This window comes from Pezoporus wallicus, unplaced genomic scaffold, assembly GCF_028554395.1.
Source record: "Pezoporus wallicus isolate ANWC-B61680 ecotype Strahan unplaced genomic scaffold, APGP_CSIRO_Pwel_v1 contig_9123, whole genome shotgun sequence".
In the NCBI taxonomy this organism is placed as follows: Eukaryota; Metazoa; Chordata; class Aves; order Psittaciformes; family Psittacidae; genus Pezoporus; species Pezoporus wallicus.
The window spans coordinates 1-234,997 of record NW_026641571.1 but is presented as its reverse complement, the minus strand read 5'-3'; the positions used below and the strand labels follow the sequence as shown (position 1 = coordinate 234,997).

The 234,997-nt window shown below is 55.4% G+C and overlaps 8 protein-coding genes and 1 long non-coding RNA gene across 15 annotated transcripts; 1 reads left to right on the top strand and 8 right to left on the bottom strand.

Annotated features, from left to right (window-relative positions):
- Positions 1-963: 963 nt before the first annotated feature.
- Positions 964-9,927, bottom strand: LAD1 (ladinin 1). The gene is made up of 10 exons (XM_057424437.1): positions 9,817-9,927; positions 6,767-6,907; positions 5,216-5,714; positions 4,667-4,807; positions 3,906-3,955; positions 3,025-3,097; positions 2,523-2,654; positions 2,162-2,251; positions 1,253-1,396; positions 964-972 (listed from the first exon to the last, which is right to left on the bottom strand). Exons 1-10 carry the CDS (start codon positions 9,852-9,854, stop codon positions 964-966), a joined length of 1,317 nt encoding a protein of 438 aa, XP_057280420.1. The 5' UTR covers positions 9,855-9,927.
- Positions 9,928-16,577: 6,650 nt separating this feature from the next.
- Positions 16,578-24,624, bottom strand: TNNI1 (troponin I1, slow skeletal type). The gene is made up of 8 exons (XM_057424486.1): positions 24,504-24,624; positions 21,435-21,469; positions 20,251-20,292; positions 19,502-19,633; positions 19,325-19,414; positions 18,766-18,942; positions 17,699-17,809; positions 16,578-16,940 (listed from the first exon to the last, which is right to left on the bottom strand). The coding sequence occupies exons 4-7, from the start codon at positions 19,625-19,627 to the stop codon at positions 17,702-17,704; spliced, it is 501 nt and encodes a 166-aa protein (XP_057280469.1). The 5' UTR covers positions 19,628-19,633; positions 20,251-20,292; positions 21,435-21,469; positions 24,504-24,624; the 3' UTR covers positions 16,578-16,940; positions 17,699-17,701.
- A 6,302-nt stretch (positions 24,625-30,926) lies between these two features.
- On the bottom strand, positions 30,927-32,357 carry PHLDA3 (pleckstrin homology like domain family A member 3). The gene is made up of 2 exons (XM_057424487.1): positions 31,995-32,357; positions 30,927-31,619 (listed from the first exon to the last, which is right to left on the bottom strand). Exons 1-2 carry the CDS (start codon positions 32,344-32,346, stop codon positions 31,498-31,500), a joined length of 474 nt encoding a protein of 157 aa, XP_057280470.1. The 5' UTR covers positions 32,347-32,357; the 3' UTR covers positions 30,927-31,497.
- A 4,248-nt stretch (positions 32,358-36,605) lies between these two features.
- Positions 36,606-49,151, bottom strand: CSRP1 (cysteine and glycine rich protein 1). The gene is made up of 6 exons (XM_057424483.1): positions 48,995-49,151; positions 42,736-42,848; positions 38,869-39,037; positions 38,400-38,526; positions 37,173-37,266; positions 36,606-36,892 (listed from the first exon to the last, which is right to left on the bottom strand). Exons 2-6 carry the CDS (start codon positions 42,845-42,847, stop codon positions 36,816-36,818), a joined length of 579 nt encoding a protein of 192 aa, XP_057280466.1. The 5' UTR covers position 42,848; positions 48,995-49,151; the 3' UTR covers positions 36,606-36,815.
- A 2,082-nt stretch (positions 49,152-51,233) lies between these two features.
- On the top strand, positions 51,234-151,145 carry PPP1R12B (protein phosphatase 1 regulatory subunit 12B). 6 transcript variants are annotated; one of them, XM_057424449.1, is made up of 26 exons: positions 51,234-51,624; positions 77,047-77,177; positions 78,623-78,741; positions 81,145-81,304; positions 83,377-83,521; positions 83,989-84,063; positions 86,492-86,571; positions 87,097-87,242; positions 91,304-91,413; positions 94,563-94,760; positions 95,551-95,633; positions 97,302-97,427; positions 102,118-102,303; positions 102,855-103,040; positions 115,631-115,721; positions 116,167-116,337; positions 117,527-117,710; positions 118,241-118,353; positions 119,828-119,872; positions 137,787-137,803; positions 138,443-138,587; positions 139,763-139,867; positions 140,110-140,163; positions 141,919-141,969; positions 142,305-142,345; positions 149,887-151,145. In XM_057424449.1, exons 1-26 carry the CDS (start codon positions 51,337-51,339, stop codon positions 149,891-149,893), a joined length of 3,057 nt encoding a protein of 1,018 aa, XP_057280432.1. In that variant the 5' UTR covers positions 51,234-51,336; the 3' UTR covers positions 149,894-151,145. The 6 variants fall into 6 exon arrangements, with proteins under 6 accessions (XP_057280432.1, XP_057280430.1, XP_057280431.1 ...); XM_057424447.1 differs by lacking the exon at positions 142,305-142,345 and adding an exon at positions 146,784-146,964 and having other exon boundaries at positions 149,887-150,023; XM_057424448.1 differs by lacking the exon at positions 142,305-142,345.
- A 5,443-nt stretch (positions 151,146-156,588) lies between these two features.
- Positions 156,589-172,262, bottom strand: SYT2 (synaptotagmin 2). Its single transcript, XM_057424441.1, has 9 exons — positions 172,249-172,262; positions 161,804-161,986; positions 161,495-161,664; positions 160,083-160,199; positions 159,742-159,909; positions 159,432-159,599; positions 158,961-159,078; positions 157,891-158,024; positions 156,589-157,060 (listed from the first exon to the last, which is right to left on the bottom strand). The coding sequence occupies exons 2-9, from the start codon at positions 161,967-161,969 to the stop codon at positions 156,854-156,856; spliced, it is 1,248 nt and encodes a 415-aa protein (XP_057280424.1). The 5' UTR covers positions 161,970-161,986; positions 172,249-172,262; the 3' UTR covers positions 156,589-156,853.
- Positions 172,263-174,069: 1,807 nt separating this feature from the next.
- LOC130607390 (uncharacterized) lies at positions 174,070-176,381 on the bottom strand. Its single transcript, XR_008974258.1, has 2 exons — positions 174,880-176,381; positions 174,070-174,823 (listed from the first exon to the last, which is right to left on the bottom strand). It is a non-coding gene; the product is annotated as an uncharacterized LOC130607390 (long non-coding RNA).
- A 638-nt stretch (positions 176,382-177,019) lies between these two features.
- Positions 177,020-223,086, bottom strand: NAV1 (neuron navigator 1). 2 transcript variants are annotated; one of them, XM_057424442.1, is made up of 27 exons: positions 222,357-223,086; positions 202,792-202,894; positions 199,538-199,903; positions 189,204-189,342; positions 188,579-188,876; positions 187,512-188,208; positions 186,948-187,397; positions 186,702-186,743; positions 186,417-186,568; positions 185,646-185,816; positions 185,158-185,210; positions 184,809-184,886; positions 184,641-184,724; positions 184,353-184,464; positions 184,085-184,206; positions 182,024-182,470; positions 181,762-181,936; positions 181,458-181,555; positions 181,254-181,349; positions 180,948-181,107; positions 180,612-180,847; positions 180,367-180,521; positions 179,574-179,645; positions 179,136-179,332; positions 178,604-178,722; positions 178,207-178,404; positions 177,020-177,400 (listed from the first exon to the last, which is right to left on the bottom strand). In XM_057424442.1, exons 1-27 carry the CDS (start codon positions 223,021-223,023, stop codon positions 177,305-177,307), a joined length of 5,583 nt encoding a protein of 1,860 aa, XP_057280425.1. In that variant the 5' UTR covers positions 223,024-223,086; the 3' UTR covers positions 177,020-177,304. The 2 variants fall into 2 exon arrangements, with proteins under 2 accessions (XP_057280425.1, XP_057280426.1); XM_057424443.1 differs by lacking the exons at positions 199,538-199,903; positions 202,792-202,894; positions 222,357-223,086 and adding exons at positions 184,976-184,999; positions 191,319-191,394 and having other exon boundaries at positions 187,512-188,205.
- A 772-nt stretch (positions 223,087-223,858) lies between these two features.
- LOC130607383 (collagen alpha-1(III) chain-like) lies at positions 223,859-232,778 on the bottom strand. The gene is made up of 4 exons (XM_057424436.1): positions 232,717-232,778; positions 225,480-226,049; positions 224,896-225,132; positions 223,859-224,348 (listed from the first exon to the last, which is right to left on the bottom strand). The coding sequence occupies exons 2-4, from the start codon at positions 226,031-226,033 to the stop codon at positions 223,859-223,861; spliced, it is 1,281 nt and encodes a 426-aa protein (XP_057280419.1). The 5' UTR covers positions 226,034-226,049; positions 232,717-232,778.
- Between the last annotated feature and the right edge of the window lie 2,219 nt (positions 232,779-234,997).

Here is a 234,997-nt window from a genome sequence, read left to right as displayed (position 1 = left end):
CCTTTCCAAAGCCCAACAAGCAGGATGAGGTCTAGGGGCAGCAATAAAGGCCCACACCGCATTTGGATACCGCAATGGTTGCTCAACACACAGCCCTTGCCTACTGAATGGCCCCAGCAAAAGGATTTCAGCATCATTTTATGGGCCAGCACCCTAAAGCCATACTGATTACCCTGCATCCCTGCTGGGTGGGCTCAGAAGCCCAAGGGGTGCAGGACACGGGTCACAACAGCCACAGGCAATGGGCTCAGGAAGAAAGGCAAGAGGGAAATAGGGTTTGGGGAAGGGGCCCAGCACAGGGCATTCAGCTCCATGCAACCCCCAAAATAGGACCACGGTCCATGCCCCCTTCCTTCCCATGTATTTAAGTGAAAGGGGTCACTGCACCAGTGGCATCGGGTCCACCCTTCTTCCACAAAGCATCACTCAATACACGTGTGACGTTGCAAGCTTGGGTAGCTCCAGCAGCGACAGCCTGGGGAAGGGTTGACACCTGCCTGCCCCACATCACCCCACACGAGCCAGGCAGCAGGGATGGGCATAGTCCATGGATGTGCAGCTGAAACTCCCTTGCCCAGGCAGCTTCTTGCCCCACCGACATCATCCAGCTGCCAGGGCGATGCAGAGGTTGATCCTCTTTGCAAGCACAGTTATGGGGCACAGGCAGAGGTTAGGAGCAAAACACCAAAACGCTGAGGGAAAACAAGGCAAGAATCTGCCTCCAGCATCTGCAAGGAGCTTCCAGGCCTAGGCACTCTGGGACAGGCAGCAAGTGAGGTCTGGGTGAGCAGGGATAAGCTTCCAGCCTTCTTCCTTCCTCAAGCAGAGGACCCCGGCGATGTGGGGTGCCCTACATGTGGCACGGGGAACACTCACGGCAGTGGGCTGCTGGGCAGGGCTGGGCTTTGATCCTTGGAGCAAAACGTTTTTTCCCCAGATCCTTTGCTATTATCACAAATGAGATTATTGCAACTGGAAAAAGAAAGTGAGAAACAGTGAGGGCAGGCCTGGGGCTGCAAACCCCCAAAAGCAGCTAACTGCAACCAGGACCATACTTGTGCCAAACAGGGAATGGGGCAGGCAGGCACCCCCTAAATCCCACCGCATGCCACTTTTCCCTTCTTCTCCCAGACCAGACTCCTCCTCACCATTAGAGCTGCCTCCAGTCGTCCCCTCCTGCCAACTCCCCCAAGCCATGAGGTCCTGGATGCCCCACACAATCCCTCCATCCCCCATAGCCTGGGTTTCTCACATCTGCCCTATGGGCGATGTGCCCTTGGTGCCGGCTCTGCCCACGGCTCAGAGGATGCACCCTCTTTCTGTCTACCTTGGTGTCTGCAGACGTGTCTCCAGGCTGCTTTACCCAGGTGGGCAGGCTGTTTATTTTCCTGATGTCCTGCAAACAGAGGTGGCACAGGAAGGTTTTCCCTGTGCATCACGCCTTGCCTCGGCCTGATCTGAACCAGCCCTTGAAACACACACGCCTCAGGTAAAACCAGACACCTTTGAGACCCTGCCCCGGGCAGCCCCTCCAAACCAAGCACAGCTCCAGCACCGATAGGAAAAGCTGATGAAGGAGCTTCAGGCTTTGATCCAGGAGTGACCCGGGAGCAAACCCTCCCCTGGCAGACACGAGCCAGCGCAGACACGTCTGGGCAGCACTAATCTCTGCAGCTCAGTGCTGCGGGTGCCCGGGCTTGTCTGCCCCGGCTGCAGGGCTGGGCTGGAGCTGCCCCTCCTGGGCCCGTACCCAGGGAGCTGCGGGAGACTCTGCTGTGTTATTGCTGCAGACGGTGGTACCCCCACAAGGACTCGCTGAGCGTCTCCTTTCCAAGCACAGGAAACAACCCCTGAAGCCAAAGGGTTTCCTGTCCATCTCCCTAGAGCACCCGCAGTGGCAGAGTGATGACCCCCGAGTCCCCTTTAGAAGGGGACTTTGCCCCCACAGCTACAAGACACCCGACTTTGGGATACGTGCAGGGATGCTGATCACTGCAGACCCCGCATGCAGCAGGACCTCTGAGTGCACACACAGATCTCTAAACCCCACAGAGCCTCAGTTCATCAGCCCATAAGCTCCAACACCCCAGATGCAGGGACATGTCCTGCCGGGCTGCCTGGGCTCTGGGCTCTTGCCCAAGGTGTCGGCACACGCCGGTACCTTGCTCTTCTCCTCCTTGGCAGGCTCCTGAGCTCGGCTGATCCACAGATTAATGCGGGACGTCACTGACCCTGGGATCTTCAGGTTGTCCTGTGGCACAGAGAAGGACCCCAGGATTACAGCGCCAGCTCCCTCATGGCACAGGGAGACAGCGAACCTGCGGCGGGCAGCGATCAGCCCCCACCTTGGCTCCCTCCCAGCTCCTCAAACACCAGCGCCATCGGCACAGACCCGCACAGCCCCACAGCACCCTCTGGGTGGCAGCCGGGGTCCGAGCGCAGCCCTGCCCCTCTCAAGCCGCCCCGCAGACGGGAAGATGCTCCCGAGAAGCACAGGGCGATGCCGGGGGCTCCTGCGTTACCTTCCTGGCAGCGAGAGGCTCAGCCTTGCCCGGAGCGCTCGCCTCGAAGAAGCTGCGCTTGCTCGCCACCCCGTCCGAGGGCAGCAGGAGGCTCTTCTGAACGGGCAGGGATGATTTCACCGCCTCCGAGCGCTGCGAGGAGAGAGCGGGCTCAGCGGCGGGCACGGCTGCACCACGCGTGGTAAAGAGCAAAATCCTGCTTCTGGGTCGCATCCCGAGCCCATTGGGGTCTGCTCCCTCCATGCCCATCCAAGCTCACGGGCTTGCCCCAGTGCTCCCCACAGCAGGGCCCTGCAGCATCCCCATGACCCTCTCTAGTGGAGATCCGCTCCCAGCTCCTAAAATCCTGAGGCTCATCCCTTTTTCTGCCTGGGACCATCTTCTTTAACCCCATTAGCGTGTGTTTGATGCAGCCCAGTCCCTCTCTCCCTTCCCCATTCAGCTCCAGGCCATGCCTCTTCCTCTCCCCACACATCCCTCCCATGCCGAGGGATTTCAGCACCTGCACGGCCGAGTTGTACTTTTCCAGCTTCTCCCCAATGGTGGTGCTGCTCCCTGGGATCCTCATACTTGCGCTGGTGAAGAAGAGGGAAAACAGTTGGATGCAGCCCCCTCAGGATCACCTGGAACTCAGCCCATGGTCCCTGGGGACTCCACTTGGCAGGAGAAGACCCTGTCTGACTCAGGCACTCCTGCATCCATCTGTCAAGTGAATGGCAGCTCATTCCCTGCTGATGACCAAGATCTCCAAGTCTCACCGTCTTACTGGGACCACTCTGTACACTGAAAAACAGCTCTGAGCTCCTCAGTCTTCACCACTGTCAGATCTGAACTTCATCTTCACCAGTACCAGGATGAGTTTGCCTGCAGTGTGCACAGTTACAAGCCCAAGTGCTGTAAAACCCCACTCCCCTACCCTGCATTCAGAGGTGGGATGGCATCCCATTGACGCCCTGCATTCACACCTGGTCCTTTGTTCCTCCAGGGTTTTTAAGCCACCTGGCCAAAGCTTGCCATGGAGATGTGGCCACCAAAGCCAGATCAGGGTGCTCATAGACCTGTACTGTTGGTTTTGACATCTCCAAGGATGGGACCCTGTTGTGGTGCTGCACCAGTCCACACTTAAGCACTGCTGTGCAGACACAAGCGCTGATGAGAAGCCACCTGAACCAAGAAGCAGCAAGGGGTAGCTGGGGGGGTCTTGTACACATACAAGCTGTACTTTGGACATCAGCCAGGCTCCCTGGAGACCAGCATCCAGCAGACATGTACCAGGGTACTCACTACCTGGTACCAGGTCCCATCACCTCCTCCTCCCTTGGAACACCAAGGGGGACAATTCCTGCTCAGCAAGACCCAAGTAACATAAAGAGAGGTGCTGACCTCCTTGTGAGAGGGCTTTGGCTTTCTTCTTTCTGTTTTCTTGAGATCACCTGGAAGGCACAAGGAGAGGAGATACTGGAGCCATCTTTGGTTATCAAAGATAAGAAGAGAACTGCCACAGACTCATCTCCCCCATTTACAAGAAGGCTCCATTTTCACCCACACCGGAGCTGATGTCACATCTCAAAGCCCTCCAGCCTAAATACACTTCATAGTGCTACCATCCCCAATAAAGCAGCATGAAACTCGCCTAAGCCAGCAAGTCAGCACTGATTCACAGCAGGGAGGATCTCAACAGCTCTTGGTTTTCCCAACCTCTTTATCCCAGAAGTCTTTCGGGGCACGCTAGGATTCAAGATACTCCCAGGGATGTAACAAGGGACAAGAAAGAGGATGGATTTCGTTTTTATCCTCTCAGAGAAGACCAATAATGCCAGAGGGGGAATGGTCATTCCTGGGGCTCTTTGGGAAATCTGAGGACAATGAGCTCCCTGTTTTCCCATCACTTCCCACGAGTTCCCATGCCAGCACAACGCATATGAATATGGGCTCGGTCATCAGCACAGGCCTTCGGTCAGACACAGGGAATGAAAATGGAGGCAAACTGAAGCAGAACTGCAATGCCCAGATCAAGGGTGGATTTTGAATACACTTTTAGGAATAGGCTCTGCCAACATAACCTGGAGACCGAAGCAACCCTTCCTTCCCCCTTCCTCCACTGCCCAAACAGGGATCTTCCCCCCATTTGCTTAAGCTCTTACCCGAAAGGAGACGGTTCTTGGGCTGGTTCGTCTGATGGAGCTGCTGTAGGTGACTTGAGTTGGGAAAGCATCCGACTTCTCTGCAGGTTCCTCTGGGGTGGCAGACAGCTGGATTGCCTCCTTTGGGGGATTCCTGCATGGCTGCTGAGGAAAAAGCAGGCACCTGATGCATCCCTGCAGAGAAGGCTGAGGTGCAGGGAGCAGAGCAGCCAAGGTGGGAACTGCTTTGGAGGCAGGATCTGAGGTTGAGGTCCTCCAGACCTTGGCTGTCTCATTTGGACAGGCAAAGCCCTAAAGACCTCTTCAATGAAACCGTGATGGCAATCAGCAGGGGCTTGCTGGAGAAGGGGATCAGAACAGCACATGCAAGGGAGGGAAAGGGGGTGCTGGGACCCTGTCCACCACCTCATAGTTTGCAGCTTTCAGAAGAACCTTCCCCAGAAGCCCACGGTTCCGTTTCCCTCCTGGTGCTTTGGGGCTCTCCCTCTCTCTGCTGTCCTCCCAGGGCCTCACACCCCAGGGGTTGGTGCCTTCTCCATCCCTGCTCACCTGCTGCTCCAGGGATGAGGTTGCCACCGAGGACGTCTTCTCCATGCTGCGGCTCCCTTGCCTGGTCAGGATCTTGACCTCGCGGAGCCGGCAGCCCCCCAGCTCCGTCAGGGCCCGTGGCTCCTGCACCTCCTTTCTCTGCTCCCCCCGAGGAGTCCCCACACCTTGTCCCTCCTTGTCCTGAAGCCGGGCCCTCACCACCACCTTCCTCTCCAAGGCCAGCAGCCGGTGTCGGTCTCCTGGTGGGTCCCCTCTGCCCTTGGCCACATCCCGATCCCGCTGTCCAGCCTGGATGCTCTCCTGCCCTGTGTGCAGCTGTGTTCCTGTCTCCGCAGGGCTCGCTCCCACCCCTGGATCCTGCTGCTCCTTCTCCTGCCTCAGTTTCCCAGAGACTGCCATCGGGGACCTTGTCCGTCTCCCTTCTTGCGTCTTCAGCACTACTGAGAGCTTGTGCTCTTCCCCATCCTCTGTAGACACGGCCTTCACCAGGGGTTGAGGTCTGGAGATGGAGACAAAACGGGGAGCAAACCTCAGCGCCCCAGGACCAGAGGGCTGGGTTTGTGCTGCAGGTGAAAGGCTTTGGGGTGTGTGTGTGTGTGTAAAGCCCCAACCAACATCCTGGAGTCATCCCTGCAGAGCAGGACTTGCAGCCACACTCATCACTGCCACCCCTGCTATAGGCTCTCTGAGGACAAGTTTGGGTTAAAAGTCTTCCTTTCCTTTTTGTAGCAGAGTTTAAGCACTTCTACAGCCTCACCCCAGGACATCAGCATCCACAAGGATATTTGCCTTCCTCCTGAATTGCAATCACATGGGCAGCCTGTGCTAGCACTAGGGAAGGAGAACTTTAATCTATCTTGTTCATAGTAGTCCTGTCCAGCCCCTATCCAACCCAAGCACCCTAACTCCACCCCACCTGAACCACAGAGAGTAACACCTCTAGAGCACAGATCCCACTGTGCACGAACCCCGTCTAAACACTGGACATCTCCAGGATCAATTTAGAGAGGGCTCTGGTTGTGAAAGGGCAGTCTGACCTCAGAGCACCTCCAAAACCCAGCTCCCTGCAGCAAGGGACTTTGGGAACACCACCGGAGCACCCTTGGGTTGTCTCCCCATTCCAGCAAAGGCCATAGAGCATCACTGCAAGGACCAGAGGAGGAGGATAGGCTCTGCATGCTGAGCTCACCTGCCCTGCAGAGATGGGTGCCTGCCTGCTCTTCCCTGCTCACAATCCCACAAGATTATGGCCAGTACCCACTCAAGCTCAGCATCAACCCTTATCCTGGAACACCTGCTCCCTGTACCACGGGATATGTTGAAGCTCATTATTAAGCCCACCAGAGATATATCCCTCTCCTTGTACCCCTCCTGTGAAGCTCATCCTTCTGCCTAAAAACCCATTGAACTCCTCCCCCAGCCCAGCCCACTCTTACCCAACACAGTCCCACCAATTGCAGCAGCTTTGGCTCAGGACCGATTAAAACAAGGCAGCAAGCTGCAAGCCATCAGCATCATGATGAAGACTGATGCCAGCAGCACCCCACACACCTGCTGGAAGCCGGGCTGGTGCCTTTTACAGGGCTGGGAGGTTCTTCTTCTGTCGATGTGGAGGACAACAGGTTCCGGTGCCTTCGCCGGCGCTCCCTTTGCTGCTCTTCTTCATCCTCCAGGGTCCTCTGCCTGGCCAGGCTGTTTGGGATGAAGCATAAGGATATGGTGATGCTCTGTCCCGCATGGGCAGCCTGCAGCCCCATTGCCAGATGAAAGGGGACTGAAACACCCTTGGGAAGGGCTAAGGGGCTGATGGAGGTTGCCTTCCCCAGCTGCTCACGGGGCTGGAGGAGAGGGATACCAACACGAGCCCGGTGTCATAAAGCGCTCTCACTTCAGCCAGCTGACGCAGGCATTTCCCAACACAAGCACTAGACACCTCCTAATTTCTTCTGTTAGAGGGATCACTCATTTAAAAGGAATCCCTACATTAAGCAAACCTTCCCAGGCAAGGATATTTAACATGTAACTCAGCAAGACCAGGACCCTAGAGCCACCGCATAGGTCTCAACCACATTACCTGGAAGGGAAACCACTGGTGGCAAAAGATTTTAGCCCCGGCATGATTTGTGGTGGTGGCATTTTCATTTTTATTGAGCAAAAAGCCTCAGATGCAAAAGCATCAGAGGCCAAAGGCAACTCTGCCTGGAACTGTGCTGGAAAATGCCTTTGTTGGCTGCTTTGAGCTTTCCATAGTGGTCTCCATCACCTACAATCCACAGGCAGCTGCCAAAGCACGCAGGGGTCCCAGCGGCGCTCCCCGCACCGTGACCAGCCTGCTGGGGCAGAGCACAGGCTCCATCCCCTCGCAGCATCCCCGCTCTGGAGCTGGCCCTGCAGCTTCACGCAGACACAGGGTTTACTCTGAACTTGACTTTTAAGAACATGAAAGTCAGAGCAGGTCCGGGCCTGCGGCGTCGCTCACGTTGTTCGGGCCACGGCGACAAGCGGCGTGGCTCCCGAGTTACTGTGTAATGGAAGCTGGGTCATAAATTAAACCACATTCTCCCCCCCATGAGTGTTTGCAGCTTCTTGTGCTTCCTGGTCAGGGGAGGCAGGGGAGCGGCGGGGCAGCAGAGCAGAACCAAGAGCCAAGAAGGGACCGGTCCTGGCTGGGAGCACGGCACTGATCTGGGGACAGGGCAATGCCAGGGAGAATGTGCTGCGTTTCCCTGTGCTGCCTCCATCCCCAGCACCCCTTGCACCCCCAAGCAGCCTTCTCACCCCAACAGCCATCGGATCCACTGCTGGAGGGGTTCTTAGTGGTCCCTGATGCCGTGCTTGGCATCAGAGGGATGGAGGAGGCCGGGACCTGCACTGAGCATCCTCAGCTTGCTCTCACCCCATCAGGGGACACCGTGTCCTTACAGCTCTACTCACCTCCATGGGCCTGACCCTGTAAATATTTGTGCTCGGCTCAGCTGCCCTGGGAAGGCAGCACAGATTTATCTGCATGGCACAGCGTGATCTCCTGGTGCAGCAATCATAGAACCATGGAACGGGTTGGGTTGGAAGGGATCTTAAAGCTCATCCAGTTCCAACCCCTGCCACAGGCAGGGACACCTTTCATTAGATCAGCTTGCTCCAAGCCCCATCCAACCTGGCCTCAGACACTTCACACGTTCCCACCAGGCAAGGTTAACACGTGCATGGGGACTTACACACACAGGGACCATGGCTAAAGGGCTCTTGTCCCTCAAGCAGTGACAGCATGGAGTGCTAACCCCGCTTTACATCCACTTGACAGCCAGCTACCCCTTTGCTTTCGCACGTACAGCCTCCTTCAGAATGAAAATGAGATTTTCCTGCCTTGAGTTTGCTTGGCTCCTCGTGAGCTGCACGTAACCTGGCATTACCAACATGCAGTTTCTCGTTGCCATTACACAATCCGCCCATTAGGCTATGGATTTGCTTTGCCAACCTCCCCGTCCTCTTTTCAAAGAGGGATTTATTCTTCACCCTCTTTGCTTTTTCAAACTCATAGAGATGAATGAAAACGGATTGGTGAGTCTCCCCCTGCTTTGTCCTCTCCTGCCCTGTTAATCATTATTGCTCAGAGAGCTGACATTCATGCTGTTTCAGTGATTGCTCTCTCATCTAATGAGAGAGGAGAAACTGCCTGCCTGGGTTGTGAAACAACCTGGGTGCAGGACCCCGCTGGGCCTGTGTTCAGGCAGATCTGTGCCTCAGAGGAGGTGCATCTGGATGGGGCTGGGATGTCCTCTGGATCCATCCCATCCCTGATGGAGGCCGGGTGTGAGCTGGCAGCCTCTCAGCAATGGGGTCTCAGTTCCCTTTTCCAGGCTGGCTGTTGTGGGTACCTTTATGCCAAGTCCTGGGGCTTGCATTTAAGTCTTGGAATCACATCCACTTAAACTGGGATTTCTGCTCTTTTGAGTCACCACCTCCCTGCCCGTGCAGGTTCTTGCCCTGGGGTCTGCAGGAGGTGGGGAGCGATCCCCACATCACCCAGGCTTCATGGGAGCCCCTGATTCACACCATGATGCCCCAGAGCCTCTCCTGGCCCAGCTCCCATCGGAGCCAAGATCCATTGGACCGAGCGAGTGGCAGCGCCGTGGGGCTGCGGGGCTCATCCAGCGCCTGCAGATGAATCAGGGTTTGCTCAGCGCCAGGCAGGCAGAGCCAGGACACGCACCCAGGGGCTGTGTGAGTATGGGGTGAGCAAAAACCCCATAGCTGGCTGTGGGGCAAGTCTGGAGGCACAGCCCAACCAGCCTGTGCCCCAGAGAAAGTCAAACCAGACCAAAACCACACGCAACGTGGGGCAGGGATGCCTTTCCAGAGCCATTTTCCTATGCGGAGCTCAGCTTCCCCCGAAAACAAGAATGCTTCTGATCTTGCTCGCCCACAAGGAATTCCAGCAGTGCCAAGCTCTGGATGGGACTGGCACCACCTCTGTAATCAAAACCCTTCTGCCAGCTCTTCCTGTCCTCCCCAAGACCCCTTGGCCAAGGCTCCTTGTGCCAGCAGCCCACCCTGACGCCTTCCCTCTCTCCAAGCGTTAAGCATTAAACCCCAGCACCTACCTGGAGAGATCGGACCAGTTCCTTCTGCCCAGAGACATTCCTGCTTCCCGTGAGTCTCAGAGAGCCCCACAAACTCGTGCAGGCATCGAGGCCAAGGGGCTGCCGGACCGCAGCGGGGGATGCTCGCTGCTCCGAGCCTCTGCTCCCCGGGGAGGGAAGGAGCTCGCTGCAAGGTTATTTCCCTGTGCACCTTTACCCTGCGTGCAGCCCGTTTGCCACCACGCTGCATCACATGGCTCCTTATCTACCTTGACAGGGGCAAGGCTGTAATTTGTCTATTAGCGGCGCCGGGAGAAAGCCGCCCTGCCCAGCAGTGACCCCAAGCGCGGCTCACTCCCCGCTGCCGGCTGTGCTCCAGCGCGGACCCGAGCTCCGGGCTCGATCCATCCAGGTCTCCCAGGGTTTCGGAGGCAACTCCCTGCGGAGAACCTGTTTTACCAGCCGCTCCGCACCAGTCAACAGCTCCTCCAGCACCGGGGGAGGAGGTGAATTACCTTGGGCTGAGTGGGAGGAGGCTGGCTCCCAGGGATCCAAAACAGTCATTAAAACACCTCCACCTGGGTGCAGTCCAGCCCTTTCCAAAGAGCACGGGAGGGTGTCCTGCCCCTTTCAGCCTTCTCTGGACATCTTGGATTGAGCTGTCTCAGCTTCCCTGTCGTGTCCATGGGCTTTATGCTGCAGTCAAGAGCACCCATGAAGCGCCAGAGGAAGTGTCTGAAGCATGGGGAGGGATCCAGTCTTTGGGTGCTGAAGCCCTGTGCTAGAGGCGAGCTGTGCGCTCAGGCTCACCCCATGCCTGGGCCCAATCCATCACCCCCCTGGGCTGGTCCCAAGTCTCTGTCCCCCCCATGCTCGCACAGGGCAACGCTGTCTTTCAAAGGGCCGATGTGAAGGCAATGGGGGGACCGTCTTTGTTTTATCAGGGTGACAAAGGCACCCAGACACAGCAGAGCCAGGTCCAAGACTGGTTTTCACTTGGGCCCAGCCCAGGGACCTGGTGCTCCCATTGTTGGTGTCAGCTTGGCGACCACAGTGGATGCCTGCAGAAGAAGTCATCCAGGACCCCTTGAGAACTAATTCAGTCTCTGATCCCGATGAGATCCATCCATCCGCCACCCGAAAGCGCTGATTGTAAGGCTGGGCTTGCCACACTTGCCTCCAACCCACAGGGGTGTGCCGGGGCCATGAGTAATCAAAGGAACTATTATAATCAAAGGTTCCTGATTAAAATCCCATTTCTAAGAGATAGCCCTGTCAAGCGAACGTGTGCCCTGAGCAGGGCTTGGTCTTTGTTGCTCTTTCTTCTTGCTGTAACCCGTTGTCTTTCACCTCAGCGAGTTATGGCATAAGGAAAGGAAAGTACTTCAATAACTTCGTGAGCGTCCTGCTAATTGCAGACAAGCCGTACAGAGCAGTTCAGCACGAGCAAGTCACCATAGAGCCATAAACCTTTCTGATTAATGCGCAGGGGAGCACTTCACTTGCAAAACTCGTTGCCAAAGGACATCACTGAAGCACGGGACCTAATGGGATTTTAAAAAGGATTAGAGAGAACCTAGTGAGAGAACACCCCCAGCTTGGATCCACACGGCAAAGGGGTATCAATCCTTACAGTCTGTAATTCCTCTTATTCTTAAAGTGAAGGCATTCCAGGCAGGCATTTAGAGGCTGGGGATTAGGCAGAGGAGGATACTCACCCCTTACAGTCCCTTGGTCTTTATTTTCAGCTCAGAGACTTTTGAGCTCAATGTGGTTTCCTCAGTGGGTTTCTCCTCCATGGATTTGCCCAGTTTCCCTCAAACCCAGGAAAACTGTTAGTATAAAAACCATCCTTCAGCATCCTCCCTCTTCCCTCCCCTTCTTTAATTTGGATGGGGTCCTGCTGATCACTTTGGCAGCACAAAAGACTGTTCTCTCATGGTTGAGACTTTCTCTGCCATGGAGCATTCAGGTCATGTTTTCCCTGATGTTCCTCATGTTTTTTTCATGTTCACCATATTCCCAACCAGGCAACAGCCAACCCAGAGCCTATATATACTATATATATATGTATGTATACATATATCCATCATCATATGAAGCTACACTGGATTTTTCCCTATATACTCCTCCAAATACCCCTTGCCATTTTATCCCCAAACCCCAAGTCCTGCAAGATCTTTCTGAACATCTGCATCATCAGTCTTCATCTCTGCTGTGCCAAATACACAAGAATTATCAGCAGTTTATCTCATTGTCATTTCCTGTCTGCTAATTTATTTACCTCTGCTTGGACTTTCCCTCTTAACAATGGATGACCTAAAGGTCTTTCCCTCTGGAAATCCGTGAAAACCCTTATCTACAAGGTCGCCCTTATCTACAAGCTCATCCAGTGAACCCCAGACACTGAGTGAGACAGGACTTCCCTTTACAAAAGCTACTATGGCCACCATGAGCTCATCACCAAAGCCAGACCAAACTGCAGGTCCACAAAGGTGAAGGTGCAGTAAGGCAGAGGCATGAATCCATGCACAAAAGGGATGTCCAGGGGAGCGAGTCTGGCATGTATCCAGATGTGCTGTACACAACAGGCTCTCATATCTGCTGTCCCAGATCTACTACCAGGAGAGGAAAGTTATGTGCTCTTGGCAAAGGGAGTTGTGCAACAGGACTCTACTGCATGTAGGCAAGGCTCTGGTGTAAAACCTCACTGCTCTCTGGGTCCCTGCTTTGCCCAGGGATGGTTTTCCAGCTGCTTCACGGGATGGCTCTGCCAGAATAACTACATCTGCCTGAGGAGCTCAGGGAGGCCAGAACTTCATAGAACCCCAGCCTTGTTTGTGTTGGAAGGGACCGTAAAGCTCCTCCAGCTCCAACCCCTGCCACGGGCAGGGACCCCTTCCATAGAGCAGCTTGCTCCAAGCCCCTGTGTCCAACCTGCCCTTGAACACTGCCAGGGATGGGGCAGCCACAGCTTCTCTGGGCACCCTGTGCCAGCGCCTCAGCACCCTCACAGGGAAGAGCTTCTGCCTAAGAGCTCAGCTCAGTCTCCCCTCGGGCAGGTTAAGGATGCTGATCTGCATTGATGCAGATCAACAGAAGACACACATTAATGCTCACTAAGGAGCTAGACCAGTATCAGCAAGGGTTTGCTGTTTTTTTTCCCTTGGGATCAGTGTCCTGTCTCTCATCCTGATGTAGAGCCTGTTTCTTTAGCTATAGGGCAGTGGAGAGCTTCCAGTTTCCACAGCTGTGCTCTCATTAGGGCATTCCTCAACCTCGCCCCACGGCCCAGTGGTGAACCCTCCATCTCCACCCTTGGACCCATGCTGGTCCCTCAGCATCAGCCACTGCTGCATTCCCCCCTCGGCTCCACAGGCTCACACTGCTGGTGGTGGAGCAGAGTCAGCAGCATCATCTGCCCCGGCTTCCCCAATGGGCTGTGCCATGGGGCTCCATGGCCTGGAAAAGGCTTTTTCACCCTTCCTCAGCTGCCATCCCATCGCTGCAGTGATGCAACAGCTCACACAGGTCCCATCAGTGAATGCTTTAATGCTGCACATGGAGGCCTCCCTTCATCCCCACACTGGTGCTTTGCAGGTGCCGGGATGGTCCAGGGCTCTCCTTCCCCAGCTGCAATTCCTTCAGCTTTGGGGAAGACGTGTGTGATGCACTAGAAACTGATAGCACAGAGGTCCGTCGGCTGTGAAAGTGGCTGAAGGTGGTGTGTGTTTGCTCAGAAACTGAACAAAACCCAACCACAGGCTTTTCTGTAGGACAGGAACAGCCCTCCTTCAACCTGCCTTGCACCCAGCTACCAGAGGGCTTTTCTTCATTTATAATTCAGCCTTTTTAAGATGAAAAGAAGTATTTCAGACAAATCTTGGCTCAGAAATGCCACCATCGTGCCCCACAGATGCTATAATGTCCTTCAGGTTGCCATTCTCCTCTGCAGATTGCTCTCCTTATTAGATGCCATTTCCCATGGTGCCCCCGGTCTAATAATGAGCAGGCCTAATAATGGACATGCCCTAAAAGTGGTGTCTATGGAAACTTTCCAGGTCATGGACAGACTGTGTGTGGCACTGTCAGCAGCGGACTGCATCCCTCACAGTGCATGGAATTAGTTGCCATTAATGAGAAATCCCCTCCGATTTGAGCAGGGAGGGAGAGGGCTCAGGCCACAGCAAGGGAAGATGGACAAGGAGGATGTACCAAGCACCTTGCTGCATCCCTGCCCCGTTCCTCCTGCAGGACCCAGAAGGCTGCAGGAGGTGAAAATAGGGGTGAAGAAACCCCTTTCTTCCCATGTTATACTGCAGGGGACACCCAGGGCGTGCAGTGATGACTCACAGGGTGATGGGTGGTTATGCTATAACCCTGCTGCTGCGGTGCTGTCCCCTCCTGCTCAGCCACAGCAGGGGTTTGATCCTGCACCAGCAGCACTGCAGAGGCCATGGGGGGCAATGGGAGGTAATGTTTAACCTCTGCCACCAGGGCCTGCAGCCTGGCATTAACCCCGTGCAGGGCCGTGTCCTGCACTGCTCTGCAGAGCCCATGGGGTAAACCTCAGCCCTTCCCACCCAGCGTTGCCCATCACCTTTAATCCTCCTCCCCTTCCTCCCTTTGCAGGTCCAGCCACCAGCTGAACTGCGGATGTGCTCAGAGGAATATCTGGGCACAGTTCAGATGTCTTTGGGCAGGACCAGTGAGCAAGGAGTTTGCAGAGCATCCCGGGCAAGGACAGGACCATTTTACAACCAGCTGGAAGGGATAGTTTTGAAAGGTCACATCAGACCAAGCCCTTTGCATCTCCCTCATTGCAGTTTTACCAGCAGAACCTTTCCAGTAGCAAATCACTGCACTGACTGATGCCGAGGGTCTCTAATGTCCGATTGGATTTGCAATGTCTGCAATTTCAAGCTTCCAGTGCTGTGCTTTTTGCTTTGCTTTGTTTAGTTTTGCTTTGGGGGCACTTGGCTGCAATGAAACAACCTGGAGCAGGGTAAGGACAGGGCTCTGCTCAGTTCTAGCAGTGACTCATGCAGGTTTTCTGCCAATAAGTACCATTTCATTAACTCCAGCATCAGCCCCTCTCCCTAAGAAGAGCTCTGTGAGTCCCCCATTTGGGATGAATTGTCAATAAAATGGATTGCTGTAAGGTTGCCTTCTAATTCAGAGAGCAGAAATCAAGATTATGGTCACCTAGGAGGGAAGCTGCAGGGGAAGGCAGGCCCGTCCTAGGATGAAAGGCTCAACCTGCCCCTCTTACCAAGGGGGGACCTGGGCTCACGATTGCCCCAGAGCCACAGAAGCAGCTGCAGAGCAGAGGTGGAGGGGAAGACTTGGCTCCCGTTGCCCCGTTCCAACCCGGAGAGCCACATGCTCAGAGCAGACAACTGCATTTCCCCTTGAGATCCAATGCCTGTAAAGAGATGGGGTTTTCCATGTTCGTAATAAAACTGCAATCCATAAAGCTTAGCTTTCCCATGCCCATCAATGTGGTTTTCCAGGACATGGTGACCGGCCACCATCGTACTTTGACAAAGCAGGAGAGCCTGCAGAGTGAAGAGTTGTGGGGTTGGGTTCTCCCCTCGTCCTCCTCAGTGTAAAACACAAGGCAGCCATGCAAAGTCATCTATAACCTGATGGGTGCATGTGGACCCTGCTGAGCACACCCTGGCTGGCTCTTAGGTGCTGGCGAGCCCTGAGGTCCTGCTCTGTAGCAGTTTCGGGTGTCTTAGTGCACAGGACCCGATGATGAGCTGGGCACGGGCACCGACCAGAGCGTGGTCCCACAGCACCCATATTGCCTTTCATCTCACACCCATCCCTCCCCACCCCACAAATGTCACCCTTTTCTTTAATTACAAAATTAGAATAATTGCCCTAAGCTCAGAGCAGCTCCTCTTGACCCGGACTTGGCTTTGCCATCGTCTGCTTCTGTTCCAGCTCTGCAGAAGGCTTTGTTTCCATGAAACCTCTTACATTTTCCAGCTATACCAGTCGGTCAGGTAACAGTTATTGCCTCTCCCTATACATCTTTCTTCCTCTGCCAGGATTGCTGCTGAGTGTGTGAGTTCCCTCTGGGGAATAGCGTGCACGGTGAGATCCCAGGACGCTGCCTCGGCACGGCTCCTGCTCGGGGGGCTGAGATGGCAGCAGAACCCTGGGTGCTGCGGGGCCATGGCAGCACCCTGGGACCCCACCTCGCATCATCTCCGATCACCTCCTAGACCAGTCACTTGGGTTGGTCAAGACAGAGACTTGCTGTGCCTGCAGGGAGCCCGTCCCAAGGTGCACAGGGTGAGGACAAGTGGTCAGCGAGTCCCTGCACTGTGCTGGGATGTGGCTGCTCCCTCCAGCTGAGCTTGGAAAGGAGAAAATGGGTGGAAAAGGACCTGTGCTGTGCAACTGCTCCATGGGGAGTGGTCATGGCCCCACTTAATAGGATGCTGTTGGGGATAGAGGGTCAGGTGGAAAGACAAAGTCTGAGCATCCGTGCTTGCTAAAGGACATAATGCGTGTTTTCCAGCTGACTCCCCTCTAATCTGACCCTAATTTGGGGAAGAGTTTTCCTACCGAGTCTTAAACTCTCTGTAAAGGAGCTGCTGGGATATTGTGGCAGCCCAGTGCTAATGACCATGCAGGAAGTATTCCCAAGACCTGGCACAGGGATGTTCCAGCGGGCAGGAAAGGACCAGGCTATCTTCCCCACCAGGCTGTGGACCAGCTCCTGCCCCTGGTCAACGCTTCCACAGCGACAAGTCCACGCGATGCTCTGCCTGGGAAACCATCCTTTAATACACATGCAGCCATGGGGGTACATCAGGCTGCACCACCAGAGGATGGGGTTTGGGAGGACCAGCAGCCACCTCCAGGTCCTCTCTGCAGTGGTGGAAGGGGAGGGATGGCCAGTGCCCCCTTGGAGACAGCGTGGCCCATGGGGGTGATAGCGGGGAACCGCTGTGCCGAGGCAGTGAGGGAGCAGGGCTGATGGCAGAGCTGAGAGGAGAAAGCTCAGATCTCCTTTCCACACGGTTGTTCATGCGATGCAGCTCAGTGTAAGGGTGTAAAGAGCAGAGGGGCAGCAGGGGAAAGGGTGGCAGCAGCAGGGGTGGGGAGGGCTCTTCTTCCTGATGCTCCTGTGGGAAAGAAACAGAGCAGAGCAGTGGGAACAAAGGGGTTCTCAGGCTGCTGAAAGCAGCTGGAGTTGGTGCCAGCAATGGCCAGGCTGTGCAGGAGCAGCGTGGTATGGGCAGCAGATGCTGGAGAGCTGGGGAGGACAAGCTGGGAGAGGAGGAGAGCTGCTGGCAGTGCTCTGAGGGCTGGAGGACTACAGAGCCAGGCTGAGGGAGTTTGGGTTGTTCAGCCTGGAGAAGAGAAGGCTCCTGAAGGGGAGACCTGAGAGCAGCTCCAGTGCCTGAAGGGGCTGCAGGAAACCTGGAGAGGGGCTTGGGACAAGGGATGTAGGGACAGGCCAAGGGGAATGGCTTTAACCTGCCCGAGGGGAGACTGAGCTGAGCTCTTAGGCAGAAGCTCTTCCCTGTGAGGGTGCTGAGGCGCTGGCACAGGGTGCCCAGAGAAGCTGTGGCTGCCCCATCCCTGGCAGTGTTCAAGGCCAGGTTGGACACAGGGGCTTGGAGCAAGCTGCTCTATGGAAGGGGTCCCTGCCCGTGGCAGGGGGTGGAGCTGGAGGAGCTTTAAGGTCCCTTCCAACACAAACCATTCCATGATTCTATGGTCCTAGGGCAGTCACCCATCCCAAGTGTGGGGTGGGAATGGGGCCTGTGATGACTTTTCCGAGTGGTGGTGGTTTCTGTGTGTGTTTGGTCACAGTCACAGACCCGGGGTGCTGCAGGGAGCACAGGGCATCGCAGGGGAAGGAGAACCAGTGCCCTACCTCTCACTGGCCCGTGGGGGACTTGGCAGCATCGAACATCTTCTTCCGTCCCTCCATCCCCGACATGGCCTCCACGTTCTTGCGCCAGTCGCCCACTTCCACGGGACGCTCCTGCAGGGACAGGGGTGGCAGTGGCCATGGATGGGGTGTCCAGCAGCCCCACACTGTCCCACCCCACCGCACAGCGCCCTCGGCCCCAGGCGGCATAGGGAAGGTCGCTGCCCTGCTGCGAACACCCTCTCCATCGGTCCCAGCTCTGCCACGTGTTCTCTGGGAACATGCCCAAGTGTCTGCTCTGCCAACCCACAGGCATCCATAGATTACAAACCGTGCCCCAAAATCATCTCACGACATCTAAACTGAGCTCAGATCTATTCACCGCCTGGCGCTGAGGGCTGTGAACGCCGTTGCCTATGCAAAGGGCTGAGTTGTGCTGCACAAGAACAGGAAAAGTCAGGAAAATCAGTTGAAAATGGAGATTTCATCTGATGCACTCAGCTGGGACCAGACCTTTGCAGGGAGGCCCTAGGAAAGGGGCACAGCTCTTGCCATTGGGTGCCTGCACACCCCAGGCAGGTTTGGGCATCGTTCTCTGTCTCTGCTAGAGACCTCCCTCTCTCACATCTCTGCAAAGCTGGTGTGATGTGGGCCATACATCTCAAGCCAAATGCACTTGCTGGGCTGGCTCTGCCTTATCTAATCTGGGTTTGGGAATTTCCCGAGTGTTTTCCGGGCATGATTGCACCGGAAAAGACCAAAGACCAAACTCTCTGCAAGTGCAGCTCAAAAGACATGCCAAGGGGGCCCCAGCTGAAAGACCCCACCTGCTCTGGGAGGGAAGAGCAGCATGGACACAGCCCTAAATCTCACTTGATATCATCCACCAGGTACCTGGCGCAGTCAAACTGCTCCCATGTGGTCCTGCAATGGGCCCATCTTCACAAGGACTGCCTTGTGCTATTTCTGAGGTCACAAAGGATGAGCAACAACCCGCGAAGGACCTCGGAGAAGGGCGAGAGCATCCCTAGGAGGTGCCTCCATCTCTGGCCTCTCGAAGAGTCGCCCACCTTCTCCGTGTCCTCCTTCTTGACGGACTTCAGGTTGGCTCTCAGGTCCATGGACACCTTGTGCTTGGAGCCCAGCAGAGCCCTCAGCATGGCATCGGCAGAGACACGGACGCGGCGCAGCGGGGGCCGCTTGAACTTCCCTCGGAGGTCGAGCACTTTGATTTTCAGGTCTTTAATCTGCACGTGGGAGAAAGGAGCAGGAGCCGGGGGTCACCGCGCGTGAAGGAGCCCTCCTGCAGCCATGAGGACTCCCCTCAGCACCTGAGCACAGAGCTGCTGCCACTGCCTGCTCCCAGCCTGCTCGGAGGGCAGACATCCCATGACAAGAAGCTCTCAGACCCACGAGGGGTGACCAGGAGAGGAGGAGGTTGCCTGTGGACCCAGTGGACAGTGGGAATTCCCTGAGGCCGGGATGAACCTTGGGCACAGCGATGTCTTGCACCCTCAGATAACCCTGGTGCACATCCCACATCCCAGCTCAGCCCGGTCCGTGACACACTCCAAGCTGCCATCTGGATGGGAGTTAACGTAGGAGCAAACTGCCCATCCTGCCTCCTACCTCCCGAGTGTTATGGTTGCATTTCGCTTCGATGTCGTATCTCTCTTCATCCACGATTTCAACCTTCTCATGCAGCTCCCTGCACAGGTCCTGGGGGGCAAGCGCAAGAAGAGAGCAGTGAGTGATGCCCCTCCATGCCCCCAAGGACCTCAGTCCACCCTCAGACCTGAGAAATACCTGGAGCTGGCTCAAGGAAAGCCCACTGGTGCGGAGCGGTGTGATCCGCTCAGACAGGTACCTCTCCTTCTCTGCCTGCTTGTCCACAATCTCCTGATCCCACTCCTCCTTCGCCTTTGCCAGCATCAGGCTCTACAAGCACAAGTAAATGGCACAGGTGTGAACAGACGGGCTCCTCTGTTCCCCCTGAGCATCCTCACGTATCGTCTATAGGCTGGGACAGGCCTGTCTGCCTCCAAACCCCATCCCTGCTGGGGCTGTCCTCCCCAGATCCCTGTGCTGCTGCAGCACACATCAAACAACCCCTGCACCTTTCGTGTGGTGGCCCTGAAGGTGCATGGCCGGAGGCAGCACGGGGTGGTGGTCCCGACGGATGCTGTTGTCAGCACTTTCTCTGCATGGGTTTGCTCTGCTGGGGCACTAAATGGTTCTCCCAAGCCACAACCGGGGGAGCTCCCAAGCTGATGCTGCAGAGCTGCTGGTGCACAAACACGAGGTCTGTGGCTTTAGAGCTGAAGGCGTCAGAGTCTCTCCCCACCTCAGCAAAGGGGAGGTTTGTTTAGTGCACGGACCACAAAGCCCACATGAGTGAGGATTTTGGGGCAAGACAAGAGGTGGGACTGGGAGCTGCTCCCCAAGGGCCATTCTTCTGCTGCTCCTCATGGCTGTCCCCCCGACCACGCACCCAACCCCAGCTCCTTTTCCCCAGCAAGTCAAACCCCAGGGACTTTCCAAGCCTCAGGACTCACCTTCAACAAGAGCTTGCGTGAGGCTGTGATCTTGGATTTTCTCTAGGGGAAAGGGGAGGGGAAAGAGGAACAACAAACTTTGAAAACAAGCTCACAGCAAACGCAGAGCAGCATCGGGATCGCTCCCGAAAGGAGAAGCACTTACCTCCCTGCAGGCAGGCGTGCGTTCAGGAGGGAGCAATAAGGAGCAAGAGAAGAGCACAGGGCATCAGTAAGAGTCAAAAAGAGGGCACAGAGGATCACAGAATCCCAGCCTGGTTTGTGTTGGAAGGGACTTTAAAGCTCATCCAGTTCCAAGCCCCTGCTCAGGGCCACTGCTCAGGAAGCCAAAATGCCATTCAAATGTGGCCACTGTGCCCATCGTGCCAGCCTCAGCAGTTCAGGCCACAACACCCCCATGTATGAGGTCCCCATGGAGCTGGGGCTGGCACGCAGGATAGAATCATAGGATCATAGGGCTAGGGTTGGAAACGACCGTAAGATCATCCAGTTCCAACCCCCCTGCCATGGGCAGGGACACCTCACACTAAACCATGGCACCCAAGGCTCTGTCCTGCCTGGCCTTGAACACTGCCAGGGATGGAGCATTCACAACCTCCCTGGGCAACCCATTCCAGTGCCTCACCACCCTCACAGTAAAGAACTTCCTCCTTAGATCCAACCTAAACTTCCCCTGTTCAAGTTTTAACCCGTTACCCCTTGTCCTGTCACTACAGTCCCTAATGAAGGGTCCATCCCCAGCATCCCTATAGCCCCCTTCAGATACTTGGATCCTGCAGGGCTGGGGCATCTCCATGTCATTGCTCAGTGGAAGCTCTGCAGGGAGGTTTCTCCCTTCTGTTCACCCCGGGGAATAGGTTTTACCTGCATGATGTGCAGAAGAGCCTCACACAAAGAGCCTCTACAAAGAGCCTCACACAAAGAGCCTCACATAAAGAGCCTCACAGCAAAGAGGGTGGTGCCCACCCCGGATCCCTATGTTGGGATCTATAAAAGCTTGGAATTGGACATTGAAATCACTACTGAATTTGATTTAAAGCTAGTTTTTGCAATGGGAATGGCACAGAGGTCGGGCACAGACTGGGCTCATGGCTGAACCCTTCCAAGCACGGACACGCTTCGCCAGCACACGCAGCCTGTGGCCAGACCAGGATTTGATGGAATCCAAGGGGAAGCGATGCTACTCACGGCTCTGGCATTGCGGAGTCGAGCTGTTCACCTGCAGGGAAAAGCAAAACGTACCAAAAACGGGAAAGAAGCTGAAACAAAGGAGAAGGAGCAAATCCTGAACCCACCCAAACGCAGAGCACGGCGGCAGCGAGATCTCCTGAGGGCCGGTGCTGCCCCGTGCTGTCAGCGGAGGGAAGCGACTCCGTCCCGCTGGGAAGCACCAAGACAGCCCCCTTGCTCTGGGCCAAGCTCATCGCGGGCAAGCTCCAGCCTGCCTCCAGCCGGCCCTGCAGGACTCGGTCTCTGCTCCTTAGGGGGTTTCTCAAGCACGGAGCTGCTCCCGCATGGACTCCGTCACCCACCCTGGCTCAGGGCGAGGGGATGGAGGCGAGCGTAGATGGAAAGAGCAGGAGAAATGGGGGGGTCCCTGCACCATGTGAGCTTGGGGCGTCCCATCCCACAGCTCCCCCTTGGCAACCACAGGGGTGCTGGAGCCAAAATCCATCTCGGGAGTGGCAGAGCAGAGGGCAAAGCGTCACAGGGAAGCGCCTGAGCTGATCCCTTCGGCAGCCGCGGAGCTGGCAAAACACGCACGGGCTCACGGCTTAAATGTCCTGGGTAATCCTATGCCCTGGCAGCTGCTTCCAACTGCACTGCTTCCCAGCACTGCACACAGCATTCCCAACTGCACCCAGCATTCCCAACTGCACTGCTTCCCAGCTCTGCACACAGCATTCCCAACTGCACCCAGCATTCCCAACTGCGCTGCTTCCCAGCTCTGCACCCAGCATTCCCAACTGCATCCAGCATTCCCAACTGCACTGCTTCCCAGCTCTGCACACAGCATTCCCAACTGCACCCATCATTCCCAACTGCACTGCTTCCCAGCTCTGCACCCAGCATTCCCAACTGCATCCAGCATTCCCAACTGCACCCAGCATTCCCAACTGCACTGCTTCTCAGCTCTGCATCCAGCATTCCCAACTGCATCCAGCATTCCCAACTGCACTGCTTCCCAGCTCTGCACACAGCACTCCCAACTGCACCCAGCATTCCCAACTGCACTGCTTCCCAGCTCTGCACCCAGCATTCCCAACTGCACCCAGCATTCCCAACTGCACTGCTTCCCAGCACTGCCTCCAGCATTCCCAACTGCACCCAGCATTCCCAACTGCACCCAGCATTCCCAACTGCACTGCTTCTCAGCTCTGCATCCAGCATTCCCAGCTGCATCCAGCATTCCCAACTGCACCCAGCATTCCCAACTGCACTGCTTCCCAGCTCTGCACACAGCATTCCCAACTGCACTGCTTCCCAGCTCTGCACACAGCATTCCCAACTGCACTGCTTCCCAGCTCTGCACCCAGCATTCCCAACTGCACTGCTTCCCACCTCTGCATCCAGCATTCCCAACTGCACTGCTTCCCAGCTCTGCATCCAGCATTCCCAACTGCATCCAGCATTCCCAACTGCACTGCTTCCCAGCTCTGCACCCAGCATTCCCAACTGCGCTGCTTCTCAGCTCTGCATCCAGCATTCCCAACTGCACCCAGCATTCCCAACTGCACTGCTTCTCAGCTCTGCATCCAGCATTCCCAACTGCGCTGCTTCCCAGCTCTGCACACAGCATTCCCAACTGCACTGCTTCCCAGCTCTGCATCCAGCATTCCCAACTGTGCTGCTTCCCAGCTCTGCACACAGCATTCCCAACTGCACTGCTTCCCAGCACTGCATCCAGCATTCCCAACTGCGCTGCTTCCCAGCACTGCACCCAGCATTCCCAACCACACTGCTTCCCAGCTCTGCCTCCAGCACTTCCCTCCCATGCCAAGAAGCCGAGGCACTGTGTAAGTCTAAGTAATAGAAAAGCGTGGGGGAAAAGCCCACCAATTCAATCTTTTCCTCTTTCCAACCAGGAGAAACAAACTGATCCCACATTTCAGACAGAAACAGCATTTTCCAGTGGTGGATTTAGTCCTTTTCCTTGGATTTTTTGCTTTAATCTCTTTGTATCCCCCTCAGTTTGGAATCCCAAAGATTCCTGCTGGGGGAAAGAAAAAGGAACAGGTCTGGTCTCCAACAGCTGCTCCCAAACACATGGAACCTTTGCCAAGCAAATTCCAGTGCACATCCTGGCTGCATCCACTTGTTGCTGTCCTGTCCCCATGCCCCCCCATTGCCACAGCCTGAAGGAATGGAGTTTGTGTGGGAAATGCCGTAAGATCCCAGCAGGAATCATCTCCCCCAGAGCGCGCCCTGGATTTACATGGAAAATATCCCCAAAGCTTTTTTTCTCCCCAAAGCCGCATCAGTCGGATGCAGCCAGAGCCTGTCCGGAGGGGTCTGGGGGGACAACAGGAGCACACGCAGGGAAGGCGGCTCCTCTCCCCCGACACTGGTGTGCTGAGTGGGTCAGGTCTCAGCTGCTCCCTCCAGTTTGCCCCTGGGGAGGCAGAGAAGCCTTTGGGCTCTCTGGGACTGGGCAAAGCCTCCCAGCGTCTCCAGCATTCCCTGTTGGAGCACAGCCCGGCATCCCTGGAAGGTGGGACCCACACCACCCCTCACTCCAGCGACCTCTACCAAGGTCAATTGATTTTTAGGGCCAAATAGCTCTAAATTGGCTTCCCCGGGGACAGCCAGGAGGGTGAGACATCCCCAGCAGCCTTGTGCAGAGATTTCTGGGCTCCAGCTGGATCTCGAGCATCCACAAGAGACTGATAGGGACAAGAGGACCTGGATGAGTTTGTTCCGCACTATTTGTCCACCCCCAGCCATGAAAAGCTTAAAAATCTCATTCAATCGTTAGATTGTGGAAAACTTTACAAGAAACAGCACCATAAATCCAACCACCACCACCCGCACACCGCACGCCGGAGACATCCCACGAGCACACTGCCTTGATCCCCCGCTCCTACGGAGACTAAAGCTGGGATAAGTGGGCAAATGATCCCAGAGCAGCTCCCGCACTGGGGCTTTCCCGTCGCACCCCTCCCACCCTGTCTCCAACAGCACAGAAACCGCCTGAGCATCCTCAGAGGCATCCCCATGGACCAGCACCCGCGTCCCCACCGGCGCAGCCTCACCTGGGCGCTGTGCGGAGGGAGGTGATGCCTGGCCCGGGGAGCGCCGCGCACTGCCGGGGCGGGCGGTGGAAGGGGCAGTGTTGAAGGGCAGCCGGGCTGCGAGTGGCCGGTAAAAATAGCACCGAGCCCCCCTGCCTGTGCTGCCGGCGCCGGCGCGCCTCGAACGGGGCTGCACGCACCTGCACCCGCAGGAACACGCCTGGCACACGCGTGACCCCCGCGTGAGATGGGCATCCTGCGCTTGTGAATCACCCCAGCCTTGCGCACGTGTTGTGTGTGAGCATGCATGTACTGTGTGAGCATGCATGTACTGTGTGAGCATGCATGTACTGTGTGAGCATGCATGTACTGTGTGAGCATACATGTATTGTGTGAGCACGCGTGTTGTGTGTGAGCATTCGTGTTGTGTGAGCATGCATGTACTGTGTGAGCATACATGTACTGTGTGAGCATGCATGTTGTGTGTGAGCATTCGTGTTGTGTGAGCATGCATGTACTGTGTGAGCGCACGTGTTGTGTGCGAGCACATGTGTTGTGTGTGAGCGCGCATGTAGTGTGTGAGCATTCGTGTTGTGTGAGCATGCATGTACTGTGTGAGCATGCATGTACTGTGTGAGCACGCGTGTTGTGTGTGAGCATGCGTGTTGTGTGTGAGCATGCATGTACTGTGTGAGCATGCATGTACTGTGTGAGCACGCGTGTTGTGTGTGAGCATGCATGTACTGTGTGAGCACGCGTGTTGTGTGTGAGCATTCGTGTTGTGTGTGAGCATGCATGTACTGTGTGAGCATGCATGTACTGTGTGAGCGCGCGTGTTGTGTGTGAGCATGCATGTACTGTGTGAGCGCACATGTTGTGTGTGAGCGCACATGTTGTGTGCGAGCACATGTGCTGTGTGTGAGCGCACGTGTAGTGTGTGAGCATTCATGTTGTGTGTGAGCATGCGTGTTGTGTGTGAGCGCACACGTAGTGTGTGAGCAAGCACGCATGTAGTGTGTGAGCATGCAGGTTGTGTGTGAGCATGCAGGTTGTGTGTGAGCACGCATTGTGCGTGAGCATGCATGTACTGTGTGAGCGCACATGTTGTGTGTGAGCATGCATGTACTGTGTGAGCACGCGCGTTGTGTGTGAGCACGTGTGTTGTGAGTGAGCACGTGTGTAGTGTGTGAGCATGCAGGTTGTGTGTGTGTGCTCGTGTTGTGTGTGAGCACGCATTGTGTGTGAGCACAAGTGTAGTGTGTGAGCATGTGTGTACTGTGTGAACACGTGTTGTGTGTGAGCGCGTGTGTTGTGTGTGAGCACACGTGTGAGCACGCGTGTTGTGTGTGAGCACACAGACATGACCACGGTGCACCATACAGACGTGCTCTTCATGGCACACCTCCTTGCTCCTCTCCCATGCAAACCAGCACCAGAGAGGCTGGAAGAGCCCTGCCTTGTGCCGGGAGGCAAATCCGTGAGCCCTGAACCCCGCACTGAGCTTTCCTGGGAGAAAATCCCCTTGGTTTTATGCTGCTTTTATTTCTTTTCCTTTTTCCTTCCAGAAAACGAAAGGGGGGGGGGGGGTGGTGCTGACCCCATGCACTGTGGTGCACGCGTGCTCTGCGGTGCTGCAAACGCAGTGGTGTCCCCATGGGAGCACTGGCCAAGGGGCATCCCTGGACCCTCTGGAGCAGGGCAATAGGGTGCATTCGGTTGGGACCAAGGATGGGGCAGACCCCACTTTGGGGGGGGTCAGGAGCATCCAGGCTCACCCAGCACAGCACCATGCTTTGGGATGCTCAAGCATCTCCCAGCCCCTCACAAGCTGTGATGTTTTCCCCATGGAATTCCCAAAAAGCAGCACCAACGCTGCTGTCTCGCCCCCCTGCACCCCACAAAGCCCCACGCCCCGTGCCCCTTCGCAGCCCACACCTGTTCCCAGGGATATTTTTAGGGGCAAGTATAGGAGCAAACAATTCCCATCCCAGCAGGGACAATGCCTGGCATTTTAATCCGGGGGCTATTACGGTCACGGACACGCAGCTGCATGTGCGGGGTCGCTGCCATGGTGGGGACCAGGCACTGCCTTCCCTGTGCCTGGGCACCACGGTGGGAGCTGTACCCCTGGGGCAGGATGCAGCCCCCAGCCTGGAGCGAGGGGGGTGATGGACACAGTCCCATCGTGTTAGACCCGCACCAGTCACATCCCAGCGAGCCCAGGAGACCCCCCCCTCTGTGCCCACTCTCCTCAGGGCCCCCTCCAAGGACACGTTCCCCTTCCCCGGCTCCCAGCGCAGTGGATCTGCTCCCAGCCCCAAGGAGGAGGCTTTATACCAGCCCCGTTAGACCTTTATAAGGCAACAACCCCCATCGGGGCCGTGCCTCCAGCATCTTTCCTCCCAGCTGCCTTGGGATTGTTTTCGGAGCACAGAGGAGCCAAATTTAGCCGCTGACAAAGGCGCTGCATTCCCCACAGCCGTGCCCCGGGGACCTGAGCAGGGCCCGGGCTGCTTCAGATGCCATTTGCTCCAGTCTCAGGTTTCTCCCTCTGCTGGGACCTGGAGCGAGGAGGAGGAAAGGGCAGGAGAGGGATCAGGCAGCAGGACCCCTGGATTCAGGGCTTCAGCATCGGTTTCAGAGCACGGGTGCTGCCATGAGGGGCCAGCAGCAGGAGCCCAGGATCTCCCCATCCCTCCTCTCCAGCTGATGGGATGATGAGGACGTCTTGGGTCTCCATCCCCAGCTCAGAAACCACAGTCAGCTGCCTCAAGATGAGGGCTGTTTTATTAGGTACCACCCGAGGCTATGGGCACCCCCCGGGGCTCCTGATCAGTAGGAAGGGGGCAGGCTGGAAACCATGGGGGAGAGCAGTGCTGAGGCCACATTCAAAGCAAACTCAAGTGCTTCCCCATGGGATGCCATGGAAGGGGTGATACCAACAGAGAAATGTATGGGGAACACAGACCCACCCAGGGCCAAGTCCCCAAGGACAACCCACTTGCCCCTATAGGTCCCAGTGGTCCTACAGGTCCCCTGTGGTCAGCCTTTTACAAGTGGACAGCCTTGCACGTGTTTGGATGGACTTGAGCAGTTCCCCTCTCCCTCTGGATGTGCTGAGTCCCTGGAAGATGCTGGTGCTTCCTCACTGCTGGGCATCGGCCCCACAAGCACAGCAGGGACTGCCGGGGCTGCCCTCCAGCTTCAGGTCGAACTGCACTGGGGCTGCAACGGTCCCTGGTGTTGGGACCCCAAACTCGGAAGGTATCTGACAACGGGATCAGGTTGGTTGCTCCATATGAAGCCTATTTCCCTGCAGAAGCAGGCCTGCAGCAAGGCTGGAGGGATTCCTTTCCCTCCTCGAGGCCCTGGAGCCATCCCACCCATGCTGTCCTTGCCCTGGTCCTCCTCTCATCAACCCCAAAGTGCAAAGCAGGGCAATGGGAGACAAACCTTCCACTTCTGGGAATATTGAGGAAAAAGCTGGTTTTCCTTAAATGCCTTGGGGAGACTCAAAATGTTTGCAGAAGGGGCCAAAGCTGAGGAGGGGTCTCTCAAAGCAATGGGGTTCTTTATGAACCCAAGCATAAAGTGCTCCCTGCCCCATGCTACTGGCAGGAAGTAAAGTCTTTACTATATCAGGAGGAATTATCTACTTTGGGATAGTGGAAAGACATTATTCCAATGGAGCTGAGCACCCACTGAAGGATTCCAGCTCTCCATGGTTTTGCCAAGTGACACGTGAAACCTCAACACTGATCTTGTCGACTCTGACAAAACGAGGGGAGGATATTCAATCTGTGTCAATGGGCTGACACAGTTAACAGTGATGTCAGTTTAAACATCCTAAAACCCAGCCTGGTTTCCAGGCTAAGGCAACACATTTCATGGAGAAAAAGAGAATATTCCAAATAGCCCCAAATTTCAGGCCTTTTTAGACACTTTTTCAGGGGGGTTAAGGCATTTTCAGGGTATTTCCAGGCTCTCCCATCTCTCTCTGAGACATTCGGTGCACCTCAGCATCCTTTTTGCGGCAGGGCTGGGCTGAGCCATCACCAGGGCATTGGTGCTGCTCAGCCTGGAGAAGGAAGCTGCATGGAGACCTCAGAGCAGCTTCAGTGTCTGAAGGGGGCTACAAGGATGCTGGAGAGGGACTCTTCATCAGGGACTGTAGAGATAAGACAAGGGGTGATGGGTTCAGACTGAAACAGGGGAAGTTCAGGTTGGAGATAAGGCAGAAGCTCTTCCCTGTGAGGGTGCTGAGGCGCTGGCACAGGGTGCCCAGAGAAGCTGTGGCTGCCCCATCCCTGGCAGTGTTCAAGGCCAGGTTGGACACAGGGGCTTGGAGCAAGCACCCCTGCACCCACATTCATCCCCATGGTGCGGCACAAAGGGTGCCAACCCCAGCACCCATGGGTGCTCTGGGGTGGGTGGCACAGGGCAGCCCCAGCACCGGCAGTGGTGGGAGGTGATGGATGGAGCTGGGAGCAGCAGAGCCGGATTTTCAGGCTCCTGCCTTTGCACTTGGGCAGCGCTGGGGAGCCTCGCTCTGCTCTGGGGTTCAGCACCCAGCACAGGGGTACCCTGGAGCCAGCGCGCTGGGGGGGTGCTGCCGAACACCCCCCTGCCGTGCCTCAGCTTCCCCATCTCCAGGGGCATTGAAAAGCCGCCTATGCATCCTCTCCCTTCTCCTCTTAAGGTGATCTTAAGGTCCTTTCCAACCTTAACTATTCTATGATTCTCCATAAGGGACCTGTGAGCTCCTTTGTATCTATGCAATCAATTAAAAACACCTTCACCATGCTGGGCCTCCTGCAATGCTCCCAGTGCCCTTCTTCCCCCATGCTTGATTTCCTCACATTACTTTCCTGCCTGCAGGAGGTTTTCCCTTAGGTAAAATCACCCCATTTGCCCAATTCCACCCATCAGCACTGGGCCCCATCGTGGTGCTGGGTGCTGGGGGATGCACCAAGCCCTGCCCCTGCTCCGGGGTGGTCTTTTCCTCAGCATCAACTACTGAGCCCTGAGAGGCGACCCCAAACTGCCTCCCACTTGTTCAGCACCCACCCCTGGCCCTGCTCCCAGGGTCAGGCTGTGAAGCCACCCATCCATCCACCAGATCCGGGGCTCTGCACACAGGACATTCCCAATCCTGCAGGAACACGTGGTACAGGCAGGGGCTCTGTTGGTCTGCAGAGAGATGAGGAGCTTAAAACGGGGATGGAAAATCTTGGTTTTCCCTATGCCCAATCTGAAATGGGATTTGCCTTGCTCTTTCTGTCCTTCCTCCTCCATTACACACACCCATCTCGACTGTTTTCTTCCCCAGTTCCTCGCTGGCACTTGGAAAACACAAACCCTCTATTCACAGTGAGTGGGAGCGTAGAAAGGTCGAAAACAAGGAGTCGGAGCATCCAAAAGGGGCTCGAAATGCAGAAGAGTTCAGAACCCCCCTTGTGCTGCGTGTTCCCCACCCCTGGGTGTTTGCAGGGCTTTGAGCATCACTGAATCCCCTGGCTCTGGGGATTTACCCCCAGGATGGAGATCCTTGCCTTGGGAATGTTGTGTGAGCATCCCCCCATCCACTGAGAAACCCACTCCCTCCTGAAATGTGTGTGGGGACCAGGCCTGGGGGCTGCTCCGTGCAGGGCTCCATGCCCAGGGTGTTTCCTATGGGCAGGGCCCCAGGTCCCACCATCCCTGGAGCCCACCGTGTTTCGGGCCGCAGCACAGGGATGTGCAGGGTTTAGATCCGGATTCATTTGCAGCCGGTCACAAGCAGGGCGGTGCCTCAGCAAATGGAGCTCTGAGGCTCAGGGATCGTGTTCCTTGGGTGGAAAACCATCAAAATGCTCATTCCCACGTGCTCAGGAAGAGCCGGTGTGATCCTGGCCCTGCACACGGAGCTCTGGCCACGCCACCGTCCCTCCCCACAGCCACCCTGAGGTTCCCCCATGGGTCCTGCTGGGTCTGGCGGGGGTGGCTGGCGCTCGGGCCGGGGCCGGGATGCTCCGCTCTTGCCATTCCCACGCATCCCGGCAGGAGGATCCGCAGCGCCTCCGGCCGCGGCGCTGGGGCTCAGGCTCCGGCTTGCGCGGCGCCGGTGGCTCCAGGCGCTCGTGTCTGCGGCGCCTGTCGGGGCAGAGCCATCCCCATCCCTGCAGAGCCAGGCGGGCTGCTCCCGGGTCGCCTGCCCGCAAACCAGCCGTGAGAATCCCCTGGGACACAGCCGCAGTGGGATGGGGGACCGGAGAGGCTCGGAGAGGGATGGCGGGGGGGGCTTTGGAGCCCGGCTGTGGGATGCTGGAAGCTTTAGGGGGATGCCAACGACCAGAGAGGCTCTGTGCAGGATTTGTGCTCTCCCATGCCCTGCAGGGTCCCACAGCTCAAAGCAACACCAGGTAAGCAGCAGAAGGTCCTGTTTGGGGACATTTTTGGTACAGGGAACCAGGGTCTCCATTGCCTTCCCCAGTCTCCCCCACCAGCCTGAGGACAGCTCAGGGCAGGACAGTGTCCAGCAGCACGGCCATGTCACCGTGCCATCGGGTACAGTGCCCAGAGGGGTCCCTGCTGCAACAGCAGCTCTGCAGCCCCTTCTCAACATGGGGGCTACGGGGGATCTGTGTCCCTGGCTATATCCATCTGTCCCAGTGCCACTGGCATTTGGGCAGAGCTCATCGTCACCCTGCTGCCTTCGGGCTCAACCTCATCCCTCCCCTGTCCTGCAGGAGAGGCCCGGGGGTCCCCATCAGTTCACCAAGGTCCTGGCCATGTCAGCTGAGGGCTGGAGGGCCCCCAGGCAGGGATGTCACCTCCTGCCATGTCCAGAGCCAATGATGGTGGCACTGACTGTGTCCTTTGCCCATTGTGCCAAGGGGATGTGGCTGGATGCCTGCAGCTGCACCAGCCCAGCTCCCGCGATGCTGCTGTCCTGCCCCAGGACAAGGGGATTCAGCACCCACACTGATGTCCACAGGGCCACCATCCCCATCCCCTGAAACAGACAGCGGTGGCCTCACTCGCCCGTATGGATCTCATTGTCCCTGCTGCCCGCTGAGCCAAGGGCCATCTCCATCCTGCTCTTGGGATGCTGCATGTCCACGGGCTGTCCCACCGGGGCTGCGTCAAACTGCACCACTGCGGAGAGATGGAGCTTGTCACCCAACTGGACGGTGCTGGGACATGGATCCAGCCCTGAGGGAAGCTGGAGAGAGGAACCAGCCACGGTCCTCACCGTCATCCCACATGCAAGATGGCAAAAGGCCCTATATCCCTTGGGACCACCCCAGACAGAGGGAGGGTGTTAGAAAGTCCCTCTCCAGCTATGCATGGAGGTGAAACCCAATGGGGGATGCAAAGGGCAGAGAGGGGGGACACAGGACCACCACCCAGCAGGCCTATCCCCATCCATGGCACCCTCTCTGTGATCCCCATGGGGAATCACTGAACCACTCAGAGATGGGACCTCGGGTGGGTCCTGCCCCCCGACCCCGCGGTGCAGGGGTCCTGTACCTGCTCGGCAGCTGTGCCGGGCGCGGACGACCTGGATCGCCTGCTGGTTCTTGAAGCGGACGAGCCCCATGGTGATCGCGGCATTCCAGCCGGGGTCCTCCTGCGCGCAGCGGAAGTCGATCTCGTGGCTGTCGTCCATCACCACGGTGAAGTAGATGTGCCGCTCCTTCCACTCCACGCACTCCACCGCCTTCATGCGGGCGAAGCTCAGCTCCTTGCGCCGCGAGCCCTTGGGCTCGAAGAGCTGCAGCCCCTTCTCCGTCAGCAAGCAGCGCTTCTTCTTCCAGAGCTGCAGCAGCCCCCCGCTGCGCTTCTCCAGCACCCCCTCCCTCAGCACCTTCTCGGGGGTCATAGCGGCTCCTCAGCCCCCGCGTCCCTCAGCACCGCGGCATCACCCACTCCGCCTCAGAGCCAAGGGTCCCAGGACCCCACGGGGCACTCGCCAGCGGCGCTCAGAGGGGGTGCGCAGCGGGGACCCCCATTGCTGGCCCCAGCCCTGTTGCCGGGGCTCTGCTCCCAGCGCTGCGCAGCGTGTGTGGGATCCCGGCACCGCGCGCCCCGGGAGCTGTCGCTACTTGCCCGGCCGCTTCCCACTCGCATTCCTGCCGCCTCGCCTGGCCCCTCCTGCGGCGCAGGCACCCACAACGCCCGGGCGAAGCCCGGCCAGGCCCAGGCGGCCCCGCGGCACCGGGAGGAGCTTTTGGGGTTGCCCCGAGGGCCTCGTGTGAACCGGCAGCGGGTGGGGATGGGGCTGCACCGCAGCGGGGCTGGGGCAGGGCTGGGGCACGGCAGGGAAGCCCGGGAATGGGGTGCAGTGCAGGCTGTTGGGTGCAGTGCAGGCTGTTGGGGTGCAGTGCAGGCTGTTGGGGTGCAGTGCAGGCTGTTGGGTGCAGTGCAGGCTGTTGGACTGAAGTGCAAGCTGTTGGGTGCAGTGCAGGCTGCTGGGTGCAGTGCAGGCTGCTGGGTGCAGTGCAGGCTGTTGGGGTGCAGTGCAGGCTGTTGGGGTGCAGTGCAGGCTGCTGGGTGCAGTGCAGGCTGTTGGGGTGCAGTGCAGGCTGCTGGGTGCAGTGCAGGCTGTTAGGGGTGCAGTGCAGGCTGTTGGGGTGCAGTGCAGGCTGTTAGGGGTGCAGTGCAGGCTGTTGGGGTGCAGTGCAGGCTGTTGGGGTGCAGTGCAGGCTGCTGGGTGCAGTGCAGGCTGTTGGGTGCAGTGCAGGCTGTTGGGGTGCAGTGCAGGCTGCTGGGTGCAGTGCAGGCTGTTGGGGTGCAGTGCCAGCTGGCACAAGGCAATAGGGTGCAGTCCTGTTGGGGCTGGGGGGCTCTTGGTGCAGTACCAGCCAGGAAGGGGCTATAGGGTACGGTGCTGGTTGAAGTGGGGGCTGTGGGTCTGTGTATGCAGCACCAGACAGCCAGGGGCTGTGGGAACCCCTGGGCGGGGGCTCACATTCAAGCAGGTGACATCTGGTGTCTGTGCAGGGCTGCCCTGCATTGGGCACAGCCCTCGGCACCCACCTAGCCCTGCACCCAAGGGTGCTGCCCCAGCCCTCAGCAGCACATCTCCCACTCCCCCCCATTCCCCGGGGCAGGGATCTGAAGCCCCCAGCAGGGCCCAGCATCGCTCGTGTGAGCGGTGCAGGGGGATGCAGCGCCCAGCGCGGTCCCGCCGGTGTCCGCCCTCCCCTGCAGCAAAACACCGGCTCCTTTCCGCCCCGTCTCGTTCCCGTTCCGGCCACCGCAGCTCCTCTGTTCCTGTGCCAGCGCCTGGCACCGAGAGTCACGGTGGGGACACCCGAGGCTGCCAAAGCGGGTGATGGTCACTGCCTGCTGTGGTGCTGGGAGCCCGTTGGCCCAGCCAAGGGGAACAAATCACTGCATGGGGCTGGCAGCGCCCAGCCCAGCCCCTGGCTCCCGCATCACCCCCGGGGGGTGCAGCCCCTCCTGCTCCAGCCCCTCCATCGCTTCGGTCCCTGCAGCCGGCGTGGCCGGGGGAAACGTCTGCAGCGCCTTGAGCTGCTCCTCATTATCCCTCATTAAGAGGGCAGGGCAGCGCCTGCCGCAGCCAGAACTGGTTCGTGCTCCCCGGGGCCAACCTCACCGCGCTGGCGGAGATCCCGGTGTCCCAGGACACCCCGTTTCCTGACGTCAGGAGGCCCCGGCTCCCCCGCAGCCCTCTGCATCCCTGCAAGCGCAGCCCCGGGTGCCACCAGGAGCACCCCAGCAGGACCGGGAGGAGCAGAGCAGAAGTGTGGCCTCCCCCCACGCTCCAAAGGAGCATCCGAGGCTGTTTTCCCACGCCCAGGTAAAGCTCGGCTTCAGGGATGCTGAGGTGAGAAGTTTCGGGATTGGTGCTCCCAGGTCTGCTCCAGCGAGCTGGGATGTCCCTGGGCGCTTTGGTTGCCCAACCAGACCAATCTCCTTCCCCTCCGGGAAAGCCAAGGGCTGCCAAATCCCCCCGAAACCCAAATCCAGTTCCAGATCTGCTGCTCACTGCTTCTCTAGCCTCCTCCGGTGATCCTGCCCCTCAGCTCTGCTCTCATGAGACCTCCCCTTGCAGCACTGGATGCAGTTTTGGCATCCTCAGCGTAAGGACATGGAGCTGTTGGAGCAAGTCCAGAGGAGGCCACCAGGATGCTCAGGGGCTGGAGCAGCTCCTGTATGGAGACAGGATGAGAACATTGGGGCTGTTCAGCCTGGAGAGGAGAAGCTGCATGGAGACCTCAGAACAGCTTCCAGTGTCTGAAGGGGGCTACAAGGATGCTGGGGAGGGACTCTTCATTAGGGACTGCAGTGATAGGACAAGGGGTGATGGGTTCAAACTGAAACAGGGGAAGTTCAGGTTGGATCCGAAGCAGAAGCTCTTCCCTGTGAGGGTGCTGAGGCGCTGGCACAGGGTGCCCAGAGAAGCTGTGGCTGCCCCATCCCTGGCAGTGTTCAAGGCCAGGTTGGACACAGGGGCTTGGAGCAAGCAGCTCTATGGAAGGGGTCCCTGCCCGTGGCAGGGGTTGGAGCTGGAGGAGCTTTAAGGTCCCTTCCAACCCAAACCAGTCTGGGATTCTCTGATTCTATTCTATGGGTTCCATCACCACCAGCCTCCAGGCCACAGGGTGCTCGGCCACGAGCCAGTCCTCTGGTTCATCTCTTCAGAGGCCAGTCTGGGTTCCACAGCCCCTCCATGCCGGCAGCAGCAAGGGATGGATGCTGCTGGGTGCCATGTGGCTCTGCTGCCTCAAAAGGGAGCTGGGCAACACTTGGGTGCTGGTGTCCAGCACCAGGCTGTGCCCATGCACAGGGAGCTGTAACCAGCAGAGGGTAGCAGATGGTCAGAGCATCCTGCTGCAGTTTGGGCAGGGGATGCCCCGAAAGCATCCTTGATCCCACTCCCAGCCCCTGAGCCTTGTCCACCACCTCCTCTGGCTTAAGCATGAGGCTGGATATGAGACCTCTGCAAGGCCCTTCTGCCCGACCTGCTTCTGTCTGTGACCCTGTGAAACCCAAATGCAGCACTTTCCCCTGGCCCTAAGGAGCAAACAGCCTCTGTGGGGTCCATCACACTTGGTGCATGTCAGTACATCCCCTCTCTCCAACACAGCCTCTACAGCTATGGGAAGAAGAGACTAAAGAATCATAGAATCAGACTGGTTTGTGTTGGAAGGGAACTTAAAGCTCCTCCAGCTCCAACCCCTGCCACGGGCAGGGACACCTTCCACTAGAGCAGCTTGCTCCAAGCCCCATCCAACCTAGCTGCTCTGCATGGCAAGTGCCATCTGCTATCGCCTGACCACCCCAACCACACACCTCAGAGCAATGGGACCAAGTAGAATTTGGGTCTCTGGCTGTGAAACCAGGGATCTGGGAGGGGTTTTGAGATGTTTAAAGAGTGACTCCTCCTAACAGCTTCGTGTAAAACCCAGGCTGTGAGGAACTGACAAAGTGCTTAAGCCAGTAAATAAGCCCCAGTCCTGCCTCACAGAAGGATTTTTGCCTCTGTTGCGCTTCTCCAATCACTGCCCACCTCATTTCCTCAACCACAACGTTTATACCTTGGAAAGAAAAACAACCAAAGTGAAATTCCCTGTGGAGTTCCTAACTCCACGCTGCAGAAGGGCCGATCCTGTGGGTGCATCCCACCAGTGAAACCAGAGAATCACAGAAAGGGAAGAGCTGAGTTATTCAGCACTGTTTGGAGCAGCACCAGCACTGAGAGGGGTGTCCATGTTGCGCTACCAACACACTCAGCAGTGTCTGTCCTTGGCCTCCCAGCACCAACCACTCTTCTTCCCATGGATATCCACCAAGGGAGCAGGGAGAGCCCGGCCTGGCTGCCCTATAGAGCTCAGCTGGGCTGGCTCAGGTTGCACCGAGCAGTCCCTGCCTTCCATTGCAAACCACGGCTCCCAACGCTTCCCATCCTCCCTCCACCTCCTGACCCAGCTCTGGTCCCCCCCCCCCGTGCACCTCCGGAGCCCCGATGGGGAATGAACTCCAGGCACGGCTCAGTTTGGATGTTTATTGCTGGCACGGCTGAGCGCGCATCCCGGCGGGATGGGCAGCACGGAGCGGGACGTTGCGGGCCTGGCTGCGGGTGGTGTGAGCTGACCCCCCCCCCCCCCCCCCCCCGCTGGCACCCGCACCAGCAGGACCTGCTGGGAATGATGCTGGGAACCCCACGGTGTCAGGATGCGCCGGGTCAGGGCGGGAGGACGGGGCTCGTGCTGTGAAGCAGCGGGTGGTTACTGGTGGTGGTGAGGATGCTCGCTGCGGTGCGGTGCGGGTCGAGCAGCGCAGGCTGGTACAGAGGAGCCCTGGGTACCGGCTCCTGGTGCCTCACTGCGAGTGGACCAGCGCCCCGGCACCCTGCCCGAAGCCGAAGCCCTTGGGACCAAAGTTCTTGGCGTAGCAACCTGCAGAGGATGGGAAGGGAGAGACGGGTAAGACCGGCCGCTGGACACGAGCAGGTCCCCTCATCTCGAAGCAGGCACTGCCTAAACAGGACAGGGTTTGCTGGGCTTGTTGGGCAAACAGAGAGGCCTCAGGCACAGCAGGAAACCCAACCAAACCTCAGCCCCATCCTGCTCCATGCACGGGCAGGCCCTGCCTCCACCCTTTGCAGCCTGGGACAAGGCAGCGGGGAAGGTGGCACTGCCCCAGGAAGGTGGCACTCACAGGGAAGGTGGCACTCACCTTTGCAGTAGATCTCCCCATCTTTATCTGCCAGGGTGGTGGACTCCAGGCTTTTGCCACACTTGGCACAGCGGAAGCAGGACTTGTGCCAGGACTGCGGGACAGGAGCAGAGCCCGGTCAGACACCCCTGGGGGACAGGAAGCGAGGCTCTGGCTTCCCAACACCATCACTTCCCTGGTTCTGACCCGAAGCCATTGGCAAAGAGGGTTGAGAACGGGGTGAAAGGGTTTGTGTGGGAAGAATGATCCTCCCAGCCCCACGGGGGGGAAGATACAGAGAGGAAACATCAGGTGTGGCCACTGCTGGGAGATTTCACCCTCCTCCAGGAATCATTTGTAAGGATCAATCACCCCCCATTGGGGATTTGTCCTCCTGGAGCAGCAGGAGCAGCCCTGCAGGTTACCCAGCTGAGACCCATCATCTGCAGCAGGGCTGGGGACCTGCCCCCGCAGTGCAGCTCCAAGGCAGGCACTGAGAATGCAGGAATCAGGCAATGTTTAAAAATACCCCCAAATATCTTCCCCCTGCCTGGCTCTGCCAGGCCCCTGGGGATGCAGCCAGAGCTGCTCCAGGAGGAATTTAAACAAACCCTTTGGAAAACATGAAACCTTTTTTGGAAGAAAATGTGAAATTCGGGGGCTGGAGTCATGCAGCAAACATTAGCACATGAAATAGGCGCTCTGGAATCCTCGCCCGGCTTCGCTCCAGGGTAATTGCTTTGCCAGCTTTGGTTCCTTGTAAACACGGGGGCCAGAAGCCTACCAGGAAGCCCAGATCATGGTTTTGAGGGTAAATTCAGCTCCTGTCCCTGGGCTGACCCTCAGTGTGCTCATCACAAACCCCTGCGCTGCCAGCCCGGGCACGATGCTGCTGTGGGAGGCCCTTCCTTGTTGGCTTGGTGCCTCCTTCCCTTGCTCTGGGGACAGGACCAGGAGGGCAGAGCACAGCAGGGTCAGCACATGTGGTCAGTGGCCACATCCAGCAGCAGGGACGTCCACTGTCAGCTCTGCTGAGCAGGGCTCTGAATCCACAAGCCTTGAGAGATGCAGCTGGAGAACCTGGTTTCCAGAGGGGCCAAGATCTCCTTTTGGTGCCAGGCTTTGGTTCCAGGCCACCAGACCCTAAGCTGAGCCTGCAGCAGCCCATGGGTCCATCCAAGACCTTCTCTGAAGGTCGCCCTGGTGCACACCACTCACAGTGGCACATCCATCCCAACCCCTTCTTACCTTTCCAGCTCCAATCACCTTCTCAGCTGCATACACGGCTTGGCCACAGCGAGGGCACCCATCAGCACCTCCGACTTTCTGGGCCATTCTGGATGCGTTGGGGTTGGTGGGTCGGTGGGGCTGGCCCCTGTGGGTGGGAGGGAGTTCGTGGTCAGGGCTGCACATGATGGAGGACGGAAGAGCCATGGGATCACAAATCCCAACCCAGTTTGGAAGGGCTTTAGGCACATGGCTGTGTGTTAGGAAGGGATGGGAACGTGCTCAGGCAATGAGGACGTGTCCCATCAAGCCCCATCCCACCCTGCAGACAGGGTTCAGCGGGATTCTCCGAGGAGCAGAGGGGCAGAGCAGCTCACGGTGTGCTCCACAGGAGACACTGCTGAAGCTGAGCAGGGGCTGCACAGCCCGAGCATCACAAGCAGAGGGGGCACACCACAGCCCCGGGTTCAAAAACAAGACTTAAACTCACTCTTCATATCTGATGCCCAGAGACTCGCCCTTGTCAGTGCTCAGGGTCCCTGCTCCCTGCCCGTATCCATAGCCCTTGGGACCGTACTTCTTGCCATAGCAGGACTTGCAGTAGATCTCCTCTCCATGCACAGCAACAGTGGTGCTGTCCAAGTTCTTCTTACAGACCACTGGAAAAGAGGGGAGGGTCGTTAGCCTGCTCAGCCAGAGCTCAGTGCTTACCTGCAGGAAACAAGTCCTCACAAGGAACGGGAGATCAGCTTTCAAGGAGTAAGGAAACCCTAGATCAGATCCCCGGCAAAGGGAGTGCATGCAAAACAGCTGGAGATAAGGATCACAACAAGCACATTGTCTGGCTTTAAAAGGAAGCAACCACCAAAGCTACAAGGTCGGCACTAAGACAAAGCTCTGTTAACCCTCCCCGTGCTGGTATCCTGCACTTAAACCAGGGGAGGTTGAAATTCCCCTACAAACGCCTGCAGGACTCAGGAGCACAGGGATGGGTGTCCCTGCCCCTGGCAGACGCAGCCCTGCACACTGCCCATCCACTGCAAACAGCAATAGTCACTGGGGGAAAGGAATGGAGGCAAATGCATTATTCCCTGTGTTTAAGCAGACCAAAGCAGACCTGCAGCATCACCGCAGCTGATGGGCTGCAAGGGTTGTGGCACATGAGGCTGTTTTCCAGACCCCAAGACCACAGCAAAAGTCCATGCTACCGTGTCCCCATCCCTGGCAGTGTTCAAGGCCAGGTTGGACACAGGGGCTTGGAGCAAGCTGCTCTATGGAAGGGGTCCCTGTCTGTGGCAGGGGTTGGAGCTGGAGGAGCTTTAAGGTCCCCTCCAAGCCAAAGCAGTCTGGGATTTGGGTGTGTGCAGGGGGTGGTCTCAGGTGAGGAACTCTAACTGAGCTGGGTGTTCAAACCTTGGGGATCAGCATGGGATGTAAGACAGGACAGGAGGAGACAGCAGCCAGGCTGGGGGTGCTGCTGAGCCCATCCAGAGCCGTGCAGGATGGACGGCTCCTGACTCTCCTGACTTTTAGGTTTCTCTGCCTCCTGTCCGAGCTCCGATCTCAGCCCCCGCCTTGGCTTACATCCCTTCCTGGCACACACCACCCAGCCAGCAGCACCCAAACCGGCTCGCAGGGATCCCCGCTGCCTGCCTGGGGCAGGATCCAGGCGCCTGGGGCAGAGTCCACATTGCTGGCAGCAGCCCCGCACGGTGCCTGTTCCAGCAGCCACCCAGCCCTCCCATCCCGCTCACAGGCCTTAAATGTCGAGGCTCTCGGCAGCCCCTTGGCCTCTCTGCCTGCAGCAACGTTCCTTGGCCTTTACCAATATCACAGGAATGCAAACAGAGCACAAACCACAGCTCCGAGCGCGGGGCTGAGGCAGCCCCGTTACTAAATATGGACCTTGGAGAGCCCTGAATGCTGCTGCTTGGAGCAGGAGGTGGGAAAGGAAACGTCTCCGGCCATCTAAGGGGGATCTGACAGGGTCCTCTCCTGGCTATGAGCTCCCATTCCACCTCCAAACCCACCAGGGCAGGAGCAGCATCCTTGCTGAGATTGACCAGCTCTGGTTAACTGCTCCTGTAGGTACCGGGCTGGTGCTGGGGCTCTCTGCATCACCCTGGAGTTCATGGGGAGCATTCAGACAGACCCTCCAGGAGGGGAATTTGGGCACATTTAAAGAGCTTTTCCTAATGATCCCAATGGCACCTTTCTCTCTCCCCTGGGCGGGTTTAGAGCTCTAACCCGAGCTTCCCCAGTCCCTCATCTGCACTTAGCACAGAGCAGACCTTTGAGAGGCAGCAGGAAAATCCTTTCCCTGCTTCCTAGAAATCAGCCCCCCAGCTCCTGCATGGCAGGAATTCCAGCACAAAGCACTCACCCCGTTAAGGACCCTTTGTTTTTCTAAGAGCTCCACAAAACAATTAGGCAAGAGCTGCTGCCACTTCCAGAGGCCAAACGGTCTCATTACAGAACATTCCTGCCGTGTCCTGTTGACTCAGCTGGAGCGATGCCACCGAGTCAATCACCAGGGCACTCCCTCAGCCCATCTCCGGTGCTAATGCACTGTGGTATGTTTGGCTCCTTTCTGATTGCTTTTGGGGCAGGGCAGGTCAAAGTGTTTGTTTTTCTCCCCTAAAGATAAGGGCTTCAAGCTCCCTGATGGGGCCCAAGCACAGCAGTGGGGAACAAGCTGGGAACCTGAGTTTGGAGCTCGGTGTCACCCACAGCCTGTGGCGTGGAACTGGGAAGAGCCACAGCCTGAAGTGGGGAGCACGCAGGCAGGATGGGCAGAACCTCTGGGATACACGGGTGGGGATTATGAACATCTCAAAGCACAGGGACAGGAGACCCATTGGACCACTCCCTGGTGACTTGCTTCCATGGGATGACCTTCTTCTCCATTTTGGCCATGTATTTCCTTCTTGAAGCCATGCCTTTTGTCCACTTGTATGGCTCTGGGTGCCAATATGGCCCGGCAGAAGCTGCCCCTGGCAATCCAGATGTGTGCAGAGGGCCACAGGGAAGGACAGATGCAGTGCAATGGGATCTCAGTCCCCATACTGATTCTCCACTGACATGGGCTCGGATGGTAAAAGCCAGTGGTAGGGGAAAACAAGGGCAACGCTCGCCAGCCTCCTTATCTGGGTCTGTAGAAGAACCAGGACTTCCTGCTGCAGAGAGCGGCTGCAGCACAGGCCCAGCCCAGGGAAAGCCTCTCTGCAGCATCCCTTCCTCGTCCTCTCGAGCCAAAGCAACGCTTCCAGCCTGGAAGCTCCCACACAGAGAGCTACCGGCCACGCTGTGCAGGGAGCAGGGATGGAGCAGCAGCTCCCCTCACATCTGCATCCATCTGTGCACGCCGCATCCCGGGAGCCTGGCCAAGCCTCTGGTGTCCGTGCCAGGTGGATGCAGGAGCGCAGCCCCATGGGGACACTGGTATTTCCCTGCTGGCATAGGTCTACTGAGATTAGTTCTGGCCGAGTGCCTGTTTATAGGCCCGAGCTCTGCTCACTGCCCACATGGCAAAGATCCTGCCTGCGCTCCCTGCTGCAATGGGATGGTGTTATGGCAGCAGGGAACAGGGACCAGGCAAGGAAACATTAAACCTCAGAAGATGTTAAACCCTGCTCTGAGGATGCACTTCTCTTGCTGCTGTGCCAGACACAGATCAGCATCACCATCATGATGATGGGCCATCAGCACACACAAGCAATGTGCATGATGCTGCTAGCACATGATCCTGATAGCCTGCAAGGGCAGGAGACACAGTGCTGGTAAAACACAGGCTGAGGATATGGGTCATCTTTGTATTTAAAGGTCCTGCAGCACCCTGGATGTGGACACCCAGGTTTAAGGAACTGCTCTCAGCACTGTACCACTGCTCGGCTGTCCCTGCATTGCTGCCCTTGTATCCCCAAAGGGAAGGGAAGGGTCTGGGGACCTGCAGCATGAGCCCAAGAGTACATGAAGGATCCTGCAGAGCAAGCAGAGGAAAGGGTCTCTGCACTGAGGTAACCCACAATCTCCTGCTTCCATCAGCAGAAGGGCCAGGACACGACTTCATCTTCCTCCCATCATCTCCACAGGCCCAAGGGCAGATCCCATGCCAGTCTCCAAGGCCCAACCACCTTTTTAGTGCAGCAAAGGCACTTGGAAGATTCAAGGTAGCCTCACCCCAGAGCACTGCATGGGATGTGCCACCTCCTGCCACCGCTTTTCACAGAGTCTCTGTCTCTTGCTCCGATCCTTGCTCAGGGAAAGGCTCCTGAGCATCCACCCAGCCCATACACACAAAGCTGATGGGTGCTGCCTGGATGCGGGGTGGGAGGGAGAGGGAAGGGCTGGTACTCACTGCACAAGAAACAGGACTTGTGGAAGCTGTTGCCTTCGCATTGCACTTCCTCAGCGAAGTACACGGCCTTCTGGCAGACACCACACTTCTTCCCTCCTCCCCAGTTCGGCATCCTGCAGAGACAGCATGGGCAGGAACGGCGTCAGGGCGGGAGGTCAGGCAGGGATGGGGCAGGAGGCAGGGATGGGGCAGGAGGCAGGGATGGGGCAGGAGGCAGGGACGGGGCAGGAGGCAGGGACGGGGCAGGAGGCAGGGACGGGGCAGGAGGCAGGGACGGGACAGGAGGCAGCGATGGGGCAGGAGGCAGCGATGGGGCAGGAGGCAGGGATGGGGCAGGAGGCAGGGATGGGGCAGGAGGCAGGGACGGGGCAGGAGGCAGCGATGGGGCAGGAGGCAGGGACGGGGCAGGAGGCAGGGATGGGGCAGGAGGCAGGGATGGGGCAGGAGGCAGGGATGGGGCAGGAGGCAGGGACGGGGCAGGAGGCAGGGACGGGGCAGGAGGCAGGGATGGGGCAGGAGGCAGGGATGGGGGAGGAGGCAGGGACAGGGCAGGAGGCAGGGACGGGACAGGAGGCAGCGATGGGGCAGGAGGCAGGGACGGGGCAGGAGGCAGCGATGGGGCAGGAGGCAGGGACGGGGCAGGAGGCAGGGATGGGGCAGAGTGAGGGGGCTGTAGCGGGCACCCCCAGCAGTGCTCCAGCAGCTGTTCCACATCTGCACTTGCAGGCACCACCCATGTTTGCTGCCTGCACACCCACAGGGCTGTCATTAGCAGAATGACCCCAGCACCCAGCAGCATGAGCTGCCTCCTGAGGACCACTGCTCCTGCCAGCCAGGAGCAGCAGAAACCCAGCTGTCCCCAAAGCCATGGGACCTCACAGCTCTTTTCTGTGCCAGGAAAAGGAAGGAAGCAGGACAATGATGGGAAACTGTGCTTACAGAGGTACCCACGGCACCGACCGCATGAGCTCACAGCCCTGCTATGGCCCCTGGACCCAGCAGTGCAGCGGTGCCAGGGTGAGTGACCCTTGGTGCAGGACAGGGTACAAGTTGTCACCGTGGCTGGAAACAGCTCCAGCTTCTCCTCCCCAAACATCCCTTCCATTTCTGCCACCGCAAGGCAGGGGTATAGTGAGTGCTACCCAAAGGGCAGGAGCTGCCCCTGATACCACCAGGCTCTTGTCCCCTATAGCATCATCAGCTTCTGCCTTGCCTGGCCATCTCCCTGTACAAGCTTCTACATCTCCTCCAAGACTGCAGGTACAAGGAAGTCCACAGGCTCACGCCCAGGGCAAAGCACCAGCCCAAGCCACCATGCAGCCCTCTGGCAGGATAGAAATGCTTCTATTTCTCTCTCCTCTTTCCTGAAATGCATCTGATGAGACATGGTCAAGAGGCCCCTTGGTCTGTGAATTTGCAGATAACCCCAAAACACTGTGAGCAGTGAACAGAAGTAGCAGAGCTCCAACCCACAGGAGCCTTGCTCCTTCTGAAGACCAGGCCAACATAAACCTGAAGACGTTCAAGCACCAAAGTCCTACGAGTTGATTCCGAGCAAGGTGGTTGGTGGAGGAGGCTAAGAAGGATCTAACAGCAACCAAAGCACTCTGCCAAAACACTTTGTGGTGGCGCCCAATGACATAAGAAAGGTGATGAACAGAAGCTGCAGCTTGTGGTCTCCAGAGGTCTTTCCCCATCAACACTTCTGGAATTCTCCATCCTTCTCCCACGTGGGGACAGGCAGCAGAAATCACCCTCCCCGTGTGCTCCCCAACTCCCAGATAGCTAAAGCAGCAGGACAAGGTCCCCCAGACCTGCCTGGCAGGAGAGGGATGTTGAACACAAGAGGACCAGGGGCTGTATAAACATCAAATAGGGTGAAGAGGGAGGAGGAAGCGCTGAGACCCCTCTGCTCACAGCGCACAGCGAGATCTCGGTACCTTCCAGTACATGGGAAGGTCGAGCTCTTCCCTGCGTGGGTTTTGCCAGGAAACGGAAAGGGGAAGTTGAGCTCAGCCTGGTTTAACAGCGCCAGGCAGCAGGGGCACCGCCTGCAGCGCAGGGGCTCTGCGGGCTCCAGGGGCAGCAGCCGTGCCGGGGTGCGATCCCAGCGCATGGGAAGTCTCCCTTCTGAAGGCGCTGCGGTGCCAGATCCCTCCCTTCCAGCCTGGTCATCCCAGTCCCAGCCTTTGGATTGCCTTAAAAGGACACAAAGTGCTCCTCTCCAGAGCCTCTTTCTTCCTCCTGCGCCCGGAGGAGGACCCGACCTGGTGCAGGAGTTTCCTTGGAGGGCAGAAACACGCAGCAGCATCAGGGGCCCACTGGCCCCCTCTGTCCCTGTGCCCAGTGTGCCAGACCCCTGGTCAGCAATAGCAGGACACTGGCAGCCCCCTGCCCCTCTGCTCCTGCCCATCCCCACCACTCCCTGCCCCACAGCCGGGTGATCAGCATCGTGCTCAGGGACAAGCTGCTTCCTGTAGTCTGGAGCCTGCTGCTCCCCTTTGCCTCCAGGGCACCTTTTCTTTCCCTTTACAGCAGCAGTGAAGGAAGAGGCTCTGTTTGCCCCAAACAACGCGGTTCATCTGCCCAAAGTGAGACATCAGCAGTGGGGACACGTTCCCTGAGCTCCTGCAAGTCTATGGGAGGAGAAAAGATGCTGCTGGGAGAAGCTCATCTGATGTTCGCCTCAAGAGGAGATCAAGCCCTTTTGCTGCTTCTTTTCCTCCATCCACCATGGAAGGTTGCAGTTTAAGCCATGTCACAGTGATTTCAGTGGGCGAAGCCACATCTCAGCAAGACCTCCTGGCACACACCAGGGTGTGCAGAGAGACCATGAAAATGAGTTTGTCCTGGGGATAGCCAGGCTTGTGATAGCACAAAGCTGGGCATGGAGGAAGCCTGAGATAAGATTTAACTGCTGGGAATTCCCTCTTAGACCACAATGTACACAGGCACATGCTGAGAGCCGCAGGAGACACCAAAAAGCAGTTTCTGCTACAGGTCAGTATCAGCAGGAAAGAAAAAAGCAGAGCACCCTGTTCATGGAGGACCCACACCGGCCATCTCAGAAGCCAGCTTCTGAGATCAACTGGTCATGACCATCCCAATTCCATGGGTAATGACTAGTGGAAGATATGTCACAGAGTCTGCAACCCTTCCAGCATGGTTTTTTGCTGGAATTGAGTGTATTTTGCACCATGGAGCTCACACCATTTTCTGCCCCATTGCAACACACAATGACCGCAGTCACACGTCTCCATATCACTCTGGACCCACTCACAATGAGGAGCAGGAGGCAACAGTCCTGCAGCCAGAGACCTCGCTGAGCATAAGGCAAGAGGCAAGCCCAAAACACAGGATTATTTTCCCCCCTCCTGCAGCTCCACATCCCATGTACCACAGCCTCACAGAGAACACAACCCTATGGACAGCACCATCCCTGGCAGTGTTCAAGGCCAGGATGGACACAGGGGCTTGGAGCAAGGTGCTCTAGTGGAAGGTGTCCCTGCCCATGGCAGAGGTTGGAGCTGGATGAGCTTTAAGGTCCCTTCCTACACTGGGATTGTATGATCCTCTGCGCCAGGCATGGCTCAGCCCTGCAGCTGGCCCATTGTCTGCTCTGGGTAGGTCAAGGGGCCTCAAACCCCAAGCTCTTTAACCAAGAGCTGTGTCACTGGGCAGTGCAGACACAAGTGAGGCCCACACAGAACCACCCAGGTCTGACACTTCTGGAGATGAGTTTTAGTATCTGATGTCTGACCCTTTGCATTTCACTGGGTCAAATGTAAGCTACAGACTCACCCATGTTTCAAGGCTACGCTAAACCACTAGCATAGACCAGTATGGAACCAGTATGACCTGGTGGTTTGGGATGTCCTCTAAACCTGGGCTGTAAGGGGAAGCAGTGAGCAGATGAAGCCAAGCAGGAACACACATGGTAAGCCTCTCCTTAGATCAGTGTGCAAAGCTGGCAGCCCCCTGCCAGAGAGTGGCTGGGATTGAACTGCTGGAGCTGAAGCAGCACCCGTCACTGTGCGCTGCTATGGGAGCACCCAGAGAACCAGAGCATCATAGAATACCAGGCTGAAGGATCATCTGCAACAACCTTCCTAGGCAAAGCATGACCTAGACTGTATGTCCAAGCACCCTGTCCAGCCAAATCAAGCGTCCAGCAGTGTCAAACAGCAGTGCAGGTTCTCCCACCTATGTGCTGAGATGTTTTACTTGTATCCTACAGTAATAAATACCAGAGCAATCACTTTGTGCTTGAAGGAGATCACTGAGGAACAGAAGACTCATGCTGGCCCCTGTAAAAGGTTCTTTCTTTGCTTCAATCAGTGTTAATGCAAGTGGATGGCAGAAAACACCATCAGTGCTTCACCCCCTAGAATGTTCACAGCAGTCCATGCAGGATTATTACATACCCTGGCAAAGGGACAAGTCAGAGGGGAAGAAACCACACCAGGAGCCCCAGGCCCTGGGGTCTGCACAGTGCAGAGAACAGCTGGCATAGGCATGAAACGAGCAGAAATCTGAAGCAGGAGGCACCAAGACAGATGGGACGTGTGGGCAGAGCAGGAAGGGACCAGCTCATGGGGATCACAGGGAACACCATGTGGGAAATCACCAGGACAGAGCACCAGGGACTCAGCACCAATAAGTGCCATCAGGCCATGGAGCACTCTGCCCCAGACAAACGGCGCCTGTCACAAAGCAGCTTTCACATCACCTGGGCACAGGTTGAAATAACACTGCAAGAAGGAGGTGGGAGCCTCACCCCTGTCCCCCCCCACATCAGCTGGGTGGAGCAGTGCCTCCGCTGCCAGCAGTGTAAGCAAAGGTCGGTGGTGGTGGTGAGCTGGTGAGCAAGAGGAGGACGGGGTCCTGAGGCTGGTGAGCACCAGGACACAGCAAAGCCCTGGGCATCACCAGGGAGAAATCACAGAACTGACCCAGGGGATGGGGCTGTATCAGGCCAGGCATCTCTGAGGGCTTTGTCATAGAGGAGGCAGGAAGTCAGGAGGGTCCATGGTCCCCTCACACACAGCTCATCTGCTCTACAGGTCCTCATGCAGCACAGCCTGGCACTGCCTCTGCTGCCACCACTGAGGCAGCTTCCAGGTTTGCTTGGCCAGGGAAAGGGCTGGTATGGCCAGTGCTGCCCAGAGCCGGGCTATTGCCTGTGGACCAGCACTCTGTGGCTGCTGCCCACACTGCTTCCAAGCCTTGGTTGCAAAGGCAACTTGATCCCAACTGCGCTCCTCAAAGAAAAAACTAATTTTACCCAGGGAAAAAAAAAAAAGCCAAAAGAATTGTCAGGGATGCCAAGAAAAGCTTCCTGCCAGAATCCCAATCCATAACCTGACCAAGCTCACTTGAGCTTTTGCAAAGCCCTTATTTCCTAATTGGTCACATCCTTGTCATTTTGTGCTGCCTCCCAGGAGCAGGGGGCCCAGAAGAGAAACCAGTCACGCCAGAGGTCCAGGCCCTGACATCCCAGCCGGAGAGACCCCGATCCAGGGGACAGGAGAGGCCGGCAGCAAGCCTGAGGCTGGGTAGACACCGAGCAACGGGAGCAGTGAGGGCACCATGGTCCTCCCCAGGACAGGGAGTGCCCATAGACACTGCCTCCCCCATCCCAGCCTCATCGCGACCCACCAGGAGATGCAGCATCCAAAGCCCATCTCACACCAAACACCACTTTTAGCGCTTCACCTTCTCACCCGCTCCATCCCTGTCTCTGTTTGCCAAGTGCACATCAACACCCGCTCCTACGCGCTGGCCCCTCTGCCAGCTCGGAGGTTTGGGAAGCGGCTCCCGCAAGCGGCTCTCCCGTGTACCCCGCCAGCTCCTCCGCACCGGAACATCAGCGCACGGCAGCGGAGAGGCCCGATCCCCGCGGTGTAAGCGAACCGACAGGGGAACGGGATGCAAGCGCGGAGCGAGGACCACAGCCCCGAGCTGTCCCATTGCCAAGCGCGGAGTAACGCGAGCAGAAGGTCGGGAAGCACCAGCGGGTGCCCGCTCTCTGCCGCCTTCGCAAAGTTCACCGGGGCTGATGCAAGAGCTTTGGCTTCCGCATGTGCCCCATGTGCGCGCACACGGCGGGGTCCGCGCCCCCCGCCCCGCATCCCACCGGGTGGGTGATCCCGAGGGATGCGGCAGCTCCGGGGATGGAGCCGCCCGCCCGGGAACCGTTGGCTCCGCAACGGGACCGAGCACCGGAGGGGCCCCGCGGCTGCCCCCGGCCCGCACCTACCTGCAGCTGGGCCGGGCCGGGCCGGTCGGTGTCGGGAGCGGCGCTGGGGCCGGCGGCCTCCCGGGGCTTTTGTTGGCGACGGGAGAAGGCGGGTCGCGGGGCGGCGGCGGTTTGCGCTCGGCGCCAGCCAGGCCTGATGTCACCGTGGCCGCCGCCCCGAGGGCCCCACGGAAGGAGGAACCAAGCGGCCGGGACCATCACGGGGAGCCCCCGGCCCCGGGGTCCCCATCACCGGCCCTGGGGACCTGGGGAAGCACGGCCCCAGCCCCACACCACTGGGAATCTGCCCCCATCCCACTCCCACAGCCGGGAGCTCTGCTGGCGGACGGGGAACACCACAAAGTGGCCACACACTGGCTGTGTAATATGCAGAGTTTATTAAACAAGCACACTAAAGCAGGCACACTAATGTGAATATCTCTGTATAATTAATAAGTACAATAAGACCAATCAGAGATATAGGTATAAAGTAAAGTAGTGAAGGAAGGCAGCAATGCACTAAATCATTACTGCACACGGAGAATAGAGATTAAGAAGAAATACTTCACCAGTTGAGGCTGGATCATCATCCAGGCCCACACTTCCAGCTGGGAATACAATACACTGTGGCAAACAACATACTTTGTAATGTCTCTCAGTCATGAGAGGGAATCAGCTCTCAGCTAGGTTCCCATCTGTTATATGGAGTCAGCCCTTCGGAGCAGCAGTGGCAGCTCCCTAAAGCCCACAGGCTGGTTGCCAAGTGTATGTGCCATCGCAGAGCCATAGAATCATCTAATCAGCTAGGTTGGGAAAGACCTTTAAGATCACCCAACCCAGGAGTACCCCAGCACTGCCAAGTCCCCGTTAAACCACATCACTGAGGTCCTTGTCTCCACAGTGTGTGAACACTTGCAGGGACGGTGACTCCAGCACTGCCCTGGGCAGCCTGTTCCGATGCCTGACCTCAATGAAGAGATGCCTGTCAGATGTCCCACAGCCCTTGCCGTGCTCCCACCACACATGCAGGTCCCCTCCATGCCCAAACATCCTGGGAACAGCCTAGAGGAAATGCAGCTGCAGGGCCATGAAGAGAGGCTGCTGTGAGTGCCATCCACTGTCACTTGCTGCATGAGGAGCTGTCTTTGCTGCTTGCAGTTGTGAAGCTGTATTTTGAATGCAGCCTTTCAAATTACAAGTGGTGCTGGCCCCCAACACCAGAGGGACGTGGAGCTGTTGGAGTGAGGCCAGAGGAGGCCATGGAGATGCTGTGAGGGCTGGAGCAGCTCTGCTCTGGAGCCAGGCTGAGAGAGCTGGGCTGGGGCAGCCTGGAGAAGAGAAGGCTCCTGAAGGGGAGACCTGAGAGCAGCTCCAGTGCCTGAAGGGGCTGCAGGAAAGCTGGAGAGGGGCTTGGGACAAGGGATGTAGGGACAGGCCAAGGGGAATGGCTTTAACCTGCCAGAGGGGAGACTGAGATGAGCTCTTAGGCAGAAGCTCTTCCCTGTGAGGGGGCTGAGGCGCTGGCACAGGGTGCCCAGAGAAGCTGTGGCTGCCCCATCCCTGGCAGTGTTCAAGGCCAGGTTGGACACAGGGGCTTGGAGCAAGCTGCTCTATGGAAGGGGTCCCTGCCCATGGCAGGGGCTGGGGCTGGGTAAGCTCTAAGGTCCCTTCAACCCAAACCAGTCTCTGGGTCTGTGAAATGCCACGGGTCTGGGGGACGTGTCAGTGACCCCTGATCCGTGCGCTCCTTCAGCGGTTCCTCTGGTGAATAACCTGAAGCAAATCCCCTGCTGGGTACCACAGCACAACCTGAGGGGGCAGCCCCTCCGCTGGGCACCGTCACCGCCGGCCAGGAGAGGGATGCTCAGCACCGCAGAGCCACGAGAAGGCGCAGTGGAGCCAAACCCCATTGGAAACGTTCCCGGTTCGGGCCGGTAGAGCAGGGAACCCGCTGTGGCTGTGCCCCTCGCCCCGCTCCCCTGGGGCTGGTGCCGCCCCGGCCATCGCTGTCGTTCCCCCCCCCCCGGCCCTGCCCGGTGCCTCCTCGCACCGCGCCCGCTCGGCGGGAGAGAGCCGGGAGCTGCGATGGCGGCGGCGCGCGGGGGCTGCTGGGAGTTGTAGTCCGTTGCCGGGCAGGTGCAGCTGCTCGCGGGGGCTGCCGGGAGTTGTAGTCCTTCCTGCGCGGGCAGGTGCGGCGGCGCCCGCGGGAACTACATGTCCCGGCATGCCTTGGGGCTCGGGCGGCGCGGGCGCGGCGGCGGCGGCGGTGGGGGCGTATCGAAGATGGCGGCGGGGGCGCTGCTCCCCGCTCCCGGCTGAGGAGAGGCGCGGTGCGGTCCCTGCGCCTCAGTGCGGCGGCGGCGATGTCAGAGCCGGAGCACCTGGGCGGGAAGCGGGCCGAGTCGGCGCGGCTGCGGCGGGCCGAGCAGCTGCGGCGCTGGAAGGGCTCCCTGACCGAGCAGGAGCCCGTGGCGCCGGGGGGCGGCCGGGGCCGACACCGCGGCGATGGGGGGTCCCGCGTCCGTTTCGAGGAAGGCGCCGTCTTCCTGGCCGCCTGCTCCAGCGGGGACACCGAGGAGGTGAAGCGGCTGCTGGGCCGCGGCGCCCGCATCAACACCACCAACGTGGACGGGCTGACAGCCCTGCACCAGGTACCGGCGGCCCGGCGCCGGGGCGGGGGGAGTCGGGCCCGGGCTGGGGGTTGTTGTGTGTGGGGGAAACTCGGCCTCATCCCTCCGCGACGCTTCCCCGCGCTCCTCGCTGGGGCACCGGGGCTCGGGAGGACGCGTTTCGGGGGTGCCCCGGTGCTGTCGGAGGCAGCGGGTTGTTTATAACCGATACGGCTTTGAGCCCCGTCAGTGTGCCGGTGCCGTGCTCACGGCAGGGTGTTCCGGTCCTCACAGGGGTGCCGAGTGGCTCAGTTAGTAAAAGAAAGCAGTGGGCTGGCAGAACCGATTCATTCATTTTGGGAAAACTTCCTCTTTGTGCTTGGGATCTGCTGAAATAGGGAAAAATTCCCGCCGGGGGGGGTTAGTTTTTGCGAGGCGAGAAGCGTCTCCTGCGCTTCTGTGTTGTGTTGTATTAGAGTTGCCTTGAAACTCCCCAGACTGCTCTTTGGCAACCGCTGCAGAGAGCAGAGGGTGCCCGCGTCTCAGACAGGTGACATGGGCTCTATTAATACTCATCCAAATGTGCTGAAGATGATACAGAAGTGGGTGCAGAAGTTGGCTCCGGAGCGGTAAAGCCTCCCCTGTCTGGCAGCGTGTGCTGTGTTTCACCCGTCGCTGTCAGTGTGTAAATGAGCAGGAATGTGAGGGAGCCTGTGGAATCACTGTCCTTTAATGTTGGGGAACCTGTTGCTGTTGAAGACTGGCTCAGGATTCAGCAGGGCTTGTGAAATCAGTGTCCCAGATTGTTGCATCTGGTCAGTGAAATGAATCTGATTTGAATCCAGGCCAGGCTCAGGAAGAACGTTTTCTTAGCTCAAGATCTGGTAGATTAAGCATGGAGCGTAGCGACGGGGCCGGGAAAAGCAGCGCAGTCCAGGAATAACATCTGGGAATAATGTGTCTGTAAAGAATAAAAGCACAAATCATAGGATGATAATTGAGTTGATTGGGCTTTCTTCTTTGCTGGGCTGGTATTACTGAACTGAAGCATTGGGACATGTAGAAGCTCACTTGCTGGTGGCTGTCACTGAACAAGGGGCAGTGATATTTGTTCATTTTGTTCTGGAGTTCCAAAAATAAGTTATGAAGCAAAGAGCACAGGAACTTACAGACTGACAGGTTGGGTACAGCTTCAGTTGCCAAAGCAGTGAACGTTGTAATGCACCAGCTTGTTCTTTTTTGGTATAGCAAATAGGTTACACTGTGATAGTAATCCCCAGTACAGCACGAATACATGTATTATCAGATCAATAAATAATCATATAGGCCCTACTATGATCTGGTTACTGAAAGCATTTCAGCAAGCAAGAAATCTGAATCTAAGGTGGGTAGAAGTGTGGTGGAAGTGGGATGACTTCATGAGGGCTTCCCAGCCAGGACTGATTGTGATCCCACTGTGAACCCATGTTATCTTCTTGATGTATATAACGTGAGGCTTGGCCACCTGAGTATCCTGAAGTGCATTAGACCCACCAGACCATGATCTCTGCAAGGTCAAGCCTCTTGCCAAGCCACATATTGACAAGCAAGCTGCAACTGTAATTCTGTGTACCTAAAGAATGGTGTCTTAGGAGCTCAGGATGGGGTAACACTGCACACTGTAATGCTGAGGGCTTGATACTTGGAAGAGCTTTTAGATGAGTGAGTGGCCCACCAGATGGGAGCTGTACAAGCAACTCTTTCTTCAGCAACCTCACAGGAAGAGAGGCTGGCTTGTCTTTGCCTTTAATAAAAACTTGATTTCAGTGCCCTGTTGCTGTAGTAACAGTTTCTCATCTGCACATCTCCGACAACACCAAAGAGATGTTCTTGTGCACCCAAATAGAACAGACACCCGTTTGTTAAAGGTTTTGTTGTACGTGTGTGTCCTGCGTCTAGAAATCTGTATCAGATGAAAATGCTCATTGTCATGTTGGAGAGGTTGCTGCGAGTTCCTTTTCACTGTTCAGGTCCAAAATAGGTCTGGTTTTATATGTCTAGGGGAATGATATTGCCTGTGCTCAAGCATCAGCTGAAGGGTGGTTAGGCTGAGGGTCCCCAAGGTGCTGCTTGACAAATGACATGAGTGGAGCAGACGTGAGGATGTTTTTATAACTTCTCTTAGTGTTAGACCCAAAACTGGTGAGATACAGGGGGCAGATGGTGGTGACCACCTGCTCTGGTTTAGTACTTGTAAAACCAAGTGGCTGTGCAGTGAGGAAGGAAACCCCACATGTTGAAGAGGTGATTTTGTGGAAGGGAAGATCGGGTATAAATCTCTGGTTAAAGAACTTTAATATTTAAGTGAGGCTCACTGGGTACAAACAAGTGCCTTTTTAGGCCATGAAAGTGGGAACACAGTCAGTTGACTGAATTTACCAGAGTCACCATCAGCTTCTGCAAAGTCTAAGGCTAATCTTACGGCTTGGGTTAGTTGGCTTGGTTTGCCCAGTGCCCCCAAATGTGCTGTGATGTTCAGCACCAGTAAACCTGCACTTTCTCTAGAGCGTGGTCCACTGTGACTAAGAGCCGTTGTGTACTCGCTGGGTGAGGAGCTGCCTTGGCTGTATTTCACTGTAAGGCTGTATTTTGAAAATAACCTTTTAAATTACAAGCGGTGCTTCCAAGCCTCCAGCTCGCGTCGTGCTCCTTGTTGGGAGCATCAGGTGCAGCATAAACCCACACCACAGGCCAGTGTCTGCTCCCTGCCTTGTGGCTTCAGTTATACTTTACCTCAGTGCCTGCAAAATGCTTCTGGGTGAACATCAATCCCATCTTCTCGGTGATTAACTTAATGCATTGACTAGAGTGTATTTTTGGCAATGGCTTTGTGTGTAATGCAGAGGCATTGAATCATAGAATGGGTAAGGGTTGGAAGGGACCTTAAAGATCATCTAGCTTCAACCCCAAACATGAACCTGGCCTTAAACGCTTCCAGGGATGGAGCGTCCACAACTTCTGGAAGTGCTTAAGGAAAGGGAGACATTACCTAAGTGTGAGTGAACATTTATAAATCAAGAAAACCACTACCAGTAGGTGAAACAAACTGGAGGTGATAGTTGGATGTCTTTGGTGTTTGGAGGTGGTGGCAAGGGGGCATGAAATGTTTGCTCTTCCTCCTGAGCAACAGATGGAACCGGAGAGTAAACGTTAATGAAAATTGAGTCTTAAGGGAAAAAGTTCTGGTGCTTCCAGTTGGGATGGCGTCTCCCAATGGAACAGGCAATGCTTCTTTAAGGCATCTTTAAGGGCTGATTCATCAGTGATGACAGCAGAAAAGATTGTTTATCCTCTGCTTGCCCTTTGATTTACCTGCTGTTTCCCTTTTTGCTTGTTCCATGGAGACATGAGTTGCTCATGAAATAACTCCTGGGTTTCTGACACTTAGAAGACCCTTGAAGTAGCTTGGTACTTGCTTTTGGTTGATTTTCAGGTGCTGGGCACTGTGGTAATTCAGATGCTGCTTCATGAAAATCAGTACTTTGTGCAGTGATGCTGGGTTAAATAGAGGAGGCTGCAGCCTCTTTGGCAGTCCCAGTGTAAGCTATTCATCCTCCTGAGCCAGAGCTGTAACACCACAGGCTTGTCTAGTTGCAATTCAGAGCTTTATGAAGCAGCATCCATGCTCTCCCTAATTGCAGCAGCCTAGAGTCTGTTGGGAGAACCATTGAGGTGCCAACATGGGCCCAAAATCTGAGAGACAGAGGGGAGGGAAGAGAGCTCCTATGTAGATTGGTGTTTCTTCCAGCTGGAACAGAGCATGGAGCAAAGGGCTGGAACTGCAGTGGTGGCTGAAACAGCCTGGGTTTGTTTTACAGGGTAACTGAGGTGGACCTGACAGTCATTGCCCACACAGTGCTCCTATAGCAGCAGCTTCTAGAAGTTTCTTAATCACCGAAAGGTAAAAGCTAGCTTGTGCCTTGTGAGGATACAACACAACGTACATAAAGTGGCATGGAGACAGTCCAGTGAAGTATTCAGGCACTACAGACACGTTTGGGGCATCACAGCTGTACTTCAAGGCAGTTTCGCTTTTGCTCTTCTCATCGGTGATGACAGTGTCATACATCAAGATGTGTTTTTAACATTGGGTGGCTGCGTTGCCTAAAAATACCTGAATCCTGGGAAGAGAAGGTTATCCGGGGGGAGTCGTACCTTTCCACTGCGCTCTGCAAAGTGTCTTTCCGAAGGTATGCTTCTGCCAGTGAAAATAGAAGTTGCAAGCTGTTTGTACTGTATTTAACGCTGCTCATCAAGTGAGCAAATGAGACATATGACACTGTCAAAAATAGGGCTTGTCACTAGGGTAAGTGAAATGGGGCTTTTTTAGCTTTCACTTATCAATGGGAATACAGTAGTATATACTCTGAATGAAGTGAGAGAGCTTAGAAGCTACCTACAGTACACCAGGAGTGTATTAGACACAGCTAGTTAAGGGCTCTTTTACCAACCTAATGCTTTGCTTTTCTTGCTTTTGGCTTACTCAGTCTCTTTCTTGGCTTGATGCTCTGTCCCTGTGGGTTAGTTTAATTGTCTGTCCCTTGCATCTCAGCTTCAAAACAATCTCCTAAGTGGGCAGAATTAACTCCAGACTAAACAAACTAACCTTGAACTGGGTTAGAGCCTGGGAGAAGCGCTGCTCCTGCAGCAGTTAGAGGAAGCGAGCCTTTGTTCTGGTGAGGAGCAGTTTCCCAACTGGTTAGTTGGGCTTCTGGGAGCTGAAGCCAACCACAGCATTCACTCAGCTACTGGGTGCTGGGAGGAAACCTCCGCTGCTTTAGTAAGTGGATGGCTGTTTGTGATGGGAAGTGTGCATCTTCATTGTTTCCTTCCTCAGCCTCTGTTTATCCTGTGTGGTGATTACATGAGTCAAGCGCTGTTGCTCCCCATAAACAGTGAGCAAGTGAACTGGTAGGATCTTCAGCTACAACTTCCTTTATGGCAGCAGGTAGAAGTGCTGCCCCTGGTCCCATAGTGCTGCCTGTGGAAAGGTTCTCATCCCCACAGCAGTGGTGCTGGGCGGGCCAGAGCTCTGGCTAGAAGTCTCCTTCGGGAAGCGAAGGTATTTTAAGGAATGCTTTTTAGATTCTCCAAATGCTGAAAGCTTTCTGACTTCTGCAAATAAAACTCTTGAGCCTGCATTAGAGGTGGAGACAAGCCTTCCGTGCTGCACACTTGTCTGAATTCACATGGGTTGATAAGATTGGAAGCCAGCTCGACAGAAACTGAGGCATGAGCAATGAAAGCAATGCTTAAGGGTGGCTGCTTCCAGCGGTGTCCTGCAGCTCCTGCTGCTGGGGCTGAAACCTGCTGGGACATTAAGGCACTGTTCATGTGCAGAACTCCCTCAGCTGTAACCTAGACAGAATTACCTTCAGCCTGTTGTTATTGTCACAGTTTGGAATGCCTCTTGCTTATTTTAACAGTGAGCGTTAGGGGCTGGGAGCTGTCTGTTACAAACAGGTTTAGAGACTTAGAATTCAGATTAGATACTGTGGGGCTTGTGAGGCATCTTAAGTGCTGTGTGTTGTAATATATTGAGATAATAACTGGCTACTATTAAAATACAAGACTTCTGAGTTGATATGCCAGCTCTCAATTGGGGATTATTATATACCATCAGTCACACAGGCATGTCAGACTGCATGTTAGAGCAGTCTTTTTTAAGAAGGTTGGGAGAGGGAAACACATGAGGAGTGGTATAAATCAGTATTTCTTTCTTTCTAACTTTTGAATACAAATGAGGGCAGGGGGAGCATTAAATACTCTGCAATGGCTGCTCTGCTTTTCAAAGAGCTGTGCTTGTGCACAGGGCTGGGATAAGAAGTTGAAAGCAAGAGGAACCCAGCTCCTTCCAGGGGGATGGAGGCTCCCTGCTCCAGTTGCAAGCTTTCCAAAGGAGTGAGCTCTTTGACCTGGTGATCGTGGTACAGCCCCAGCATGGTGAAGGTGCCCAATACAAATCCTGGGGTCTGACCTGCAGTTTATTTTCGGCTGCCCTGCTGAAGGAGGTGCAGCAGCTGTCCCTGCCATCTCCTTTCTTGGGCTGCAGCAAACTGATCTGTGCGGGGCTGGAAGGTGCCACTCACGGGAGGAGGTGCTCAGGGTGCCCCAGCACAGAACTCAGTTTGTAAGAATCCCGAAGGAATTACCTGCTGGGGATTTGGGTGCCTGTTTTTACAGGGCTCGCTTCAGCATGAATGGATTTAAGAACAAACTCACGGGGATTACAGTCCACCCAGGCCTATGCAGAGACATGGTTCAAGCTGCTGTCAAATGGAGGGTGATGTGGTCTGTCGGAGCTTCTGCAGCACGACTGTGTGATGGAGGTCCAGCCTGCACAGCTTGAAGTGCCAAATGTTATTTCCTCCCCTTGCTGCAGAGGTGCATCTCTTACTGTGGTGGAACAGAACCGTCCTTAAAACTGAATCCTTAAACATGGTTGGTTTTTTTTTCCAGAGGAAATTGGCTTTTCTGGATTCCCGGCGTGATTTCCTGCGCTGCCAACAGCCGAATCCCCAGTCAGGCCTCCCTCCTCTCATCAAGCTCTTGATAGTCATGAACACCAAAATTCTTCATTCAGACACCTACACAGTTTCTCATGACTGTACTCATTGCTACCGATTACCTTGCAGAGTCTTCCAAATGACTCGTCTTTTAGAAAACACATCCGTGTGCACTCTTGTTACATATTTCCATGTTCAAGTTTTGGAAGATCAGTCTCCTGCCAGCTTTAAGCTCTCAGCTTAAATATCCTTATTTGAAAACAGCTGAAAATTCACTAAGAGTAAAAGGTGTGAGTATTTTTAATGGTGTTTTCCAGTGTAGCTTGTTCCCAGTAGCTGAAGCAAACAGCCCGGTCCTAGCTGGTGAGAGCCTCCCCAGAAATGTTTCCATACTACAGTACTCTGACCTTGCAGAGGGACACAGGCACTTTCAACGTTGCTTTTCCAGCGTTCAGCCTTGCTCAATAAATCTTTGTGAGATGCACAGAATGCAGAATGACCACCTGCCATTAGCTTTGTATGTGTCACTGCCTTTTCAGGGTAAAACTAAGCCGGGCCCCTCTCTGATACTCTGAGCCAGGGCATTGATTTGCCACAGTGATTGCTCACCATCCATTTCTGGAATCTGTCTGAAGCCACCTCCTATTTATAATTTGTCATTCCTCACTGTCTTGGACAGCTCAGAGGATTTTATCACAAAGCTTTCTGCTTTTTTACCTCTGAAATCCTGTGATAGCAGCAACTCATAGTACCAGACCTTGTCTAAACCCAGCTCCTGGTTTAACGAGAGGTGATTCCAACAGGGATTTAGTGAACGGGTAGGACTTTGTGTGTGGGCTGTGGTCTAACCTGGCTTATGTCTGTTTAGTTTGGACTTGTAAATACAATCCCGTAACCCAAAGGGGTGTAAACTGCAGGGCCTTCACATGGAGCTGTGCTGCATTATCCATACTGGTTTTGTGTCCGAGTTGATGCATCCTGAAGTCCTGCTGCAATGTTCTCATTCTGGGGTCAAGGATATGAGGCATATAGATATCTTTCGCTTCCAGGATTTGAATTCATATGAATTGTCAGCTTTATCCAAATCAACTACTAATTATGGATTGATCTTGTGAGACCCCACTTTTAGCACTGTGTGCAGTTTTGGTGTCCTCAGCATAAGAAGGATATGGAGCTGTTGGAGCAAGTCCAGATGAAGCCACGAGGATGCTCAGGGGTTGGAGCACCTCCCATATGGAGACAGGCTGAGGAACTTGGGGCTGTTCAGCCTGGAGAAGAGAAGCTGCGTGGAGACCTCAGAGCAGCTTCCAGTGTCTGAAGGAGGCTACAAGGTGGGCAGAGATCCCACTCTGCCTGTTAGGAATGCTATCAGAGATGGTGTCAAAGGTGTACCATGCTTACTCGCCTATCACCCCACCCAGTCAACTTGTCCTTGTGGTGGGTAATCAAGTTAGGCAGGGTTTGCCACTGGTAAATCCATGCCGGCTGTTCCCAGTCACCACCACCTCCTGCATGTGGCTGAAAATAGCTTTCAGGAAGATTTACTGCATAGCCTTTCCAGGGACTGAGGTGGGATTGGCAGGCTCATAGTTTCCTGGATCCTTCTTACATGATGGTGGTGTTTGCAGGAACCTCCCCGTATCACCATGACCTTTGAAAGATGGCAGTGACTTTTTGCAGTGACATCAGCCAGCTCCATGTCTGGCAGCCCACCTGGTCCCAGAAGCAATCCATGGACTCTTCGTCAGGGACTGTATCAAGAGGGCAAGGGGTGATGGATTTAAACTTAAGCAGGGGAAGTTCAGGCTGGATATATGGAAGAAACCCTTCCCTGTGAGAGTGCTGAGGTGCTGGCATGGGTTGCCCAAAGAAGTGGAAAATGCCCCATCCCTGGCAGTGTTCAAGGCCAGGTTGGACAGAGCCTTGGGCGACATGGTCTGGTGTGAGGCATCCCCGCTCGTGGCAGGGCGTGGAACTGGATGATCTGAAGGTTCTTTCTAGCCCAGACCGTTCTATGATTCCTTCCCCTTTATTCCCTGGGCTGGGGCTCTGGTGCCACACAATGTAGAGCAGCCTGCTTTTCCTGAGAGCTAGCCTTGTACCTTAGAAGGACGTGCCCATGTCCCCGCTCAGCTGCAGCACTTCTGCATGGAGCCTCAGTTTTACCTGTAGCTCTTTGCGCTGACCGTCAGACACTCCTGTGCACAGTGACCAAAACATTTCAGGGGAGTTCTCCTCATGTCCTTATCTCCCTGATTTATTCTTTTCTCTTCTAAAAAACTCAAGTTGTAAGGAGAGGTCCCTGCTGGGAGGGGAACAGGAGAAGTTCTTTCTAGTTGACTTGTCTCTTAACTTTTGCAGAGTCCAGTCTGGAGCCGTTGCTGTCATCTCATTCCTGAGATCCTTCCCTGCCTTTTGGTGCAAACTTGCACGATGACTTATCCAACAGTTCAGAGCTGCTCATCTGCCAGCAGTGGTTCAGTTTTAAGGCATGTTGTGACCTCTTTTCTTCAGGAGCAGACAGGCAGTGAGGAGTACTGCCAGGTGACATCCTCAGGGGAGATGGCGATTGTGGATTTCTGTTTCTTACTGCCACTTGGTAAGTGCTTCTTCCCCATCTTGCAGTACAGGCATCAGTGGCTCTTAGGGCTAAGGGTATTCTCTTACCTTTCTTGGCTGCCTGAATTTTATTAATAGGCTTAGCAATTGTCTTCCAGTGGCTGAGGAAAGCTTCTTGCTGCTCCCTGTGCGGGCTGGCTGGCACTGTAGGAAATGCTACAAAGCACCTGAACTGTCATTTTTGGCTTGGGAGTCCTCTTTGGTGGAGCCCTTTTTAATTCCAGTCCAGCTACCAACTTAATCACTGCTGACTTCAAATACCAAGTGTTGCTCAGTGCCGTCTGAGTGCATGTGCTGCATCCAAATAGAACTTACACAAACTTCTGCGGATCCTATCTGTGGAACTGGGGGAATTTCAGTCAAGAGAATTGAAAAGTGATGATTTAGTGGAATTCAAATCTTAATTATTTCAATATTGAAAGAATGATACATTGTTCCTTGTGACATATCATCTTTTACAAGGGGTGACCTCTGTGCTTTCTCCTCCCTATCATAAATCACTCTAATAGGTACATGCTGTATTCAGGGAGCACACAGTATCGTGGGGGTTTTGGGGGGAGAACTGGGAGAGTCTGAGACTTGGATACAGCTCAACTAAAGAGTTTCAAATGACAAATCTGCCCCAGTTCTGCCATTGTGTGCTGAACAGTTTGTATTGCTTCTCTGCACTAGTGTCTGCATTGCCTTCAGTCTTCTCCTCTGCAGAGATTTCTTCAAGTCAAAACTCAGCTTTCTGAGCTTTACCAAGCTGCAGCATTGACAGAAGAGGTTCCAGAACTGCTCAGGCAAATGCAAAGTGTTGGGTCTTCAGCACCAGTTGGTATTTGCTCAGCAGGAACTGGCACATGCAGTCTCTAAGATATTGCCCGTTGTGTAACACATCACTTAAAACAAACCCGTTAGCAGAGGACCAGCCGTGTCGATGGGAAGTGACAGTCCTCCATGTGGTGCTCATTTCTATAAGGGACTCCAAAATGATAAACCCAAAGGAGTCGACAAGCATGTGGAGAGAAGAAATCTGGTTGAGGTGGTACATTTGGATTTTCAAAACGCTTGTGATAAGGCCCCTCTATGGAAGCCCTAAGAAACAAAGCTGTTGGGAAATAAAAAGCCAGCTTATCATTGATTCATTACTGTCTGAAAGAGTGAAATCAAAGGCTCTGAATGAAAGCTCAGTTTACAGGGGATGGGGACTTATCCTGCCCGTATTGCTCTGCAGCCCCATGTGTGAGATGGGAAAGGGAACAGAGAGGGAGGAAGCAGTTGTCGATGGTGCTGCGTATTCAGGGTAATAAAAGAAAAGCTGGCAGGGAAGGGTTTCACAACACTGGCTGGCAAAATTTGGTCAGTAAATGGGAAGTACTGTTTATGGGAAAACAGTGGATTGCAGCTGATACAGGCTAGAAGGGTTTTCTGGGGATTTAATGTGGTAGCGTGGAAGCACTGCAGTGGGTAAAAGAGCTAAATCAGAGATTCAGAACTGTTAAGAAAGGAATAACTAAACTAGAAGTCATAAAGCCAGATGAGATCATGTGTCCATCTGTAGATTGGCGTGTGCAGAACTCTTTCTACCATCTCAGTCAAATGAAGTCAGTCGAAAGAGATGGGAAATAACAGCAACATAATGGAAGTCATGGAGTAGCTTCCATTCCAGGAAAGATCAAAACTGTCCACGATTCTTCCTGTCCGCTCGAAAGCCACAAGCACAGAATAAGTGCTTGTAAGTTAAGCTCCAGGTTGCCAGGCTCCATGCTGGTGTGGCAGGAAGATTGTTTCTGCAATATAAAGAACAATTAAAATGGTATTATTTAATACAGATTAGAGTCAAGAAGAGAAAAAAAAAATAGGGTGGAATTTATAAGGCCTAAAACCTTCTCAAATATTAAAGCAGTAGTTCTAAAATGAAAGTGATTTTTAGAAGGCTAGCTAATACTTTATGGCATAAATGGTGGGCAATTATGCTTTATATTTAATAGGCAATTTTATTGAATTTTTGGGTAACTTGCTACAGAAGCATGAAGACTCTATTTCATCACATCCTCTACACTCGAAGAAAGAATAGGGTTATGGATGGGCTGTCACCTTGCTAATCCACGAGGTTTTGAGCCTTTTTCTATTCCTGGCTTGCAGTAGCCTGAACCAATATGTCTGACTGAGCCTAGTATCTACGTGCTCCTGCAAGGGATGGATTTCATCTTCACTTCATGGTGCTTTTCTTTTCCTTCTCAGGTGGCTGACAAACAGGATTTGACCCATGCAGCCCTAAATGGTTTGTCTTTTAAACTGGTATCACTCGAGTTATTCTGAACAAGCATTCCCTCATGCTGAAGAAGATAAGTGGTAAATCTGCCTGTCTCTCGATGAGGGACTTCAGGACCGTGCCAACCTGTATTGCCAGCAGAGCCAAGGTTGTAACTTCAGAACATATTGCAGGAGTTATTTTTGATCCCTTATTAACAGCTGCTATAGAAGGAGCCCTGTTCTTATGGCCAAATACTGTCTTATAGCTATTTTGAGTATTATTGGCTTGTCTTCAGTCTGCAGCTCAGGCCACAAAATCCATTCCTTTCTGTTGAGTTTAGGTGCTGTTAGTCTTTAAGAAACTTGTTCGATGTTGCAGAGGGTGCACAAGGAACAAAGAATTGATTGTAGTCGCTGGGAGGGAATCCATGTGCTGACACGATGCTTCCTGCAAATTGTGCTAGGCACTGAAAAATGCGAGTCCTGTCCAAAACAAGAACTGCTGCATTAGGGAAAACAAGGCATTTGAATGTAATCTGATTCCAGGGTTATTGAAATCCAGTGTTATGGTGATGGAACTGAGTCGTGGAGATCTGGGGTTACCTGTTGTTGCCTGGTTACTGTGACCACTTAGCCCTTCTCTGGTCTCAAGACTCTTTCCTGCTCCTTTGGCTTCTTTGAGCAGTGCTCTGGTAGTTCTTCTATTGTATGGTGCTGGAGGCTACATCTCTTCCTCTATGGTCTGTTTGGCCTTTTGTCACTTGCTCTCTCAGGTCCCAGGGCAGAGCCTTGCTGGCTCAGTGGGGAGGGCTCCAGATCCAGAGTTCCAGGTGCTGGGAGAGTTGGTAGAAGACCTTCTGCTCCAGTCCTCTGCACTGAGGCACCACCAGGTTTATCAGAGCTCTTTCCAAAAGACAGTCAGTTCCTAATCAGTTCCTGAACCCCTTCATGGAGATCTCTCCTGCACCTCCCTGGAGGCTGCTCCTCGCCTGGCACGCTCAGCACTTGGGAAGCACTTCTCAGTGTTTGACCCAAATCCACTTTCTTCTAAAGAAAAGCAAGCTCTTTGTTTTCCTCTGGTGGCAGCTGCTTTCAGAACAGCCTCCTCACTACGGGAAGACTGTTCTCCTCAAACTTTCTTTTTCCTTTTACTTAGGTCAAGTGGTTTTATTTCACTTTTCCAACTAGTTGATGTCTTCTAAATGTGCAGTGAGCCTCGTTGTTCTCTGGGTTCTTAGGAGGATGTTGCTTTCAAATTCAATGTGATACTTAAGTGGAGATGACTCCAGCCCAAGAATAATTTTCTTCAGGGCCTTGCTAAGAGCAGTTTGATGTATTCCAGAATGAGATTTACTTGCTTCTTCAGCAGCACCCCACTGACTCATTCAGCTTTAGTTACCCGGTGGGGATGGAGACGAGGGGATGGTAAAGCAAAACTAGACATAATGGTATAAATCATTAATGTTATAACAACATATTGAGTAAATGTTGCCTTGGAAGATGATGCTGCCTGTGGCGTGGGAGCCAGCATGGTGCGGTGGCTGCCGTGGCAGAGATCTGGCAGGAGCAGAGTTGTCCTCACACAGATGAGACCTGCCTGTCTCAAGTAGGTATCTAGTCAGTGATCCATGCTGTTGCTGTGTCCGTTTGTCCTTGGTTTGCCTTCAGGTGTCTCCCATCTAAGGGTAGGAGCTTTCCTGTTCTGCTTTGTTGTAGGAACATTTGGTGGGAACACTTTGGGTCTGGGCTCTGCTCCCCAGAGCTCTCCACCTTCTTGGCTTTGGTTTCATCTCCCACCAGTAGAATGTGACCCCTCTTCCTACGCCTTTGTTGAACAGGGGGAACAGAGCTGGGTCTTGTTAGTCTGTGCTGAGGAGGCTTTCAGACACATGTTTACATAGGCTTGAAGGTCCTATGGTCCGTGCTGGTTCCAGTGCTTCCCAGAGTGGCCCGATCCCTCTGGAATGGTGCTAGGGGCCAAGGTTACAGCACAGCATGGAGCAGATGCAGAACGAGTGTCCTGATTTTCCCAAACTTTTTACAACTTCTCTTCTTTTTCCAAATTCTCCTGTCCCCAGTTTGTTTGCCCCAAAGCATGGTTTATTTCTGAGGTGCCCTACAGCTGCTATAACCCATGTTTGTGATGCCCCAGAAATCCATCAGAAATGCTTTTGGGAAATGGGGGAAGTTGTTTGGCTTGGTTTGGGTTTCTCAAGTGAAGCTTTTCCTCATTCATACCCCACTCATGTCTCCCACATCTTTTTTTAGTTGTGGAGACTAGAACTATGCTAGCCCATTACATAGGGGCCTAATGGTATTTTTGAGTCTGTTTTGTTCCATTCCAAGTCATTTCTAGAATTTGCTTTGATTTCTGAGCTTGGGGCTGATGTTTTCCTACAGCTATTTGGGATAATCCTAAGAGCTTGTTCCTGAATGCAGTAATAAGCTCAGACCCTTTCATTTTGTGACGTGATGTTAGGTGTATTTTTTGCCTGTGATTCACTCGGCAGTTATCTGCATTGGGTTTCATCTGCCATTTTATCACCACTTGCTCAGTATTGTAAGGTTCTTCTTCAAGCTCATCCTTTTCTTCCCCCTCTTGAATAGTTTCCTCAGCAATCTTTATCACCTCACTAATCCCTTCCTCTTTTTTTGGCCACAAAGTTGAGATTTAGCTCTTGAAGCAAGCCCTGATGTGGCTGTGAGGCAGTAGTGAGCACAAAAACCAAGGGCCTGATGTTCTGCTTGTTGTCCATGAATGCACTGGAGGAGTCTCCTCTTTCATTTGCATTCATGGTGAGGTGGTTCTGCTCATCGCCACCGTTTTCATCTCCTTCACCCTTGGTGCTAGATGGGCACTTCTTGGTTTGCAGGAGCTTATGGTACATCCCCTACAGGAGCCTGGGTGTCTGTAGGGAAGAGCTGGTTTCTGTGAAAGCAGTACTAACCCTGGAGTGACTTTGTTCCTTCATCTCTTGATAAAACAGTTTTTACCTGGGCTATGTACACCATGAGCTATCTGTCTTGAGATAAGCAAGGTGTCCAAGTCAGTGGTAATGCAGCAGCTGAAGCCTCTCTCAGTCCTGCCTGTCCTGCTTCTCTTGTCATATGCTTTCCATACCAGTGTAAGTGCTTGTCTGGTCCCACTTAGAACAAGTTTAGCTCCCGGGTGTGTTCAGTGGGGTATGAAAAGTGTGTCAGGGCCCCTTGCTGGGGCAGAGGGTCTGGTGGCAGGTTGAAGATGGAGCAGGATGAAGGCAGCCCTGGCTTCAGGAGCAGAACTGCTGTGAAACCCCACCATGGAAGATACTTAAGAAAGCCTAAAGTGAGCAGCAGAGATTTCTCTGCCTGCCTTGGAGGGCTGTAGATAGGTAACACAAATCTCACTTTTAGTTTTGAGATTGGAGCTAAAATCTTTTGCAGGTGGTTTGTGTCTCTGAGCAGTTAGGAGAAGACGCAGAGGGACTTCTCACATGAAGCAGTTTGCTGAGCATGGGGTGGCCCTACCATGCCTCCCCAGCCCATCTTACAGGTATGGAGTTGCTTTGCCAAGTGGGTTGATAGTGATAGTTGTTTATTTTCCCCATTATTGACAATTGGCATTGGCCTTTCCAGGCTGCTCTGCAACCTCCAGTGGCTGTGCCAGACAGCGGGGTGAGTGCCAGACCTGGGCTGCAGGACCCCATGTGAGCTGGCCTGAAGCTGAGCTAAGGTTGTGTCTTGTAAATTTAGGATATGTTCATGTAACAGAGTTGATGGCAGGAGCCACACATATATTCTGCTTGCGTTGTAAAAGTGCCTTTAGGAGCTGTGTTAAATAGGTGCAACGTTACCACTGATGCAGCACCTGTAGAGCTGAAGAACAAGGCGGTTGTTAGCAGAACGTTTCTTTGCTAAGCAAAACCTGCAGTAGCAACATTTCCATTCTCCACAAAGGAGGGAAATGCTTGTGAGCTTTCTAATTATGGAATGTAGAGTTATTTCAGGCAGGAATGAAAATCTCAGTAATTTAAGGGCAGGATTTTATATATACTGCCTTGAGCCAGTGCCAGAGAGCGCTGGCTGAGTGGGAGAGAAATGACATACTTGGTGGCCAGAATGACTAAACTGGTGAGACTTGAAAAGCTAATGCTGCTCTACACCATTAGAAAACTGGCAGTCCCTGCTTTTTAGTGACAGAAAAACTATTTTTAGTGTTGGCACTTGATCAAGTACTGGACTCATTTCAAGCTCTTCTCAGATGGTAGAAAGTATTAGCCTCCAACTGCTGTTGAAATAATGGGTATTAAAAATCATGTTGGAATTAGGGGGATGGAGATGATGAAAAGGAAGGCAGCAAAATGATAATCTAGATTGGATTTTAAAGTCAGTCCCACATGGCCTGTCTCTGGTTTGGAGCTATGTGCTCTGTTCTGGGAATGCAAATGGCAAACCAGTCCATCAGCTGCAGAGGAAGAGCAACATGGAAGTGGAAAATTGCTGTACTGAGTCCTGTGTGAAAGAGAGGGGACTTAAGGGTAGGTTGCTGCACAGATGGGAGCACAGATAACACAAGGTTGGATGGGCTGGCATAAGAGGTTGATCCCTGTGGTCCTTTGCATAGAAGAAATACTTGTATCTGTGGTCCTTGCTGATCCTCCTTGGTTGGCCAAAATGCCATTTGGTAAGAAACATTAAATGAGGGGCAGGAAGGTGGCAGTCCTGCAGGCCTGTGCCTGCCATCCCAGCAGGAGTAAAAGCAGGGCAGTCCAGCTTCAGTAACACTGTGTGAGCGTCCAGCTGACCTTCTTGCTTTACAGCAGCAGCTCCTGCTCATCCTAAAGCAACAGAGGTGGCAGCTTGGGTAGCTGAGGGCTCCCTTGGTGAGAGCAGATATGGTGATGGAGCGCGGGTGATGCCATTGCTGCACCAGGTCCTGAGAGTTACCCAGCCGTTTCACTGAGCCATCCATAGCCTAGTGCTGTAGGTATTTACATCTCCCTCCTTGTAAATAAGTTAACATCCCCAGTGCATCTCTGAAGGCGTGGAGAGCTTCAAGATGTGGCTCCTATTCAAAACACTTCTCCACCTGACATTTCCTGCTGCTATTTCAGCTTGAAACTGCTACATTCGTGAGATAATTATGCCTTTGCATGTATTCCTCTCTTCCCTTGTGCTCTACGGGGCTTTTTGTTGTGCTAATCATTGTAAGAGATTTGTTGTTGGTTTCTTTTGATGACTGGCTGGATACTGCTGAGTACTTGGAGTTGTTGTGGGTTTTTTTTCCAATGGAAATATCTGATCTAATCCATATCTCTGTTCCTGCATCCATGAGAAGTGTGACTCAACCAGTGTTCAGAAATGAAGCACCGTAGCCAATTAATCAGACTAGAAAATGAATAATACCTTTTTTATCTCCTTTCCTGTGCTCTCTTTAAAACAGAATTTACCTCTTTCTGCTGCTTCTAACACGATTGTTTCAGAATTGGGTTTGCACAAGGCTTTTAAAGCATAAAGATTTTAAACCTGGGTTTGTGGCACGCTCAGGGTGTTGTAGCCATAGGGACACCTTGAAGTCAAGGCTGAGACGAGAGAAGGGAAGGTGCAAAGATCCGTATTTTTGCAGGAGCAGCAGTAAGAGCTGTTTGTGGTTCCCCAAACCACTGATGAGTCTCATCTGTGCTGCCAGAGATACAGGATCACTTGGAAGGGGAGTTTTTGGTAGTGGCAGTATGCCCCCTTAAGAGTGGAGCTGTGATCATGAGACACAATGGCAAGGTCATACCTTCCCATGCTGACAGTCTAGTGGTGACAGTTGCAAGGCTATTTTGGGAGTGCTTTTCTCTTTGTTTTCTGTGAATTCCTCTCTCTGTGTTCCCAGATTTAACCCTGATGCTGTCCAGCTGCCAGGGCTGCTTTGCAGGGCATGTTGGCATCGTGTTTTTACTCTTACTTTGCATTCAGATTGACTCCCATCATCTCCAAGCTAACCTTGTCCCATGTATCTGAGACTTACAGCAGGAGAACAGTAGCAAAATAAGTCATTTAATCCTTTTGTGACCTCTGTGTTGTGACTTAACTGGCCTGCTAATTCTTCCAGCCCAGGATGTTAACAGTTAATGTTGCTGCTGGTATCCATGTCATCCTCTGGTTTGCAGTAACTCTTTGACCATGTCTAAAACTCCTCAAAGTGCTCTAGTTACACTAATCATATAACATAAGGTTGTGGTAAAGAAAACCATCTCAGGAGTAACCTGGTAGATCTCAGTTCCTGGGGGTTTCTCCTGTGACTGCAGTAAGTCATCGAGGGTGGGATTCATCTCAGCCTGTTGTAAATAGGTTTGTGCTGGTCTGCAGACAGCGGGGAAGGACAGGTACTGCGAGGGTGATGCATCCCTCCCAGCTCAGACAGGCACCACTCTCTGGGTACATCTGTTTCTTTACGCTTTGGAAATGTGAATGAAATAAATCTGGTGCGAGGCAAGGTGTGGGAACATATGGCTGGGGCAGGAGGGACCCTGACAACCTGGACTTAAACCTGCTTAAGCTGTTGTGGGAGTCTCGGGTTGAATTCAAGGCTGCATTTGCATGCAGTCAGAAAACAGTCTGCTTTAGGTTAGCGTATTTTATGGCCCGTGTTCACTGCAGTAACTCCCTGCCTCTTCATTTATTCCAAAGAAAACCTTTTAATCAGCCTGAGTGTCATGTGGATCTCTCTGATCTCGTCCTAAACGGTCCCACTGGTAGCATTAGGAAGGGGTGTGCTTGGTTTGGAAAAAAACTCACTTTTTTTGCTCTATATCTAATGTAGAATCTTTTGTAGCTCATGGGTGGTGCAGCCTCTGCCAGCCAGATGAGTCTAGGTCAGGTTTGCAGCATGAGAACATCCTTTGGAAGGAGAAAGCTAGATGCTGGGGTAAATAAATCATCTAAGTGATGGAGGTGAGTCAGTCCTGGCTTGGAATGGCTGCAGGCACGACACACGTAAATAAATACCAGCGGCTGTGTTTGTATCGTAGCTGCACATCTCTGTCATAGACACACACAGCCACAGCTGAGAAAGCTGGTGGGAAGTCACTGTAGACCCTGCCTTGAGCAGGAGGCATTAGGTTAGAAGTCTCCTGAGGTCCTTTCCAAGTGCAGTGATTCAGTGATGCATGTTGCTGTTCTTAACCTGGCCGGCACCATTGTGTGTTGAGAGTTGGGTATTCTAAACAACTGCGAATGGTCCCTACCCCGAGGATCTCAGCATCTCAAACACAAACTGGTCCACCATATGGAAGAATGGAGTGGCTTTCTGGGCAAGCTGACATGTGGAGCAGGGTCCAGAAGATCAGCACAAGAATGCCATAGCAGGGATGTGAGGTTGTATGGAAGGAACTCTGAGGTGTTTGTTAGTACTTTGGCATAAGAGTTACAGAAACTGGGATCAGTGGTGGACCAGAGGGAGATAAACCGTGTCGGGAGGGCTGGATGAGTAAAGAGCTGTGGAGATGGTATCAACACAAGGGAGCCTACATGGATGCTGGAGAGGGACTCTTCATCAGGGACTGGAGCGATAGGACAAGGGGTGATGGGTCCAAACTGCAACAGGGGAAGTTCAGGTTAGATCTAAGGCGAAGTTCTTCACTGTGAGGGTGCTAGGGTGCTGAGGCGCTGGCACAGGGTGCCCAGAGAAGCTGTGTCTGCCCCATCCCTGCCAGTGTTCAAGGCCAGGTTGGACACAGGGACTTGGAGCAAGCTGCTCTAGTGGAAGGGGTCTGTGCCCATGGCAGGGGTTGAAGCTAGGTGAGCTTTAAAGTCCCTTCCAACCCAAACCAGGCTGGGATTCTATGATTCTGTAACACTTGATTTCTGGATTGGAGGAGAATCTGGTAAAAGAATTCACAATGGGGGTTTCATGAGCAGTTTAGCAGCAGCATTTTGCACAGGCCAGGAGGTACTATGGTCCTGGGAGGCTCTGGAGTCACTAAGAAGAGCTGAAGTGTGGCCTGTAGTAGCCTGACATCTCTAACACGTAATTAAAGAAGTCAGCCTGTGGCTGGCTGGTTCACAGACTGTATTCACGTGTGACAAGTGGAGCTGCCAGGTTTGATTTCCATGTGGGAGCCATGAGGATTGCTACCCAGGAATCTGCCATGGTGGCATTACGAGGTTGTCACTCTTCTGCACAGAGAAGGCACTGAGGTTCTGCCACAAGACTGATGTCTTCTAGTGGGAGCATGCAACACAAGCCAAGCGTATTGCCTTTTCTGCTTTTCCCTTCTTGCGTCTTCCTCCACCGTGAGAAAACGCCAAGGTTCTCTCTCAAATCCTGACCAACTAAGGTGGGGACACCAGGGAATTAAATACAGCTAAAACTAAGCACAGCAGTTCTTAAAGGCTTCCTGGCTGACTTTGATTCCGAGCTCTTGTATGCAGACTGCTGCTGCTTGGTTCCGTAATGATATGGTGCTGGGTGATGTGACATGCTCTTTGTGAACTACATATTCACTCCATGGGGCTGCAGCGTGCTCTCAGCCAACTTCCCCCTTGTTACATGCTGACCCAGAACTGTTCTGCCAGCAAACAGTGGCACTGCTGGTGTTCCTGAATTAATGTTAAATCACTGTAATACTGGGTAGGTTGTGGAGAAAACGAGTGTCTCAGTGTGGGTGCTGTGACAGTGCTGCTGGTGTGCAGTTATTGCCGTGGCTGTCCTTCTGTGTCCCGCTGGGTTTGTGACCATCCCCCTTTCTCCATGTGCAGGTTTTCCTCACTCAGCAGTTTCTTAGGAATCTGTCAGGTGGTTTAGCTGCTCCTTGCTGCTACCCTGGATGTATTTGTTATGTAGTGGGAATGTAACACCAGGCGTAGGCTGGGCTGCTTCTCAGTGTGACGCACTCTCCAGAAAGTGAGCGGTATTACCCTGTTTGCCCCTTGTTGGAGCTCAATTCTAGGTCCTCTGAACCCTTCAGTCTCATCAGATGCAGCTCCTTTTAATCGTAGAATGATTCATAGACCCACAGAGTGGTTTGTGTCGGAAGGGACCTTAAACTCATCCAGTTCCAACCCCTGCCATGGGCAGGGACACCTTCCACTAGAGCAGCTTGCTCCAAGCTCCATCCAGCCTGGCCTGATCTGCTATGATTTTACTCCCTGATCGTCCTCTCGCTGTCCTGTGGGGATGCCCAAGAGATAACGCAAACCCAAACCCCTGGCAGGCAACTGGAGCCGTTGCATTGCCGATACTCGTCGGCAGCTCGACACTTGTGTGTTCCGTTTGCTCCGGGGAAGCAGCAAACGCTGTCAGTGCTATTGCAATAATGAGGTTTCATTCAAGATAAAGATCAGCTCTTGTCTGGCTGTTGAACAAGCTCTGCCAGGCGAGCAGAGGGTTGCCGAGCTGCTCCGTGGCGTTTCCTGGTGTCCCCCGTTTCGTTGGTGTAATGTCAGCTTCATGTTGACAGAAGAAAGCCTTGGCAAGGGCTGCTGGCAGCGGAATGCCTGCGATGTGCCGCCAGTGTCCCTGCGCGAGGGGAGGCCAGCACCCCGCATCTGCACATTTAGAAAGTGAGCACTTCCTCCCGATGGAAAAACTGCTAATGCTGGGCGGCTGCCAGGAGCTGGAGGAACACCACGAGCTGTGCATGGAGACTTGCCCAGCGATGCCTGGGATTTAAATCCTCGGAGCCAGCTTTGGGCGCTTCGAGTGGGTAACTGTGGGCACTGGCTGCGCCTTGCGGCAAAGCCTGCTAAAACTGTGAGGTGTTAGTGCCATTCCTGAAGCACCTGGGGCGAACCAGCGGCCAAGGGAAATACAAGGATGGCAAGGGGTTGGCCTGCTGAAGGGCTCCGATTTGATGGAAGGAGTCACCCCCAGTCGCATCGCCTTCAAGGTTGTATTGTGTTTTTATAGGGAGGGAAGATAAAGAAGGAACTCGAAATGTAGTGCTCAGTAGTTAACCTTGCTTTGAGCCTTTTCTCACAGGTAACCAAGCAGCTGAGGGTTACAGCAGGGCCTAAAATTGAAGTGAAGCCTATTCATGGTGTGTTTTTCTTTGTGAAGCGAGTTCAAGGGCAGTTTAGGCAAGGGAGTGCTTCCTCACATTAAATAACCCCCTGAAAAGGCAACGTTACTTCTCAATCAGCTTCTTTTTTGACTTTCTTTCCTCCCTTTGGAGGTTGGAGGGGCTCGTATCTGCTTTGCAGTGTTGCAAATAACTGCAAACTGTATGAATAACTGCTGTCCAGTGCAGTTATTCGTACAATGTCCCCAAGGAACGCTGCATCACATATAAGAGGAGAACTTTGCATAGGGATAGATCCTCTCAGGTTACTGAAGTTATCCACTCGCCTAAATTTAAGGTTGGAGGATTAATAGTACTTAAAGGAGGCCACGTCTATCCCTTTTACTTCCTCTTTGTCCTCTTCTCCTTCCTCCAGTTACCTCAGATCACCCGTTTTGCTTTGCCAGATGAACTTCACTCTCTGAGGCCACGTTGGATGGAGCTTGGAGCAGCCTGCTCTATAGTGGAAGGTTTCCCTGCCAGTGGCAGGGGCTGGAGCTGGATGAGCTTTAAGGTCTCTTCCAACCCAAACCAGGCTGGGATTCTATAAATATTACCAAAGTGCAGCAAATCCTTGCATTTCACTCTCTGGGGCAGGCAGACAGCTCTACCTGCTCACGTTCACCCAGCCTCAGGTCATTTCGTCTGTTCCTGCTGCTTGCCTCTGGGCTCATTTCTGTTCTCCTGTGGCACTCACTGATTGTGAAATCAATATTTGCCCAGCTGTGTCACGCTGCCTGATGACACAACTTGAGCAGCAGCTTGCCTTGGTATGTAGGTGCACAAGGGTGGGGTGATGGTGGTATGTGGCTGCTCCCAGAAGGACTTACTACACCTTTGCACTTGGCTTTGCATGCAAGCAGCCTGAAGTGCGTTACAGTTCCCTTAGGGAAGGAGCGAGTGCCAGCACCCGTGGAGCTTGGTCACTTCTATCTCCTCAGGAGCCAGGCGAGTCAGGTTACTGCAGGTTTCTGTGTAGGAACAGGTGGGGTTGATCCCATTATCCCTTCTGTTTCCAGCATGCATTCCGTGGGAACCACCCGAGACGAGGACCAGCAGAGCGACAAGGCCAATAAAGAGGGGGCTCTTCTATTCGTCTAAACAGATACTTAATTTTAGAGTCCAGTGTATCCAGTGGTTTGAGCAAGAACTGCTCCTTTCCCTTGGCAGTTCCCAGTAGGTGCAGATGTAGTGGTGCATTTGAGTGGCTGAAATGATAAACCATGTAAACATAATTCTTTATCAAATCCGTCCAAAGCTCACCATATAGAGGCATTCTTCAGGCTAAATTTAGATTTACACTCAAGCTGCAGGTAATACCTAAGCAAATAGAGCAGAGCAGTGAGTATGCACAGGCATGAACCCTCTGCCTTGGTGCTTGGGCAGAGCCATGCTGATAAAATGCTTCTTTCAGGCTCTAGAGCGTTAGGCAGAAGTGGTTGTGCTCAACAGAAACCAGGGGTGGGTGAACTGTTCGTGGGGGAAAAGGAAATAACTCATCAATAAGATTGTAAGTGTCACTTACTTGAGCTGTGTTTGGGGGGGAGCTTGAAGTGCATCCCAAGCAATGTGGGTGGCAGTAAATACAGGTTAGCTCCAGCTTCTGCAGGCTCAGACTCCAGTTCCCAAAGAATTGCCTCTTGAATGGAAGAGGGATTATGATGTTCCTCTGCATCTCCACGTCCACCTCTGTGCATTGCATACGTTACCTTCCTGCTGTGTTTGAATGTGCTGGTATGGACAGGAGCCTCTAATAGATTTGTTAGGGATACTCAGGAATGGATCCCTTCTGGAATGTGTCTTAAAAATTAATCACATGCATATTAGGGACACGCTAATTCCCCTCTGTAGTAGGGGTATTTGGCTTGTGTTTCCTGCTCTCATCACCTGCTGAGACGTGGAGGCTGCATCTGTACGACTGTAGCAGGGGGTGTAAGTGCAGCAAGGAAAATCCTGATTAGACAGTAAGAAAATCAGCCCACCGAGAGGATGGTGAAGCACTGGCACAGGGCCCATGGAGTCTTCATCCTCGTAGACAGTAAGAATGATCTGGAGCAGGCCCTGAGCAAGTGGATCTAAGATCGGATTTTGAGCAGGGGCTTAGACCAGATGATTGAAATGATCTGAAGCTGGTGGTAGAGCCAACTTTGCATCCACATTGCTCAGACCTAACACTGTCCTACCCCATTGTGCTTGGACCTGGGACTCCCCCAACCCCAGTGTGAGGCTCTGCAGTCCCCAAGAGTTTTGTTTTGGGGAGGTTGGGGTTTTTCTGACTGTGTTTTTTTATAGTTCTGCTGTCTGAAATAGGGTGGGAGAGTGGTGACAGAGCAAGCAGAACGGATGGAGCCAACCTAGGGGCAAGTTCATCCATTCTATGTTAGGATCAGTCTCTGTAGTAAACTATTTCTAGCATTATACTTGTGCTTTTCTGGCAGAGGTGAAGGGACACCAGTCTAGAACAGGGCCAGGGAACACATTAACACTTCAGCACAGGCTCAGGTGGGACTTGGGTGCCTAAGTCTGCTCCTGGGGCCTCCTTTCCTAGTGCTGTGGATGTGCCCTCCATGTTCTCATGTTTGCCAAGTCACTGTACAAGGAGGTGGTATTCTGGAGGGTGCTTTCATAGGGATTTAAACACTTAAGTCTGTTGCAGGGCTGCTTGTAAACTAAGCAAATGTAGAAGTAGCTGGTGTGTGCGGGTTGAAGGCTGCTTGGAGCTTGTGCTTGCAGTGGAAATAGCAAGTGTTGGATGTCGATGTCCTGGTGTAGGGCAGGCCTTTCCTTTGAAGTGCAGCATGGATGAACATGTTGGATAATACAGGGTTGTCTCCTGTGCTGCTTAGAGACAAGTTCCTCATTTCCATTACTTGCTCGGATAGGAATGGGTTGCTGGGGCTGCTTGCTCTAGAAGCATGCTCAGACTCATAGATGTGCCCACATCAAGCTGTGCAAAAGGATCCAGTGCTGAGATTTTGGAGGAATTTCACCCAAGCTGGTAATGAGGAACTAGGTTTTTGTCTGTAGATAGACATGCAGTAAAGGCTTCCTGGTCCTGCTTGGTGCTTCTCAGCTGAGGCACATGCATTGGGATGTATGTATTAAATTGCCAGCTCACCCTTTAAATAGCAGCCTCCACTCAACTGTAAACGCAGCACTGAACGTGCTGTAGCCAGGAATTTGAGGAAGGAGGAATTCCACCCAACAGAACTGCTGAGACTTGAAAATCTAGCTAGGTTTTCTTCTGGCAACTTCAAAGCTGGCAGGGCTCTGTGGATGCAGGCTCTGGAATTAATGCAGCAGCTAATAAAGGGTTGTCATTCTCAGTAGCTCACAGGGTCTGTGGAGCTAACAGGGAAAGTTGGGCTTTGTTATATTCAGGAAAATGAATAGATCCTGCTGAATAAAGATGTTCTTAACCCCTTTAAAATCCTGCTCCTGCTATGGTTCACCTGGGAAGGACAGCATCCATATACAGATGTTCTGCTTTACCGAGGCTCCTTGAGCTCACGCTTTCCCTGCTCATCCCTACCACTAATGGTATCTCACGTTGTTCAATGTTACGATGTCATTTCATTGACATTCGGAGGGAACAGTGAATCTAAATAAATACATGGCTTGCCTTGCTTAGAGGAATTTGATGCCATACCTAAAACTAATGCAGATATATCATTTTACAGTGCGTCCTCACTCCAGCAAGCTAACAGTGTGGCAGAGAGGAAGGAAACGGAGCAGTGGGTGAGCAGTGAAGCTGGAGCACATTTCGAGGTTGTCCTCCTGGGGACTCTCTGAGTTACAATTAATTTTTGAAAGTTCTGAAATGAATTTATTTTAGGTCACCAGTTCAGGATACCAAAAGTGTGATGCCTTCAAAGGTGCGTTAGTGGGAAACACAGCCCAGGACATCCCCTGCTGCCAGGGAGCTGCACACAGAGGTTTTACACTTGATTTAACACCAACACTTCTTTACTCTCTTCCTTTTCTCTTCAACCCTTCCCTCCCTGGACGTCCCCCTTCCCCTTCTCCCTCAGGCCTGTATAGATGAGAACCTGGACATGGTGAAGTTCCTTGTAGAAAATGGAGCTGATGTCAACCAGCAAGACAACGAGGGCTGGACCCCTCTTCATGCCGTGGCCTCGTGTGGCTATCTGAACATAGCAGAGTGAGTGAGTTTCAGGCTCTTCTGGGTATTTATAACACTTTCCAGGTCTTCCTCTTCAGAGCAGGAACACCAGCAACTGATGCTCTAAGGCTTACACAGTGTCTTGGGAAGCAATGCTGAACCCCAAAAAGGAGATATATGGTGTACTAAAGCAGTTGCAAAGGGGATGCACTGGTGCTTACCCTTGTTTTGAGGCTTTGGAAAGCAACTATGTTTTCTTACCATGGGCAGGCTTATGTGAGCAGTGCTGCAGTTGTGTGGAGACTGGAGAGAGCAATGCAATGTTCTGGGCTCCACACACCAATATTCCAACAGCATTGGTTCTTTCTTCAAATTCAGATCACATGTGTCTGTTTCTTGCATCCTGCCTGACACGAGGTGCAGAAGTAGATAAAAGTAACTGTTTGTTACTTAACCCACTTACAGCTGGAGCATTATCTTCTTTTATTTGTTGTTCTGTTTACAATGCAAGGTACTGGACTCAGCTTGGATATAACCAGGTAAAATTCTGTGGCTTCTCATAGAGAGATGAGATAATCTAGAGAGAACAAACCTGTAATAGACATGAAAGAAGAGACAGTAAATACAACAGATTTTTGTCCAGTAGATGTTTAAAGCAAAGCAGTAACGTGCTATAAGTGACTCCCAACAAAGATTTGACTCTTCTTGGCACAGTTTCTGATTCCAGGGTTTGAAATAACATTCTGCGTATGATCTGAGTGTTCATTACAATCACAAAGGACTCACAGTTGGTTTGTCCCAAAGAAGATTCTGATACCACACTACTCGTTGTGCACCAGCAAAGTTGCTCTGAGAGTGCAACCTGGGGTCCTAGAATAACTGGAAGCAAAGAACAGGCAAATATAAATGGTAGTTTCACAAATGAAATAATTTTTCCCAGGTAAAGGCTGCATTATAGGTTAGAAGAATAAGGAAAAACAGTAGTATTTCTCAAGATAGTCCTCTACAGTATATTCTAAACAAAACCAATGAGCCATCTTCTGTGGCTCACTTATTTCTGGGTGTTGTACTCCTCCAAGAGCAATTGTCAGCTCTTTGGACGATCCTTTATCAGTTTGCTTTTTCTTCTTCCCAAATCGTAGTTCTTCAAGTGAAAGATGATGTTATTCTTTACCAGTCACACCAGACACATATCAAAGTTACCCAAATTTGCATACTGGTAACTATATCAGGCAGATTAGTGCAAGACTAGCATATTTGAATATCTAGAGAGAAACAACAACTGTGAGCCACTGACCAGGGACCTTGCATTTAACAATGAACTTTTTTAGCTTGGAAATTTGGTAAGGGTAAGGTACTCATTTGGTAGTGGAACTTGAATTTGAAAGCCAAGTATCTTGCTCTGCTGCTTGATTTAGTGAACTGGTTGCCCTGGAAGCCTGCACACAAGGTCTAACACATTGGTATGGGTCTCGATCCCACAGGTTCTTAATTAGTCATGGAGCCAACGTGGCAGCTGTGAACAGTGAAGGTGAGGTCCCGTCAGACATCGCAGAGGAAGCAGCCATGAAGGACCTGCTTCTGGAACAAGTAAAGAAACAAGGTAAATCAGTAGTGTGAGACCTCTAAGACCCCCTATAAGAAGATTCTGTTGGCTTACTGTCTGTAGGTGAAGAGATCTGCAATCTGGCCCAGGAGGCAGCAGACAGATTTTGTTTGGTATCAGAACAGTGGAACAGATGCAGAAGGTTTGTGGTGTGCAGCCTCTGTCCTTAGGATTCTTCAAAGCAAGACACCACGGTACTGAAATCTAATTCATTAGATCTCTTTGCTTTTAAAGTGATATTTTGTTCTGACCTCTGGTGTCAGTGAAAGGTCTTGTTTCACTGAGACTTGATAATACAGAGGTGAGATTTACAGTCCTGCAAGAGTAGCAACCAGGAAATGAGTATGCCGGGCCTGGAGTGATTTGCTTTATCCTGATCCTTCCCTAGACTTCTTGTGCAGCTCACCTGCTCTGCCATTTCCCCTTTCTCTTCAGGTATGAGGGGCTGCTCTCCATGCTGTCCCTGCAGAATCATCTCTGCCACGGGCAGGGACCCCTTCCACTAGAGCAGCTTGCTCCAAGCCCCATACAACCTGGCCTTAAACACTGCCAGGGATGGGGCAGCCACAGCTTCTCTGGGCACCCTGTGCCAGCGCCTCAGCACCCTCACAGGGAAGAGCTTCTGCCTAAGAGCTCAGCTCAGTCTCCCCTCTGGCAGGTTAAAGCCATTCCCCTTGGCCTGTCCCTACAAGCCCTTTCCAAGAGCCCCTCTCCAGCTTTTCTGCTGGTTCCAGTACCGATTCCTGAGGAACACCACTCATCACTGATCTCCACTTGGACATCAAGCCATTGATCCCAAGCCTCTGAATGCAACCATCTAGCCAATTGCTTATCCACCAAATGGTCCATCCATGAAATCCATGCCTCTCCAGTTTAGCTGTCCTGTGGGACAGCGTCAGATGCTTTGAAGAAGCCAAGGTAGATGACATGAGTCACTCTTCCCTTGTCCACCAATGCTGTAACCTCAGCCTATTCCCTGTGTCTTCCTTGTTTCCCTGTTTAAAAATGGGGGTTATGTTTCCCATTTTCCAGTCAGTGGGAACTTCACCTTAACTTCTTAGTTCCCTCCGTCCCATGGATGCATCTCTTCAGGTCCCATGGACTTGTGCACCTTCAGGTTCCTTAGATGGTCTCGACCCTGATCTTGGTAATAACATGGTTGGAACCACACAGGACGTTAAGGCAGTAATTCTGCCTCAGCTGCAGACATTTGTTCTGACACTTCATGGGATTCTGCTGGGCTTCTTCATCACTTCACCACGTTAGTGGCATCCTGCTAAGATGCCCTGAAACAACCATCTGTTTCCACCAAGAAGCTTCCCATTGACACAGTTTGGAAGGATCATAACTACTGGAGTAAATGTGGTATGAACTTTAAATAAGCATCCAGCTCTGCAGCCTGTCTTCAGCAATAGCTGTAAGCAGATGCCTGCTGCACACTGCAACAGCAGGACAAGAATGTATGATTCCCCTTCCCAGGCTCCAGCATTCCTGGCCTCAAGGAATTCCTGAACCAGATGAGCCTGTGTGTACTCGTGAATCCCCCATGGCTTTCTCTTCCATGAACCTGTGCAGTCCTTCCTGGGAGGCATGGCATTATGCTTAATAACTACAAATTTGTCTAATTGTTGTCCTGAAGCCAATTGTGTTTCTAATCTTTGCAGCATCCTGTGGCAGTGGGTTTCCCAGCTCAGGCTCTGAGTTGGTGTTTTCTTTTGTTCTCTATTAAACCCAATGCGCCATAATTTAATTTGGAGTCACATCATTGTTAGACTGAAAGAACTAATCCCTGGGGGCAGTTGCTCTTCAGCACCCTTGATTGTTGAGATTTCTCATCTTCTCCTTCATGTTTTCTTCCTGAGACAGTGAGCTCTAAGCTGATCAGCCTTGTATGGAGCTTCTGATTGCTAGATCATCCTTACATGACCTCAATGTAGCCCGCAGATTGCACTGACTTTTGAGTGACCATACAGCTGGGGCCATGCTGCTCTTGCAGGAGATGCCTTAGGATCATCTCTCCAGATCTTCACTGTAGATGATACTCATTATGCTCTCACTGTAGTTAATTCAGTGTGTTAAGCTGTTGTTTGTGACTCGGTTGTTTCAGTTTAGGACACTGTGTATTCAGAATGCAGCCCTTCTACCCAGAGCTCACAGCTGAGCTGTTAGGGGGGCTGGTTTGCAGCCAGTGGCTCAACTTCCAGGTTTTTAAGTCAGACAGCTTTGAGGTGCTGGCACTGCTGCAGGAGTTCTCCAACTCCTGGAAGATGCTTTTGCTGATATTTTTGTGGAAGGATACAAATAATTTAGTAACATTGCACAGCAAATGAAACAGGGTAAGCTTAACAAGCCTGTGAGAGCATTCACTTCACAAGCTCTTACTCTGTGCTTCACCCTTAGGTGTAGACCTAGACCTGGCAAGAAAAGAAGAGGAGCAGCAGATGCTGCAGGATGCCCGACAGTGGCTGAACAGTGGGAGGATTGAGGATCCAAAGCAGCCTCGCACGGGTGCCACGGCTCTTCACGTCGCTGCGGCGAAGGGCTACTCTGAAGTCATGAGGTAGGAGCTCCTGCCCAGGGCTGGTGCAGTGAATTAGGGCTGGTTTTTGTGAGGAACACCTCTAGCTTTATAGGTGAGAGAAATTTGTGTCATAAAGAGATTTGAGCCTACAAAGTGACGATGCATGCTGAATGGCAGTCACATCCCAACAGCTTGCATGACCTGTATGGTGGAAGAGTGCAGCATCCACCCCTAGCTCACTGTCCTCTGCTCCTTAATTCTACTGCTCCTGCAGCCGTCAGCAGTGACAAAGGGATTCCCACATGTAACACTTCTGCTTCTACTGCTCTGGCACAAACAAGCTGCTTAAGAGCAGAAACTCGCCCAATGTAGTTTTTATTGGTCATAAAGCATTAATATTTTCACAGGTAAGGTCGAGTTAAGGTTCCCAACAATAAAGCTTTCTTCTCTACTCTTTATGTCTGGGTGGAGCTGCCCATAAACATCAGCAAGGTTACTCTATTTTCCACATTAAAATCCTTTCTGGAAGCGTTCATCTATCTTGAGCCTTGATTTCATAGTTTTAAGTGGCATGACTTGATGTGTAAGAGCTGTTTCTTACCAAGCTCTAGTCATTTTGTTCTCTGTTTCCTATTTGTATTCTTTCTTTAAAGCTCATAATTGAGTTATAAGCTGTCTGTGCCTGTACCATGCCCAAGAACAGTAATGTAACACAGCTTATGTGGACTAGAAATGTACTGTCTGCTGAATTTGAGGTGTTGGTCCCAAGGACTTTCAGTGGAGGGTTGTATATCCAGTACTCCCCAATGAGTATTCACTGCCTGCAGGGTGACTCACTTCTGGACAGCTGCTCCTTGCCATTAATTGTTATAATGATAAACAGATCTCACAGAAAGCTGCATTGTTTCACTCTGGTGTATATTTATCTGTAGGTTCACATAGACAGCTTCAGTGACTTAAACCAAAGGGGCTGAGAGCCAGGAGCTCACCAACTCTCAACTGAGATGTGGAATTTGTGACCTTGAGGCTCTCAGCAGCTCTGTTCCCCACTTTTGCCAGCTGGAAAATCAGTGTAAAGTCAGCATCTAATTCATCCTCCTTCACAGAGAAACACTGCTGCTAGAGTGTGACTGGGTTTTATTTAGCACAGTAACACATTGGTGTAAGGCTGCAGGAGCTTCCAACCTGGGAACTGCTGCCACTCTGGGGCTGTGCTGGATTTCCCTTGTGCTGCAGGAAGGTGCCTCTGGTTATGGAATTACCCACAATGGAGATTTTCAATAGCAGTTTTACTGGACTTGCAGAATTCCCTATGGATGTTCTTTAGTACTTAAGCAACTTGGATAATAGTTTTGATCTGTGAGCTGCTCAGTACTTCCATCTGATCACTGGTATAACAGGCATGTGTCTGTGAAGCTTCAGACTGCAGTTGACTCTCTTCTATTTGCTTTGGTTTGAAATGTTCAAGCTCCACATGCTATGAAACACTCTATGTAATGTCAGGGTGTGCGAGGACTAGTCTGCAAAAATGCATTTCAGGTTATTTAACCCAAATGTGGGGTTTTTAACCTGCACATTTCACATCTGTCAGTCGCAGTAATGTCACTGCGTGTTACCAGGCACCATCTCCTCAGGGACCATTCCTGCAGTGTGGCCTGGCTCTCTGGTAGAGCCAGGACTGAGCTCCAGTTACCAAATGTCCTTTTTCTGCCAGGTACTGGGCTTGGCTCCTTGTTATGGAGATGGCAGTCAGCAGGCGTGTTTGCTTAGTGCCGAGCAAGTCTGATGTCTTGTCCATCAAAGCAGGAGTTCAGCCTGGGTCACTGACATCAGGTTGGAAATTAAGGTGTTCTCCCCATTTAGGATGTGCTGGAAGGGAACCTTATCAGTTAGACACATCCATCAGGTTTTACAGTGAAGTCACTGTTCATTTACTGCTCTTTCCTGTTGCAGTAGCAAGCCCATCAAGTAGGATGTTGCTGAGGTGAATAAACAAGAAACTACAGGCTGATTGTAGACCTTGCTAGTACCCTGTGGCTCATGGTGTGAACTCGGCCGTGTCGAGAAGCCATTCTCGGATGGGCAGAAATCAATATTGCTTCTTTCCTCAGGCTCTTGATCCAAGCTGGGTTTAATTTGAATGTCCAGGACAGTGATGGCTGGACGCCGCTCCATGCTGCTGCACACTGGGGAGTAAAGGAAGCTTGCTCCATCCTGGCTGAGGCCCTGTGCGATATGGACATCAGAAACAAGCTGGTTAGTATGTACAGGTGTTGGCACAGCTTGTGCAATCGTTTGATAGCCAGATTAATGTCAACTTTATTGCCCACCACTGATCTAATGCAATGACAATGGCTTGCTGATGACTGGCAGCCTTTCAGGAGGTTCAAATACACAATGATACAGTAGTTGTTCACATTCCTTATCAGACAAGAGTGTCCTTTTATAGAAACCTGGAAACTCAGATCTATTAGTCCTGGCTGTTAGGTTTGAGCAGCATCAATCAGGGAACAGCCCTTCCATGATTAAGGTTGCTCTGGTCATGGATTGACTCATGAAGCTACCATCACTGTTGTGTGGCTTTCTCTACTCTGGAGTGAAGCAGAGTACGTTACTCAGTGCTTGGGAGGGAGGGTGTGGAGCATGTTCACTTTTGTTCTTCACTGGTGAATACTAACACCACGCTGTATCGGATATCCTCTTGTCTTCTCCCCTTGCCTCAGGGCCAGACGCCGTTCGACGTGGCTGATGAGGGACTGGTGGAGCATTTAGAAATGCTGCAGAAGAAACAGACTGTGGTGAGTTTCTGGCAGATCATTTTCCACCTCTCCAATTACCTTTTCATGCACGGGTATTCTCTAAGACATGTGGCATCAACAGACGCAGGAAGCTGAGGCTCAGCTGTTTTTTTAATGTTAGTCATTTGGAATCTTTAATTACACCAATAGCCAGAAATCTGGAAAACTGGATGGCTGCACCAAGGTCGGTAGGGTGCTGACACACAGAATTATGCAAACTGGTAAGGCATGTCTAGTTCATCTTCGGAATTACAATGCTACAGTGCCTTTTGCTAGCTGGTAAGCTCTCGAGCATCAAACTGCTCTTACTGAGTTATTTCCCAAGTCAACTTTGTGTTTACATCCAAGGAAGTCTGCTGTCACTGTTGAGAGATCCCTTGCCATGTCTGCCTTGCTTACAACAGAGAGGCTTCTGAGTGAGTGAGAAGAAACTGCAAACTCCAGGGAATTCTGGACTAAAAGAAATGGTGGTTTCAAAACCATTTCAAATTGCCATTTCATAATGCAGTGGAGAGATGGGAAGGGGTTATAAGCAGAGAGCTGACATAGAAAAGAAAAGCAGAAATATATCTCCATCAAAGAAAAGTCAGAAAGTCAGGGTTGGATTGTGCTTTTTCTTGTTTCATCTGGCCTGTGCAATTATCCCATTTGGGTGTTCTCGAAAAACAAACCAACCTTCTTACTGAAACAAAAATCAATCACTGAGTATCACTGAACCGGCTGGATCCCGAACCAGACATAATGAGAACATTGCTGATAAAACCCAGTGAAGTATTTTGAGGAACTGACAATGTGGGTGGCAGAGCCGGAGCTCCACTCACAACACAGCTGCTGCCATCCCTAAATAGCAGCCTGAACGTTCACTGCAACTTCTTACAAATTAATCAGCTTCTCCCTAAATGAGGTGTTGATAAATACCATCAGTGTTGTGGTTTGGGTTTCCTCCGATCTCACTGCACCGGGGTGCTGCAGATCACTGCACTCCTCAGTAGAAAAGAAAGCAAGCAGCAAAACAGAGACAAGAATTGCCAGTCCTGCATCCCAGCGGCTGGCAACCCCCTTGCTCTATGTAGCAGCACTATAAAAAGCCTTCTCCATTTAGTAAATAGAAGAGAAGAATCCACATTGAATCACACTTTGGTTTTAGTGGATACGATTTTTTTAATAACACACCATTTTATCTGGTGCATTTGGCATGGGCCATTTTTATCACTTCATGTACATTTGAGAAGGCTGCAGCAGGCAGTTCAACCTGCTCCAGTGGAAGGTGTCCCTGCCCATGGAAGGGAGTGGAACTGGACGAGCTTTACGGTCCCTTCCAACCCAAACCAGGCTGGGTTCTGTGATTCCTCCAAGTACATTATTTCACTTCCAAAATGCTTCTCAAATCAGTTTGTTTTAATCTAAAGCTCGTAGCAGAACAACATCCCATCCTTGCTAAAAGATTTGCTGCTGTAATTGGAGGGAAGGTGAGATTTTGTTTGCTGGAAGCAATTCATTTGGGTCTGGGTTTTTTTCACCCAATCTCTGAATAACCTGTGAATGGAGCAGGCTCTTTCCTGCACTCCCCTTCACTGTGCTCCAGCAGTTTATTCTGTTTTGCACCATGTTCTACCCTAAATCTTGTCTCCTTGCCTGCACTCCATGTGGCTTCTCCCACATTCAGAATTTGCAGAGCTTTTGCTGCTTGTGCCTGTTGTCAGTTCCTATCAAAGGAGAAAGAAAACTAGGCTGGACATGACACAGAGACAGCCTTAGAAGTGAGACACTGATTGCTGTCTTTTTTTCTACCTGTGCTGTGTCTGTGCCTCTGGAAGGTGCTGATCCCAGTGTTTGGTTACTGTTTTGTCCATCACTGGTGACAAAAACGAATGTTGCTGCTCTCTGGGCAGCATATTTCAGTGGCTGTGATGATCACAGGTATTCTTGTGCCATGACTTAATGCTGGCATTTGGGAGACATGGAAGTGCCCCCATCCTCATGGGAGATCCGTTGGCTGCCTGTGCAGGGAATGCTTTCCTCTGGGAGCAAATCAAGAATAGCTACAAAGGGAGCAGATTTTAAGCTGAATTTAGCCTCATTTCCTGGGCATACAAACAGCGTGGACAGACCCCCTGTGCTCTGCTGTGTCTGCATGGGCAGATACAGGGCAGTGCTATGGAAATGGAATTTGGCTTCAGGTCCCTGCTGCCAGCTTCACTGAAGGTGTTATTAAATTGCATCTTGAACCTAGGGACATGCTGGTGTGGAGCTGTAGTCCAGGACATCCAGCACTCCTGCAGATGTGCATCTGTTACACTGGCTTGTTAAACAAATCCATGAGGGTGGGATGACCTTATGCTGTGGTAATGACATTACCAGGTGCACAGGAGGTTTGTTAAAATGTCTCTTTTCCTTCTTTCTCCACATTCCTTGGACTTTCTGACAGTTGCGAAGTGAGAAGGAGACAAGGAATAAACTGATTGAAGCTGACATGAATGGCAAGCCTCAAAGCAGGCTCTTCCCCAAGTACGTCTTTCCTCTTTGTTGTAAAGAATCTACACAGGGAGTACTGGGAGCCCAGGTTCCTGTCTTAGCAGTCAGTGGTGTTCACGTTCATTTCATGGTTTCTTTTAAATTTGAGCTCTCGCAATACCATTTAAACTGTTTCTTAACATCTCTACTGAGTGGTAGAACAAGGAGTGGGGCTGGTGCTTGGACCCCAGCTTCTGCTCTTGCTGAGCATCAGTTTGAACTCTGGGCTGAGAATTGCACCTTTGAAATTGCCCAGAGCGCAGCCAATGGTTGGGTTGCACTAGGAAAAGAGAAGCCACATGTCCTTGGGTTGAGAAAGGCTAGCAAATTTAGGAAATGTGAGACTGGTGTTGGAATCTATGGAAAATGGGCAGTGCTGAAGTGCTGGGATGATGATCCTGTCGATGGATTCTGTCCTTTTGTTTGTTCTGTATGTGGCAAATCATGCGTGTTCCTGAGAAGTAAAACTCAGAAGTAACTCTCTTGCCTGGTAGTCCTTAAAATGTCTCTGTCTTGCAGCAAGGAGAAGATTCTGTATGAGGAGGACACGCTGAAGTCCATGGAGATGGAGGAAGAAAACAAGGACTCTAGCAGTTCTAGTTCTGAAGAGGAGGAAGAAGCTGAAGAAGATGAAGTTTCAGAATCAGATGCTGAAAAGGAATCAGGTAAGACTTTGTACAGCTTTGGATTTAAAAATTAGCCTAGCAGGATTAGGGGATCAGTTTGCTTAGTTCTTAAAGACATCCTGAACATGTATGTTCTATACATACATGTATATGTATAGAATAAGGAGAAATCTGTAGCTGAGAGTAGGATTTTACTTTCTACTTCCAGCTCCCTGGAAGTTAGGATAACACCTTGTCCATAAGTTGTTCTTCAACACAAGGCTCTTTCTTGTTGGCTGGGTTCAGGATGAATACTTCAGCTACTGCAAGTTGGTAGGAAAGCAGTTGAACGTGTAGGAAGGTAACAGCCTGTTGTATTTGGATCAGAGAAATGAAATGAAGGGCTGAAGCTGCCCTGTAATTATAGGGATGAGGAGATTTTTTCTGTTGCTGATGTATAATAATTGCAAGACATAGTAGAAAAGAAGGATTAAGTGCATGGAGTCACGTTAGCCTTCACATTACAGCATAGTGCTGGCATCCCACTCCCATTCTTTATCTGTAAGTACTGTGGTTTCCTTAATTAGTTGCCATAGCCTATATGTGCAGCACAGGAAGTGTGAGTGAAGAGGCTTATTTTTACAGTAAGCCAAGACTGGCTCGTACTTAATGTTTCTACAAAGAGAGATGGATCTTGAGCTGGTGTATTTAATGGTTAAACTACTCTCAACATAAGCTTACTTGCCCTCTATCCCAATATGCTAATAAATAAGTTACAGAATCATAGAACTCTTTAGGTTGGACAAGACCTTTAAGATCATTGAGTTCTTGCAGAGAAGTGTAGTTTAAAGTTTTGTCCCATTTCTTGTGCCAGTAAAATTGTCACCCCCATTCTACAGTTACCATGTTTATCCCAGTATGAGAAGTGTTGAGAGTCCTGGCTGGTCTTTGCAGAGCTCCTAGTCACAGAAGCTATTTGGGTATGACAGTAACACAGTGAAGTATCCTTTTGGCTTTTAAATCAAGCAAATGTAGTGGAGAAGTCAGTGGCAGAAACATATGTGCAGTAAAAATCACCTTTATTTGCTCCATAACTCAGGGTTTTATGAGATAGCAGCCCTATATAGCTATGTGCCAATGCTTGTAAACATGATAGGAACTTGACCAGAGCTGGAAGAAGTGGAGCTATGCAGTATTCAACTGATTCAGGGCAGTGTAAGGTCCCTCAGCAAGGGAAGAGCTGCAGCACTAAGCATGAATTTTGTCTAAAGCCAAAGCAGGTCTTTTTACTGAGTTAATTCACTGTTCTACTTATCTATTGCAAACCAGTAAAGCTAAACCAGGTTGAAGACAGAAAGCATTCGAGGAACAATTAAGCATCAGTCTTTGAGGCTCTCTCTTCCTAGAGAGATCGTTGGCTCCTTTGAGAAATTCCAGTCAGAACTGGGACTCAACTTTGTAAAGCTTCTTACATCTCTACCAAGATGCACATGGACTTGTCCCACTGGGTGCAGCACAACATTGGTAATCCTCTTAAAACATGAATCATGAGATAGCAGCATCAGCCCAGATGTTATAGGAGGACTCCAAAGAGAAGCAAGGGTGCAAATACCTTTTCATAGGAAATTATAAGTGTCACATTATTGCTAGTTTCATTAGGAGCAATTATGCTTTATTATCTGCTAGACCTTGTAAATGCTTGAATGGATACAGGAGGCATCTTTTGGAAAACATGGAAATTATTCCCTTATTCCTCTTCATCATCTTCTATGATTTAATATTCACTTGGCTTTGTAATTCTGAGCAGTGCCGGACAAAGAGAAGATAACTGTTGTTCTACAGTGTCCAAAGTGCAGATGAAGGGGGGGAAAAAAAACAAAATATGTTATGAGCTCATCACACCAGTGAGGCTGAGTGCATTAATGCCACTTTATTCATCGTGAGGACAGTTAACAATTTGCCATGGGGTTGTATGTCAACAACTGAAAGATCAGTCTAAAATTCTATGGTCATTGTCTGTGCTGGTAACCATTCCAATCTGTAATTATTGTGAATTCAAGCAGGCCAGGGAAGCTTTCAGTGTTGGTTTAGGGTTTTAGTTTGCTTTTGGTTTGGTTTTTAAAAGAAACCCCCCAAGAAAACCCTTAAGAAATACGATATTTATTCCAAATTAGAGAACTAAGTGTTTGGTCTCACAAAATTTGTTTTGGGGACATTGAATTAAATCCACACCAGTTTCCCTGGTTGGAATTTTGACATGGTTTAGTGATGGACTTGGCAGTCCTGGGGTGAATGTTGGACTTGCTGATCCTAAAGGTCTTTTCCAACCTCATTCATTCTATGGTTCTGTGAGTCCGTGATGTTTATTGCTGAACTTCAGTAAAAGGCAGTGTGTGATCCTGCCCTGGAGACAGCAATGCCCTCTGGTCATGCAGTCACTAGTGCTGCCAGGGCAAGGTGCTTTTCCCTGTCCTTCTCCTGCACCTGGCTTCTTTCGGCCACCTTGCTCACAGTTAAGAGTTCTCTCCAGCCTGTCATTACCACTTCAGCTTGTGCCCTTGTAATTAGGCTGGACCTTAAATGCTGACCTCTGTACTATAAACTTCCAGAGCAGGCTCGAGCCACCACCCAGCCCAGCCTGTAGATCCTGCTGACCCTCAGGTCACTTCTGTTCTCCCCTCCCTGCAATGTCGAGGCTTCTCCTGGGTTTTACAGGCTTCAGTCTAAAGAACTCAGCACATGGCAAGTGTGGGATGGTTTGTCTGTATGTATTTCCATGGACTGCTGTATGCCAAGTCAGGCCTGCAAGGAGAAATGGGGTAGTCTACTGCCCTGTCCTAAAGGGGCTGTTTGAAAAGTGCAGTGCATCTGAGCCTTAGGCTCAAGGAATGAAATACTCTTGTTTAGGTGACTTTGTTCTGAGATGATGCCTAGAGAAGGAAAGGCGGCTGAGACTTCACTATCATGCAGCCCTTTCTTGGGGGGGATGCGTCTTTGTCTCTCTCATTCTGGATCTGTCAGTCCTGCTAACTGCCTGTTATTTTTATCTTTGGCTTGCTCTTTTCTGTTTCCCATGTCCTGTGAATGCTGTTTTCTAGGAGTGAGAACACTTGTTTCACGAAGATTGATCTTTGCGCTGCAAGGTGCCATTCTCACAGATGCTCCATACCAAACTGCTTTTATGTGTAATGGCAGATCTTTACTCACTGCACACACCTCATTTCCTAGTACTGGTTGGGTGCTTACACTTCAAATGGCTTTATTTTTTCAAACCCATGACTGCATGAGGCACTCAGAGCTGGAAGAGGCAAACAGTGTTCTCTTGCTGCGGGTACATCATTTCTCAGGCATGTTGCATGTGGCTGTGTTTGGTAAATATCCTGCCTTAGAGCCCTGTGTGCTCCTGATGACCGAACCTATTGCCTGAGACACAGTTTTCACTTCCTCTGCCCCGGTAATGTCTGCTGGATGTTCTTATGTCAAGCATGGTGCATAGATATTAAAGTTAAATGTAATCCTGGACGATTGCACTTGTCCACCAAGCAGGGAGCCAGCTGGGAGCTTTGGTAGGGTTGGTTTAGCTTGCTTTGAGCCCTGTTAAAGGTTTTTGTGCTGGGCATCAGTCCTGGCTTCATGTAGAATAATGGATTTTGCTGTAGAAGACCAGAAATTCTGCCCCCGGCATAAAGAGCTGCAGCAGAACTGAGTGATGAAACGCATCCCCTGCGTGCTGTGAGTGCACTCGTGTGCTGCACCGGGAATGGCACGTTCTGCTCTTCCCAAGTTTTACAAGGGGAGAACAATCCCTGAGAGGAGACAAAATGTGAATCAACAAGAATCCGTTTGTCCTCCTGCAGGTGCTTTCTGCAAAGGTTCTGCTTGTCTGTGGGGATGAATTCAAATCTTTGCCTGGCAAATGTATCCATCCTATTTGTTTGAAAGTAGAAGCCTCCTTGCAGAAAGCTCTGGTTCACCCTGGCACTGACATCGTCTATGGTCAGAGGTGTACTGAGGTCACAGCAACACTGAACTTGAGTGTAATGCACACCACGCTTGTAAAGAGGGGCTTTGGAAGACACAATACTGAAACATTTGGTTTCTCTTCTTGTTTAAAATTGTAGAAAGGAAGGAAGAGCCCTTTGCCAACCACTCCAGCCATGAAACCAGGCCTAGCATCACTGAGCAAATACCACCACCTGAGCCCAACTCCTTCACTGCATCTGCCAGAAGAGTAAGTGAATTTGGAATCAATGGGGACTCCAGCAGTGCTGGCGAGCAGTAGGTTCTACTGGGAAATGGATGCTCTGTTTTTCAGAGGTGTTGTAAGACTTGAATGTAGGAAAGCATGATAGTATGCAATGTTGCTAAAACTGTGTTAACAGTATAGGACTGGCACAAAGGGGGATGTCTCCACTATAAGGTTTCTTCCTCTTGAATCTCTTACTCTGCAAAGCAGATTGCACTATTCAAACGAGAAACCCAGCTTACCAGAAGTGCTTTGTGTCACTGTCAGTTCTCAGATACCTGATGCCAATCTTTGGCCAGCAGATCTTTCACCAAAGCTAGTTCCTGCTGATGTATCAGCAGTGAATTTGGCATCATCATCTAAAGTGCCTCTGACTTGCCAAAATCCCTTGTTTCAGTGACATGATGTTACAGCCCAGTAAGCAGAGAGGATAAAGTTTGCATCTGACTAGATAGCTAGGCTATGAGAGCATTTTAAAGGTGAAGCAGTTACTGAAATCTTATCTGAGTTCTCCAGCTCTTGTGTCACTCAGCTAGATGGCACCAGGAGACTCAGTGTTCTGCTGAGGATTGGTATCTTCCACTTCTGGTTTCTTTCTGCACCAGAATACGGAGAGGAGCTGTACAATGCAGGCACCTTGCCAAAGGCTGGAGCACTGGGTACTTGTTAGAGGGAAAATGTTTCTTGCTTAATCATGATTTTTTTGTCTTTGACATGCTACTAAGTCTTAGCTTCTTGTCCAGATCAAATGAAATAGAGCTCCTCTGGGTGTTGTTCAACTCAGGCTAATTTAGCCCGGGAAGTATGAAAGGTGGAAGAGCACTGGGAAGTGTGAGCAAGTCAGTTAACCTGTTCCTAGCTGCAGAGTTTTATTCTCCTTCATCTGAGCTGTTTGACCCAGAATAAGGCTGTTGGGATATAGAAGTGGGTCTGTGTGCAAAGCAGTTGTTAATTTGACCTCAATCACTTGAGATCAGCTACTTTCCCTTCTCTGACCTGTTTGATTCTTCTGTAACTCTCTGTCAGGCTGGGTTTTACTTTGGAAAATGGGAGTGCTTGCGTTGCCCTCCATTTGAGGAGTTATTCACGTGCTGTTCCTGTGCTGCTCAGCAATCTCAGAAGGCAGCTTTTCTTTTCCTGCAGATTTGAGCTTTCTCTGAGGCAAGTGTCAGAACTGCATTAAAGTGTTAGAGCTGTGGAACTCATAGACTGGAAGTGCTCGAATTAGTGGAGCATAGATTAAGGCTTTGCACCTGCATTAAAGTACTATCAGCTAAGAAACATCACTGAAGTACTGCAGTGATAGTTTTACCATTGCAGTCTTGAGTCAGTGAGTTTGAGGACAGAGCTCCCCAGTAGCTTCATTCATTCTGGATAGTGTCAGATGTTTTGTGTCATGTACAATAAGGTATATGTCGAGTAATGCTTATACAGCTTTTGCCAAAAGCCTTGTCTACCCCAGTATCCTGCCCCTGACAGTGACCATCAAAAGGTATGAGAGAAGACAGAATCTAGCAGGACTTCTCTCCCACATTTCAGGGACTTGCTGAACCTGGGGTGTTTTTTGCATTCAGTAGCCCCTCTTGGACTTTTCCTCTATGAATTCATGCAGTCACTTTTTGAGTACCCATGTTTGGGATCATATAATGTCCAGTGGCAAAGGGTTCTGCAGCTTAATTACATATTACCCAGAGCTTCCTGTGCCTGTTCCTGCCACGCTGGTTTTGTTTGCTGCCCCTAGTTCCTTTATGGGAAGAAACAAGGAGTAACTGATCCTTATTCACCCTTCTATGTGCCATTGCAGGGCTTGTGTACCTTGGCCATGTCCTAGCCTGGAGTCTCCTGATATACTGAATATCTCCTCATACAAAAGCTTTCTTGCTGTACTTTCTTGTTGCCTTTCTCTGAACCTCGTCCCCTTCCTCTCTACTGCTTTTGAGGTGTGGAGCCAAGCTGTATATGATACCAAAGATGGGATGTACCCTGCAGTAATACAGAGGCAAAATCGTTCTGTCTTGTATTCTGTTCTTTTCCGGTAATTCCTAATGTTTTGCTTGCTTTACTTCCTATACAACTCGGTGGTGAGCCCCTGTCTTTGCAGAAGTGTCTCTTACAGTGCTCAGGCTCCATTCTCAAATGGCATCTTTTTGTAAGACTTGATAACTATGACTCAAGTTGTACATTTGAGCAGTTGCATATTTGAGGAATAATATATGCTCATCAGAAGTGCCTCATGTAACAGCAAGCATGAAGGTCCATTCTGTACTATGTATAGAACATGCAGTTACGTGACCATAGAAAGGTTTAAGCTGGAGCAGGCCTCTGCAAGCCTGTAGACCAACCTCTTGCTGGAAGCAGGGCCAGGTTCAAGACTTTGTCCTGTTGTTTTGAACTACCTGAGCTCAGCTGAGTATTAAAAAGTCTCTGAGGGTGGGGAGGCCCCACTCTCTTGCTCCTAGTGCAACGTCACTCCTACCAGGAGGGATCCCTCCCTTCCCATCAGTTGGGATGTCCCACGTTAGAACTTGGCTGTTGTTCTTTCACTGCAGACTGGTTCCATATCCCATGTGAACCCCCACCCCCAGGCAGCAGAGCAGTGAAACCCTTTCCTTGCCTTCTCTTTTCAATGCTACACAAGTCCGATTTCCTCAGTCTCTCCCATTATGTGTTGTAGGCTCCAGCTCCCTGATGATTGTAATGGCTTTCTCCTGGACCCTCTCCAGTTTGGTTTGTGAAAGGGTTTTATTTGCAGCTAGTCCCAAAAGAGTTGATTATTTTTTTTGGTTTCTGCCTTTACTGAATAATTCCCCCTTCCTAAATGAGTGTTAAGAAAAGCTTCATTGTTCCTTATATTCTTTCTGCAAAGCTGGAGGAGGGCCTGTAGGCAAAGGGAGCTGCACAATGACACGAGGTCTCTTTTATCATCTCTCCTCGGGGGTGAGGACAGTTTGCATCCCTGCGAGTTCACCTTGAGCCATGTCCTCTGATTAAAGCTAAGCAGAAAACTGAAGTCATTTACAAGCTTTACAAGTGTGGCCCAGCAAAAACTGGGGCTTGTTGAAACACTGTCAGAACTTAGGTGGTGCCTTGCAGTGCTCTCACCTCTTCCACATGTCCCTCCCTCTCCTCTGCAGTTCAGTTGGCTCAGCAAGGCCGAGGAGCAGAAGGACGAGTCGCCTTCGTCGTGGCGGCTGGGGCTGCGGAAGACGGGCAGTCACAACATGCTGAGCGAAGTCGCTGCTACTCGGGAGGCACAGAGAGATAAAACTGCTTCTATCTATCGCTCTTCCTCGAGCCCTCGCATCTCTGCACTGTTGGACAACAAAGAAAAGGTTTGGCTTTCAACAAAGAGGTTTTAGTACATCCCAGTTGGACAGACTTTACCTCACAGGTTTAAGACCCTTTCCCTTTCGTTGTGAGTTCTTGCTGGGATTCGTGTCCAGAACAAAATGGAGGCTGTTCATCCTTTCTTTTTCTTTTGAATATTGTTCCTATCCTATCAGTTGTTTGTACAGAGCTGCAGTTCAGTGCCTCTTTAACCTAATTCCTGCTCAGTTTGGAGTGGGCAGCCAGTGGACAAGGGCTGCTGTGGCACACCCTTTACCAGAAAATATCTAATCCAGACCGCAGCACATACCTGCAGTGGAAATCTTCCCCCTTTGCCATCTTTACAGATTCCTCCTGTATTTGTGAATCCCATCACACATGTTCACTAGCTGTAACTTTGCTGCCTATGAGCAGATGCCCCATCCCTGAAGACATTCAAGACCGGGCAGGATGTAGTTCTGAGCAACCTGATCTAAAGATGTCCCTGCTCATTGCAGGAGGGTTGGGTTAGATGAGCTTTAAAGGTCCCTTCCAACACAAACTGTTCTATGATTCTATGATTTATAAGCAGTTCTGGTTGGAAGCTGCTCTTATTCATTAATGTGCTCTTCAGGAAATCATTTTCAGAACTGATACTACTGTGCTGTGGTTTGTGTTGCCCAAGAAAACACCTTAAGCCAGTTATCCTTGGACAGCAGAATGCTTAAGAAAGAAACCGAGCTTGAATTTAGTTGACACTGAACATGCTGAAAGTGTAACAGATGTGCAGCTGAAGTACTTCTCTTGCTTCACCAGGATAAAGACAACAAGAGCTATTTTGCCACAATAGCCCCGAGAAGACTAAGCAGTACGAGCGATATAGAAGAAAAAGAAAACAGGTAAGAACTTAATGCTCAGCTTCTGTCCTGTTGACAGTTCCTCCACAATGCCTTTTTTCTGTAGTCATGCGTCATCTGTTTTCTCAGCAGTCCCAAGTGCACAGGAAGTCACAGTGTTGAGAGCTAGCTCTGATCTAGACAGGTTCTGGCACGTTGCTTTTCATTGAGGTGAGCAGGGCCAGAGGCTGGTTTCTCCACCCTGTGTTCGTACATCTGCAGTCACCATCCAGGAAACCAGATTTATAGGTGTTTTTAGCTTTTATATGCAAGTGCCTCATTTGGTAGCTGGCACCTACACTTCTGTCCCTTGCTCCACAGTCACCTTCTATCCCTTTGTTCACATATCTGTCATATTTTGATTCACCCGAGTTTGAGAACTCTCTTACATATGGAGCTGTTCCCATTGCAGGGCTTGGGAACACTTGGTGAGTGTGTGAAATTGGCCATGGACAGAACCACGGTATAAATGGGATAAATACCGAGTATCTCAAGGTACATTTGAGGAGCTAATCTCTTCAAACAGGTTCTTCACAGTTTCTATTAGGAGTAAAATTTGAGCTTAGCCTCATTTGCAGCCACTTCCACAATCATGGTGGAAAGGCACCTCTAGAGCAGTCACTGTGACTGGGAGCAAGTCACAGCCCATGACCACGTGGAGAGAAGATAGCACAGTTTGAGGCTCTTTGCTGGTCTTTTGCTAGAACCTCCCTGCGGGGTTCTTGCTTTTAATCTCAGCCAGTCACTGTGATGTGGAGTTTAGCAGACAGTTTGTGTCTGCTGATAAGCCTGAGCAGTTTTGGCAGTGGCTCCACTGAGCAGCACATCCAGCTGCCTGCTGATGAGTGTCCTTTGCTTGGTAAAGCAGGAATGAGGGGAATCGCCTGCGTGAGCAGATGGTGCCCAGCCCTGCTGTGTAATACAGACTTCTCCCAATCCTCTTTCCTTTCAGAGCAGCTGAGTTTCAATTCACAGGTCCCACAGGTGTCTGAAAGGGCATCAGCAGCTGAAAAATGAAAACTGATTGCAGGCTGACTGAATGGATTTGTGTTGCATTGCAAGCTCAAGGTCCTGTCCAAGACTAGAAAAGGAAAAAGGACATACTGCCCATGTGTGTCTTAGGAAAAAGAGCCCTGATTTCAGATAACTGTGATAAATAGGACTGCTGGCAATTTATTGGTGACTACTGGTAATTTATTGGTAACTTCTCTAGTACTTTTAGATGTTGCCAAACATTTTGTTTGTTGTTTTCTGCTGCTAAGTACAGGAAAGGGTTTACCAGGCTGAATTGCTTTACTGTCACTGCCTGGACACCTTGGAGGTAAAAGCTTCCCCTGCAGTTGCAGTATCTGTGTATTTCTGTAATGCTGCTTGATGTAAGATGGCAGAGAGAATATAAAATGACATTATTTAATATGTTAAATTACTTTTATGGACAATCAAAATTTCAATTGCAAGTTTTCTGACTAAAAAGGATCTTGTCCCTCTTGATGCAAAAGTGATTCTTAAGCAATCCAGCTGAAGCTGGTGAGGCCAGAAGGGCCGTTTCAGGGACTTGTGTCACCGTGAACAACAGAGGTGTAAGGGAAGGATTTGTGCTATGGAACTGGAAAGGAGACAGAAACAGACTCCAGGAGTTCTGAACAACCCCTGTGCTCTGTCCTGCATCAGGGAATCAGCTGTTAACCTGGTGCGGAGCGGCTCCTACACCCGGCAGCCATGGAGGGATGAGTCAAAGGGAAATGAAGCTCCTCATTCTGGTGCACCTACTACCTACGTGTCTACCTACTTGAAAAGGTATGTCCAGTCCTGGCTTACCTGTGTTCCCAGGCAGGCAGCTCTGCTCTCAACAAGCCCTCCAAGCTTCAGCCTCCTGCTTGCTGCTCACTGCATCAGTGTATCTGGCTGGGGGACCCTCTTCTGCTGAGAGCAGGAAATAAAGATTAAGCTTTGCTGACATTTGCCATGCTAAAGGGTATTTTTGAAGGCCATCACTTTTGTTGTTTTGAAAATTGCTGAACTGAATTTAAACACTCTTGTTCACACAATTCAAATGGAAAGTTTCAGGCTAGTATTATGGTTAGATAACAAAAATTGATCATAAAAGCAGAATAAAGTCATTTCAGTCTGAAAGGACTGTTCAGGTGGCTATTGACAGGTAAGTTGCAGCTTATCTCTAATTTTCATTCATATTAGTCCATGTTTATGGCATCATTATCAGAAAAGTGGCAGTGGCTCTGTGCATGACTCACAGCACTTGCTGTAAGGAGCGAGGCTGATGTCTCCAACTGTTTTCTTGTGGCAGTAAGGAGGCAGTTTCTGTACAGTGTATTTGAAATCATGGAGGCTGAGTGTTGGTAGCCCAGCAGCATCTGGAGAGCATCCTGGGCAGAACTTCTCTAACTTGCAGTACCTGTACCCATTAAAACCACATGTATAAACACATCGTGCTGCAAAGCCACTTGATCTGGGCTTAAGGAAAAAACAGAAATATTTCCAGGTTTTAGAGTGTGTTTCAGCAAGTCCTAGACCCTGAACTAAATAACTTTCCTGAAGAAGCGACAGTTGCTTGACATCTTTGGGAAGAGGCAGGTGTTTCTGTGTTCCAGTACTTGTGCTGGTAGAGGTAAGTCGTGCTCGAGGATGTGTCTGTCCGGTTGCTGAGCACACACAGACCCATTCCCACAAAAGGTGACACAGTTACTTCAGGCAGTAGACTTCTGATCTGCTGATCCATTCCAGTGATTTCACATCTATGCTGGGACATGATGATGGGCCGACAGCCTCCGTAGTGTGTCTCTCTAAAGGCAGTCTGACAAGCTGCAGCTGATTACACTGGAAACTGCCTTGCTGTTCCCTAGTCCGAGACAGGCCAGCCGCTCACATGCTGCCCCTTGAAACTCTGCAAACATTGCCTGTTATCTGGCCAGAGCCAGATTTAGTACTACATTCACACAGTTGTACTGTATTCCCTTGGTTAAACTGTGCAGAGACTAGCAAAGGCTTTGGCTGGCAATAGTACTTCACTAACACTGATTTCTTCTTGCAAAAGCTGAATTCCGGCCTTTCACAGGAGTGTTGGTTTACAAGCAATTGTAGAGAATAGCTTTGCCAGGTAGGAATAAAGGGCACCTTTCTTAAAGAGGTCAGTGGTTTTGCATTTTATGTACAAACAGAAAAACCATGATCAATTTGAAATCTATCCCATCTGGTTTCCTATAGGAAATGCACAGAGAAACTAAGTATAATCCTATTGAACTGATTTCTCCATCCTTGTGCATCAGCTTCTAAGTTGAGGGAGGGAACCTGGTGGCCAGTTAAGGATAAGCTCTTTTAAAGTATTAACAGAACTCTGCACACAGTTCCAAAATATGAAAGCTTGTTCTGAGAGAGGAAGAATTAAAGTGAATGTGACATACCTGGATGTTACTGAGAGGGTGACCTCTGTAGTCTGCATTTCCCCTTTACCTCATGTCCTGGTTATGTTCTATAAGTGTTTTATATGACTCCCAACCAAAGATAATAGCAACAGATCCTCTGAAGATGTTATTCTAAAAGGGAACACTGACTTTCAGCAATGCTGCAGATGTTCTTCAGCTGAGGTTGAAGCCAATGTCAAAGCTCTTTGTGTAAGAGTAGAGACTCATTCATTCTGCTTTCTCCAGGGGTGTACCACTAACCCCCACCGCAGTACCCTTTTGACAGCCTGTTCTCCAGTTTGGTGCATACTGGCCTTCCAACAGCCAGTTCACTTGTTCTGTGTATTAAAGGATTTGGAGGAAATCTGGCATAGCAGATGGAATGAATTCAGCATCCTGCCCGTGCCATCAGCCTATGTGATGCCACATGGGAAGGGATCACATGCACCAGAATGAAACCATTTTTTCACACAGTTTCTCTTTACATGTTGGCATATACTCCTTTCTTACTGCTTTTAAGCCCACATTAAGCCCATCCCAGCCAGGTCCTCCATCTCCCACACTGACCTTGCTTCCAGCAATCACCAGTTCAGGAGCCAGGGGCTATCTGTGACCCTTGTTCCTAAAGCCACCACTGTGGCCCACTTCCCTGAGCAAATCCCGTTTTGACCTTTGCAGAGCCCTACAGCAGTGTGTTACAAACCAACCAGTTCTGTGTTTTGTGCAGATCTTTTTAGTGAGTGTGTGTGGCAGCTCTCTGAGGGGATTTCAGATTTGGAAGTCAGTTGCCTTAGCTGTTTTCAGCAGTATTGCTTTTGATCGATTTGAAATGCTGCTTTCCATTTCATTGCCCATTCAGTTATGGTGTTGATGTTAGAGAATGAGCAGCAAGCAATGTGTCAGTACCTGTTTTTCATTTATACTGTTGAATTCTTTAGCACAAATTCACACTCCCCTCTTTTACAGCTCCGTATGAACCCAGCTGATAAGTACCAGGATTCCCCAGCTAACTTCTTTGTTGCAATCCTGTTCAGATCAACTGTGAACAGTTGAATAAATTGCCTTGGAGTCTCCCTCAAGCTGTGCAGTGTCCCCCATGCAGGGTGACGGGGTGGGGAGGTGAATTCCTGTGGAGATGGCAATGTCTTGGCTGCCTTGGAGCAAGAGTGTGCTTGTGATGCCCCAGCACTGCGTTTCTCCAACCCAGGATGTGTGTGTTGGAGCTGGCACAACACCATCACCATGCTCTTTGCCTTCATTTCTCCTCCTTCCCCTCTCAGCTCCCCCAAACCTGCCCTCTCCCAGGCACCTGTTGCTGCTTCTGTTCTCTTGTTTCCCTTCTGAAAGTCATTGTCAGGTCTTACTTAATAACCCTCCCGTGTCCTCCCTTCCTGACCAAGTTCCTTTCTTGCTTTGCAGCCACCCCTCGTACCCCAACCTTGGGTTCTCCTCAGATGGTGCCACATCAGCCCTGATGCCCCCAGGGTTGCCACCACCTTTTCCCCTGCAGCTCCTCCTGTTCCTTCCCCTGGCACACTCTTCATTCCCATCATCTCCTCCGTACACCTATCTCTTCACGGCTGCTTGCTCCGCACGCCCACCCCAGCCAGGCTTTGCTCCCTGCTCCTGCCTTCCTCCCAGCCCGTATCCAGGGCTTGGCCTTTTCCTCTGGTGCAGGGAGCCAAGAAGGGAGGCACTTGCTTCCAGAGCACTTCCTGCCCTCGGGCAGGGGCCGGCTTTCCAGAGGAAGCGTTGTTTAGGGTCTGGTGGAGGTTGCTACTGGGTGACAGTAACTTGCTTGTTCCTCTGTGGCCTGGAGATGGCAATCAGCCATCAACTAAAGAGCCCAAACGTGAGGTTCCTCCCTATGGAGACCTTCCAGGATGCCCCTTTTTCTCCTTTGGCTGTCTAGGGACCAGCTGCTTGTTCTGGGCTGGCTGGGGCCTTAGCATGTAAAACTGGTGTGTAAATTGGGTGCCTAAGTGACCTGGGCTGGATCCTTCTTCCGACCTCCAGCCTTGGCTGTTGTCCTGCCCCTCTCAAGTTTTATTTCAGCCTTAGGCTGCTGTCTCTGACTCTTGCTTCTGGTGTTGACTTCCCCATAAACCTGCAGCTCTGTCCTGGGCTGCTTTTCCTTTAGGTCAGCTTTTATTCCTGATGCAACTGCTTTCCTCCACGTGCACTGGCATGGGAGTCGTTAGGATGCGGGAGGTGAGAAGCAGCCTTCCAGCCTATGATCCTGCAAACAGCCCAGGCTGACCAGCAGTACCAGTTGCTGAGAAAGGCATGACAGGACCCTGCACCATGCATGGGTGCTCCTTTGCACTGTGCAGACAAGCAGCCCATGCGTGGGGCTGTAGCTTCTCACTGAGGGGGGGTTTCCTCCAGAAAAGCCCCAAGGCACATCCTGAGATGAGAGCCCTGCTCCTTTTCTCCTGTCTCTTCTCTGAAGCATGAGCACCGATCACTGACAGCTTTTCAGTCAGAATGGTTTGAAGGGGTTTGTTTTAAACTGCCAAGATACGGATTCCCCTTGCTCATCCTTAGTACTTTCTGAACAGGTTTTCCAGCTGTTTTCCAGAAACGCTGAGCTTGTGCCAAACGTGCCTTAACAATGACAGTTAATGCCCCATGTGGTCATCTTTGCCAGGGCTTAAAGCCACTGAAAACAAGTTCTTAAAACTGGAAGTCCTGCACATCCTTTGGAGATGATGCAGCCAGACCTGCTTGTGTCACTCTCTCCTTCCCTGCTTTAAGCAACCTCATCCTTGCTCGTTGTCTCTACCTTTCCCCAGTGCACAGGGGTGCTCTGTGTGCGCCGCTTCCACTGCTGGAGGGTTTGCTCTTCCCTGATCTTCACCGATTCCCCTCCACACCGTTATTCCCTCCCCAGAACTCAGCTGGGCTCAGCTCAGAGGGTGCTGCTGCTCTGGGGTACTCTAACCTCCTTCCATACGGTTTGCTGAGATGTAATCCTTGCTCCCTTTCCAGCTGAGAGCCCAGCTGGGGTGATGTTCTGTTGAATACTGACTGTGCTCTGAAGGACGTGATTTTGTGATGTTTTACAGTGCTTCATTTGGTAGAAGTAGTGACCTCAACAGTCCCTACATTTCAGCCAGTCGCAATACATCTCTAGCTACCTCACCCACTACCACTGGTTCATCTACCTCACTGGGCACCCCGTGGCAACCTGTCTCTTCCTGCCCCACATCTCTCGGTGTGAACACTACTGCATCAGCCCGCCAGTATACCAGGTAACGGCTCACAGCTGAGATAACCCTGCAGAAAATCAGCATTTGGGTTGGAAGTTCTAGGTTATGGAGTAGATTGTGGATTGGAAGTGGGCTTCCATGCGGGAAGCGTTGATAAGCAATCCCAGGATGGTTGTGTTGGACAGTTTCAGTAGTGTGTGTGTGCAGCAGCAGGCAGTTAACAGCCATCTGGGACTTTACATAGCTTCTTCCCTCACTGGAGTGGTCAGTTGTGGCCTCTTGGTACCCTGATAGGGACCATGTTGTGCTCAGGCTGCTTTTGGGCATTCAGTGTACAAGCTCTTGGAGTTCATTCCTTCTGCTTATTCACCAGGTACATTTCCTAATCATTTTTGCTACAAACATGGATGTGAAGGCTGCAAATTCCTCCTGCTTTTTCCTCTCCTCATTTAACTGTGTGCTATTCTCCATGAAATCACGAGTCTAGAGTGAAGAGGACGAGCTGTCAGTGCTCCCTCCCCTTGAGGCGGCTGCTCTGGATCAGCACTTGAGTTCACTTGCTTTGCTTTCCATTATTGTCTTCTCTATTTCAGAGCCCCTTTCAGGCAACAAACTGATTCTGCTGCAGAGAAAAATACAGAGGGCATCTCTGCTAGCACCCCCCTAGGTGTAATCACAAACCGCGCTGTACTCGGCTCTGCTAACAGCATTGCGAATGCCGGCGCTGCCTCACCCGCAGGGAAGGACTTCTCAGCTGAGGAAGCCAGGGAGCGCCGAAGGTCAGTGGGCAGAGTGCCGGTGTGTGTCGGTCCTCCTGGTGATCAGCTCTCACGTGGTGGTGATGGTGGGGGTGTAAGGACTGTAACACGGAGTTCCAGGCTGCTGCGTGAGGTGTTAAACTGGCTCGTCGCTGGCTTGTAGGTGGAATGGAGTTTGGTGGTTTTCTGTTTGTCTTTTCAGGGTCTCAGCCTGAAGTATTAGTAGTCAGCTACTAGTCTCAATCCCTAATGCCTCTATGTATAGAGTCATGGAATGGTTTGGGTTGGAAGGGGCCTTAAAGTCCATCCCTGTGATGGGCAGGGACACCTTCCACTAGAGCTGCTTGCTCCAACCCCATCCAACCTGGCCTTGAACACTGCCATGGATGGGGCAGCCACAGCTTCTCTGGGCAGTCTATGCCGGTGTCTCATCATCCTGGGGCAGACGGCCCAGTAGCTGCTTGCCACAGGTTCTGTAACATGAATCCCATCTAAAAAAGAGCATTGGACTGAGACTTGGTTGGATAAAATCTGTCCCTCTGATTCTGCTCAGCAAAGTTGTGTGCCCCAATGGAGATGTCCTTGCTGCACAAGTCCCGTGGATTCCCTTTGCAGTTAGTGGGGGAAAACAACCATTCCTGGAGCGAATAGATGTGCGATACAGGGGGTGATCCACACTCTCTCCGCTTGCATTGACTTTAAAGGGAGACTTAGCACAGAGGCAGAAATCTGCCATCTGCACCCTAGGCTATTGCAGCAGTAGCAGCATTTTTAATTACTCTAGATCTGCTTGTGGTATCTCTTTCTTATCGTATGATGGTATTTTAAGACTGAGGAAATATAAACCATGGGTAGCCAGTGCTCTTCTCAAAGGAGATTTGCATTGAAGTACAGAAGGAAATGTGCATTTAGTATAGAATAGCAAATGTTCTGTATTTATTCCTACAAACAAGAATAAACTTCCTCAAAACCTCTCTCTTCAGCTGGCATCAGTGAAAGGAAATGATGATAAATGAAACCCAGATGAACTGTGTTGTTTCTGACCAGCAACCAGTTCATGGGGTGTTTTCAGTAATCAGATCCTTCCAAACTCAATAACTTTTTACCTTCCTGAGTGGAGGGAGTGCTCTGATGTGTTTCAGTGGCCCGAAGCCAAAAGATGTGGAAGCAATAATGGAAATGATCAGCTTGCAAAGCTGAAGGTGGTGGAGCTCCCGAGGAGGGAGGCCAGGATTGCTGCTGGCTTTTCTTGGCTTCAGCTGCAGCATGGCCAGGAGGGAAGGTGGCCTGTGCTGTCTGGAAAACACACCTCCAGTGCTGCTGGGGCTTGGGTCCTGTTTTCCAGAGCTAGCACAGGGAATGCTTTGCTATCACAAGCCTCCAGGTGAGCAGCCTTCGTCCATCCTGTGTGCAGGGACATACTTGGAAATAGCTGCTGGAGTACCTTTGTGAGAACATTTATGTTTAGTATTATGGGTAAGCTCCTTGTTTTGCTAGAGGTCAGTTGGCTTTAGTGTCACATGCAGTTGACTGGAGGTGAGCTGCCAAAAGATACTCCAGTGCAAAGTGAGACTGTGCAGAGGAGGAGCAGAGTGAGGGTTGTGCTCCTGGCTCACGCTTCCTGTTTCACAGCAGTGTCCCCATTTTGGCAAGCCCAGAAGCAAGCTGCAGAAGCTTTAGCTCCACAAAGCCCACTAGACCTTTGGCACAGTCTGCAGACAGAGAACTTGACTGTGACAGTACTTGTAGATGCCCCAAAGAGCATCTATTAATATTACTGCATTGGCATTCCTTGCCAAATCAGTTTCTATAAATACTATAGAAGATCTGTTTGTCCCCTGCATTTTTATTAGAGAACCATCTCCTGGGAATTATGGTAATGCAAAGAGAAACACCAGAACAATCCTCCCACCTTCAGCTGATGCTGAGGAAAAAGAGCAGCGATGATGCATTGTGCTTGTGGGTGGAGGGAACCTTACTTATGAATGTGAGCTCCAACAGCAGGATGTACTTAACTGACTGGGAAGCTGCCTGCACCTTTTGGACTAGGAAACATGGACCTAGAGGAACAGGATGGGTCATCTGAATGGGAAAGGCTTATTTTGGAAGGAGACCAAGTCCAGTGGAATAAAACCAAAACGGAAAATGGCAAGCAGTTGTCAGGAAGCACTGCATGGATTTCGGTTCCTACCGGCAGCTGCTGCAGCAGTGTTTGGTCTTCCTCAGTGTTTCCAAAGCTCCAGCTTTCTCTTAGCAACAAAAACATAAACAAGCTTATCATCTAATATTAGATCACAGGGATGTCTGCTAACTTGTGGCTTTAAATTATCTGCATGAAGGCAAAAGGTTAAAGCAGAAGGGATTGCTAGGGCTGGGAAGTGCTCTGGGGTGCTGCTTTGTATCCTTTGGTGGCCGCTAACCCTTACACTGACCCGTCCTAGTGTTTCATAGACCCACAGCCTGGCTTGTGTTGGCAGGGACCTTAAAACTCATCCAGTTCCAACCCCTGCCACGGGCAGGGACACCTTCCACTAGAGCAGCTTGCTCCAAGCCCCTGTGTCCAACCTGCCCTTGAACACTGCCAGGGATGGGGCAGCCACAGCTTCTCTGGGCACCCTGTGCCAGCACCTCAGCACCCTCACAGGGAAGAGCTTCTGCCTAAGAGCTCATCTCAGTCTCCCCTCTGGCAGGTTCAAGCCATTCCCCTTGGCCTGTCCCTACATCCCTTGTCCCAAGCCCCTCTCCAGCTTTCCTGCAGCCCCTTCAGGCACTGGAGCTGCTCTCAGGTCTCCCCTTCAGGAGCCTTCTCTTCTCCAGGCTGCCCCAGCCCAGCTCTCTCAGCCTGGCTCCAGAGCAGAGCTGCTCCAGCCCTCGCAGCATCTCCATGGCCTCCTCTGGCCTCGCTCCAACAGCTCCACATCCCTCTGGCATTTATTGCCTCCAGAGCTGGATGCTGTACTCTGCAGTTTCATCCGTGGTGCTTTACCTCCTGCTTGTTTGCCGGCTAAATTGGTCAGCAAACGCTCCAGTAGCTGGAAAATGGTGTGGCTCTGGCCTCAGGCTCTTAGAAAGCGGAGGAGAGAAGAAGCAGAAAAGGGGGCAGCGCAGGAGAGATCACTTTGGAGCAACATGATGCAGTTCATCTACCTGCAAATCACTGCCTGGTGTTAGCACCAGATGTCTGGAGGTTCAGCAAGCTGCTGCTGTGGTTATTTACATGCCCAGCTGCCTCCCTCTGTAGTGCTGCAGTGCTGTGCCGGTGCCCAGAGCTGGCCTCGTGCCACCCTCCAAGTCAATATCAGTTTATTTGCCAGACAGTTTCCTTTTGTTTCTCGTGGGTGCTCTGCAGGCACTGATCAACGCTGCTCTTTGCCCGTTCTGATGATCTCCTGCCAGTGTCAAAGTGCCTCACACCGCAAATGCAGGGTGTCCAGCTGAACTCAAAGCAGCGCTGCCTCTGCTAAGGGTGAATTATGAGTGTGCATGCTGTGCCTACTGTAGATCATAGAATCGTTGAATGGTTTGGGTTGGAGAGGACCTTGAGATCATTTAGTTCCAACCCCCTTGCCATGGGCAGGGACACCTCTTGCTAGACCAAGTTGCTCCAGTCACATGGACCTTGTTCTTCCTGGTGCACAACCGGTTTGGTTTCCACTTGGTGCAAGCAGGTGATGGGGAATGACGGGGTCGTGCTGGTTGCAGCACAGTGGATTATCCACCTTCAATCCGGGATCACAGCGGCCTCTAGTGCCACCCACAGCCCATCCATAAAGTTCACGCACGACTTTGTGTGGTTTCAGTTCAGGGCGCTGCGGTTGCTTCTCCTCCTGGGGTTCCTACACTGCAGCCCCTCTCTAGAGGTTCCTGGAGGCTGCCTGGAGCTGTGTCCCTGCTGCATGGAGGTCCTGCCAAGCTGGAACGTGCCTCGTGCCACGAGGTAGCTGGTGCTGAAAGGAAGCTCTTGGAAGGTCTGGGTCTCACTGAAACCTTTCATGTTCTATGAAGGTTTAGGTTCTCAACTGAGATTGAGAGGCCACCACGCAGCTAAGCCTGTGGCTGGCTGCCATGTGGGGCACAACAAGCTCTGCCCAGAACTTCTGGAAGGCACGTCTGTGCCCTCAGTTGTGTGACCAGTTTGAAAGGACACTCCTGAATGTCAATCTGGCCTGGCTTTGAAAGAACTGGGATTTTAATTCGACCTTATCCCCAATGGTGAGTGTTCTTCCTGTTCCTCACAAAGATTCCAGCAAGGTGGTAGCACTTGGCAGCAGACAGGGTGTGAGACAGGAAACACATCCCTCTCTTCCTAGGTTTTGAATGTATTCTGACCAGTTCCTTGGTTAAATCCATAGTGGGACTGAGGTGGGTTTGTGTCCTCAGCAGCCTCGAGGCTGATGCTCTGCTCCACCCAGCTCTTGCCCTCCAAAGTTTCCCCTAGAAGTCTTTTTTAGCTGCGGAACATCCACTACACTGCTCTCTTCTGCTTCATTCCCAAGAGGAACTGGATTTTCATTCCTCATTCCTTCATTCTGAGGATCCAGTTGCTAATTATAGCAGCATATATTAATAATATATTAATAACCGAATCCTCCTCCACCAGTAGTTAGATGAATTTTTGGCAGGTCCTTTCACCTCGTGATTCTTGTCCTGTCCAAATTCAGAGCATGACTCCTCGAGGGTGGGTGTGGGTGCCCAGCATGTCTCTTAACCCTTATTATCAGGCCAAGCCGTAAGGAACCCTGATGTCTGTCAATGTTAAACTCTGGGATTTGCATTCAAGGGGTGGTTATATGTCACTGGAGAGGAGCTGCTAGAAGAAGCTGTGAGCGTTGTCACACCATCACCTTGGACTTTGTCAGTAGTATCTGACTCTATAATCCTTGTCACTGACTGACATAGAGCTGAGTGGTTTGAGTTCTCCTGGGAAGGGTCCTGGGGATGCTGTGCAAGGTCCCTGTTCCCTGCCAAGGGATGGATCCCATCCACACTACACAGTGGGCAATAGAAAGTTAAGAGTTCTCCCTCTTGCCAAGGCCTGAACAATCATCTGGCACCTGCTGTTGAAAGCATTTCTGTGCCACCCTTCTGCAGCTAATCTCCTTTAGATAAAGTTGCCCTTCTTTCGAAAGGCTGCGGGTGGAGGTGACGTGGGAGGGCAGGAATTCTGCTGCCCCTTGGATTGTCCATGTTGGGAAGAGGCGAGATTGCTCCTGCTCGATCGGAAATCAAGCTGCAGTTTCATTTGGGAAAAGGTCGAGGTGTGGGATGGGAGTCACTGGGGCTGAGCCTGGTTTCCTGTGAGGAAGATGAGCAGACGTGGTGCTGCGAGCTCAGCTGCCCGCTGACTGCATCCATCCAGGGGCAAGGGGGAGGTTTTGGCATTTGCTTCGTGGGGGGAGCCTGTCTCAAAGCAGGGATATATGCAGGACCCTCCAGGAATGGTCAAGGAAAGGCAGCAGGGACCACTTGAGCTAACCAGTGTAAAAGAACTGCAGCTTGACAGCATGGAGCAAGCAGAAGGTAAATCTGCCTTTCCCATCCCTACATGCCAAATCTGTGTGCAGTTCCTCCCTCCTTACTAACCATAACCCTGGACGTGTTTCACCCATTTAATCCTTGTGTCTACCAGCACATTTGTGTAATGCAGCTCTGCAGCCAGGGTCAGTTCCAGCTGGGCACTGGATGTTCAAGGTTGGGGCATCTCTCAACTTCAACATGTGCAAATACTTCTCTGTGTCCAAACGTAGCCATTAAACTAAGGAATGTACCCAGAATATTAGTGAGATACTGTGGATGGGACAATTGAGAGCTAATTTAGCATAAAACCAGCTATTCCCTTAAATTCTTTGCTCCACAGCACCGACCCGTGGATGTTCCAGGGGCAAAAGGCAATTTGCCACCCTGGGATTTCTATAGGAAAAGTTTTTGAGCAAACTTCATTCATCTTCTGTCGCAGAGAATAGTGGGCACTCCAGATTGACCCGAAGCCACTGCCACATGCTAAGAAATGTCAATCTTAGCTCGACAGGAATGGAAGACCTTTTACGCTGTTAATACTGGGGCTGTTTTCAGTAACTCAGTTGGGCTGATCCCTGCTTCTCTTCGGGAAGCTGCTCTCAGCATCTCTTCGGTGTCTGCTTCCACGAGGTGGCGGCCGGAGGCTGCTCTGCTGTGCTGCTGTACTTGCCAAGGGAGCGTTTCTCCTCAGGCTTCCCTAGCTCAGAAGCTGAACCTTCTTTGTCACCACCAAGTTTTGATTGTATTTTATTCTTTAGTTGCAAAAAGCCATTTCCCAGATATTCAGATTTTTGCCAAGTGAATTAGTTTTGGTTTTCAGGGATTTCTTGCTCTGTTTCAAACTGAACTGGATCTGGGGGAAGCTTTACGAGGTCTGCTTGAGGTTGCTGAAAATGTCAGCTGGGCTCACTTGAAAATGGGAAAGCAAAACACTGATAGGGGCAGAACACTCGCATCTTTGCCTTCATTTTGTTCATCAGCTGGCAGGAGAGCCCCATCCAACCTGGCCTTGAGCACTGCCAGGGATGGGGCAGCCACAGCTTCTCTGGGCACCCTGTGCCAGCGCCTCAGCACCCTCACAGGGAAGAGCTTCTGCCTAAGAGCTCAGCTCAGTCTCCCCTCTGGCAGGTTAAAGCCATTCCCCTTGGCCTGTCCCTACATCCCTTGTCCCAAGCCCCTCTCCAGGTTTCCTGCAGCCCCTTCAGGCACTGGAGCTGCTCTCAGGTCTCCCCTTCAGGAGCCTTCTCTTCTCCAGGCTGACCCAGCCCAGCTCTCTCAGCCTGGCTCCAGAGCAGAGCTCTCCAGCAGCATCTCCATGGCCTCCTCTGGACTCACTCAGCAGTATTCCTGCTTGCCAGCACATCTGCCTCCCTTAAAATAAACAGTGATCCCCAAAAGAACTGGTCCTGATCTTGGTTGTCCTAAATGGCTTCATTAGCTCTGAAACTCCAGCCCTCGGAGCATCTTCAATAACCTCAGTCATTTAAAAGCTTCCAGTCCATGTGCTGTCTCCCACAGCTCCAAACTCTGCGTTCTTGGTAGGTTCCAGTGCTGTACGTTATTGTTCTGGCAGAGACAGTACCAAGCCCCCCAGACTGAGAGCAAGCAGGGCCACGGTCCCACCAAAGGAGCAGCTCTGCCTTGCGAAGGGCTTGCAAAGACATGAGCCTGGGCAGATGGGGAATCACACACCAAATCAGCAAGAGCTGGATGCTGGAAGTACTCTTAGAGCAGCAGCTGCTGTATGTGTAACCTCGACCCATTGTAAACATCACATCAAAGCATGAGTTCTGAGGAGGGACAGAGGGTACTTCTTGTGATTAACAAATGACAAAGATCACAGGTCTCTTAATCTCTTGGATCAGCACCTGAACATGTTGAGTGAAGCAAAGCTGTTGCAAATACAGAATTTAATCTTCTGTTGTTAACCTGCTAATCATGCTGTAAACAGATGATTGAAATGCAGAGCTTTAAACTTCCCAGAGTTGAGAACTCACAGTCCAGACTGAAACACGGCAGCTCACAAGAGCAAGATCCTGTTATCCCTCTGTCCTCAGCTTATCAAGTAACTCGGCATCGGCTGGCTCTGTCTCCTCATTCCTAGCTCCAACACTTGTAGTGTGTGATGTGTTGTCCTTCTCTCCTGCTGTCAATGGTCTTCCCAAATGATAGTCAGCCAACTTTTCATGGCAGTGTCTCTGATGAGTCCTGTCAATGCTGTGGCCTGATGCACAGAGCACGTTAGCACAGGGCTACACAGAGTGAAACACTGAAACCTGTGGCTTGCTGGGATGCGAGAGCAGGAGAGTTTCTTTTCCTGTCTCCATGTGGTTGTCAAGGATTGACTTGTTGCCTGGCACACACTTTATTATCCAACTTAAGGAATTGTATTTTGGGAGCTGCTGTCAGCATTGTTGCCTGCAGAACTCGCACTCGCTTCTCTTCCCTCCCTCAGCTTAGAGATAGTTCCTTAGCCAATGGCAAATTTCCAGTTGGTAGGAATGCATTGCTGGGATGCTGTACTTTTCCAGTTGTTTCCAGGGGAACAGTATCAGTACTTGATGATTTGCTGGTTTTTTTTTCCTATCCTCCTTTTTTTGGTGTGTGTGTATATATATATATACACACACATATATAACATCCATATAAATGTATATGGATGTAAGTAAGAGCAGTAGAGAGATATATGATGAAGATATAAAATCCTGACATGTTTGGGATAGTGATTTTGTACTTTAAGAACAGCCATTTCAAGCATTTTAGAGTCTGAATATCTGTGGCTTTCCATGTGCAGGAAACCAAACCTGGGCCTGGCTGCCCTTACCCGTATTGTCTGTCCTGGCTTCCAAGAAAGCTGTCACTGTGGTTTCCAGTCCGGTGAGTGTGGTTCGGAGTCACTCCTGAATCACAGTATTCAGGTGAGATGGCCCATGGAGCATCTCCTGCCCACGGCAGACTTTCCTCTTAGAAGAGACGCATAGAATCATAGAATAGTTAGGGTTGGAAAGGACCTTAAGATCATCCAGTTCCAACCCCCCTGCCATCAAGCATAGCTCCAGCTCATGACCAACAGCATCACATTCACAGCTCGTGTTCTGACTGCGCTGGCTGTGGCAACGTGGGTTTGTTGGAGAAGGACCTGGTGGGGATTGTCAGGAGCTCTGTACTCCTTGGAGAAATTTGTCATCTGTTCTTGTTATCTGTGCACCAGTTAACAGAGGATTGTCATTTCTTGTCCTGCATCATTCACCCTTTACTCTGGAGGGGGTACTTTTTTTCCCTCTGGCAAAGGATCTCCAGCACGCAGATATGCTCTTGTAGTTTACCAGCTTGTATATCCAGGCTTACCACTGCCCTGCTTTGAATCTCTCCTTCTATTAGTATTTTATTGCAGCTCCTTTTGCCTTGAGATGGTGATGAGCAGCTGGGATCCATCTTGTGTCACGCTGACCTGATTCATAGAATCCCAGACAGGTTTGGGTTGAAGGGACCTTAAAGCTCATCCAGTTCCAACCCCCTGCCACGCACAGGGACACCCTCCACTAGAGCAAGTTGCTCAAAGAGCCAACAGAGACAATAGGTGTTTTCTTGAAAACAGGAAGAAAATGGCAACCAGACTCATCATGCACTTCCCAGCTTTTTTCCAACTAATGCACAAATCAGAAGTCTATAGCTCTCGTGTGGCAGCAGGACAAGGTCTCTGCCTCTGGAGCTCTAAGCTACAGCAGTGCTTCTGCAGGCTCTCACGAACACATCTCTCACAATTTATATTCTGCTGCTTGTATTTGCAACCAAAACTCTGGGGAGAATCTGTTCTTGCTTTCCACATGCCTTGAACTCAGCACCACGGCTGCTCTGGTGTCAGGTATTCCTCAGAGGAAGCTTATGGTGGGAAAACACAACACACAGGACCATTTCTTTGCAGATCCACTTGGGTCGTGTGATCCTGGCTTCAATGTGTAGGATGCCACAGACACTGCACTGGAGCAAGCGATGGGTTTCTTATATACATCATTAACCCCACAGGGGGTTGTTCGTGCCCCATTTGCTGCCTGTCCCTGCAGCTTGCTGCGATCTGCAGTTTTTCTGCTTTGGAGAGCAGGGTATTGCTCTCCCCCCCTGTCATCCAGCCGTGCTTTGTGGCTGCAGCACACTTGTCAGCTCCTTGCAGTGAATTTGTTCTCTGTTTCTTCCATCCCATTTAGCATGCTCTGCTCTCTTAACATTCAGCTTGTAAGCAAAGTGAAGCATCAGCTACAACTGTAAAACCTGGCTTTTCCCTCCCTCCTCCACAAAGGAAGAAAAAATTGCAAACACACCAAAGAAAAACCCCATCAAGCAGAGCAGAAATGTGATTGAATTGCTGGTGTGGAGTCTGGGGTTTGCATTTGAAATCGCTTTACAGGCCAGCCACCTCCTTTCACCACCAGGAAAAGGCTGTAGCTGCTTACGAGGAGAAGCCAGCCGTGTCCCTGGGCAAAGACTTGTTTCAGAAAATTCAGTTATCTCATGCCTGGAAAATGGCTTTGGGTGAGCTCCAAGAACCGAGGATTGGGTAAATGGAAGGAAACCAGAAGTCAGCAATCGATAAAGGCTTGCAGCCCAGACTCGGACCTGCAGAACGGGCTCGGCTGGAGGTTAAGTCCCTGTTGGACACCCAGAACTGCTGCTGCTGTTTGACTGTGTTTGTAGTTTTATACAAACCCAGGGAGAGGCGAGGACGATGGAGGGAGAGGCACAAATGGTTCATGTCCTGCTGTCCCCATACACTCCTCATTGCCAAGCTGTGGCTAAACCCTGAGACGAGGGGAATCCTTCAGCTGTGGTGTGCTCCAGCAGACCTGACCCGGCTGGGCTGTTCCGCATGGATTTGCCACACCTCGGTTGAAACCACCATGGACATCTCATTTGTTCTCCGGTGCAGGGGAGTTCACTGTGATTTTCTCTGTGTCAGAAGATCCTTCAGGTGCTGTCAACATGACCTTGTGTTGCTCTGGCATACCAGGAGTGTTCCTGAGCACCTGTATGAGCCCAGTTCCTCCTCGGGCAAGGGCAGGTCATCTCTCCTCCTCTTATTCGCATGCTATGTATGTAACTCCTCCACACCTCCGTCCTTGTATGTGATGTAAATGCACTGATTCAAAGCTGTTGCCCACCTCAGTTAGCTACAAATTTACTTGGTTTATATGTTCCAGAAACTATTTATGTTTTCTTACTACTCCTCTGAACTTCATTTGCAGTGTATTTTCCCAATGCCTTCTTCCTGCAGGCAGCTTATTACTTCTGGATGCTGTACAAATAGCAGCTATTCCACTTGTGTCAAAAGCTGCAGCAAAAGCTCATTGTTTCCTTAATGTGCCATTACCTGGGTAGCCCACGTGTGCTGCATAAAAACTTGCCTGCAAACTCAGGAGCTGCACAGCTTTCACTCATCAAACAGCAGCTTTTCTGCTCAGGAAACAGCCCGTTCCTGGGAGGCAATCGGCCCCCTGAATTTCAGGCACTTCCCTTGCTGGTGTATCCATCACAGCTAGTGTGGCTGTCGGGGTAATCAATGGGAAGAAATGAGTTCCTCTGCAATGCACTCACATGATCTGTGCTGGAGGCTCTCTCTGAAGGTGATAAATGGCACCGTGGAAGTGCAGTTCTGTGTCTCCATCACAGCCGGCTCCTCGACGCAGGGTTCTCTCCTCCAGAAGCCTGCAGTGAGGGGCATCGATGCTGCGTGCTCTCCTGGGCTCTCTGCAGATCAGGGGAGTTTGGGGCGTGATTTATCAGGTGGAATACTTACACCAGTTTGGGGTGAGAAGACTCACGTGTGTCCCACAACACCAGGAGATGTGAGGTGGCCAGCTGCCATGGATGTACCTCCAGACAGCCCGAGGAACCCCTGCTAACTGTGGAGTGCAGAGCTAAATCAATGCTGAGCACTAGATGGAGAAGGTGGATAAAAGTCATCATGGTAGATGGTTTTAACATAATCCAAGTGATGTCAGCATTGATAATCCTTCCCATAAATGTTTTAACATACTGGATCAAATGCAAAACCTGTTCAGCCTGCTAACTCTTCCATGCAAGTGGTCAGTAGCGGAGAAGCAGGAAAAGAGTCCAAGGACAAAGTAATCTTATTCCTTAATAGATCTTCATTCCTTAATAGAAGTTCATCCCTTGCTTGACTAATTGTTCTTTGACCATATGTAAATCCTTGATACTCTGTTAACCTGTGGCAGTGGTAGACCTACAAAGGAACATTTCAGGCACCCTCATCCTTGCACAGTGAAACACTTAATAATCATTCCCTATTCACCAGGCTGAAGAGTCCAGTCTAATTAGTCTTTCCTAAGAGGGAAGCTGCTCCACCAGTATGGAAATCAGGCTGATCAGAGGAGGGCTGAGTTCCTCTCCTGTTCCTCCACAGGCAATGCCAGGGCAGAGGGCTCCGTTTATGCATTTTCCTGTGCATAATTCTGTTGGAATCTCGCAGGTTTAATGCAACCTGGTGGTGACCAGGTCTGCATCTTAACCAAGGGGTTTTCATGCTTTATTCCGGAGGTGTGAAGGTCATTTCTTTCATTTCGTGGCTTTTTGCAAGGTGTTTTGTCTCTACAAGGTGCCTGCCATGCAGCAGGTTTTTCTAGCACGATGGATTTCATATTGATGAAGGCAGCAGATTGCAGGAATATGATCATGAATATAAAGACAGGAAGGAAGGTCTGAGGAATGTGCCAGTGCAGGATTTCTGTGTCCTGAGATCTTTATCTGAATGAGGGGTGGTTTCTGTGGGTTGGTTTATTCTTTTCCCTAATGCTGCAGTGGCACGGAATGGAGCAAATCACATCGTGAATAGTTGCACCTTTTTGAACAGGACATGTCCAGCACTAAAGAGTTTATTTAGAGCCTCTAGGGAGAATGTCATTTGCGTATCATAGACTCCCAGGAAAGTTGTCCCAAAGCAGAAAGAGCAGTCGTGGTAGATGGAGGTGAAATTCTTTTTGTCCATATAGCAGAGAACAATAGCTCAGGAGCTGGCAGAGGCAGGAGCACAGAGCATCTGCTTTCAGTTTAACCTCTTCTTGCCCTTTTCCTTTTTCCAGGTCATATCTAACTCCAGTGAGGGATGAGGAAGCGGAATCCTTGAGGAAGGCACGATCCAGGCAGGCCCGGCAGACCCGCAGGTCCACACAGGTAGGGAATGGAAACGCTCATGTTCACGTGCAGGACAAAGAGAGCTCATGAATAGAGAGGCAGGATTTTCTTGTACATTGTTACTTAGGACAAGGGGCTTGGTTTGTCCTCACATGGTGTTGGAGAGGTTCTGGCCAAAGTTCCTGCAGGGAATTATTCCAGAACACTCCCCAAGCACACACGGGTTGGGTTTTGGAGTTCTCATTTCTGCAGTATATCCCCCTTTTAGTGTGTAGCTTGATCGTGTGTGCTTGGGTTGCTTCGAGTCAGTGCTGATGTCAGTACCCTGCAAAATGTGTTAAAGGCAGCAGAATCCCTTCTGTTTGCAGAGAGATAAAGCATTGGCCTGGCCAGGCAGAGGCCCGCTGGGCGTTTCAAACTGACCTGGATGATCTGGAATGGAAACGTGCACATTTACCACCTCTCTCTTGGGCTTTCTCTGCAGGGTGTGACCCTGACGGACCTTCAGGAGGCTGAAAGAACCTTCAGCCGGTCCCGGGCAGAGCGGCAAGCGCAGGAGCAGCAGAGCGGGACAGCCGAGAGCACCGAGCCTGCTGAGGACAGCAGCGAGAGGCAGGAGAGCCGCTCACGGTGGAGCAGGAATACGGATGAGGAGGTGATCTTCCTGACCTCAGTTCTCAGTGTTTCAGAACTCGTGAAGCCATTTAGGACAATGGAGATCAGGAGGAGTTCTTCTGGGGATGTCTGTTTCTTTTAAGGGAGGCAGATGTGCTGGAAAGCGGGAATACTGCTGAGCGAGTCCAGAGGAGGCCGTGGAGATGCTGCGAGGGCTGGAGCAGCTCTGCTCTGGAGCCAGGCTGAGAGAGCTGGGCTGGGGCAGCCTGGAGAAGAGAAGGCTCCTGAAGGGGAGACCTGAGAGCAGCTCCAGTGCCTGAAGGGGCTGCAGGAAACATGGAGAGGGGCTTGGGACAAGGGATGTAGGGACAGGCCAAGGGGAATGGCTTTAACCTGCCAGAGGGGAGACTGAGATGAGCTCTTAGGCAGAAGCTCTTCCCTGGGAGGGTGCTGAGGCGCTGGCACAGGGTGCCCAGAGAAGCTGTGGCTGCCCCATCCCTGGCAGTGTTCAAGGCCAGGTTGGACACAGGGGCTTGGAGCAAGCTGCTCTAGTGGAAGGTGTCCATGCCTGTGGCAGGGGTTGGAGCTGGAGGAGCTTTAAGGTCCCTTCCAACCCAAACCATTCCATGATTCTATGATAACACTGAGGATCGGTAGCTCACCGCAGCAGGCTGCAGGAGGGATGTGGGTATATAGGTGTTGGAGCTCCTTTGCTCTCCACTGGGAATTTTACTTTTCTGTCTCTTGCCAGAAAATAAAACCATGTAGATCACCAAAAGTGGAGTGAAAAGGCTAATGATAGAAACATGGCCTGAATCCATCCTTGCTGTGCAGACTCGGCTGAGGCCCTGTGCTCACATTTTTCCATGTGCTCTGTGTCTAATGGAAAGACAGAGCAGTTTTCTCCCCTTGCCATCACTTCTGGTTTTTCACTCTAAACCTTTTATTTCTATTAGATAACTTATTTGTCCTGCCATTGGCTGGAGGGACAAAGAGGTTGATCCCAGACTTCCCCGTTCTGGGAGGCTGCTCCCACATTGAGCCGTGCAATGCTTTTAGCATTCATCCCCATCTGATGGAGTGAACCTGATCTGGTGGATGGAGGCCATCACTCCCAGCAGCAGTGAAGAAAACATGACACTCCAAAAGATTACCAAGTTCCCTGAACTACCAGATCTGCTCGTTCCTGTTCATCCTACTTACTTGCTGTCATGGTTCTCTCTTTACAGACTGTCTATCGGCGATTGCGGTGCCCAGTACAACCAGACAAACCTACGACACCTCTGTCTCCTTCAACATCAGCACCTCTCCTTTTTACAAGTTCATACCTGACTCGAACAAATAAGTATCTAGGTCTTGACCCTGCGAACCCAGCAGACTTCAGAGGTGCAGCCACAGAGATGGAGAAGAATGGTACGTACCCAGAAGAGGCAATGCTCAGGGATTTTCATGAGGTTTAGAACTTTCCATGTGGGAGAGGATGTTAACTTGCTATTCTGAGGGCAGCAGGATGGGGAGCTGTCACCTCACAAACCAAATGCTATTTGTTTAAATGGAAATCCTAGCATAGGATACAGCCTATTACTTGTAACAGAGAGGGATAAAGGGATGTTTTCCGTTTTCCATAAGTAAATGAGATAGTAATCCATGGAACATTTGGACCTTAGAGCTGGGGGGGATGATTCTCTTAGTACTTGCTCCCGTAGGAGCAAGTCAGGATGATTAGGGGAGAGCTGACAGCCAGGGTAACCTCTGATAAAGGAAGGAGTACAGGTAACAGATGTAGTAGGGCACCAAGCTTCCATTTCATTTGGTTTAGTAACTCCTTTGTAATATAACACAAGCCGAGATGACCTCGATCAGCTTGAAAAGAACCCCAGTACCTTAGCAAAAGCCCAGATGTAAATCACTGAAACCAAAGCAGTCTTTCTTTGCTTGGCCAGAGTGTGAAGATCAGGATTTGGACGACAGATCTCTGAACAAACAGTCGATCCGGGAGAGGCGGCGGCCAAAAGAGAGGCGAAGAGGCACCGGCATCATTTTCTCAACAAAAGATGTAAGTTTGAGTTCCTTACAGAAGAGAAACTCATCCTGTAACATTCCGGGTAAATTTCCTTCCAGTTCCGAGCTTCATCTTTTTTTCCAAGGCACTTGATTTCCCATTAGTCCTCCCCTGTCCAGGTCTGTTTGACTGGCATGTCAAACACGATGTCCAAAGGCATCGCATCCTTGTCTGGCCCATGCAAAACCCAAGCAGTAGGTTCTAGAAGCCTGTTCTTGGGCTGTCAACCAGTGTGGCCCTTGCAGAATTGTGAAAGAGCCCACATGGGAGAAGAGATGTCAGAACTCCAGGTTCTTTGGAGGTCACAACCTGCTGGAAGTGGGAATCTGAGCCCAGATTTGGCTGTGCTTTAGGCCTCCTCGAAGGAAGACAATGAGGAATAAAACCTGTGTCTGGATCCCCTGCCCAGCACCAGAAGAGCTGTGTTGTGGTCCATTCTCTTAGTCCTGGTTTCAAAAGGATTTCTTCAGTCTGAGGGAAGAAATCCAGCCCTCCAAACCCTGGTTAGAGACTCAGGGAGGAAAACGAATCACCTCTTTCAGGAGAGAATTTTATGAAATCATGGCTGAGAAGTCTGCAACAGATCTATGGACGCAGCCCCCCTCATGCACCTCAGGGGAAGAGGCTTCCTGCTCAACACAATGAAAAACCCCCTGTGGCAACAGCAGATAGCTGGAGTTGAGACAAGTTGAATGGCTCTGCTGGAAGCCTGGGGATTTCTATTGAAAGACTTGCTGCAAAACCACTTTTGATTATTTTCAAATGATTTTTACATCTTTTTTTCTTGCATGCCAAATATAATTATTTTTTTCTTATTACTTTAAGTGTTTTCCATCTTGGCCAGTTGTCTGCTCGGTCACTGCAGCATCATTCCCAGCTTCAGAGCAGAAAGCAAATTGCTTCTCAGAGTTACAGTTCATTTCCCTGTTGTGTCTGTACAAAACTGCAGCTGCAACTTCTGAAGTACCCCGAGTTCACTATGGGTGATGTGATGCCGTGGTGGTTTACCACTGCTCCATGAAAGCCTGGAGCTGTTCCAGAGAGGCAGTGGGTTACAGAGCGGCTGTGTAAGTGCAGGCTGTCTGGGATGAGCAGGCTTCCCTCCTGGAGCCTAACTGAAGGGGAGGATATTCTTGGAAAGTCAATATTACGTCAACACTTCAGACACGCAACCTTCCCAAGTGTCATGTGTGTTCCCTAAGTACATTAAGGAGTGTTCCTCCTTCTCTGCTGACTCTGGAGGAGCATTCACATCGCAGTTACTCAAGAGAACCATGTCCTTAGTACCAAGGTCTTCTAAATGGCCGTTAGGTGCCAAACCTGACCTGATTATCAGCCAGAAGTATTTAGACAGGTTTTCTTTTGACAGAAGCTTTGACATCAAATCGTGAGCAATACGTTATCTTCCTGTCATACAAACTGGTTGTTTCCAAGGCTGCCTAATTACAAGGTTTGCTTTTCATCCTAGGATGGTGATGAAGTTGATGGAAATGAGGAAGTGAAGGAAACTCGGGTAAGTGAAAACATACATCTGAATAACTGGTGTTTCACTCTTGCATGCTGGTGGCAAGAAGTCTTCTATGGCTTGACTCTTGTTTATACAAGAGGTTCAGGCTCTGGTCAGGAGCTGAGTGTGAACCAAGAGGTAGTTCTGAGTAGCAAATCGGTTACTGATTCCTCATCTGAACCCCAATCACCCCAGTGCAGAGGTTTTGGACAGTGTATTTGTATCTTGTCTCCTCGTTGGGTTTGGTTTCTTGCAGGAAACGGTCTTGGTGAGCAGCACATCAGAGATGGTTCGTTGTTCCCCTGTTCTTGCTTCAGAGCTGTCAAGGCCCCTTTTTTCCCTTTTATAATAATTACTGAGTCCTTCCAAACTGCTTTGATTTCTTTTGGTTTTGTCTGTCTTAGTCTAAAACCACATTTGAGGCTGACAAGATGACTTACTCTGACAATGCTAAAGCTGATTACATGTCCAGAGTATTACAGCATGATATGCAAGACCTGGAGAAAACAAGCAGATTGAAGGCTGCTCAGGGGTCACTGTGCTTGAGTGACATTTAATCTGTGCCAGAAAACGTGGAACTTGCGGGAGCCTTTCCACATACTTTTCACTTCTGTAGAGTGATTGAAGCCTTGTTTTGTCGAAATTAACTGGTTCTTTGCTGAGAATTGTCAGTAATGCTCTTCAGAGTGCATTTTTGGTTTCCTGTTTGCAATACTGCGAGGCCAGAGGAGGCCATGGAGATGCTGCGAGGGCTGGAGCAGCTCTGCTCTGGAGCCAGACTGGGAGAGCTGGGCTGGGTCAGCCTGGAGAAGAGAAGGCTCCTGAAGGGAAGACCTTAGAGCAGCTCCCAGTGCTCACGTGCTCTGTAGCAAGTCCTCTGTTTCCTTACACACCACATGTACATTAGAGCCCGGTTTAGCCTCTCCTCACACTCTGGTGGTGCTGCTTTTCCCATTCTTCCACTCCTCTTGCTTTTATCCACTTTCCAGTTCATTGTCTTTGCTGCATGCCTCCAGCACCATGTCACTTGGTCAGTCTTCCCATTTTACATCCAGATCAGAGAGATGTCTGCCCTGCTGACTGGCCAGCGCTTTGGCAAGAATTGTGGAGCAGCTCCTTGCTTTTGGTTCTGGTACCAAGCAGGAAGTGTGATTAATTAATCACTAATTCATCAATAATAATGATCATTCTGGAACGGCAATTGCCACCATCCCAGTTGTGAGCTTGAACGTACTGAAGCGTTTGCTTTAGTTGCAAAACCCCACAGCCTCTCCTGGTTCTGTGAGCAGTCAGTTATTTTCTTCCTCCAGTATTTGTATCTTGGCTGATTGTAAGATTTCCATGGGAGCCAGAAAGGGCCCTGCCTGAATTCCCTCCTCCAAACTCTGTGGCGCTGGAGTTTAGCAAAGGAAAAGGTAAATGCAGCATTGGAAAAAGAAGCAAAGACATCTTGATGTAATTCTCAGAAGTAGATGTACTATTTTGGCTGAAACTTAGGAGCACCAGCGTGGGAAAGCAGCCCAGAGGCTCCGGCTGAGGTTTAGGCAACTGCAAGCAGTCTGGTAATGGGATGTGTCAGGCAACCTTCATGTGTTTGCTACCAACCCCGCCTTTCTCCTTGTGATGCAGCCTGCTTGGATGCGCCGTGGAAAGTTGGAAGAGCAGACAAAGTTTTATTGTGGAATAAATGTTCAAGGGCACAAGGACTTCAGCTGGAAAAAGCCTCTGGGGAAGCAGCTTTAGGAGAGTTTTGTGCGGGATTCCAGTGGGGAGGGTATGGGAAGGAAAGAGCCTTTGTTCAGTCTGGGGGGACCTGAGCTCAAACCAGAGGTGGGGGAAAATGTCTGGCCACAGTCTGGTCTCTGTTGCTCAGAAAGGAAAACCTGCAGGAGTTGGAAGAGTTGAGCTGGAACCAGACTGAGCAGGGTGGGATGCCTGGCATTAGGATAAACCTCCTTGTTCTCAAGGCACCGACTGAAATACCAGTGAGAAGGCAGTTCATGGGGCCAGGGAATGAATGCCCCACCCCTGGAATCTGTGCTGCCCCATACCTGGCAGGGTTCAAAGCAAGGTTGGATGGGGCTTGGAGCAACCTGCTCTAGTGGAAGATGTCCCTGCCCATTTCAGGGGGCTGGAACTGGATGAGCTTTAAGATCCCATCCAATTCCAATGGTTCTGTGATTTTGGGATGTTCTGTTTCTCACACCTGTTCTGCTTTTAGTGGTGTTTTATCTTCCAGTCACTTCCCGTTGTGATCGCAGTGCTCACCTTTTTGACAAGATGGATTTGACCAACAGCTAGAAAGATCAGACAGGGCTTTAGCGTTTTGTGGCTTGCCTGCCACAGCCAGCCTGTGTGTTTGGGACCCCCTCAAGGCCACACTTCTGTTGTTGCCCTCGCTCCCTGTGGCCGCGGGCTGAGGATGTTCCCCTGGGCTGTCTTTTTAAGCTCAAGAAGGCTCCGAGCTCTCCACTTTCTGGGCTGCCGTTGCCTAATAAGGTAAGGTATGTCCTCAGGGCCTGTGCTGTTTTGCTGTGATACAGGGCAAGTTGACTGCTAAACGGGAGCAAAATAGGTGAATGTCTTTGCTAGCTGATAAGAAAATAAAACCTTTGAATCCAGACAGCGCTAAATGGTGCTGTTCCTCCTGTGCCTGCTCGCTGCAGACCAGGGTCTTTCCTGGGCTTTAAGGGGACAGGTGTTTTCCCCTGGTTTTACCCTTAGATCTTTAGTTCCAGCCCAGACAGGGGTGAGGAGGGGGGGAAGCTGTCTGGCCCACGGCCAAGGTCACGTAGATGGGACTGTGCGTCACTGGCTTGGCTACAGCTAAATTATGGAGCATTTAATTAGGTGCAGCATCAGGCTGTGAGAGATGGGCTCTGGTTAGTCCTGGTGATAAACAGGATGCTCTGCTGGGCACACCTTGTGTATGCTGTGGGGAAAGGAGATCTTTAATACCTGTATAACAACGAGCAATGTAACATAGCAGAAAAGTGCTGCAGGAGCAGGAGCTGCCGTGGAGCTTTAAACATGGGGAAGAGCAGTTTTATCATCTGGGCTGCCCTGGGTTTCTTGGGAGGTGAAGGGGGATGACACTACAGAAATCTGCATTCATTCTATACATATCCCTATGGAAAATGTTCACATCTGCACAGAGGATTTGCCTTGTGACTTCTCCAGCCCAATTTGCTTGCGTTGGTTTCTCTCAACCTCAGTGTTTTGTGAGGGTGGCAGACTTGCTGTCTGCTGTCCCTCTTAACAGAGCATTTCAATCTCCAGCGTGGAGCTCAGTTCCTATTTACAGCTCTGGGACAGTGCATTGTCTGTGCTTGAAGGCAGCAGTGGACTGCAGGGTGGCAGCTAAATGTGTTCAGGTTAATTCCTCTAATTCACCGAGCTGCTGAATTAAGAGGCTGTAATGTGAAACAGTGCCCATGATGGGGATGGGTAACACAAAACCAGCTCAAATCCGATCTGCGAGTCCCGGGAAGATGAAGCAAACCAGCGAGTCCTCCAGGAATGGTTTACAAGGTCACACACTCATAACTATTTAAGGTAACTTTAACTTCTTGTTTAGTCAATTACTCTCCCCACTTCGGTGTGCTGATCATTCCAAGTTGTCAACGAGTGGGTTCTGCCGAGGCGCTGGAGCTGGGCTTAGCAGCGCACCCGATACCCACCAGAGCCCTTGGCTCTCGCTGGCATTGCTGGGAGGCCTCTGCAGTCACTTCAAATTATCCCATTTCACCCCAGGGCCCTGTCCCTTTGCCGACGTGGCAGCTGTCCCACAGGTGTCCCGGGATCCTTTTGCTTTCTTCCCAGAAGGAACTGGGAGCAGTGTGATGGGTAGGGTGGCAGCGGGATCAGTGCCGTGTGTATGCACCTCTGCAGCTCCAATGCAGTTGAATGCAGCGCGGCCCACGAGGCAGCACAGGTAATGTTCAGAGTGGCTGTTCTAGACCCGCTGCTGAGGAGCAGCCTTGCTCCATGGAACGTAGCCCAGAGACAGACTAAACCTCACTATTGTTTTATGTCTAATTGTGTTTATAATTTTTTGACTTTTTAAAACTTAAGAGCATGTGTTTGTGCTCACACGTGTAATGGAGCATCACGTCAGTTTCTGTTTGAAACTGTCAAACTCTATCTCATCAGGACACACTCAAGATTATGGAAAGGAAAAAACTCTCTGCTTGTAGCAGGTTCTCTGCCCCCCCCCCCCCCCAGGAGCTGGTGATCGTACTTTGTTGTCAGTCCTCCAGCAGGCCGCAGGGAGGATGTTTCTCCTGATGTGATTGAAGATATCCTATAGAATCATAGAATCCCAGCCTGGTTTGTGTTGGAAGGGACCTTAAAGCTCCTCCAGCTCCACCCCCTGCCACAGGCAGGGACCCCTTCCACTAGAGCAGCTTGCTCCAAGCCCCTGTGTCCAACCTGGCCTTGAACACTGCCAGGGATGGGGCAGCCACAGCTCTTCTGGGCACCCTGTGCCAGCGCCTCAGCACCCTCACAGGGAAGAACTTGTGCCTTAGATCTAACCTAAATCTTCGCTCTTTAAGCTTGTCTTTAGCCCCTTGTCCTATCACTCCAGTCCCTAATGAAGAGTCCCTCTCCAGCATCCTCGTAGCCCTCTTCAGACACTGGAAGCTGCTCTGAGGTCTCCACACAGCTTCTCTTCTCCAGGCTGAATAGCCCCAGCTTTCTCAGCCTGTCTCCATACAGGAGGTGCTCCAGCCCCTGAACATCCTCGTGGCCTCCTCTGCACTTGCACCTCAACAGCGTGTTGAGGACACCAGAAAAAAGCCCTCCATATGTTGGATGTGCTGGATTAAGATCCCTGTGTACAGCAGTAGATGTCAGGGCAGCCCTTGGGGACATGGCTGTCTGCCTTGGGGAAGGGAGGAATTGTGCAAGGGAAGATGGCTACAGCAGGCACAACTGGAATGGATCCTGCCCAGTCCTTGCCTTCCAGTCCATCTCATCAGGGTGCTGGTGGGTGCTGCTTTGTGGCAGAGCCCCCCTGAGACCAGTAGCCCCCGGTGCCTGGATGTGCCATGCAGAATGGTGCAGTCCCATGTTTTAAGTAGCAGATGATTTCTCTCCCAGTTAGGCTCAGAAGGCGTGAAAAGCAGAGGCTGTATTGCCAAATGGCTAACAAGGGATTGAAGGGTAATCTAAATTTGTTTGGAACACTGAAGTCAAATTCCCTAACAGTGAAATATCCTTTAGAAACTAGCACTGTAGGAAAAATCGTGTGTTCCAGCGACACAAGTTTTGTCCCCCTTGTCTTTAAAAGGTCACTTTTTGTTCTCAGTTGATATCCTCCCACATGCTTCTCGTCAGAAAAAGCCTCATCTTTGGAAAGTCATTGTTAGTTTTTTGCTCTTGGACATGGAGTTCCCCAATGAGAAATAACTGTTTGGCAGAAGCTACTTCATTATTTCGGATGTCAAGGCGTAGAATCCTTAAGCTACAAAACTCCTTCCCGGCAGGAATTTCTCACCGGCTTCGGTTTAATTCCCACTTCAGCACTTTCTTGTTCCTCATTATACAGGTACCCAGCACGTAGCTAATGCTGGGTGCTGCTGGGGGGAGCCTGGGGCATGGGGGTCCATATATGTAGGCTTATTTTCATTGCTCCTGGATGTCCTCACTGGGAGTGAACACAGCCTTGTGCACCGCTGCCGTTGAAGGAAGGCCAGAAATAGGTCTGGAGCATAGCTGGATAGCAATGTGTTGAAGTTATGCATTAGTTTGGCCAGTGGCACTAGAATATTGCTTTGTGTCAGACCAGGCAACAGATGGGGTTTACAGCCATGGTGTGGCCGGGGCGGGTGGGAGCGATGGATGATCCGATGAATTTAGATAAAGAACAAAATGGGTCAGGACTGTTGCGAGGGCCTCGAGATTTCTATTTCTCTATGTCATATTTTGGAAAGTCCCTCAGCTTGAAATAGCTGCGTTTCCATCTGGTTCTTGTTTTAGTGCTGGCTTGCTCCCTCACCCTGACATGGCCTGTTAATAGCCCTGCAAGTTTCTGCTGCATCCCTCCTTCCTTACTCGGTGTGTTTGTGCTGCTGCATCCCCTGTAAGGGAGCTGGGTCGGGAAGGGGGAGCTGGTCCATAAACACCTGCAGAGTGCAAATGATGAGCAACTTCCACTGGAAAATGCTTTGTTCTAACGCTGCTTTATCCTTAGTGGTAGTTACTGGGTGAAGTCACCTGATTTTTGCTGGGAGCACTGCTCTACACTGGAATTCTGAGTGCACAGTGAAAAACAGCTCTCAGGATTTCTCATGCTGCTTCTTTTGAGCAAACACGGTATTAAAACATGGTATTCCAACACCAAAGGGACGTGGAGCTGTTGGAGAGAGGCCAGAGGAGGCCACGGGGATGCTGCGGGGGCTGGAGCAGCTCTGCTCTGGAGCCAGGCTGAGAGAGCTGGGCTGGGGCAGCCTGGAGAAGAGAAGGCTCCTGAAGGGGAGACCTGAGAGCAGCTCCAGTGCCTAAAGGGGCTGCAGGAAAGCTGGAGAGGGGCTTGGGACAAGGCCTGCAGGGAGGCCAAGGGGAATGGCTTGAACCTGCCAGAGGGGAGACTGAGCTGAGCTCTTAGGCAGAAGCTCTTCCCTGTGAGGGTGCTGAGGCGCTGGCACAGGGTGCCCAGAGAAGCTGTGGCTGCCCCATCCCTGGCAGTGTTCAAGGCCAGGTTGGACACAGGGGCTTGGAGCAAGCTGCTGTAGTGGAAGGGGTCCCTGCCTGTGGCAGGGGTTGGAGCTGGAGGAGCTTTAAGGTCCCTTCCAACCCAAACCAGGCTGGGGTTCTGTGATTTCGCCCAGAAATGGGGAGTTTTCTCTGGGCAGTCCCAGGGGTTTGTGTGCAGGGGCTGTGCAAACGCTCGTGGAAGGTGAGTTTTAATTCCTGTCTCTGGGAGCTGTAGAAACATTCCTCAGCCAAGTCAGCAGCAGCACAGCTCCAGCACAGAGCAGGCTGCTGGTTCTCACTGAGGAATATCCTTAACAGGCAGAAACAGGCAGATCTAAACCATGACCTTGAATCTTACAAATATGGGGATGTGAGGACAGGAGCGCTGCAAAGGAAGAGCCAGGTTTTGTGCTTGGACAGGGGAAGCATTGGAAGCAAACGGTGCAAAACTGCAGGAGGAAACCCATAAATGAGGCACCTTTGTTGAAATGATGAAACCCAGATTGCTCCCGTTCTGCTGTCTCTCTCCTGGCTAATATGGGTACTAATTCTCATGCCACCCCTTCTCTTTGAAATGAGTTAGTGTCCGCCCAGATGCGTTCTGTCAATCTGGGAGGCATCTGCACTGGGTGACTAATTAACTTTGAATTAGTAGGGAATCAAAAGCTCAGGTTTTGCTTTGCTTTGCGGCTCGCACTGCGAGTTCTGGACTGAAACGTTGGGTTTGGAGCTCTCCCCACCCCTCCTCAGCAGAAACGTGACCGTGGAGCGATGCAGCGACCGTTCACTGGGGACTGGAGCACAACCCTGCAATTTAGAGCTGCTTAACTCCACCTTGGTGACTAAGCTGGGCTTTGTCAGCCTCCGAACTGCAATTGGACCACTCCAGTCTGCTGGTGGCCACATGGCTTAACCCAGTTTCACTTCCTCGGACTGCTTTGACACCCCTGAAGCTGAGGCTCACCCGTGGGTGCAGGTTCTATCAATGTGCATTTAGATGTCTGAATTACCTTGTCACTGTACAGGCTCCAGCCTGCAGGAGAGGTGGAGGATGGGGGTGATGAGTGCAACAGCTGGAGGTTGGAAAGATCAAGGTCCTGCCACAGGCTCCCTGAGCAGCAGGGTGCCTGTCACTACCTTCTTGTGTGTCTGGACTTCATTTCCATACCTTGAAAAGGGAATGCAGAAATATTGCCAGGCAGAATGAGACCTCTCCAAACTTCTCTTTTCCCCACCTCCTGCAGTCAGTGAAGGAAGAGGCATCCAACAGAAACCTGACCTCAAAGGGACTTTCTTAGAGAAGGACAATCCCACAGGCCCCGTGGTCACACTGTGATGCTGCATTGCCCTGGATGGTGACGGTGCTGGGTGGCAGGAGAAAGCAGTGTAGCTGTCATTCCAAGCACCCTTCTCCAACTGTGTGTCAGTGACATTACACGGTTGCCAAGGAGTGTGCAAAAAAAGGGGCAATATTGGAGTAATACTCTTACCATGGTTTTAGGGAGATATTCCCCTGCACTTGCTGGGAAGCGTTGGATGATGAAGCAGCCTGTGGAGCAGATGGGTTTGCTCCAGGCACCCTGTACCATGGTCTGTGGCTGGTTTGGGTGGTATCAGTGAACCCATCCTTCGGTACTGGTTTGTTAGTATTGCTGTACTGGAACAGGTCCTGTGCAGATACCTGGGCTGGTGCCTTTATAGGTTTGCAGCCTGACAGTTGCAAGACTGTCTTTAGTGTGTGAGGGCTGTTAAACTGCTGTGTGCTGGAGGGTGTTTGTCAAAGAGCATCCTGTGTGCTTGTTTAGGTGGGACAGGAGGGACGTCACTTGCCTTGGCAGGGCAGAGCCTCACCATCAGAGCCCAGTGAGCTCTGGCTTTAGGTTGCACAGCACAGCTCAGCCAAGAGCTAGCTGGAAGTTTGCTGGGAGAAGAACGGACTCTTCCCCATCCTTGTTCCTCCCCTCCTATTCCTCTCTTCTCCTCAATCCCAAACACCCCTTCCAATGCGTGTAAGTGACACAAGGTCCACATCGCCTTCTTGCAGCTCAAAACAGCCTCCTGAGCGAACACCAGCAATCCTGTTGTGCTGCCTGAGCGTGGCCCCAACTGCTCCATGGCCTTTCAAATGTCTCCTTTGTCGCAGCCACAAGGCAGGGGCTGGGGTTCAGTCGGTTCCCCCCTGCCCTCCAGGCCACGGGCGCTTTCAGTTTTTCCCCCCCCCCCCTTCTTTTTCCTTTCCTTTTCTTTTTCCCCCTACAAGTGGCAGCCCCAATCCCAAGCTGAAAGTGAATCGCTGCTGCTGGCCGCCCTCCAGCATTCCTGGCGGAGCGAGTCAGGATCTGGAATGTCAGAAGGCAGCGGCAGGGAGGGATGGGAGAAGCCTGCGCGTGGGTAACGGCGCCCGGGAGGAGGAGGAGAAGGAGGAGGACGGAACAAAACACAACTTCATCTGGAACTGCCCCTTTCCCAACCAGCGCTTGTTCCTGATTTATGCCGTGGTGTTTCACTTGGCGTGCGGCTCGGCGCGGTGACGGCAGAGCCCTCGCGGCAGCGCCCGCCTCAAACCAGGCTTAGTTTTCTTCTTCTTCTTCTTTTTCCTCCTGGCAAAAGCATCGTGGCTGGGTAAACGCAGCAGTTTTCCAGCTTCTCTCCTGAACCAGGAGCGTTTCCTCCTGCGGCTCTAGGGGAAGATCCCTCAGTCCTATGGCAGAGGAAATGTTCTCCTGCGACTCAGTTGGGATGGGTCCCGGCTGGTGAGGCTGGCACGGAGCAGCGCCCCGCGCAGTGAGTCCTTCACACCTTCTCCTCTTCTTCTTGGACAAGAAACTTCGTGGAGCCTCAGCTCTCCCTCCAGCACATGAATGCCTAAAATTATACCCCCTGAACAGCAGGGTTTAATTACCAGAGCTGTGAATAGTTTAATTAGCTTGTTCTGACCTTGGAAGAAGGACCCAGTGCTATAGAGCGACAAGAGAGCAAGACTTGTGTTGCTTCTCAGGCACCCAGCCCGCAAGGCCATGTCGTCCCTGTACACCAGGAGTAAGGAATATACTCGCAGCAGGAAGGCTCAGTCAGATTCTCCCCCCTCCTCTCCTTCCCCGATCGCAAAGACACTCAAAGTAAGCAGCTTTTTCCTTTCTGTGTTACACGGGGACCTGCTCGGCACGTGCTCTGGGCAGAGGCTGGTGGTGGTGGCGGTGGTTTGTTGTCTTACCCCTGGAGACCTGTGTCTGTGTTTGCTTTGGAAAGAGGATGGTTGAAATGAAACTTGGGAAGGTGCCTCTGCAGCAACAGGTTTTAAGGAAGCTGCCGGAGCCCTGGCGCTGGGATTATTTGCATGGCTGGCTGTTGGGAGGTGCTGGGATGGGAGTTTCCCCCTGGCCTCTCTCTCCTGGTAGGCTCTTCATGAGGGACTGTAGGGAAGAATGAGAGCAGGAGGGAATGGCTTTAACCTGCCCGAGGGGAGACTGAGCTGAGCTCTTGGGCAGAAGCTCTTCCCTGTGAGGGTGCTGAGGCGCTGGCACAGGGTGCCCAGAGAAGCTGTGGCTGCCCCATCCCTGGCAGTGTTCAAGGGCAGGTTGGACACAGGGGCTTGGAGCAAGCTGCTCTATGGAAGGGGTCCCTGCCTGTGGCAGGGGTTGGAGCTGGAGGAGCTTTAAGGTCCCTTCCAGCCCAAACCAGTCTGGGATTCCATTGCTGGACAAAATCCTCACTGATGAAAGCAAGGCAAAACCTGACCAGCTTGTTAAACTGGGCTCTGATAGTGCTGCTGAGCCAAGGGTTGGGATCCAGCTTTCACCCTTGGGGCTGGGCTGACCTGTGGCAGCGTTTAATAATTGCAATGACAGAAAGGAAGAGAATCACCTGCAGCAGGAGATGGGTCGAGGTCCTTCACTGGTCCCCCCAGAGCAGAGCTGGTGTCCCCATCACCAAGGTTTGGGGAACCTGCTGTAACCATCTTGCTGACAGCTCTGGAGTCATGGAGAGGCCACCAAGAAACCTCCAGGTCTGCATCACTATAGGGGAAGTCCCTTCACCATCAAGAAATGGTATCATGCCAGAGTCCAGGCCTGGGGGAATTAGTTTTAAACAGGCAGGCTAATTTTAGATGTAAGCATTTAGTTAATGTGAGCACTGGTGTTTGCTCAAAGGCGATAGGCATTGTCTGCTCCTTTTGAGGTGACAGAGCTTGGTCTGGAAAAGGCATCTGTGAAAAGGGTTCTAACCACTGCAGTGGTGGTGATGGAAGCAGTCCCTAACCTCAGGGCTCTGCTGGCTGCTCCTGGGCTGTTCAGTGTGTAACCCAGTCTCTGCTTTCTTCCCATCTGCAGCGGGGTTGTCTCTGGGGAGGCTTTAGATAATCTAAAACCATCCCCTGTGTGCTTAGATAGACTCTCTTCATGAGTCCTTACAGCTGTGCTCACCACCACACTATTGATAACCAGCCTAATAGCAGGTGGGGAACCTCTCAGATGTGCTCTTACTCATAGAGTTAAGCTGAAAATGCTTTTCTTTCTTTCAAAACCCCAGGTTTTCAAGATCAGTCGTGCTCCCTGTGCGCAGACTGACTCATTTCCCCCCCCTCCTCATTATACCCCCATAAACAAGCAGCAAACACCTCACACAAGCCGTGACTGCTTCAGTGCAGGCTCACAGGATGTGCTGGTTTTCTCCACCCATAGCCATGGTGGTTCTTGCAGTGGTAATGGTGATGCCAGCTGTGAGCATCCATGTGGGAGAAGCCAGACCAGGAGTGCAGCAGCATCAACTCACAAGTCAGTATAGGAAACAGTCCTGGTGCTATCTGGGTTATGGAAACAGCCCATGCCTTAAAAGGCTAATTAGGGAAGGATTTACTTCAGGCTAAAAAGACAGTATCGGAGTTAACTCTTTCTCCAAGACAATGTAATTCTGCCATGAGCAAGAGGAATAACAGGATTCATCCCATCTTTGTATCCCCCCCCTCCAGTGCTCACAGTAACAGAGCCCTCACCACAGGGTGCCACCAGCCTTCATAGGACAGGTAGGAATGTGAAATCTTGGAGTCTTTTATCCTTCCATGCAGTCAAGATTGATACCAGCAGACCTGTGGGCTCTAAACGTTCCCAGCTGAGCAGGGGTGCGAAAACAAAGGAGCAGGCAGGGGGGCCCCAGCACAAGAGGGCCGTAATTCCTTAGGGCCATATCCATGGCTCCGCTACAAGGCTTTTTCCCCCTGCTCTTAGCTCGCTCCCTCATTAATCCACCTTCAGTGCTTTTAATTGAGCTTTCCAGCTGAATTTTTGTCAGTAAGGGCTCAGCAATGCAGTTCTGAGCGCGCTCTGCGGTCTGCACTGCTTGATTTCATTCTGCCTTTTGTTGGAGCGTCTGAAGGAGCCCCTCGAGGTGCAATGGGGAGGCAGGAGCATCACCTTCCATGCACCATGTGTTTGCACCGAGTCACTTGATGGTCATACTTGGGTGTAAAAAAGCAGCAATTCCCAATTGTCTTTTCTGTTCATGGGCCTCCACCTCGAGCTCACAGCCGCCCCAGGCTGTGATTACCACAGGCAGAGGGAGCTGATCTGGGTGGGGGTTCCCATGTGGACACATACATCTGGAGCCCAAAGCAAATCTTAAAGGAATAAAGAAGTTAATGGACAAAAATGTGAGCTGCCTGAGCTGCAGGTGCTTGGCAAACCAGCATGGGTTGTGTATTACAAGGGGGGATGGCTTCAAGCTGACAGAAGGGAGACTGAGATGAGCTCTTAGGCAGAAGCTCTTCCCTGTGAGGGTGCTGAGGCGCTGGCACAGGGTGCCCAGAGAAGCTGTGGCTGCCCCATCCGTGGCAGTGTTCAAGGCCAGGTTGGACACAGGGGCTTGGAGCAAGCTGCTCCAGTGGAAGGGGTCCCTGCCCGTGGCAGGGGTTGGAGCTAGATGAGGTTTAAGGTCCCTTCAACCCAAACCAGGCTGTGGATCTAGCATTAATATATGATTAACAGTATGAAATCTTAAAGGTAATGTGACCAAACCAGACTTCTTTTAATCAGTGAGAGATGTCCCGGTGTACTGGGAGCTTGCTAGAAATGCCTGATAGATCACAGCCTTCATGGAGTCTGGAATAGAAGCAAGCCTGATTGTCAGTTTTCACTCCATGAGGGCATTTGCAACAGGTTTCAGATGCTCCTGGTGGCAGGTTTGTTCTCCTGTTGGGCAGACCTGTAGGAGTCCTTTGGTTTGCCACGCTGCCACTGCAAATGCACTGGAGGATAAGGAGTGGTGCAAGAACATTTCTCCAGGACACTTTTATCTTCCTGGGATTCCATTTCATGGCTTGGACTTGTTCTAGTTGTGATAAAGGTGATGCTGCCTAAAATGAAACAGGGTCAACTAAGTTGTCTCGTGACATTCTCTGATTTCTGGATTGCTGACTACAGGGTTTGTGGAAATGATCACCTCCTCTCCCGTAAGCCAGCAAAAAATAGGGGATGTGAAACTTGCACTTTAAGGCAATCAACCTCTCCAGCACCCTCATCTGTTTAGCACTGGCCATTTCTCAAGCATCGTGTTCTTGAGATGGGAATCAGTGTGAAATCCTTCTGGGTGCTGTTTGCTCCCTGGATTTGAGTTCTCCTCTGTGAATGTCCATATCTGGAAGCGTATTCTCCAGGCACCCCCCGTGAGCTGTTCCCTGCTGTGACTCAGTAACCGGACGATGCTCCTGGCTCTGGCTGCATCTGGATGTATAAATAAAAGGGGTCAGGAGCCATGCTGTGCCCCCGGGGGTAAGTGGCTGTGTCCCTGCGGCTAAGCTTTCTTCTCCAGCTCTCCTCCCTTCCCAGGAACAGAGCGAACTGATCCCAGCCAAAGCCAGGGCAGGGAGCCTGTTAACTACTGAAGGTTCTGAATGCTTGTGGACGATGCAGAAAGAAGCACACAACGTAACAGTGCAGCCTCTTTAAAACACCCACTTTGACCCTCTGCTGCCTGGCGTGGGTGCCCTTAGAGAAGCTGGTTAACCAGCCAGAGAGCAATCACATAGCATCACAGAATGGTTTGGGTTGTAAAGGGCCTTCAAAGGCCATCTAGTCCAACCCCCTGCAATGAGCAGGGACGTCTTCAACTAGATCAGGTTCCCAGAACCGCATCCAGCCTGGCCTGGGATGTCTCTGGGGAATCACTGGTGATTGCTCAGCTTTTGAAACCATTGCCCCTGGCAGGGCAGGGAGAGCAGAAGGTCAGAGGACAACTTGAGGTCTCACCATACCAGGGAATCAGCCTGGACTGTAAGAGGGGAGAAAGGGGATGTCTTTAATTTGGGTCAGCTCGTGGTCCAGCCACAACCCCAAGCACGCTGGCACAGCTGGGACAGGGAGGTGCTGTGGGATGCGAATGAGCGGCCACAGGAAGCAATGGGGAGAGCAGATGGAAACTGCAGGCAGCAAAGCGCTTCAGAGTGCCAGAGGCCTACGTTCACTTCCATTGCAGGAGCTTCTTATAGTCTTGTGTTTCATAAAATGAGCACAAACCTGCAGAAAAAGGGTCTGGGAGAGACAGAGGGCTCGGTGCACCCATTCCCCAGGCACCAGCAGCTGTACCTGTGCTATTCCTGACCCACGGATCTTGGAGTGCTTGCAGAATTCAACCACTGGAGATGGAGGCTCATGGTGGTCAGGGAAAATCATGGCCCTTGGGGAGCTGTCAGGTTGTTGATGGGCTTGGGGTGGTTTTGGAGGGGAGGGGTTTGGTTGGTTGGGTTTTTCTTATGATGACTTGTAAGTTCTATTAATGACCCAAAAGTGCTGAGGTTACTCCTGCAGTTCAGTAGAAGATCTTTGGAGCAGAGGTCCTCAAGCAGGTGAGAGTAGCTCCAGGTTCATATCATTGACTAGGCAGCTGGTCTGGAGCTGATTTGGACTGAAACAGATGAGGGGTGGGGAGAGAGACAATGAAAACTGACTTAATGCTAACAGCACAAGATGCTCAGTGTGCCACAGACAGGGCAGCACACCCAGACCAGCCCTCATCACTGCTCCTGCAAGCACTGCCCATGGCCGTGGTGGCTGTCCTGGGGTGCTGTGTGGCTGCAGGAGGGGGTGACGGGTTTTGGAACGTGCTTCACACACAGCAGGTTGGCTTCAGGCAGTTTAAATGCTGGCTGGTGGCCAAGCAAGTATTTAAATACCCCATGATAAACCTGAAAACTGTGTGCCAGAGGAAGGTGCTGCTGCCTGCACACCTGGGGCATTCCATACTGAAGGAACTGAGGGGGAGAAGTCTTCCCTTCTCGTGTCACTTGGCCGCTGGGCTTTTGTTTCCTCGTGTCTGGAGGGTTCTGTCTGAGCTCCGGGCACTTTGCAAAATCAGGTTTTTTACCAGTGAAATTTGTGCCCTTAGAAAAGAAGGAAAATGAAAATAAATCAGAGCAACAGTGCCGGGTTTGGGAATTGTGGCCTTCACTAACTTAAAATCCCATGCAGCTCCATGTTTACAGGGGAGGTTTGTTCCCAAGTGACAGCAGTGACAAACTGCGGCTCCTGCAAAGCCAATGCTCCCCATGGGAGGTGTGGGGAGCCGGGGGACAGCAGTGACAACAACCAGGGGACAGCTGCGAATGTGGGGTGGCAGGAGATGCGTCCCTAGGTGCTTGTTTCTGATTAAGCACGTGCTAGCTGTACTGAAAGCCATGGGGTCTGCAGCAGGCAGCTGCCAAAGCCACTGTTCCATCTTGGAGGACCTTTTAATACTATGCTTCAGTAACAGCAGCGGTTATTAAGCAAAGTTTATTGATTTATAGCTTGTGAAAACGTCTTTTGCCTCAGGCTTTGGGGAGCTGGGGGCTCTGTGGAGGTGGTTTGGCTGCACTGGATTATTAATCATCTCCTATTTTGAAACCCCTGCATCTGCACAAGAGCAGCTCGAGTTGGAGGGCAGCGCTATCCATCACGGCAGCCGGAGCCTTCAGGATGCTGTGGCAAACCATGGCTCTCAGGTCGGCAGAGCAGCATTCCCAGGAGGAAATGGCCTTGGAATAACTGTCAAAGGCAGAGTTTAACCTCCTCATTACTCTGCACCCACTGGAAAACCAGATTTGACCCCAACCATACCTGACTTGAAAAACAAATGTGGCTTGAGGGGAACACTGATCTGAGTTGTACCCAATGGGGACGGCTCTGGGGTGGACCCTCCTCATTGCTCTTTCCCCTTCCAGCTTTCCTAAGGGAAGACTCCTGCTGGCAGCAGTGCTACACACAGGGAAGTTGTCCTTTGAACAGCTGCCATGCATATCTGCCCTACCAAACACAGGAATCTGGGAGGTGCAGGAGCTGCAGCGCTACAGAACATGGTGGCTTTTGCATAGAAAAGGCAAAACCAGCCCCCAAAAGCAGCTGGCTTTGCTTTACCTTTAATTTCTAACCCAAACAGGACTCACAGGAGGGTATTTGCCAGTGCAGGAATAAAACAAGGCAGGTTCCTAAACTTTCCCCTCTTGATTAAGGGAAGGGAGGAGCCAGGCTGGAGCGGCTCGGGGATGTTGAGAAGTGGTGGTTATTTAATCCTAAGTGTTGGTTGGTGTCACTGGGACACAGCAAACCAAAATACATTCCTTGACAGCTATCTTAAACTAGTGCAGGTTTCCCTGTGCTTGCCCACCTGGAGATAAAGGAGGAGAAAATGTGCCCAAAGAAGCAATTTTCTTCTTCTTTTTCTTTGTAAAGAGACTTTTTCAGCCTTTGCTGGGTCAGGTCTCACCGCAGAGGAACACACTTGGAAGCAATTGGGCCAATTCCTGCCTTGGCAAGAGCTGTGGCCGAGCCTCCTTCTGGCACTGAGTGTGGTTTATCTCAGCCTTCCACAGGGAATTTGGTTTTAATTGCACTTCACTGCGTTCCTGACAGCTGGGAGCGTTCCTGGGGGTTTAAGGGAAGGATTCTGCCCTCCACGATCCGAGCCCATTTCTGAAATCAAATCCAGCACTGTTCCTGGCACTCTGCAGCATTCCGGCGTTCTGGGCGAGTAAAGCCATGGCTGGTACCAAGCTGTGCCTCTTCCTTGGATGGACCAACATCAGCACAGTGAGAGCTGGGGGTTCAGAAGGAAGCGGCTTGTGCAGAGAGCATCAGTCTGCTCTAGGGAGACCCCCCCCCTGCAGCCCTGATCCAGCTCTGGGGCAGCAGCACAAGAGGGATGTGGAGCTGTTGGAGCGAGGCCAGAGGAGGCCATGGAGATGCTGCGAGGGCTGGAGCAGCTCTGCTCTGGAGCCAGGCTGAGAGAGCTGGGCTGGGGCAGCCTGGAGAGGAGAAGGCTCCTGAAGGGGAGACCTGAGAGCAGCTCCAGTGCCTGAAGGGGCTGCAGGAAAGCTGGAGAGGGGCTTGGGACAAGGGATGTAGGGACAGGCCAAGGGGAATGGCTTTAACCTGCCAGGGGGAGACTGAGATGAGCTCTTAGGCAGAAGCTCTTCCCTGTGAGGGTGCTGAGGCGCTGGCACAGGGTGCCCAGAGAAGCTGTGGCTGCCCCATCCCTGGCAGTGTTCAAGGCCAGGTTGGACACAGGGGCTTGGAGCAAGCTGCTCTATGGAAGGGGTCCCTGCCCGTGGCAGGGGTTGGAGCTGGAGGAGCTTTAAGGTCCCTTCCAACACAAATCTATCATTTTGGTCCATGTTTTTACGATGTTTAAAGAAGACTCAATCACATGTCCACCCTTTTGACTGGTGTAGGGGTCTTTTCCTTCCTTGTGCAGCTTCTGCTCTGTGTCTCCCTGCCCCGGTGAGGCTTTTATTCCTGGGGCAGGTACTTGCATGTGGAGAAAAAGTACCGTTTGTGACTTCCTGATGCTCCACACAAATAGGCAGCAAGCTCCACGTGTCGTGATCCATTAACCTCTCTCACCCCCATCATGCACAGGGCAGTGATCAAGGAGGTATAATTTGACTTAAAGAGGGAAACAATAGCCTGGGTTGGGTTCAAAGGGATGGGTTCAGTTCTGAACACTAGAATTTGGGGAACAATGATCCATGGTTTTTAGGGTTGCAAAAGAAAAGAAATCTTGAAATGCTTCAGTGAAGCAGTTGAAAGGATTCAGGCAAGATCCATGATTCTCAGCTTGAGCACAGGAATTAATGCTGTGAGCTTGTGATGAGGGAGGTGCTGGTATCAGAGGTAGGAAAGGAGGTTGTTGAATGGAGCCTTTCATTCTCCTCACTAATTCCCTTTTTCTTTCTTTTTTTTTTTTTCTCCTTCAGCATGAAAGACTTTCCAGGTAAGAATTTCTTTCTTTTTAGTATTTTGTATTGAATATTCATGAGCAGCGTATTTTGGGATGGTTTGAGGGATTCCCTGTCCTTCAGATCAGCAGCATAAGCTGAAGCTGGTACTGGCTGTTTGCTCTTTACCTTGGCTTAGCTGTTGGGCCAGGTTCCTTCTGTCCTTTGCTCCCCAAATTGTTTAACAGATACTCTGCAGAGAAGAAACGCTCTGTGCCCTATCAGAAATGGAGCCCATTCCCACCATGAAGATGAGAGGTCCATGGGAAATTGTGGATGCACCCACAGAAGCTGTGGCTGCCCCATCCCTGGCAGTGTTCAAGGCCAGGTTGGACACAGGGGCTTGGAGCAAGCTGCTCTAGTGGAAGGGGTCCCTGCCCGGGGCAGGGGTTGCACTGGAGGAGCTTTAAGGTCCTTTCCAACCCATCCCATGTCTCTATGAAATCACTGCCCTTTGGAGGTTTGGGCTGATACCCACTGGATTTGCCCCAGCTCCTGAAGCAGTGGTGGCTGTGCTGCAGGGTGAGGGGTGCTCCGCTGGGTCTGCCACGACCTCAAGTCCCAACCAGTGGGGCTCACGCTGGCTGTCCCACAGTAAAGCAGCTCCACGGTGCTACCTCTTCCTCACGTTTCAGGTTGGAAGCAGCTACGAACCCTGCCAGCAGCGAGTCCTACAGCGACCGTGCCTCCAGCCGCTCCAGCGCCTATAGCCGGAGGGAGAACCGGTTGGCTGCCCTCAGCAGCAGAGCGGAAGAGGAGAGTAACAGGGACTACAAAAGAGTAGGGTTTTTTGCCTGTATTCTTGTCACTGCTGCCTGTTGCTGCAGCAACGTGCGCTGGGAGGCTTTGGAAAGATAAAGTTTATTTTCCCTGTCTGTTACCGTTGCTTTTGGAAGTCACACCGGCCTTCTTCAAATGCATCTGCCCTTCAGGGGGTTGAAAACGGACACAGCATGAGAGGACATCCTGGAAGTCAGATATCTGAGGAGCAGGGGATTGAGGCGGGGGAAATGCTGGGAGGGATTTGAAAGGAGCAAGGAAAGATACCGGTGAGCACAGCAGCGTAGTTTACACGTGCACATCCCCACAATTATTTTGCTGCTGTAACATCCCAGAGTTATTTTTTCTATGATCTCTGAACCTTTCAACACAATCCTTGAAAGGGATGTGCCCTGCCACCCACAGCCTCAGGGCAGGGAGCATGTCAGAAGTAAATGGATTAAGATGACCAGGCTGCCCAGGGAAGCTGTGGCTGCCCCATCCCTGGCAGTGTTCAAGGCCAGGTTGGACACAGGGGCTTGGAGCAAGCTCCTCTAGTGTAAGGTGTCCCTGCCCGTGGCAGGGGGTTGGGACTGAATGAGCTTTAAGGTCCCTTCCAACCCAAACCAGCCTGGGATGCTGTGATTCATTCTGTGTTTCTCTGACCTGAATTCTGAAATGACTGATGCTGAAAAGCCTCCCCCACAGGCAGCACCCCCTCCTCTGCATGAGCATGCCTGGTCAGGAGAGGCAGGCAGGACGCCTCTCAGAGGGGTGGAAATTCTGCTGGTTTGAAGGAATCGAAGGGGAAAAAAATCCATTTTGGAGTGGCCTAAAACTCTGCTCCTTTCTCCTCTTCAAGCAATGAGCAAACAAGGGCAGTGAGGCTGTGTTGTGCTGGGGAGCACAACAGAACCATAGGTGCACATACATCCAGCGTAGACAACACTGGGCTTTATTGCGCTTGGCTGTTTCCCTAAATGAAAACCATCCCTTTTCTTTGCCTCTCGGCTGCTTTTAAACACCCTGCAAGATGAAACAGCTGTTTTCTTAGTTCGCACGGATTGTGAAAACACAAGTGAAGAATCCAGAGCAGTTCTGTTTGTCCTTCGAATCCCCTGGCATGGGGAGCAAAGCAAACCCCGCTGCTGGCTCTCTGCTAACTGTAATCTCTTCTTTCCTATCCTATATCTCAGTTATATGAGAGCGCCCTGTCCGAGAATCAAAAGCTGAAGTCAAAGCTGCAAGAAGCCCAGCTTGAGTTGGCAGACATCAAATCCAAGTTGGAGAAAGCAACCCAGGTAAGGCCAAAACGGGCTCGTGGCCTGGAGGAGCTGAGCTCCAGCCCGTAACAAGCCAACACTTGCTCCAGCATGAGACAGGATTTAGCTCTTGGGAGGGAAGGTGCCTCAGAGGAGGCTTATTTTTCACAGAGATAAATATAAGGGATTCCCTGAAGACTGCTGCCTCTCTAGGCTTCTGCCTAGGCCTTTGTGCAGCATCCTGCGATGCTTTAATAGCTTCCTGTTTTTAATTTCCCTAGCAGAAACAGGAGAAAACTTCGGACCGGTCCAGCATGCTGGAGATGGAGAAAAGGGTACGTGTCTCTGCTTTCTTCTGCATCACAGCCTTTGCCTCGTGTTGCTCTGCAGAGCATGGTCATTTCTTGCAGGAAAGTGTGACTTAAAAGCTAAGTTCTAGTTTTGCCTTGTGGAGCAGTGCACAGCGGTAACTGCGTTCTGACCTTCGCAGGGTCTGAGACTTTCCTGCTTTCGTTGGAAATCAGCTTAGTTCTGATTTCTTTCTTCCGTTACAGGCAGCTGCAGACCAACAAATCGTACTCTGTCATGCTAAGAGACTGTTGGTCCAGTATGCTTTACGTTATTCTTGATCCTTATAAATGAAGACTGGTTGGGGATGGTGAGGGGAAGAAGGCAAAACACGAGCTGGGTTTCTGTCTCGTGATTACTCTTGACATCTGGATCATTGAATGCTCCTTCCTCTCCACTGAACAGTCAGATTCGTTGCAGTGAGCTAAGCTGAACGGGTAGAGCCTGGCTAAATCTCTGCCTTGAGTCACCATAGCTCCAGTCAGATTGGAAGAGATCCCAGCAGAGTCAGGCAGGTTAGTCAGGGCTTTGTCCCTTCATTTAGTGAAGTGTTGAGTCTCTGCAGCTGCAGCCCTTTCTTCCAGTTCTTAACTGTCCTCACAGTGATTTGTTTTCTCTTGGTATCTTATCCTGTGCTTCAGCTGATGGCCATTAATGCTTGTTCTCCCACCACGTGGTTAATTAAAGCTGAAGCTTGGCTCCAGTTTCTCAGCGACATCCACTTTCATGCTGGAGAGTCGCCTGAAGTGGAGGTTTCTCTTGAACTGTTTCATCTCCTGAAGCTTTAGAAGCTTTGCTGGATGATTAAAGCCCTTTAATCATTTATGTGCAAACACTTCCTGGGATTTGCCAGATACCAGTCTGGAGGAGGTGATGTTCAGGATCCCCATTTTGAACAGGGGCAGGCAGCACACACCAGCCCTTGGTACAAGGGTGCGAGGCAGGTGCCGGGCTTTGGCTGCTGAAGCTGAATTGATGCTCAGGCCCTGGCCCTGCTGTGTAACCTCAGCTGAGCACCTCCACGCCACTCTGAACCCTGAGATACTCAGAGCAGTGATCCCTGTGGGCCTGATTCCTGGGTGTGCTTCAAGCAGGCTAAGGGGCGTTATCAAACATGCAACCCCACTGTCAGCTAAACATCACTTGGGGGGCACTTGGAGGTTTGCCATTTCCTCCTGCTCAGTGCACCTCCCTGGGGTGGTTTGAGTCCTCTCATGTTGAGAATGTCCTTGATAGAGTCCAGCTCTCCCTCTCTCAAGGGCTCTGCTCTCACTGAGGGCACCACCAGCACTCACATGGCAGAGCCACCCTGTGTAATCATCCGTTTCCAAACTACACTGAGAGCAGTGAGCTTTGAAGCCCTAAATTAATCAGGGAGGAGGATTTCCAGGCACCGTTCCCTGTTTCTTGCTCAATGGGCTGGGTGAGTTTTCTCATTGCCTCCTGCAGTGGGTGCAGTTAAATACATGGCTTCACCCACAGAGCTCAAAATCAGGTTGCATCAGAAAGTCCTGAAAACTGGAATCACTGGCCAGGGGGGGAATCATTTCACTGAAGGGGTGTGAAGGGAGCTCAGGATCTGCCGAAACGGACCCAGCTCCTGGTTGTAACCTGTGCATTGCTTTGAGATACTTTTCAGTGCAGGCTCCTACAGAAATACAAGACTCCTTTAGAAGCAAATGCACTCTGAGTTTTTCCTCTGCATCCTTGTGACCATCTTTGTTATGAATCCTTGCAAACAGGAGAAGCGAGCCCTGGAGCGGAAACTCTCAGAAATGGAAGAGGAGATGAAGGTAGGAAATAATCCATTCCCTCTGCTCATTCTGGGGTTTATGCTTTGAATTAATGTCTTCTGGGATTGTCACCCAGGAGTGGGATACTAAAGGTGTACCCTGGGAGGGATTCGTGTCACCTCCAAGCGTGTTCCTATGTGCAGTCAGAACTTCCTTTAATGGCCAGACATGAAATACTAATAAACTCTCCTATTACCATTCCTCTGATTGCACCATATGTTTGTTGTGCTGTTTGATCCGAGAACGGTGAGAGCTGTTCTCCTTAAACGCTTTCCAAAACTAACTTTTGTGGCATCGATGGGTTTCCATGTGCTGATCCTCTGTGCTCTGAACAGTCTGCAGCCCACGTTAAGCCGCTGTGGTTCTCGCCAGATGGGTAAGAAGACAAAGCTGGCTTCTGAGGTCACGCACACTAGCCAGGACGAAACACAAGAGTGGTTGTATTTCTGTATTCCCTTCCTATATAGCATGCCACTGGAAGGCTGTGTCAGTAAGGGAGCCTGGAGTTGATTTCAGCCAAGAGGAATTCGCTTCCTGATGAAATGTGCAGCATGGCTTGAAGTCACGAGACATCCGCCACTGATGCTCCTTCGCGTTCTCTCTCTGGTGGCCTTGCCCCTGGGGATGGTTCCTCCTGCCATGGCTTGGCTGCCCTGCGAGCACGGGGCTGGTGGGGAGCACTGCAGGGTGGGAAGCAGCGTGGGTGCATATTGCCACCTAAGTACACCCAGGACTTTGTGCTGCTTTGGCAGCGTTGCATCATTTACACTCTGGTTTAATGCTGGTATCGACAGAGTGGCCCCGTTTGTTCTCTGCTTTCGTTCCCTTTGAGCATGACCCAGGTGGGACCAAAGTGCTTTCAGAAGGAAGGACCCCACCTGAGAGTTGTGTGTCCCGACTCTCTGCACTGATGCAGGAGGTTCCAACTTTATGTTTCTATTTGAAGCTTCATGTATTTAGCAAGCATCCATCTTTGGAAGGACCCATTGGCTTGTGCTGCATCTTCTGCTGCCATAAGTAGTAGAGTGATTTGGTGGATCTCACTGTAAAGGCTCCCGTGTTCTCTCTCAGAGGAGAAAACAAGTATCTATGTGTTAGAAGGGGAAGGAGAAAAGACTGAAAATGTCTAAATTTCTTTACTCACTGAACAGGAGCAACCTTTAACTCCAGAGAGACCTTTGTATAATTACAGGAATGTGGCCTTCAAGAGAAGACGCTGACAGCAGCAGTTTCTGTTGTCTCTGCAGCCATGCAGATCACTGCAAACCAGCTTGGTCTGTGGAGTAAAAAGACAAATTGGTGTCCTCTAGTGGCCTGTCAGATCTGAAACGTTTATTTTGGTTCAGAAGGCAATTAAGGAAAGAAGGTGCCTGTGGGAGCTGCTGGATGCAGCTGAAGCATCTCTGGTGTGGGTAGTCCCGAGCTGCAGACTGATGGAAGCTGGTGGTGCAAAACAGGAGCACTGGTAGAAGTTTGACATGTTCTTCTATTGCCCCTAGAGATGCGCTGGAGACAGGAGCTAAAGGAGCATGAGCAATCAGTCCTTGAGGGTGGGACTTCTGAGTCCACTTTCATCAAAGCAGGAGAGTCAGCCCAGTTGTGTTTGCCTACAGTGAGATAACCTCTACAGAACATCTGTGTTCATCTCTCATGTGGAAATTGAGCCAGGAAAACAAATCTGTTCATTCTGGCTGGACTTCCATCCCTGCTTCTTGCAGTAGCTGAATAGCAGTCCAGCCAAAGCAGAAGGAATTGGCTTTGGCAAATCCACCAGTGTCCTTTAACGCGGAGACCAGCAAGGGGAGACAATCAGACAGGCCAAGTTATTAGGTCTCAGGTAGTACTGTGGGGTTTGGGATTCTTCCCACTGGTCTTTGAATTGAACCAGTCCAGCATGGCTCTCATGCAACCCTTTGATGCTGGGGTGCCTGTGTCCAGTCCTGTGCATCAGGGCTCTCCGCTTGTTGCAGCTGGCGTCTTGGGCAGAGGAGGCACAGCAGCGGTTGCAGGATGGTCCTGGGTTTCTGTGACAGAAACACTTTGTATTTCAGTCTACACTTGAGGTAATGAGCTTTGTTGCTTTCATGAGTTTAACCCCTGCTAATGAAGCAATCAAGAAACGGAGAGGAGCAGGACAAACACAGGAATCTCAAGAAGCCCTTGGTGCTAGGGCTGCTCCTGCAGACCAGCTCTTGCGAAGGCGACAAAGCAGTGCAGCCTTTGCTGAAGTGACTGCAGAATGTGACTGGAGGTACAGCAACTTGGCTAAGGAAGGAGAAAGAAAATTAGCATTTGCACTGAACTGAATTGAATGCCAAGTGCCTGAGGTCCCAACTTAACACAGCAATTTTTCGTGAAGGTCACAGGAGCTTCGTTATTCCATGGCAGCACCGCACCTCCTGGCTCTGTACATTGTGCATGCTTTGGGCATTTTTATTTCCCCTACTGTTGCAGGCACAGAATCCTTTAATTGCAGGCAGGTACAGCTGAACTGAGAAACCTGCTTTTGGTGAGCCAAGTATCAAACAGAGGGATAAGCAATCACAGCGGTATTGGCCAGATTCTGGTCTTCGCCCTTGGCTTCATTCCCAGCTTCCCAGCCTTTGCTGGGTTTCTTGAGTAAATAGAAGGCTGTCCTACCTGCAGCACACACACATCTTTACATAAGTGATGCTTTTTATCGTCTCTGGCAGCGTGCTGAGGCAAAGCTGCATCCTATCATGCCATGCTGAGGTTCCATGCTGTATCAGTGTGGAAAAGCAAAGGTGGTCTCTAAAACAACCACAATCCTTTCCACCCCCGTAGCACGGCACCCGTTTCACATGTGCTTGATGTTTTCTGCCAGACATGTTCAGTTGTGTTCCCTGGGATAAAGCAGGGGATGTTTGTGATCCATGGTGTGACTCTTCCGGTATGAACCATCCTCCAGCAGCTCCTGGGTGTGATTTATCCCAGGACAGACGTGTGAGGTCTTCACCGAGCCCCACCATGGCTTGGGTGGGTTCGGGGATGGATGGATGGATGGATGGATGGATGGATGGATGGATGGATGGATGGATGGATGGATGGATGAGATTTGGTGAGAGGGGGTCTCACTGCCGAGGTGTCCCTGAAGCTCATTGGCCATAGCTCTGTATCAGGACCTGTCAGAATTGTGTTAGCCTAGGCCAAGTGGCAGGAGGTGCTCCATCAAGTTGATACCACTGGGGGGCACAAAGCCCATCTTTGCTGCTTCCCTGCACTCACCTGCCTTGTTTCTGTTGGTTTTGCTCCTCTATGGGGAGCAGAGGTAGTGCTTTTGGGGAGCTAAGAATGGACCTGATGGGAGGGGGCTACACGAAGTGCTTCTCTTTTATAAACAAATGGGCCCTTGGACAAAGCATTCTTGGATGCAGCAGGTTCTCTGCCAACTGCAGCCAGCTCCATGTCCTGCAGGTTGGATGGATGTTCATGCAAGTTCTTTGCATCCCAACCGATTTGCCTGTGCTGCTTCTGGTTAAGGACAGACAGTGTGACCTCCCTTGGAGCACTTTCTGCTAATCAAATGGCAGAAAGGAACCTGCTTCCCTCTGTCTCCTCCCTGCCGTTGCAAGCCATGTGTCAGAGGACATGGGAGGAGCACGCTGGGTTGCAGAGCTGCTTTGGTTCCGGGCTGGCATTTCTGCACTTGAACTTAAACCTTCTCTTGCCACAGATGTTCCCTTTCCTGCCTTTCCCTGCACAGTGCCCCTGCTCCCTACACCACGGAGGAGGGCTCCTGGTTCACATGGCTGCGGTACCCGATGAGCTGTGGGGAGGAGGGAGGCACAGAACGCTGCTCAGAAAGCAGCTCTGCAGCCCCCCACGTGTCCTGGCACCTCTGTTTGGTGTGAATGCCCAGCACACGCTTGCTTTCTTTCTTCAGCATCACTGGGAAGAATGTCCTTGGAGCAGTCGTGATGTCTGCATGGCTTTACCATTTCCCCCCTTTGCCTGCTTTGATGTTCTGTGTCTCCCCATTGCTGCTGTTCCTGTGCTAGCCCCAGCTTCGGGGCTGGTGTCTCCACTGTCCTTTGCCCACTAGTTCCTTCTGTAATGGAGAACACTGTGTTCTCACACGTAAGATGCTGTCATTCAAACACCTCAACTTAAAATGAGTGATTTGAGGTTCTGACTTTTCACCTCTGGAGATCAGAGTTAAATTGAGCCCTATGGCACAGAAGAGCTGAATCTGGACAGGGATGAAACCCCCCACACGCACCAGACCTCTGAGCATACCCAAGAGCCATCATTCATTCAGGTGCCGCAGGGGCAAGGGATGTGGTCAGGACAGTGATACTTCAATCTGTGCCTTTAAAACCTCCCGTGAAGCTCTGACGGCCCTGTGCTACCCAAGACTGCTTTAGCTTTTAGAGCTACGTAAAGAAGAGGGGTTTGCAGGGAATCCTCAGCTGCAGCGGTGTTTTCCGAACCCGTGTAGGTGATAAGTCATTGAGGAGAGTTCCCACAGTCGTTCCGAAGTCCAGGGGCCGTGTGCTGCTGGAGCCCACTGGGTAAACTAGAATGTTCCCTGCTTTGTGCTGGGAAATCCCTTCATTTGACCTTTCAAAGGCTTTGGTGGCCCAGATGGTTCCCAGAATGTCCTCGATGTGCTGTAAGGCTTTTCCCATCGGCACCTGAGCCCATCCACCACCCACTGCTACTAATTCTTCTTCTGTTCTCTTTGGTTTTTTCCTTTGACTGCTTGTGGACTAAATTCACCTTTCTGTGCCCTTTTGTCTCCCTGGTGTGTTCTCTCTCTCTGTTTTTCTGTCCACTCCTCTCACTCTCTGCAGAATCTCCACCAGCTCAAACAGATTCACACTCTGAGGCAGATGAATGAGCAACTGCTGGCTGAAAACAGGGCTCTGACCCGGGTCGTAGCCAGGCTTTCTCTGCCTGCCAAGCCCTCCGAATCAGAGGAGCTGTAGCTGCTTTCCCTCCGGCTCATCTCGCCTCCCTCTTCCACTCTTCCAGGCAGGTCTCCACTCCTTTGGCCGGGCTGTTCCCCCTCTGCCTCATTGCTCTCGAGGGTGGCTGATGAAGCTTGTGGCTCCAAAGCAGCATGTGGCAAAGGGTCCGAAAGCCAAAGGCCTGGGGTCGCTGGAGGCTCTGCTCAGTCTGACTTTCGCTCTGCTTGGCAGATGATGCTGACCGCACCGTTCCGCTAACTGACTGCATCGGGGGCTTGCCTTGGCCATAGGGAGCCCATCACCTGGGAGAGAAATAGGAGGATGTGCTCCCTGCCTTGACACAAGGCTGTTGGGATGGGTGGATGGCGCTGGAATGGCCACTGGAGAGTGATGGATCAGCTGCTGCCCTGGGGCTTAGCGCTGGAAAATGGCTTTGGGGTGGCTGGTCAGTGGCAGTGGGCAAGCCAGCAGCCCCTTCCATTGCCTGACCTTGGAATGGGTGAATTATGCTGCGTGGTTGCTTATGATGCAGTTCTTTTTCATTTGCGAGAAGCTGGCTCACAGCAAGGAAGATCATCCAAAGTCAGGATGAGCAATGCAGTAATTTCTAGGGATGCCACGAGAAGCACCCGTTTTCAGGTGATTTTTCAACCTACTGCTGGTTTAGACCTCAGCAGGTTTCCTTTGTCACCTGACAAAGAGGACGAGCTCCTTCCCTCGTTATAAACAGAGTGAGTTCACAGGCTGCAGCATCCTCACTGCCTCCTGCGTTGTGGCTCCGAGGCAGTGAAGCCCTGGGAGCTGCACCAGGTACACTTCCTTTTTCATTTGCCTGTTTTAAATTAAGTGCAGAGCAATTAGTGTTTGAAATCCAAGGAGAAGCCTTCCGTAAGCTTTGCCCTCACACATCACCCACTTAAATTACATCTTTCCGTGCTACTTCATTGGTTCAGTGCTAAAATAAAGCTGTAAATGGTTCTTTCTTAGGGCCGTACCTGCCTTTTGCAGGTTAGTGGGGATAGTCAGCTCCCTTCAGACAGCAGCAGTGTGTTCTCACGGGCTGGAAGTGGCACGAAGGTAGAGACAAATCTATTCTTAGCACACAAATTATATCAAGGATGATTAATGGTAGAAACAAACCGAGCAGGGGAATTGTGGCTTCCCCTTCCCAGGAGTCCCAGTTCAAGACCAGGTTTGTGTCATGGGGGTGTTCGTGGCCTGAATAGTGCAGATGGTCAGATGAAATCATCTCCCCATCTTCCTGCTTGAAATCTGTGACAGTGTTCCCAAACCTGCCACTGACTCACCCCGCACCAGCGGTGAGTTCAGGTCATTCCCCTTCCCAACGTGCTCTGAGAGCCGAGAGGGAAGAACTGAGCAAAGCTCTTTCCAGACCCAGGAGAAGGAGCATCTCACCAGCTGTAAGCCACGGGTCTCTCTTCTCCCTGTGGGAAATGGCCACGGTATCTCTTCCCCCTGTAAAACCCATGTGCCTCAGGCATGGGTGGACTCTTCATTCCCAGCCTGGAAACTGTTCCTAGGTTTGCAGTTCACTGGTGCTGCCAGAGCTGGAGAAGAGCCATGTGTCTGCTGGCTTTCTGACACAAGGGTGGTGGTGCTACCTGTAAACCTCATCTCTGAGAGAGCTGGGCTTGTTCAGCCTGGCTGCAGGAGCCCTTAGAGCAGCTCCCGCTGCCTAAAGGGGCTACAAGAAACCTGGAGGGGGGCTTTGGATTGTGAAAGGAGGAATTTGCTCCAGTGGGAGTGATGAGAGCTGGCGCCTGTGCTCAGTGGTGGTGACCGTGGAGGGGCTGCGGATGTGAGGAGCTGACAGGAGGTTGTGGTCAGAGCAGAAATTCCAGCTTAGGGGAAGGTTTAGTGGGGATTTTGAATGGGGAATTCCTCCTTGGGTGAGAGGAGCCATCGCTGAGCTCAGAGCGGTGCCATTCATGACCCTGCTCTGCCCTGGCTTGTTCCAGCAATGTTGGCACCCATTGGTGTGAGTTGCACACCGAGACAGGCAGCGCGGGGTCTCCTTCCAGTGCCACCACCCATGGTCACCCGCCTGCAGCGTGGGAAGCAGGAGGGGGTTTGCAATGAGAAGGGCTGCAAAGGGTTCATCAAAGCCATTCTTGTGTTCCCAGCTCAGAGCACTTTGGTTTTGTCTCTGTTGTGACCCTTGGTTGAGCTCCAGCGTTCACAACGGGGGGATCTCCAGTGTCAGTGTGTTCTACCAGTCCTCTGGCCGTGGCATGCACATTTGCATTGAACATCTGTGGGAATCCCAAAGAGATTGGGGTTTATTCCAGGAAATGTGGGGTTTATTAGGAGAAGGGGTGATGGTTTTTGACTAAAAGTTGGGGTGATTGAGGCTGGACGTGAGGAAGGCATTCTTTACAATGCGGGTGGTAAAACACTGGCACAGGTTGCCCAGAGAGGTGGCAGATGCCCCATCCCTAGAGACATTCAAGGCCAGGCTGGACGTGGTTCTAAGCAGCCTGATCAAATTGAAGATGTCCTTGCTCATTGCAGGGATGGGCTTTGAAGGTCCCAACCCAAACTGTTCTATGATTCTAAAGTCATTTTGCAAGGTCCAGTCCTGTGTGAGAATTTCAGGCCTTCTTTTTCTCCTCTAGTCCTGGCAAGTTGGACAAACCAGATGAGGAGAGCCAGCTCCCTAGTTTGTGCTAAGCTGTAATCGGCATGTGGGAAGAGGTTTGGGATGGAACAACTCAGACATGGTTCCCATCCTCGCAGACTGGTCTGCCCTCAGTGCTGGCGCATCGTGTCCCGCCGCGCTCCAGGGCTCCCTGGCTCTCTGCTGTGCTCCAGTCGAAATCCTTTGCTTGTGGGAATCCTGGAGACCCTATGGAGAAGCGACCAAGCTCAGCAGGGTGCTGGGTGGAGGGGATGTGACATCCCCACGGCTCAGCGCCGGGGTCCCTCCAGCTCTGCTGTGCTCTAATCCCGCTTTGTCTCTCTGCAGATTTTGACAGAGCTGAAGTCAGACAACCAAAGGCTGAAGGACGAGAACGGAGCCCTCATTCGTGTCATCAGCAAGCTCTCCAAATAGGAATCCTGAGCACAGGCAGGACGAAGAGGGGAGCCCTCACGAGCTGCCAACGCCACCACCGAGCCCTAACCCCCGCTTTTCCTCCTGTCATGTACAGCATTTCAGCCTGGGATCAACCAGTCACCCCTGCCATGCCCTGCCCTGTGCTGTACATCCCTTTCTTGCCCCGATTCCCATCACAGCACCCCTCTGCCATTGGATTGTTTTTAATTTAAGCATGTTGTGGTGTCTCGGACATTTTAGTCAAGGGAGAAGAGAAACGTGAGGATTGGGTTTGAGCTGCTGAAACTTCTTCTTCCAAAGCCCAGTGTTTGGTGTTGGACTCCAGCCTGGAGTAGGCAGCTCCTGCTTTACAAAAGTGATGCCTAAAGAACTGGTCCAGCACATCCAAGCCCTTTACAGGTGGGAAATGTGACCGTGGGCTGGCACTCTGAGGGTACACATCACCCCACCTGAGACGTGAGCCTCTGGTTGAAAAGTGATGCTGTGAAAGCCACCAGAGCTGATTTCTGACACAGGCTGACCACAGCTGCTTTGCACAGAGACTTCCTTCTCCTTTCACCCCAGGAGACGGAGTCTTTTATTTAATACAAGGTTTGGAGCCTGTTCAGTAACATCAGCGCTGGCTCTCGGCGTCAGAGCCCTCGTCCTTCACCCTGCCTTTGGTGTCACCTTTATCCTTCCAGGGCTCCAGTCTCGGTAGCATCTGCTGATTGCATCCAGACTCTTGCTCCTCGGGATAGGATGCATTGCAGATACTTGTCGAGCTTTCCGAAGGACAAGCTTGAGTCCCCAGAGATCCTCTGCTGCTTTCACATGCATAGATGAGCGTCAATCACCTTGCAGGGAGCTGTGCCCACACCAGCCACCAGGCTCCCCATCCTCACAGCTGTCTGGGACATTGTGCTGCTGTCTTCATGAAGGCAGAGCCCTATAGAAGAGTCCAGTCTGGGATTTCGGGTACCTGGCTTTGATTTGCAGCAGGAGGCTGACCCAGTGAAAGGCAGCACTGGTTTGTAGAGAGAGGGAACGCCAGAGTCCCATTATCTCTTGGTGAAGAAGCTTGATGTGGATGCTTCCAAGGCAGAGGAGGTGGAGCAGTGACCACTTGTCCTCCCACGTGGAAAGCTGTGGGTGCATTGGTGTCAGAGGGACAAGGAGCTATCCTTGGGCATGCTTGGGCAGTCTTTGAATCTGTCAAAAGCTTTCAATAAGCCTTGACCTTGAAGGAAACCTCAAAGAAACCCACCCTCCTTCATGTTACACGTACTCAGAACAATTTGGAGTTGTTCTCTCTATGGGCATTTCGACAGTGGCTCCTCTACGTGCTGTGTGATTTTGATGGTAGCAGCAGTAACCTGCCGTCAGGTCTGTTGAGCTTCCCCTTCACAGACTCCTCTCAAACGATACCTTCCCTCTCAGAGCCTTCTCCCTGTACCCAAACCACTTTCCCATCTACATCCTTCTGTATTTGTCCTTCCATTTCCTTCATCCTTTGGCATCCCTGCTCTGGCTGGCTGGGAGTTGCAGTCTCTGTCTTTGAACTTGGAGGTTACCATGAAGTTTTACCCACATCCTAGGCACCTCTGCTGTTGGCTCACTGCTCCCATTGGGCTAGTGGGGCTTTTCCACTGTGAGAGAGATAGATGAGATACTTGAACACGTGCATCATTCTTGAGCTTGCTCTGCAGGGTAACATTTATCTCTGTCAGATAAAGAGGACTTTAAATGGGCTCTTTGGAACCTTTGGCTGGTTACTGCTTCAGGAAGCGTGTTCTTTCCTCTCCCTTGGGTTTTTTTCTTCATGTTTGTTTTTCCCCCCTAATTCCCTACTTTTCCCCCTCCCCATCCTGCCTGTTTCCACCTCTCTTGCTCCTGTTGGAGCTGCCGGTGTTGCCAGGGCAGCTCTGGCCAGAGCTTCCTCTTTGGGCGCTCTTCAGCCAGCGGAGCTCTTTGAGCACGAGGTGCTGTTCCTCCTGGTACACTGAGGCCCTTCCTCTGCTGCTGTGCTTTGGGGAGGAGGAGACCAAAGCTGGTGATGGCATCAGGGTTCCTGCAGAGCACTGCCTAAGCCAGGCATCCTTTTTATATGACTTTCTTTTTAACCCTGCTATATTTAACAGCTTTAAGGCTCGAGGTCCGGGCAATGCTTTCTCTGCACGCCGTCCCCACTCGGGGCACTCTCTGTGTGAGTACTTCTGCGTTTCTTGGTGTTTCTTCTCTTGGTGACCCACTCCTCGCTTCAGACCTGGGCTCCCTCAGCTCCAAAGAGGAGCCTGGTCCCTCCTGTGCCACGTGGAGCAGGAGCTGCTGCCCTGCCGGTGTGCCAACCGTGTGCCCCACGTCCCGCATCCCACCAGGATGGGGTTTCACGCTGAAGGTCCTGGCAGTGTGAAGGAGCCTCGTGTCTGCTTCAGGGGGAGGGTTCAACCCACCCTCACAGACCCATCCTGCACTGATGGTTTGCCCCTTCCCACCCGGACGCCCATTGTGTTTCATACTAAGGAACAGTGTGCAAAGGGTAAGGAAGGCTCAAATCCTCTGCGTGGCACCTTGCAAAGCCAAACCACTTTAGATGAAGTCTGCTTAGCACTGGATTATCCCCTGGCCTCCTGACTGGGGCAGAGGGCCTCAGCCGGAGCCGCGAGCATTTCCTGAGGACGATGCGATTGCAAACCCAATCCTTGTGAATGAATTCTTTGGGTCTCTCCTAAGGCAGAAGCAGTGCACTGAGGAGGTGACGAGGAGGAGGGGGACGCTTTGCACTCGGACCCCGGTGCAAGGCAAGCAGCTTTTAAAACGGATCCCTATAGAACCAGAGCGTTTCCCAGACGTGCTCTCCATTGGAGAAGAAGCTTTTTCTCTAAGCAGTCGCTTGGGGTGCTCCAATTGCGGCTGCGACTTTGACGATGGCTCTTTGTAAATAAACTCCTTGGAGAAGCAGGACTGGCTCACGAGATGGGGAGAGAATGTATTTTTATGCAACTTTTGAGTGGCCTTTCAAACCCTGAGATGAATGGTTTGTTTTACTGGTTGTTGTTATATAGTATTCGAAGTATTCTGTGTTTGAGAGTTTGGGAGTAATATTCACATCTATGATGCTTGTAAACACAACAGTATTTATAAATGAATAAAATAAGAGTTGATAACATAGGAGCTTGGACTTTGCTTCCGTCTGTCTGGAGCTGCAAGTTGCTCAGCCCAGATTTGTGCAGCCTCAGTGGGCTGGAAAAGCCCAAATGCTCCCAAGCCCTGTATGTGCTTGGTCAGGACAAACCTGTAGCAACGACACAGGCACCGGTGCCGCCTCTTGGAGCCCTTGTCCCAAGTGATGTTGCTGGAAACTTGTGCACGCTGCAGTCTATGGAGGTGCTTCAAGGGGCAGCCTGAGCGCTTCCCCTTGGGCTTAGGGGTGTCCAGCACCTCTGCAAAGCAGGGCAGGACCAAGACAGGTTTGTCTGGACCCAAATGTGTGTGCTGGGACTGTTGATGTCTGCACCGTGTTTGGGCCATGGGGACATCCCATGAGCACACTCGTGTTGCGGGGGGGTTCCCCGCGTGCCTCCATCCCTCCATTGCCCCTGGGTTCACAGCCCTGGGACCTGCCCCCCACCGGGCCCCAGCAGCAAGACCAGGAGGGACCGGCGGCTCCTTTCAGCTCGTTTCTTTAATAAGGAGACAGGGATCATTACAAAATAACCATGGAACGACGAGAGACGGGAACGACGGAGTCCACACGAGAGGAAGGGGCTTTCAAAGCAGCTTCGCGCCCGAGCCGAGCGCTGTGGGGCCGGGACGAGGCAGAGCGGGGCCAGCACGGGGACCCCCAAAGGGGCTGGCTCCTCCCTCCCAGCTTTGGGGGGAGAAGAGGAAAAGCAAGCCCAAGCTGTTGCCAAGCCTCATGGGGTCGCTTCCTTTTAGCCTCAGAGACCAACACCAGCATCTTGGTGACACGGCCGGGTCTGGACCGGCGCAGCCGGGAGATGGGAATCATCCGGCTCCCGTCCCCATCCCAAACCCAACCATCGGGACACAGCAGAATCACTCCAATTGCCCCAAAAAGCCTTTTCACCGCCAGCTCTTTGCTGCATCCTGCCCGCCCCGGCTCTGTGCCCAGCACTGCCCCGGCCCCTCGCCCACAGCATCCACGGCCACCGCAGCGGTGGCTTGGTGCAGCTCATCCGGCTCCGCTGCTGAGCCCCACGTAACAGGGGGGGACAGTGGACACGGGGTGTTGGGGGTCATGGCTCACCCGTGGGCCCGTCCCCATGGGGTCCCGGCACGCCGCGGTCTCATATGGCTTCTAAAGTTGCTCTTGAGGGTGAAATGCGCCAACGCGACACAGGACACGGAAGCCACGATGTTGCCGCTACCCGGGCATGGGATGGATGTGACGCGACACGGGACCAAGACACACGTGGAGGTGGGGGCTGCATCGCTGGCGGCTCGCTCTCCGCTGCGTGGCATGCTTTGCTTCTTGGCGTTGTCGTCGTCTTTGAGGTGCTCTTCGCTGGGTTTTGTCTCCTCGAGGGCGGCGGAGCAATGAGGTTCGTCCGGCGCCAGCTCTGCCTCGCGGCACGAGCGCGGCCGGTCGGAGCGCGCGGCGTTGCCCATGCGGCTACTGCTACGGGGCTGCAGCTCATGCACTGGTCGTGGTATATACAGCGATGGCTCCATACGGTCACAACTACACGCAGCTACGGGGGTCAGAGGCAGCGCAGATGGCTTTAGTGGTTCCGTTGGTTTCCCCTTGGTTTATTAAACAAATCGAATGATGCAGTAAAGTCACAGTCTCCCCTCCCCAGGGATTATAAGAGTCCAAATGGAAAGTGGGAACTCTGCTCCTGGTGAGATCCCGCGTGATGCTGTGGGTCTGGGGGTTGTACGTATGGAGGGGTTGCACATGGAGGGGTTGCACGCAGGGACTTGCAGTGTCCTGTGTGCACACGTGCTGCCCGTGGGAGCTATGGGGCTGCCCACGCTCACCGAGTGCCCGATTCCTTCGTTTTTAACCCATTTCCACATGAGGTAAATCCCCCTCCCTCCCCCTCCCAGTGCTCGGATGGATTCTGGAATGATCCTGACTCGAGAGCCTGAATCCCACCCGTGCCCCCGCAAGGGGCTGCAGTTCCCCAAGCTCCCCGTGGGTTAAGAGCACCCAGAGGCATCGTCTCCCTTTGCCACGCGTGGGGCAGGAGCTCGCTGGCACTGACACATCTGATAGCAAAGGGGGCTCATTGAAGCTGGAGGTGACCCCACAGGACCCCCCGCTGCTCCTGCACGGCCCCGGTGCCACCTTCAGCAGCCAGGCCCTGGCCAAGCGCGGCCGTGGTGCCGGTGGAAGTGACTTTGGGGTCCCACCGAGCCCCAAACCTCCCCCGGCGGAGCCGTCCCTCCCTGGGGACCGGTCCCTCCGGGGGAAGGGGCCTGTCCCTGTGTCCACCCTGAGCCCCCCCACCTCCCGGTGGGTCTGAGGTGCCCTTTGGGAAGCAGGATGCAGGGAGCTGCCGGAGCATCCGCCGGCACCAGGGTGAGGTGGTTTGGCACCTTGGCACTTTGTCGCCAGCACCAAGGTCCCAGCCCAGGGCTGGAGCCCAGGACAGCCCCCCCCCTTGCTTTCAATTGTGCCAACCCCCCCCCCCCAAAACCCAAGCTCAGGGAAGCAAAGGGGAGCAGGGATCATGAAGCTCAGAGGAATTGGGGACACCGGCTCCTGTCAGTGCCCCAGTGCAAGCCGGGCTGCAGGGAGCAGCCTTGGCTTTCCAGCTCCAGGGCTTGGTCCTGCCTCGTCCCACCATGGAGAGGTGGCCTGGAGAAGCTCCTGCCCGCTGTGGTGGACACGGATATGGCTTGTGCCCCCGAGGGGGAGCGGGATGGGGTGGACTCAGCAGCCAGCAGCTCGGTGGGGATCAGCAGCTCAGGGGGTTCCCAGGTTCTGGTCCCTGGTTGGCCATGGGCTCACACTCGTCCTCCCCACCTGCACCACAGTGCTGGGATGTGGCAGTGGAGCTGGAGCTCCCCATAGCCCCCGGGCTGCCCTGAGGCAGGGCTGAGCCCTTTGGGGTGGCACCTGGCACCGCTGTGACCCCTCGCATCACGAGACCCCTCAGCACCATCCTGCCTTGTGGGAGCATCTTCATCTACAGTCTTCACCCAGCCATGGTGGGACGCATGCAAACCCCCAGCGCTGCCCTTGCCTGGCCATGGTGGCAGAGGTGGTGGTGTCTGTTGTGTGCACATCCCTCCATGGCTCTCCTCCGAGCAGACCCCAGGGGCTCCTTGGGCTCAGTGTGGCCCCACAAGAGCTCAGCACCCCCTCAACATCAGGGCCCTGTGGTCCCTACAAACCTCTGCTCAGAAGAGCCAAGCCTGGAGCAGGCCGGGGCACTGGAACCAAGGGGATGGAGGGAGGCAGAGCCGGAGGCACCAGGGTCTGCTGCAGAGGCTCTTCTCCATCACCTCTGTCCACACCACAGCCATGCCCCTGGCAAGCACAGCTCATCCTGCATGACCACCTCCATCACCAGCTCCGTGCATGAGCGGTGCTTCTCACGTGGAAGGACGGGGCAGGACGGCAGCAGCGGTGCCGCGGGCTGGTGCCACGGCCACCGGGGAAGGTCCCAGGCGTGACGGTGGCTTTGGGCCTGGGAGGTGATGGGTCAGAATGGAGCGATGCTGAAGAACGGAAAGAACCATCCATGTCTTTAACCTCTTCCCCTGGAAGCTCTTGGGACTGTCTGGAAACCCTTCCGCAGCCATCGAAGGGTATTTCAGCTTAAAAGAGAACAAAAAGAACCAAAACCGAAGGTTGCCGAACTGAGGTATCGGTAGCTCTGGGTCGCGCCGAGTGTCCGCGGTGCCGCGCCGCCGGCAGCTCCTCCTATTTGTTCTTCCCAAGAGCTGCGTCTACTTCCTCCTCTGGCTTCAGCGAGTGCCACTGGGCAATGGGCCGCCGGGGGTTGGCCAGCATGTCGGACCAGTGCCGCAGCTCCGTGCCCGTGGAATTGCAGCCCGTGAAGATCTTGCCGATGGCTTCGTTCTTCCCCAGCTTGTCGTAGTCCAGCACCGTGATGACCACTTGCACTTTCTGAGGGAGGAAACCTTCTTTCAAGGGGCAGGAAAGTGCAGGGAGCAGGGTCCTAATCACAGCATCCCGACCACAGCATCCCAACTAGAACACCCCAATCACAGCATCCCAACCACAGCATCCCAACTACAACACCCCAGTCACAGCATCCCAAATGCAGCATCCCAATCAGAGCATCCCAATTGTAGTATCCCAACTGCAGCATCCCAATAACAGTGTCCCAAATGCAGCATCCCAATCACAGCATCCCAATCAGACCATCCCAACTGCAGCATCCCAACTGCAGCATAACAATCACAGCATCCCAACTGCAGCATCCCAATCACAGCATCCCAACTGCAAGAGCAGAGTCCCAATATCACAGCATCCCAACCGCAGCATCCCAAATGCAGCATCTCAATCAGAGCATCCCAACTGCAGCATCCCAGTCACAGCGTTCCAAATGCAGCATCCCAATCACAGCATCCCAATCACAGCATCCCAATCACAGCATCCCAATTGCAGCATCCCAATCACAGCATCCCAATCACAGCATCCCAATCACAGCATCCCAATTGCAGGAGCAGAGGAAAGCCCCTCTCCAGCCATTACCTGGATGGGGACTGTATCTCCTGGGCAGCACCCACCCACCCCTGCCCCTGATGCAGATGTCCTCAGCGTCAGCCCAGGCCCAGGTTGGGACTGGATGTGATTTCATGGGTGACTGGACCAGGAGTTTGGCAGGAGCTGTTTAGGCTGGGACAGGGGCTGGGACATGGGCTTGGGCAGCTGTGGGACTTTTCCCATCACCCTCACCCCGGCCTCCCTCCCAGGGAAGTCATCAAACCAACCTGTATCTGCTCAAAGGGGATCTCGAAGCTGAAGGACTCATTGAAGTAGGGGTTCAGGGTCTTCTTCTTGACTGTGGTCTTCTTCTTCTTCAACCTCTTGCCATTCTGCAGCAGGTGGATCTTCACGTAGGGATCTGGGGGGGCAGGAGGGTGCATCAGCCAGGGCTGAGATGCCCAGGGGACACCATCAGCCTGGCCCCAGGATAATCTGAAGGGGGCTACAAGGATGCTGGAGAGGGGCTCTTCACCAGGGACTGCAGTGATAGGACAGGGGGTGATGGGTTCAGACTGAAACAGGGGAAGTTCAGGTTAGATCTAAGGCAGAAGCTCTTCCCTGTGAGGGTGCTGAGGCGCTGGCACAGGGTGCCCAGAGAAGCTGTGGCTGCTCCATCCCTGGCAGTGTTCAAGGCCAGGTTGGACACAGGGGCTTGGAGCAAGCTGCTCTATGGAAGGTGTCCCTGCCCGTGGCAGGGGTTGGAGCTGGAGGAGCTTTAAGGTCCCTTCCAACCCAAACCATTCCATGACTCTATGGTTCTATGATGAGGTGCACCACAGGGTAAAGGGTATTTGAAGAATAAAGGTGCTCTGATGGATGGAGCTCGTCTGCATCCTGTGGGTCCTCCTGTCGGAGGGATGCAGGCAGTACAGTGATACTGGTGAATGCTGTCATCCCCATTTCTGGAGCAGGGCACCCCAGCAATAAAGCTGAACCCTTCCGTCCATGCTGGTGCTGCTCTTCCCCTGGTTAACAAAGCATTGTCTACTGTGCCCCTGGCCCCAAGTCATGGAGCAGCAGGACCAGGAGCAGAGAACCATTTTCACCACCCGGGTCCTGCCACATCCTGGACCCTGGACACAGTTGGGAACCAAATTCAATTCTTCCTAAGGATTGGGGGGTCCATCCCGTCCCATCTCCCCTTGCCCCACAGGCAGACCTGGGGCTGTCTCCAATACAGGAGGTCCCAGGCATTGGTGGTGGCTTCCCCAAGCCCTTGCCCCACTGATGGTCCCATTATCCTTCCCCAGCCAAGGATGCTGAGAGCCCCAGAGCAGGGTGGAGGAGAACCCACCTGAGAGACCCCCGACATCCATCTTCTTCAGGTTCTTGGCCTCCAGGATGCAGACAGTGAGCTTCCCTGCCGTGGGCACGTACCGGAGGGAGATGCAGATGTCTCCCAGCTTCTCAGGCTGCCAAGCAGAGCAAGGAGCACGTATCAAAGCCGTGCCAGTGCTGGGACGTGGTCCCACATGCAGGTCCCCCCACATCCTGCCCAACCTTCAGTGCAAACCTGAGCTGGCTTCCACCAGCACAAGGGTTTGATCACTTGGGTCTGGGCCAGGCCAGCACTCAAGAAGTTCATACACTCCCTTTTTGTTCTAGAAAGGCTTTTGCACAGAGGAATAAAGGGGCAGATCCTGCCCAGCGCTCATGGGCAGGATGCGCATCCTGAGCACTGCGGGACGGAGCAGAAAGCAGAGCTCGCCCCATGGCCACCCCACATCTCAAGGCACCCTGGCCAAGGGTTTCAGCTGGCTCTTGCCTCCTCCTTCTCGCCGCTCTGCAGGTCCCGCCACTCCTCGATGGGCTGACCCAGGTCCACCGTGTTCATGGGCACCTTCACCTCGCCAATGATGTCGTGCTTGGAGAAGCGGTCGAAGTCATAGATGGCCATCACCAGCGTCTTCCCCCCCAGTTCCTGGTAGGGGACCTGCACAAAGAGGGCCATTGAGTGGGCTGGCAATGGGCTCAGAGGAGCACAGTGGGGGTCATCACATGGGGCCTGTACATAGCCAGGGGGAGAGATGAGAGTGGGAGACAAGGAGCCGTGCTGCGGGTTGGAAGGCGCCCACCTTGAAGGTGAAGGTCTCATTGAAGGCAGGGTTCAGCGTCTTCTTCTGCACTTTGGTCTCGTACTTCTTCTTCTTGTCAGGGAGCAGGAACACCTTCACGTAGGGGTCCGAGGTGCCTCCCATGTCCAGAGCCGGCAGCTCGGCCGCTTGGAGGATGCCCACCGTGAGCTGGAGGTGGAACAGGGATGTCCCCATCCAGGCAGCTGCGGATGCCAAGGGCTCATCCCCAGCCCAACGTGGGACAGGGCTCCCCAGGGCTCAGCACCCAGCTCCCCGCTCCCTCCTTTGCCACCCAGGCCCAACGGGGCCTCCCTGGGCAAGCCCCACTCGAGCCCCATCACCTGGTTCGCCTGGAAGTCGTAGTCCAGCGAGAACTGGAGCTTGCCCAGGTTCTCCGGCTCCTTCTCCTCCTCCTCCCCTTCCCCTTCTGTCAGTCCCGTCTCAGCATCGTCATCGTCCTGTTGCTCCTGCAGCAGCAGCCCAGGCTCAGCAGCAGGGTCAGAGCCCAGCATCCCCATCCCTGCACCACCCCAGGACCCCAACCCCACCTGGGAAAGGAGCCCCCCGTGCTGGGGACATGGACATGGACATGGACAGAGCAGCCCTGGGGTGGCACCAGCTCTGCCTTGGGGCTCCCCAGGACAGGGTCAGCTCCAGGGGAGGGAGGTTTGGTGCTGGCAGGACATGGCTGCAGTAAGGAGCTGGGACAGTAAGGGCTGCAGCAAGGGCTGCAGTAAGGAGCGTGCTGCAAAGGGTGCAGGGACACTCGACCCCTGGTTGTTGCAGCACCACGGCTGGTGCTAAGGGCTTCAGTAGCTTCGCAATGAAGGGATAGATAACCTAATTCTCCTAAGGCAAAGCCACCCTTCTCCAAGTTATGGTCTATGGGATGGGAACCTGGGCTCCTTAGCACCTCTCTGATGTGTCCCCACGTGCCCCATCCCACCCCGGAAGATGATGGAGAAGGAAGCTCACGGCAGCACCTACCGTGAGGGTGTCCCAGGATGCAGAGGGACCACAGCGGCAGGGAGGGAGAGCACCGAGAGGGGAGAGAGCCACGTTACAGAGAGCAGCAACAACGGGATAAGGGACCCAGGCCAAGGGAGGGAATCGGGGTTTGTATGGCCCCATCCACCCTAGGAGGCAGCCCTGGCCCCCCACCACCCTGGAGCAGGGACCATGAAGCATCCCCACTCAGCCCCCCCTGCATGCCCGTGGTGCCCACATGGATCTGAAGAGCAGAAGCCTCCCACCCCCTCCAAAGAGCCCTGGGTCATGGCCACTGGAATGGGCAGGATCACCCTAAGCCTGCTGGTTCCAAAGCCCCCTTTCTGCTGGCCCCTAGGATGGGAGATGGCCCCAGCTCCGTGCACCAGCACCTCTTGAGCACTGGCTTTTCGGGGACCCCAAACTGTTGGGTGTTTTGGCCTCCTCCTCAAGCTAAAGGCACAGCTCCATGAAGTGACAGCTCAGAGGAAGGTGGGGAGACACAAGGGGTTAGATTGACATTCGCTGGGTCAGGTGAAGCATGGGCAGGTCCAAGCCAGCTTGAGCCTGGTCCCATCCGGGCCACCGGGCACTGGATAAGGGAACAGAGCTGCAGGCTCAGGTCCAGGCCCACTGCCCCATCCCAGGATCCTGGTGGCTCCATCCCTCTCCGCTGCCTGAGCTATGAGTGCCCCAGCATGGTTTGTAAGCCAAGCAGGGGGATCGTCCTAGAACAAGAAGGTGAAGCAGTGCAGGAGGATGTCACCTGGTTGCCTGACTTCATGTCCTTCATGTTCATGGCGTTCTTCATGCCTTTGCCCTTCTCCTTCTTGTTCTTCTTCTTCTTGCAGCAGCACTTCTTGCAGATGCAGAAGCAGCAGGTGAGGATGAGGAGTCCGGCTACCACCGCGATGGCAATGAGGGCCCAGGGTGGCACTGGGGGCAAGAGCCGGTGCCGTGGTCAGCCCCACAGCTCCCTCCCTGCCCCACCACCTTGTCCCACACCTTGCACTGGGACCAGAGCGGTGGTGTGGTCACGGGGAAGGAACACCAGGAAAAGGAGGCAGGAACTCACAGGGGATCTTGTTGAGCTCATTCATGAACTTGTCCCTCAGCTTGGTGAACATGTCCTCCTTGCTCTCGCCCGGCCCCGCTGCCTCTGTGGAGTTCTCCATGGTGGTCATGGGCATCGTGGTGGCCGTGGCCTCCGGGGCCATCATGGACGCTTGCTTGAACGTCATGGTGGGTCAGGGGCTCCCTGGAACACAACATCCCCTCCGTGGTCACACAGGTCCAGCCCATGCCCAGGCTGTGTCCCCAGCAGCAACCTCTCTGCACCCAAATGTGGGGTACAGGGTGGGCATACAGGCAAGACCACCACCCTCCAGCACCACAGCCCTGGGCACGCAGCACGGTGATGGGTGTGCTCCTGGGTGGTGGGGCTTCCCATGCCACAGGCTCTGTAGCATGCCAAGGCGCTGGCTGAGACTGGGATGCTACAGTTGGGATGCTGTGATTGGGATGCTGCTGTTGGGATGCTGTGATTGGGATGCTACAGTTGGGATGCTGGGTTGAGATGCTACAGTTGGGATGCTGCAGTTGGGATGCTGCAGGTGGGATGTTGTAGTTGGGGTGCTGCAGTTGGGATGCTGTGATTGGGATGCTGCAGTTGGGATGTTGTAGTTGGGATGCTGCAGTTGGGATGTTGTAGTTGGGATGCTGCAGTTGGGATGCTGTGATTGAGATGCTGCAGTTGGGATGTTGTAATTGGGATACTGCAGTTGGGATGCTGCAGTTGGGACGTTGTAGTTGGGATGTTGTAGTTGGGATACTGCAGTTGGGATGCTGCAGTTGGGGGGATGCTGTGATTGGGATGCTGCAGTTGGGATGCTGCTCTCATCCTGATGCACACACCGCAGCAGAGCTGCATTCCTTAGGGATAGGTCAGCTGTGCTCAGCACGGCACGTGCTTCATATGTGTGCACATGTGTGTGAGTGCTTGGGAGACGTGCAAGTGCTGGTGCAGTGTGCATGTGTCTATGCACAGATGCAGTGTGCAGGTACAGAGTGCAAGGGCTGTTGCACGGGGTGTGCATTCACATCTGCACATGTGCCTGTGTGAATGCACATCTGTGCCCATGTGCCAATGCATGTTCAAGCATGTCTGTGCATGTGGGCTAGGCCTTGGGCATGGGACGTTGCAAGAATGCATGAGGATGTGCTTATACAAGTGCTTCTGCAGTGTGCAAGCATGTATGTGTGCAAGTGCTTGTGCACAGGGCATGCACCCCTCTGTGTGTACAAGTGCTTGTGCACAGGCTCTCCCTCCTCACGGTGCTTGCTGGGTACTGGAAGAGGTGAGAAATGGGGGAAACTGAGGCACAAGAGAGATGGGCACAGGAAGCCCTGTTGCTGCCTCCCCCCCCCATCCCGAGTACAGTACAGCCTGCAGGTAGCCTGCAACCCCTGCCAAAGGGGCTGATCCTGCCCACCAAGTGGCCAAGCTTTGTCCCCCTCCTCATTGTGTGGGATCCGATGGGGTACATGGGTCAAGTGTGGGGCAGTGCCATAGGGGCAGCCTGGGAGCAGCAGGTTGTGTGGCAGTGTGTGCTAGGGCACAATCCCTTGCCTGCCAGTCCCCATCCCCACTCTGCCACTGCCCCACTGGGTGTCCTTGGTCACATCCAGTCCCCCGCCATACACAGCCATTGTAGCCCGTGTAGAGTCAGTGCAGTGCAGTCACTGCAGCCACTGCAGACACTGCAGTCACTGCAGCCAGTGCAGTCAGTACAGTCAGTGCACTCACTGCAGTCAGCACAATCACTGCAGTTATTGCAAGCCAGTGCAATCACTGAAGTCAGTTCAGTCACTGCAATCAATGCAGTCACTGCAGTCGGTGCAAGCAATGCAGTCAGTGCAATCTCTGCAGTCACTGCAATCATTACAGTCAGTGCAAGCAATGCAGTCAGTGCAATCTCTGCAGTCACTGCAATCATTACAGTCAGTCCAAGCAATGCAGTCAGTGCAATCTCTGCAGTCACTGCAATCAATGCAATCACTACAGTCAGTCCAAACAATGCAGTCAGTGCAATCACTGCAGTCACTGCAGTTACTGCAGTCTGTGCATGCCACCCTTTGGCACACTCCCCCCCCCAGGCACGTCCCCCAGGCACCCCATGAACCCTTCAATCCATCACCCCTACGGTGCATTCCTTCTCCCCAAAGCCCCTAATAGATCCCCCGTGGACCTCATCCTGCACCCTGCAGTGCAGTGCCCCACACCCGCCACTGCAGCCCCCGCACACCCCACGGGACATTTTCTCATCCCACAGCTTCCCAGTCTCCCCAGCACACCGCGCCAGGCCCCCCCAGCGCTCCCTCCTGCACAACGCATCACTCCCGGACACCCCTTCCCCAGGATGCGCTGCCCCACAGCCGGTAGCCCCGTCCTCCCCCAGCTGCAAACATCTGGTGTAGAGGGAGCCGCCGGGTCCCATCCCCTGGGATGCGCCGCCCTCTCCCATTTACACACAATCGAAAGGGTTTCGTTTTCCAGGAGGGCCCCAAGGTCTGGGCGGGATGGAAATCCCAGCCTGGAGCCGAGGATCCATCCGTCCCCATGCCGGGAAAAGCACTTCCGACAGCAGAAATTCCCGTTCTTGAGCCCTTCATCCCTCCTCCTTCCCCCCGCAAAAGGCTCCATCCCACACGGCCCCTTCCCGAGCCGCAGCAGTGCATCCCACACGGTACAAGAAGGGGGATTTGGGGATTCCCTTTGGCAGAGCATGGCGGGTCCCCACGGCCCCGGGAGAGGTTCCTGCACCCCGGCACCCCGCGATGGGAGCTGGATGGAGCTCCTCATCAGCCGAGACGCTCCATGACCAGCCCCAGGAGGGGAATTCGGGGTGCCCGTGGCCACCACAGCAAGCAGGCGCGGGGTCGGGATTTGGGGGGGTCATGCTGCTGGAAGCCCCTTGTTCCCCCACCACCACCACCACCCCCAGGGGCAGCTTTGGCAGCCAAAGCCTCTCTCCTGCGGGGAGATGAAGGCAGAAAGCATCAATAGACAGAGATTAATGAGGCTGAGGTGCAATAAGCACCCGGGCTGCGGGCAGGAGGGAGAGGGGGGCCCGACCCGGCTCTCCCAGCCCACGGTGCTGGGTGCTGGGTGCTGGGTGCTGACTTGTCCTGGGGAGACCCCGGTCAGGGCGCGAAGCTCGTTAGCTAATGAGCTGCTGCCATCCTGGCCCGGGAGCAGTGAGTTATTGCTCCTCTATGGGATGGCAAAACCAGGGCTGTGATGTCCATCAAGACAATGGGCTCTAAGTCATCCCACTGGGATGGACCCATGGGGGACACCCCAACCCCCCATGAACATCACCTTTGGGAGCAGACCCCAAAACCTGCCCCATTTGGGTGGAAATCCCAAACTGGTCCCAAAGGGGAGACCCAAGGGGAGCCCCCTCCTGCCTCAATGGTGGCAGGAAGCCTGGACACGTTCCTGCAATGCATCCCAGGGACAAGCGGGCATTTTGGGGTACAACGGAGCTATTTGGCAATGCCTCAGCAAGGTCTTGATGCCAGCAGCTATTTTGCCCCTGGGTAGCAGCACAAGGGCTGGTGGGGGAGATCCCATCTCTGTCAGACCCCCTGGCACGATGCCTGTGCACCCCAATGCTCCCATTGTGTTGATACCAGCGTGTCCAGCATCACACATGGAGGGGATGTGCCAGGCTGGAGTTTGAGCTCACAGCAGAGATGGGAGAGTCCAATTAAGGGAAAAGCATGACTTGGCTTCTAATGGTCATTTAATTAGCAGAGAATTTCTGGCAAGGGAAGTGCCGAAGCACAGGGAGAGCAAGGGATCAGGATGGGAGAGATGGGGAGGGGACACTGCAGGACCTCAGGGGCTCCACAACAGCCCAGCCCAGCAAACCCCAGCCCCGGTCCCTCTCCTGCATTAATGGTGCCAGATCAGCAGCACCCAGTGCTGCCCACACCTCCTTGCCAAGGGCAAGGGGAGTCTGCCCATCTTGCCCTGTGCTCTTCAGGCATGGGTGCTTGTACCAGGCTGGGAAATGGGAGCTGGAGGCAGCATAGACAAGGTGGGTGAGTGATGGAGCAAGGATGCTCCAGTAGCAGCAAGTGGCTGCTGAGACATCACCCACACAGGGACATGTTCCCCTGTGCCCTCACCCCAGTATGAGCAAGCACCACTGGGCAGACCCTGCTGCCCACTGAGGGAAACTGAGGCACAAGACATGGGCAGCAGCATTGCCAAAGAGAAACCCCATGAGCAGGGATGAGCTGCCCGGCACAGAGGTGCACCACATCCTTCATCCGAGCTCAGAGCAGTGCCAGGACCCTACCTGAGCTAATGGCACAGCCACCAGTGCCCTCTGGGCCCTGGGTGCTGCTCCCCCACCATCCCACCAGCCGGGCTCCATCAGCATCCCTGGAATGAGACCAGAGCCCCCACCTCGCTCTGCTCCTGCCTCCCATCACCAGCACCCAGCTCCTCTAATGAGAGATAATGATGTGCTGGGGCCTGATGCTCCCCTGGGAGTGGAGTGACCGGGGGTCACCAGGGCAGAGCCTCACACAGGTGCTGTAAGAATGCAATGAGCTCCCCAGACAGTGGCGAGCGCATCTCCTGCACGTCCCCATGGGGTCACATCCAGCATCCCCACCCTCGCCCCGAGCTGGGGGTCCATGATGGGCTCTGGCCTCACTGCACCACATGCTGAGCTCTGGCTCCTCATCCTCAGCCTGGAGGAAGGGGACTCAGCCATGGGTTCCAAAGGGGAAACCTTGTGAAATGAAAGATCAGAAACTAAACGCAAGGAACGTTTTCAAGGCTGATGCTCGCCTTTGCCAGGGGACCCGCTCTCCTGTCGCAGCGGCAGCGCTATTTACAGTCAGCCCGAGTTAAAAGCAGTATTAAAGGCAGCCTTCATTCATCACTGGGGTACCAGATTAATGGCTTCTGATGCTCCCAAGGCAAAAAGCCCATCCCACCAGGCTGCACAAAGGCCAATGCACCCACAGGGCTGGGATGCAACAAGCTGGGGAGGAGGTGATCCCATCCTGCCCTCCCTGCTCCCAAGCATCACCCCAGCAGCAAAGGGAGGACACAAGGATGCTGGTGCTGGAACAGGCACTCCCCACCGAGCCAACCGGTGTTCGGGTGCCAGCAGCCAAGGGGCTTCAGCACCCTTGGAAACAGCATCTGGAGATGCTGCAGAACACGGTCCCCTGAGCAGCGGGGATGCAACCATCCCCAAGGACACCAGAGCATCCCATGTGGAACCACCAGGCCCACCGCAACAGCAGCCAGCACCAACAGCCCACCCGTGGTGCCAGCGGCCAAAACCCCCTCCCAGTAAAAGGGGACATCCAGGATGCTGGGGGAGCCGTGCCCTGCTCCGCTGTTCAGACCAGCACAGCTAAATAGGGCAGCAGATGGTGATGGCTGAGTTATCCTGGCACTTCCAAGGCACCACACGGCCGAGAGCACCCGAGTCCTGCCTGCAGGGTGGGCACTGCCCTGCCTGCAGTGCTGCCTGCTGCCCACACGCCCCAGCGACTGCTCCTGATCAATAGTGGGGGAGAGAAGGAGCAGCCAACGAGCTCCTGGGGAAGAGCCAGAAGCTGCTCCAGGAGAGCTGAGGTGAGGTGGATCGATCCGAGACAGAGGCTGGGAGGGCACAGTCCTGAGCTCAGCCTACACGGGCTGCACGAGCAGATGTGAGCCAGGAGGTGCCCATTCCAGGCAGGTGCTGCAGCCCCCAGTGAGATCTCCAAAGCACCCAGCCAAGCACAAGGAGGTGATGGGCTGGTGTCAGAAATGCAGCCAACACCAGCGATGCTCAGCCTTCAGCATCCTCCCTGCCAGCAGGGCTCAGCCCTGGGACTAGCTGTCTCTGGGAGTGATGCTGGGGGCTGCTTGACCGGCTCCAAGGCACAGAGAGCCTGGGGTGCAGAGCGTGATCCTATGTCCACAGGGCCACCCATCCTGGTGGCATCTGGAGTGAGAAAGCAGATGGAGGAGGCACAATGATGATGGCATCGGAGGGGACAACGGACCACGCACAGGCTTTCACTGCGATGCTTCCAACCATCAAGGTTGGGACACCAGGAAGTGACTCCCATGGATAAACCTTGTGCAGACGGAGAAAAGCCACCGCAAGATTGGGAGCCCAGCCAGAGCAATGGGCCCAGCCCATTGCACAAGGACGGGGTGCACAAGCACAGAGCACGTGCTTGTGCATCCAGGAAAGGCTTATCCCAGCCCTGGAATAGCGCAGAGATCTGCAAAGCACTGCAGCTCCCGGTGCCAGCACCCGCTCATGGAGCAGCACCAGCAGCCACCGTCCCACCCCTCTCCCCCAGAGGGTCCTAGGATCAGCCCCACACAATGGGGGTCTCTGAGAAGGCAGTGGTAGAGCCTGGGCCCGGCACAGTGCGGTCGCTGCGGCACAAGGCAGCGGCACAGGGCTCGTGTTTGGGCAGCAGCAGGCACTGAGTGACTGCCTCTTCCCAGGCTTTGGTCCCAAGAGAACACTGCCTGCATCTCCTGGGAGCGGAGTGAGACACTGTCAGAGCCCTGCAGGGCATCCCTGTGCATGCAAGTCCATGCATGGAACTGAAATTTGGGTTTGTTTTCCCCCTGGAATCATCTGCTCAAAGCTGGTGGGAGCAGTGGTGCTGCCTCAGGGATCCCCAGTGCCGGCAGCCCTCGGTCCCAGCGTGTCCAGAGCCAGACCAGTTTGTGTTGGAAAGAACCTTAAAGCTCCTCCAGCTCCACCCCCTGCCACGGGCAGGGACCCCTTCCATAGAGCAGCTTGCTCCAAGCCCCTGTGTCCAACCTGGCCTTGAACACTGCCAGGGATGGGGCAGCCACAGCTTCTCTGGGCACCCTGTGCCAGCGCCTCAGCCCCCTCACAGGGAAGAGCTTCTGCCTAAGAGCTCATCTCAGTCTCCCCTCTGGCAGGTTAAAGCCATTCCCCTTGGCCTGTCCCTACATCCCTTGTCCCAAGCCCCTCTCCAGCTTTCCTGCAGCCCCTTCAGGCACTGGAGCTGCTCTCAGGTCTCCCCTTCAGGAGCCTTCTCTTCTCCAGGCTGCCCCAGCCCAGCTCTCTCAGCCTGGCTCCAGAGCAGAGCTGCTCCAGCCCTCGCAGCATCTCCATGGCCTCCTCCGGCCTCTCTCCAACAGCTCCACGTCCCTCTTGTGCTGCTGCCCCAGAGCTGGATCAGGACTGCAGGGGGGTTCTCCCCAGAGCACAGCAGAGGGGCAGGATCCCCTCCCTGCCCTGTGCTCACGCAGTCACACAGCTGCCTGTGCTGGAGGAGCAGGGTGTGCATCCAGAGCCCAGCACAGCCACATGCAGCACTGGGGCCAGCTGTGGTTCCCCTCTCCCAAGCCCCAGCACAGGGGCTGCAGCACGAGCAGAACCACCCTTAGGTGACAGGGAGCATCCAGCCCCATGGTCCAACCAGCAGCACAATCCAGGGGACCCACGATTCCTCCTTCAGGCACCGGAGCAGATGGAGCATCTGGGTAGCAATGGAGCGGGTGGCCCCAGGGAACACTGGGATCCTGCATCCCAGGGCTGGCAGAGACGAGCCAGCGCCATTCCTGACTGTAGGATTATACCGGTATGGAGCATCTCAGATTCCAGCCACATGCTGCCTAATTTACAGTTTAATTAATAAATGGGGAATTATGCAGAGTTTATCCAATACTTTTGGACGCGTGATGTTATCAAAATCCCATTACTGACGAAGGAAGGCATGAGGAGCAAAATTAGCTCTGGCATCTGAAACGCTTCAGTCGATGTGATAACACAATTATTGGGGCTAATAATCAAAGCTTGCTTTGGGGAACGCAGGCTCCGGGAGGAGCTGAGCCGAGGGCAGCTGCAGCCGGTGCAGGGAAGAGCTGGGGAACCGCTGGGCTTCCACCCCAGGGGGAAAGGCTGGATGCAGCCAAGGGCAGAAGCATTGTGCCAGGCTGCACTTACCAGCTGGTCTGGACACTGGCACAGGTGGGCGCCGGTGGGGAGCAGAGCCAGGCCCAGCACCGAGCCCCTACCGAGAGGCAAGAGTAAACCAGGAGGTTTGAAGAGCAGCGGGCACTGTTCCTGTCTCTGTGCTTTGGGCATCGATCCTGCTGGAGGACATCACGGCTGCTGCTCACAGCTCTCCTGCGCAGCCCGGAGAAGGAGAAACTCAAGTCATCATTAGGAGCTGCAGTCATCCGGCTCCCAGAGCTGGGGCTTTGCCAAAACCACCGTGAGCTGGAGGAAGAGCTCCCAGCCCTCGGGGCGAGCTGGACTCCTGCCTTGCTTCGGTGGCCTTTAGCTCAAGCCCAGTGTCTCTCTCTCCAGAGCTCATGGAACAGGAGGCAGCTCCCCTGGGAGCACCCAGCAGCAAACGCTGCCACTGCGCCATCCCAACGGGCACAGCTTCGTGCCGGCAACCCGCCTGCAGAAAGGCAGCTACCTGCAACCCCCCCTCCCCTACCAGATAGATAAGGATATATACATCTATATCTGAGGATATATACGTCTATACATACAAGGATCTACGTGGATACATTCCTATGTCCTCCCTCCTCCCATGACTTGGGGCGCACCAGGCACTGTGCAGCAAAGGGATGCAGAGCTGGGGCTGCCACTGGCAATGCAGTGCAGCTGATGCTGGCTCAGTGCTGCTGCTACCTCCAGGGTAACGGGCAGCAAGGGATGTGTCCTTGCCCTGCAGAATCAGGGGCACCGGGGCTCTGGGACAGCTCATAGCAAACAGGGCACTAGTGCTCAGCACGGGGGGGCTGGGGGAGCTGGGGTCAGTAATGGGATAAGATCAGACCTGGTTCTGAGCTTCACCCAGATACAAGAAGAGGACAAATCATTGCCCCACGAGAGCTTTGGGACTGACTGGTGGGGGGCAGTGAGGCGTTTTGCTGTGTTGTGCTCTTCCTGAGTAGCGCAATTGACATCCCACTGCCACTGCTGGCCTCGATGACCTTGGCTGCATCCCCGCTGCCCCACTCCAGAGCACACAGACCACACAAGCCACGCTGCTTCCCACCAAAACCCTGCAGCCTAACGCACCCAGAGGTGCAGAGCAGCAGCGACCCCGAGGGTGCCCCGCAGCCCCCAGCAGCGTGCAGCCAGGTGCTGCAGCAGCGAGCAGTAATGCAGCAGTAATGCAGCAGGCAGGAGATGCTCCGCACGGCGTGCACCAGTGACACTGCTGCAGCAGCACCTCAGTGTGCGCTAGATGGGAGAGCCCTCACGCCAGGACTGAAGTTTTTGCTGCAGCAGAGGAGCAGGCGGGGAGTCCTTCAGCTCCCTGATGCTGTCACGGCGCAGGGGGACTTTGCTGCAGGACACCCTGCAGTGGGTAGCATCCCACAGTGGGGGACATGCTGCGGTAGGTGACACCCTGCCATAGGTGACATCCCGCAGCAAGGGACACCCTGCAGTATGTGACACCCTGCCATAGGTGACATCCCACAGCAGGGGACACCCTGCAGTATGTGACACCCTGCCATAGGTGACATCCCACACTGCCCCAGCCACGATCAGACAGAGGGAGGACAGGAGAGCTCTGGGGACACACGGAGGCACCGGCACAGTTGGGGTCCCCCTCTTCCCCATGCCACAGTCACCTCGCAGCACTGTCTGGCTCCTGCGCAGGCTGCAGAGCTCTGTCGGGACCACTCCTCAGGAGGAGGCTGCAGGGGAGCAGCAAAGTGCTGGGCACCCCGAGGCTGCTGCACCCCGAGGCTGACACCCGGCGCTGGGGAGACACCCCCCCTTCCCCCCCGCACACCGCTGCACCCCGACGGCTCGCAGCAAGCACAGGAAGGGATGGAGGATCCCGGAGCTGCTGCAACCTCGGCGGGGAAATTCAGCCCGGAGCAGGGACAGCCCGGAGCTGGCTCCCGGCCAGGCCGCTACGGCGGAGCCGCTGGTGCAGAGCGGAGAGCCCGGCCCGAGCCGCTGCCGGGGGGACCGGGCACCGGGCAGCGTTCCTCGCCCCGCACCGGGGACAGCCCCGCGCCCCCGACACCCCCAGGGCAGCACCCCAAGGGCAACGCGTTCGGCTCCGTCTCACGCAGGGGTGCGGAGCTGGAGCATCCACCCGGCGGCTCGGCTCTGCACCCCGGGGGAAGCCCCGCACCCAGGGCGGGTCAACACCCCCCGGAGTCCCCCGCAAGGGCCCTGCACCCGCCTCCATCCCCACCGGCTCCGTCCCCGCTGCCTTCGGAGCGCAGCACCCCACGGGCAGCCCCAGGGCTCGCGTCCCGGGAGGGGACTCCGCGGGTAAGCGCCGGTCCCCGCCCCGCTCCCGGCACCGGGACACGGCGGGGAGGTCGCTGCCAACCGAGCGAGCCCCAGCCCAGCGGCTCCCACCGCGACGATCGCACCCCGGGACCGGCGCCGTCCCGCAGAGTCCGCACCGCTGCGGCAGCGAGAGAAAGTTCGGCGGGAGTGCGGGGGGGGCACTTACCGGGCGGTGCGGGGCGATGCGATGCGGGCAGCGCGGGCGGAGCGGGGCGCGATGCGGTGCGGTACGCGCGGTGCAGACGGTGCGGGCAGGGCGGTGGGAGCGGAGCGGGCAGGGCGGTGCTGGCGGTCGCTACGATGCGGTCGGTGCTGTCGGTGCGGTCGGTGCGGGGCGGCGGGGACCAGCGCGGCGCTGCGGCAGCCCCGGCCCCTCCGGGCTCGCGTGCGGCGGCTCCGCGTAGCTCCGCCCCCCCCCCCCCCCGCCACGAGGCCCCGCCCTCCGCGGTGTCCTCGCACCGGTCACTCGGTACCGGTCGCTCGGACACTTCCAGGGGTGTCCAGAGGAGGCCACGGGGATGCTGCGAGGGCTGGAGCAGCTCTGCTCTGGAGCCAGGCTGAGAGAGCTGGGCTGGGGCAGCCTGGAGAAGAGAAGGCTCCTGAAGGGGAGACCTGAGAGCAGCTCCAGTGCCTGAAGGGGCTGCAGGAAACCTGGAGAGGGGCTTGGGACAAGGGATGTAGGGACAGGCCAAGGGGAATGGCTTTAACCTGCCAGAGGGGAGAGTGAGATGAGCTCTGGGGCAGAAGCTCTTCCCTGTGAGGGTGCTGAGGCGCTGGCACAGGGTGCCCAGAGAAGCTGTGGCTGCCCCATCCCTGGCAGTGTTCAAGGCCAGGTTGGACACAGGGGCTTGGAGCAAGTTGCTCTATGGAAGGGGTCCCTGGCCACTGGATGAGCTTTGAGGTCCTTTCCAACACAAAGCAGGCTGTGGGTCTATGAAAAAGGGCTGCACTTCCCGGGGAAGGGAGGTGTTGGCAAAAGGCTGTGGGTCACCTTGGGAGCTGCTGCTGTACCTAGGCTGGGTGCTGTAGCCAGGCGCTGTACCCGAGGGATGCTGTGCCTGATGGCTTGGGGTGCAGGTGCACGCGGTGAGGGAAGCAGCAGGTCCTACTTTTGGTCCTGGTGCTGTACGTACATGGTGGCCGTACCCACTGTGTCTGCTGCTGTGGGGTCCCTGTGCCCTTTCTCATCCCTCCCAGACCCATGAGTACAGGGCCATGGAGTGAGCATGCACAACATATCCCTGGGAACAAGGAGCCGTGGGTCCCCAAAGCCGGTCCCGTGCTCCCGGTTCAAGGATTGCACTCACAGAACTCACCCTTGAACAGGAGCTCAGAGCCGATGGGAAGTGCCCTCTCCTGGCCTTGCATTCGCCACTGCAGCTTGTTACAGCTCAACACCATCCTGTGAGGAACTCATTGCTCCCGGAGCATCTGTCCCCGCTCCAGCATCGCTCTTGGGAGTGGAAAACAGCTCTGAGCCACCCTGGGAGGACGGGATCTCCCTTCCCTCCGCTGCTGTTGGCAGCCTCATCCTCCCCTCATGTCCTGCTGTGGGGCAGAGCCCCCTATCACTGCTCCAGGAACAGTCTCACCTCCGTCCCCCTGTGCTGAAGGTGGCATCTGTCACTGTGGCCCTCTCAAAGAGGAGGTGGGGACCCACCGTGGCAAGGTGAAAGGGGCTCAGGGGGTCCCACTCTCCCTCTGCACACACAGGTACAACCTGCCCCCCACAGGGACCCCCCAGCTTTCAGCATCTCCCAGATCCACCAGGAGCATTTCTGCACCCTCCAGACCCAACAGGAGCACAGAGAAGGGTTCCCCATCCCAAACCCACTCCCAGCATCTCACGAAAGAGCCACGATTTCCACCCAGGAGCATTTCCAAGCCCCGCACCTGGATTTTGGAGGCCAGCAGTGACTGCACAGGCACAACCATCTCATCCCTCCCCGCTCAGGGCTTGGCCGGACACAGGACCAGGAGCCAGGTGGAACAGGAGACAACTTTATTGAATCCAATGGTGTTAGACAGACGACCGAGAAGAGACATGCCAGTTGGTGCGGGCAGCGTGGGCAGCAGGAGCTGACTTGGTGCAGGGCTGGATTTGTTGCTGTCTTTCGGAATATCCTCAAAGCCTTTTCCTGGCTTCCTTTTAGACTTCTTTGAAAGGTTCTTGGAAGTAAAAAGAAGGAGCGGTGGGTTAAGAGTCCAGATGGTGTTTGTTCCCTATGATTGTTCCCGCAGCTATGTACAACGTGGGGTCGGGTCTCAACATCAGGTAGAAAATGGAGCGAGTTTACAAACGTGGAGGATGCGAGGGGAAAGCAAAGACAGGCGAGAGCAGTAGAAATCTGGACCAAAATCTTAAAGAGAAATTTAAAAAGTGCTATAAAACCCCTGGGCAGGAATACCATGCAGTTAGGAAACACAAACCCCGGTCAGTTACACAGATCATCTAAAACAGGAATTTGTCCTTTTCATCTTTTATTTAATTAAAAAAAGGCTGTTTGTTTTGAATAGAAAAAAGCTAAAATTGTAAGGTTCGGGCCACCAGGCAGCAGCAACTCGAGGGGGCAGGAGGGTGAGGTGCTGGCATCTCCCTGCTCCAGCCCCTCGGGAAGGCTCCTGGTGCACCCAGGGGCCATGGGCACCTTTGGAGGTGGCAGCACCCTCGGGGGCAGCAGGCACCATTGGGAGCAATGGGAGCCCTTGGGCACGTTAGGTACCCTTGGGGCAGCAGGCACCTTGGGGGTGACTGGCTCCTATGGGGGTGACAGGCACCCCCGGGGACAACAGGCACCTTTGGGGCTGGCAGGGGGATGAGTTGGTGCAACCCTTGGATGTGTTCCCCTGGGGACAGAGGGGCTCAGCCCATAGATGGGGCAGCACCGAGGGATGCTCAGTCCCCAGCTGCTGCACTGGGGGACACAGGGTGCTCAGCGTGAGGCAGGAGGAATCGACTGGGGCACGGTGCCATTGCCCTCACCCTTCCCTGCCCCTTGGGGATTGCTCCTGTACCACGGCCTCTGGGAAAGATGGGGCAAACCTGCAGGAGAGGGGCTGGGGGACATCCAGCAGCGCAGCCCCAGGTGAGCCAGTGATGGGGACAGTTTGGTCCATGTGGTTGTGGCTTTTCGGAGGTGTCAGGAAATAAAGTGGGGCTCTCCCCTGATGGGACCCTCAGGGCACGGCCCTGCCCAAGCAGGGGGCAGCCCCAAAGGTTTTTCTGCCCCATTCAAAGGCTTTCCATGCCCTTTCTTGCCCCAGGGAGGGCGAGAGGGGCTGGAGGGGAGAGCCAGGTCCTCAGCGCCAGCCTCGAGCGACTGCAGAGCCGGTGCCTCGTACAATCAGAACAGAAGTGAGCACAGCACAGTTATCACAGAGTACAAAAATGAAATCAAACCAAACCGGAGGAGGAAAGAGGCTCAGGGCCGGGCCCCACCAGCTCACGCAGGGCTTTGGGCTCCAGACCTATTTACAGCGAGTCCTTAGCCCACAGCGGCAACACAAGAGAAGGCGAACAGAGAGCCCAAGCGTCCAAGCCAGCGAGGGGAGAGGACATCCCACCCTGTGCACGGGGCCGGGCTGGCGGCCCCGGGCAGCGCGGGGAGGCTGCCGGACAGACGGACAAGTGAGCACCACGGGGCGCATGGCGAGGCGCCCCGGCCGAGAGCACCAAGGGCAGAGGTGGCGGCTGCCACCGGCAGCAAGGCCGGGCCGTGGAGGAGATGTTGGGGTTTGGATGGGGTCCGGGGGGGGCTGAGGCTGCCCCGTGCCCAGCCTGGCAGGGCACAGGGACAGGATGGGCTTGGAGAACCAGCCCTGGGGTCACCTCTCTCCCCAAAAGGCTCTGCAGGGTGCGGGAGCCCAGCTGGGCAGCAGCAGAGAGGAGCGGGGGGATGCAGAGCTGAGCTGGGCTCAGGGATGGAGGTGCTGGCACAGCAGAGCATCCACTAGAGAGGTGAGCATTGGGTGCTGAAGGCAGCAGCTCCAGCTTAGCCATGCTCAAACCAGTGCCAGCACCCCTGTCCCATGCCAGCCAAGCCAGCTTTGGGGACAGCCATAGGGCACTGCAGCCAGGGCAGGCTGCAATAGCACCAGCCTGAAAGCCCATGTGCCCCCTTCCCGCATGGCCGGAGATTAAGGCACCACGGCAGCACCGGGGCTGATCCCCTCCGTGCCAGGCGCCTCCTGTGACACTGCACGGCAGGGCCAAGAGGACACGTGGCATCCCCGGAGCATAACATGGGGCACAGAGAGAGCCTGCCAGGGCCTTGGGGGGCCAGGGACACGAGGGACTGCACCAGCACCATGGGGACAGCAGCCAGGTTGTGCCCCCCCATGGCTGCCCAGGGAGGGGAGAGCAGCACCCGCTCCATGCCCCAGGTCCCTTGGGGATGGGATGCCCATGGGACCCTGGCCTGGTGGGAGACCCCATCCCCAGGGCCAGACCCTGCCTTGTGCTTTTGGGGAGCGGGGAGGCACCAGGCGAGGGGCTGCTCCGGAAGCATCCCACTGCCCCTGGCTGCCATGTCCCATCTCAGCCAAGCTGTGAGGCCCCGGGAGGTGGGTTCAGGGACTGGAGATTGTCCAGTGAGCACCAGTTTTGTGACAGAGGTGGTTTGAGTAGTGGAACCGGTAGCTGCAAAAGAATCCAAAGGGAAAGGGAGCTGCTTACAGGGAAGCGACGGGCACTGAGCCACAGGCTCCGGGCCGGGAGAGCAAAGAACCAGAACAAAAAAAGGGACCAAAGCAAAGTCTGGACTCGGCCAAAGGAAGATGGGACTGGGGGCGGGGGGGGGGGGACACACCAAATAAAATAACCAGGGTTTATTGGGCTGTCCTGGCCGCGGCGGCGCCATGGGGGGGTGAAACAGGGCACGGATGCGGCGCTTGCCCTCGGGTACCCAGGGCCGGGTGGATGGAGCGGGAGCCCCCCCCCTCCTGTCCTGTGGCCGCACGCTGCCCTGCGCCCCAGCTTCAGCTCCCGCGGGGGGCCTGCCCCACACGGAGCCCTCCCTGCGGCTCCCGGCCCCAGAGCCGAGAGCAGGCAAGAGACAGAACAAACCCAATGAGAAACCAGGATCCTCCTGCCCCCGGGCCGGGAGCGGGGATGCGCCTCGCGCCCTCCGGACCCAGCTCCCCCGCGCACCAGCCCCGCGCTCCCGCACACCAAAGGGAAGGGAGAGCAGCCCGGCGGGAGCGGGGGCCGGCACGTCCCGGCCTCACAGAGTCGACTGCAGGTCGGGGTCCACCATGGTCTCACGGTCTGGAGACTCGATGTAGTTGGCGGCTTCCTGGAGCTTCAGCAGCATGGCCATCTGCGGGGACAGGAGCGCCACGGGGACAAGATGAGCCCTGGGGAAGCCGAGGCCACCTCACCCCCCCGTGCGAAGCAGCCACCCCAAGATGTGCCTTCAGAGGTGATGGAAAGCCCGGAGATGCTGCAAAATCCCTCCCAGACACCAGGATCTGGCCTTGGGCGCAGCCAGGATGCTCAAGGCAGCGTGGGGAGAAAGGCCCTGCCTTGCTGGCATCACGGGCAGCAGCCTCGCGGGGTGACACACGTGGGCCAGCCCCGGTCTGTGCGTGTGGACACGCCGCCTCATGGAGCACGATGCTGTGCCCATTCATTGGCACACCACAATGCGCCTCGGTGCGCAGCGTGCCTCCATCCCATCCCGCACCCTCTGCCCCTCACAGGAGGGCAAAATGTTCCTGCATCCCCAGATCAGGCTTTTTACACTGAAAAATAACTGGCAAAGCGAAATTCCACCCAGCTCTCCCCTCTCCACCAGCCCATGCTGCAGTGCCCGGTGCAGCAGGGCTGTACCATAGAATGGTTGAGTATAAAGGGACCTTAAAGCTTCTCCAGCTCCAACCCCTGCCACGGGCAGGGACCCCTTCCATAGAGCAGCTTGCTCCAAGCCCCTGTGTCCAACCTGGCCTTGAACACTGCCAGGGATGGGGCAGCCACAGCTTCTCTGGGCACCCTGTGCCAGCGCCTCAGCACCCTCACAGGGAAGAGCTTCTGCCTTAGATCCAACCTGAACTTGCTCTGTTTCAGTTTGAACCCATCACCACCTGTGCAACCCCTACAGTCCCTGATGACGAGAACCGAGCGTACCAGAGGGTCCGAGTCCAGGGAGCTGGGCGTCGTGTCCTTGACAGTGCGCTCCTCGGGAGGGGAAACGGCGCTGTGGGGCCCGATGGTGGGGGGGGGCAGGTGGTACAGCTTGGACTGGTCCTGCTGCGCTGACGGCCAGGGCAGGGTGTCCCGCACCCACTCCACGGGGTCCTCCCAGGCTGCCTTCTGCCCATGGACCTGCAGGCAAGGAGCAAGTGGCACCTCAAGACCCCCCCCATCCCCAGGACAGTGCCCTGCTGCAGCCACAGGGCAGGGGCTGACAGAGATGCCACCTCTGCCCAAAACCCCAGTGCCTCCCCTCTCCCTGCACCATCAGACTCCCGCATCAGCATGTCCCCCAGCACATCTGGTTTGCATCCTCACGTGCTCTGAGTACCTTGAGCCCATCTTTTGCTCCCTCCTGCAGGTAAGGGATGATGGAGTTGTTCCACAGGTCGATGAACCAGGTCCGGAAATCCTCAATTCCAATGGGGCACGACAGGAAGAAGCAGGGACCTACAGGGAAAATGTGACCTGGGTCCCCTGCTCCAGCCACTGACACCAAGCCTGGCTGCACGGGGCGCCCTGGGGCTCCATCACCTCCTGGAAGCCACATCTGGACAGCATCTGCCTCACACCCAAGCAAGCTCCAAGGCAAGTTATGGGGCTGCCAAGCTCAATCTACCCCCAAAAAACACGGTGAAGCAACGGGAGACCTGCCTGGGAAAGCACAGCTCCTCCGTGCCCAAGGAAAGGTGCCGGTACAGCAGGAGCCATGGGCTCCCATGGGGCAAGGGAGCAAATGCCACCCAGGGAAGAGCGTGCATCACCCACCGGCTGCTGGTGATGTGGGATTGGGGATTGGGGAAGTTTTTGCCCCAGCCCCTGATGCTCCCAACAGCGCAGGGCAGGAGGTGGCCGGGCCGTACCGATGAGGAAGTCGGAGGTGCTGTGTTTCTCCAGGAAGGTGTGCAAGTGGTACCAGAGCTTGGGCACCCAGTCCAGCACGCGCAGCAGCTCCTCCTTGTTGGCGTTGACATCCGTGTCCGACTCCAGCAGCTTCCGCCGCAGGTAGCGCACCAGGAAGCCGTTGGCAGGCTCCACGTTGTTTGAGAAGGTCAGCATCCTATGGGGAAGACCTGGGTATTCAGGGCTGGGTGCCCGCTCCCGCTGCCCTGCTGCCCATCACTTTCAGGGGACCCCCAGCACCCCCATGCTGCACGTGCCCACAGATGGAATGGCAGGGCCAGACCTGCAGCTTGGTCCTCATCGGGGTCTCCACTCACAAGACGAGCCCCCAGGACTACCCAGGGCCTCTGCCCACCCCAACCCCGCAGGGATGGTCCCCGGGGATGTAAGATTCTTACCTGAAGCTGAGATGGAGGCCGTGGTTTGGAGTCATCTTCACAGGCTGGTTGGTGGTCCCAATAATGTAGGGGCTGAGGGAGTGACAGAGAGAGACAGGACCCATGAGGAAAAGTCCCCAGCATCACCCCACCTGTGGCAGGGTTGAACCAAGCCCTGCAGCCAAGACAGCCTCATCTCCATGGTCCAGGTTTCTTCCTGAGGGCAGTAGGCACCATGTACATGCCCAGGAGACTGTGTCGGAGTAGGATGCAGCAGGATGCAGGGGTGCAGTGGGATACAGCAGGATGCAGGGGTGCAGTGGGATGCAGCAGGATGCAGGGGTGCAGTGGGATGCAGCAGGATGCACCGGTGCAGTGGGATGCAGCAGGATGCACTGGTGCAGTGGGATGCAGCAGGATGCAGGGGTGCAGTGGGATGCAACAGGATGCAGGGGTGCAGAGGGATACAGCAGGATGCTGGGATGCACTGGGATGCAACAGGATGCAGGGATGCAGTGGGATTCAGCAGCATGTAGGGTTGCAGTGGGGTACAGAAGGATGCAGGGGTGCAGTGGGATGCAGGAGTGCAGTGGGATTCAGCAGGATGCAGTGGGATACAGCAGGATGCAAGGAAGCAGCAGGATGCAGTGGGATTCAGCAGGATGCAAGGCTGCAGCAGGATGCAGTGGGATGCAGCAGGATGCAAGGATGCAGTGGGATGCAGCAGGATGCAGTGGGATACAGCAGGATGCAGTGGGATACAGCAGGATGCAAGGATGCAGCAGGATGCAGGAGGATGCAGGAGGGCTCTCACCATTTGTGGTACTTGCAGGTGAGTGCGCCATTGACGAGCTCACTGATGGAGCCCGCCTCGCTGAGGTCATCCAGGAGGATCACCAGCGGCACGTCCGCCGTGCCCGTCTCCCGGTCGATCTGGTTGGCCAGGTTGGAGAGGTACAGCTGCAGGTCCTGCAACAAAGCGGGCTGGGTGTCACACGCGGGGCCGCGGCACGGGCAGCAGCGACCGCAGCCCCAGCCCTGCCTGCTGCGTGCCCTCACCTTGCAGGACTGCTGGTGCATGTTGAAGGTGCTGACGATGCCCTCGGTGACGTCCCGACCCGAGCGCTCCACCAGGTACTCGGCCAGGCGGTTGGTCAGGTAGGTCTTGCCGGTGCCGCTGGGGCCCGAGAGGATGAGGCGCCGGTGCTTCAGCAGGAGGCTGATGTAATGCTGCATCATGGGCTTGGGGATGAGCGTCTCGAACACCAGGCTGTCCACACACTTCTCCTTCAAGCCTGCAAGCGGGGGGGGGGGTTGAGGGTCCTGCTCGCACCCCACAGCGCCACAAGGCAGAGGGAAGATAGGACAGGGATGGATGCTCTCCACCATACTGACCCTTGAGCGTCACCACGATGCTGGTCAGGCCCCGGCGGCACAGCGGCAGCTCTGGGGGCTCCGTGTCCAGCACCCGCTTGATGTGGCTGATGCTGTACCCATAGACAGACTCGGTGCTGAGCCCCAGCGTGGAAGCAGGATCCATCTTGGTGATGTAATCCTACAGGGACAAGGACAGGGCTGTCAGGGAGCAAGTGGTGCTCAAGCAGCTCCAGGAGACCCTCGTAAGGACCTGGGCCAGGGAGCATCAGGCATGGTGGAGCAGGGTAAAAGGACGGCTCTCAAAAGGGGTCCTCATGCTCCTACCTTGAAGACCTGGCAGACAGCTTCATCCAGCATCTTCCAGTCCACCTTCCCGCTCACCTTGGTCCAGCCCAGGAAAAACTCCTGCTGCTTGAGGTCCTAGGAGCCAAGACCGAGGTGCGCGGAGTTAGAGCACCACATCCAGCCCCGGAGAGGCATTTCTGCCCCTTGTCCCAGGCCACGGCTCCCCACAGAGCCCACACCTACCCCCTTGATGATGTGCTGGGGTGGCATGCGCACCACGATCCGCAGCATCAGCTCGTCCTTCTGGGTGCCGGCGCTGACGGCGTCCATGGGGGACACATCTGGGGGCAGAGCAGTGAGCGCTCGTGGGGAGACCCCCACCACCCTGCTCAGCTGAGCCAGACCCTGCTGCAGCTGATTGCGGTGCCGGCACCACCGCATTCCCATGCACGGCTCCCTCCTCCTCCGGGAGAGCAGCAGCACATTCCCACCCATCCACACGTCTTTGCGGCCTCCCCTGGCTGCCAGCAGCTCTGTCCCCCCCTACCTGAGTCCCCCAGGCTGGGGCTGAAGGCATGGCCAAGGGTGAGACCCAGGGAACGCCGCGGTGAGGAGGAGGCCGATGAGCTCGTGACATGGCCGGGAACGGAGCCTGGCACCGCCGAGGGTCCAGGAGCCACTTTGAGCCGGTCGTTCTCAGCCTTCAGGAGATCCACCTCCAGCTGGGGAGAACCAGCACGGCGTGAGGAGCAGCATCCCAGGGCACACAGCGCCTGCAGCCACCCCGGTCCTCCCTGCATGCTCCTCACCTGCATGTTGTGCATGGTCTCCCGGAGCTGCTCCAGCTGGTGGGCTGAGTTGAGGGCTTCCAGGCGGATGTCCGTCAGCTTCATCTCCTTCTCCCACAGCTCCGACCGCAGCTCCGACACCTCCTTCTTCTCGGGCTCGCCCTCCCCATGGGCCTGGAAAAGCCTGGACCAAGAGAGAGACAAGAGTGGTGCACGCGTCCAGGGCAGGAGCCTGCAGCCCCTGTGCCCAGCCCTGCCCGGCCCCACATACTCCGTTGTGTCGATGCCCACGGAGGAGGATGTGGAGGATTTGATGGAGGGCGAGGCGGTCTCCGTGGAGCCGTGCTGCAGCTTGGGGGAAGAGGGGGCCGACGAGTCCGGCGTGGCGATCTCCTCGATGTCGGAGTAGGACGAGGCTGATTTTGGTCCCTTCTTGATGCTGAAGGCTTTGTTGAAGGAGCTGCGCAGCTATGGGAGACGAAAACGCTTTTGTTAGAGACAGCCCCACAGCACAGCAGCTTTGCAAGTCCTGCCCTGGAACCCCCAACTGCTCAGGACCCACAGACAGCCTGAACTGGGACCAGTAACCCCACATCCATCACCGAGCAGCACCGTGCCCTGTCGCTGACCTGGGGAAGGCACCGGCCTAACCCCACTCTGCTGGCAGAGCTGACGGACCGGGGTGCACCTCTGCTTGTGCAACGTTCCGGCCCCACAGAGGGGGGCCCATGTCCTGGTCAGGCTCCCCCCAGCCCTGCTCCCCACCATCAGGGTGTTCAGGCACTGCATCAGCACCCTGGTCCCTCGGGAAGGGCCGGCTCCATCCTCACATTCACACAACCATCCCAGCAAGGGGTGTTTATAGGGACACCCCCCCTGCACCAGCCACTGCAGAGCTGGGGTCCTGGTGCAAGGGGACAACTTCAGCCCCACAGCACCCCCGTCTGCCCTCAGGGTGCCTCTGGAAGCACAGAGGGGCAGCCAGCCCTCCCCGAGATGTCCCTGGGGTGCTGGCCGGGCATGCAGCATGCACAGAGCACACAGCACAGGGGTGAGCAGCACAGCGAGGGCAGGAGGGTGATGGACACTGCACAGGGGGAGCAGCAGGATGGGCACCCTGGGCTCACACCGTGCCCCCCGGAGGGCCAGGGTCTGCTCCGAGGGGAGGAAGAGAAAGAGGGGGTGAAAACAGTCAGGATGTGGCCCGGTTCCCACAGGCACCAGGCAGGCTGCTCTAGGGTGCACCCAAAAGCAAAGCGATGCATTTCAGAGTGAAAACACAAAACCAGATGGGTGCCAGGCTGTACTGACAGCAGAACTGGGGAGCACCGGGACCCATGTGGGTCCCCCAGTGAGGATAACGCCACTTGGTGCCAGATCAGGCCAGCTCTGGCAATGCAGAGATGGGCAGCACCACAGGCAGGGCTGCAGAGAGGTCCTGATCCCAAAAGATCCAGCTCCCGGTAGTCAGGAGCGTGCCTGCCCTCCCCAGGCAAGAAGGGGACTGTCCCCACCCCGGGACACATCCCCATCCCAGCCCCAAAGGAAGCAGCCAAGGTGCAGCTGGGTCCCGGGGCAGCCCATGCAGGGGTCAGAGGCAGTGGGATGGATGGGATGCGCGGCGTCAATGAGCACCGTCCCGCGGGATGGAGCGCGGCCCCGGCCGGGCGGTGGAGGGGACGGTGCAGGACTTACCTCGTACACCTGGAAAAAAAGGGTTGAGGTCAGCATAGGGGGAGAGAAACAGAACAAAGCGAGACTTAATCACACGTCCAGCTCGGAGCTGCCCGGTGTGGGGTCGGGGCTGCCGGCCCCCCAATAGCCAGAGCCTGCACGGGCACGAGGGGGACATGTGGGAAAGACCAAAGGAGCAGGCATGCGGGGCTGGAGAACTCCAGAGGGGCTGGGGAAGTCCTGGCCAACACATCAAGACACAGATCCACAGATCCAGCACTGTCCCCAGGGGACAGAGGGGACCAACATCACAACGCCAAGGTAGCCAAGAGCAGGCAGTCTGTGGGGCTGACCCCAGCCAGACCCTGCCAAGCGCCATCCCTCCCGCCAGCACCCCATCTAACCCACCCAGCTCTTCTTCTTCTTCTTCTTGGCGTCGGCGTCCTTGCTGCTGCCGATGCTGGAGTGGCTGGTGATGCTGTTGAGGCTGGAGATGCTGTCAGAGGAGTTCTGCCGCTTGATACGCAGCTCTGTGGCCAGCAAGAGAAGCAGGAGAGATGGGGACAGGAGCTATCAGCAAACTGCATGTGCCCCAACACCAGAGCCACCCGCACCCTCCTCCCTGTGCCCCTTCCCTTCTCCCACCCAAACACCTTCTGAGCTCTCAGAGCCTCACCTTTGGGGGTGACATCAGTGCCATTCAGGGCACCCTGGATCACAGCTTGGGCCTCTGAGTTCTTCTTCTTCAGGAAGTCAATGGTCTCCCGCAGGTCCAGCAGCTCCGTGTCCTGGCGGGAGCAGACGGGAGCCATGGAGCACATCCCAACCGCGCAGCACCCACATCAGGGTGCTGGGCAGTGCTGCAGCAGGTCCACCCGAGTCCAGCACCCCCCCAGCCCCACGGGCACCCTCCAGCACCACCACTGCCTCCCGACGCCCACGGGGCACCCCACCAAGCACCCACCTTCTCTTCAGCGGTCTCAGCCAAGTGCCGCAGGCGGGATGTCATGCTCACCAGGCTCTGCTCAAAAGCCGCTACCAGGTTGGCCTGGGAGAAGGGGAGAGCAATGGGTGAGCAGCGATGCCCGGTGCAGAGGGGTAACCACGGCCGGGCCCTGCGCTGGGGACTCACGTTGGCCGAGAGCTGGGACGTCAGCGTGGCCACCTTCTCCTGCGAGGACTCCAGCTCGCGGCGCAGCTTGCGGATTTGCTGCGGGGAAACAGAGCGCAGGGGGTGAGGGCCCGGGCGCTGCCCCCCTCTCGCCCTGCGGCGGGCACGGAGCGGAGCGCGGGGCTCACCTCGGACTGCATCTTCTCCTCAGCCTGGCAGCGTGAGAGCAGAGAGAGACAGAGGCAGGCAGTCAGAGGGCAGCAGGCACGCACAGGCTGGGCGCGAAGCAGAGGCATGCACAGAGCCCTCCCCTGCCCGCCCCGGGCCCCCCCCAGCCATGCACGAAGCGCAGCGCAGAGGTGGCTCTTACAGAGGAGTAGGTGGAGGATGCGCTGGAGGCCAGGGACAGCACCGATCCGTGAACTGCAACAGAACAAAACCCGGGTCAGCGTGGCCCTGGCCAGCAGCGTCCCGGGGCTGCGGGTGCAGGACACAGCAGGGTGCAGGGGGGGGTCTGCAGGGGGCAAGAGGGTACAGGGGACGTGGGAGGGCAGCAGCTCGGCACTGCCCGTGCTGCTGTGAGCTCCCTGGGTCTGCGGTGTGCAGAGCATCCTCCTCCTGCACTCTCCCCTCTCGCTACAACACCCGGTGCCGACACGGACACCAGGCACCCACAGAGGTCAGGTGCCAGTGCAGGGTCCACCAGGCTGCTGTCCCCTGCTCTGACACTGAGGACAGGATGCATCAACCCACCCGAGATTGCTCCAGCAGCACCAGGAGGAAGGGACAAGGGTGCGGGGAGCCCCAGCATCACCCCGGGAGGCCCCTCTGCCTAGGCAGGGTGCAGCTCACTCTCACCATCGTCCACAGGGTCCCGGAAGGAGCCCGAGCGGATCATGCCCTTGGGCTTGTCAGCCAGGGAGAGGGTGCTGCCCATCTGGGATGTGCTGTACAGCTCGAAGGTGGAGTCGTGGGTAGGGATGCTGTTGGAGCGGGTGATCCGCGGGGTTGCGGTGGCAGTGGGGCTCACTGCAAGGAGAAGGTGGGGAGAGGCAGGGTCAGAGTCGCACCAGGAAACTGGGACTGGGACGGGAAGCAAGGGCTGGGAGCAATCCATGAGAGCTGGGATGCAGAGAGGAAGCAGGGATGGCTGTCCCAAAGCAGGGAAGGGCTGGGGGAAAGCTAAAACACAGATTTACACTGGGAAGACCCGGCCACCACCACCAAGGGCTGAGAAACAAACCCATCACCCCAGGGCAAAGCAGGCATCACCATGCCAGAGCCCATCACCTGCACATGCAAGAGGGCAGCACCTCATCACACCGCAACCCCAACCCATCTGCCTGGACCCCCCAAACCCTCCAGGAACATATAGGTCGTGGCAACCCCATGCCCTCCTGGGCACCCTCAGAGAAGCTGGGAGCTGTGGCCAGAGCCCTGAGGGTAGATGAGGTGCCCTGAAGCGGAGGTGATGGACACCCCTGGCCCCAACCCTGCACCTCAGTGAGCCAAAAGCACCAGGTGCTGGGTGTTAGGGCTGCTGGGGCGGGGGGTTGAGGAGAAAAGCAGCACCCATCAGCCAGTCCCACATGGGGCGATGGGGACGGGGGATATGGGGAGGGCACTGACCGATGCTGGTGAGCGGCCCCTTCCCAACCAGCGCCATGGGGAGGGATGGGGGTGAGGGCAGTTCCTGCTGATCGTCTGCCTCGGGCAGCCCGCTGCTGATGGCATGGGAATGGCGCCGCTCCTTGGCCTCCTCCTGGGAGTGGAGCTGGTACCTGCAGAGCAGAGCCATGGTGAGGGGGACCAGCACTGCCCTGGCTCCTGCCCGCTGCGGTGCAGCCCCCCCCCCCCGAAACCTCCACATGGGCCCTCCCCAGCACCATCCACAAGTGATACAGGCTCTTTTACCTCAACCCTTTCTTGGGCAGCGTGTTCCTGTCGCGGTTGGCACTGGAAGGGAAGGAAAGAGCAGTGACATCCCTGTGCGGACAAGGCAAGGTGCCACAGGGGCTGAGCTGCGGGGACAGGGAGCTGCTCCCCAGCAATGAGACAGGAAAAGCCTCCGGAGCAGACAGAGGTCATGGCAGGATGGCAGCGAGGGACCCGAGCCCACAGAGGTGCCCTGGCAGCCCCATGCCCTCCCTGCATCCTTACCTGTCCAGATGTGCGAGCCGGGGGCTCCCGCTCCAGCCCAGCTCTCCTGCCTCTTCCTCTTCCTCCGTGCTGGCGGGGGGAGCAGCAGCAGGGGCTGGGGTGGTGGTGCTGCCCCCGGAGAAGGCACTGGGCAGGCTCATGGGCATCTGCAGGGATTCCATGCTGCGGTGCAGGCTGGAGAGCTTGGGGTACATCCTGCCCTCCTTGGGGACGCTGAAGCCGCCCATGAGCTCCAGGCCCTGGGAGAAGCTGGCCGAGTTGATGTTGAGGATGGGCGCAGGACTGGGGCTGAAGCAGGGCGCAAGGTGCCCGCTGCCCGGGTGCAGGTCCTGCAGCTTGGCCGAGTGCGGCGGAGGCAGCTCGCTGGAGGAGGGCAAGTCCAGGCTGTTGGAGTTGACCTTGTCCAGGTTGGCCAACGATGGAGGCTTCGCGTAGGTCTTGGCAGCCGCTCTGGAGGGGGAAAACGGGCGAGGAAGCGGGTGAGGCTCTGGTGCTGGGCATGGATGAGCACTTGGGCACAGCCATGCCAGGCACGGGCTGCCCTTAGCGGTGTCAGGGTCATACCTGAGAGGTGTGGGGGGCAGCTCGGCCACCTTGGCCGCGGGTGGGACGTTGCCCTGCGCTTTCGGGGTGCTCTCAGGCGAGCCAACGCTCTTCAGCGTCCCGCACTCGGAGTCAAGCGCCACTGCCTTGGCCTTGGCCTTCTCCTTCTCACGGTCCGTCTGGTTCACGGGTGCTGGGGTGCCACGGCCGGTGCCGACCTTGGACGGCTCCTTGAGCCGTGACACTGAGATGCTGCCCTGCTTGGTGCTCAGCAGGCTGGGATCGATGCTGCTGCTGACCGGGCGGTTGGCACCGCGGCCACCGGTCACACTCATGGAGCTGGACTTGGCCGGCCGGGGCAGGCTGCGGTACTGGATGTTGGACCGAGCGCCGGGGGCCAGGAAGCCGGGCTCGGCTGCGTTGGAGACGTCCAGGCTCGTTTTCCTCCCGCTGACCGGCTTGACGGGGATGCTGGAGCTCTTCTGGATCTTGCCGAGCGTGGCCGAGCCCCCAGCCTGCATGACGGTGGCTGTGCCAGTGGCAGGAGCTGGTTTCTTGTAGCCAAAGGAGCTGGAGGCCGAGGGGCGCGTGAGACCCGAGGGTGGTTTCTTGGCATCAGCGGCGCGGTCACGGCCGGCATCAGAGGAGGAACGCTGCAGGCCTGTGCTCTTCACAGACAGCTTGCTCTTGTCCGTGGTTTTGGTCTCAGGCTTGCCTGCTGGGGACAAAAGCACAGGTTAGAGTCTTAGAGACCTTTGGGAGTGAACTGGGACAGTGGCATCAGTGACACCATCAAGGAGTCAGGGCAGAAGCATAGCCAGGCCCCCCCCATGCACCCAGCCAGCCTGCAGCCTGGTGCATGGCCACATTGCCATGGGGCAGGCACAGCCCTGGGCAAGCAGCACTTAGCGTGGAGCCAGACCCACAACCTGCCTGCAGGGATGAGCAACCCTGGACCCTCTCCAGACCCCATCTCTGAGCGCAGCCTCAGGGCACCCCACGGCCAAAGTGCTTGGGGAAGTCCATGAAGGCACCACCCAACCCTCTCCCCATCACTGGAGCTGGACCCTGCCCGACCTGGGCCTCACCTGCTACTTTGAGGGTGCTCTGCGCTGTGTGTGTGATGGGAGACGTCACAGCCACCGGAGGGGTCTTGCCCTTCTTGAGGGAGCCCGGCGTGCCCAGGCTGACGGGCTTCTTCAGCTCCCCACCCTTGGACCCCTCCTCGCCACCCTCCGAGGGCTCCCGCCGCCACTTGGAGGATCCGTGCTCCATCTTGAGGCTGCTGCTGTCGTAGTCCAGCTTCTTGGGCACCTTGTCCTCACCCTCGCAGTACCAGCTCAGCCCGCTCTCGGCCAGAGACCGCTTCTCTGAGTCCGTGCGTAGCTGTGGGCAGAGCGGGGTCAGTCCTGGCACCCACCCGCACCCATCACCAGGGAGCACCAATGCACCAGACACCCTGTGCCCTGGCACCCACCCGCACCCACTGCCAGGGAGCACCGATGCACCAGACACCCTGTGCCCTGGCACCCACCCGCACCCATCACCAGGGAGCACCGATGCACCGGACACCCTGTGCCCTGGCACCCACCCGCACCCATCACCACGGAGCACCGATGCACCGGACACCCTGTGCCCTGGCACCCTCCATCCTCTCTTTCCCATAGAGGCGGTGTGGGCACCACGCCGGGTCTGGGTACCACAGGAACCTACCGCTATGGCCGAGTTCCTGCGCGAGGCGGTGGGAGTGGAGGGCAGGGAGTTGAGCGAGGAGCTGGCGTTGAACTCCTCGGAGCTGAGGTTGTCAGAGGCATCGCTGAGGCCGCTGCTGATGGAGCTGCTCTCGTCCCAGCTGCGAGGGCAGAGCCAGCGTCAGAGCCCCCTGCACGGGATCCCCTGGCACAAACTGCAGCCCCCTCGGCAGGCTCAGCCCAGTGCCCCGCTGGCACACCACACAAGTGAGCCCACATCTCCCCGTTATGGCCCCTGGGGGGTTTGCTGGGGGATGGAGGGTACCTGTGCCCCATGGGACATGCCCATTCCCAAACAGCAGGGCCACAGAGGAGCAGGAGGAGCCCAGCAAGCACCAAAGCCGCAGCAGCCGGTGAAGCATAGTGTCACCCAAGCGATGCTGTGACCCTCCTGAGCTGGGGACAGGACAACGTGGCAGAGGAGAAGGTGCCTGCATGTGCCTCTGCCACCCAGGGTGCCACGGCACAAGCAACAGGCACCACCGCTCCCTCCAGGGTACCATCCGATGACATGGATGATGGCATCCGAACCTCAGGATGGAGCTACACGGGCAGCTCCAGCACCCTCCAACACTCTCATGCATCCTGCTTTTCCCAGACACAGGGGACTGGTGCAAGCCAGGATGGACACAGCCCCTGCATCCCCACGGCAGCTTTTGGGACACAGCCCTGCAGGCACTGCTGCCCAGGCAGGGATTTAATCCCAACCACGCTCCCAGGACATGCTCCTGGGCCACCCAGCTCCAGGCATGCCCCACCATCAACCCCTGTGCTGGGGGTGACTTCTCACCACAACAGAAATCCCACCCCAGAGCACAAAGCAAAGCGCCTCTCCCGGGTCACCATCACCCTTGGAGCAGGAAGCACTGGGAGCAAGGCCAGGCTTCAGGGAGCTGCGTCCTGCAGGCACATGGCTGGGACCAGACGTGGTGCTGGGTCTCTTCAGCCTGGTTTTGGGTCCTGGCAGGAGAAACCCCACTCTCCCAGCCTCGCATGGGAAGCTGCTGCTGTCATGAAACAAGGTCAGGAAGGGACCCCAGACCCTCCTCAGCAACCCTATGCCAAGAAGGGTCAACACAGAAGGTCACAGGTAACATCCCAAAAGCACTCAAGCCATGTGGTGAGGCCTGGGGGCTGCTGTGGGGTGTCACTGGCTCCCATGGGACACACGACTGGCACAGAGGGGTCCCCAAAACTGGCACAGCAAGGACAGCCTCAACTCAGCTACTCACAGCACCAACAGCAAGCACAAGCTCTGGAGCACAGCCGACCCCAGCACCCCCACCAGACCCTAACCAGTCCTACTCCATGCTCTACAAGCCCCATATTACACTGACCCATTCCCCCCCTCCCTGCAGCCGGCACCGCACCAAACCAGCTATGGGCAGCAGCGGGCACACACTGCCTGGCCCAGGAGGGATGCTCCAGGAGGGATGCCCCAGGAGGGATGCCCCCGGAAGGATGCTGCAGGAGGGATGCTCCAGGAGGAATGCCCCCGGAGGGATGCTGCAGGAGGGATGCTGCAGGGGGGATGCTGCAGGAGGAATGCCCCCGGAGGGATGCCCCTGGAAGGATGCTGCAGGAGGGATGCTCCAGGAGGGATGCCCCCGGAAGGATGCTGCAGGAGGGATGCCCCCGGAGGGATGCCCCCGGAGGGATGCCCCGGAGGGATGCTGCAGGAGGGATGCCCCCGGAGGGATGCCCCCGGAAGGATGCTCCAGGAGGGACGCCCCCGAGGGATGCTCAAGCACAGCGCGACCATGCCGCGGCGCTCCCCGACACCCGGAATCCTCCCGCCAGGCGGGTCCCGGCGCGGCCCCGGCGATGCGCACCCGGACCGGGGGAAGCGGGGCCGCTCCGCTCCCCTCGCAGCCGAGTCCCGGCGCCCAGGGCGCTGCAGGTGCGAGGTGGGGGGAGCCGCCCCGATGCTGCGGTGCCGGGCGGTGCCGCGCTGCCCGGGTCCCGTCCCCCCCCCCACCCTCGCCGCGGCTCGGCCGAGACAAAGCAGCTCCCGCGGTGTGGACCCGGGGCGCGGGGCTTTGTCTGCCGGGACCGGGCTGCGCTGCGCGCTCGGTACCTGCTGGCCAGGCGCGGGGCGCGGCGCGGTCTCCCCACCCGCAGCATGGTGCTGCCCGCGGCGGCGCGGCCCCGACAGCGGGAACGGGAACGGGAACGGGAGCGGCGGCGGGACCGCCCCGTGCTGCCCGCGCCTTAAAGCGGCCGCAGCCCCGGCCCGGCTCCCCCCCCACCCCCGCCCCTGGTGCTGTCCCCCAGCCCCGCCCCGACCCCGCCGGGATGGGCCCGGACCAGGCTCCCTGCGCTCCCCCCTTCCCCTCCCTTGGCCGTGGCCCCCTACCCAGCTCCAGTGCCCCCAGCCCACCACCCCTGCCCACGGTGCCCCCCAGCCTCAGCCCAGCACCCGCAGTCCCCAAACCCACCCCCGGGCTTCACAGGCAGCAGCAGTGCCCCCCAGCCCATCCACAATGCAGCCCCAGTGCCCCACTCCCAGCCCCAGTGCTCCCCAAACCCCCCACCCCAAAAGCACTACCCCGGCTGTGGGTCCCACAGGGGTCTGCTCCTGCCCGGCCCCACGCCGGGCTGCTCGGCGGCTCCCTACGCCTCATTGCTCCCAAAAAGCCCCTTTTTGTCCTTTTTATCTGTGTCAGAGCCAGAGCTGTGCCCCACTGCCGGGATGGGGGCGCGGGGGTCACCTTCACCAGCCCCACCGCGGCAGACAGAGTTAACTGCAGCCTGGGCAAAACAGACTCTGTCCCTGCGGGCTGGGAAATCAGCGGTTCCTTCCTCGAGCCTTCCTCGGCAACGCCTCTTGGCTCCCTCCTCGCTGCCCCGTGCTTGCCCCAGCGAGGCGAGACTCTGCAGCGTGGCACGGCCGGGATGCGACCATCCCCGTGCCTACTGAGCAGCCACTGCCCGCACCCACCGACACACGGCAGCGGCTCCCGGCCCTCGGCTGGGGCTCACAGTGCGGGACCCCAGGCTGGCAGCCAGCCCTGCGGTGGGGCAAAGGCTCCCCGTCGGTGTGCACCAGCACAGCACGTCCAGCATCGTATCCCTGTGGTCCCTTTGCCCTGGCACGACACCGGATTCATCCCCTCCTTCCCCTGCTCCTGGCATGGGGAGCCCAGGGTGGGATGGGGAGCTGGCGTGGCACGGCATGATGGATCCCAGGAAAGGCAGCTTTCAGCCTACCAGAGCCAGCAGAATGGTGGAGATGATGGCAGAGCATTGCTGCTGGCCACAGCAGCTCTCCCCAGGAGCAGCACCAGCACAGCCCCATGGCAGAGGAGCACCCACAGCCCATTGGTTGCTGCTGGAGCCACCCAGGTCTCCCAGCTTCACCCATCTCACACTGGCACCCACACCTTCCCACCAGCACCGGTCGGGGCTCTCGGCACTCGTGTCCCTGCCAAATCCCCACCATGGATTGAAGCAAACCCCCCACCCCGGGCTGCCCTGGCCCTTTCCTCCTGCTCTGCCTGGTGGCTGCAGGGGCAGGAAATAGGGGCCTTACACCGGGAGGTCTCCACGCCCCACATCAGTGGGTCACAGGCACCAGGGCAGCTCTGCTGAGGTGCCACCAGTGTCCCCCATGCTGCTCTGGCAGGATCGGTGTGGAAGGCACGGCACAGCGGGGGCTCTGCCCTCCCCCCTTCTCCTCCACTTAATGGGGCAGAAAAACCAATTAGCTCCATAAATCACCAACGGGGGGTTGGGGACACCCTGCAGGCGCGGGCAGGGGGGCTCTGTCCCCCCCACATCCATCTTAGCGCATCACGACACCATGCTCCTGCCCTCCTGGCTCCCTTAGGATCCCCCCTGCACAGCCCCCATGCCCCTGTCACCCGGGGTACCCTGATCCCGGGTGCTTCCTGCCTGCATTTCCTGCACTGGGATCTGGCATCCTTCACTCAGAGGAGCCGGGGGCTGCAGAGACTTTGTAGGTGGGGAAACTGAGGCAGGGAAGAGAGCGGGGGGGTCGGATCCACGGGAGCTCACCCAGCAGGAGAGGATCAGCATCACATCCCAGGAGTCACCCGGTGCCCTATCACTGCAACGCAGAGGGGTGCCCTGGGGTGTCAAACAGCACCCACAGCATGAGATCAGACACAGACCCTGCCACGGCCCTGGCCACCATGAGAGGGAACAACGCGGGGTCACCCCTGATCCCCCCCCCCCTCCAGCTGCTCCGGGCAGGCTGACACAAGGATGGTCCCGGAGCAGCGCCGGGTGGGGAGCGCTGTGACTCATCCCGCTTGCGAAATCCCTCTTTTCCCCATGTCTGGACACGCCGGTGGCCCCGGACAGCTCGGCCACAGCGGCCGGCACGTGGCTAAAGCAGGACTTGAGCCCACCGGGCGGTGCTGGGTGTCAGATCAGACCCCCCCCCCCCGGGCACATGGGTCTGCTCCATGTCCACATCCAGCCATGGAGGGCAGCAGCTTCCCAAACCCTGGGTCAGTGCTGGCCCCTCCGAGCCTCCCAGCCCTGAAATCCCCTTCCCAAACGTTCCCCATGTGGCTGTTGCCAGAGCTGGGGCTCAGCGCTGGGCACCTCCAGCCAAACCCCAGAGGAAGAAGCAGCACCGAGGAAGGGCACTTCAACCCTCCAAGGCCCGGCTGGACGGGGCTTGGAGCACCCTGCTCTAGTGGAAGGGGTCCCTGCCCGCGGCAGGGGTTGGAGCTGGAGGAGCTTTAAGCTCCCTTCAACCCAAACCATTCCATGGTTCAATGGCAGCGGTGCCCAGCAGGGTTATGGGGCCCCTTCCCGAGTCCATCCCCTTTCCCCCGCAGGAGCCCTGCCATGGGGTGCAGTGCAGCCCCGCATCCCTCCTGCCCCCCCCAGGGCAGGGGCCCCGCGCACACGGCAGGACACGTGCAGGGCCACGGCCGTGCCCCACGGGATGTCCCCGCTGAGGAATGAGCTCACGGGCGGGCCGGGGTCAGGCTGGACCGGCTGCAGGCGAGCGCCAGCGCCAATCCTGCTCGGAGCAGGAGAAGGGGGCGGCCGCTCCCCTGGCGCCCGCGGGGAGCTGAGCCAAACATCTGCTGCTCACAGAGCTCAAGGAGCTCCGAGGACGCGGGAGCCAGGCCAGCCGGTGCCAGCTCCACAGCATCCCTCCCGCAGGAACGCTGTTGGCAGCCCCCAGCTCCTCCAGTGCGGTCCCCAGCACCCGGCAGCGGCAGCACCATGGCGGCACAGGATGGTGCCGTGAGCTGGGCACACGTGTCCGCCCCTGAACCATGCAGCGCTCCACAGTCCCGATGCCAAAGGCTCCAGTTCCTGCCCCTGAACAGAGGCAGCTGCCTAACAGGGGTGCGGATGCTGCCAGCACTGTGGCGGGATGCAATGGGATGCAATGGGACACAATGTAATGCAGTGGGACGCAACGGGACACAATGGGATCCAATGGGATGCAACACTACCTCCCTTTCCATCCCAAAAAAAAACCGAGGCCCCAAATCACAGGGTTGCACAAGGGCTTCCCCATGGCCCTGAACACCCCAGGGGACGTGCACAGCCTCAGGGATCAGCTCCGAGCGATGCTCAAGGCCCTGCAGCACACGTGGATCATCTGCACTCCTGCAGCACCGCAGCAAAAAGGCGCTGACTCAGCAGCCAACCCCACTCGCTCCCTCTCTGCTCCCCCGGCTCTGTACTTAGGGATGGCAGGATCTGGCCCAGCAGCCCCTCTGCTTTGCCGGGGGGGAGGATGAGTCCTGCCTGAGTGTCCCCATGGGATTCTGCCACCATGGGGTACTTGAGCTACCCCAGTTTATCCATGGGGAGCTGCCAGCCCCACAGCATCACCTTGGGCCACACGGCTGAGCTGAGGTTTCATGTCCCCATAGGTCACCTTGTGCACCAGAGCCAGGGAAGGGTGATCTCCTCTTCTGCCCACCCAGAGTGGCTCTGCCCTGGACCAAGGGATGCTGCAGCACAGCCAAGGCCACAGAGCAGGTCCCTTCAGCCCCCCTGTGCCCTGCACTGCTGGAAACATGAGGGGCACCTCGGGGAGATGCTTGGACCCTGCTGAGCCCTTTGCACTGGGGTCTGATGGACCCCCCTGGGGACATCCCAAGCAGCATCACCGCTTGTGGGGCAGCACCTGGGGAACGGGACCGGAGTCAACAGCGGCCAAGGAAGGGAGCAAAGGTATTTCAGTGCCAGCGAAACAGCCCAGGGCTGGGTGCTGCCCAGGCCCCAAGGATGGGCAGGACAGGGCAGGAGAGCAGCAGCACCCCAGCAAATGCTGCTGTTCAGCAGCGCTAGCTGCCTGCACCAGGCCCTTCAGACACCACAGTGCCACAGCGGTGCACACAGGATGCAGTGACAGCAGGAACAAAGGATGGGTCTTGCTGCCGAACAGGCAGAGCAAAGCCAGAGCCTTCCAGCCACCAACGCCAGCAGCAGGCTGCTGGAGGAGGGGACCCACTGCTGCCATCCCGATAGATGCAGGCAGGTGGGCACAGCGGGGCAAGGAGCCAGGAGCCAAACATTCACAGACACAGAAATGCTCCTGAGGACTGGGCTGTCCCGAGCTGCTCCCTGCCCTCACCACCACATCTGCCCATGCCACCCCTCTGCCGTCTCGGCTGGGCTCACCCCAACCACCCCCTGCCAAATCCACCCCGATACCGCACACCTCGACCTACCTCGGCCCTCTCTGCTTCCAGGCTGCTTCCCCAGGGAGCTCTGGGGATGCCGGGCCCCATCGCACGAGCCCAGTCTCCGAGGGGATGTGCCACCTTGTCCTCCTCGCTGGCTCTGACCTACTGCCCCACAAGCCGGGTGTGCGCCGGCGCGGTGCTGGGATGTGCTGCCCCACGGCCGGGGCTCGGGGCTGATGGTCCCATCTGCAGCACCCGGCTCCTGCCCCGTGCATTAGCGGCACCGGGAGATGGGGCCTGGGGCAGAATCTGCTTTCTAGGTCAGAGCCAGTGAGGGGAATGGATGAGGGGCTGCACGGATGAGGGGATGTGCTGGATGAGGGGCTGCAAGGATGAGGGGCTGCATGGAGGAGGGGATGTGCTGGATGAAGGGCTGCATGGATGAGGGGATGTGCTGGATGAGAAGATGTGCTGGATGAGAAGATGTGCTGGATGAAGGGCTGCATGGATGAGGGGATGTGCTGGATGAGGGGATGTGCTGGATGAGGGGCTGCATGGATGAGGGGATGTGCTGGATGAGGGGCTGCAAGGATGAGGGGCTGCATGGATGAGGGGATGTGCTGGATGAGGGTCTGCATGGATGAGGGGATGTGCTGGATGAGGGGCTGCATGGATGAGGGGATGTGCTGGATGAGGGTCTGCATGGATGAGGGGATGTGCTGGATGAGGGGCTGCATGGATGAGAGGATGCACTGGATGAGGGTCTGCATGGATGAGGGGATGTGCTGGATGAGGGGCTGCATGGATGAGGGGTTGCACGGATGAGGGGATGTGCTGGATGAGGGGCTGCAAGGATGAGGGGCTGCATGGAGGAGGGGATGTGCTGGATGAGGGGCTGCATGGATGAGAGGATGTGCTGGATGAGGGGCTGCATGGATGAGAGGATGTGCTGGATGAGGGGATGTGCTGGATGAGGGGATGTGCTGGATGAGGGGCTGCATGGATGCGAGGATGTGCTGGATGAGGGGATGTGCTGGATGAGAGGATGTGCTGGATGAGGGGCTGCATGGAGGAGGGGATGTGCTGGATGAGGGGCTGGGCTGGATGGATGGATGGATGATGAGGGTCTGCGTGGATGAGATGCGCTGGATGAGAGGATGTGCTGGATAAAGGGATGTGCTGGATGAGGGGCTGCATGGATGCGGGGCTGTCTGGATGATGAGGAGCTGTGCCAGGTGAAGGGCTGGATGGATAAGGAGGGCTGCACTGGATGAGTGCTCCTGGACAAGGCACCTCCTCGCCCTGGCCAGCGCTGAGACAAAGGGATGGGATGTCCCTGCTCCCCTGCCCTGGCTCTGCACCCAGTGCCCAGGCTCTGCCCTCACTCTGCCTGCGCTCTGCCCGCCCAGTGCTGACAGAGGCAAAGGGATGCTCCAGCTCTCCCCTCCCAGCACTGCCTCTGCAGCCAAGGGCACACCAAGGTTACTCGCATGCATGAGCAGCTCTGAGACAAGACAAGGCGGAAGACAGGGAGCAGCAGAGCCCTTCATCCCCACAGCCAGATGCGGCCACACAGGGCAGCCCAAAGCCACCCCAGTGCCCAGCACACCCTGGAGCCCAGTGCCTGGTGGCAGAAGGTGGTGATGTGCAATGGGTTATAGCCCCCAGGAGGGGTCCATGCTGAGCCAGCACGGGGCACCCCTGCCCACAAACACAGGGCAGCCCCCCAGAGTAACCCTGTGTGCTCATGGGGAGGATGGGTTTTATGCTTGACACTGTCACCCCCGAGCTGGAACATTGCAGGGGTCAGCACAGGCACCCCACGGTGTGTGCCCAGTGCACCCGTGGGCCTGGGGAGTGCTGGCCCCCAGGATGGGTGTAAAGCCATGGGCTGTGCTCTGTCCTGCAACCAGCTGATGTGACTACAGCCACCCCAGGAGGGCTGGAGCAGCAAATACCTCCTCCTGCTCTGGGACAGCTCAAATGCCTGTGCTCAAACAGGAAACCTCCAGCATGCTGCAACCCTGGACCCTGGCCAGAGCCGAGGGCACCTCAACAGTGCAGAGGGAGCTGAACACATCTGGGAGGAAACAGCAAACTCTGGATGTGCTGGGTTGTGCCCAACTGGCAGGAGATGGCCCTGGCCCCACAGAGTCCCTGATCACAGAGCACCCTGCTCCACCATGGTGCCACCCATCCACAGTGCCAGAGGGGAGACCGAGATGAGATCTTAGGCAGGGACAAGATCCACCCTGCCAGGTTGGCCATGATCTATGTGCTCCATTCATCCATCCATCCATCCATCCATCCGTGCCCGAGGTGCCACCCACCCACAGTGCCAGAGGGGAGAATGAAATGAGATCTTAGGCAGGGACAAGATCCACCCTGCCAGGTTGGTCATGATCTATGTGCTCCATCCATCCATCTATCCGTCTGTCCATCCATCCATCATCCATCCATCATCCATCCATCATCCATCCATCCAACCATCCATCACGCATGCATCCATCCATCCACCTATCCACCCATCCATCATCCATCCATCTATCCATCCATCCACCCATCTATCCATCCATCCATCCATCCATCATGCATCCATCCATTCATCCATCATCCATCCATCATCCATCCATCCACCCATCTATCCATCCATCCATCCATCCATCATGCATCCATCCATTCATCCATCATCCATCCATCCATCTATCCACCCATCCATTCATCCATCCATCCATCCATCCATCCATCCATCCATCCACCCACCCATCCATCCATCCATCATCCATCCATCCATCTGTCCATCCACCCGTCCATTTATTCATCCATCCATCCATCCATCCATCCATCCATCCGCCCATCCATCCATCCACCCATCCATTCATTCATCCATCCATCCATCCATCCATCCATCCATCCATCCATTCATCCATCCATCATCCATCCATCCATTCATCATCCATCCATCCATCCATCCATCCATCCATCCATCCATCCATCCATCATCCATCCATCCATTCATCCATCCATCCATCCATCCATCATCCATCCATCCATCATCCATCCATCCATCCATCCATCCATCCGTCCACTCATCCATCCATCCATCCATCCATCCATCCATCCATCCATCCATCATCCATCCATGCATCCATCATCCATCCATGCATCCATCATCCATCCATCCATCCATCCATCCATCCATCATCCATCCATCCACCCATCCATCCATCCACCCACCCATCCATCCATCCATCCATCCATCCATCATCCATCCATCCATCCATCCATCCATCATCAACCAACCATCCAATCAATCCATCATCCATCCATCCATCCATCCATCATCCATCCATCCATCATCCATCCATCCATCCATCCATCTGTCCACTCATCCATCCATCCATCCATCCATCATCCGTCCATGCATCCATCATCCATCCATGCATCCATCATCCATCCATCCATCCATCCATCCATCCATCCATCCATCCATCCATCCGTCCACTCATCCATCCACCCATCCATCCATCCACCCATCCATTCATCCCTCCATCCATCATCCATCCATCCATCCATCCACCCAGCCATCCATCCTTGCTGTGCCTGCTGCCCCTCCACTGCCAGCCAACCAGGAGGTGGAGAATCGAGCCCCGGCGCAGACACTCACCCCGTGGTGATGTCGTCATCCTCCGTCAGTGTCTTCCCCATCAGGTCACTGTCGCTCATGTAGCCCGACTTCAGCTCCACGTCGTCGGTGTCCAGCGCCTCGACCAGCTCCAGGCGGGAGATGTGGCTCAGCTTGCTGGGGCTGCGCATGGGCATGGTGTGCGAGTAGTGCGCCCGCTCGCCGTGCATGTACCAGCCCGGGGTGCCCTCGGAGCGGCACGTGCCCCCCACCGACGGCGCGTCCCCCGCCTGCAGGCGCGGGCTCGACTGCCCATAGCGCCAGGACAGCGGCGAGGAGCGGTTGGAGAGGCTGGAGACGCTGCGCGCGTTGGCCTCGTCGCTGTCGTAGCACGTCATCTCCAGCGAGCTACAAGGGTGCAGGGGGGTCAGGGCAGGGCATGGCTGGAGGCTCCCAGTGGGAGCAGGGACACTGTCCTGGACACCCTCCATCTAATAACAGGGTGCCCAGAGAAGCTGTGGCTGCCCCATCCCTGGCAGTGTTCAAGGCCAGGGGCTTGGAGCAAGCTGCTCTAGTGCAAGGTGTCCCTGCCCATGGCAGGGGTTGGAGCTGGAGGAGCTTTAAGGTCCCTTCCATCACAAACCAGTCTGTGGGTCTACAGCAATGCTTTAGCAGCAGTTACTCCAACAATCACTTTGACCTAAGTGGAAATCCCAGTCATGCTCCCCCATGCTCAGGCTGCTCTCCCTCGACCATTCCCCACCAGCACTTCAACATCTGCACCCCAGTATCACCCCAGACCCAGGACAGGACAAACTGGAGTGGTGGCACACTGACCCTTGGAGATGTGGCAGCGGATGCTGTGAGCAAAAAGATGACAAGGGCCAAACCAGGACCAGATCCCTGCACCAGCACCCCACACTGAACCCCTGCAAGTGAACCCCCATGTCTGGGCAGGGGGTGCAGCCTGAGATGGGGCTCCCCAGCCCCACAGAGCTGCTCTCCAGCCTGCCCAGAGCCACGAGTGCTTCAGGAATGGGGAGCCAGTTACTCCCCACACCCCTCAGGGTGTATTTTGGGCACACGGCAAGTTGGGGGGGGGAGCGATGCTGGGACTAAATTTAGACACCAAAAGTGATGAGTACTTGGGAACCCACAGCTTTCTCCTTGGCTCCAAACGTTACCATCAACGAGCTATTCCCCAGCCTGAATTAAATGTTCCTGCAGGGGCACCGAAAGCCAAACCCCGGCTGCAGAATCTAAAGCAGGGAACTACATAACCCCCCCAGGAAGTTTGCTAAAGCAGAACTCAAAGGGTTTCGTGTTGGGCAGCAGCACAAAGGCTGTTTGAGGATGTTCTGCCCGCAGCTCGGAGCACATGTGAGCCATTGACCTCGGGCAGGACTAAAGGAAGCCCCTGAGGAAGCTCGTGCCAGGAGCACGGTGATGTCTTTCAGGAACAAAGTTGTGTCCTAGGAGAAAACAGCAAAGGCTGAGCCGCAGCTGATGGATGGGGGAATACGGAGAGGAGAACAAGAGGAGTTTTGAGGAATAATTTCTGGGAGGAACAAAGAAAGAGCCCAAAGCAGCTACAGGGACACCAGTGATGCCAGCTGACGTCCGTACCGCATGCACTTGCAGGGAGCGTTCCCGAGAGCAGAGTTAGTGGGCACGTGTGCAATTACAACGTGCCGGGGAAGAGCTGACCCAGCTTTGGTAAAGGATGCTCCTGGAGGGATGCAGGGAGCGAGCTGCGAGCAGGGTACCAGCGGTGGGGATGAGAGCCCCACCAAAGGCAGGTTAAGCTTCCAAACAAACTCAGCTGCCATGGGATAAGAGGGAAGATTCTCACATATTCAGGAGCTGCACGAGGGACAGAAGGCAGGGGCAGGCATCTCTGGCCTATCCAAAGTTGGTTTTCTCTGTGGCTGAGGCCTCCACCATGCACTGTTCTCATAACTCATCGGGAAAAGGAAGTGATGGCCAAGAGTCAAAACCCACCAGTGACGGCTCAGTGAATCCCCTGAATTTAATATCCTCATCCCACTTCCCTAAGGCCGGGGCTGATGGGGGATCTGCACAGGAGCCAAACACTGGGGCGAGACCACAGCAGGTGAGGTTTGACACAGAGGAATGAGAAGTGAACCCAAAGGGAACCCAAAGTGAACCCAAATCAGCCGACTCGGTGTGAGCAGCCCAGCTCCTGCACCGAGCAAAGGGACGGCAGAGCTGTGATGGGTAACTCCAGGATAAGGCCAGCCTGGGGAATGCCACCGTGAACAGATCGGAAGGGATTCAGGAAGTGCAGCAAGGACGAGCAAGGTCTGGCTGAGCTCCTGCGTTCAGAAGAACTAAATCACGGGAGCTGCTTCACCTGATGGAGGGGACACACGGGGGGGTCGCTAACGATGGGTGAAGGGGTTGGGGGGAGCTTCTGCTTCCTGCCCTTTACAGCAGAGAAACGAGGATCGAAGGAGACCGCGAGGTGGCAACAGACACCGGGAGAAGGATGCTCTGCGCATCCGCGGCTTCCACCCGAGAGCCGCTCCGCCGAGCCCTGCCTGCGCCATGCGGAGATGCCCCCTCCCCACACGCTGCTCCCCACCCCCGGCGCTGCAGGGTCCGGGCCCTTCATCCGGGATGAGGATGCTGGAGCCGGGGTGCAGCCCCCAGCACGTTCAGAGCACAGCAGAAACGCTGCACTGGGCTCCAGTGGGAGACCGGGGGGGAACAGTCCCAGGCATGCGTCAGAGAGCTCGGAACAGGGGTAGATGCTCTGTCGGGGTTCACCGGCCGATCCCAGCCCCTGGGGTGCTGCTAGCCCCGGTGTGGGCAGGGCACCCCACTCTGCCCATGGGCTGCAGGGCTTTTGTTCAGCTCTGTCTCCATCATCCCCTTGACACAGTGGAAGTGAGTCACAGATGGGGATGGAGGCTATGGTCCAAACCTGGGCAGGCACAGGGGATACGATACCTGCACCCCATACAGGGACACCCGACCATGGGGAAGAGACCTCACCCCCTGCACAGGGCCTGGGGGCTCCTCTCAGCATCACCCCACAGCCCCACAGCACATGAGGCTGTGTTGAGCCCAGAGCTCTGCCAGAGATGGGGCTCTACCGCAGCCCCACACACGACACCCCATGGATTTGGGGGCACCTCTCCAGCCCCCATGTGTAGGCACCCAGGCTATGGACACAGCCGCTTCACCCCATCCCTGCCCCTCACCTTCTGCTGCCCCAGGAAGGACACTGGTTGTGGGGAAGGGGTGGTGGGGGTCTGGCACTGGGGCCTCACCTGTGAGACACCTGAGAGCCCCTCAGGCTGGACATGGTCTCCTCCAGGTTCTGCCGAAGGTCCAGCACGTTCTGCACCGTCCTCTTCCTCTGGGATTCGGGGTCTGCGGAGAGACAAGGGGTGAATGGCTCCTGTGCCCCTCTGCCCGTGCTGCGCGCACCAGCTCCTGCTCTGCCCACTGGAGGGGACGGGGCAGGGACCAGGCTGGAGCTGCACCACCACGAAATGCCACCCAACGGGGGCTGCGCTGTGATGGGGATGCCTGGTCCAGAAAGGACAAGCTGGTGGGGACCAAGGGGGCCACAGGAGCCACACAGGGAACAGCTACAGCCAGGTACACCTGAAGCTGCCCCATCCCCAGGCTCTGCTCACCCACCGGCCCGGGCACAAGCACCTCAAACCACTGAAGCAGCTCTGATTTATGCATGACCCTGGAAAGCGGTGACAAGCGGTAACAGCCCGATGAGACAGGTTAAATCAAGCAGGTTAAAGCCCGCTGTAGATGATGGTAAGAGGGTTCCTGAGCCCCCAGGGAAGCCAATGCAGCCAGCACACACCAGGACAACCAACCCTGAGTGTACGCGGTCACCCTGGTCCAGCTCCCAAAACAAGGCTTAGCAACAGGTTAAGTCATGAGCTCCTTACTAAACCTTCACGCAGGAGGAGTTAATCACAGGCACAGAGCACAGAATGGTGCCCCAAGCAATGGGGGCCTATAGGGATGCCAACAGAACACCCACCGGTGTCCCCTGCAGCGAGGACCCCCAGGGGACCCAAGAAGCAGCATCCAAAGGAGCTGCTCGTCCACCTCTTGCTCACATCCCCACCGCGCTGGGGTCAGTGCTGGGTCCAGCACAGGAAGGGGCCGAGGGGGGGGGTCTTGGGGCTGAGCCGAAACCGGAGCCGCTGGGAGAGGCCGGAGTGTGGGAACAGCGGGAGCGCGCTGGATTCCTCCCCGCAGCGATTTAGCGCGCTTGCTGCAGCCAGATGTTCCCAGCTGCTGGAGCGGGAGCAGCGGGGACGGCTCAGCCTGAGCGTGCCGGGGTCCGGGGACCCCGCGCCTGGGCCAGGTCAGTTCCCGCAGTGTCTCCATCCCCGCTCCAGCTCCCGCAGGCTCCATCCTGCTGTCACGGAAGGAAGGGGGGGCTGGCTCCGGCCCTGCGCTCCCCCAGCCCCAGGACGCTGTCCCCAAGCCCTGTGCAGGGAGGTCACAGGCAGCTCTCCCAGTCCCTGCCCTGCTCCTTTCTGAACTGAGCTCTCAGCGCTCTCTTCAACATGAGTTAACAGGATACGGCCCCGCTTCACGCATGGGGAAACTGGGACAGGCAACCCCGGGCACGCCATTGCCTGATGCTGTGTTGGGTAGCGTGCGCTGGCACAGCAAACAGGCACCGTGCCCGTGTGCTGCCCATCACCCCATCTCTGGCCTCGCACAACTGGGAAGCAGCAGGTACCACCAGCAGGGCGGGATGCGGGGCTGGAGGCAGACAAGGAGGAGGAAGCTGAGCTCAGGGCCAGGCGCTGCAGGGCTGACAGTGCCGAGCAGCACAGAGCCAGGGCTGGAGGAGACCGGGGAGCTCCAGGTCGTGCCACGTCCAGCCCTTCCCATCCCCTCCAAGAGCTCCTGCACCGCGGGCGCTGCCGACGTGGCCAAGGACGTCAAGGAACGAGGGAATCATCAACTCCAAACGCCTCGTGACAGCTCATTTCAAAGGAGCATGTGGCCAACAGCTCCCGCTGGGGCCAGGCAGAGCCGCGGCCACGGGACATGTGTGCCTCATGTGCCTTGGCACTGAAACCACGTGTGTGTATGTGTGTATGTATGTGTATATGTGTATATGTGTATGTGTGTGTATGTGTGTGTGCATGTGCGTGTATGTGCATGTGTATGTGTGTGTGCACGTGTGTGTGTGTGCATGTGTATGTGTGTGTGCACGTGTGTGTGTGTGCATGTGTGTGCATATGTGTATGTGTATGTGCATGTATATGTGTATGTGCGTGTATGTGCGTGCATGTGTGTGTGTGCATGTGTGTGCATGTGTGTATGTGTATGTGCATGTATATGTGTATGTGCGTGTATGTGCATGTGCATGTGTATGTGTGTGTGCATGTGTATGTGTGTGTGTATGTGCGTGTGCATGTGCGTGTGCATGTGCGTGTGCATGTGCGTGTGCATGTGTAGGTGTATGTGTATGCGTGTGTATATGTGCATGTGTGTGTGCATGTGTATGCGCATGTGTATGTGCATGTGTGTGTATGTGCATGTGTGTCTGTGCATGTGTGTCTGTGCATGTGTAAGTGTGCGTGTGTGTGCATGTGTATGTGCAGTGTGTGTGTGTGCATGTGTGTGCATGTGTATGTGTATATGTATGTGTGTATGTGTATGTGTATGTGTGTGTGTACGTGCATGTGTATGTGTATGTGTGTGTGTATGTGCGTGTGTATGTGTGTGTATGTGTGTGTGTGTGTGTGTATGTGTGTGTATGTGTGTGTATGTGCATGTATGTGTATGTGCACGTATGTGTATGTGTGTGTATGTGTGTGCGTTTGGTGTATGTGCAAGTGCATGTGTATGCATATGTGTATGTGCATGTGTATGTGTATGTGCATGTGTACATGTACATGTACGTGCATGTGTATGTGTGTGTGTATGTGTACGTGTACGTGTATGTGTACATGTACGTGCATGTGTATGTGTGTGTGTATGTGTACGTGTACGTGTATGTGTACATGTACGTGCATGTGTATGTGTGTGTGCATGTGTACATGTACGTATATGTGTATGTGTACATGTACGTGTATGTGTATGTGTGTGTGCATGTGTATGTGTGTGTGTATGTGTACATGTACGTGTATGTGTACATGCATGTGTATGTGTGTGTGCATGTGTACATGTACGTATATGTGTATGTGTACATGTACGTGTATGTGTACATGCATGTGTATGTGTGCATGCTGCCAAGCCCCTCTTTGCATCAGGCACAGTTCATGTGGGGGCCACACGGTGGCAAAGCCCTGCAGAAGGGGGGGGGGGGGTGCATGCACACCCCTGTGCCCCTGCACGAACGCATGCAGGCGTGAGGACAGCGGCAGCCGACGCCAGCCCCGACACGTCCGTGCCCATGTTCACACGCGTGGCACCAGCACTCGGGTGGTCTCGCCCCCCACCACCCAACCGGTCCCATTTGCTTAGAGCAGCCTCCCGGTGACCCAGGACGGGGTTTGAACAGCAACCAGGAACGTGCTCCCAAAGGCCCCGCGGCGCTCCCGAGGCAGGGAATCGGGCCCCCATCGCACAGTAGCTCAATGAATTCCCCCCCCAAGCCGGGACACGTTGTTAACCCTTGCTCAATCCCTTCCAGCACACTGAAAGGCACCAATAAAGCACAATAAAAACCATCCCCTCGGGCCATGGGATGCCTCCAGCTCCAGAAGCCCCCTGCAGACACACGCTCCCCACGCCAGCGCCCTCAGCCCCTGCTCCCAGGGTTGATGCGAGACCCCCGGAGCCTGGCCCAGCCCCACTGAGCCCTGCAGGTTCCCAGCTACGCTCTGCGCCTGCGATGCGGTTACCGGCAGAGTCTTTCCATATGGAGTGAAACGGCTTCATCCGGCATTCCAGCCCCCCCCCCTCCAGCTCTGATCCACGCTCCCGGATGGTCGGGCAGGGGGATGGTCACAACCTGCAGTCCTTCTCTTTGTGGTTTCATCAACTCCCGTCCTCCCCACAGCAGCCTCCACACGGGCTAAACAAGGAGCAGCGATGGGGCTCTGCACGGTGCCTGCCCGACCCGTTGCGTTTCCTTCCACCACTGGCCTTGTTTTCCAGCCCATCCCTGCCATCCCTGTGTGCTCCAAGGGATGTACCAGGACGCCCCCAAACCACCCCTCTCCCTCCAGAGATGCCCCATGGGCAGAGCACATCCTCCCAGCTCAGTGGGAGCTCACTCATTTCACCCCTTCCTGCAAACCTCCTGCCCCACACCATCAGAAGGCAGCAGGTTCATTAGCACTCGGGTGTTAATTGCTCCCAGGCTTTCAGCTGAGGAGACCAAGCAGCAGGAGCTGGGGCAGGCGATGGGTTTCATGGTCCAACCCCTCCCAAGGAGCATCAATCCCTGTGGGGCACAGCGAGGGAAGAAGAGGGGTTCCCCAATGGCCCCAGGTCTCATTGCTGGACCCTCCTGGAACAGGGCTCTGCAGGAGGCTCCAAAGGTGGCTGCAGCAGGAAGGAAGCTCCCTCCCTGCCTGCACCCGCTGTCCCCATCACCGCAGCCACGCCATCCCCAGCAGGGACAGCCCCACACCCTCCATGGGGACAGCAGCTCCCCACTGCGGGGTGAGAGCAGAGAGGATGAGCAGCGGTGACAGGCAGGGACTTGTGCTGAATCAGCACTTGTGGGGCGATGGCTGCTGGTGACAAGGGGGGGCGGAGGGACCTGGAGCCTGGACCCGCTCTGGCTCCAGCCAGCCAAGCCTTTAAAAGGGATTCAGACTTTCTCAGGCTAAAGCAGCCATAAATCCACTTAATTGGGTCTCTCCCATACACACGTTTCCAAGCGGAGAGATCCAGACCGGGCCTCCAGCCCATTTGAGGGTTATTCTCTCAATGGATGCTGCGCTTGGCCTCAAACCACCCCACCTGCACATCCAGACCCCAGCTCCCCTTTCAGCAGCAGGAGCCTCGAGCTGCTCCATGTCCCCTGCATCCCACCTCCATGACCCCCTGCTCCTCTGCACTGATGAACCTCGAGAGCCCAAAATCCCTGCCCCAGGCAGACCCTGTACATCCCTGTACCACGGCTGCCTCCAACGCTGGTCCTGCAAAGTGCTGGAAGAGTTGGGAGCATCCCAACACCCCTGTCCCACTGCGGGTCTCCTGAATAACCTGGAGGAACACCCTGTGTCCCTTGGGAAGGAGGGAGCTCGGATCCTCAGGCTGGAACTGTGCCCAAGGATCTGACCTCTAAACACCAGCACACACGGAGCACGGTGACACCAACACCCAGGCTAACAGCCCCACAGCCTCAACATCACCAGCGCTCACTGCACGTGGGGTCTGTCCTACGCCAGGGCCCTGCACAGTGGGGCCAGGCTGCACACACTGCGCTCCGTGCCTCAGTTTCCCCTCGGGGCTCTGCATTATGAGGGGTGCACCCCAATGCCCACCTTTAACGCAGCCACCAACAGGCTCTGACACTGCAGACCCCACGCTAAAAACACCCAATAGAAGCCAGAAAGTGTGTTTGTGGGGGGAGCAATAACCCCCCCAAAACCCAACACAACCCCTTGGCGAAGCAGAAGGAAGCAGCTTGGAGGCCCCGGAGCAGGCGGTGGCAGCGGGTTCACCCTCCCCACGCGTCACCAGGCGCAGGTTGGACATTGTGGAAATGCAGAATTCCAGATGGCTCTTTTTGGGTGGGTTTTTTTCTCCTCCTTGCCTCATTTCCAAGGCAACAAGACCCGCTGTCATCTGCTGGTTGCCATAGAGATTTCACCTGATTCTGCTTCAGCGGAAGAGAAAGCCCGGCTCGCCCGCTGCTGAGCCGCAACCGCCTTCGAACTTGCTGGGAAGAGCAGAGATAAATGGGGCTTTATACGGCAGAGGCAATGGGCTGATTCAGAGGATCAAAGGAAGGAACTGCGGGTTTCTGTAGCACAAATCAGCCCTTCACTTAACTGCTTCGGTGCCCTCCAGATGTGCCCTATATCTGGCGACATCGCCAGCCCCCACTCCGGGCTCTGCTGATGGAGGAAGGGATGGGGGCACACGGGGAACCCTGCACCCGCTTCTGCCAGGGTCTGCAGGACCCCTGCAGGGATCCCATAGCGTGATGGAGGCCGGTCCCTTCCAACCCCAACCATTCCATGACTGTGATTACTGCGGAGGATGCTCCATGTACCCCGTGTGGCTGTGTCCATGGCCCAGCTGCAGAGCGCAGCTCCCAGTCCTTCCCCCCAGACCCACGCTCATCCCATGGTCCCGTCACGGATTCACAACACACAACGGGATGCACAGGACCAGGCACAGCACCACGGCACCTCCAGCCATGGGCACCCTCCCCTTCCTTCTCCAGTGGGTTTGGGAATAAAGACACCAGTGGAAACCAGCACTGTGGGGATGCACAGGCTGTCCATGAACAGGGCGGCCGCCCAAGCTTGAGTATGGGGAGACACGATCCAAGAGCTCCCTGGTCTGCAATGGCACCCTTGGACTCATAGTCAGATGCCCCAAACCTGCAGATCTGATCAAGGGAGCCGGCTCACCCCACCCGGGGCTCCCTGTTACTGAGGAGGATGCCTTGGGAGAAGACCCTGGGCACTGGGAGGATGCTCGCTCACTGGGTACCACAGTCCCTGTGCTCGTCCCTCCCTGCTGCTCCCCACCAAGCGCCCAGGCCTGGCTCAAAGGGTGATTTTGAGACTCAGGAGCACATCCCCTCCCCAGTCCATGTCCCCGTACCAGGGCTGGTCAGGGCAGCTCTTGGCTCAAGCTGGCTCCGTTCTGCAGGGAGAACAGTCATTAGCAGAGCCAAACTCCCCATTCCCAGCCAGAATAGAGCCACGCTTGGGGAAGCTTTATATTCCCAGAGACAAACAACTCACATTTGCTTTTTAACTGTTGGAATTGCACCCACTGGGACGGGGCGAACAGGGAGCCTTTTGTCCCCCTCGCCTTGTGACTGTGAGCTTTGTGCAGAGCAATGCGTTGCAAACACAATTCTCCCCGGCCTCAGCTGGGCTCTGGTAGACACTTGGTCTGTCTGTCCATCACCAAAGAGCCCTCATGTGCCTCCAGCAGGACTGCAAAATGTCCTCCCTGGCTCCCCTGCCAGCCGCAGCCGGCAGAGCTGCTTCTCAGAGCCATCAGGATGGACCCAAAGCACAGCCAGCACGGGGGGCTCTGCACCTTGACCAGGAGCAGGGTGGGAAACCAAAGGTGCAGGAGGCTGCGGGCAGCAGAGCTGCTCGCTCAGGTCACAGCTCTCCCTGAGCATGGAAAGCCCCAGCACGGCAGCGGCACAAGGACCAGGCCATGGTGAGCCCTTGGGGAAGGTGCTCAAGTCACCTCCTGCGCAGGTGCCCAGCTCCTGAGGGGCTGGCAAGGCTCCCACCGAGCTGCCACCCTGGGCAGGAGCAAGGATGTGTCCTCAGGGACCAGCAGCAGCACCCAGGGGTGAGCATCCTTCACTCCAGAAGAATGAGACCCCCGGGGCTCTGCTTTCCTAAAGCCCCAGCTGCAAGAAGGGGCTCAGCGCTGTGAGCTCACCCTGGGCTCTCTGCAAAGCCCATGAAGGTCTGGCCACAACGAGGACCAGACCCCAGGGATGCTCGGGAGCCATCGCAGGAGGCAGTAGCCAAAAGCACCCCGCGATGAGCCAGGAGGCAGAGCACCTCGGGCTGCCCCAGCTCCAACCAGCTCCAGGCTCCTCGTTACTGGATCTATTGTTGCAGCTCCCGCGGGAGGAGGGAAGGCTCCGAGGCTATTTTTGCTTCCATCTGGGGAACCATCTCCCTCCATCGTACGCAGCCACGATGCTAATTTTTAAGGCTGATGATTAATTGATGTCAGGCTCATTACGGGGCCAACGGCTCCCTCTTCCCCAGGAGCAGCAAGGACGGGGTGGGTGGAGGGGGGGACGGGACACATGCTTTGACAGATGTCGTTCGAGCCGTGCGTGAGTGACGTCCTCACAACGGAGAAAATAGGAGCCATTACCATGGAAAGCCCTGGAAATGGGAAGGGAAGTGCCTGCACGGGACCCCAGCGCCCTTCCCCACACATCCTCTAATCAGCCCTTCACGCTCTGCTCTGAAGGTTACCAGGGCTTTGCTCAATGGCCATTGTGCAAGCCCAGGGGGGTGGAATCTCCCGCCCGGGACCCACAGGAGGGGCAGGTGCCACATTCACACTGGCACCAGCATCACCAGGATCCCTCCGGGATCAGGGTGTCCCCCCTCTACCTGCAGTCCCTGGCACTGGGGTGCCCGGGGGTGCTGCTCCAGGTGGGCACAGGACCATGGTGGCAGCATCTGCAATAGGAACCCCAGGCAGGGCACAGCACAGATTTAGGGTCCCTTCAGGCTGCCCTGGGGATGCTCACCCCAAGGCAAACCCCCTCTCCCAAAGACACAGTGCACAGTGCGGGGAAGGGGGGGGGGGGGGTGACACCCTCACATCCTGCACTCCCCCCCCAGGACCTCCTGCATCCCTCGGTGGGACCCACCAATGGGAAAGGGTTCTCTTGAGCAGCGGTCACGTTTTCCCCACTAAAGGTGGTTCGCAGAGAAGGAAGACCCCGCGTCCTTCGGGAAACCTGGGTGTGCCGCAGGAGGGAAGGGGATGCTCAGCATCAGAAAGCTCTGGGCCACCTCCATGGGGCCACCACGCTCCTCCCCGGAACCCCAAAGCTCACAGCAGCCCTGCCCAGGCACCCTGTGGGGCTGGGGGGACGGCATGGAGGAGTGCTCCTCACCCCAAATCCATCACCCCCATTACAGTGAGCAGAGGGACTCCTCAGGATTCAGCGCACAGAATGCGGACCCTGTGAGCTCAGCTTTTACTGCAGGGATGGGCAGGGTGGAAAAGGCATCAGCACCCACAGAAGGGATTTCCATGGAGCCCCCAGACTCTCCACCGTGCACCAGCTCCCACGCGCCCACCAACACCAAGGGCTGAGGGACGTGGGGTGACGGTGGCTGCAAGACCCCGCACACCGGCTCACTCCAGACCCCCAGAACCCCTCAAGCACCCGGGAAGCAGGAGTTACACCCCCAGCCTGGACAGTTTGGGATCCTCCCCCCCTGAGCTGCAATGAACGCCCTTCCCAAAGCGCCTGTCCCACAGGTAGCATCCTCCCAGGGATGTGACCCGGCTGAGGTTTCTCCCCACTAAAGCCCCTCTCGCCTGCGCCCCGCGAGCCATGGGAAGCAGCGCTGCGATGTGCTCTGAGCTCTTCTCCCCACATTTGTTCTGGGGGCCTGTCCAAGCACTGAGGCTGCAGAGCCCAGAGCCACGACCGCTGCGGGAAGAGCGGAGCCAACGCTACAGCCTGGAGGGAAGCATCAGCCAAAAGTCATTCCAACAAGGAAGTGATTTGTCTTCTTCTGGCTACGCAGCAGCACGGTCATGCACCGAGCGAGCGGCCACCGGGCCGGCAATGGGGAATGCTCCCACCAGGAGCCCGAGATAGCCCAGAGCAGGGGGGAAAGGATGGGGAAAGAAACGCCATGTGCCCCCCCCCGCATCGCTCGCTCCAAGCCAAGGCATCGCATCCAACAACAGTCCTGAATGTGAACTGCACACAATGAGCTCCAGCGAGTAATTAATCCCTTCAGGAACGCTGTAAGTGATTGCAGACAGTTCACCAAGGAAAAAAAAACCATTGGAAAGTCATCGCAGACATTACCATAAGCTGTTTCCTTCCCCGCTCCGAACGACATCCAGCAAGATGCGCCTGGAGAGCTGCGCTCCGCAGGTCAGAGGTGATGGATTTAAGCTGCTTTCCTCCCAACACCCAAGCTACCTGCCAAGCCGACGCTGTGAGGAACCAGCCCAGCCCCAGCCGGAGCAGCTCGTCCCCCAGCATCCCCCATGCTGGTGGCTCACAGCAGGGATGGTCTCCATCCCCACGCTCCCTCTGTCCTCCTTCACCCACTCCAACATTTGTCCTCCAGCCGGACAGCAAAGAGCCAGGCAGTTCCGGTTTGGACCGAGTTCTGCCCCATTGCACCCCACACCTCTGCTCAGTGCCCTGCAGGACAGGCACATCTGCCCTCATACAAAGCCACTGCATGCAGGTGACCAACGCTACCATCCCCATGGACACACAGACAAGGGGGGGTCTGTCCCCACATCCAGAGACCCCATCCTGCAAGGGAGGAACGGAAGGGCGCAGCAGCTGCCTTTTGCTTCACAATTCCATGGTGTTTCTCAACCCACAGCCTCTCCCCGTGAAGCTGGGGTGCATCACGCAGCAAGGGAAAGGTTTTTTCCCCTTGTCATTAAAGCGCCTTCAAATTAGTTGGGATTTTAAAACTAAGAACACACCCTAAGCTTCCCCTTGGAACCGCTCTGGGTTTGGGAACAGACTCTTCCCCCTCCCATGCCCTCCCCTGGGATTTCCCCCTCTCCTCACCATGTTTTTGTTTAAAACTCCACCAGGCCACAGAGAAAACCCAGGGCAGGAGAAGAGGGAAGGGAAACAACAGAAGAAGGCGTTAGAAACTGGGGCTCTTGCAAACCCCCCTCGGCGCAGGGGGAGGCAGAGCTCGGAGCTGCCTTCCTCCTCCTGGAAAGCGAGAGGCGCTGGGAACGACGAGGGAATAGCAGATATTCCCCAACCACCCGCACAGGATGCGGCCTCTGCAGAGCCCTGAAGAGCTCATCACAGGGCTCTTGCTCCACTGAGCCAAGCGCCAGAGCGTGTCCGGCCACGGTGCGGCTCCGAGATGGACACAGGTTGATGGCAGGCACATCCCACGTGGATGTAGGGAAAGATTCGGACATACCCAGACACCGTCGCTCCATGCCAAAGTTACTCCCTACACCAGTGTGCTGTGCTCAGCAGCCAAACGTGGGGTGCTGCTAAGGGGCAGGGACATCCTGCATCCCTGAGCACCCCACAATGTCCCCCAGGTAGGGACTGCCCCTACCAAGGCTGATCCCACTCCACAGCCAAAGCCTCCCCGCTACAACATGGATCTTAAGGAGAAGCTGCACTGGACTCTCCACACAGGATATGTGCAACGTCTGCTTGCGAGGGAGAACACCCCACAAGGGGATGAGAAGCTATATGGAAATGGAAGATCATTACCATGATCTCCTTGGAAACATCCCATCGGAGCAAGTTTTCCTTCCTCCTCCTTCTCCTCTCTCCCCATGTGCATGAATTCTGGCACCCCATGCACTGCTTGGCATTGCCTCAGCGCTGTGGGTCCAAGACGCAGGCGTCTCATTTCTAAAGCCATTGTCTAAGATGTGCTATTGAGCTGCAAAACATGGATGGCTTGGGATGGAAACCAGGCATCTCCTGCGCTACAAAAAAAGAAGCTGGATTTGGTTTGGCTTTGAAGCCACAGAGAGCCTCAACCGAACAGAAACTGCTTTCTTTCCACAAAGGGAACCAGAGCCTTGGCAACGGAACGAGTCGGCACCTCTGCCCCTGAGCGCAGCGAGGAGCAGCCCAGGAGCAGAGCAAAGGCTGTGGGGAGCAGCACGGCATCCAAACGCGCTCCACTCGGGAACGCGAGGCCGGAAACGCTGCTTTGTGCATTTACTGTTGATCCCGAGCTCTGGGCTCCTCTCCTCACGTGCTGCAAGGTCCTCCCCCAGCCTGTGCCAGCAGCCAGCTTCCAGCAGCCCCAAAGCTTCACCACCTTTAGCACAATGCCTGTTTGCTCAGGAAATCACCCCGGAACGTTCAGCGCTTGCTATTTGCCTTCACAAGCGGAGCGGGAAGCAAAGATATCCTGCCCCCAGGTTACTGAACTTCCCCCATTACTAAGAAGGGACCCGATGGGGAGCAGGCTCTCACCTCCAGCCACAGAGCTGCTTGCGAAGGGGATTTTGGAGCAGCTTTCAAACCCCAACCTCTGCACAGCCCCCAAAGCATCTCACAGGCTCCAGGAAGAGATTCCCTCCCTCATCCCCCCATGCTGCTTTATGAGCGGGGCTGTTCCTCTCCCTTTGCAGGAACCGGCCACATGTTCTCCATCTGGGAGCAGATGCCCACGAGCCAATAAGCTCAGCTTGGAAAACTCACTGCAAATAGCACAAAGTCTCTGAGCACTCTGCAGCCCGGGGCCGGATGATGCCTGTGAGTGCTCCGGCAGCACCGGGACACGGCTGGCACAGCACAGACAACCACAGCCCAAGGGGCTCGGAGAGATGAGCATGAGATGGCTGAAGATGCTGCTGCCTCTTCCGGATTGCACTTGGGAATGGGGGCTGCCAGGCTTGGAGCAACCCGCTCCAGTGGAAGGCGTCCCTGCCCCTGGCAGGGGATGGAACCGGGTGAGCTTTAAGACCCTGACTCTATGAACCCCGCGCTGCGGAGCAGGTCTGGGCTGTGCCCTGGCTGCTGCTGTTCCCTGGGCAGCCGGGATGCAGCCAGCTTTTGGGAGCATTTAAGCACTTGACAGTGGGAGACAGGAGCCCAGGCAGTGACAGAGGCACCCACAAACACCCCAGGGTGAACACTCAAACACGCAGATGCTCTGCGAGCCCCCGGGGCACAAAGACTCCAGGCTGCAGCTGGGAGTCGGGCAAATGCTGGTGCTTCCCCTCGGCCAGCAGGTCCACAACACGCTCCCCAGGCCGAGCAGGACCCTATCTCCATGCCAAGCCCACATGCATGGTATTGGGACAGCATCTCCCACCACCAGGAGCCAGCGGGTCCTTTGCGCAGCAGCACCTCTGCTCCCAGAGCCCACCCCGAGGTGCAGCGGGCGGCCAATCCCACGGGAAGGGTTTTGTTATGGGTTGAAATGAAGCCGGGGTCTCTGGCAGATGCAGGGCAGTGACTGGAGAAGCCCATGGGCTTTTCCCACTGACTCCACATTGAGCTTCCCCTGCCCTGATCGGATGCAGTGGGATGGGAAAGGAAAACACCAAGCACTGACATAGGGAGACTCCATCCCTCAATTCACTCCCACCTTCGGGCCAGCAGCAGTATCACTCCCAGCAGAGCCTGGCTGTCGGGCTCACAGCAGTGACTCCCAGGATGCTGTCTGTGTCCTCCCTGACGGACTGGGGAGGAAGGAAGTCCTCTTGCTTTTGCTCTGCACATTGGGAGCCAAAGAATCATGGAACCGTCTGTGTTGGAAGGGACCTCAAAGCTCCTCCAGTCCCAACCCCCTGCCATGGGCAGGGACACCTTCCACTAGAGCAGGGTGCTCCAAGCCCTGACAGCCCCCATTCCCAACCACAATCTGCCCCCCCACACACACACAGCAGTGCTCCCCCCCTCCGAGCCTGCCAAAACACCACTGCCAGGCTGGTCCAGCATGAACTCGCCCTGGCAAAGCTGCCTCCAGCCTCTGAACCATCACTGCTGGGATAAGCCTCGGGATGTGGGAACCGGCTGGGGAGGGACGCGCCTGCCCCGTGGAGTGGCCCCCGCACGTTTCCTGCCAGCCCAGGCTCACCTCGGGGAGCTCCCAGTGCAATCAATGAGAATTAGCCACTATCTGTTCTTCCACTTGTTTGCATCAGCTTGGAAATACAATGCCAAGGCAGAGATAAAGGGAACTGGAAACACCCTGACAGCATCTAACGCTTCCAGCCCCAGGGGTCTGTTAAAGAGATGAGTTTCAACATTGCAGGACTCAGCCCGAACAGCAGGTTCCTTTGCCTTGCTCCCCAAGCACATCCCTCCCTGCCAGTGCCCACAGCTCCCCATACACTGGCTACCGAAGCGGGCTTTACAGAGCCCATGCTTGAAGGGGTCCCCACCATGCTCCCCGCAAAAGGCCAAGAGCATCCTGCCAAGGGCATGGCCATGGAGCTGTGCCGTGAGAAGCCAGCTCACCCCCAGGGCAGAAAAAACACCAGGGTAAAGCCCTTTTCATAGAACCCCAGCCTGGTTTGTGTTGGAAGGGACCTTAAAGCTCCTCCAGCTCCAACCCCTGCCACCGCCAGGGACACCTTCCATAGAGCAGCTTGCTCCAAGCCCCTGTGTCCAACCTGCCCTTGAACACTGCCAGGGATGGGGCAGCCACAGCTTCTCTGGGCACCCTGTGCCAGCACCTCAGCACCTTCACAGGGAAGAGCTTCCCCCCAAGAGCTCATCTCAGTCTCCCTCTGCCACAACCAAGCCATTCCCTACCCCGCCATGCGGGAAGCATGAGGCAAGAACGCTGCGCACGGGCAAGGGATGTGTGATTCCAAGTGTCTCATCAGGGAGCTCTTCGCAGTCCGTGGCGATGCTGAAATCTCACAGGGCTATAAATAACCAGCCACGGAGCCGTACCTGAGCTACGGCCTGGAACGTGCTTCACGCCTGCTCAGCCAGGATCCATCCTTCCAGGTCACTGGGCAGAAGAGGTTCCCATCCCGCAGGACCTGCTCCGCACACCTCTGCCCGTGCAGCACCCCCAGGGAGCTCACGCAGCGCTGGCCCCTGCACAGGGGACGCAAGGGTCTCCAGTCGTGGGTCAGGATAACCTCCTGCCCAGCTGTGCCACAGCGGGGCTGAGCCCCCCTGCGCGGGTTCCAGCAGGGAGGTGAATCCCAGCCCATCCCCTGGATTAAGGGAACACACAGCACTGCCCCGATCGGACAAGCAGCGGGAGGAATGAAGGAACAAAACGTGGCAGGAATGGGTCAGAGGGAAGCCAAGCGGATCAGCGGGCACGGCTCCTCAGTGTCACACCCGCCCTGCCACAGGCACAGGCACAGCTCCATGTGCACAGCTCCTCATCTCAGCCCTGCAATGCAGCATCTTCTGCCTTCCCAGCTCCGCGCCGCTTGGCTCCCGCCTCCGAGCTGCAATGCAGCAGCTTGAGAGCCCCCCTCGCTCCTCGCCCCTCCAAGAGGCAGGGCCGAGCCCCTCTCAGGCTTTGCCATCCCCAGCTCAACGCTTCCCAGCCCCAGAACCACCAACCCCTCCCCTGGTTCCCCCGGGAGCACCACTGGATGCGCCCAGAGGACGATGCGGCTCTGCAGGGCAGGGGACAGGGCAGGACCACACCGTGCCCCATCTCCCACACCCCACAGCCCCACACGAGACACCCGCAAGGCGTGAAACCCGGAGAGGACCGGGACTGAGGCACCGCTGAGGGATGGAGCCATCCCCGCTCCACCCAGTGCAGGGATGCAGACTCAGCAGCCTCACCCCTGGGCTCTAACCGCAGTGCCACCGTCACCAGAGGCAGGGCACACACAGAGCCCTGGGACACTGCTGCCACCACACACACGGGGCACCAAACACCACGCGTGTGGTGCCACAGAGGATGCTCGGGGCTGGACAAGTGATGAGCTATTAACCTGAAGGAACACAAGAGGGTGAAGGCACAGGGGGTCGTGCTGTGGGCACAGGGACACGTGTGGCAACACGAGAAGCCAAAGACACAAAGCCAGGGACAGGGGCATCAAGCAGGAACTCTCCAGAAGGATCCAGAACTGCCATCAGCTCCCTGAGTGCCATCCAAGCGGGAAGAGCACTGCTCCCGAGGCACCCAGATCAGAGCAAACCACCCCAGGAGGGACATGGCCCAGGCCCCACCACGGTCACATCCCACCAGCAGACCCCCAACAGCCCCTCCAGAGCTGCACTGAAGTTCACATCCAGGTACATGTGTTCCCAGTGGACAAACGTTGGATGTGGGAGCCAGGCAGAGGCAGTCACTGGGAAACCCCCATTTGACCACAGTTTTCAAGCTCCTTGGGGCAGGATTTTGTTTCAGCAGAGCAGCCCCAATACTTCTGCCTTCAAGTGTTTGCTCTGCTACTTTCCTATGGGCAACTAAGCCAAACCTGGGTTATGTGGGGGTTTAGCACTGCCATTATCACCAGGAACATGGCACATCCCAAAGGGATGCAGCAGAAAGCTCTGGGGTCCAACCTTCCTCCCCGTTCCCTGCAGCCATCTCAGCCAGAGAGGAGACACCTGCTTCTCCCTGTCAGCTGCCAAGAGCAGGATGGAAGCTGCAACCTCTCCCCTTTCTCCTCAAACACGAGCCCATATCTGCTACCAGAAGGAAATAAATCCCCACCCCAAGGACCTCGTCACGCAGGAGCCCTAAGAGAGGAACAACGTTAGCGTGACAGTGGCATCAGGACGGCCACGCCGCTCCACGAGGCAGCAACCCACCCGTGTCACTGCGAAGAGCTGCTTGGTGTCCCACCTCCCCATGGCCTCCTGCCATGGCAGCAATGGGCCCGTTAGCACTTGATTACACAGCCAGTGGGGCAGAGGTGCTCCTTTTGATCCCATGCCCATCCCATCCTTTTAATCCCATGCTCCTTTTGATCCCAGTCCCTTGGCCGGCAGGGACAGCCCTCAGGAGGGTTTTCTCCTTGGGGCCACCTCAACCAGAGCCAGGAACGTGCTCACACAAGACACATCGGACACCATCCGAGCGGTTTCTTTCCTAAACCCACAGTCGGATGCAATGGGAAGCTCCAACCCTTCAAGGACCCCACCTGCAGGCACCGGCCCCTCGGCCTCCTGCAGTGAGCATTTTGGGGATCACCCATGTGTTCCAGCCCATGCACCACCCGCCTCCTCGCTGATGGGAATTAGCACCCACTCCAGAAGCACCAAACACAGCAAGAGTTGGCCAAGGAAATGGCTGCAGAAGAGGCTGCAGGACCTCGAGGCGCTCTGGGAGCTCTCGGGAAGCGCAGGAATGCTGCCGGCACCGCACCATGCTGTGCCACGAGCTCTTGCCTTCCACCCTCCATCCCATGGCTGGGCGCTGCGGTAATGAGCAGCCCCAGCTGCCAGCAAGCCCTGATGAGAAGCCTCTGTCTTTGCTTGATGTGAAGTGTGTAATTTGGACGATGGAAATAGCCTCTACAAAGCACATGCGGTGGCTGCGTGCCACTGACCTCTCCTGTCCTGAGCACGCTGCTCTGATTTAAGTGTGGTTACATCTCCAGCAGCTCTACAAAGGCTTCGGTGCCACCAAAGAGATGACACAGATGAGAGGCAGCATTTGGCCACCACTAAATAACCTGTATTTTGGGTCAGCAGAGGCCTGGGAGCACTCCTGGCACAAGTAGCACGAGGTGAGGATGAGAACTCAGTTGTGGAGATCAAAGACACACAAGGTCCCCACAAGCCACGGTGCCCAGTGCAGCAGGAAGCTTGGGTCAGGCAGAGGCAGCTTTGGCTGCTCAATACAGACCAACAGTTCAAGGACAAGAAGATGAGCAGAGGCTGAAAGGCTCTGCAGCTTCCCAGCCCAAACCGAGCCCACGGGTCTCCTCGTGCCGCCCCGGGGATGCTGTGCTCCATCCGCACAGCTCAGGGTGACGTTCCTTTTGCCAAAGGAACCCAAGGAAACAGCAGAGAAACCTCCCCTCCCTCCCAAGCACCTCCGGAGGCAACCAGGAGAAAGCATCTCTCCCGGCCTGACCCATCAGCCCTGGCAGGGGTTGAAGCCCACTCTCCTGAGCAGAGGGGTCCTTGTCCCTTCCGGGTCCATCCCCACTGCAGGAATAACCTCTCCCTCGAGCACTCGGGTTGTGGAAGGTACCCTCACCCCTGGGGAAGGTTTCATCTGCCTGGCTCACACCAGCCCACAAGCAAAGGGGTCAGGACCAGAAGCTCACTGAGCACAGAACCCCAGGCGCGGTTCTGCCGCCAGCGTGCATGAAGTGATGGAGCCACCACCGCTCCCTCTTCCACACATCCCCACGCTTCTGTTGGCATCCCCACCACACCGGCTGCCAAGGACATGCCAGGTCATGGGTGGCTTGGGTACGGAGGTTACGACTCAACAGCACAGCTCGGATGGACGCGAGCAGCACAGCCCCATGGAAGAAAGGCGAGGTCTCTGCAGGGTTAAGCCCCTGCCCTGTCCACCCCAGGCATTGTCCCCACCAGCCCAGCCCTGTGGCCCCTTCACAGGGTGCTTGGCACCCCTCACAGCATGGACAATCGCCTATTTCAGCACATACACAGAGCAGGGGGAGCAGAGCACAGATCCAGCAGTTTGGACCAGCTGACCAAGCCTTCAGGTACACGTGGAGTCCAAAGGGATGTTCCCAATGTCAAGGGCAGCCCTGGGGGCCTGAAGCAGGCTCCGAGGAAGACAGAAGCAAGGCAACCACCACAGAAACAAAGGTGTGGGCACAAATCCTTGTCCCTGCTGGCAGCATCTCTGGTACCACCACCGCAGTAGGGCTGAGCATGGATGTCCACGAGCCCCCCACTGCTGCGTGTCCAGCCTGTTCTTGCTCCCTGCCCACCCCTTGAGCTCACCCTGGGGCTGCCCATGAGCTGCTCGTGCAGCCCCAAGATGCTCCAGCAGCTGCCAGACCCCTGTCAGGGTGAGTACTACGGGGCCAGGCAAGCACAAGCCTGCTGACCCCAGGGCTGAGGGTGATGCTCTGGGAGGCTCCATGCCCATGTGCCAGCACTAGAGCACGGGCTGTGCCAACCCAAAGGCTCCTGTGTGTGCAGCAGGGAAGCAGGCACAGCCTTACAGATACCTCCCCTGGGCTCCTTACTCCACCTCCCAAACCTGCCCCACAGCCCCAGCCAGGCTGAATCTCACCCCTTGTCCCCACAGCAGAGCTCTGCTTGGTGCAGCCAGGAGAAGGCACCGCGAGCCAGCTCCCCAAGCACCAGAGAAGCTCCTGGACTCCTAAAAGGCAGGGAACCTGAAGGAAAGGACACACCAGGACCCCCAGCCCTGCCTATACCACTGCTCTCCCCCTCCCTCCCCACCAACCAGGGCTTTAACGCCGGCCAGCTCCGGCACTAATGGCTGTGCAGAGGCCATTTGCCACCTTCTCACACCAGTCCGTGACACCCAACAGAGCTCGCTGGAGCCACAAGCCCCCAGCGGCCCCTGCCCAGCCAAACCCACAGGCACTGCAATTGGGAGGCAGGGAAAGAACAGGCTTCAGCAGGACACAGAGGGCTCCCAAGGCTGCCACGGGTTCCAAGAGATCAGCACGAGGGAAGCACGAGGGCTGGATGCACCAGTACCAAGACCCAGCGCCATGCGCCATGACTGGGGCAGCGGGTCCCCAGACCAAGGGCACGGCCAGCGCTGGAGGCAGCGCTCAGTGCTCTCATGGAACCCCCCCCCATGCATTAACGTGTGGCTCAAGGATCAAACCCCCCCGGACAGCAAGATGCTGGCGGCCACGGGCTGAAACCAGCTCGAGCAACCCTGGTAGCAGCATCCTTGGAGAACCTTCCTCAGCCCAAGGCGCTGGAGGAGCTCTGGATTTGAAGCCTCCTGCTCAAAGCACAGACCCTGCGCACAGCACTTCCACCGCAGCCTCCCAGCGAGAGCAGCCAAGCTTAACCCACAGGGGCAGCCACACCGACGGCAACGGTGGGGAGCGGCAGTGGCACCTCCATTGTGCTTGGTGGGGCATCGAGACCAGGGTGACCAGATACATGTGGGGGAGAACGAGCTCACCCACCTCCTGCCATTGCCCCTCATGAGGAGGCTTGAGACAAGCCCAGAGGTGGACATGAGCTGGCCCTTGGGCTGGCTGGGGGCACCTTTGCCTTTCCCTGCTCCTCGCCCCTCGGCATCCCCGCTCCTCGCCCCTCGGCATCCCCGCTCCTCGCCCCTCGGCATCCCCGCTCCTCGCCCCTCGGCATCCCCGCTCCTCGCCCCTCGGCATCCCCGCTCCTCGCCCCTCGGCATCCCCGCTCCTCGCCCCTCGGCATCCCGGCTCCTCGCCCCTCAGCATCCCTGCTCCTCGCCCCTCCGCATCCCTGCTCCTCGCCCCTCCGCATCCCTGCTCCTCGCCCCTCCGCATCCCTGCTCCTCGCCCCCCGGCACCAGGACCAGGCCAACACAGCTTCCATCGGGCCCCTCCCGGGGGTGCCAGGGCTTCCCCCCTCCCCGACGCCTCGCGCAGCACTCACCCAGCATCTGGCTGAAGAGGAGCTGCTCCAGGTCGCCCAGCACCGTGACCACCAGCTCGGGGTCCACCTTCAGGTACGGTTTGTCCTCGGCGCCCGCCGCCACCGCCGGCCCCTTCCCTCCCAGCAGCTCATCATCGCACTTGCCGCCGCCCGCCTCGGGGGCCTTGCTGAGGGGCTTCACCTCCGCGTAGGGCCCGCGGGGGATGCGGCTGGGTTTGCCGGCGGGCGGCGGCTTGGCGGGGCCGGCGGGGCGCGGCGGCAGCAGCGAGTGCTCGGAGCGGGACAAGCTCCGCGACATGGCGGGCGCCTCCCGGCCCCGGGGACCGCCACCGCCCCGGCCGCCCCCCGCCGCCGCCGCCCCCGGGGCCGCCGCCTTGGCCATGTCGTCGCTCCAGCGGGGCTCGTAGAGCTGCCGCTTCTTCTCGGCGTCGGTGAGGAAGGCCAGGTTCGTGAGCGACTTCTGCTTGCGCAGGTTGGAGCCGGCCGGCAGCCGCCCCTCCGCGCTGCTCGCCTTGAAGACGCGCAGCTCCGCGCCCCGCGGCCCCGCCGCCGCCGCCGCCTTCGCCCGCTTCGGCATCACCGCGCCGCCGTCGGGACCCCGCCGGTAGCCGCGCTCCTCCTCGCCCAGCTCCACGTCGGGAAGGTTCTTGAGGTTGCTCCCCAGCATCCCCGCGCTGCAACCATTTAACCCGCCGGCTGCTGCCGCTGCGGCACCGACGAACACCGGGCGAGACAGAGAGAAGAGAGGGAGAGAGAGAAGCGCCGTTAGCGCCCGCCCCGCCGGGGCGGAGCGGGACGGGGAGGAGATGGGGCGGCTGTAAGGGGGGGGTGGCGGTGAGCAGCGCGGCCCCACCTCGCCGCTGCGCCGCCAGCGGGACACTGCGAACCAGCGGAATGTCGGGGGCAAACAAAAAGAGCCCGCCCTCCTCCGAGCCCCGCGGGCAGGGGGCGGAGCGCGGCGGGGACGCGCAGCAGCGAGCACGGCGGGGGGGGGGGGGGGAGTGACCGAGCAGAGCCCCGATGGGGGGGGACGGGGACAAAACTTCCCCTTTTCACCCCAAACGGCGCTGGAAGGGGCGGCCCCGGGACCCCGCCCCCAGCGGGGCCCCTCCGGGGGGTGTGGGGGCTGAGGGGGAGCGGGGTCTGGTTATCATCAGTGTTCATTAATTACCCGTCCCCCGGGAGGGGTGAATTAAGTCTATTTGGTGACCTCACGCGCGCTGCCATGGCAACCGCCGGAAAATATCGCATTAGAGCCCATCACCGTGCTGCCGGGATGGGGAGAGGGCAGGGCGGGGGGGGGGGGGGGGGGGGGGGGGGGGGGGGGGGGGCCCAGCCCCCAGCCCGGGGGGGGGGAGTCGGGGTCCAGCCCGTGGTGATGCTGAGGAGCCCCGAAATGCCCCGGCCCTGGATGGGACAGCAAAGGGTGGCCAAAGCCCCCGGTGTTACCATTGCTGGCATGGGGTGGGTGAAGCCGCTCTCAGTGTGCGGGGCTGTCACGGCTATGGGCTGGGTGTGGGGCCCACTGCGGGGGGGCAGATCTGGGGGTGCCGTCTCATGGACCCCTGGGACCTCCCGGTGTTCCCGGTCCCCTCCAGCCCCGCGGGAGGTGTGGAGCCAGAGAAAGGATCCGGCCCCTTCCCCAGCCCCGCGGCTCTGACCGAGTTCTGTCCCTTCACATCACGCAGCGAAGCTCCCGGCTCCTTTTCTTCCCTTCCCCTGCACATCCCTGGAGCATCCCGCCATCCTCCGCTGCCGCTGCCCTGGCAACCGCCGCCCGGCATCTCCCCCAGCGGCTGCCCCGCAAAACCTGCCCCAGAGCAGGCGCCATCGGGGATCGGGTTGTCCCCAGCACCGCAGTGGGGAGCTCGCACTGGGCTCCCGAGAACGGGGGTGTCCCCGCGGTGGGTGCGGGGAGCCAGCGGCACCCGCCTCCGCCCGGCTCCGAGCCAGCTCCTTGGAAATGGGTCATTCCTGGAGCTCGCCTGGAAACTGGGAAGAGGAGGGAAAGGAGCCAAGCAGGGCCATGTCCCGGCGGCGCCACGGGACGGGACAGTCCCTCTGTACTGCACCATGGGGGATGCTGGACCATGGGGAATACTGGACCATGGGGGATGCTGGACCATGGGGGACGCTGGACCATGGGGGACGCTGGACCATGGGATGCTGGACCATGGGATGCTGGACCATGGGGGACGCTGGACCATGGGGGACGCTGGACCATGGGATGCTGGACCATGGGATGCTGGACCATGGGGGATGCTGGACCATGAGGGATGCTGGACCATGGGGATGCTGGTACATGAGGGATGCTGGACCGTGAGGGATGCTGGACCGTGAGGAATGCTGGACCATGGAAGATGCTGGACCATGAGGGATGCTGGACCATGAGGGATGTTGGACCATGAGGGATGCTGGAACATGAGGGATGCTGGACCATGGGGGATGCCGGTCCATGGGGGATGCCAAGGTGGCTCCTGCACCTGGGTTTGGTGATGCCTCTGGTTGTAGGTTTTTAGCCGTGGGAGTCACTGGATACAGGAGCTGCAGCCGTGTCATTCCCAGAGGAATTGGGGCACAGCTTATGTGGGGGTTCCCCCTCGGATTCCATTCCAGCACATGCCCGTGGGGGTCTGAGCTCCACACGACCCCCTGCCCCCCCTGCAGGACCCCCCCCCACCCCCAGCAAACCCCCCTGGACTCACTCGGGCCTCCAGGTTTGGGGTCGGGGTCAGGTCCAGGGCACTCGTCACCCTCCTCCCAGCGCTCCTGCAGCCTGGAGGGCAGAGCGGGGTCAGGGTGTGGGAGCAGGGGCACATTGTGGGGTGCAGCTGGCTGGGGACCCCCAGGAGATGGGAACGCAGTGCCTTGGGCTCTGCCAGGGCTAGGGGACACTGGCAAGGGGGGGTCCTGGTGCACTCCGTTGCCCACTGAGCCCATCTCCTGCCCCACACCTGCTCCCATGGGTGCCCCAAAACCCCCAGCACCCCAAACCCAGTTGGAACCCTCCCTGTGGGGCAGAGCCCCCAGACCCAACCCCACTATTCCCCATGACCACCCTCATCACGTCACCTGCCTCCCCATGTCCCCCTGTCCCCATAACCCCCATCCCCGGGGACTCACCGGTACTGGAAGGGTGCCACGGTGGCAGTGACGGGGTGATTGTGTGGGGCACCCGAGGAGAAGGTGATGGCCCCCGACCCAAATACAGGACCCCTCCCCTGCGAGCCACTGTGGGGCTCATCCCCCATCCCTGCCACGGTCACACCACTGCCCTTCCCAGGGCCAGCCCCCAGCCGCCCCCCAGCCCTACCCTGTGCTGGGGGAGCCTTGGGGAGCTCAGGGGGCTCCCTTGCCCTGCCTGCCCCTCTCCTCCCACTGCCCCCTGCTTCTGGCCACTTCCCGGGGGGCACCAGGGGTCTCGCTGGGACCTTCTGCCCCCCACGGCGGGGGACACCGGGGCTGCCCCCATTGCCCTCGGCAGCTCTGCCTTTGGGTTTGAGGGTCCTGGGGCCGGGGGCTGGCTGGGGGGACAGAGCCCTGGGGGACACGGGGGGGGCCGTGGTGCTGGGGGGGGGCGCAGCGTGTGGTTTGCCATGGGCCATAGCGCGGGGCACCGGGATGGCAGAGGCGAAGTGGCTGCGGGCGGCAGGGTTGACGTTGGCTGTCCCGTTCATCCCGGCGCTGGCGAGGCTGTGGGGAGAGAGCAGGGATGAGCAGGGCGAGGGGTGGCCATGGCGGCACCCACATCCCCGCAGACACAGTGGACCCTGGCCTTGACCCCTGCTGACTGTGGTGCTCAATGGCCTCATCCCGGGGGAGGCCGCTGCACCCCACAGAGGGAGGACACATGTGATGCCCCCCCCACAGGGATCCCCACAGCATTTGTGACATCCTCCCCCAGGGACCCTGTGCAGCCCCATCCCAGGCCCCTGTGGCAGGTCCCTGCAGCAAGGCCACATGGCACAGAGCCTCAGAAGACAGGGCTGCATCACAGGTGGGATGGGCGCCTCTTGGCCACCCAAAACCTTCTCCTTGTCCTTGGAACCACCTCCTGGTCCAACGAGACCATGTCCCAGACATCCGAGACCATCTCCTGGTCACAGAATCATCATAGAACCATGGAATGGTTTGGGTTGGAAAGGACCTTAAGATCACCCAGTTCCAACCCCTGCCATGAGCAGGGATGCCTCACTCTAAACCAGAGAAGTGGTGAATGCTCCATCCCTGGCGGTGTTCAAGGCCAGGTTGGACAGAGCCTTGGGTGACATGGTTTAGTGGGAGGTGTCCCTGCCCATGGCAGGGGTTGGATCTGGATGATGTTAAGCTCCTTTCCAACCCAAGCCATTCTATGGGTCTATGATTCTCCTTCCAAACTCGTCGTCTGCCTCGGGACTGATTCCTGCCCCATCTGAGCTCTGCCCCTGCAGCAGCAGGGGAGCACCGCATCACCTGCACCGCTTTGCCTGGCTAAAGCAGGTTACAGCTTGACCTACATAGGCACAGGCGGCTTCTCTGCAATCAGATCCAAAGGGAAACAACTTTCTCTTTTAATGCCACTGAGCACAGAGCTCCGTGTGCCCGGAGCAGCTCTTGGGAACCGGCTGCCACCATCACCGAGTGATGGGAGCACCAGGACTTTGCCCCAGATGCTTCAGTTTGGGGGTTTCAGCCTTGTCCCCTCACCAGGTACCAGAATATACACACAAGGTGTAAGAGCTCCAGAGTTCAGGCCCAGAGCACTGAGCCAACAGCTACCTGCTCCAGCGCTGAACTCCGGTTTTCCCTGAATTAAAGAGCTCTAAGCCCAGAGGTGAGGTGGTTTCAGATCCCTTCAGGTGATTCCTCCACAAAGACACGGGTGTTCACACTGAAGGAAAACGAAACAGCCTTGGCCGAGCGTGTCCTTCATCCCAGGGCAAGCACAACCCAGCACATCCCTGAAGGCATCTCTTTCAAAGAGGCATCTGTTGTGCTTGGAGCTGGAGCTATGTCCTCATCCCCGTGTCCAAATGCACCCCTCATGTGAGACTTTAGCAGCCAGAAACGAATACAGGGATCTAGAGTCTCATTTAATGTCCCCATTTCCTATGTGAGGGGTCACTGGAGCACCCCCAGCATTGAAACAGATGCGCTTTGGAGCCGTCCATCACCTGAGCACGTGTGATGGATGCCTCAGAGGGATCCAACCCCCATGGTCTCAAGAGCCAATGGCTCCGCAGCATTTCACTGCTCCTGAAACGTTTCAAGGTGACTTTAATAAACCAGATTAAATTTGCTCCTCTCTTATCTCTTGCAGTTTAGGGGTCCCTGATGGGGATGGAACTGCCCTGTGCCCCCGGGTAACTGTGCCAGGAGCCTGAGCACAGACGCTTGGTGCTGCACAAAGGCACGAAACCCATCAGCCTCTGCTGGCATCCTGCTGCCACTTCGTGCCTCAGTTTCCCCACCCTGCCACGGCCTCTGCTCAGGGTGAGGGAGCTGAAACCAGGCTGGGAAATAGGGATAAAGGAGGACGGATCCTGCAGAGCAGCTCCGTGATCAGGAGCCACTCTTGAGACCGGCAGCAGAGGAGTGCCGGGGGCTGCAGCAGGGCCGGGTGAGGAGCTGAGCCCATCCTGGTGCCCCGACACGGCTGCCCCTCGAAGCAGCCCTGTGCTTCTTGCACGAGGAACCAGCCCCTTGGGAATGGCTCCAGCACGGCCGCCTCCCCGGCACGCTCGGAAGAGGGACAAAGAAAAGGCTCCTTGTGGCACAAGGGACATCAAACTTCCCTAAGAGAAACAGAGGGAGCGGGGGCAGAGCAGAGCCTTCAGAGGAGAACAAGCTCCTGATTCAGACACCAGCCCCATCCCTCCGGCCCCGGTGCCCTGGCCGGGACCTGGCCAGGCTGTGGGACACTGCCAGTGCCTGGGACATCGCCACCACCACAGCGCTGAGCCCTGGCTGGGCTCCTTGGCGCTCCGGAGGGGCAGGCTCCATGGCTGATGAGGGTGGGGGCAAGGGGGGCCCGGGCAGCGCTGCTCCGCGGGGCTGTTTCCCCACAGCTCGATGCTGGGGGCTCTGGGAGATGAGCTTCGGGCTGGGGCAGGAGGATGGAAACCGCCTGTGGTAGGAGCAGGGATGCGCAGCCCCTCAGGCCCGGCACCGGTCTCCGCTGCACAGCAATCCCATTATGCACTTAACCCACGCCAATACAACCTTGCTCCGAGCAGAGTCCAGCTCTCAGTGCACCGACTGCAGCAGCTCCTGCCCCCAGCAGCCCCGCGGACAGGACTGAAACCGAACCGTGCCCGGGATGGGCTTTGCCTGGCACAAATCCTGCTGGGACAGAGCCAGGAGCTGCGCCAGGATCTGTGCGAGGGGCTGTACAAGGAGCCCCGGTGCCGAAGGCCTCTCGCTGGCCGGGGATGTCCCGGCTCCCTGTGGAGGTGCCTGGGGTCCCCACGGTCCCGCCGGACCCCTCACGGATCCCGCACCTCACCGGGGCTGAGCACGGCGGCTCTGACCCGCCCCGGGGCAGCAAAGGGGGGTACTAGGGGCCCGGGTGCCCCCCAGGGCCCAGCCCGCTGGGTTCCGCGGTGATGGGTGCCGGGGTGCGGGGGGGCAGCGGGGGAGCCCGTTCAGGAGGCGCCGGTGCTGGACAGCTCCGCCCCCGGCCATGCCGAGGGGGACACGGGAGCCACCGGTCACCGCGGAGCCCGGGGTGGCCTCATAGACCCACGGCCTGGTTTGGGTTGGAAGGGACCTCAAAGCTCCTCCAGCTCCAACCCCTGCCACAGGCAGGGACCCCTTCCATAGAGCAGCTTGCTCCAAGCCCCTGTGTCCAACCTGGCCTTGAACACTGCCAGGGATGGGGCAGCCACAGCTTCTCTGGGCACCCTGTGCCAGCGCCTCAGCACCCTCACAGGGAAGAGCTTCTGCCTAAGAGCTCAGCTCAGTCTCCCCTCTGGCAACTTAAAGCCATTCCCCCTTGCTTCAGCATCCAGCACTGTGGCCGAAAAGCAACATTTCCCATTGAGCTCCATGAAGCTTCAAACCTTTCTCAAACCCTCTCCAAAATCTGCCCCAAAATCTTCCCAAAACCTCTGTGCCCCCTACGGGGCTCAGGATCCCCCCGCCCCTTGTCCTGGCCGGACCGAGCCCTTGGCCAGGAGCCACCCCGCAGCCCCGGTGCAGGCACTTGGACACTCGGGTGAGCTTCCGCCTCTTCCCGAGCCCCCCCGCAGCCGATTGCATCATTCATGGAGCTCCCGCATCGCGGACCTGCCCTTTGCTCCCGGGAGCCTGGAGCAGGAGCAGATGTCGCAGCATCTGCGCTCGCCGGCACCGCGTGGAAACGGTGCCCCCCCGGTCCTGAGCACTCGATCCGGGACCCCCCTCGATCCGGGACACCCCCCCCCCGGCAAAACGCATCACCTCAGCAGATGCTGCTGCAGCCGCACGCAGACACATGCGGTGATGCTCGGGGGGGAGCTGGGCTTGACTTCCCACCCCAGCATGCACGGGTGAGCCCCCCGCTGCCTGTGCCTCCTCCCAACATTCATCTCTCCAAGCCCGCGGGCAGAGCGGGGCCTTCAGGCCACCCAAAAATGTCCTTTTCCCCCCCAAATTAAGTTACGGATTTGGAGGACGCTGCAGGGGGTGCGGGGTGGGGACACAGCAAAGGGGACACAGCAGGAGCTTGAATCCCAAGAGCAGAGCCACAGACTGGGCTGGGTTTGTGCCTTCGCTGAGCCCTGCAGAGCCACCGAGCTCCAGCCTGGGGCTGGATCTGCTCCGGGCAATGAACCAGGTGAGGGAAAATCAGCTCCCAGCTGCAATTCCCAACTGATCCCCCCGGTACGGGCTATTCCCAGCCCCCCTGCCAGGTCTTACCTGCGCAAGTGGGATGAATCTCTCTCCTCTCAGCCCAATAATCCCTCGTACAACAAATCAGTCCCTGTTCTGCAGCCAGGACTCTTCCTGGCAGAGCGCCGGTAGCACCCCAGGGCTGTTCCCTTGGGACAACCGGGTATCTGCGATGGAAAGCAAAAGCCACCGGGAGCCCTTAATGGGATGAGTGGATTTTCCAGTGAGCTGCAAATCCACAGCAGCTGCTGGCAAACAGCTCCCTGCTGAGGCCCTGGGGGCTGCAGCAGTGCCTGTGTCCCCCCCCCACCTCTGCCAGCTTCCAGTGACAGTGACCCTGGGGCTCAGCAGAACAACCCCAGGTGCGTTCCTGATGCCAACATCCCCAAAGAGCTGGGGATGGCCACTTACACTGGAAGAGGCAGGCAGGGGCTGGCAATGCCACCCCGACCCCAGCACCCCCCATCAGCCACAGAGCAGGCAGCACCTCCAGTCCCACCATCCTCGTACAGCTAAAATCGAACCTTCCACCTCCAAGAGATGCAGATAACAGAGCCACCGTGGGGCCATCACACCCAGAGGGGAGCCTGAGCATCCCTTGAGCATCCCTCCAGCATCCTTTGAGCATCCCTTGAGCATCCTGCAGCGAGCAGCCCATAGGAGGAAGGCAGCACTCGCGCCTGCCCCCTCGCCCACTCCATGGTGCATCCTCCCCATCCAGGAGCCAGAAGGGGTGGAGGGGAAGCCAGGACCCGGTGAGCTATCGCCCGACCCCGGGCAGGGGGAGTTTCCGCTGCCGGCGGTGACAGTGCTCAGCCGCATCCGCACAGGCTCCATGGCCGTGTCCAGTGGGAGTCAAGGATGAGGGTGGGGGGACGAGAACAAACCCACCTCCTGCAGCTCCCACCTCCTCTCCTCCGCGAGAGGCAGGGAACCCATTGGATCCATAGCGGGAGGCATTAACTCGAGTGCTGGCTCCCGTCCTAAACCCACTTCCCCCAGCACGGCCGAGACCTTCACAGCCCAATTCCCACATCCTGGCAGTGAGGGGATGCCAGGACACCAGTCCCCCAGCCCTGGGGATGGGTGGCTTGTCCCCACCTGCCCCCTCCCCATGCGATGCCTTGGAGCACCCCAACCCCTGGTGCCTGCAGGGCAGCACCCGGGCTCCTGGCTCCATCCCCGCTGTGGCCCAATCCAGGCAGCGCTGGAGGCAGCTCCCGCAGCCGCTGGTTAAGGAAAACCCCGCAGTTTCTGTCGCTTCCCATGGCAGTGGCTGGCGCCGGGCCCCCTCCCGCTGAGCATCCCCTAATCCAGGCAGTTAATCCGGCACCAGCGCCCGATGTCCATAGCCCTGCCCAGACCCACGGCACGGCCACGCAAAGCTCGTTAGAGGCCCCGTGTTAAGGAGCAGGGCTCAGGCCGTGCCATCAAACACAGCAGGGAAGCCACCGGAGCCTGCCCAGGCTGGGGACACGGGGGGTGGTCCCAGTCACCCCATCCCTGGGGACACATCCCTGTCACTGCCCCCCTGCGGGGGGTACAAAGGGGCTGCCCCCCAAGGGACATCCCAGCAAGGGATCCCAAGGGCCTCCCATCCCCATCCCATGGGGTGGCCCCAGTCCCTTTGCTGGGGTCGAACCTCCCCAGGGGCAGTGAGGGGACGTCCCGCAGCAATGCGAGGTCGGAGTCACCTCGAGGGACCCCGCTCCCCGTCCCCCCCCCCCCCCCCAACCCCGGCTCCAGCTCTCCCAGCTCCACTTGGATCCCGCTCCAGCCAGGAAGCAGGAACACGGCCCCGGGCACGCGGGGGCACCGGGCACGTTCCCGGCCCCACCACGGCTCCAGCCCGGCCCAGAGGCTGCACCCCCAGCACCAGAGCCCGGGGTGGGGGGAAAACCTGACACCCCCCCCCCCCCCCCCATCTGCCCATGGCCTCAACCCGTGTCCCCATCCGGGCCCCGCTCCCGTCCACAGCGGAAACACCTTTTTCCTGTCCATGGGGCTGCAGCGCAGGGAGGGCAGCAGGAAAGAGCCTCGCGTCTCGGAGGGCTATTTATAACCTGCGGCCAGCCAGGCCGCCCCATTCCTGCCCCACGGCGTCCCCTCCTGCCCCACGGCGTCCCCTCCTGCCCCACAGAGCCTCCCCCTGTGCCCCAAGCCCTGCTTCAGCCACCGCCAGCACCATCCCTGACCCCATCCCAGTCCAATCTCTGTCCACATTCCCATCCCGTCCCATTACCATTTCAAGTCTCATTCCCATCTCATCCCACACCTTGTCCCCATCCCCATCCTTGTTCCTGTCTTCATCCCCAATTCCAACCCCATCTCATCCCAATCCTCATCCTCATCCCTCTCCCGGTCCTTGTTCCCCTCCCCACACACCAACACTCAGCCTTGGGCCCCCCTCAGCAGAAGGAAGAGGCCCAAATCCTGCCTCAGGGACATCATTCCCATCACCCAGCCCCACACTCCCCATCCCACCCCATCTCCCCCTGTTCAGGCCCACCCTGGTCCCTCAGGAGCGGGTTCCCTATGCCGGGGATGTGCTGCATTGTGGGGAAACTGAGGCAGGGGGTGGGCAGGGCAGGCAGAGCCCAGCTCTTGTCCACCCATGGAGCGCAGTTACTCAGCTCCTGCAAATGACTCAGCCAGGATCCGGCCGGGACAACCGGGATTTCCTGACTCAGCTTCCCCAGCCACAGAACCGTGTTTGAGGGGCTCCAACCCCACCAGGCACCAACACATGGGACGTGGGGATGCTCCGGCACCCCAAGGTAGCTCGGGCATCCCTGCACCTGAACATGGCCGAGCATCCCCGGCGTGTCAGAACATCCCCCAGGGTGGCTGAGCACCCATCGGACCCCTTTGCTACCAGTGGAAACAGCACTGAAATCCCAGCCAAAGTCCCCACAGCACCCACCCGTGGAGCACCCACAGGTGCCCGTGACCCTCCAGCATCCTCCCATGCTCAAAGCCGGGCTCAGACACCACGAGCTGCTCCGCCTGCAGAGGGAAGACGTGGGGCAGCACCACACACGCTCCCTAGAGAGCCAGCACCCATTTCAGCCGCTGCCGTGCCTCAGTTTCCCCACGTCACCCGCGTCACTGGGGATGCAAGGCAGGAACAGGCAGCCCCGGCTGCCACCTCCAGCTCCCCCCCCCCCCCCAACCAGGGATGGGGGTCCAGGGGACACCGGGGGGGGCACTGGGACACGGGAATTTGCCCGCCGGGCCCCGCTGTGGGTCCCACTGCTGAGACAGGGTCCCCGTGGGGAGATGGGGACACTGCGGGGCACAGAGCAGGGGGGCTGCGCCGGGTGTGAGCCGGTGCCAGTCCCCGCAGCGGCTGCGGTCACCCCCGGGCGCTGCCACCGCCGCTCCCCGCAGCACGACCCCAGCACCTCGGTGCCTCCCCCCCCCATCCTTCGCCGCCCCGGTCCCTGCCGCGCTCACCGCTCGCTGCGCCCCGTCCCGCCGCTGCCGAGGGACCCCGCGCTGACCGGGCCGGCCCCGGGGAGGAGTCGCGCAGGCCCGGGCCCGGCCCCCGGGACACGGCCCCGCCCGGCCCCCGGTGCCGCTGCTGCCGGGACGCGGAGCCCGGGATCCCCACCCCCCCCCCCGGCCTGCACCCCCCCGCATCCCCCTGAATGCCCCCCATGGGTTCCCCTCACCCGGATCCCGCCCGGGTCTCCCCATGGGTATCCCAAAGGGATCCCCCCCCGGATAGGTCTCCCCCATGGGTCTGTATCCACATCCCCCCTCCGCACCCCCCCGGATCCCTCTTGGATGTCCCTCATGGGCTCCCATGAATGATCCATGGATTCCCCCCCCCACCCCCCGATCCCCCATGGGGTTCCCATACGGATCCCTCAGTTTCCCTCCCTGATCCCGCTGGATTCCACACACACACACACACACACACACACACTCCCCGCCCCACGACCTCTCCCCGCTTCTCCCCCGCATCCCTCCTGGGTGCCCCCCATGGATTCCCCCCCCGGACCCTACACTGGGTCTCCGGAATGGATCCCCCATAGGTCTCCCCCCAGAACTCCCCCTCCTGTTCCCCCCTGGGTTCCCTCACCCATGTTCCCACCTCCCCCCTGATCCCCCATGGGTCTCCCCCCAAGAACTCCCCCTCCGGTTCCCTCACCCATGTGCCCGCCTCCCCCCTGACCCCCCATGGGTCTCCCCTACGGACGGATCCCCCCTCTTTCCCCTCCCGGATGGATCTCCCCATCCCCGGCCTCGCCCCCTTCCCGCGGTAGCCCCGCCCCCTTCCCGCGGTAGCCCCGCCCGTTTCCCCCCGCCCATTTCCCCATGACCACGCCCGTTTCCCCCCCTTGGCCCCGCCCCGCAGCGATGTCGGCGCGCGGCGGTGACGCGGCCTCCGCCAGCAGCGCGGGCTCGTGGTGCCTGCGGCACCTGCACCTGTCCCTGCGCGTGGCCTTCGCGGGCGCGGGGCGGCTGCGCGGGAGCGCGCGGCTCGAGCTGCGGCGCGCTCCCGGCGGCGGCGCGGAGGGGGCGGACGCGGGGGTGCTGCGGCTCGACGCGCACCGCAGCCTGAACGTGCTGGGGGCGGCGCTGCTGCCCGACCATGGGGAGCCCTCCCCGGGCGCGCCGCGGCCGCTGCCCGTGCGGACCGAGCCCTTCGCCGGCTTCGGGCGGGCGCTGCTCATCACCGTGCCCCGCGCCGAGGAGCGCCTCTCGCTGCGCATCGACTACGAGGCGGGCGAAGGGCCCGGGGTGAGCGGAGGGGGGGGGGGGGCGCACCCGTCTTCCCTCCG

Coding starts and splice junctions, on each gene's coding strand:
- PHLDA3 (XM_057424487.1), bottom strand. CDS start 32,346: ATGACCCCCGAGAAGGTGCTGAGGGAGGGGGTGCTGGAGAAGCGCAGC. Junction 31,620..31,994: donor CCGGCACAGCTGCCGAGCAG/GTACAGGACCCC, acceptor ATCTCTCCGCAG/TGGTGCAGTTTGACGCAGCC.
- TNNI1 (XM_057424486.1), bottom strand. CDS start 19,627: ATGCTGGCAAAGGCGAAGGAGGAGTGGGATCAGGAGATTGTGGACAAG. Junction 18,943..19,324: donor GCAACCATAACACTCGGGAG/GTAGGAGGCAGG, acceptor TCCCACGTGCAG/ATTAAAGACCTGAAAATCAA. Junction 17,810..18,765: donor AGAAGGAGGACACGGAGAAG/GTGGGCGACTCT, acceptor CTGTCCCTGCAG/GAGCGTCCCGTGGAAGTGGG.
- SYT2 (XM_057424441.1), bottom strand. CDS start 161,969: ATGACGTTCAAGCAAGCGTCCATGATGGCCCCGGAGGCCACGGCCACC. Junction 160,200..161,494: donor ACATGAAGTCAGGCAACCAG/GTGACATCCTCC, acceptor CAGGAGCAACAG/GACGATGACGATGCTGAGAC. Junction 158,025..158,960: donor GGATGTCGGGGGTCTCTCAG/GTGGGTTCTCCT, acceptor CTGCCCCCCCAG/ATCCCTACGTGAAGATCCAC.
- PPP1R12B (XM_057424447.1), top strand. CDS start 51,337: ATGTCAGAGCCGGAGCACCTGGGCGGGAAGCGGGCCGAGTCGGCGCGG. Junction 102,304..102,854: donor TCAGCCCGCCAGTATACCAG/GTAACGGCTCAC, acceptor TCTCTATTTCAG/AGCCCCTTTCAGGCAACAAA. Junction 116,338..117,526: donor GCAGGAATACGGATGAGGAG/GTGATCTTCCTG, acceptor CTCTCTTTACAG/ACTGTCTATCGGCGATTGCG.
- NAV1 (XM_057424442.1), bottom strand. CDS start 223,023: ATGCTGGGGAGCAACCTCAAGAACCTTCCCGACGTGGAGCTGGGCGAG. Junction 188,877..189,203: donor GCAGGAACTCGGCCATAGCG/GTAGGTTCCTGT, acceptor CTCTGCCCACAG/CTACGCACGGACTCAGAGAA. Junction 185,817..186,416: donor GGGGCCGCTCACCAGCATCG/GTCAGTGCCCTC, acceptor TTCTCCTTGCAG/TGAGCCCCACTGCCACCGCA.
- LOC130607383 (XM_057424436.1), bottom strand. CDS start 226,033: ATGAACGGGACAGCCAACGTCAACCCTGCCGCCCGCAGCCACTTCGCC. Junction 225,133..225,479: donor GTGGCACCCTTCCAGTACCG/GTGAGTCCCCGG, acceptor TCTGCCCTCCAG/GCTGCAGGAGCGCTGGGAGG. Junction 224,349..224,895: donor ATGACACGGCTGCAGCTCCT/GTATCCAGTGAC, acceptor TCCTCTTCCCAG/TTTCCAGGCGAGCTCCAGGA.
- CSRP1 (XM_057424483.1), bottom strand. CDS start 42,847: ATGCCGAACTGGGGAGGAGGGAAGAAGTGTGGTGTCTGCCAGAAGGCC. Junction 39,038..42,735: donor CAAGTCCTGTTTCTTGTGCA/GTGAGTACCAGC, acceptor CCTCTTTTCCAG/TGGTCTGTAAGAAGAACTTG. Junction 36,893..37,172: donor TGGGGAGATCTACTGCAAAG/GTGAGTGCCACC, acceptor CATCCTCTGCAG/GTTGCTACGCCAAGAACTTT.
- LAD1 (XM_057424437.1), bottom strand. CDS start 9,854: ATGTCTCTGGGCAGAAGGAACTGGTCCGATCTCTCCAG. Junction 4,808..5,215: donor CCTCATCCCTGGAGCAGCAG/GTGAGCAGGGAT, acceptor TTTCCTCAGCAG/CCATGCAGGAATCCCCCAAA. Junction 1,397..2,161: donor CCAAGGAGGAGAAGAGCAAG/GTACCGGCGTGT, acceptor CTCTGTTTGCAG/GACATCAGGAAAATAAACAG.